This window comes from Bos indicus, chromosome 7 (genome assembly GCF_029378745.1).
Source record: "Bos indicus isolate NIAB-ARS_2022 breed Sahiwal x Tharparkar chromosome 7, NIAB-ARS_B.indTharparkar_mat_pri_1.0, whole genome shotgun sequence".
NCBI lineage: Eukaryota > Metazoa > Chordata > Mammalia > Artiodactyla > Bovidae > Bos > Bos indicus.
In genome coordinates, this window is record NC_091766.1 from 21024557 (window position 1) to 21226694 (window position 202138).

The window sequence follows — 202138 nt, forward strand, 5'->3', positions numbered from 1 at the left end:
TCTCCAGCCAGGGATAATAAGTAGGGTGCTGAGAGGGGCCAGTGAGACCAAGCTGTCCAAGGAAACTCCTGCCCTGAGCTGGATCCAGGGGAAGAGCCAAGCGGCTGGGAGGAAAGGAAGAAAGGAGGTGCAGACTTAGGCCCTCCCCATTGTGACTCTGGAGCTGGTGGCTTCCTGCCCTGGGGCTGAAGAGACCCTCCCCCCCCCCGCCCCCCCCCGCTCCTGATGGATGGGGACAGCAGAGAGCAGAGGCTGATGTCAGGGCTCAAACCCTGCTGGGCCCTGGAGGCCTCTGCCATTAATATTTCTGGATGGAGGTGGCCTGAGGGCACCCAGCAGAAACTATGGCCAAGGGCAGCCTCTCACACCCCAGGATCACTCTCTGGGCCTTGGTTTCTTTCTTTTTTAAAATATTTATTTATTGGGCTGCACCAGGTCTTGGTGGCAGCACGCGGGATCTTCCATCTTCATTGCAGCAAGCGAGACCTTTAGTTGCAGCATATGGGATCTAGTTCCCTGACCAGGGATTGAACCTGGGTCCCCTGCATTGGAAGCGCAGAATCTTAGCCACTGGACCAACAGAACAGTCCCAGGACCTCAGGTGCTTCATTTGAACATGGGAAGAAACTGCCTTCCTACCCTGCAGGAGACAGAACCAGAAAAGGGAATGTGGGGGCACTCTGGGGCAACCCCTCCAAGCCTGATTTCCAAGAAGTCAGGAAGGAGTGGGCAGGCTGGGCCGTAGGACCCTCCCTTGGGGCCTCATCTCCCCTATCGTGCTGCAGTAAAGGCAGGTGAAAGACTGCCTCCTCCTGTGCCTCGGTTTCCTCATCCACAGGGGCCACCTGAGTCCCTGGTTCAAACCAGGTACAAGATCCAGGGTTTCCTGAATCCTGTCTTATCTTTGGGATGCAGCTGAGGGGTACTCCTTCCTCAGGTGTCCAAGGACAACAGAAGGGGCCTCATCCAGTTGGTGGCCAGAAACCCAAGGCGGGGCCCCTCAGAGGGGTGTCTGCGGCCTGAGTGCTGTGTGCCCTGGGGGAAGTCACGCCCCCTCTCTGTGCAGTGTGCACATCCATAAACTGGAGGATTGTGGTCCTCTTTCATGCAGGGAACTGTATGAGCTTCCTACAGCCGCTGTGACAAAACTTAATGGCTTACAACAACCGAGATTCGTCATTCAACAGCTCTGGGGCTCAGAAGTCTAAAATGGATTGGAGTTGGTTCCTGCCAGAGGCTCCTGCCTTTTCCAGCTTCTAGAGGCACCGCATCCCTGGCTCACAGCCTTGTCTTCCATCCTCACAGCCAGCAACACAGCATCTCCCGTCTCTCTTTGCCTCTGACCCTCCCCATCCCTCTTATAAGGACCCCCCAAGGAATCCAGGGTCACTCCCATCCTCATCTAATCTGCAACCTTCATTTCCCCCTGTCATGCCACATAACATGTTCACAGGTCCTGGAGATGGACGCCTTTGGGGACTGTAACCCTGCCTGCCACCAAAACTGAGGCATTTTTCTCAGAAATGCCAAGTCATGGAAAATTCGGGAGCATCTGGCATCCAGAACCCTGCTCTGGGCAATGCCAGGGATGCAGGGAATTTGGCCTCAGCTCCTGCAGTGCTCCAAAAATACTCTTCAAATAGAAGAACAGCTTTAGGATCTGCAGAGGGCCTGACCCCGAGCTGGGGTAGCCAGACAGGGCCACTGTGGGGGTCACACACACGGAGGTCACATTTGAGGGTGAGCTGAGGCAGGCATTCCCCATTTCTAGGCTGAAGGGGAGGACTGTCCATTGGGGCTCGACGGGGTGTTGGGCATGTTGGGGTGCTGAACAGATGTTAGCAGGCAACTGCTCTCCTTCACCACAAAGCCCCCCACCCACTCCAAGGGGGGGCCTTTTTGAGGGGGTCCCAGACACTAGTTCCCCCCAACCCTGCCTGTCCTGAGTGGAGACGTCCCCGGGGGTGTCACTGTTTGTTCCACCCTGGCCCCTCTGCCAGCTTTCCCCTACCCCACCCCAGGGTGAGGTGAGTAACCCTGAGCATAAAATTTAAGGGGGTGCCCAGATCTCAGTCATCAAGATCAATAGTCTAGGGATCTCCCTGGTCGTTCAGTGGTTAAGAATCTACCTTGCAATGCAGGGGATGCACGTTCCATCCCTGGTCAGGAAACTAAGATCCCACATGCCACAGGGCAGCTAAGCCTGAACGCCGAAACTACTGAACACGAACATCACAACCAGAAAGTCCACGAGCCACAAGAAAAGACCCGACATTAAGCAATGAAGACCCGTGTGCTGCAACCAAGACCTGACGCAGCCAAGTAAAATTTCAAAATAAAAATAATTTTTTAAAAAGATCAATAATCAACAAATGGAATCAATTCATGCCCCAAGTCCACAATGGACAGAATACCATCCTTTTGAATAAAGATCCACTCTGCCTTGGCATGACCCTGCCCCACTCCTCACACCCTTGTGCTGGCCCTCATTCCAACAAAACTTTATTTACAAAAATAGCCACCAGCCCAAGGGCCACAGTCTGCAAATAAGTTTTTTTTTAATATTATATTACAATGTTATTTAAGACATCACTCTGCCAACAAAAGTGCCTATAGTCAAAGCTATGGTTTTTCCAGTAGTCATGTATGGATGTGAGAGTTGGACCATAAAGAAGGCTGAGCACCAAAGAACTGATGCCTTTGAATTGTGGTGCTGGAAAAGACTGTTGAGAGTCCCTTGGACAACAAAGAGATCAAACCAGATAATCCTAAAGGAAATCAACCCTGAATATTCATTGGAAGGACTGCTGCTGAAGCCGAAGCTTCAATACTTTGGCCACCTGATGGGAAGAGCAGACTCATTGGAAAAGATCCTGATCCTGGGAAAGATTGAAGGCAGGAGGAGAAGGGAGCGACAGGACGAGATGTTTAGATAGCATCACCAACTCAATGGACATGAATCTGAGCAACGTCAGGGAGATAGTGAAGGACAGGGAAGCCTGGCGTGCTGCAGTCCATAGGGTTGCAAAGAGTCAGACCCGACTTAGTGACGAACAGCAACAACAAAAATGTTATTTATCTTGATTACTGGGCTGTTTTGTTTTGTTGGCATCACCTTAAATTCTGTGCCTAAAGTGAGTGTCTTGCTTGCCTCACCCTAATTAATCCTGGATTGGAGCCAAGGCCTGGCTAGGTGACTACCCCTCCCGCTGCCCCAGGGTCTTATGAAGGGAAGAATAAGAACTGGTAATCAGCAGGGGTTTGGGCAGTGAGGAGGCCATTTCCTCAGTACCTTTGGTCCCTTCTGGTCCGCCTGAAACAGGCTGGGATTTGTGGAATCCTTGTCCGGCATAATTCACAGACCCTTCTGCAAGCTCACGGTCCTCCCACTGCATGATTCTGAAATCCACCCAAATCACAGGCTGCCCCATGGATTAAAGATAGAGAACATCCATTCTGTGAATTACAGAAGCTGAGTGCCAGTAAAGAAAAAATATTGAATCAAGTCACAGACCCTCACACTGGAAATGCTGAAGGTCAGCAGGTCAGTGTGGCCCCAAATGTGGGGGATTCCATGAGATGGATTTGTCTCCTTCCCCACACCCAGGGGGCACCCAGTAACGGCCTGTAGACCTCTCAGCCCATCCTGGACCTGCTGTGTGACCCTGCGTGGACTCTAGCCCTCTAAGGGAAATGAGATGGGGCAGAACAAACTCAGCATGGAAGATGCTCTGACTACAAAACAAAAATGTCTTTGCATCTTCTCAACCGCAGTGACTTCTTGGTTCTTCCTCTACAGAGGGGAAGAGGCTGGGTTTCAGAGAGATGCCACTCACGCCTCTGAGCAGGTAAGGTAAGCCTCAGGCCCCCAGACAGTTTAGACAGCATGTACTTAAGCTAGAATTTCACACTGTCTGGCTTTCCCTGGATTTTCACCATTTCTTGATTTTCCATGTATGGTAATTCTATTATCAAATGTCTTTTTCTAAATCAATGCATTAAGGTGTTGGGGGAAAGGGAAGTGACTTGACTAAATTTAAAAAACAAATCCAACTAGTGTGGCTGGAGACAGCAAACAGGAGCCATTTTTCTCTATTTGCTGGAACACAGGAGTGGTGACTGGCCCAAAGTCACAGAGCAAATTACAGAACTGGGGCTCAAATGGAGCAGTACGTGCCAAGGTCCTGGGATGGGTGGGGAGTGGGGGCATGCATTCTGGGGGCTTCTCAGATGATCCTGCAGAAGGGGAAGTGGCTTTGGAGGAAGTGAAAACCACAGAGGAAAAGTCATCTGGCTGAATTTCTCCTTGAACCTTCACTTCTGAGGTTCCCTGCCTCCCCAAAGGTGGGGGGTCTTAAAAGCCTTGATTCCCTTCAACCTCTCAGGGCTCGGTCCTCTTGGCCGCCCAACTCGTGTAACCTTTGGGATCTCGGCCCGTCTTCCCTTCTCCTCCCATCAGCTTTCAGTCCTGGAGCCCAGCAGCCTTCATGGGGAAGTACTGCAGAAAGGCCCCCTCCCGTCTGGGCCTGTGGTCTAACAGTTGCCCTGGCGTTTCCGGTTCACTGCAGGGACCGGTCAGACAGTCCGGGAGGCCAGGAGCTGCAGCTATTGGGAGTTGGTCCTCAAGGGCCCTCCTGCCCCGAGGTCAAGCCAGTCCTGAAGGTAGGGCGCTCCTGGAGGGGGGCTGAGGCGGGGGCTGGGTGGAAGCAGGTGCTTTTCAAGGCTGGGGTGACCTAGAATCTAGGTGGGGCAGGGCTAGGGGTCAGGCTGCTGTTGGCGACCACTTGAGGGGGCTGAGCTCTGCGGACAAGGCCTAAGTACGGGTCCCTGGGTATTGTCACCGTATCCCAGATGCTACCCCTGCCCCCTAGATGTCTTGCCCTCCCAGCTGGACATTTTGTCTCTATCATAAGAGTTCAAGGTCCTTTCTGCAGCCCTGAAAGGTTGATGGGCGACATTCACCCAGAGAGGTCAAGCAACCCTCCCAAGGGCCACACAGCAGGGGGGGCCCTCACACACATGCCATCCACTCTGACCTTCCCCCAGCAGCATGAGCAACCTGGAGCCACCCACCAAGATGCCTGGGGCCAACACCCCCACCTGTTCAGCACAGCACACCTACAGCAACCTTGGTGAGAGCCTGGGAGGGGCCTTGGGTGGGCGGTGGGACAGGTGGCCGGTAGGGCAGCCAGAACAGGAAGGTTGGGTCTTTCATTACCATCTAAGGAATCATTTAACTCAATTATAGCAGCTTTTAAAAAATATTTATTTATTTGGTTGTGCTGGGTTGTAGTTGCGACATGCGGGAGCTAGTTCTCTGGCTAGTTCTGGGCCCCCTGCATTGGGAGCACAGAGTCTTAGCCACTGGACCACCAGGGAAGTCCCCTATAGCAGCTTTTTAACTATTTTAATAAAACTCTTTGTTTAAAAAAAAAAAATGGATCGCCAGCTTCTAAAAATGAGGAAACTGGAGCTCAGAGAGGCTCAGTCACCTGCCCAGAACCACACAGGAAAGTGGGGGCCGGATGTTCCTCTGCCACTGACTGGTCACTCCTCTGAAGCTTTGTTTCCTTATTTGCAAATTGGAGATGGCATCCTTAACTCGTAGGGCATAAGGTAGTTGAACGTTGGTATTTTCTTTTTTTGGCGGTGCAGTGCGGTTTTGTGAGATCTCAGTTTCCTGACCAGGGATTGAACCCCGGCCCCAGCAGTGAGAGCGCTGAGTCCTAACCGCTGGACCACCTAGGAACTCCCTATTTTTTTCCAGTCAAAACAACATTTTTTTGGCTACCCCATCCCACTTCCGTTGCATGTGGGAATCTTATTTCCCGCTCAGGGATGGAACCAGCGCCCCCTGCAGGAGCAACACGGAGTTTTAACCACTGCACCACCAGAGAAGTCCCCATTTTTTCCATTTTAGAGATGAAGGAATTACGGCCTAGGGTAGAGTCCTGGGCACCCACTTCCCGTGTCCTCACGCCCTTCCCCCACTGCTTCCCCCCGTCCAGGTGAGGTCCGCACCCACCTGATGCCCTCCAAGGCCTGCCGCCCACGGACATCTGAGCCCCCCGCAACTGACCCGCAGCCCCTGCCCCCACCCCTGCCCAAGAAGACCCTCACCAGGACCCAATCGCTGCCCACCCACAAAGCCTCCAGCCCCAGCCTCACTCGAGCAGGGCCGCCTCGGAAGCCCCTTGTGGGGTCCCGCAGTGTGGATGAGAGCCAGGCAGGCGACGACAGGGCGAGGCCAGCCCAGCCGCCTGCAGAGCCATCCTTCAGTTCGCTGGACACCGAACTGGGCCTCTCCCTCCACGATCTGCACCACCCGGAGGCCGTGCACGCAGCTCTAGAGGCCCGGCAGCTGGAGGGTCTCCGCTCCGTGCACGCCCGGCTTCACACCCGGCTCCTGGGGGGCCGCCCAGGCCCCTGCCGGCCAGAGCACGGCTTTCGCCTCCTGGACAGCTCGCCCTGTGTGGAGAGCGGGGACGCCCTCTACTACCGCGTGGTGCGCGTGCATGAGGAGGCGTGGCACCTCCTGGCTGCCAAGGTGAGCCCCGCCCCCGCCCCGCCCCTCGGAGGTTTCCCCAATTTCCCCTCCAAGGCATAACCTAGGGCCCTTTCTTCTCGGGCCTAATTGCTTATTTTGCAACTAACACCGTTAGTCCTAGGAATCACGTTTCTAAGGTGTGGGGCCACCTACATTCGAGTCACCCGGGAGTCTTGTTAAAATCTCCCCACGCCTCTCAGGGGCTCAGGAGTCTGCTTTCTTTTTTTTTTTTCTCCTGCCACGGGACATGTGGGATCTTAGTTCCCCAACCAGGGATTGAACCCGCACCGCCTGTAGTAGAAGCTAGGAGTCTTAAACACTGGAAGTCCCCAGGAGTCTGCCTTTGAACTCACTACCCAGTAAATTCTGACGCTAGAAACCCACTGCCAGCTGATAGATACCACTTTCCATCATCAACATCTTCAACAAAATGTACTGAGCACTGTTCCTTCATGTCCTGTGCTGTTCTAAGGAGATTTAAACACTTTCATTCAGCTAATCCTCATGCAAGCATTACCATATTTTATTATAAGGTGCTTCTGTTTTATGCACCACCAAGAAAAAAAAAAAAAGATTCCTGTCAAATAAATGTGACCACCAAGAGTCAGATATGTCACCATTTTGGAGGAACCTCACCTATTTGACAGATTGTGCTATTATGAACCCATTTTACTGATGGGAGTGTGGAGGGAATAAGTTGTTGCTAGCTGTGAGTTCTTTCATTGACAGCTTGATCCTGGTTCCATCTTAGAGGCCCCTGGAGAGTTGTCGTGTTGGTTGTTTTGGGGGTTTTTTGGCCGTGCCACATGGCATGGGGGATCTTAGTTCCCCAACCAGGAATTGAACCCGAACCTCCTGCACTGGAAGCTTGGAGTCCTAACCACTGGACCACCAGAGAAGTCCCAAGGGACTTTATTTTTTTTTTTTTTTGGGGACTTTATTTTTAAAATACACACTCCCAGTGCCCTACTTCAGCACCTGTGCTTTTTAACCCCTGCCCCAAAGTGATTCAAATGTAATCTCCGGAGTTGATGTTCTCCTACTTTCTAGAAGGAGCTTTGCTGACCAGTACTGCAGCTGCTGGCCATGGGTGACTTCTGAGCACTTGAAATGGGGTTGGTCCTGACTGAGATGTGCTCTGAGTGCCAAATATACACCAGGTCTCAAAGATTTAGTATCAATAACAATTGTGTAAAAACATCTCATTAATATCTTTTTCATTGATGACCTGTTGAATGATAATATTCTGGGAATGTTGGATTAAATAAAATAGATTATTAAAGTTATTTTCAAGCTCATACAACTCCATTAAAAAAAAAAAAAAAGCTAATGAAAAATTAGGCAGAAGACCTGAAGAGACATTTTTCCAGAGAAGACATACAGACTGTCAACAAGCAAATGAAAAGATGCTCAACATCACTAAACAGAGAAATGTAAAGCAAAACCATAAGGAGGTATCACCTCACATTTGTCATAATGACCATCATCAAAAAGACCACAGATAACAAATGTTGGCAAGGATGTGGAGAAAAGAGAATCCTGTACACTGTTGCTGGGAATGTAAAATGATGTGGCCACTGTGGAAAACAGTTTAGAAGTTCCTCAGAAAACTAAAAATAGAACTGCATATAATCCACAACTCTAATCCTGAGTATATATCTAGAAAAAAACAAAAACACTCATTAGAAAATATATATGTGCCCCCAATGTTCACAGCAACATTATTTACAATAGCCAAGACATGGAAGCAACCTAAGTGTCCATCAACAGAAGATGTGGAATATATATACAATGGACTACTACTAATCTGCCATAAAAAAGAATGTAATTTTGCCATTTGCAACATAGATGAACCTGGAGGGTATTATCAGTTCAGTTCAGTCGCTCAGTTGTATCTGACTCTTTGTGACCCCATCCATGAACTGCATCATGCCAGACTTCCCTGTTCATCACCAACTCCTGGAGCTTGCTCACACTCATGTCCACCGAGTCAGTGATGCCATCCAACCGTCTCATCCTCTGTTGTCTCCTTCTCCTCCTGCCTTTAATCTTTCCTAGCATCAGGGTCTTTTTCATTAGTCAGTTCTTCGAATCAGGTGGCCAAGGTTTTGGAGCTTCAGCATCAGCATCAGTCCTTTCAGTGAATAGTCAGGACTGATTTCCTTTAGGATTGACTGGTTTGATCTCCTTGCTGTCCAAGGGACTCTCAAGAGTCTTCTCCAACACCACAGGAGGGTATTATACTTAGTGAAATAAAAGACAAATCCTGTATGTTTTCAATTATATGTAGAATCTAAAAAATTAAACTAGTGAATATTAAAAAGAAGAGGAAGAAGAAAGAGTTACTTTCACCTGTTTCTTTTCACTTTTTAAAATGTGGCTCCTGGAAATTTTGAATTACACTGTGACCTGAGCTGTATTTCTACTGACAGCCCAGCTCCAGCTCCTTTGCTGTCATCTTCCTCCTTACCAAGTGGCAAGTACAAGTGATGGACACCCTTTGGCAGGCTGGAAACTTTAACCGTTAAACACCTCCTCCCTGGCGTACTGTTAGTGTTAGTCACTCAGTCGTGTCTGACTCTGAAAACCCATGGACTGTGGCCCACCAGGCTCCTCTGTCCATGGGATTCTCCAGACAAGAATACTGGAGTGGGTAGCCATTCCATTCTGCAGGGAATCTTCCTCGACCCAGGTGTCAAACCTGGGTCTCCCACATTGCAGGCAGATTCTTTACCAACTGAGCTACCAGGGAAGACCCATAGCACCATCCTCCCAGGTGTAGTTTTCCTTAAATCATGTTGGCGAATAATATCTGAATTAACAAGAACCTTGCTTCTGGAGTGATCAGCCATAGTGGGGCAAGTTGCGGTGGGTGGGAAGGTTTCAGAACAGGTAGAGCCTCTGGGCAAGCTATGCTGGTTTTCAGGGTGGAGGGGCTCTGTGGTCAGGCTCTGAAGGCCCCCTCTGTCCCACAGGTGCCCAAGCCAGGAGCTGAGGAGACCCACACCTGGGGCCTGGAGCTACAGGTCTCTCTACGCCCACATTTCAACCTCCAGGGGCTGTGTGGCCTGTTGCCCGAGGGTTCACTGCCTGAGGCGCCCTGGAGCGGCTGCGTGGTGCTGGTGGCCGAGGTGCCAGAGCTCACTGTGGCCCAGTGGCTTGTGGAGGCAGGTGCTCGGCCACCGGAGGAGTTCACGAAAACTGTGGCCCTGCTGCTGCTGCAGCTGAGCGCTGCCCTAGAGCGCCTGGAGGCACGGGGCGTGGCCCTGGCCGAGCTGCGGCCTGAGAACATGCTGCTGGTGGCGCCTCGGGGCTGCATGGCCACCGGGCCCCCGCGCCTGCTGCTGGCAGACTTTGGACGCGTTCGCCCGCGGCCTCCCGGCACCCCCGGCATCCACGCGCGGCAGCTGAGCCGCCTGTTCCGAGAGCTGCTTGGCCCTGGAGCGCCCTTGGCCACACCCGTGGCCGCAGGCCTGGAGCGCCTGGCGGCCCAGCTGACCCGTGTGCGGCCCTCAGCGGCCCGGACACGCGGCGCGCTGCAGGCGCTGCTCTGGGGGCCCAGACCAGAGCTGCGCAGCCACGGAACCCCACTGGGGTCCTGGCTGCAGGTGCGCCGAACCATGCTGGTCCTGCACCTGGCTGAGCGGGCCGTGGGTGGGGAGGTGCCCGGTCTGGAGGACTGGCTCTGCTGTGAATACCTGATGGAGGCCACAGCGGCCTCAGTGGACCTCGCCCTCAGTCTGCTGTGGGACTGACCCTGCCCGTGAGTGATGCACCTGTTCCAGGACCCCTCCAAGTGGCAGGCCCCGCCCCCCCCTCAACCTCCCAGGGCTGGAACTGGTGGCTGGTGAATCCATCACAGGGTGGATGCCCCCTTTCAGAAGGGACCAACAGGCCAGCAGAGAATGCAGTTGGGAAATTAGGCCCAATCCCTCTTACTACCCCCAAGTATGCAGTTGCCCCCCTTCCAGGGCTGGGACCTAATGACCAGTGCTCGTAGAGGCTTTCAGAGCAGCCCATCCTGGTGTGCGATCACTGCCAGTTCATGCCTCTCCCAGTGATTGGAATTCTTCCCACCACCTTCCAGTAGAAACCAGGTGCCCTTGTGGTACTACGGTCTGATGGTCACTGTGTCCGTGGCAATGTGGACACTCCTCCCAAAGGCCCTGGAGCCTGCCCTTGTGCTGAGGATGGTGGTGTGAACTGTCAACAGCTTGTCAAGAACTGCTGGGGGCTTCCGTGGGGAGAGAGGTCCCTGGAACCTGAGACAGCCAGCCCACCCCAGCAGGGCCTGAGCTCACCTGCCCATATGCTCCCCTGGTTCCCATGCCCACCCCCCTACTCCCTCCACCCACTATGGCCTCCTTGCTCCCCCTCTGTGACACTAAATTCTGTCCAGCCACCAAATCTTTGCACTGGCTGTTTCCTCTGCCGGACTTGCTGAATCTCACCTCTTTTAAGCAAATAAAGTTGACCCTCCTGGGCGCTCTCCAGCTCCTGGCCCTGCTTCCCACCAAAGCACTTGTAACCACCTGCATTTATTCATTCATCTCTTTGTCACCTGTTCATCTCACCCATCAGGTTGAGTTCTGAGGCCCTGCCCATACTTAACACACACTATGTGTTTAATAGCATAGAATGATAGAATAAACAAAGTTGTTTACAGCCTCATCAGGGACCTAAGGGAGAGAATGAGGAGGAAGTTTCAATTTGTACCTCTGAAAAGTAGATACAGGAGCTCTGAGGGGTCTCAATGCCCTTGTCCAGGATCTCGTCATACCCCTTTACCAGCCATGGCAATGCTGGGGGGAACTTTCTAACCCCAGGTATGACCTGGTTCCTCTCCTGCTCAGACCTCTCCCATGGCTCCCTAGTGCCTTCAAAACACAAGGGGTTCGTCTGAAGGCTCCGCATGCTGTCCGGCCCTCTCCTGCCACATCACCCCTCTATGTAGGTGCTTTCTGGCCTCCAGACCTTACCCATTGTTCCTTCTGCTGATATATCTCCCCGCTATGCTCTGCTTCAGACTCCTGTACGTCCTCCAGCACCCCAACCCCAAAGCCCTTTCTCTGCCTGTGCCCTGCCCACAGACTGGAGTGTGTCCAGCCCTCTCTTCAGACCTTTGAAAGCCGACTCCATCATCAACCAGGTAACCGAATATCCCACCCAGCCCCCAGATATACTTGAATCCCTCTGAACTCTTCTAAGATACCTGCTTTGCAACCCATTTGTCAACCTGCAGGGCACAACCCCAGATTCAGCCAGCAGGTGGCGCTGCAGGGCTGCTGTCTTCGGCCTTCAGCCACCCACTTACCTCCACCCTTCCCTGGTGGCTCAGATGGTAAAGAATCTGCCCACGATGTGGGAGACCTTGGTTCAACCCCTAGGTAGGGAAGATCCCTTGAAGAAGGGCATGGCAACCCACTCCAGTATTCTTGCCTGGAGAATCCCTATGAACAGAGGAGTCTAGCAGAGGGTCTCCCATGGGGTCACACAGTTGTACCCCATGACAGCTGGGCAACTAAGCACAGCACCCACACCACTGCAGGGTCTTTGCCTTCTGACTTCCTCAGACCCCACCTCTGCTCTGGCCAGAAGGCCCACCAGCAGAGCTCCCTCCCCAGCAAGACACCATGAGGGCTGAGGATGCCCACAGCCAAACACCCACCCCTTCCTTCCCCTTCCCCCCTGGGAAAGCCCCACTTAGGCCCTGCCCTGGTCCACTTCTCAAGGCCCAGTAAACAGCTTCAGCCTGGAACCAGGCCACTCCAGCCTGCCTCAGTCACCCCAGGGAAGGGCTCTGGGGAAAGGGGAGTGGCAGGCAGGGTGGGGCGGGCTACCATCTGCCCAGGGGTGGCAGGAAGATGAGGTATGGAGGTACCCAGCTGGAGCTCTGGGTTGAGCTGGCTGTGGCCAGAGTGACACCAGGCCCTTACTTGGCTCAAGACTCTTGCTTGCGCACCTCCCTCAGCCCCTGGCAAGCCCAAGGCCCCTACTCCCTTGGCCCCAGAGCCCATCAACACCATCGAGCCAACACAGGTCTTAAGAGGGATAATCACTTTTATTTGGATTTCTGAGAGCAATAGAACGGTAGATTAATACCTATCTTTCCAAGTTAAGAGAACTAAGACTGTTCCAAAAAGACTTTCAAATAAGAAACTCCTCAAAGTACAAGGATAATCTGAATCATCTTAAACCAGCAATAAAAAAGTAAAATATAAACTTTTATTTAGAATTAAAGCAAATACTTCAGTATCACAAACACAATATTAAACTTCAAGAAATACACGGCTAATTTGGAGTGAGCGTTTATTTGCACAATTACAACATGCGGACAAACCAGCAGGTGAGCAGGCTGACGCTGGTCAGCGCAGTTGATCACACCACCCGCACCAGGCACGGCGCAAAGCACACACGCAAGGGACTGCAACTGAGGCCCCTGAGTGGCCCCAGGGTCGTCACACTACTCCTCCTCACCCGAGGACTCTCTCTCAAACGTGTAGGCCATGAAGCAAGCGTCGGGTCTCTTGGGGACAAGGGGATGCCCCGGTCTCACAATCTCAAAGCCCAAAAAGCTGAAGGTACGGAGCAAGGCGGCTGCAGAAGAGACACAGAAGAGATACAATTAAGTCAGAACTCCTGTCCACACTCAGGGCCCAGGGTCTGGAGACCAAGGCCTGAGTCCTGGACTCCATGGGCTCCACCTCCTTGCCTGGCCTCCCCGCTCCTCTCACCCCCTGGAGAATCTGAGGAAGGCAGTCAACCTACCTCGATCATCGCGGTTCTTGTGGAAGCAAATGAAGACGTGGTCAACATGGAGCTGCTCTTCAGCAAACTCAAGAAGAACTGCGAAGCTAAAGTTCCAGCATCAGGAGCTGCCCGCCCGCACCCCTACCGGGGCCCCAGCCTGATTCTTCCACTCCTGTCTGAACACCAATCTTTCCCAGGTCTAATCCAGGGTCACCTCCAGCACTGCTTACACTGGAGCCACATCACTCAAGGGGACATTCCTAGACACCATGGGGTGGCCCTGGCCCCATCTACCTGAGGCCAGCAGTAACACCCCCTCCCCTCACCCCTCGGGTGCTAACAGCTGGTCCACTGGTTCCCAGAACATGAACCTCGTGTGCAGGCTGAACATGAACCACCCGTCCGTCCCCTGGCTCAGGCCTCCCTCCTCCTCATGCAGGCTGAACATGAACCACCCACCTGTCCCCTGGCTCAGGCCTCCCTCCTCCTCGCACACAGGCTGGCCCTCACCTGTCTTTGCTCCCCTCGGGCAGAGCGCCGCCCGGGATCTCGACGTAGAGGCAGCTGTTGCTCAGCACCGCTCTCCAGTTAATATGTTTGGCCTCTGTGAGCCTGGACTGGACATTAAAAATCCTCGTCTTGTTATTAGACGTTAGTTCCTCTGTTACATTCAGCCGATTATCCTGCAGGGGAAAAAAATCACATTCAACCATAAACACCAACCTTCACAGGTTGGGGATCTTTCCCTTGGCTACCCTGACAACCCAGAAAAGCACCGAAATGACCTTTCACACACCCCCACAACCCAGTGCTGATGTTGGCTACGGAGGCCTCTGAGCAGCAGCAGCTCTGCCCAAGACCACAGAGAGCTCCAGGCTAAGGTGCTATCAGGAGCTGCCTGGGCAGTGCCTCGCACCTTTGTTCCTTCTATCTTGAGCTCAGAGCACTGGGTAAAACCAGAAAGAGAGCTCCCAGCACATGACAAGTGCACAAATGATTGCCGTCTGCTCAGAGGCAGGCGCTCTGGGTCTGACCACATTCCCCCCAGCTCAGGTCCCCAGGAGTCCAAAGGAAGGAGCATACTTACAGAGTAAAATAAATTAGCTGAAAGATTGTGATCCCTCTGACTATTCCCTCGCCCACCTGGGATCTTCAGGGGTGGGTGAGGGACATCAGGAGCACCACCGAGGCCCTGGACCCAGGTTACTACAGCAGTTGATGGAGACCCTGGAACTGGAGGAGACAGCAGGTGAGCAGCACTGGAAGGAGACCCCGCGGGCTTTGCCAACAGGGCCTGGGGTCCCAATACGGCCAAACTGAAGGTCAAGGCCTTCCAGAGCCCAAGTCCACCAGGGACCTTGTCTCCCTTTTCCAAGGGCAATGTTCACACTGAGCGCAAAAATCAACATCCGGCGGCGGGGCAGCTAAAACAATCACAGAAACAAGTGGCCACTCAAACCAGACGCCTCAGGTGATACGCTGCTTAAAGACCCACCTGTTCCCGGGGTCGGGGGGCGCTTTTGCCCTTTAACCATCTCACGACTGGCACGAAGTGCCGCCCCACCCAATCCTGCGTCAAGTTCTACTTCCCATTTCTAAGCCCAGCGCTCCAGCTTCCCCTTTCCCACTGTGCGGTCTGTAGCCGACCTGAAGCTCCAGTAAGCTTTTCTTAGGGATCTGACCTGTCCGTCCGCAGAAGCTGTCCCTGCGGCGATCCCTTCACTTGCCTGGAGACGTGGAGCCCGATCAGTGCCCCCGCCGGTGCTGCGAGGCCCGGCCCGCGGAGACGCCCTCCCGCGCGCTCCCCGCGGCCTCCGGTTGCGTCATCTCGGCAAAGGGCCCTCGGCCCCGGGGGAGATTTTCACAATCGCGCAGCCGGCAATGCCAGCAGCCATTTGCTGAGCAGCGTAAACAAGCCCCAAAGTCGCCTCCATTTTCCTCGGTTCCCATCCGGGGTCCCCTTCATCAAAGAGCTCGCGCTCCGCGCCGAGCGCGGCCCCCCTGAACCCCCGTCCCTAGCCACAACCACTCCTGGCACAGCAGTCCTCCGGGGGAAGGGCGATCCGGCATTCACCCTGATAAGGGCCCCGGGCGCCGTCTACGTGGCGCTATCCGACTCCGCGCGTCCTCGGGGCTATAAAGAGATCGCCAGGGCGGCCGCCGTCCCGTGGGAAAGGCTACTCCGCTGGGCTTGTCCGCCCGCAAACTCCACATTCCCCGGATCCGTGGGCCTGACCTCGCCCCTCAAGTCTAGCCACCCCGCAAACCCGACCCTCGCGCCTCTAAAACGGGCCGTTAACTCTGGTGTCCCCCAAACCCAACCAGGGACCCTGGAAGCTTCCCCAATCCAAACGGAAACCGCCGTGTTTGCCCCCGCCCCACACCTCAATTCGACCAGGTACCCTGGAAGCCCCTCAATCCAATCAGAGGCCCCTCCGCCCGCTTCGGGCCCGCCCCGCCCCCACCCCGCCCCCAGTACGATTGTGGCCTCGACAAAGGGGCGGACCTCGCGCTCCCCGGACTTCCGCGGCGCCCCGAGGCCTGCCCCCTGCGGGCCTGCGCGGCGCCGCTTCTGGAAGCTTCGGGCGGGGGCGGGGCGCTTACCTCTCACTGCTGCGGCCTCCGCGGCTGTGCAGGCTAAGGAGCGGCATGGTGCGGGTGGCGTGGACGGTGGCGCTGGGTTTATCCCCTTCCTTCTCTCTGGCGAAGCAGTGGCTGTTGAGGATCCGCTGCAGGGAGGATTTCACCATCCGGCCGCTGGGGTCCGAAACCAGCAAAACCTCCGCTGCGCTTCTCCGCGCCGCCGCCGCTGCTCGCCGTTCGCAAAATGGCGCCGCCGTCGCCGCCCACCTTTATAGACAACGCACTCAGGCCACGCCCCCACGCCGCGGGAACGCGGCCGCACGAGGGTGCGGAGCCACCGGGAAACCCAGGTGTGCCCGCCCCTCTCGGCGTCTGATTGGCAAGCGGCGAGGTACACGAGTTGGGGCGGTGCCTTGGATTGGAAGAATGCTTCGGGTCCCGCCCCGTTCCGTTGCCAAGCTCTGCGGACGCGCGGAGGAGGCGGGGCCGCCGTGGCGTCTGGAACGCGCGGGGCGCGCACCTCGCCCCGCCCCCCCCCCCCCCCCCCCACAGCCGGGCCTAGAGACCACGGCCCACCTCTGCGCTGGCTTTTGGGGTGGAGGTGGGGGTGGGGTCGGAATCTTACGGGGGCCACGTCTCCACAGTGGTCCACGTCGCCCTAGTCAGGGTCCCTTCTCCTGGAGCCGGCTCTGGGCGACAAAGGCCACGGATATTTGGAGGAGACGTCCTAGCGCCCCGTCACCTTATAGGAAAGAATAATTTTTAGTAACCTGATATTTATCGATCTTAATAATGATTTTCTGGATCCGATCTTTCACATGTTGAAACAATTTACAGTTAAAAAAGAACTTTAAATGGTAAAGATAATATTCAAATTTAGTAAAATATTTCGTATACCATCTGGACTTCAGCAAAAATACTTTTCCTTGAGGATAAAATCACAGAGATATTTCACGTATGATTTAAATTTTGCCCCAAGCATAAATATTATTCTTTCAAGCCCCACTTTGTTTCATGTTTTTATGTTTTAGGCACAAATAAAGTCTCCAAAGAGTTACACGGAATGAAGTAGCTACTTGCTTCTTTGTCTTTACAATCCCTGCCTCTCAGTTTTATCTCATTTTTACTTCCAATCTACAGTACTGTGTCCACTGGGGTTAGAGACACAAACTTTCCACAAAGGGACCTTGAAATATTACAAAACTGATAGAAATTTACTCTCCAAAGCCTGTGGCTGAGTCCCTGTGTGTTTTCAAATTCCCTTTTCTGTTGAATGAAGAATTTATTATTTACTTATACAGCATTTGTAATACAAACATCTAATTTTCAGCATCCCTATGTACAATTATTAAGACTCAACAGAGGAGTTGCCCTGGCAGTTCAGTGCTTAAGGCTTCACGTTCCAATGCATAGGGTACAGGTTCCATTCCCCGGTCTTGTAGCTAAGAGCCCACGTGCCTCAGAGCCAAAAAACCAACACAAAGAACAGAAGCAATGTTAAGATAAACTCAATAAAGACTTTAAAAAGTGGTCCACATCGAAAATTACTTAGGACTTCCCTGGTGGTCCAGTGGTTAAGAATTCACCTGCCAACGCAGAGGACATGGGTTTGACCCCTGGTCAGGAAAGATTCCACGTGCCACAGGGCAGCTAAGCCCATGTGTTACAACTACTGAGCCCACACTCCAAAACTACTGAAGCCTGTGCACCCTAGAGCCTGTGCTCGGAAACAAAAGAAGCCACCACAATGAGAAGTCTGTGCACCTCAACTAGAGAGTAGTCTCTGGCTTGCCGAATCTTTTAAAAGCCTGCTTGCAGCAATGAAGACCTAGTGCAGCCAAAAATAAATAAATAAATTCTTTTAAAATCTTTTTTTTTTTTTTTTAAAGAAAAACTCAACAAAGACTGTAATAATAACAAGTGTTAGGTCAACTGAAGAAATTTCTCAGGGGAAGAATATTTAATCGATGATACTGTTTAGAATTGTCACATGGTGAAGACAAAAAGCAGATGAATTTGTACTTAACTTTCTAATTGCTTTCAATGTTTCTTTTATTTCCAGGGTTTGCTCTCACCCATCTTAGTTCAGTTCAGTCACTCAGTCATGCCCTACTCTTTGCAACCCCACGGACTGCAGCACACCAGACTTCCCTGTCCATAACCAACTCCTGGAGCTTGCTCAACTCATGTCCATCGAGTCAGTGATCGAGTCATCGATGTAACTATCTCCTTGTCTGTTGTTGTCTTCTCCTTCTGCCTTCACTCTTTCCCAGCACCAGGGTTTTTTCCGGTGAGTCAGTTCTTAGTATCAGGTGGCCAAAGTATTGGAGCTTCAGCTTCAGCATCAGTCCTTCCAATGAATATTCAAGGTTGATTTCCTTTAGGATTGATTAGTTTGATCTCCGTGCAGTCCACTTCAGTTCAGTCGCTCAGCTGTGTCCAACTCTTTGCAACTCCATGAATTGCAGCAGGAGAAGGAAATGGCAACCCACTCCAGTGTTCTTGCCTGGAGAATCCCAGGGATGGCAGAGCCTGGTGGGCTGCCATCTATGGGGTCGCACAGAGTCAGACACGACTGAAGCGATTTAGCAGCAGCAGTAGCAGCAGCAGCAGGCCTCCCTGTCCATCACCAACTCCCGAAGTTCACTCAAACTCACGTCCATCGAGTTGGTGATGCCATCCAGCCATCTCATCCTCTGTCGTCCCCTTCTCCTCCTGCCCCCAATCCCTCCCAGCATCACAGTCTTTTCCAATGAGTCAACTCTTCGCTTGAGGTGGCCAAAGTACTGGAGTTTTAGCTTAGCATCATTCCTTCCAAAGAACACCCAGGACTGATCTCCTTCAGAATGGACTGGTTGGATCTCCTTGCAGTCCAAGGGACTCTCAAGAGTCTTCTCCAACACCACAGTTCAAAAGCATCAATTCTTCGGCACTCAGCCTTCTTCACAGTCCAACTCTCACATCCATCCATAACTACTAGAAAAGCCATAGCCTTGACTAGATGGACCTTTGTCAGCAAAGTAATGTCTCTTCTTTTTAACACGCTATCTAGGTTGGTCATAGCTTTTCTTCCAAGGAGCGAGCATCTTTTGATCTCATGGCTACAGTCACCATCTGCAGTGATTTGGGAGCCCCCCAAAAATAAAGTCTCTCACTTTTCCATTGTTTCCCCATCTATATGCCATAAAGTGATGGGACCGGATGTCATGATCTTTATTTCTTGAATGTTGAGTTTTAAGCCAACATGGAAAAAGCAAGAGAGTTCCAGAAAAACTCTTAAGGGTCCTCACTATTTGTGGGGCCAGTATGTCATTATTTAAACTGTTTTCTTTTTTAAAAAAAATGTTATTTATTTATTTATGGCTGCACTGGGTCTTCATTGCTACCAAGGGCTTTCTCTAGTTGCCATGCTCAGGCTTCTCATTTATGGTGGCTTCTCTTGTTGCCAAGACAAGGTCTAGGGTATGCAGGTTCAGTTGTTGCAGCTCATGGGCTTAGTTGCCCCACACCATGTGGGATCTTCCCAGACCAGGGATCGAACTGGTGTCCCCTGCATTGGCAGGCAGATTCTTAAGCACTAGACCACCAGGGAAGCCCTAGGCTCTGATTTCTTGAGGCTAGAAGAGCCTCGGGGTTTCCAAATCTGGGTCTTTGCCACATGGCAACTCTCTCGTGTGTGACACAGACGAGCAATTCTGGGCTGAGAATGCCAGGATCCAGAACTGCCCATGGCCAGCTACTGGTCAGTGGGTTGAGCTGTGTTTACCCCCCATGACTGAGAGCAGACAGCGACCAGGCTCCGAGCTGAGCCCCCAGCATACAGAACCTGGTCAGGGAGGTGTCTCCAAGAAGTTCTCACCTGCCGGGCCAGGGTCTAGGGGGTGTCGTCCAGGTCTCTGCAGTCCACAAGGAGCCAGCAGGAGCCTCCGGACTCAAAAGTTGGGGCGGGAGGTTCCTTCCTCAGTGGCTGGCCCCAAGCCCTTGCAGGCCAAAGCACGCTTTAATTTGGAATCACCGTGGATGGAAAGGGGCAAAAATACAGCCTGTTTGGGTTTCCCAGGTGGTGCTAGTGGTAAAAGAATCCGCCTGCAATGCAGGAGATTCGAGACGAAGTTTCAATCCCTGGGTCAGGAAGATTCCCTGGAGGAGAAAATGGCAGCCCACTCTAGTACTCTGGCCTGGAGAATCCCATGGATAGAGGAACCTCATGAACTACAGTCCATGGAGTCACAGAGTCAGACGTGACAGAGCAACTGAGCACACACTGGTAAAAAAACAAGCGAAAAACTGTAGCAGCTTGGAGAAAAGCAGGGGTGGAGGAAAACATGGGTGCTTCTAGGGTTAGGGTGGGATGTGTCTGGGAAAGTGGCCGTGGGGGATCCGGCTGTCAGAGGGCTCCCAACTCTGGGCAGAGATGTGAGCAGTGTCCTGTCATCCTGCTGGGGAGAGCGCACCCCGGTTCTGGAGGCAGCTCCCTCAGCCTGCTGTGGGGGAGGTGGCAGTGATGTACAAGATGATACCTCTGTTCTATCACCGTGGGTGCCCGTCAGGGGCACCAAGGCGCCTGCCACTAAGACGGTAAACACGGAACAGGACCAAACTCTCCTCCAGAGTCTTCCAGCACCAGAACCTCTGCTTGCTGTCACATCTCCCTCGTGAAACTCAGTCAGGGTTTGGTTTTCTATGATTATTACCACTTTAGTTTCGTCTGAGCCGGGTCTTTCCTGCTGCGTGCAGGCTTTTCTCTAGTTGCAGTGAGCGGGGGCTACTCCCTAGTTGAGGTGCTCAGGCTTCTCACTGTGGTGAGTTCTCGTTGCAGAGCACGGGTCCTAGAGCGCAGGCTTTAGGAGTTGTGGCGCATGGCTTTAGTTGCTCCTCAGCATGTGGAACCTTCCTGGACCAGGGACCGAATCTGTGTCCCCTGCATCAGCAGGCGGATTCTTAGCCACTGCACCACCAAGGAAGTCCCAGGGTGGAGTTCTTGAGGGAGAAATGAATTCCCACTCTCCACTTTCGGGGCATCCTGGGGGCTGGGGGATGGAGCAGCCTCCCAGGCCCCACCCACTGGATGCCAGGAGTGACAGTCACCAGCATGACAATCACAGGAGTCCCCCGACTCATCCAGTCTTCCCCCACTGTCACTTTCTCCTTTCTTCATGTAATCTGGGGACACCCAGAAGGGGAAGGGAAGGAGTGACAAGGTAGTATTAGCAGACGCAAGCTACATATTAGCTTAATGTATTATTTATTTATTTATTTGGCTTTATCCAATCTTAGTTGTGGCATGCAGGATCTTTCTTCAAGGCTCACAGACTCTCTGCTTGTGGTGAGCAGGCTTAGTTGCCCCAAGGCATGTGGGATTTTAGTTCCCTGAGCAGCAATCAAACCCACATCTCCTACATTGCCCAGTGAATTCTTAACCACTGAACTACCAGGGAAGTCCCTATATATTATATATAGATTGGATATAAACAACAGGGTCCTACTATATAGCACAGGAAACTATATTCAATGTCCTATGATAAGCCATAATGGAAAAGAATATGAAAAAAGAGGGCTTCCCTGGTGGCTCAGTGGTAAAGAATCCGCCTTCCAATGCAGGGCACATGGGTTCAATCCCTGGTCCAGGAAGATCCCACATGTGGAGGAAAGCTAAGCCCGGGCCCCACGACTACTGAGTCTGTGCTCTAGAGCCCGTGCTCAGCGACAAGAGAAGCCGCCACAATGAGAAGGTCACACACCGAGTAACTAGAGAGCAGCCTCCGCTCCCCACAACTAGAGAAAGGCCCTGCACAGCAGCAAAGACCCAGCACAACCAAAAAGAAATACATATATACAGTGGGAAAAGAAGAATATGAAAAAGAATGTACATATAAGTATAACTGAGTCAATTTGCTGTAGAGAGGAAATTAACACAACATTGTAAACCAACTATGTGTGTGTACCTGCTAAGTCGCTTCAGTCATGTCTGACTTTGTGATGCTATGGACTGTAGACCTCCAGGGTCCTCTAATTCAATACAATAAAATTAAAACAATTTTTAAAAAGGACAAAAAAAGAAAAAGCAAGAAATCAGAGGGGTGGTGCCTCAATGGGGGTAGGGAATGTGTGAGAGGTGAAGGCCCTTGGACTGCAGGAGGGAAAAGAGGGGCATCAGGGAGGGCTTCCTGAAGGTGGTGAGAGCAGAGCTGCTAGGAACGGAAAGGAGAAGGCATGGACGACGGAGGGCCCATGCCCAGGCTCCCACTAGAATCAGTATGGTGAGTCCAGTGGTTAGGATTCCACACTCACTGGCACTGGTCAACCACCACTCGGGGAACTAAGATCCCAAAAGCTGCATGGTGTGGCCAAAAAATTTAAAAAGTAAGATGGGTAAGGGGCTTCCCTGGTGGCTCTATGGTAAAGAATCCACCTGCAATGCAGGAGACCGGCATTGGATCCCTGGGTCAGGAAGATCGCCTCTCCCACACCCCCCTACCCCCACTCCAGAGAAGGAAAAGACAGCCCACTCTGGTATTCTTGTCTGGGAAATCCCATAGATAGAGGAACCTGGCAGGCCCCAGACTATACGATCGAAGAGAGTCAGACACAACTGAGCAACTAAACAAGAAGATGGGTAAGTGGACAAAGCAAACACGGCAAATACGACTTGTATAGATAGCCTCTGGACAGTGGCAGTAAGGGCCTTCCCTCTAAAGTTCCCTCCGTTTGAAAACTTTCTTCATCACATGCTGAAAAGTCAACAGAAAAGAAGCTAAACTCCTTTCTCCTCATTCAGTGGCCTTTTCAAGCCCCGCCCTCTCTCCTGAGCTTACGCTCCACACAGAACCATTCAGAGTCCTCTGGACTCTTGAACAAACAGCCAAAAAAGGGAAGTAAACAAAAAACAACCACTTTTCCCTACACCTCGCACAGGCCTGGGCAAGAACCAGGCCTTGGCCTGAAGAGGCCGGATTTGGCCACAAATCCGCACGCACGCATGTCTGTCACTGGTGATAAAACACAACGCACCCTGATGTGCCCCTGGCATTATGCCAGCTCCATAAAAACACCCTCACCAGGGACTGGAGGGGGGATGGCAGAGATGAGCAGTCTTATCTCAGACTCTGGGCTACTTTTTATCTCATTTATATAATACAGTTACATATAGTTGAAGTATAGTTAATTTACCATGTTGTGTTAATTTCAAGTGTATAGCAAAGTGAATCAGTTTTACACACACACGCGCACATACTTATATATATTCTTTTTCAGATTCTTTTCCCATACAGGTTATTACAGGGTATTGAATATAGCTCCCTATGCTATACAGTGAAGGGTGAAGTGGAAGTCACTCAGTCATGACTGACTCTTTGTGACTCCATGCACTATAGCCCGCTAGGCTCCTCTGTCCATGGGATTCTCCAGGCAAGAATACTGAAGTGGGTAGCCATACCCTTCTCCAGGGGATCTTCCGGACCCAGGGATTGAACCTGGGTCTCCTGTATTGCAGGCAGATTCTTTACCATGTGAGCCATCAGAGAAGTCCTGTGCTATACAATAGTTCCTTGTTATTTATCTGTTTTGGAATTTCCAGTTATTTATTTATTTACTTTTGGCTGCACTGAGTCTTCGTTGCTGTGTTGGGCCTCCTCTGGTTGTGGTGAGCGGGGGCTACAGTGCTCAGTCTTTTCATTTCAGCGCTTCTCATGCTGCAGAGCATGGGCTCTAGAGCACACGGGTTTCAGTAGTTGTGGCTCCCAGGCTCTGGAGGGCAGGCTCAGTGGTTGTGGCGCAGGGGCTTAGTTGCTCTAAGGCATATGGAATCATCCCAGACCAGGGATCGAACCCATGTCCCCTGCATTGTCAGGCAGATTCCTGTCCCCTGTCCCGCCAGGGAAGCTCAGAGTTTCCAGGTTTGTGGCGATTACGCAAAGGATGTCTTGGTCCTCAGTGTACACGTATTTATGGCATTCTAGATAATTTTCTTAGGATCATTTCCTCGAAGTGGCATTTCTAGGGCAACAAACAGCTCTTACCTAAGACCTTCTAGAAATGCTGTAAGAATTTATTCTCCCACTAACAGCAGAGGCCAAGGCCTGCTTTGCCACAGCCTCACTGATAGGAAGTATTATCATAAAAAAAGGTCTTGCAACATTTGTTGCCTTGATCTGCATGAGAATGCTGGCATGTGGGGTTGGAAAGTCTCCTCCTGGGGGAGATTTTCTTTCTGCTGTGTTTATGTTAGTCAGGAAGACTGGGGTCTGGTGCAGAAACAAAATGGCGTAAGGCAGGAGGGGCTCAGGACTTCCTGGTGGTCCAGCAGTTAAGACTGTTGGCTTCCACTGTAGGTGGCATGGGTTCCATCCCTAGCCCGGGGAGCTAAGATCCCTCATGCTGAGAGGTGCAGCCAAGAAAAACAAAAAAATTCAATATAAATAAGTAAATAATTAAAAAAATTTTTTTTCTTTAAAAAAGCAGGAAGGGCTCACCATAGCAAGACGCCACATCACACCCACTAAGCTGACTGTTATCAAAAAGATGGAAAATGGCAAGTGGCAGCGAGGATGCAGAGAAACTGGAACCTTGCGCATGGCTGCTGCGAAGGATGTAAAATGGTGTGGCTGCTGTGGGAAAGTCTGGATGGCTGAACACAGAATCACCATATGACCTGGGTGCATCTGGGAAAGAGCTGAGCACGGGGACTGGAAGAGATGTTTGCACCCCCGTGTTCACAGCAGCTTGATGCATGCCAACCAAAAGATGGAGACACCCCAAGTGTCCATGGATGGATGATGGATGAACACAATGAGGTCCATCCACTCAGTGGAATATTACTCAGCCTTGAAAAGGAAGGAGATTCTGACTACATGGATGAACTTTGAGGACATGATGCTCAGTATAGCTGTGAAAAGAAGAGAAGCAAAAAGCAAAGCAGAAAAGGAAAGATACAAGCATCTGAATGCAGAGTTCCAAAGAATAGCAAGAAGAGATAAGAAGCCTTCCTCAGCGATCAATGCAAAGAAATAGAGGAAAACAACAGAATGGGAAAGACTAGAGATCTCTTCAAGAAAATGAGAGATACCAAGGGGACACATTTCATTCAAAGATCAGCTCAATAAAGGATAGAAATGGTATGGACCTAACAGAAGCAGAAGATATTAAGAAGAGGTGGCAAGAATACACAGAAGAACTGTACAAAAAAGATCTTCATGACCCAGATAATCACGATGGTGTGATCACTGACCTAGAGCCAGACATCCTGGAATGTGAAGTCAAGTGGGCCTTAGAAAGCATCACTAGGAACAAAGCTAGTGGAGGTGATAGAATTCCAGTTGAGCTATTTCAACCCCTGAAAGATGATGCTGTGAAAGTGCTGCACTCAATGTGCCAGCAAATTCGGAAAACTCAGCAATGGCCACAGGACTGGAAAAGGTCAGTTTTCATTTCAATCCCAAAGAAAGGCAATGCCAAAAAATGCTCAAACTACCGCACAGTTGCACTCATCTCACATGCTAGTAAAGTAATGCTCGAAATTCTCCAAGCCAGGCTTCAGCAATATGTGAACCGTGAACTTACTGATGTTCAAGCTGGTTTTAGAAAAGGCAGAGGAACCAGACACCAAATTGCCAACATCCGCTGGATCATGGAAAAAGCAAGAGAGTTCCAGAAAAGCATCTATTTCTGCTTTATTGACTATGCCAAAGCCTTTGACTGTGTGGATCACAATAAACTGTGGAAAATTCTGAAAGAGATGGGAATACCAGACCACCTGACCTGCCTCTTGAGAAATCTGTATGCAGGTCAGGAAGCAACAGTTAGAACTGGACATGGAACAACAGACTGGTTCCAAATAGGAAAAGGAGTACGTCAAGGCTGTTTATTGTCACCCTGCTTATTTAACTTATATGCAGAGTACATCATGAGAAACACTGGGCTGGAAGAAGCACAAGCTGGAATCAAGATTGCCGGGAGAAATCTCAATAACCTCAGATATGCAGATAACACCACCCTTATGGCAGAAAGTGAAGAGGAACCAAAAAGCCTCTTGATGAAAGTGAAAGTGGAGAGTGAAAAAGTTGGCTTAAAGCTCAACATTCAGAAAACGAAGATCATGGCATCCGGTCCCATTACTTCATGGGAAATAGATGGGGAAACAGTGGAAACAGTGTCAGACTTTATTTTTTTGGGCTCCAAAATCACTGCAGATGGTGACTGCAGCCATGAAATTAAAAGACGCTTACTCCTTGGAAGGAAAGTTATGACCAACCTAAATAGCATATTCAAAAGCAGAGACATTACTTTGCCAACAAAGGTCCGTCTAGTCAAGGCTATGGTTTTTCCTGTGGTCATGTACGGATGTGAGAGTTGGACTGTGAAGAAGGCTGAGTACTGAAGAATTGATGCTTTTGAACTGTGATGTTGGAGAAGACTCTTGAGAGTCCCTTGGACTGCAAGGAGATCCAACCAGTCCATTCTGAAGGAGATCAGCCTTGGGATTTCTTTGGAAGGAATGATGCTAAAGCTGAAACTCCAGTACTTTGGCCACCTCATGCGAAGAGTTGACTCATTAGAAAAGACTCTGATGCTGGAAGGGATTGGGGGCAGGAGGAGAAGGGGACGACAGAGGATGAGATGGCTGGGTGGCATCACTGACTCGATGGACGTGAGTCTGAGTGAACTCCAGGAATTGGTGATGCACAGGGAGGCCTGGCGTGCTGCGATTCATGGGGTTGTGAAGAGTCGGACATGACTGAGCGACTGAACTGAACTGAAGAGAAGCCAGATACAGAACACACACTGTCTGATCCCACTCACAAGAGGTCGTAGAGGAGTCAGATCCACAGAGACAGGAAGTATACGATGGGGCCAGGGGCTGGGGGGAGGAGATGGGGAAAGTAGTAGTAGTGAAAGTCTTAGTTGCTCAGTTGTGTCCGACTCTTTGCAACCCTATGGACTGTAGCCTGCCAGGTTCCTCTGTGCATGGGATTCTCCAGGCGAGGATACTAGGGTGGGTAGCCATTCCCTTCTCCAGGGGATCTTCTTGACCTAGGGATTGAACCCAGGTATCCTGCATTGAAGGTGGATTCTTTCCTGTCTGAGCCATCAGAGAAGCCCCAGGGATGAGGAGTCAGAGTTTCATGGGGACAGAGTTTCAGTTTGGGAAGGTGAGAAAGTTCTGGAGATGATGGTGGGGATGGATGGTTGCAGGACAATGTGAATGTACTTAATGCCACTGAGCTGTGGACTTAGAAATGGTCAAGACAGCAGATTTATTGTATGTGTATTTTACAATAGAAATATTTAATGACATCCCACACCCACAATCCAGGTGTATTTCTTCCTCTGGCCTGATGGCCTTCTGGGGCCCACAGGGGGTGCTGCTCCCTGGAGTGATCCAAGCACCCCACCCTCTTGGATTTCACTGTGACCCTGGAAGAAATCAGGCAGCAGCTAACAGCCCCAGCCTGGACATGATCCCAGAATGGACAGGATGGTAAATTTCACAGGATATGTATTTTCCCACAATGAAAAGTTTCAAAGGAATATTTAGGAACTGGTGGTGAAAGGTGCACAGCCACTCTGGGGACTGTCTTTGCGTCCTTCTACAAGCCTAAAATTATTTCAAAGTAAGATGTTAAAAATGAACCCACTCTCTGTGTCTGTGGATCGGCCTGTTCTGCACATTTCCCATGGGTGGAATCACACCCTGTGTGTCCTTCTGTGTCTGCTTCTCTCACTGAGCATCGTGTTCTCAGGGTTGGTCCATGTGGTAGCGAGTGTCAGGGTTTCTCCCATTTTCGTGGCTGAGTGATGCTCCAGTGTGTGGAGGGACACCTGGGTCTATCTCCTCATTAATCTATCGAAGGATGCTTGTGTCATTTGTATCTTTTGGCTTTTGTGAGTCGAGCTGCTCTGGACGTACGTTTACAAATATCTATTCTAGTCCTTGCTTTCTATTCCTTCGGGTGTACACGTAGGAGTGGAATCACTGTCATATGGTCACACTATGTTTAGCTTTTTGAGGAACTGCCAAGCCATAATATACTCTTAAAAAAAAAATGTAGGTTCCGAAATAAGATGTTCAGACCTTCACTAATGATGCCAGTCTTGTGAAAATAAATCTGTAAATAATATTGAAATGTGAGGTTGCAAAAACATCCGAGGAAAGAACCCTGGAATATTAAACAATGTCTGTTTTTGAATAAGAGCAGGTGGTGTTTTAAACATTGTGCTCTTTGAACTTGTCTATGTTTCTAAACATCCGGTTTCGCCTGCTTTGGCGAGGCATAGAAATAGGAGGTGCTTTTGAAGGAGGTGGGAGGGGCAGGAGGGTGCCAGCCTCCACCCTGAAGGTCTCCTAGTACCTCCTGGGGGTGGGAGGCGGGCTTACGTGTTCAGGACTTTCACTGGTGGTGATTCACTGACAAAATCCACTTCCCATTTCTTCTCAGGGATCCTGAAGTGGCTCACAATTTCCAGCTGCAAATAGCTGGCTGCAGGTTTTAGAATGTACCTTTGAAGGCTGAGCCCCCCTGCCCCCCAGCACAGGGCAGCTGGTTTCCCTACATCATCAAATGGGGCCGGGGGGGTGTGGATATTCAGGAACTGAATTTTTCACAGCTGCTCCAACATATGTCTGCATACTGGTGGGCTTCAATCAGCAATAATTTGTTCTCTTTAAAAAAAAAAAGTGCTCAGTCACTCAGTAGTGTTGTGTCCAACTTTTTGCAACCCCAGAGACTGTAGCCCACCAGTCTCCTCTGTTCATGGAATTCTCCAGGCAAGAATACTGGAGTCGGTTGCCATTCCCTTCAGACCATAAAGAAGGCTGAGCGCAGAAGGCTGGTGCTTTCAAACTGTGATGCCGGAGAAGACTCTTGAGAGTCCCTTGGACTGCAGGGAGATCAATCCAGTCAATCCTGAAGGAAATCAACCCTGAATATTCATCAAAAGAACTGATGTTGAAGCTGAAGTTTCAGTACTTTGCCCGCCTGATGTGAAGAGATGACTCCCTGGAAAAGACTCTGATACTGGGAAAGATTGAGAGGAGAAGCGGGCAACAGAGGATGAGATGGTTGGATGACATCACTGACTCAGTGGACATGAGTTTGACCAAACTCCAGGAGATGGTGCAGGAAAGGGAAGCCTGGCATGCTGCAGTCCATGGGGTCGCAAAGAGTCAGATGCAACTGAGCGACTGAACAACAGCTCCTGCACTGTAAGCGGCTTCTTTACTGCTGAGCCGCCAGGGAAGCCCCCATACTACAACTGGTCTTAGCCGTTTTTGTTTATTTATTTGATTGGTCTTAGTTGCGGCACTCTGGATCTTTAGTTGCAGCATGTGAACTATTAGTTGTGGCATGTGGGATCTAGTTCCCCGACCAGAGATTGAACCCAGGTCCCCTGCTTTGGGAACATGGAGTCTTAGCCACTGGGCCAGGGAAGTCCCAAGAGCTGTTTCCATGGGTAACTCCTATGATGGCCCATGTGTGCTAAAAGTACATTATGTGGACAAACCAACAAGGCTGTTTATATTGTCTCATGCGTTTTGACAGTTTAAATTAAACAAGGTCTCTCCCCTAGCACTGCTGACATGGGGACTGAGTCATTCTCTATAGGGGTTCGTCCTGAGCACTGTGAGAGGCTCAGCAGCATTCCTGGCCCCATCCTCTCAATGCCAGGAGCCCCCACCCCAGTGGTGACACTCACAGTTGTGGCCTGGTGGCCCCTTGGGGCAGAATCCCCACCCACAGCTGAGAACCACAGACCTACCATTATAGACATCATGTCCTTTCACAAATTTCAAAATATGTAGCTCAGGGAGAGTATTCCAAGTTTCCTTAGTTCTTCTGCAATAAGCCTGTGACTTTTTTTTTTTTTCACTATCTTAAAAATTCATTGATTTGGCTGCACCAGGTCTTAGTTGCAGCAGGCAGGATCTTTGATCATCGTTGTGACATATGAACTCTCAGTTGCGGCACACAGGATCTAGTTCCCTGACCAGGAATCGAACCTGGGCCCCTGCGTTGGGAGCACGGAGTCTAAGCCACTGGACCACCAGGGAAGTCCCCAAAATCCAGTTTCTTAAGTTGGTTTTCACCTTTTCAGCCCCAATGTCAAAAACACCAAGGTGGAAAAACTCTGCCATAGAAAATGCAGGCTGACCTGTAATAACAGAAGGTAGGTCAGGGGTTGTCTGGGGCCCAGAGGCAGGGAGAGAGGGAAGGAGAGGTCACAGAAGGGCTCGAGGGAACTTTTGAGAGTAATAGGAATAGTCACTGATTGTGCTCGTACTTTCACAGAGCATGTTTTTGTTGTTTAGATGCTAAATTACGTCTGACTGTCTGTGACTGCCCCCCGCATGGACTCTAGCTGGCCTGTCTCCTCTGTCCATGGAACTTCCCAGGCAAGAAAACTGGAGTGGGCTGCCATTTCCTTTTCCAGGGGATCTTCCCAACCCAGGGATTGAACCCACGTCTCCTGCATTGGCAGTTGGATTCTTTATTGCTGAGCCACCAAGGAAGCCCTTCACAGGGTATATTTACATCAAAACTTATCAGATTCTGGAATTTAAAGCTGTGCATTTCAATGTGTATATGTCAGTTATACCTCAATAAAGCTGTTGTTGTTGTTTTTTTAATGAAGTCCCCATGATATCTGCTCCTTTTCCTGCTGAATTTTTCTCCACAAAGTTTATCATCTTCTAACACTGAAGTTTTCTTACCTCATCACTGTGTTTATAATCAGTATCAACCATCTCTCCCATCCTGATCTCAAGTTCTATGATCTAGAGATCTTTGTCTTTTTGTTTGCTGTGTTAAGAGGTGCTTCATAAATGTTTGTTAAGATGGTAAAGATTAAAGAATAATTTTGACTACAGCCTATTTTTTATGCTCAAGCTGGATTTAGAAAAGGCAGAGGAACCAGAGATTACATTGCCAACATCCATTGAATCATAGAAAAAGCAAGAGAATTACAGAAAAACATCTACTTCTGCTTCATTGACTATGCTAAAGCCTTTGACTGTTGAATCACAACCAACTGGGGAAAATTCTTAAACACATGGGAATACCAGTCCACCTTACCTGCCTCCTGAGAAACCTGTATGCAGGTCAAGAAGCAATAGTAAGAACTGGACATGGAACAATGGACTGCTTCCAACTTGGGAAAGGAGTAGGTCAAGGCTGTATATTGTCACCCTGCTTATTTAACTTATATGCAGAGTACATCATGCAAAATTCTGAGCTGGATGAAGCACAAACTGAAATCAAGATTGCCGAAAGAGATATCAATAACCTCAGATATGCAGATGACACCACCCTTATGGTAGAAAGTGAAGAGGAACTAAAGAGCCTCTTGATGAAGGTGAAAGAGAGTGAAAAAGCTAGCTTAAAACTCAACATTAAAAAAATGAAGATCCTGGCATCCAGACCCATCACTTCATGGTAAAAGATGGGGAAACAATGGAAACAGTGACAGACTATTTTCTTGGGCTCCAAAATCACTTCAGGCGGTGACTGTAGCCATGAAATGAAAAGCCGATTGCTCCTTGAAAGAAAAGCTATGACAAACCTAGACAGTGTCATCACTTTGCCAACAAAGGTCCGTGTGGTCAAAGCTATGGTTTTTCCAGTAGTCGTGTACGGATGTGAGAGTTGGACCATAAAGAAGGCTGAGCATCAAAGAACTGATGCTTTTGAATTGTGGTGTTGGAGAAGACTCTTGAGAGTCCCTTGAATTGCAAGGAGATCAAACCAGTCAATCCTAAAGGAAATCAACCTTGAATATTCATTGGAAGGACTGATGCTGAAGCTGAAGCTCCAACACTTTGGCCACCTGATGTGAAGAACAGACTTGTTAGAAAAGACCCTGATGCTGGGAAAGATTGAGGGCAGAAAAAGAAGGGGATGACAGAGGACAAGATGGTTGGAGGTATTATCAACTCAATGGTGGTAAGTTTGAGCAAGCTTCGGGAGATGGTGATGGACAGGGAAGTCTGGCGTGCTGCAGCCCATGGGGACAGAGTCCTGACTTAGCCACTGAGCAACAACAAACAGCCTATGTTTTTACATTACAGGGAGGTGGCGGGTTGCTTGCAAACTCAAAGTCAGCCAGCAGAGGGCAGTGCTAGTCAGACTCAAAGATGAGATGGCTCTTCCCTGACATGATCTTGATCTGAAGCCCTGAGTATGGGGATCTGGCCAGAGATTTGGGTGTCTATGATGTCTCAGTTCCAGCACTGAATCGGTTCCCTTATCCACAAATGACCCATCCATTCATCCACCCATCCACCCATCCATCCATCCACCCCCATCCATCCATCAACCCACCCACCCACCCACCCATCCATCCATCTATTCATCCACCCCATCCATCCATCCATCTATCTGTCCATTCACCCATCTATCTCCTACCATCTGCTCATCCATTCATCATCCATACACCCACCCATCCATCCTCCCATCACCCACCCATTTATTCATGCATTCAATAATATTACTGAGCGCCTATTGTGGCAATGAGCAGAGGTGGAAAGCAAAGTCATAACCAAGAGAAGTTTGGGGAGGACTGGTCCAGGCAGAGGTCAGAACCAAACGAAGGGTTAGAATGAACTTACGATGTTTGTATCATGGAGGAACAGAGAGGAGGTGGGTGTGGTTGGAGCAAAGTGAACAAGGGAGGCACTGACGGAAGATGAGCTTGGCCAGGTCATCGGGGAACATATCAGGCGTCACCTTGTGGGAGAATTTATTGAGTGCCTATGGCTTATGTGTTCTTCTGTTTCCATCCTCTCAACAATGGGTGGGGTCATCTCCATTTGCTCTTGTCTAAATTTATTTTGTATTGAAGCATAGTTGATTTACAGTGTTGTGCCAATCTCTGCTACCTGGCAAAGTGACAGTTATATACATATATACATTCCTTTTAAAAATATTCTTTTCCATTATGGTTTATCTCAGGAGATTGGACATAGTTCCCTGTGGTATACAGATGGGCTTTGTTGTTTATCTGTTCTAAATGTAAGAGTTTGAATTTACTAACCCCGGACTTCCAGTCTATCCCTCTCCCTCCCTCCCCTTGGCAAGCACAAGTGTGTTCTCTGTCTGTGAGTCTGATTCTGTTTTGTAGACAAGTTCATTTCTGCTGTATTTTAGACTCCACATAAAAGTGGTATCATACGGTATTTGTCTTTCTCTTTCTGACTTACTTCACTTACTAGTATCGTTATCTGTAGTTGCATCCATGTTGCTGCAAATGGCATCATTTCATTCTTTTTTACGGCTGAGTGATATTCCATCATATATACATACTAATATTCTTTATCCATTCATCTGTTGATGGACACTTAGGTGATTTCCATGTCTTGGCTGTTGTGAATAGTGCTGCTATGAACATCGTGGTGTGTTATGTCTTTCTGAATTAAAGTTTCTCTGAGTGTATGCTCAGGAGTGAGATTGCGGGATTCTCCGGTAGCTCTATTTTTAGTTTTCTGAGGGATCTATCTGCTGTTGATAGCCAGAGGCTCAGAGAATTGAGGTCAGCTAACCAAACCCTCCCAGGTATTAACTTGCCAGATTCTAACCCAGGTCTCATGTTTGCCCATGCTTCTAGCTACCTTTGGACCCAACCAATCCTTCAACAGCCTCTCTCATCTGCATGTGGCTTCACTGCTCCAACACTCTCTCCATCCAATATAGTGGATGCTCGGTGTATCTACAGTCAGCAAGTGTTCTGGTAACGTCATGTAACAAGCTACACCAAAGCTCAATGGCTTAGATCTTAACTGTCCATGGTCAGCTGGGCTTCAGTAGGTCTAACTTGGGTTCATCTCATCTTGATTTCAAAGTTTGAATTAGTACAACTATGTTCCATGCAAGGCATGCTGGCAAATGTTTAACCACTGGCTCCTGGGTGGGGGTGGGGTGGTGGCATCCATTTGTCTCCTTTGCCAATTTCTTTTTTATTTTTTTTAAGATTTTTTTGATATAGATTTTTCAGAGTCTTTATTGAATGTGTTACAATATTGTTCCTGCTTTATGCTTTCGTTTTTTTGGCTTCAAGGCATGTGGGATCTTAGCTCCCCCAACCAGGGATCAAAACTGCACCCCCTGCATTGCAGGTCTTAAGCACTTAACCACCAGGGAAGTCCTCTCTTTTGGCGATTTCTGTGGTGTTAATACTCTCACTGATTTAAAGCTAACATCATGACATCACTGAGTGCAGAGTTCTGAAGAGATACAGAGGGGCAGGCCATTGTACACTCAGTGCATTCGAGCTGCTGTCACAGAATATCTCAGCAACATTTATTTCTCATAGTCCTGGAGGCCGGAAGTCCAAGATCAGGGTGTTGACAGATTCAGTGTCTGGTGAGGACCCGATTGGCTACCCTGGTGTCTCAATGGTAAAGAGTCCGCCTGCCAATGCAGGAGACACAGAAGAGGCAGGTTTGATCCCTGGATCAGGAAGATCCTCTGGAAAAGGAAATGGCAACCCACTCCAGTACTCTTGCCTGCGAAATCCCATGGACAGAAGAGCCTGGTGATCTATAGTCCATGGGGTCGCAAAGAGTTGGACACAACTGAAGTGACTTAGCACGCACCGAGATATGTTTAAGAAAAAGTCACTTCTCGTGCTGTTTTTCCTTTACTCTCACACTACTGACACCAGATGTGTGGGGTTTTTTCCCACAACAAGCAGTTCTCCATGAGAGATCAGCTCAGAGGTCTACCATTGCACTCAGTTCTGACACTCTCTATCTGGAGATGGCATCAAACCCCACAGGTTAAGGGCTCAGTCCCACAAAACAGTCCCTACCCCCATACCCACCAGGGTTCTTGGCCTCCTGAATCAATCAATGTGTTCAGTAGCTCAGTCGTGTCTGACTCTTTGCGACGCCATAGACTGCAGCATGCCTGGCTTCCCTGTCCTTCACCATCTCCCGGAGCTTGCTCAAACTCATGTCCACTGAGTCAGTGATGCCATCCAACCATCTCTTCTCTATCATCCCATTCTCTTCCTGCCTTAAATCTTCCCCAGCATCAGAGTCTTTTCTAAAGAGTCGACTCTTGGCATCAGGTGGCCAAAGTATTGGAGCTTCAGCTTCAGCATCAGTCCTTTCAATAGAAATCAATAGAAATGGATAGAGGCCAGACAAGAAATTCAGGCAAGACTTTACTAGGGGACTTCTCTAGTGGTCCAGTGGTTAAGAATCTGCCTGCCATCGCAGAGGACATCAGTTTGATCCCTGGTCTGGAAAGATTCTGCATGCCGCAGAGCAACTAAGCCTGTGCACATCAACTGAAGCCCCCTAGCCCTAGAGTCTGTGCTCTGCAGCAAGAGAAATCACTGCAAGGAGAAGACCACAAACTGAAACTAGAGAGTAGCCCCTACTTCTTGCAACTGGAGAAAATGCCAAGAAGTAACAAAGACCCAGTGCAACCAAGAATAAATAGATAAATGAAAAAAATTTGAAAGGCTTTATTGGGGCAGTTCCCTTGCTGGCTGCAGGAATGAGTGAAAACAAGTAACAGGCTCCCCAGTGGAGGTGGCAAGCTTGTTCCTTACCCGGGGTGAGGTGTATGCAAGGGTCGGGCTGGAGGTGGGGCTTAGGTGGTTTGCCCACCCCTCTATGGTGTTGAGTGCAGTACCCTGCTTTTGCACCCAGCTCTTCAGAAACGGCAGTTGGGTTTTTTGTCTTTGTATCTTTGGGTCCAGAATTTGCCCCAACTGTGCCTTCACACAGTTATTTTTAGTCCCATATAGTTTCTTTGTATTTTGTAGCTGGAGGAGAGGTGGGTCCAGGTGCAAGCTTTGCAACAAAGGGTCCCAGGTCCCAGGCTTGTCTCCAACTCAGATGCCAGACAGGAGACCAGGTTGTCTCCTGCGCTTCCAACCAACTGGCTGGAGAAGGAGGTTGCCAGGACCCTCTCCTCAGGTGCGATTCATTTGTTAGAGCAGCTCACAGAACTCAGGGAGACAGCTTCCTTAAATGTTACTGATTTATTATAAAAAAGAGGTCCCTAACCTTTGGGTTCTAATACTTGATGATCTGAGGTGGAGCTGATGTAATAAGGATAAAGATAAAATGCACAATAAATGGCATGCATTTGAATCATCTTGGAACATCCCTTCTTCCTGGGGTCCATGGAAAAACTGTCTTCCAGGAAATTGGTCCTTTGAGCCAAAAAGGGTGGGGACTGCTTTTATCAAGGGATGTGATAAAGGATGCAGATGAACCTCCAGATGAAGAGATGCCTAGGGCGAGGTATGTGGGAAGGGACACAGAACTCTCATGCTCTCTCTCCAAGCCCCTCCACGTGTTCACCAGCCAAGAATCTTCTGCACTTCCTTGGCGGTCCAGTGGTTAAGACTCTGCGCTTCCACTGCAGAGGGCACAGATTCAATACATGGTTGGGGAACTAAGATCCTCCGAAAACAAATTTAAAAAATTCTCCCTGAGCCCTGTAGTTTAGAGATTTTTATGGAGGCTTCATCATCACATAGGCACAATCCATTATTAATTCTATCTCCACCCTTCTCCCCTACCTGGAGGACGGTGGTGAAGCTGAAAGTTTCAAGTTTCTAATCATGATGTGGTTTTTCTGGTGACCACTTCTAGCCAGAAGCCCACCCAAAGTCATCTCACTAGAAAAAAAGACTCTCCAGCCAACCAGGAAATTAAAAGGGACTTAGGAACTCTCACCAGAAACTGGGGGGCAAAGACTGTGTGTGTGTGTATGTGTGTGTGTGTGTGTGTCCGACTCTTTGTGACCCCAGGGTCTGTAGCCCATCAAGCGCCTCTGTCTGTGGAATTTCCCAGGCCAGAATACTGGAATGGGTTGCCATTTCCTTCTCCAGGGAAACTTCACCACCCAGGGAGCAAACCCACGTCTCCTGAGGCTCCTGCATTGCAGGTGGATTCTTTACCACTGAGTCACTAGTATGTATTTTTTCCTATTATTTCACAAATATCATTTATATACCATGAAACTTACCCTTTTAAATGTTTAACTTTGGACTTCCTTGGTGGTCTATTGGTTAAGACTCTCTGTTTCCCTTGCAGGGTACACAGGCTCAATCCCCTGTTGGGGAACTTAGGAACTGTGTGCCACCCAGAGCAGCCAAAAATAAATAACTCATTGAATTTTAGCACATTCACAAGTTATACAACTGTCACTCCATCCAATGGTAGAATAGTTTAATCACCAGAAAACAAAGCCTGTGACCTTTATAGTCACCCCCCACCTGCCCAGCCCCCGACAATCTGGACCCACCCTCTGTCTGTGGATCTGCCTGCTCTGGACGTTTTGCATCAGTGGGATCACTCCTTGTGTGTCCTCCTGTGTCTGCTTCTCTCACTGACTTTCTCTAGTCGGGGCGAGCGGGGGCTACTCTCTCGTTGTGGTGCTTGGGCTTCTCGTTGCAGTGGCTTCTCTTGTTGCGGAGCATGCGCTCTAGGGAGCACGGGCTTCAGTCGTTGCAGCTCCCAGGCTCTAGAGCACAGGCTCAGTAGTTGTGGCGCATGGGCTTAGTTGCTCCTGGGCATGTGGGATCTTCCCCGACCAGGAATCAAACCCGTGTCCCTTGCCTTGGCAGGAGAATTCTTTACTACTGAGCCACCAGGGAAGCCCCTATTGAGTTTTTTTTTTCTTTTTAAAAGTTTGAATTGTAAGAGTTCTTTAGTCTTCTAGATAAAGCCCCTTTTCAGCTGTCTCCATGTAAACAGTTTCTCCTGCTTTGTGGGTTGTCTTTTCATGTTCTCAATGGCGTTCTTGGAAGCACCAAAGACTTTCATTCTGATGATGTGACATTTATCTAAATGATGTACATTCTTGGGAATTCCCTGGTGACCTAGTGGTTAGGACTCTGCGCTTTCACTGCCAAGGGCCAGGGTTCAATCTCTGGTTGGGAAACTGAGATCCCACAAACCACAAGGCGCAGCCAAAAAAAATTCTTGTGCCTGTGTTTTGAGGGACAAGTATTCTCATTTCTCTTGGCTATGCATGTGGGAACGGAATCAGTGGGTCACGGGATAAGTGATTGATAGATTTAGTCATTGATGCTAAACAACTTTCCAAAGCATTGTAAGGATTTACAATCACATGAGCGGTGGAAGAGAGCCCTGGTATTATCTATCCTTGCCAACACTTGGTTTTGTCAGCAATGTTTGTTCAGTTAATACACACACATAAGGCTATAGTCATGGTGTCTACGTGGCATGGAGGTGGTTTGCCCTGATCACTCAGAAGGTCAATGGCAGAGCACCAGCCATCTGGCTCACAGCCAGAAACACCTCTGCTTCTGCTGTTAATGTTCACACTGCTATATTTAAAATGGATAACCAGGACTTAGATGGTGGCTCAGGGGTAAAGAATCCTCCTGCCAGTGTAGGAGGTGCAGCTTCGATTCTTGGTCTGGGAAGATCCCACGTGCCACAGAGCAGCTAAGCCCGTGCGCCATAACTATTGAGCCACTCGGCCATGAGCCCACATTCCACAATGAGAGAAGTCACCACAATGAGAAGCCCACATACTACAACAAAGAGTAGCTCTCATTCTCTGAAACTAGAGAAAAGCCCACGCAGCAGTGAAGATCCAGCACAGCCAAAAATAAATAAAACAATTTTTTTAAATAAAAAAGTAAAATGGATAATCATCAAGGACCTAGTGTATACCACATGGAACTCTGCTCAATGCTATGTGGTAGCCTGGATGGGAGGGGAGTTTGGGGGAAAATGGATACATGTATATGTATGGCTCAGTCCCTTCTCTGTTCAGTTGAAACTATCATAACATTGTTAATCAGTGACACCCCAATACAAAATAAGTTTTATATATATATTTGGCTGCACCAAGTCTTAATTGCATCATGTGGAATCTAGTTCCCTGACCAGAGTTTGGGAGCATCTAGTTCCCTGCATTGGGAGCTTGAAGTCTAAGTCACTGGGCCACCAGGAAAATCTCTGCTCCTGCCTTTGAAGGTTGGAGTCCCTAAGGTTGTGTCTGGTTCGTGTCTGGTGAGTGATTAGACACCTCCAAGCCCCAGAGACACCAGTTAGGCTGCCGGGAGCCCCTGGTGGCTGTGGAGGGGATCCCAGCAAAGAGCTCATCATCTTGCATCATCCATGGTACCCGTAACCATGGGCACCAGGCAGGTCTGCTGGGAGGACACGGACAGCGGGCAACTCCTGTCATGGCTGCGGTGTGAGTTGGGCTGCCAGGGAGGTGATTAAGGGGCCTCGAGGGGCCTGTGCACAGCCGAGGCTCCACTGGGAGCTCAGCAATGAGATCCTGAGCTTTGGTTTCACTAGTCCTAACCTGGGGTTGTTGTATTCCCTGTTGGCCTCATCTCACGGGGAGAAGAAAAGACAGCGTTGACGGAAAAAAAAAAAAAAAAAAAAAGAAGGAAGGGCAAAGGTGTTAATTATATTGACTTTAATAATGACAATAGAACTTCCCTGGTGGAAGCGTTGAGTCCATGCTTCCACTTCAGGGGGCCCAGGTTCGATCCCTGGTTGGGGAACTAAGATCCTACATGTTGAGCTGTCAAAAATAAAAACAAAGAGGTTAAGCTCAAGTTGGGATGAGGATACAAGGTCCTGTTTCCTTGGAAACTACCAAATGGAATGTTGTGTCTAGACATCTTTTACTTGAAGCTCTACATCTGGGCTGGAAATCCAGGCTGCTTCTCTGGTCAAAGTGACCTACAAGTGGTTCATACCCTCCAAGAAGGAGTAAGATGTTGCATTGTCACCAGTGGGACTCAAAATAGTGACAAGAGTCTATAATTTTAGAGAACAATGTGGTCCCGCCCTGTATTGTCATGTGATTTGTTGTTGTTCAGTGGCTAAGTCATGGCTGAGTCTTTGTGACCCCATGGACTGTAGGACATCAGGCTCTTCTGTCCATGCCATTCTCCAGGCAAGAATACTGGAGTGGGTTACCATTCCCTTCTCCAGGGAATCTCCCTGACCCAGGGACAGAACCAAGGTCTCCTGCATTGCAGGCGGATTCTCTACTGTCTGAGCCACCAGGGAAAACCAGGAAAAAGTGTGGGGAAGAGTAGATTTATGTTGGAGAAACCTGATAAACACACCTCAGCCAGGTGATCAACACCAGCATCCACTGTGACAAGTCGTATAATGGCATGGATAACTGATACCATATGCTGAGAAGGGCCCTTTGTCTCTACGGTGTCCTCCTTCCTAAAAACTCATCACCCTGGTCTGTTCATAAGAAAAACACCAGATAAGCCACCATTGAGGGATATTCCAGAAAATTTCCAACAAGCATTCTGTAAAACTGTCAGAGTCATCAAAAACAAGAATTTCTGAGAAACTGTGTTAGCAAAGAGGTTCTTAAGAGGATGAATGGGACAACTAACTGTCATGTGGTAACCTGGGTGGGAACCTGAGACAGAAAAAAGACACAGAATTGGAAAATCCACAGAGACAGAGAGTAAAACCTAGAATAATGTGTACCAGGGGCTGCGAGAGTGAATGGTTCATGAGGACAGAGTTGCAGTTTGGGAAATTGAGAAAGTTCTGGAAGGAGATGGTGAAGATGTTTTCACAACACTGTGAATGTATTGAGTACGACTGAATCACTTTAAATGGTTAAAATGATAAATTTTATATTATGTGTATTTTTTAAATTTTATTTAATTTAACTTTACAATATTGTATTGGTTTTGCCATATATCAAAATGAATCTGCCACAGGTATACATGTGTTCCCCATTCTGAACCCTCCTCCCTCCTCCCTCCCCATACCATCCCTCTGGGTCATCCCAGTGCACCAGCCCCAAGAATCCAGTATCGTGCATATTTTACCACATTTTTTAAAAAAGCACATCTAGAAATGCCAGGAGTCCTATATGGTTGACCAGATGGTTTCTGGAAGGTGCCATAAGGTCAAAATAGCAGAAGAGAATTTGCTTTTTTGTATTTTTCCCTTGTTTTTAATCGGCATGCTCAAACCAACTGGTATAATTTGAGGCCCAAATCTGGACACATTTTTTTAAAAATTATTTTTTGGCTGTACCATACAGCATGCAGGATCTTAGTTCCTCAACCATGGATTGAACCCATGCCCCCCACTGGGGAAGCACAGTCTTGACCACAAGGGAAGTCCCATACCTGGACACTTGAAAACTTTGTGTTAGTCTTTCAGTCATGTCCAACTCTTTGTGACCCCACAGACTGTAACCCACCAGGCTCCACTGTCCGTGGAATTCTCCAGGCAAGAATACTGGAGTAGGTAGCCATTCCTTTCTCCAGGGGATCTTACCCACCCAGGGATCAAACCCAGGTCTCCTGCATTGCAGGCAAAGTCTTTACCATCTGAGCCACTAGGGAAGATAATTCCTAAGAGATGTGTTAGTAAAAGGGAGTGTTTCCTTTAATCACAGACCTCCCCTATTGCACATCCGTCGGGAGTCTCTGGGTGTGAAAATATTGAGAAGTTCCAGGAACAACCTAAGCTCTTGGGCTGCCCTAGAACTCAAGGATGACCCCCAGCTTGAGACCAAGTAAGAAGTTGGAAATAGGGAGACCTGGGTATAGTTAGCAAGACATACTAGGAGCTAGAACCTCAGAAACCCAAACCCCTGGCCAAGAGAGATAAGCTGGGGGGGATACAGGAAAGAGGGGTGTTTCAGTACCATGGAGAGCTCTGAGTTACCCAGAGGGAGCCTAGAATCCATATTCTGCTGAAATGGGGAGAACGTAGCAGTGTAGACCAGGGGGCAGAGGAGGTGCAATCTCAGACCCCAGGGACTTTGTGGTGGGTGTAGAGTGCCCTGAAAGGGCTGCACCTTTTACTTAGTGAGAGATGGGGTTTCTGCTTTTCTAAACTCTGCATTCAGCCCTCCATTGCCTTCCTCCTGCCCACAGGCACTTGGGACCCTGCTCATCACAGCCCTGGTGACTGGCATGGAGTTAGACAGACCAGGCCAACCACGGACCAGCTCCTTGTGACTCAAGCAAGTCAATGGATCTATTACATAAAGGGGAACCCCTTCCAGGGCCCGAGAGTGGGCTCTTGTCTAACACGTGGAAATGAATCATCCAAGGAGACAACACGTGCTGACAAACAAGAGATTTTATTGGGAAGTAGTGCCTGGGTGGAAAGCAGCAGGGTGAGGGAACCCAGGAGAATTGCTCTGCCATGTGGCTTGCAGTCTCGGGTTTTATGGTGATAGGATTGGTTTCTGGGTTGTCTTTGGCCAATCATTCTGACTCAGGGTCCTTCCAGGTGGCACATGCATTGCTCAGCCATGATGGATGCCAGCGAGAAGGATTCTGGGAGATGGTCAGACCTGTGGCATCTCCTTTTGACCTTTCCCAAACTCTTCTGGGTTTTGGTGGCTTATTAGTTCTGTATTCCTTACCAGGACCTCCTGTCATAAAATAACTCATGCAAATGTTTACTATGGTGCGTGGCCAGGGTGGGCACTTTCAGTCAGTGTGTTTCCCCTAACAGAACCATCAAGCTTCTGTTTTTGTTTTCTCATCTGCAAGATGAGATGTTTATAAAGTATGGTGGAGTAGGAAATGGCAACCCACTCCAGTATTCTTGCCTGGAAAATCCCATGGATAAAGGAGCCTGGCGGGCTATAGTCCATGGGGTCGCAAAGATTCGAACACGACTGAGCATGCACACATGCATAAAGTATGTGTGCAGGTTAAAGGTCCTCCTCCTCAAAGATGCCCTCATCTTAGTCCCCAGAACATGTGCATATGTTAGGATAAAAAGGAACCAAGTGAACAACAAGGTCCTACTGTATATCACAGGGAACCATATTCAATATCCTGTGATAAACCATAATGGAAAAGAACATGAAAAAGCATATATAGCATATATATATATATATATATATATATATATGAGAAACAGACTCATGGACTTAGAGAATGAACTTATGATGAACTTACGGTAGCAGGGGGAAAAATGGGGGGAAGAAATAATTAGAGAGTTTGGGATAGACAGGTACACACTGCTATATTTAGAATGGATAACCAACAAGGTCCTACTGTACAGCACCAGGAACTCTGCTCAATGTTATGAGGCAGCCTTGATGGGAGAGGAGTTTGCAGGGAGAATGGAAACATGTATACGCGTGGCTGAGTCCTTTTGCTGTTCACCCGAAACTACCACAACATTGTTAATTGGCTATACTCCAATATAAAATAAAAAGAATACATATATAACTGTGTCACTTTGCTGTACAGCAGAAATTAACACTTTGTAAATCAACTATACTTCAATAAAATTTTTTAAAAAAGAATTTATAAGTATTAAGACCTCCTATTTTAAGATAACTCATGCAAGTGGTTATTATGATGCCTGGCCAGGACAGGTGGTTTCCATCAAAGTCTCCCCTAACACACCCGGAGACTGTAAAGTAGGCCTTGAAGAGCTGGCAGTGCCGTCATTTCCCTTTGCGGGGAAATTTGGTGAATTCACTGAGATTTCCCAGAGCACCTGGTGACAAGAAGTCATCCTCAGTGTGCCAGTCTTTGCCAAGAAAAAAATATTGCATTTCTGGGTCTTGTCAGACCCCGATGGTAAAGACTGTCAGAGGAACTGTCTAGCTGAGTCCAGTCCAAATTGCTGGTTGACAGAAAAAGTAACGTATTAAGGGGTGGTTGTTCTAAGCCACCAAGTTTTTGCTTTTTAATATATTTATTTAGTTGGCTGCACTGAGTCTTAGTTGTGGCATTCAGGATCTAGTTCCCCGACCAGGGATCGAACCCTGGGCTCCCTGCGCTGGAATCACAGTCTCAGCCACTGGATCAACAGAGAAGTCCCTAAGCCACTAAGTTTTGAGGTGGTTTGTATGTAGCAATGGATAACTGGTGTGCATGGTCAAGACCAAGGTCAGTCAAGAAGGGGTGTATGTGTTGAGAACTCTAGTGGGAGACCCAGAAAACACTCATGGCACAGCATGAGGTATGCATGATCCTCTTGTTGGGATAGACTCAAATATTTGGGGACAGCAATCTGTTCTTACTTTCCAGGGACAGTGTGTGTTGTGCTTCCTGTAAGTCAGAAAGAGACCATTATACACAAGTACATTGTATGTACGTGTGTGTGTGTGTGTACAAATATGATCTTCTACATACTCCTCAGCATCTGGACTTTTTCTTCTACTCTGTTGTGTCCATTCATCTCCACGAGGACATCTGTCTAAAGTTACATCTGCTGGATGACCTTCGACTTGGCACACAGACTTGTCCTCATCCTCCCCTGCCGAGACAGATGTGTCCGTGCTCCCAGTCTTGCCAAGAATGAGTTCGCTGACTCCAGGACCAAGCAAGTGTCAGGAATGCAGCAAGAGCACGCTTGGAGGCTTCTATTAATAGATTGACTGCAAAGCTGGTATTATGATTGTGTTTGCTATTGCTGCTTTTCTTCTAATTGTGTTAAAATATACATAAATGTGGTGGTGGCTGGTGACTCAGTGGTAAAGAATCTGCCTGGCATGCAGGAGACAAGGGTTCAATCCTTGGGTTGGGAAGATCCCCTGGAGAAGGGAATGGCAAACCACTCCAGTATTCCTGCCTGGTAAATCCCCTGGACAGAGGAGCCTGGAGGGCTACAGTCCATGGGGTTACAAAAACACTGGACATGACTTAGTGACTAAAACAACAACAAATACACACAAAAAGGACACAGATTACCAAGTGACCAGTTTAATAAATTTATTTCTAAACAAACCAACCGAGGAACAGAATACCTGATCAGTCTTCCTTAAAGCTTTCAAGGTATCAAAATTCAGGAAAGTCTGAGAGACTGTCACATCCCAGAGGAGACTGGGAGAGAAAAAGGACTTACAGGGAAAACTAGGGAAATTCTAGCAAAGTCTGCTGCTGCTACTGCTGCTAAGTCACTTTAGTTAATAAGAGACATTACTTTGCCAACAAAGGTCCGTCTAGTTAAGGCTATGGTTTTTCCAGTGGTCATGTACGGATGTGAGAGTTGGACTGTGAAGAAAGCTGAGCGCCGAAGAATTGATGTTTTTGAACCGTGGTGTTGGAGAAGACTCTTGAGAGTCCCTTGGACTGCAAGGAGATCCAACCAGTCCATTCTGAAGGAGATCAGCCCTGGGATTTCTTTGGAAGGAATGATGCTAAAGCTGAAAGTCAGTACTTTGGGCACCTCATGCGAAGAGTTGACTCATTGGAAAAGACTCTGATGGTGGGAGAGATTGGGGGCAGGAGGAGAAGGGGACGACAGAGGATGAGATGGCTGGATGGCATCACTGACTTGATGGACGTGAGTCTGAGTGAACTCCGGGAGTTGGTGATGGACAGGGAGGCCTGGCGTGCTGTGATTCATGGGGTTGTGAAGAGTCGGACACAACAGAGCGACTGAACTGAACTGAACTGAATGTATCTATCTTGATTCTTCAGTTGGGACAAGCATATCATACTAATGTAATGTGCTGGAAATAGGGGTCCAGGGCCAGGCCGTACCTTCTGTACAGATCTTTTCAACACTTTTGTCAATCTAAGCTATTCTAAAATCAAGTGAGTACTAAACAGAGATAAGAATGTTACTTCCTCAATTTGAACATGCCTGAGTATATTTTCATGGTCACGTTTTTGTTTTCTGGGTGTGTCTTGCCATCAGTAGCTTATGAGAGCTGCCAGCCCTGGGAAGGTATGGGTGGTCTGCAGGTGGCTTGCCCTGGACCTGAAGACCATGGTTGTGGTGAGAAAGTCAGCAGCCTTGGGCAGCAGTGAGAACCATGGGGGAGGAAGGGCTCAGTCACTTAGGAACTGAATCTATCAATAAAGCGATCTTTTTCTTTTCCATCATGGTTTGTCACAGGATATTGAATATAGTTCCCTGTGCTATACAGTAAGACTCTGTTGTTTATCCACCTTATATATTCTAGGAAGATTCATCTGTGTGTGCTCAGTCATATCCGATTCTTTTGTAACCCCATGGCCTGTAGGGCCTCCCAGGTGGCGCTAGTGGTAAGAACCTGCCTGTCAATGCAGGAGACATAAGAGACATGGGTTTGATCACTGGATTGGGAAGATCCCCTGGTGAAGGGCATGGCAACCCACTCCAGTCAGTATTCTGATCCCAGGGACAGAGGAGCCTGGCTGTCTTTGTTTCATAGTGTCGCGAAGAGTTGGACACGATTAAAGTGACTTAGCACATACACACGTGGACTGTAGCCTGCTAGGCTCCTCTGCCCATGGAATTTTCCAGGCAAGAATATTAGAGTGGATTGCCATTTCCTTCTCCAGAGTATCTTCCCGACCCAGGGATCAAACCTATGTCTCCTGCGTTGGCAGGTGGATTCTTTACCACTAGCGCCAATACAATAGTTTGCATCTGCTAATCCCAAACTCCCAGCCCTTCCCTTCCCCAACCCTCTCCCCCTGGGCAACAAGTCCATTCCCTACATCTGTGAGTCTGGTTCTGTTTTGTAGGTAAGTTCATTTGCGTCATATTTTAGATTCCCTATGTAAGTGGTATCATATTGTATCTTTCTCTTTCTACCTTACTTTTAGTATGACCATATCTGGTTCCATCCATGTTGCAGCAAATGGCATTATTTCATTCTTTTTGATGGCTGAGTAATATTCCATTGTATAGCCATACCACATGTTCTTTATCCATACCTGTCAATGGACATTTAGGTTGCTTCCAAGTCTTGCCTATTGTGAATAGTGTTACTATGACTATTAGTATTCTTTTTGAATTAAAGTTTTGTCTTCATATATGCCCAGGAATGGGGTTGCTGGATCATATGATAGCCCTCTCTGTTCTCTGTACCTCTTACATCAGCAAGCTTCACTCCAGTCCTTGCTCTCAATATCACCTCCGGGATATCCAACCTGCAAAAGAGACCTTGACAAGAGAGAGTGACTCAGGGAAAAGCTAACTGCACAAGGAAGTGACTGATGCCATCACCCCTGGGGTGTAATGTGGGGAGTGGGCACACAGACTTGTGGTTTCATCCCCAGTGCTCATCTTGGATCTCCTGCCCACCCTAAGCGAGGTCACCTCAGTACACAGAGGTGACCTGGATAGAGTCCCTGTCTGAGCAGGAATCTGGGGGCATTAGCAGGTCAGAATAATATTAGTGCAGGGTCTCCCCCATGATACTTCAACATTCAGGGCAGATAATCCTCTGTGGGGGGAGCCCTGGGCACTGTGGGGGGTTGAACATCATCCCTGGCCCCCACCTATTTGATTCCAGGAGCCCCTCCCCACTCTAGTTGTGACAACCACAGATTTTTCCCAGACATCATCAAAGAACTGGGTGGGGTGGGGACAAGATGGCCCTGGGTGAGAACATGTGTGTTGAAGCTGCCAGCCTGGCTGGGGCAAAGCCTGCCCCTGTCCCATCAGTGCCTGCATTTAGAACTGCCCTTTCTCTTCCCTTCCCACCTTCCCCTACCCTTCAGTGGTCTCTGAGACATTAGTCCCATATGAAAAACCACACCTTCAAAGCTGACTTTTGCTTCCCTCTCTACAACTAAAAGGAGATCCAACCAGTCCATCATAAAGGAGATCAGTCCCGGGTGTTCATTGGAAGGACTGATGTTGAAGCTGAAACTTCAGTACTTTGGCCACCTGATGCAAAGAGCTGACTCATTTGAAAAGACCCTGATGCTGGGTAAGATTGAGGGCAGGAGGAGAAGGGGACGACAGAGGATGAGATGGTTGGATGGCATCACCGACTCAATGGACGTGGGTTTGGATGGACTCCAGGAGTTGGTGATGGACAGGGAGGCCTGGCATGCTGCAGTTCGTGGGGTCACAAAGAGTCAGACACGACTGAGCGACTGAACTGAGCTGAACTAGAACTGAAACTGTCTACCTGAGATTGGGACTTGAATCCATGTAACAGGATTTGAACCCATGTGCCAGGGCTTGAGCCCAGCCAAAGCCCAATATGGAGCTCAAACTCACCTGGCTGGGACTCAAACCCAGCCAAAACCCACAGTCTTCCAACCGAGATCACACACAAAGTTTGAGGACCTAATGAAGCTCAGGTTCTTTATGTCTCATCGCAGAAAGAATTCAGTGAGAGAAAAAGTGATAGGTAAGAAGTGGATTTATTCAGAGAGAAACACACTCCACAGAGTGTGGGCTGTTCCAGAGGGCAAGTGCGGCCTTGCAAGGCACTGTGGTTAGCTTTTATGGGATGGGTGCTTTCACAGATTAATGAGTGGAGGGTTATTTGAACAATTTGAGGGAAGAGGGGAAGATTTCTAGGAATTGGGCCACAGCCCACATTTTGGTCTTTGACGGTTGACCATCAAACTCATGGCACCTCTGGGAGTGTCATTTGGCTTGCTGAGGTGTTACAATGTGTAATGAAGATCAAGGTCTAATCCAAGTTGACTTATCTGCCATCTTGGACCCATTTGATTCTAATCAGTTTATATTGCGTCCTTGGGAAAGGTTGTGCCCTACCGCCCTCCCCTCATGTTTCAAAATGTGAATTTTTTTTTTGTAACTAATTAAAAAATTTTTTTCACTTATTTATTTATTGGCTACACTGGATCTGTGCTGCTGCACACAGGCAGTCTTAGGTTGTGGCGAGCTGGGGCTACTCTTCATTGTGGTGTGAGGGCTTCTCATTGCAGCGGCTTCTCTTGTTGCCAAGCATGGGCTCTGGGAAGTGCGGGCTTCAGTATTTGTGGCGTATGGGCTTAGTTTTTCCATGGTGTGTGGGATCTTCCTGTCCAAGGATTGAACCCACGTTACCTGCATTGGCGGGCAGATTCCTATCCACTGCGCCAGCAGAGAAGCCCCTAGAACGTGAGCTGTTTGAGAACGGGGGTCCTGTTACATTCCCAGCAACAGTCTGCTGTGTATTAGTGAGGTAGAAATTGCTAGGCAGTAAGTGTAGGACTCTGAGACCTAGGTCTTGTTTTCAGTAAACATCGCACTCCATTCAGTTCAGTTCAGTTCAGTCACTCAGTCTTGTCTGACTGTTTGTGACCCCATGAATTGCAGGACGCCAGGCATCCCTGTCCATCACAAAATCCTGGAGTTCACTCAAACTAATGTCCATTGAGTCGGTGATGCCATCCAGCCATCTCATCCTCTGTTGTCCCCTTCTCCTCCTGCCCCCAATCCCTCCCAGCATCAGAATCTTTTCCAATGAGTCAACTCTTCGCATGAGGTGGCCAAAGTACTGGAGTTTCAGCTTCAACATCAGTCCTTCCAAACAACACCCAGGACTTATCTCCTTTAGAATGGACTGGTTGGATTTCCTTGCAATCCAAGGGACTCTCTCAAGAGTCTTCTCCAATACCACAGTTCAAAAGCATCAATTCTTCGGTGCTCAGCTTTCTTCACAATCCAACTCTCACATCCATACATGACCACTGGGAAAACCATAGCCTTGACCAGATGGACCTTTGTTGGCAAAGTAATGTCTCTGCTTTTCAATATGTTATCTAGGTTGGTCATAACTTTCCTTCCAAGGAGTAGCATCTTTTAATTTCATGGCTGCGGTCACCATCTGCAGTGACTTTGGAGCCCCCCAAAATAAAGTCTGACACTGTTTCCACTGTTTCCCCATCTATTTGCCATGAAGTGATGGGACCAGATGCCATGATCTTCGTTTTCTGAATGTTGAGCTTTAAGACAACTTTTTCACTCTCCTCTCACTTTCATCAAGAGGCTTTTTGGTTCCTCTTCACTTTCTGTCATAAGGGTGGTGTCATCTGCATATCTGAGGTTATTGAGATTTCTCCCGGCAATCTTGATTCCAGCTTGTGCTTCTTCCAGCCCAGTGTTTCTCATGATATACTCTGCATATAATAAGCAGGGTGACAATATACAGCCTTGACGTACTCCTTTTCCTATTTGGAACCAGTCTATTGTTCCATGTCCAGTTCTAACTGTTGCTTCCTGACCTGCATACAGATTTCTCAAGAGGCAGGTCAGGTGGTCTGGTATTCCCATCTCTTTCAGAATTTTCCACAGCTTATTGTGATCCACACAGTCAAAGGCTTTGGCGTAGTCAATAAAGCAGAAATAGATGTTTTTCTGGAACTCTCTTGCTTTTTCCATGATCCAGCAGATGTTGGCAATTTGATCTCTGGTTCCTCTGCCTTTTCTAAAACCAGCTTGAACATCAGTAAGTTCACAGTTCACATATTGCTGAGGCATGGCTTGGAGAATTTTGAGCATTACTTTACTAGCGTGTGAGATGAGTGCAATTGTGTGGTAGTTTGAGCATTCTTTGGCATTGCCTTTCTTTGGGATTAGAATGAAAACTGACCTTTTCCAGTCCTGTGGCACTGCTGAGTTTTCCAAATTTGCTGGCATATTGAGTGCAGCACTTTCACAGCATCATCTTTCAGGATTTGAAATAGCTCAACTGGAATTCTATCACCTCCACTAGCTTTGTTCCTAGTGATGCTTTCTAAGGCCCACTTGACTTCACATTCCAGGATGTCTGGCTCTAGGTCAGTGATCACACCATCGTGATTATCTGGGTCGTGAAGATCTTTTTTGTACAGTTCTTCTGTGTATTCTTGCCACCTCTTCTTAATATCTTCTGCTTCTGTTAGGTCCATACCATTTCTGTCCTTTATTGAGCCCATCTTTGCATGAAATGTTCCCTTGGTATCTCTAATTTTCTTGAAGAGATCTCTAGTCTTTCCCATTCTGTTGTTTTCCTCTATTTCTTTGCATTGATTGCTGAGGAAGGCTTTATTATCTCTCCTTGCTATTCTTTGGAAATCTGCATTCAGATGTTTATATCTTTCCTTTTCTCCTTTGCTTTTCACTTCTCTTCTTTTCACAGCTATTTGTAAGGCCTCCCCAGACAGCCATTTTGCTTTTTTGCATTTCTTTTCCATTGGGATGGTCTTGATCCCTGTCTCCTGTACAATGTCACAAACCTCCGTCCATAGTTCATCAGGCACTCTATCTATCAGATCTAGTCCCTTAAATCTATTTCTCACTTCCACTGTATAATCATAAAGGATTTGATTTAGGTCATACCTGAATGGTCTAGTGGTTTTCCCTACTTTCTTTAAGTCTGAATTTGGTAATAAGGAGTTCATGATCTGAGCCACAGTCAGCTCCCGGTCTTGTTTTTGCTGACTGTATAGAGCTTCTCCATCTTTGGCTGCAAAGAATATAATCAATCTAATTTCAGTGTGGACCATCTGGTGATGTCCATGTGTAGAGTCTTCTCTTGTGTTGTTGGAAGAGGGTGTTTGCTATGACAAGTGCGTTCTCTTGGCAAAACTCTATTAGCCTTTGCCCTGCTTCATTCCGTATTCCAAGGCCAAATTTGCCTATTACTCCAGGTGTTTCTTGACTTCCTACTTTTGCATTCCAGTCCCCAAGAATGAAAAGGACATCTTTTTTGGGTGTTAGTTCTAAAAGGTCTTGTAGGTCTTCATAGAACCATTCAACTTCAGCTTCTTCAGCGTTACTGGTTGGGACATAGACTTGGATTACTGTGATATTGAATGGTTTGCCTTGGAAACGAACAGAGATCATTCTGTCGTTTTTGAGATTGCATCCAAGTACTGCATTTCAGACTCTTGTTGACCATGATGGCTACTCCATTTCTTCTAAGGGATTCCTGCCCACAGAAGTAGATATAATGGTCATCTGAGTTAAATTCACCCATTCCAGTCCATTTTAGTTTGCTGATTCCTAGAATGTCGATGTTCACTCTTGCCATCTCCACTTCCAATTTGCCTTGATTAATGGTTCATGCATTGGAGAAGGAAATGGCAACCCACTCCACTATTCTTGCCTGGAGAATCCCAGGGATGGGGGAGCGTGGTGCGCTGCCGTCTATGGGGTTACACAGAGTCGGACACGACTGAAGCGACTTAGCAGCAGCAGCAGCAGCAGCAGCAGCATGGACCTAACATTCCAGGTTCCTATGCAATATTGCTCTTTACAGCATTGGACCTTGCTTCTATCACCAGTCACATCCACAACTGGGTATTGTTTTTGGTTTGGCTCCATCCCTTCATTCTTTGTGGAGTTACTTCTCCAGTGATCTCCAGTAGCATATTGGGCACCTACTGACCTGGGGAGTTCCTCTTTCAGTATCCTATCATTTTGCCTTTTCATACTGTTCATGGGGTTCTCAAGGCAAGAATACTGAAGTGGTTTGCCATTCCTTTCTCCAGTGGACCACATTCTGTTAGATCTCTCCACCATGACCCGCCCATCTTGGGTGGCCCCACACGGCATGGCTTAGTTTCATTGAGTTAGACAAGGCTGTGGTCCATGTGATTAGATTGACTAGTTTTCTGTGAGTATGGTTTCAGTGTGTCTGCCCTCTGATGCCTCTCACAATACCTACCATCTTATTTGGGTTTCTCTTACCTTGGATGTGGGGTATCTCCTCACAGCTGCCCCTCCTGACCTTGAACGTGGAGTAGCTCCTCTTGGCGCTCCTGCGCCCGTGCAGCCACCGCTCCTTGGACGTGGGGTTGCTCCTCTAGCCCGCTGCCCCTGACCTCAGGCTTGGGGTAGCTCCTCCCGGCTGCTGGGAACTCCTCACTCCATTTGCCTAAAGCTATACCCTTCGTCCCAAATTCCTGAGATGTGTCCTTGGTCTGATAAACTATCATCACTCAGATCCAGAAAAGGGCAGTAATTAATGTCTGTCCCATGTGCCTGAGGGAAAAACAACTGGTGATCATTAATCTTAATCCCATACACTGGTCCATTGTAAAATGGCCAGGGGGCATGAAAAAGGGTGGTGACTTAATCCAAGGATCAAGAGGAACCATAAAGATGTTAAATTAAACAATGTGACCTTTCAACTGATTGGTTAGAAGTGATGTATTTTAAGGACAGGAGTCAATTAAAAATGTACAGATTAATACTGGTAAACATATAAAACTGGTATAATCTTCCTCTTCTGGGGGACTCTTTACCACCTCTCAGTGTTTATGCTGAGGTCTTTGAACTTTCTTTCTCTTTAATGAATCCTATATACAACTGAGCGACTGAACTGAACTGAACTGATTCACTTGCTACCTTGAGTGTTTCCATGTCTGTGAAACTCATTCTTCACCTCCATGAACAAGAACTTGGATTCCTGTTTCATTAGGTACTTGGTAAATAATTGCCAAATAAAGGAGTTGAAAACAAGGATGAATGGATGAATAAATGAAGATTACCATATAGGAAGAGGAGGGTTCCCTTTCTGGCTCTCGGGGGTTGGGGGATCAAGTAAGAGGTCTGTCCTCAATAGGCTAATTAGCCCCCTCCAGAGTCCCTGGGACTGAGGGTTTTCCCAGAATTCCAGCACTAAAACTTGGGTGGTCCGGGGCAAACTGCGGGTGGGGGGTTGCCTACCCAACCAAACCATGATAACAATTCCAGCTGCAATATTTGGAAGGACTGATGCTGAAGCTGAAGCTCTAATACTCTGGGCACCTGATGCAGAGCTGATTCTTTGGAAAAGTCCCTCATGCTGGGAAAAGTTTAGGGCAAGAGGAGAAGGGGATGACACAGCATGAGATTGTTAGGGGAAGCACACTGAAACCACCCACCCTGGCCAGGCACCATAGTAACCATTTGCATGAGTTGTTTTATGACAGGAGATCCCGATAAGCCACCACCAACCAAAGAGTCCGGGAAAGGTCAAAAAGAGACACCGCGTGTCCATCCACTTCCCAGAATCCCTCTCACTAGCATCCATCTTGGCTGAGCGATGCATGTGCCACCAGGAAAGACTCTGAATTAGAATGATTGGCCAAAGACCATCCGGAAACTAATCCCATCACCATAAAACATGACATTGGACATTGTGAGCCTGCAAAGCAGTTCTCCTGGGTTCCCTTACCCTACTGCTCTCCACCTGGGTGCCTTTTCCCAATAAAATCTCTTGCTTTGTCAGCATATGTGTCTCCTCAGACAATTCATTTCCAAGTGTTAGACAAGAGCCCAGTTTCGGGCCCTGGAAGGGGTCCCCCTTCCTTCAACAAATGGCGACTCTGGTGGGACTCTTCTTCACTGAGACTGACATCCTGACCACTTGGGGTACTCAGGGGCCAGCTTGCCTGGCAATGGACCAGACCCAGTGGCTGCAACTGGAACCCTTTTGTCCCTGGTCTCCTCCTGACGCGGACAACTGGCCAGAGTGCCCCGACTGGGTAAGGAACAAGAGACTTTATTGACCTCTCTCCCCTTCCCTCTCTCTTTCCTCTTCTTAACCCTTCTTATCCTTCCCCATTTTTCTAGTCCCCGGTCCTGGATGCAGGAATCTGGTCGAAGGGCCCTCAGCCTGAGCTGAGGATTGGAGACTGATCACCTTCTCTTGGCAGAGAACTCGAATTCTGGTTCTGGTCTGGTCTGATTTCTGGTAGGGCCAAGTTCCAGTCCTCCCTTCTCTGGAGGCCCAGAGTAAAGTCCCATAATGCCTGGGTATCTGCAGGTGGCAGGAGACGTTTGTAAGGCCACTCCTTTGGCCCCCTTCTCCCGCCTCCTCCCCCTTTTCCTTTCAACCTGGCTTCCTTTCCTCCCTTTAAAACTTTGAAGCTGTTAGTACTTGGATCTGAAGTTCTGTGTCTCTAAAGGAGGTTTTCTGAGAGACTGTATTCTTGTATTTAAGGGAGTGTCTGATGAGGACTGCCAGGTTTATATGTGTGTTTTAACTGTGCTCTGTGTTGTGATTTTTGATGGCCATTTTGCTTTGTCTGGCCACCATGTGGTTTAGACCTGCCGCCATTTTGTTAGAACTTGATTTTCTTTCCCTGTGCCTTGAGACCAGGGCTCTCAGGAACACTTATCTAGACCATCTCTACCTCCTGAGACTGAGGGAAAAGGGGAAAAAGACTTTAAAATTTTATTTATTTCAACTGTTTTTTTATAAACTAGTAAATTTTATATTGTAATATCTAATTCATGACTAAACTTAGAAAATGAAGCTAGATCTCGCACTGTGTCTGTCTAAATATTTCTTGGTATGTCTTTGTCTCTGGGTAACATTTTTGAGGTTAATTTGTAAATGAGCTCTATTTATTTGGCTTAAAAAAAGGTAAGCGCTTACAAATCAAATAATTTTAAATTAAACAATAATTTCCAGGTTCATGTGAACTGGGAAATATTCAGTATTAAATACCTGATATTAATGTTTGTTGACCTATCTAATATAGACATGTCTTAGAGTAATTAACATTAAGTAGAATATTTTCATTGTACCTAGGTTTAATATAAGTTAAATATTATATCTGTTACAAGTTTGTCAACAAGGAAATTACCTCGAGTGAAGAAACTTCTAAAAAAGTAAATGAGATAGGAGCTTTTATATAAACTCTATTAAGAATAATTATTCTTTAGAAATATCTGTCTAAAATAGTCTCTCCAGATTCGCGTAACTTAAATTTCTAAGGTTGTGCTAAGTGTGCTAAGTGTTGGAAGTCTATTGAATAGTTAGGTCATTTCCAAATAAAATAAGATTTTGAAACATTTACTACTAAACACTAATTTCCTTTTACAGAGAAACTAAAGAGATTTGGGACTATAAATGAATAATGTTTGGTGCCATCCTAAAATGTTCTAAGAAAGCAAGGGTTTTAGAAATTATCACTGGTATTTATGCTCACCAATCTATAAAATGTTAATATAAAAGTTAGTTCTTGGTTGCGAAAGGAAAGTAAGAAGTGTGTTTTCAGTTAAAAAAAAAAAAAACGGTATGAAAAATACTAAAAAGAATTATGCATGATCAGGATTTTCTAAAATTGGATTACGATTAGTTAGATAAATTGATTTTGTTAGGAATGACACAGCCATAAGAAAACTGGTTAGAGCCAATTAGGTCCAAGATGGCGGAGCTGACTTTCACTAGACCTTGAGCCTTGGTATTTACGCCCATTGTGACATATCAACAAGCTAAATGATACACCCATCAACATTGACTAAATCTGACCAAATGTTCTAAATGTTTTTAATTGATCTTTTTGATAAAACTTAATCAAATTCTTTCAAAGCTCCTTTGACCTCTAGCTAACTTTGGGGTGCTTCAGAGGGCCCCTGAAACATCCCAAAGAAAGATATTAAACTGTGTTTATTTGGTTGGTTAAATTACATGAAAAAGATTATCAAATGAGTAATAAGTCCACTCATGTTATAATGTATGGTAAAAGTACTAATACAGATATCCTGGAAATTATATGGAGTTCTTAACATTCTGATATGTCCTGGTATTCTAATTGAAAACCTGATGACTTCACAAAAGTTAACAGAGGGACTGAATGAACCAGCGAATATGCTTATAACTTTTATGGTTTCTATCTGAAAAATTATGGGTTTGAATCTTATGTTTTCAGGGAGTAGGGAAAACCTTCCTCTCAAACTAATTATGACAATACTTTGGTAAAATTAAACGTTATAAACAAAACAATTATATTTTCTCTCTATCTGACTCCTCCAAAAGTTGGAAATTCTTAGGTTTCCAGTAAGTTTATCAAATGAGTTAGGAAGGTTATCTCATGGGTTCAAAAATCTCAAGAAATTTTTGAGACCTTAAAAATGGAAGAATTCACCTAGATTTATTAGGCAAAATCTGTGATAAGCCTTTGGTGTGTTTCCCAGCCCTGTTTTTTTTTAAAAGTTCAGTCTGAGACTCTATAAATGTTTCAGCAAAATAAAAAGTCTATAATCAATCATGGTTATATAAATCATCAGACCAAAGTTAGTGAGAACAGACCTATTTTGCAAACAAACTAGCTTTAATTTGATTATATGATAAAAATGAGGGTAACTTCAGGGAGAAAAAGATATTTCAAAAAATGTTAAATCCCAGTTTGTTAATGGAGGTCTGCATCTAGTAAGACTCATCTCTTAGATAGGTCTTTGGCTGTTATGTGATATTAATGTAAAATTTAATTGAATTCTTAAAGAACACCCTAAGTTTGTTTCTGAAGCTCATCTCAGTAATCTATCTTTGAATGAAGATCAGATGCCTCATGACCTGCAACCAGGACTAGAAAAGGACATAATTTAAGGGACTGTCTCCAACCTGGATGGAAGGACTTTTTTATCAGGAGAAACTACACTACACCTGGATGAGAAGATGACATCAGAGGTAGACAGCTTCCCCAAGATGCTGGACCTGATTCATATGAACATTTATGTTTTCTTGACATCTTGACCTTTGCATATAAATCAAATGCTTTTCTATCATATGCCTGATTCTATGCTAGTTTTAGAAATCAATTCAATTGTTGGGTTTGTGGCCAATTACCTGTGTCTAGTTCTGGGTTACCTTGGTAAATTTCTCTACTACAAGACTCTAACTGGTTGGCCCTGAGAATATTTACTTAAAAAAAAAATTATAGGCATATTCAGGTCACTGTGATATTACTAGATGGGATCCCCTCACCGGGCCAATTAATAATGCCTGCTCTGACTCTGGCCATAAATTTGCACTTTTTTCTATTACTCAAGCTCAGTCAGAGCAACAGGAAAAGTTTCAGCAAAGGAGGAAAAATCTCCCAGAATTATGGGATGGATTTATATAGATAACACCAGGCTATGGTAATTTAGGTTTAAAGTCTCCTCTGTGTTGGAAACAATTAAACCATACTAAGGATAATCAGTCTAGTAACACTAGAAAACTGGGCTATGTGCCTTATAGATGGTGGTGCCAATGTATAATTTCCCTGGAAGATAAAGATTCTACAGAGCTGACTAAGTCAGATGACCTGAGATACATCTGAGATGACTGGGCTATATCTAATGGAAGCTCTTAACTTAAGTCTTACTTGTGACTTTACTAATACTGCTGGCTATGTTATTTGTATTTCACTGTTTTACAAAATTGCTGTTTCTTACACTGTCAAATGTGTGTCTGAGGCCTCTAATAGAATAATATATAGTCCTATATGAGATCAATGATGGTAACAATGTAACTCTAGATATGGGAAGAAGCAACAAGAGGGAATATTTTCCTGGACCAAGAGGCTAGTAAGACAGGTGGTCCAGAGAATTTTGGATACTGTTTTATGGCCTAGTCCAGTAACAGCACACTGAGTGGCTTGTCAACAAAATCTTTGCCAAACCTGAGAATGGACATTCTCAGCACCATGGGATAAAATGGTCATGAAATGCCCCCCTCAAAATTATGGTCAAGTTTATGAGCAAAAAGGGGCTCTGCCAACTGAAGACTGACACTTGCCATCTACATCTACAAAGATTAAATCATGGCCGCTGAACTGCTGACTTTCAACACCCCTGAAAGGAGTTCAGGGTAAAAGTCAGGAGTGAGGCACTCTGTGCTCTGGGAAAAACTGGCAGAACAGGCCTTCAGATAGATATTTTCAGGAGAAGATTTTATGAGTCCCAATTCTTGCATCTTCTCATATCTAGAGAAACACTGACGTCATTAACGGTGAAATCTGCTTTGGCGAATAAGGAAAAGTTTACAATTAAAAGTCAAAATAGAGTAGCTATGGTTCAGATATCCTGGGAAATAACTAGGCGATGCTATGGGTGTACTTTCAGATTAGACCTTGTGTTGCTAAACACTTGAGTTTTCTGAGTCGTGTCAGGCTTGGATGCCACCATTCTCAAAACAATGTCTGCTGGAAGCTAGTAACCTTACTTTTTATAAAACTAGGCAACTGGCTACCTGGCTACAAGGCTCCCTGAAGTGCCAGGTCCAGGCTGGGTTTCAGGCCTATTCTTCTAAAAAGAAATGAGATTTATTTTGTCTACTAAATTCCAGTTATCACTCTTCCAACTACTTCTAATTGGGTCTGTTACACCAAAATGGCAGACCAAGGGATTGAGATTTTAATCATACAAGACTCAGACCTAGAACTTGGAACTCAGGAATACTTCCAACTCAGTGTCTCTTCTCCAAGCTGAGGCAGTCTATGCTCCATTTTGACAGGAAGTTATCACAGTCATAGTTGCTTAGTTTCCTAAATTAAAACTGAGTAGAACTCTGTGGGGCTCTGGAGTAGAGATCAGTTCTGCATTCTCCATTTCTTGCCTGTAGGATATAGGCTTCATTCAGCCTCCTTGACCTTCACTGAGTTCCAAAGGGTGGATTCAAACAATTGCTAAGCAGGGAAGGGAGGGGATACAGAAACAGGAGAAATAATCAAAGGTTGGTACAGCCTCCAGACGGAGTCCTGGTTCCTACTCAAAGAAATATGCATAACAATGTCTTTCAGCCCCCACCTACGTGGAGGATGGTATCTTCAGACAGAACTCAAGATTCCTGGAGCACAGCTCTGTTGCCCCACCACCAACAAATCAAAAAGGGTCACAAACCCTGCAACCCTCACCCCAAATGTTGCCTTCTGTTTCCAGGACCAGGGATGACCATCCTGTTAGGTCTCCTGTTTGGCCCTTGTCTATTTCATCTCTGAGAGGGGCCAACAGTTTCAAATAAATTGCTGTTCCTACAAGGGTAGAAGCTGGTTTCAGATGTGGAACACTCCAACTTAGATCAGGTAGAGAGAGACTTCTGCTCTGCTAGGCAGGCCTACGCCCATGCACAGCAGGAAGATTTTACAGAAGAAAGAGACCTCCGCCCCAATTCCCAAGAAGTATCTTGAGTATGAAATCTCTCAGTGGGGAGTTGTTAGGCGAAGCACACTGATTGAAACCGCCCACCCTGGCCAGGCACCATAGTACCCATTTGCATGAGTTGTTTTATGACAGGAGATCCTGATAAGGAATACAGAACTAATAAGCCACCACCAACCGGAAGAGTTCAGGAAAGTTCGAAAGGAGACACCGCATGTCCGTCCACTTCCCAGAATCCCTCTCGCTAGCATCCATCTTGGCTGAGCTATGCGTGCGCCACCAGGAAAGACTCTAAATTAGAATGATTGGCCAAAGATCACCCGGAAACTAATCCCATCACCATAAAACCCGAGACTGCGAGCAGTTCTCCTGGGTTCCCTTACCCTACTGCTCTCCACCCGGGTGCCCTTTCCCAATAAAATCTCTTGCTTTGTCAGCACATGTGTCTCCTCGGACAATTCATTTCCGAGTGTTAGACAAGAACCCAGTTTCAGGCCCTGGAAGGGGTCCCCCTTCCTGCAACAAGATGATTGGATGGCATCACTGACTCAATGGACATGAGTTTGAGCAAACTCAGGGAGATAGTGAAGGAAAGGGAAGCCTGGCAAGCTGCAGTCCATGGGGTCACAAAGAGTCAGATATGACTTAGAGACTGAACAGCAACAAAGGGTAGGTGAGGGTACACCCTGAGCCCAGCCTTGTGTAGGAGAGTCTGAGAAGGTTCTGGAGGAAGTGACAGTAACACAGGAGGGAGGGAGGAGTCTAAGGAAGAAAGTGGCATGCTGACAGCATGTGCCAATATCCCTGGGCCCAGAGTCATACCTGACTAGGGCTTGCTTTAACATCTGTCAGATGGTGGCGGTGGGCACAGGGAGGGGCTAGGGTTTTCAGCTGTCTGTGGGCTATCCTGTGGCTGATGCCTGTATCAGGGTCTCAGAGGATCCTAGGGGTCTCTGCAGAAATGTGGTTGGTGACAGCTAAGGGGTAAGGGGAAGAAGCTGAGAGGCAAGGGAGCGGGGAGACACAGATTTTCTGCAGACAGCAGCTTTCTCTAGCTATGTCCTGTGGGATGCAAGCTTAAAATAGCTCCTAGTGCAGGGAGCCTGGGAGCCACAGTGACTGGCTCTCCTCTGTGGTGTGGGTAAGGTGGTGGCTCTGGACATCTTGGGCTGGGAAGAGGGTGCCCAGAGCAGGGACCCTTCTCTCCAAGACCTTGCTGGCCATCCTTAGCTCAAGTTCTCCAGCCCTGTGAGTGGGGGGCTCATCTGTTTCTGAGTCCTCCTGCTGGGTCCCCTTACAACACAAAAACACAACTTTGGCGGGTGTGTTCCCAGCAACCAGGGCATCCATTTTTACAAGATTTTGGAGGATAGACATACAGACAAGGGAAGAATGGGTACTTTTTCAAATGAGTGACTCTGTGGAACCCCACCCACCCAGAGTCCTGACCAAGAACACCCTTGGGGATCCAGCTTCCATCTGGAGCTCCAGAGGGACCTTCCTTAGACCTTCCTGCAGATCCTGTCTCTCCCTCCACGTCTTTGTGAGCAGCACCCAGGGGTGCGGGACTGTGGGGCTCTACTGCTGTTAGGACAGTCAGAACTCCACGTGGGCTCCAGCCAGCCCCTCTGCCAGAACCCTGTGAACTTCTTTGACCCCAAGACACCTCACCTGGGACTTGTAACACTAAAGGCACACACTGAAAGCACAAGCATTCGGCTTCCTGGCTGGCACAGAGGAGGTGCTCAACTGTCATAAGGGTCTGTGTCAGTGAGGGTTCTCCAGACAAACAGAATCCATCGGGTGTGTATATACACGCACATAACATACGTATATTGTGTTAAGTCGCTCAGTTGTGTCCAGCTCTTTGTGACTCCATGGAGTGCAGCCTGCCAGGCTCCTCTGGCTATGGGATTCTCCGGGCAAGAATACTTGAATGGGTAGCCATTCCCTTCTCCAGAGGATCTTTCCAAGCCAGGGATTGAACTCAGGTCTCCTGCATTGGAGGCAGATTTTTTACCATCTGAGCTACCAGGGAAGCCCCCACATACATATATACATGCATACAAAAATATACAGGTGTGTACACATATGCAGTATGTATACACACTTATATATCTACAATATATACAATGTAATGCACATAAATACATACATATAAAATATAGTTTGTATATATGCAGTATATAAACACACATATATACATATAATATATACAATTTGTTGTTGTTCAGTCACTAAGTCATGTCTGACTCTTTGCAACTCTATGAACTGCAGCATGCCAGGATTCACTGTCCTTCACTATCTCCCTGAGTTTGCTCAAACTCATGTCCGTTGAGTCAGTGATGCCATCCAACATCTCATCTTCTGTCATCCCCTTCTCCTCTCCATGTGTACGCATCCACACATACAAAGATATATAGGTGTGTATATATGTACTATGGCACCCCACTCCAGTACTCTCGCCTGGAAAATCCCATGGATGGAGGAGCCTGGTAGCCTTCAGTCCATGGGCTTGCGAAGAGTCAGACACGACTGAGTGACTTCCCTTTCACCTTTCACTTTCATGCACTGGAGAAGGAAATGGCAACCCACTCCAGTGTTCTTGCCTGGAGAATCCCAGGGATGGGGGAGCCTGGTGGGCTGCCATCTATGGGGTGGCACAGAGTCGGACACGACTGAAGTGACTTAGCAGCAGCATATATATACTACATATATATATATATATATATATATATGTATATGCACGCATGTTGTTTAGTTGCTAAGTCATGTCCAACTCTTTTGCAACCCCAAGGACTGTAGCCTGCCAGGCTCTTCCATCCATGGGATTTCCCAGGAAAGAACTGAGAAATTTCTTTCTCTAGGGAATTTTTCCCACCCAGGGATTGAACCCTTGTCTCCTGATGGCAGGCAGATTTTTTTTTTACTACCGAGCCACCAGTATGTATGCACGGTTGCTCAATCGTGCCTGACTCTGTGACCCAATGGACTACAGCCTGCCAGGTGGAAGCCATATACATAGTATACACACATATATACATACAATACCTATACAACATATACATATACAAGTATATAACATATATACACACCTGTACATATATACTGTATATATACAGTATGACAAGGCTGTATATTGTCACCTTGCTTATTTAACTTCTATGCAGTGTGCATACATGCGAAGTACCTTCAGCTGTGTTCAACTCTTTGTCGCCCCATGGACTATAGCCCACCAGGCTCCTCTGTCCATGGGGATTCTCCAGGCAAGAACACTGGAGTGGGTTGCCAGGCCCTCCTCTGGTCTATACAGAGTACATCATGTGAAATGCCGGGCTGGATGAATCACAAGATGGAATCAAGATTGCTGGGAGAAATATCAACAACCTCAGATATGCAGATGATACCACTCAAATGGCAGAAAATGAGGAACTAAAGAGCCTCTTAGTGAGGGTGAAAGAGGAGAATTAAAAAGTTGACTTGAAACTCAACATTCAGAAAACTAAGATCACAGTATCCAGCCCCATCACTTAATGGCAAATAAATGGGGAAAAAATGGAAGCAGTGACAAATTTCATTTTCTCGGGCTGCAAAATCACGGTAGGCTTCCCAGGTGGCTCAGTGGTAAGGAATCCACCTGCCAGGGCAGGAGACACAGGAGATGCTGTTTGATCACAGAACTGAGAAGATCCCCTGGAGGAGGAAATGAAACCCACTCCAGTATTCTTGCTGGGAAATCCCATGGACAGAGGAGTCTGGTGGGCTTTGTTCATGGAGTCGCAAAGAGTTGGACATGACTGAGCACACACACACACACACACACACACAAAATCACTGCGGATGGTGACTGCAGCCACGAAATTAAAAGATCCTTGCTCCTTGGAAGGAAACTATGACAAACCTAGACAGCATATTAAGAAACAAAGACATCACTTTGCCAACAAAGGTCCATATAGTCAAAGCTATGTTTTTTCCAGTAGTCATGTATGCATGTGAGATTTGGACCATAAAGAAGGCCAAGCACCAAAGAATTGATGCTTTTGAACTATGGTGCTGAAGACTCTTGAGAGTCCCTCCAGACTGCAAAGACATCAAACCAGTCAATCCTAAAGGAAATCAACCCTGAATATTCATTGGAAGGACTGATGCTGAAGGTGAAGCTCTAATACTTTGGCTACCTGACAGGAAAAGCACACTCACTGGAAAAGACCCTGACGCTGGGAAAGATTGCGGGCAAAAGGAGAAGGGGGTGGCAGAGGATGAGACAGTTAGATATCAGCACTGACTCAATTCACTGACATAAATTTGAGCAAATTTGGGGGGATATTGGAGTATACAGGAACCTGGCATGCTGCAGTCCATGGGGTCACAAAAATTGGATACAACTTATCGACTGAACAACAACAATAGGCTAAATATATGGCATTCTTGTGACCGAAGCCGGGAATCTACCGGTCACCTTTACTGAGAAATTATACTTTTATTATGGGGGAAGGGAGGGTGTTCCTGTCCGCCAAGAGCGGGTTTCGAACCCTCCATCCCAGGCCTTGCGGGGTCTCCCCGGGTTCCCGCTTGGGGCTGGTGGGGGCAGCCGAGGGCAGCCGAGGACGTGCGTGCGTGCGTGCGTGCGTGCGTGGGAGCGGGAGAGCTCACGGGGCGGGCCGGCGAGGGGGGGCGCGCGAGGCGCGGCGGGCGGGGCAGCGGCAGCGCACCGCCTCCTCGCGCCAGGCCCCCCCGCGCGCGAGCCGCGAGTGGTTCAGCCCGGCCCCCGGCTCATTGTGCTCGTCTCACGCCGGCCCAAGATGGCGGCGGCGCTGGAGGCCCCGGGCCTGTGACCACAAAGAGGGAGCCGGGGGCTGGACGGGAGCGCGGTGGCGGCGGCTGAGGCCCAGGCCAGGCCCCCTCCCCTCAGCCTCCCGCCCGCCCTCCTCCGGCCGTCCGCCCCGCCCCCGCCGGCGGGGCCCCGCCCCTCCCCCAACCGCCCGACTAGCATGGTGCGGCGGCCGCGCGCGCCGACATGGGGGAGAAGCTGGAGCTGAGGCTCAAGTCGCCCGTGGGGGCCGAGCCCGCCGTCTACCCGTGGCCGCTGCCGGTCTACGTGAGTGCCGCCCCGCTCTTCCCCCAACCCCCTCTCCCCAGACCCCCGCCCCCTACTCCCCGCTGCGTTTGGTGGGGGGCCCACCGAGAAACGGAGCGACTCGAGCCCCCAGCCTTCACTGGGACCCCCCATTCCCGCCCCGCCGGATTCCCGGCGGCCGTTTCCAAGCCCCGCGCGCAGGGTGGGCAGCGGGGAACCGGGGCCGGCTGAGGGCGCAGGCTGGGCCACGGAGACCCTACGCCTCCGAGGGGCGCCCGAGCCGGGCTGCCGTTGGTCCTGCGGGGCTGGGGACCCCCGTTCCCGGGGCCTGGACGGCCGGCGGGCTTGCCTTTCCGTACTTTATGATTTGACGTGTAGGGTTTGTCTTTGCTGGTAGTTTATTATTGGCGCTGTCATCGTGCTCAGCTTTTTTATTTTTGAGGACACTCTTTCCTCCTTCTTCTTTCCAGTTGTTAATTTTGTAAATTAGGCATTTGTCTAATTTTGAGTGGCAGGACTGGCTAGAGGTTTGGAAAGGAAGCGTCCTGTTCCCGGATCTTGAGTGGGTGGGCTGGCCGGACCCTTGGCAAGGACGCGTCATGTTCCCTAATTTGAGTGGGTGGGCTGGCCGGACCCTTGGTAAGGAGGTGTCCTGTTCCTAATTTGAGTGGGTGGGCTGGCCGGACCCTTGGTAAGGAGGCGTCCTGTTCCCTGATCTTGTGTGGCCTTTGGAAATGACAAGCTGAACGGAAATTTACACAGGCGTCCGGGTGATTCCAGATATGCAGGGCGCGGGGTGGGCGCCCCGGCTCCTGTCCCCGGTGGCGGCGTGGGTGCGCGTGTCCGTGTCCCAGCGACCGCGCTCGGGCTGGGCAGCGCGCCTTCGGGAGGGAAAGCACAGCGGGCGCGGTGGGCGGGCGCTTTTGGGGCGCCCTTTCGCGCGCTTGGCTTGCGGGGGGACCGGCCTCCACGGGACCCGGTGGGGAAGCCCGCGCGCCCCGCCCCTCGCGCGGGCTCAGTGTGTGTCAGTTTTTGGAAACTGTCGCGGCCAGGGGCGGGGTCGGGACGCTGGGACCGCCCGGGAGCCGACGTTGGCTCCTGGCTCTGGTGCTCCGCGGTTCTCCGAGGTCGGAGGCTTTCCAGCCCGCCGAGCGCACCGGCGCTTTCTATTTTTGCGCTTCCTGCGCCCGGAGGCGCGGCTGAGCCCGGGCTCTGGCTTTTCCGGTTGGGTAGCTCTATGTCGCCCTGGCGTGCGGCCTTAGCAGTGGTCAGGGCGGGGAGACGACCCAGGGGACGGAAACTGAAAGTGGGGAGAACCTTCAAAACTCCAGTTGATCCACCTGCCTCCCTCTCTGCCCCGGTTACTGCACTCGTCTTGTACGAGTACGTTGGCCGGTACATTTTTCAAAATGTAATTTGTTTATCCTCAGTAGACATGAAGTGGTTCACTTGTAGCTCACAGTTGTAGAGTATTTGACAGATCATTGCAGTCAGGCAGCAGAACAATCCCATCAAACCATCTGCTGCCCTTTGGCATCAACTCGCCTCTCGCTTCCTGGGCACCAGTCTCATCTCAGTCCCTAAGGTTTTAGATTTTCTGGAAGTAAAGTAAATGGAGTCAACAATGTGTAGCTTTTTGATTTGGGTTACTTTGGCTCAGCAAAATGTATGTGAGATTCATGCCCTTTTTTGAGAGTGTGAGAAGTCACTCCTTTTCCTTGCTATGCAGTGATCAGGAATAGAGCTGCTAAACAGCCCAGGGCAGGTGAACTTGGATTTTCACCACTTGGGAGAACGCTCTGGGAGTCAGACTGAGGTCTGTGCTGAATGTCTGTTTTAAGAGCATTCTTGCATCTTGGAAATTGGTATTTTTCCAAAATTGGTATTTTGAGTATCAGGAGAATCTAGAAATCCACTGTGACCCAGCACCGAAGCATCTGAAACTAAGATGAAGGTTCATCTGGAGATGGTCCCATTGTTGCCATCACCATCTTATTTTCAGAAGTCTGTTCAGTTCAGTTCAGTCTCTTAGTCATGTCTGACTCTTTGCGACCCAATGGAATGCAGCACGCCAGGCTTCCCTGTCCATCACCAACTCCCGGAATTTACTCAAACTCATGTCCATTGAGTTGGTGATGCCATCCAACCATCTCATCCTCTGTCGTCCCCATTTCCTCCTGCCCTTAATCTTTCCCAGCATCAGGGTCATTTCAGATGAGTCAGCTCTTCGCATCAGGTGGCCAAAGTATTGGAGTTTCAGCTTCAACATCAGTCCTTCCAACAAATATTCAGGACTGATTTCCTTTAGGATGGACTGGTTGGATCTCCTTGTCATTCAAGGGACTCTCTAGAGTCTTTTCCAACACCACAATTCAAAAGCATCAATTTTTCAGCACTCAGCTCTCTTTATAATAAAGTCCAACTCTCACATCCATACATGACTACTGGAAAAACCATAGCCTTGACTAGACGGACTTTTGTTGGCAAAGTAATGTCTCTGCTTTTTAATATGCTGTCTAGGTTGGTCATAACTTTGCTTCCAAAGAGTAAGCATCTTTTAATTTCATGGCTGCGGTCACCATCTGCAGTGATTTTGGAGCCCCCAAAAATAAAATCTGCCACTGTTTCTCCATCTACTTGCCATGAAGTGATGGGACCAGATGCCATGATCTTAGTTTTCTGAATGTTAAGCTTTAAGCCAACTTTTTCACTCTCCTCTTTTACTTTCATCAAGAGGCTCTTCACTTTCTTTCATCAAAGTCTTCTTCACTTTCTGCCATAAGAGTGGTATCATCTGCATATCTGAGGTTATTGATATTTCTTCCAGCAATCTTGATTCCAGCTTGTGCTTCATCCAGCCCAGCGTTTCTCATGATGTACTCTGCATATAAGTTAAATAAGCAGGGTGACAATATACAGAGGTCTGTAACCTTTGTCAGTAAGACATCGTGTGTGTCCAGGTCTCAGTGAGAGCTGGCTTTCCTGTGGTGGACGGGTCTGAACTAGAGAGCGTCTTTCGCTTGCTGGCAGGACCTCACTTGGCAGGGTTCAGGGTGTGCTGCCTGCCTGGCTGGGCGCTCCATCTGAGGTCAGCAGCCATTCCTGGGGTGGCAGTCCCAAGACCAGGCAGTGGGGGGAGGGGGTGTGCCATGGTCAGCAAGCTGCAACCTTCCTAAAGCAGTGCAGTGACGTCTGCTCCCCTCCCGTGTCCCCACTGGGAGATTTTGCTTTCTCACAGGAAGTGAGGGGGCAGAACTTTATTATAAGAGTACATATTTTGTGATGACTCGATGATGAGTACATTAAGAAAATGGGTCACTTCCAGGAGCATAGCCTTTCCAAAGGTCAGATTACTCATGTGACCACACATTCGAAATAACTGAGCTTGCTTGTTCATTGATTCATTCATTCATCCCAGCACCTTCTGGGTATCTCCAGTGTTCCAGGGGGAGCGGAGCACAGTACACAGTGTTCTTGCTTTCAGGAAACTTATGAACGAGGGTTGGTGGGCAGTCTATAAACACAGAGGTGCAATCGAGGTGTGCCCTGGGGATGAGGTCCTGGAGGGTGGGGCTGAGAGAGGAGGGTGAGTGGCTTCTCCGAAGAGGGGCACCCCCAGGAGGAAGTGCAAACAGCCACAATCTTCCACACGCGGAAATGTCCAGCCTCCGAAATGGGTTCTTGTGCAGTTGACAAATAAGAGGGCGTGGTGCAGGGCGAGTTTTGTTCCTTCTGTCACAGAGTTCCCAGATGTCCACTTGCAGCTTATGGCAGCGTTGCTAAAGCAGGATGGCCCTTCTCTTGGTAGAAAACTGGGTCTCAGCTCAGGAGGGAGCAGGTGCCTGGTGGCCGGGCCGGAGGTTGCGAGGGCGGGCAGTAGTCCTTCCCCTCGGTGACTCACAGAGGCCGTGGGTGTGGAGCAGCCTCGGTGTGACTGTCCCTGCCTGCCTCCTCCAGCACATGAGTCTCTGATGAATGCTGAGCCGTCATGCCCCAGACTCGGCTGTGAGTAGTAGCTTAGGTGGGTGGCTGGCTGAGCCATCCCTCCCTATGACTCAGAAAATATTTTCTGCTCTGACCTCTGTGTGCGTGAGTGAGTGCTGACTAATCCGAGCTCAGGTGGAAGTCAGGTTAACCCTCTGACGGCTCTCTGTGGGCGAGGTGACCACTTTAGAGAGGAGGGCATCATCGGAAAAGCCTGGTACCCCGCATGTGGCTCTCAGCTTCTGTACCCTGGTCCCTGACATCCAGGTGTCCTGGAGTAGGCAGGCTGAGTATTCTGTTCCTGGTGGAAGGAGCCAGCGGCGCTGGAACCTGGGGTGTTCACTAGGGAGGAGGTGGCGGAGCTGTGGGCCACCTGCCCCAGTCTTCCTCTGGGAGCCCTGTCCTTTTTTCTTAAACTTTTTGTTTTGAGATAATCATAGATTCTTGTACAGTTGTAAGAAACGAGACAGAGGCACCCCGTGTTCTCTCCTCTCAGTTTCTCCTGATGATGACATCTTTCGAAGCTGCACAACGATGTAATTGTTTCATTGGCCTTGGTTCATCAGGATGCAGTGTTCTGGGGTCCCTGCAGGGTGTGACCGGCCGTGTCTGTGGGTGCCTGGGTCCTGGGTTCCGTTCTCGTCTCCCGAGAGACCCCTCTTGGCCCTCTTTCTCTCTTCCTCGTCTCAGTCCTGGTGCTCTCCCCAGTTTGCGCACCTGTCTCTCCACCGGGGGATAACAGTCTATCCCGTTCTCTTGCTCAGGGCTGTGCCTGGGAGCCTCTTTGGCTCCTTCTCTGTCTCTTCAAGCTGTCCTGCCCTTCCCACCGCCAGGTCTCCTGCTGAAAATGTTCAGAGAAGCCTAAGTCTGTCCGTGTCCTCTGCAGCCTCCCTCGCTGCCCACCTGCCTGACCTCCCCTCCCCACCAGCATTTCTCTTTTCTTCCCTGACTCTTTCTCCACCCATCGTCACTGTCTCAGTGCCTAGCCCAGGGGTGATTAGCCCAGGGGCGGTGTTCCTTGGCACCCCTGTGTTGGACAGGGCCCTCTTCCAGCCAAGGCATGGCCCCGTGAGCTGGGTGGGGAGGTCCGAGGCTCCAGCATCATCGTGTGTGACCTTGGATGGAAAAACCGTCTCTGATGGGCTTCAGTTTGAATCCCCTGAGTTAGTTGTTGGGTCCGTGGCTGAGGCATGGAAGGTGCATTAGTGTTATGCAGGGGGATGGGTGGCCCCTGGTAGAGGAATACTGCCTTTGGAACTGCTGCTGCTTTGCTCCTCAGGGACAGCAAGGGTCGGGGGGCTTGGGATGGGACTCCTCAGAAGGATTTCCCCGTTGCATGGCGGTGCTGGACCTGTTCACAGTGGATTATGTTTTCCCTGGTCTGTGAGTGGCTCCCCGTGGTCTGCTCTGGGCTCGCCCTGGGACTGAGCCAGGCTCCCACCTGGCCGGGGCTGGGCCCACACCTGGTCTGGGTGCAGCCAGGTGAAGAGGCAGGACATGGGAGGAGGGGCCTTGCCGGGTCTTGTGGTTTTTGAGTTTTTTAATAACAGCTTTGTCCTAAGTTCTATGCTTTTTGAAATTTTAAGGAGAGTGAGCCTATAATTTCAAGATACCTTCTTAAAGAGCAAAATTTGAAGTGCCCTTCTTAGTAAATTTATTTAGAATCAAGCTTAAAACTCACCACCAGCAAATCATTTTCATAGCTTATATGGCAACTGAACTTTTTATTTAATTTTTCAGCACTGCTTTATTATAAGACATAGGTTGCAAAAGATAATAAGCTATCTGTATTGTAAGCTGAACAGAATGAGAATCATAGAGTAGATTTGCAGCAGTTTCTTCTGAGGATGGCAAGAAAAATAGACATTTCAACTGCGCCTTTAGATTCAGTCAGGTTGATGGAAACAAATAGCCCCAGGTCATTCACCTTAAAACCTAGATAAAGAAACAAACAATTGGCCAACCGGAGGTGTAGAACTGGTATAGAATTTGAAGGCTCAGGAGACAGTTACAGGTTAACCTGGGGTATCCTCTAATGCACATTAATGAAATCTCCTTTATGTATGGTTGGGAAGATCCCCTGGAGGAGGAAATGGTAACCCACTCCAGTATTTTTGCCTGGAGAATCCCATGGACAGAGGAGCCTGACGGGCTACAGTCCATGGGGTTGCAAAAAGTCAGACACAACTGAGCGACTAATACTTTTTTACTTTTATTTTGTCCAGATAACATTCGTACCACACAGCTCACCTACTGCAGGTGTACAATTTAACAGGTTTTACTGTATTGTGTTACTGTATTCACAGAGCTGTGCAACCATCATATCTAATTCCAGAACATTTCATCCCCTCAAAGGACCTGCATCCCCCCTCCCCAGCCCCGGACAACCAGGAACCCACTGTCTGTGTCTGCGGATCAGCCTGCTCTGCACATTTCCCGTCAGTGGAGTCACACCCTGTGTGTCCTCCTGTGTCTGCCTCTCACTGAGCGTCGTGTTCTCAGGGTCCGTCCACGTGGTAGCGAGTGTCAGCGCTTTTCCCTTTTGCAGGGCCAAGTGATGCTCCTGTGTGTCGTGGGTCTTGAGGCCCCTGGAGAGGCACTCCTTTGGCCTTGGTCCTGGGGTGGCTGGCACCAGGTACCCTGGTGGGGCATTGACAGTGACCCCTGCTGGGGGTGGGACAGTGCTGGAGCACTCAGAGCTGCAGTGCTCAAGGTGAGGCTTGCCTGGACTTTCCAGACCTCAGGCTGGCAACCATGCAGCCACTGGTTGCTCAGGGATCCTGGGTGAGTCCTTCTGCTGACTGGGCCCCTGGAAGGGCCTCCTGTCCTTCCTGACCCTTGCCCTCCTTTCCCATCACGGCCTTGGCCTTGGCCTCAGGCGAGGAGAGTTCTGGTGCTGAGCTTTTGGTCATCTTCATCCCCCATCACCCCAGAGTCCCTCCCTGACAGCCCCTCCATGTGGACCCCGACTGGCGCTACTCTGATCTGAAGACCTGTGGAGCGTGAGAAGCGGCCAGAGCGGAGAGGTTGTGAGAGCTTCCGAGTCATTCAGGTGGTCAGGGCAGCTGCAGGAAGCTGGACAGGCCCTGCAGCGGCATCGCAAAGTCTGAGGAGGCATGTTGTCAACCATTCCCTCCTCTCTTTCTGGTGTTAGAGCTTGGGACAGCTTGAGTACACCTCATCTCAGATGAGACCATGCTCCAGGCCCCGTGTCTTCCCAGGGGCCCCTGCAGGCCCTGCAGGAGGAGGGGTCCTGGACTTGTCCTGGCTGCCTGGGAGCCCAGAGATGGAGCGTGGTCCACAGCTGGGCACACTCCAGCCACATGGCGTGGGCTCTTGAACACGGGCATTCATGGGGCCTTTCACGGTACTCCTTGTTTTGTAGTCTCACGGTGATGACTGGAATCAAATGTTTCTGGTTACTACTGCATCTTCCTCTGGCTCTCAGACTTGTTCTTGCAGGCTGTGCTTCCTGCATATCAGCCTAAACTCAGGCCGTGTATCGGTTATCTGTGGTGTGTAACAAAACAGCCTGAAATTTAGCGACTTGAACAACATACACTGGTGACCGCTCATGGTGTCCGAGGGCAGGAACTGAGGGCTGGCAAGCCAGGGAATCTGGTCAGGTGCCCACAGGAGGCTGCTGTAGACGCTTCATCCAGATGCTGATGGGGCCAGAATTGTGGCTCCCCCGCATGCTGCCTGAGACTCCCCAGTCCACGGGGCGAGTTCCCCTCAGAGTAAGTGTCTCAGCATTGGTGCAGAGGCCCAGACCATCCCCTCCATTCCATGGCTGCCCCACGGCCCTGTGCACTGTCCGTATGAGCTTGTCTCTGAGTGGACCCTTCAGGACAGCGTGGTGGCGTCTCTGCCGTCTGTGCTATAGGGGCCCGGGGATGCGTGCCAGGGCTGTGGGGACTTGACTTCCTGGATGTTGTTGACCTGTGAGCATCCCAGAGACTCAAGATTTTCCTGCTGAGCTTGGGGGTGCTTTTAACAGTATATCACATCTACTCCCAGGCATTTTGTTGTTACTAGTTTGTTTTTGCCACCTCATGTGACTTGGGGGATCTTAGCTCCCCGATCAGGGATTGAACCCGGGCCCTCAGCAGTGAGAGTGTAGACACCGCCAAAGAATTCCCTGTTAATGGCATTATTGAGGTGTAGTTCCCGCACCATGCAACTCATCTGCCCTGAGCATGCTGTTCCCTGGTTTGTGCACTGGGTGCAGTCATCACTGCTACTAATTTTAGAACCTTCCATCACCCCAGGGAGAGTCCCCATCTCCATCAATATTCCCCAATCCTCCTGCCCCAGCCTCTGACAGCCAGGAACCCACTCCCTGTGTCTCTGGATTGGCCTGTTCTGCACGTTTCCCATCAGTGGAATCACACCCTGTGTGTCCCTCTGTGTCTGCTTCTCTCACTGAGCGTTGTGTTCTCAGGGTCCGTCCACGTGGCAGTGTGTCAGGGCTTCTTTTTGAGGCTGAGTGATGCTCCCGTGAATGGAGGGACACATTTGTTTATTCATTCACCTGTTGGTGGTTGTGTGGGTGATTTCCAGTTTGGGGCTGTGGTTGTACGTGCTCACTTCTTTTGGGCAGACACCCAGAGAGGAATTGCTGTGTCAGGTGGGGCCTTTTTCACCTTTTGGGGAGCTACCAGCTGCCCCCACCGTTCTGACGTTTGCCATGAGGTGCTGGGGCCTGCCGCTCCCACCTGTGGTTCCTCCCCAAGGTGTTGGGTCAGCGGCGGTGATGCCGGGGCTCGGGCACCCCATGCCAGGAGCCGCTGGTCTGTGGGGCTGTCGAGTGCACACACTCCACTTCCCACCCGCCTTGTCTAAGTGAAGAGTTCAGTGAATGTTTACTGCTTCATTCTTGCTAAGTTGGAGGATATTCATGATAGAGGGTTGATTTTGTCCTTTGCCTTAAAAACTAAGACTTTGGACAAAAGGTCACATATTGCAATTAACTATTTACAAACGTCCAGAACAGGCAAGTGCATAGAGACACAGAGTGGATTAGTGTTTTCAGGGGCTAGGGGGAGGCCTGTCTGCTGATGGGGTGATGGAATGTTCTGGAACTAGACAGATGCTGGTTGCACAACCCTGAGTGTAGTGACTCCACCACATTGCACACTCGGAAGCGGGGTCTGTTCTGTGTGAGTTATATCTCAGTAGAGCTGCTGTTAAACACCGATGAGGCTAGGGCCGTGAAAGTGGCTCTAGAGCGTTGAGTTGGGTGGGGCCCTGCCCTGAGACCTGCCCTCGTGGCTTTGTCCATCATGAAGCCAGGAAACGGTGGTCTGGGCTGAGAAGGGCGGTTGCTGTCCCAGGCAGGGCTGGTGGCTCTGGGTCTCTTACCTCACTTCTGGTTTCAGCCTGTGCTCTTCGCGGCCCTCTTCACTGAGGTTGGAGTGAAAGTGTGGCCTCGAGTTACAGACGTCCATGCACACACCCTCACTTGTATTTTTTGGCCATACTGCACAGCATGTAGGATCTTGGTTCTCTGATCAGGGATTGAACCCACGCCCCTTGCATTGGAAGCATGGAGTCTTAACCACTGGAAGTCCTGCCTTGGTTTCTGTGAGGTCTCCAGTTCGCTGGTCGTCAAGACTGCAGGGAGAGGCCAGAGCGACCTGTGATGTGCCCGCTGGGAAGAGCAGCTGGGAGGGCACTGCTGTGACTGGGCAGGATGATAGCTGCTCACCCACTCCCGGTAGTGACAGGACCCTCGTTTCCCATTTTACAGACAGAAGCCGAGGCCTGCAGAGGGTCAGGGACTCAGAGCCAGGCCTGCGGCTGCCCGGCTACAAGAGTGCCCAGGAGAGCCTTGTGGAAGGCGGGTTGGAAGTTAGACTCCGACCCAGCCCCTTCCCTTCTCTGCTGCCTGCTGGGTGCCCCCAAGGCCGGCGTACCCTTTGTGTCAGGGACCCCAGTGCCATGGGTGGGGAAACGAGGTGGGAAGGCCTGGGGGCTAGAGCGCCTGCCTCCTCTGGTTGCCACCGTCACCGAGGCTGGAGGGACAGCTCTAAACCCTATCCCATTGTCTTTCAGGACAAACACCACGATGCTGCTCATGAAATCATCGAGACCATCAGGTGAGTGTGGCACCTGCTGGGGTGGGGCCTGGGGGTGGGGCCTCAGGTGGGCCCCCAGCGCCTAGCCATGCACTCTGACTCTTACTCCAGGCTCCTGGCCCTTGCTTTCGACCCCCACATGTCAGCCTCCCTGTTCCTCTATCCTGGTCCACCTCAGCGTCATTACCATGGAGAACCCGGGGAAACTGTGACTGGGGTCAGGGGTCAGTTGCCTGAGTGTGACCCAGCACAGGGGCTGGTGCTTTGTGAGCTTCCTGTGGGCAGGGGTGGAACCCCCAGTGGCAGTTCCTCACAGGCCCCCTCCCCTTCCCCTCATCACCTACTTTCCTCTCCTGTCATGGGGGGTTGGGTTCGGGCCACTCCTCTCCACGTGAGCCCACCCCTTGTGGAGGGCAGGTGCCTGGCAGGCTGGCCTGGGAGGCTCCAGGAGGAAGGCCCCTGTGGTATTTCTGGTGGGTGTCCTCCTCACACTGGACCTGAGGGTTTGCGATGGCCTCCGGAGTGACCAAGGCTCGGCGTTCTGAGACCACTCTCCTGGCTCTGGCACCTCCCTCGTGCCGTTATATCCTCTCAGATCTGCTGTGGCCAGGCTGGCAGTGCCCTGTGAAGGAGGCCTCATCCTGCCCCGGCAGCCGAGCGGCTCAGCCTCCTGAGCTCCTCTGCTTCATTCTCGGGGCCGAGCCGGGCCTCTGTGTGCTGGAGTGTCTGGGAGACTGAGTGAAGTCTCGTGTGCATCTCACAGGGTGGGCCTGACTGGGGTGGTGCTGAGAATGTGGGATCTACTTTTTTAATGGTGTAATCCACAAACCAGTTGGTTGGTAGAGTAGTGCTACGATCGGCTTAGTTTAGTTTATTTTTAAAGAAGGCTGACAGTTAGGAGGGGCTTCCCAGGTGGCTCAATGTAAAAGAATTTACCTGCCAGTGCAGGAGACGAGGGAAACATGGGTTCAATCCCTGGGTCAGGAAAATATCCTGGAGGAGGAAATGGCACCCCACTCGTTTCTTGCCTGAAAAAATATCCCATGGACAGAGGAGCCTGGTGGGCTATATAGTTCACGGGATCACAAGAGGGTCGGACATGACAGCGACTAAGCACCCACACGTGTCAGTCAGTTAGGAAGTGAGGCCATGTGGTTAGGCGAGGGGCTCCTAGTTGGCCAGCCTGGGTCCCCTCCCTGCTCCCTTGGGCCAAGTGAGTTCTGGGGGCGGGTTGGCCTGGTTGCCTGCTGCTTCCTGCAGGGAGGGAGTGTCCCTGTGGTGCAGGGCGGTAGGACGAGGTGCAGCTGGCCAGCCGGAACAGGTTCTCTGGAGCCTCCCGGGCCCGGGTCCTCTCTGGGTCTGGCGGGGCCCGCTCCCCATCCTCAAGTCTACAGGCTACTTCAGTCCTTCCCTCTTGTCTCCACAGATGGCTTTTTCTCATTGGTAAAGATGGCAGTCACCTGTTTGTTTCTTTTCTTACCTTTTCATCCTGGAGGATTTCTGACATGCTCAGAGATGGACAGTGTGTATGACGAGCCCACGGGCCCATCACCCAGCCTAGCGTTTGTTTCACCTGTACCAGTGCCATGGGTGGGGAAACGAGGTGGGAAGGCCATCCACTTTCCTCTTCTTCTGTGTGTTCACTGGGACAGTCAAGGTGTGACTGAAGTACAGGAGGGAGACCACCTGTTTGGAGCGAGCATGGTGGCCAGTGTGGATGTGTGGGTGTCCCCTTGTACCTGTGTGAGGAGGAGTCACCCCTGTTTGCCTGGGCCCCCTGTCGGCCCCCTCCCTCCACTTCTGCCCCCGTGCAGCCCGGCCTGCTTTCTGTTGCTGTGGATTACTTTGCATTTTCTAGAATTTTACATTTTTTAAAAATGTGTCAAAGTTTTTCTTTCTTATTCCTGAGGAGTGCACCATTGGTGCATCCTTTCACCAGATGACAGATACGTTTGGGTGGTTTCTGATTTTTGGCAATTGTAAATAAAGCTGTTGTAAACACTCCACGGAGGTCTTTGTGTGGACGTGTCTTCCTTCATCCTGGGTAAATACTTGGGAATGAGACTGCTGGACTGTGCTTGAAGGAAGGCCGACCCCTCCAAGCTGCAGGCAGCCATGCAGGACCGCCCTGTGGCTCCCACGTTGGCAGGGCATGTTAACAGGGTTGTTTCTGCTGGTCCAGTTTGAGTCCTGTGGTGGTATCATTGTGGTTTTAATGAGAATTTTCTTAATAATTAATGATGTTCATCATTTTTTGCCTGCTTTTAAAAAAACTTTTTTAATTATTGAATTTTGAGCATTCTTTGTCATTCTGGCTTATCCTTTATTAGGTATGTGTTTTGTGAATATTTTCTTTCAGTCTGTGGCTTGTCTCTTCACATTCATAAGAGTGTCTTTTAAAGAGCAAATATCTTAAATTTTGATAGAAGTCTAATTTATCAACTTTTTTTTTTAATAGTTTGCCGTTTTTTGCATTCTGAGATATGTGTGCCTAACTTGAGGTCACAAAGATTTTCTGCTGTGGTTTCTGGAAGTTTTATGGTTTAAGTTTTACATTTACATCTTTTTATCCACTTTGAGTAAACTTTTACATGAAGTGCAGAGCATGGGTTGAGGCTTATTGCTTTGCATGTGGGCCTCTCATAGTTCCAGCAGCATTTGTTGATGAAACTGTCCTCTCTCTCTGGAATTTCCTTATCACCTTTGTGAAAGATCAGTTGACAGTGTATGAGGTGATTTGTTTCTAGAATCTCTTTCAGTGCCACTGACACATGGCTCTGTCCTTTAGGCAGTACCACAGCTTTATGGTGAGCTTTGGAATCACAGGAAGTCCTCCATTTTAATTCTTCTTTTTAAATGTTGCTTTGGTTATTCCACCGCCTTTGCATTTCCATGTAAATTTTCAAATCATCCTGTTGATCTTTGCACAATTTATTTAGGAATTGTATTGAATCTGTAGGGCATTTTGAGAGATTTGCCATCACACTTGAGTTTTCCAGTCCATGAACATGGTATGTGTCTCTACTTGCTCAGGCCTTTCAGCTCTTCTCTTGGCAGCGCTCTGGCATTGCAGCATGGAGGTCTTGGACAACCATTTGTTAGATTTGATTTATTCCTAGCTCATTCATGCTTTTGTCACTACTGTTAAGTGGGATTGTGTGTTAACTTTCATGTTCTTTTTGTCTGCTACTTGTGGGTAAAATACAATTGATTTTTGTACGTTAACCATGAATCTTGTGCTCAATTCATCAATTTTTTTTTTTTTTTTAACAGGATAAGGATTCTTTATTGAGGACTTGACATATAGATTAGTTCTTGTGCCATGAATAATGTTGTTCCTTTTAATGTTTGGAGGTTTTATCCTACTTTGTAAGTAGAAATCCCTTGCCCATGAAAAAATGTGGCCAAATATTTCTGACTCCTTGAATTATAGCTGCACTTCAAGATCTGGATACACAACAAGTGAAAGGTAGAAAATAATAATGTGCAGTGCGTAACTTAGGCTAGATGACTACTAAGAACACTTGAAGTGAAGTCACTCAGTCGTGTCCGACTCTTTGCGACCCCATGGACAGTAGCCTACCAGGCTCCGCGATCCATGGGATTTTCCAGGCAAGAATACTGGAGTGGGCTGCCATTTCCTTCTCCAAATTCATCAATCTTAGTAGTAGTTTTGTAGATTTCCTGGGACTTGCTGTGGAAATAAAAATAATTGTATCACCTGTTATTTCTTTTTCTTGGCATTATTAAATTGGCTGGGACCTTTGAGGCTGTTTTGTGATAAAGTGGGGGGAGGTTGCATTCTTATCTTTTCCCTCATCTCTGGGGCAGGGATGTTAGATTTAGTCTTCCACTATGGAGGTGACGTTAGCTGTAGTTCCTCACAGATGCCCAGTACAAGTTTGAGAACATGCTCTCCTATTCCTGGTGGCGTTTTCCCTAGGTGGAGCAGTTGCATCAGTTAGATTAAAAAAAAAGAAAAAGGCCATAACTTCTACAGTTTAATACTGAAATACTTATGGATGAAAATGTCATGTGTGGTCTGCTTCCAGATAGCATGGAATGGGTGCAGAAAAGAGTTTGTGGTAAGAGCTCTGAGCCCAGCAAGAGGCTTGCAGCGTCTGCATGCCTTGCCACGGTGAGGTGCTGTCTTCCAGGTTTCTTTCATGTAAAGTTACCGTTTTCCCCATTTTTTTGAAAGTTATTTGTTAATTTTGGGGTCTGCTGGCTCTTCATTGCTGTGAGGGCTTTTTTCCTCTAGTTGTGGAGAATAGGGGGCTCCTCTCCAGTTGCAGTGACAAGCTCCTCATTGCGGTGACTTCTCTTGTTGCGGCGCATGGGCTGTAGGACTCTTGGGCTTCAGTGGCTGCGGCTCCTAGTCTGTAGGCACAGGCTCAGTAGTTGTGACGGATGGGCCCAGTTGCTCAGTGACATGTGGGAGCTTTCTGGATCAGGGATCGAACCTGTGTCTCCTGCAGTGGCAGGTGAACTCTTTACCACCGAGCCACCAGGGATTCCCGTTTTTAATTAATAAAAATCGTGGGGGAAATTCTTGGAGACTGTGCAGAGATCCTGTTTCTTCTTGGACTTTTGCAACTGATAGGATCCAGAAGTAAATCTCACTGTGGAGAACTAGTTACCAGGGCATTCGAAGGGCTGTTCTGTTTTGCTTTCTTCCCCTACCCTGTTAGTCACTGGAGCTTTTCTGGGAGGAAGGGCTGTTCCCCTGTAGGCACTGCTTTCATCCTGTGGGTCCTAGCCCACTTCTGCTGCACCTGCTTTGCTCCTCAGTCGTTCCTGTGCTGGCCTGGGGGGCTCTCTGGATTTGTGCCCCAGCCCCTTGACTTGACCCTGCCTGCTCTCAGCACAGCCTCGCTATCTGGAGCCCCAAGATGCTCCACAGCCATCTTGAGTTTGCTGTGTCCCAGCCCAAGTCAGCCGCTTTCCCAGAGAGCTCTGGTCTCCTCCCCTGGAGAGGAGTTTGTGCTGCTTTTTAGAGATAAAGTTGTTTGTCTTCTTACTGAGTTATAGGGATTCTTAGCATATTGCGTCTGCGAGTGTCCAGTGAGATAGGCATGGCTGACCACGACTTTAATGGCATCTTGATGAAGTTTTTAACTTATCAACTCATTTCTTGATGGTTAGTTGTTTGGGTCATAGCCAGGAATCTTTACCTGCAGAGTCAGGCAGTTAGTCTCCCATTTTTGGGGGGAAGGTCTGGGGTTTTAGGTTTTACATCCAGGTTTTAAGATCAGTTGTGAATTAGTCTTTGTGTCTAATGTGGGTTTGTGTTTATGGGGGTCAAGATTCTTTTTTCCCGATCAACATTCTATCCTTCCAGCCTTATTTATTGAAATATTCCTTGCCTTGGTGCTTTGGTCAAAAATCATTTGTTAAAATTTAGTTTATTTCTGGATTCCATGTCCTGTATGGTTGATCTGTCTGTTCACCTCTCTGCCAATACCATCCTCATTCTTTTTTGCTGTTGGCTGTGCATGGGCTCTGTTGTTGCAGCACGTGGACTTAGTTACCCTGCGACATGTGGGATCTTAGTTCCCTGATCAGGGATCGGACTCTTCGTCCCCTGCACTAGGTGAAGTCTTAACCACTGGACCACCAGGGAAATCCCACCATCACACTCTTGGTTACTGTAGATTCACAGTACATCTCAAATCAAGGCGGTGTGAATTTTGCAACAGTGCTTTTCTAAAAAAAATATGTATTATTTATTTGGCTGTGCTGAGGCTTCAGTTCAGTTCAGTTCAGTCACTTAGTTGTGTCCGACTCTTCGCGACCCCATGAATCGCAGCACGCCAGGCTTCCCTGTCCATCACCAACTCCCGGAGTTCACTCAGACTCACGTCTGTCGAGTCAGTGACGCCATCCAGCCATCTCATCCTCTGTTGTCTCCTTTTCCTCCTGCCCCCAATCCCTCCCAGCATCAGAGTCTTTTCCAATGAGTCAACTCTTCGCATGAGGTGGCCAAAGTACTGGAGTTTCAGCTTTAGCATCATTCCTTCCAAAGAAATCCCAGGGCTGATCTCCTTCAGAATGGACTGGTTGGATCTCCTTGCAGTCCAAGGGACTCTCAAGAGTCTTCTCCAACACCACACTTCAAAATCAATTTGAACTGTATCAATTCTTCAGCGCTCAGCTTTCTTCACAGTCCAACTGTCACATCATACATGACCACTGGGAAAACCATAGCCTTGACTAGACGGACCTTTGTTGGCAAAGTAATGTCTCTGCTTTTGAATATGCTATCTAGGTTGGTCATAACTTTTCTTCCAAGGAGTAAGTGTCTTTTAATTTCATGGCTGCAGTCACCATCTGCAGTGATTTTGGAGCCCAAAAAAATAAAGTCTGCCACTGTTTCCTCTGTTTCCCCATCTATTTCCCATGAAGTGATGGGACCGGATGCCATGATCTTCGTTTTCTGAATGTTGAGTTTTAAGCCAACTTTTTCACTCTCCTCTTTCACCTTCATCAAGAGGCTTTTTAGTTCCTCTTTACTTTTTGCCATAAGGGTGGTGTCATCTGCATATCTGAGGTTATTGAGATTTCTCCCGGCAATCTTGATTCCAGCTTGTGCTTCTTCCAGCCCAGCATTTCTCATGATGTACTCTGCATATAAGTTAAATAAGCAGGGTGACAATATACAGCCTTGATGTACTCCTTTTCCTATTTGGAACCAGTCTGTTGTTCCATGTCCAGTTCTAACTGTTGCTTCCTGACCTGCATACAGATTTCTCAAGAGGCAGGTCAGGTGGTCTGGTATTCCCATCTCTTTCAGAATTTTCCACAGTTTATTGTGATCCACACAGTCAAAGGCTTTGGCATAGTCAATAAAGCAGAAATAGATGTTTTTCTGAAACTCTCTTGCTTTTTCCATGATCCAGCGGATGTTGGCAATTTGGTGTCTGGTTCCTCTGCCTTTTCTAAAACCAGCTTGAACATCAGTAAGTTCACAGTTCACATATTGCTGAAGCCTGGCTTGGAGAATTTTGAGCATTACTTTACTAGCGTATGAGATGAGTGCAATTGTGCGGTAGTTTGAGCATGGGGTCGCAAAGAGTCGGACACGACTGAGCAACTGAACCGAACTGAACTGAACTTGAGCATTCTTTGGCATTGCCTTTCTTTGGGATTGGAATGAAAACTGACCTTTTCCAGTCCTGTGGCCACTGCTGAGTTTTCCAAATTTGCTGGCATATTGAGTGCAGCACTTTCACAGCATCATCTTTCAGGATTTGAAATAGCTCAACTGGAATTCCATCACCTCCACTAACTTTGTTCGTAGTGATGCTTTCTAAGGCCCACTTGACTTCACATTCCAGGATGTCTGGCTCTAGGTCAGTGATCACACCATCGTGATTATCTGGGTCGTGAAGATCTTTTTTGTACAGTTCTTCTGTGTATTCTTGCCACCTCTTCTTAATATCTTCTGCTTCTGTTAGGTTCATACCATTTCTGTCCTTTATCGAGCCAATCTTTGCATGAAATGGTCCCTTGGCATCTCTAATTTTCTTGAAGAGATCTCTAGTCTTTCCCACTCTGTTGTTTTCCTCTATTTCTTTGCATTGATCACTGAGGAGGGCTTTCTTATCTCTTCTTGCAACATAAGGGATCTTCGATCTTCATGGTGACGTGCAGGATCTTAAGTTTTGGTATGTGGGATCTAGTTCCCCAACCAGGGCCCGAACCCCGGCCTCCCCAGCATTGGGAGCACATTCTTAGCCACTGGACCACCAGGGAAGTCCCATTGCTGTTATTTTTAAAAACTATCTTGGCTCTTCTAGATTCTCTGCCCTTGTATGTCAGTTTGAAAATTGGTTTGTCCGTTTCTCCAAAAAAGCCTAACTGAACTTTTTTAGAAGAATCACTTTGCAGTTTAGTTTGAGGAGGAGGTTTAACAATATTTAGTCTTATATTTCACGAGCATTTTTTGTTTGTTTATTTATTTATGTTGCCTTTAATTTTGTCAGCAATGTTTTGTTGTTTTCGGTGTAGAAGTCAAGATCATTCCTAGGTATTTATGTTTGAATGTTATTTTAAGTAACATGTAAAACTTCTCTTGTTCTAAATTCTTTGTTGCTGGCATGTGTAAGTACAGTTGACCTGTATCCTGTGACCTTGCTGAACCCACACGAGTTCTGGTAGCTTCTCCATAAACTCTTCAGGTTGGCCCATGCACTGAATTGTGTGGCATCCCTCCATGAGGAGGATGGTTTTGCTTTTTCCTTCCTGGCCTTTGTGCTGTTGGTCGTTTTTTCCTGCCGTGTGAACGCTGTCCGGGCCCTGTGGTAGAAGGCTGGAGGCCCCAGTCCTTCCCTGCCGTTCAGGTGTGGATGCCCTCCCAAGAAAAGCAGATGTGCTGGAGAAGTGCTCGCCAGAGGTAGTGGTCTCTGCTCCGAAGGCCCGCGGAGAGAGACTGATGACATGGGGACAGTGACTTGGGTTCCCTTGGGTCTGAGGGAGCTGGCACTGCCCAGCCAGCCTTGGGGACTGTGGGTGGGTCTCGCAAAGAGGGGAGCCAGACCCCTCACGTGGGAGCGCTGGCCGCCCAGTGGCTAGGGCCAGTGTGTGTGTCAGAGGGTCCCTGGGGCGGGTGGGCACGCACAGTGAGAGAACTGCCCCTCCCTGCTTTCCAACCCTTGGCCTCCTTGGGCCCCCCTGGCAGAGCCCACAGCAGCGAAGGGACAGCAGCTCCTCCAGCCCTCCCCGCCCCTCCATCAGGTGGAGGGTGGCTCTTTCCAGTCCTGTTTGATGAAAGTTTTTATTGTGAATGGAAACTGATTTCATCACATGTGTCTTCTGCATGTGTTGAGACAATTGTATGATTTTTTTTTTCTCCTTTATTCTCTCAGTGATGTGAATTACAGTGACTAGTTATAGAGTGTTAAACAACCTTCCATTCCTGGGATAAACTCCATTGGAATAAGATGTGTTGTTGACTTCGGCTTATTAACATTTCTAGAGGAGTTTTGTGTTTGCGTTTTTGAGGGATGCCAGGTTAACAGCTGCATCTTTACAAGGCTTTGTCCTCTGGTTTTGGTTGTATGGCAGCGTTGGCCTCCCCAAGCTGGAGAGGGTCCGCATCACCACTCCGCAGTGGTTGGCAGAACTCGCCGGCGCAGCTCTGTGGGCTGGGAGTCTCTTTCTGGGAGAAAGTCACGTCGCTTTCTGTGCTAGGTGTCGCGCTCTTCAGGTGTTTGGCTTCTTGTGTCGGTTTTGGTAATTTGCATCTTTTAAGGAATTTGTTCACTTCTCCTAAATTGTTGAGTTTATTGACGTGCCATTTTTCGCGGTATCCCTGATTTTCCTTTTATTCCCTGTAAGCTCTGTCGTGATGACTCTTCTTTCACAGTTTTTCTCCAGATTGTATCAGGATCCAGTCAGGGTTCCACCTTGGGATCAGCAGATTCCCCCTCCATCTCTTTTTCCCCCACTGCAATATTTTTTGTTTTCATTTTTTGTGGGGGTGATCTCAGTCCCTGTCCAGGCATTGGATCCTGGCCCTCAACAGTTAAGGCACCGAGTCCTAGCCGCTGGGCCACCAGAGAAGTCCGGTGGTTGAAGAAACCCTGTTATTTGTCTTGGGATTAGTTCATTCTTCAAATAATCGTTCCCTTTTATTTCTGGTGGATGCATTGCTTTTCAGACTCTCTGATTTAAGCTGATTGGTGTCCTAGACCCTGTAACACGTTAAATCCATTGAGCTCCCAATGGCCAGCGTTGTTTAAACGCGAAGCAACATGAAACTTGTGTAATTCGTAAGGACAGCATCCTCCTAAGACCATGTCTTTACATTGTTTGTTTTGAAGTCACGCCCCCCTTCAATCTTTCACATTTTGAGTTGAGTAGCCAGAATGTTTTGTTTTTGTATTTGCAGAGTCAACAGTGTTTGAGAACAGCATTGAGAGTACAAGATAGAGCACTAATTCTAGTTTCCTTTGCGTTTCAGATGGGTCTGTGAAGAAATCCCGGATCTCAAGCTTGCTATGGAGAATTACGTTTTAATTGACTACGATACCAAAAGGTAAGCGGAGTTGTGCCGGGGCTGCATCTCCACCGGGGACGGGCTCCATGTGTGTGGACACAGGCTAAATTTAGACCTTCCTCGACACTGCAGGCTGATGGGAAGTTTCCTTTTAGACTTGGCCATAGCCAGCACGGAGTTATTTTGGTAGGAAATGTTTATCAAATATTGGCAGAGGCTGTCGGAGTGAGGACATAATTGGAAAGTGGGATCGACGTGTGTAAAGCTGGAGTTGCTCTCTCCACGGCAGCGACTGCTGTCGCTGGCCTAGCTTCTCAAGCCTCGGTCCCCAGCTCCAGCCAGGTCTCATATGGTTTTGGCTGCTCCCTGCAGTTTCCTCAGGCACATCCTGGATCTCCTAGAAAAGTCCTGTGGGTGGGGAAGGGCGAGGCCGGGTCTGGAATGCCTGCCTGGAATTCCTTTTTGTTTTTCTTTGAGAGACTCTCCTGCCTCTTTCAGCTCTTGGCAGGCTCGCTTTGATCGCTCACAGACTGTGGGCCTAGGTGACTGCTCTTGACAGAGAAGGTGGCCCCAAGGTGCCTGCAGGCCCCCGCGCAGGCTGAGTGGTCTCACTCCTGTGTCTGGAGGACTTGCCGGACTCAGTCAGCCCTAGTCCCTTCCCCTCACTGCCCACCTCCTCCCGGTCCGATAATTGGCACAGGTGGCTGTTACGGGTTCAGGTGGCTGGGTGCATGCGTCGGCCCTGACTCCAGGGTGCAGGTGCCTGTGGACGCTAACCTTGAACGTCGGTCTTGAGATCCACACGGTTCACATTTCCTGGTGGTCAAGGGCCGAGTGCCTGGTTCAAGCAGTGGAGTGTTGAGAGGTGCTTCTGCTTCAAGGTGCTTGCGCAGAGAGGGGAAGTATCGAACCTCCTAAGCAGACTGAAAGGATTCCGGGTTGGGAGAGGGCAGGCGCAGTCTGGTGGCGACTTGCTACCCCCCGCAACCCAAGTGACCTCAGAGTCCTGCCCAGAGCAGGGGTCTGTGAGGGCAGGGCTGGCACAGCGGGGCCCAGGTGCCAGGTTCCTCTGAGCCTCCATGTGTGTGCATTCTCCCAGGAGAAGGTATGCCAGGGTGTAGTCAGGGGCTCTGATGGGGACATGGAAACTGGAGCACAAGGAAGGAATCTGGGAACTAGTGCGTGTTTTCTCCCTGAGGACAGCCAGATCGGAGTGTTGGCACTTGCCCTGGCTGCCCACTACTGGCCTGTGTTCCCAGGGTCCCTTTTGGGCTGGCATTGGGCTGGACTCCTCCCTGAGCATACAGTTAGCTCCTCCAGAATGGGTTTCCCACCTCATCGTGTCAGCCTGCTTCCGGCATATTAGAGCTGTGTGTCCCCTCGCTGTCTGTGTGGGGTTTCACTGGCCTCGCCCACGTCTGCTGTTTCCCGTTATCGAGGTCTCTGGCTTTTCAGCTTCTGCTGCTATTCTCAGATTGACGTGCCATGTGGTTACAGGTCCGTTTAGATCCCTTTGCTTCTGTTAGAAAAGGAAGCGCACTTAAGCTCTTGGGGTCCATCCAGGGTCCAGGGTCGAGGGGTCTTGATGCAGGTTGAAAGAGGCTGTGGGTGGGTGCCCCCCCTCCATGTCTCTGCATACATCTCAGGGGTCCCTGGGCTCTTGGTGCTCACTGGGGAGCAGCTATCTTGCTGCCCAGCATGTGGGTGGCGTTAGGAGACACACCCCAAGTGACCGCCCCCTCCTCCGTGCAGCACAGATGCCGGGGTAGACCCCTCGTGCGGTGAGCATTGAGCCGCTCAGTGCGGGTACTGACAAACATGGATGCCCCAGATACCCTCTGGGAGAACCCGGGTTGGGGGTTTCCATTGAACACTACCCCCTGATGTGGGGAGAAGCCGAGTTGACGACTCCCTCACTGGATCTCTGACGCGGACGCTTGTATCTGGGCGAGTGTCAGCAGTTCACACTGTTAGGTAAATGGAAGCCACACCAGCAGGAAGGCGGGTGTTGACCTCTGTCTGCAGGGTTGGGGTGTTGATTATCGTCCCCTCCCACCCAACTAGCAGAGCCGGGAGCCCTCCCTGCCTGCAGTGGCCCTTGGCACCCAGCTGTCCCCCAGCCCTGGGGCAGCGGGACTTCCTGCATCTACAGGTAGGGGTGAGGCCAGTCTTGGTCTGCCTGCCTTGTTCTGTGAACAGCTGTGATGCTCATTCCTCACCCGAGCCCTCAGGGCACAGTGAACTGAGGCTCCCTCCCCATGGCCTCTGCCCCCTCCCCTGAGGCCTGGTGGCTTGTTCTGAGCCCAGCGGTGACCAGTGCCTTCCCTTGCTTGTTTTAGCTTTGAGAGTATGCAGAGGCTCTGTGACAAGTACAACCGGGCCATCGACAGCATCCACCAGCTGGTAGGTGGCCTTCACCCTCACCTCGGACCTGTCTCATCATCTTGGCCCCCCGAGCTGTGGTTCAGGCCCCCTCCTTGCCCATCAAGTCATGGTGTGGGGTCTGCAGTGTCCCAGGGTGTGGACCCTATGGCCCGGGGCTGGAACTGTGTTGATGCAGATGGCTGGGGCTGAGCTGGCCACGTTGCCTGCCAGGCGATCCCAGCCCTTGTGGATGCCCTGGGAGCCGTGCTGAGCCAGCCAGCGACAGGGAACCTTCCTGGGGCTTCTCCTCCATGGGTGCTCTGGGTGCCAGGACAGACCAGCTTGTGGGGAGAGCAGTGCCAGGGAGCTTGCTCTGCCCAGGTCCCAGCTGCACGTGCATGCATGCACACCCCCACACATCTGTACATGCACACATTCCATCTACACACATGCATGTAGGTTCACACCACTGGCACACACACTCAGGCTCACACACGCTCCTGCGCACTCGTGTCCCCACTGAGGTGGGGCAGCGGGCTGGGTGGTGTGGCCCTGCAAACTGTGTGTGTGCCCTGTCACAGTGGAAGGGCACCACACAGCCCATGAAGCTGAACACACGGCCATCCACGGGGCTCCTGCGGCACATCCTGCAGCAGGTCTACAACCACTCAGTGACCGACCCTGAGAAGCTCAACAACTACGAGCCCTTCTCCCCAGAGGTGTATGGGGAGACCTCCTTCGACCTGGTCGCCCAGATGATCGATGAGATCAAGATGACCGAAGATGACCTGTTCGTGGACCTGGGCAGTGGTAGGTGGGGGCTCTTCCCCCCTGCCCCTTTCCCTGCTCCTTGTGCTTGCAGGATGGCCTCCTCATGAGGAGAGGTTCCAGGGGCTGGGGCCTGGCGGGCGCCCGTGGGTGTGCCATGTTGCCTGAATGAAGAAGCCATGGGCCACATTGTCCTGGTGGGACTGTGCAGGTGACAGGCTGCCCAAGGGGCTCCCTGGCCTGTGGTTGGGCTGCTCTGTCAGGAATCCCAAGCACAGCACTCTGGGGTCGCCACTGCTCCCAGTAACCTACTCACAGACCCCAAGGTCCCGTCCCATATGGCGTGGCCTCCACACTTGAGAAGGGCTCTGCAGATGGACAAAGGTGGCTTCTCTGGTGGCATTGTCATTGGCTTAAACTCTGAAGTGTACAATTCATATTCTAATAAGCGTACACACGGTTGAAGGTTATTTCTAGAAAAGACCGTGTGTCAGAAGGCTTATGATTTCTGAAAACTGCCGGCCTCCTCAGACCCCAGGTCCCCTAGCTTCTCCTGTCCCCCGGGAGGGACCCCATGTTCTCTCCCTGTTTACCCTATGTTTCCAAATAGAGGCTTGTTTCCATAATTGGACTCTGTTCTGTTCAAAATGGGAAAACTTGGGGCTCCTGACACTTTATTTAAAGTGCATGTGGCCTGAGTTCAAGCAGGAACAGTTTCAGAAGCCTCCTTTGTCTGTGAGCTGAGTGTCCATAAATCCTGCCGTGTCCTGCGGGCATGTGCCGTGTGAGGTCTCCCGCCACCACTCTGGGCCGCTCCTGACTCAGGTGGACGGTGGAACATGGTTCATTGGTTGGGGGGGGCTTCCTCCCAGGGGTCACTGTGCCTCGAAAAGGCGTGTCCGCGTGTGCACAGTGAATGCCCCGTGGGGCCGTGGACCATGGCAGGTCCCAGTTGGGTGGCCATAGAGCATCTTCTTTGTGATGAAATGGAGCACGGCTGGGTTGGGGGTAGGGGCGGTGCTCAGCCCATGGCCTGGGGCATTTGAACACATTCTGTGACCCCAAAGGACACTCGGGGACTTTCGCCAAGAGGCCATGGCCTCTGCCCAATGATCTTGTTGTCATGGCCCCAGCGGCTGGGTGTGTCCTGCTGTGCGTCTGACCCCCCTGTCTCTCCCCCTGAAGGAGTGGGCCAGGTTGTGCTGCAGGTTGCCGCGGCCACCAACTGCAAACATCACTACGGTGTAGAGAAAGCTGACATCCCAGCCAAGTACGCGGAGGTGAGTGGCCCTGGGCCCTGGACGCAGCCACATCTGTGTCACTTTTGTTTCCAGCCTTGGTGTGCAGCGACCTGCAGGATAGGGGGCAGTCTGTGCTGGGGTTGAGGGAAGGTCGGGGAGGGGGTCCTTGCTTCATGTGTCCCTGAAAGACTTGCGGCCGTGTCCCCTGGTTCCCCTGGCGCTGGGGCTCAGCTGGCATCACCCTTGTGCCAGTATCTGCCGGGGGTTGGGGTAGGGGAGGCAGCAAGGTCTGAGGAGTGCGCGTCTCAGTGGTGGTGTCGCCATGGGAAACCGTTTAGAGTTTGTGGTTTGCACGCCTGCCCACTATGGTTCCCTGCGGTCAGGCTCCTTTGCCGAGAATCCTGGAGCGGGGCGGGCATGGGGAGGACAGGGGCGCCCTCCTGGCCACCGGGTCCCTGACGGGCTGTCTGGTTTGGCTCTTTGCAGACCATGGACCGAGAGTTCAGGAAGTGGATGAAATGGTATGGAAAAAAGCATGCAGAATACACAGTGAGTGCCATCGCTCCATGCCCCCTCCCCGGCTAAGGGTGCAGCCCCGCCCTCTGCGCCGCCTCCCCTGACCCGCCGCCCCTCCTTTCCCTGCCCGGAGCCCCCTCCCCACCACTTTCACTGCCTCCTGGCCACCTGCCGCCTCCTTTCTGTGGGCCTTGTAGGCAGTCGACTCCTCCGGCCCCGCACTCTGCCCCACTTCTCTTCCTCGGGCACCCAGCGGTGCCTCGGGAGCACTGGCTCTTTCAGGACCACGTGTGGGGGCGGTGGGGTGTGGGCTGGCCAAGGGCATCTTTCTCGTGCTTGCCCCCTGCCCACAGCAGTGAGGCCCCACCGACGAGCTGGCCTGGTGCCACTGCCCCTGTGCCCCTCTCCCTGCATCTGTCAGCTCGGCCTTCACTGCCGAGGTTCTCTGGGTCTCGCTCCTGGATCCTGATGTTCTGGCCTCTCTCTGCTCCTCTTGCCCGGGTGTCCAACTCCATGTTCTCAGCTCCAGCGCGTCTCTGTGCCCAGGGCTTTGACAGCCACTGCAGGTTTCAGTGGCCTGTGGACATAGGGCTGCCATGCAGCCTCCATCTTCAGGACTGTGGCCGGGGCATTTCAGGGGGAGGGTCCCAAACCGGCTCTTCAGCACACACTTCACTTCTCGTCCCAGGTCCCCCAGGGCCCCAAGCTCCACCTGGCTGCGATGTGGTCTTCCTGGTCCCTCTGAAGGTTCCTGACATTGCTTGTGTCTTGCTCTTAGGGGTCCTGGGGGACAGGGGGCTATGGGGCCAGAGCTAGCATTCCTTGTTGCCTCGGGGAATAGAATGGTGCGTGTGATTCCAGAGGTTGTCCTTGTTGCCTCGGGGAATAGAATGGTGCCTGTGATTCCTGGGGGTGGGTGGCCAGCAGGAGAGACAGGGTTTCGGCCCTGGAGCCACCTGACTGGTTCTCCTTTCAGGGATGGCACCCTCAGTATTGATGTGAAAGTCCAGTCTCAGCTCACCTGGATTTAAGATATCTCATAGGTGGTCCTTGATTGTGTGGTTCATCTCTAGGCCTGTGGTTTCTTTTGGGGTGATTCTCAAGGGGTGTGAGGTCTGGTCTAGATTCATCTCTCTCTGAGTGGACGTCCAGCCATCCCATGCCATCTGCTGCAGAGACTGCCCCTCTCTGCTGAGCCATCTCTGTTGTGTCATCAGCGGCCATACTCAGTGGGTGCTCTGCTCTCCTCCGTTCCACGCTGGCACCCCCCCATCCCCACCCCCACCCCCGGTCTGCTCTCAGCAGCCCTGCCACGATAGCATCGTGGGAGTCAGCCCAGAGTCCAGTAGCTTCAGGCCTCCAGCCTCATTCTCCGGCCTAGGAGGTGAGCCGTTGACTTCGTACGCGGTCTGTTAACGGATGATGAGGCCTTTATCTGCAGCCTTGCTGTAGTTGCTGGTATTACTTCTGGGTGACTGTTGTTGTGGTTGTTGATTGTTTTCGTTTTTCTCCATAGAATAGAAGATTTGAAGGTTGAGCTAGCCTTCCAGGCCTGAGGTCAACCCCATCTGGCCTTGGGAATGGCTCCTTTTTGTTGTGGGTATTTGCAGCCCAGGGGGATACTGGTTTCCTCCTCTCCTGAGTCTGACTTTGGCGTCCAGGTGATGCTGACCCCATGTCGGGAGGTTAGCCATCACCCTCTGCTTCTCCCTGCTTTCCCTGGGCCAGGACTTGCCCATCTGCAGTGTGGGCCCAGCTCCCCTCCCCTTTCTCTTGGTGGGGTTTCTCACAGGTTTCTTCCCCTCGGTGAAAGGTGAGGGGTGTCACCCCTGGCCCCCATGTCCTCCCACGCCTGCAGTCTTCTAGTGTTTGTTGCTCAGGCTGAGGGAAATTAGTCCAGTTCATTTCTGTTTCCGAGAAACTTCTGTCCTGTCCCCAGTCCCACTGGTATGCTGATAAGAGTTCCTGGATGGCTTGCCGTTTTCCTAAGGCCTCACAACCTCCTCAGAGAAGGCGATGGCACCCCACTCCAATACTCTTGCCTGGAAAATCCCATGGATGGAGGAGCCTGGAAGGCTGCAGTCCACGGGGTCGCTAAGGGTCGGACACCACTGAGCGACTTCACTTTCACTTTTCACTTTCATGCATTGGAGAAGGATATGGCAACCCACTCCAGCGTTCTTGCCTGGAGAATCCCAGGGACAGGGGAGCCTGGAGGGCTGCCGTCTATGGGGCCGCACAAAGTCGGACACGACTGAAGTGAGTTAGCAGCAGCAGCACAACCTCCTAAAACGCAGGTCTTTAAAATTATAAAGTGCTTCTTGCTTCTGATGAGAGGGCCAAATGGTTGAAACATGTGATGTAAAAGCCTGGTTGATTCAGTCCCCAGAATGCCCCGTGGACCCACAGCAGCCTGCGGTGCTTGATTCACAGTGTGGTTCTAGCTGCTGGCACAACACCCACGGCTGGAGGCCAAGGCGAGGGTGAAGCTGGTGGGCTGCCTGCCTGGTGGGTCGCTGCTCCCTGCCCCCTCTCTTGGCAATGTCGGGAGGCAGTGCAATGTGAGAGGAGGGTGATTGGGAGATGGTAGCATGTCAGCTGGTGCACTGGCGGGGCCCCTGCGTGGAAACCTTGTTCTCTGCCTCCTGAAGGCCAGGCACTCATCAGGGCCCTGCTCTTAGGCCCCACGAGGTGGCTGCGAGCAGAACTTGGCTCTGAGGACTCTTAAGTCGTGGCTTTGGCTGCTGTGTCTGGAGCGGCAGCCGGCAGTGCCTCTGGTGTCCAGGCAGCCCCACTCCAGGAAGGCGTGGTGACAACTCCGGCCCAACGCCTGGACTTGGCGGGAGCTTGCGTGCTAGGTCTGGGGAGGCCCTCCTCGAGGTTCTGTGTGGCTTCGAGCAGGTGCCTGGTCAGCAGGCAGAGTCCTGCCTCCATCACTTGATGATAGACGAGGGACAACAGACACCCTAGCCTGTGTGTTTACTTGCGGGCGCCGGAGCCTCCTCCTGGGTCCCCCCTCCTGTTGAAGCCCTGGGCCCTCTCTGTGCCCGGCTTCTGCCTGTGTCCCCAGCACGTCAGGGTGCCCCTTTGCCTGGGGACGTCTGAGTGACCGCATGCCATTGGTGCCTGGTGGCAGGCCTGGCACAAGCAGGTAGTTCTAGGAAGTGCCGCTGAAGGACGTGCCCCCAGCCAGGTGGCAGCGTGGACCCCAGTGGGCAAGGCTGCCCTCGGGCTGGTGCAGTCAGGTTGGCAGGGATCTGGTGCTGCTGACAGGCCGCCCAGAGCACGAGCCCTGCCCTCCTCCAGTGGCTGTAGCACACAGCAGCTCCGAGGGACTGGCTGGCAGTCGGGCACTGCTTCTGAGCCTGTGGCTGTTCCAGGGCAGGTGGCAGGGTGACTGAGTCTGGGGCAACTGTCGCTGGCTCCCACCCTGTGGCTTTGGGTGGGGCCTCCCCGGGGCCCCCCGGGAGGGAGTGCTTTCTGCAGGGGGAGCATGTGCGCCGTGTGGTGTGGGTGGTGGCCATAGGCGGAGGCCTGTGGTGAGGGGGCCTGCACCTGCCCTGTCTGGTTCTCGACCTGGAGCAGGGACACACCGGGGGTCTCCCTGGTTGGGGAAGGGCGGTCACACAGGGCAGCCCTCATGCCGGTGTGGGGTGGGGCCATACGTGACCCTCCTCCCCGCACGTTCCTCTGCAGCTGGAGGTCTGGGCCAGCTGGGCCGGTCACAGTCCTCAGTGGGGGCGACAGGAAGGCTGTGCTTATCTTCCTGTCACTGTTAACTTGGGCACGTGGGCCCCAGCGACACAGAGCTGGCCCGGTCAGTCCCTGTCTTCAACCAATTATGGCCTGCCTGTGCCAAGAGGTGGTAGGTAGCCAGGTGGCCAGGCGGGTGGGACAATGGCTGTTTTCTTGCCTTGATCGTGAGGCCACCTCGGAGCAGTGGTGCTGTGGCTTAAGTGGTTTTCCTTGGGTGGGTGAGCCCCACAGAGAGGAGCTGCATTAGGCTGGGCTTGAGGGAGCCCGGGACACAGCAGTCGGCTGTCCTCACCTATTGGTGTGTTAGAGACAGGACAGAGCAAATAGAGGAAGGAGGCAGTGGATGAGTCCCAGGACCAGGCATGAGCTTTTAGTAGGGCTGAGCTCCCTCAGACAGGACGTGACAGCACCAGTGACGTGCAGTCCCCGGGGGGCTCATACAGACCCCGTGCCCAGATGAGACGTAACGGCACCGGGGAGGTGTGGTCCCCGGGGGCTCACACAGACCCCATTCCCAGAGTTCTTTCTGGGTGCCGGTCATGCCGGTGTTGCTACCTACCGTGGCCAAGACCCCAGACTCCAAGAGGATGTGAGGTGTTTGCACGGACTGTGTGGGAACGCTGAGCACCCTCCCCAGGACACAGCCCTAGGCCTGCAGCATGAGATTTCTCCTGCACAGCATCACAAGGATTTTGAACTTGAATCGGTGCCCAGCCCCACTGGGCTGTGTGCAGGGAGCATTGGCAAACTTGGGAGACCCAGAGATGGATGCCCTGGACATGGACAGCCCTCCGCCAGCTCCCGGACCCTTTAGGATGGCCGCTTCTCTTCTGCCCAGCAAGGCTCGGCCCCTCCCACGCTGGGTGGTTTCTGTGTGCAGGGAGGGTGCTGAACCCGCAGCTGCTCTGCCTGGGCGCTGCCCGTTGGAAGGACCTCTGCTGGGTGGTGCTACCCCATTGCTGCCTGGAGGGCCTCCCGGTCACCTGAGGGCACTGGTGGGAGTGCAGACGGGGGCCCGTCAGCAGTCACCCCCACCTGCTCCCCCGAGGTGCTCTGCCTCTGAACTTGCCTGTTCTGGACATTTCCCATCAGTGAAATCACATCCTGTGTGTTCTTCTGTGTTTGCCTCTCACTGAACATCATATTCTCAGGGTCCATCCACATGGTAGCGAGTGCCAGGGCTTCTGAGGAATGCTTCTGGGTGTGGGGGGATATGTGTGTATCTGCTTGTCCATCAAGCAACACGTGCACTGTCCACACCTGTGCTCCGTGGACAGAGGTGTGCGGATGTTCCTGTGGGTGGACACTGGGAGTCGGATGATAACATTTTTTGAAGAATCATAAAATCAGATTTCTTGGTTTCTGAAATGTTACAGTTCTGGACAACGAGGTTAACGAGACTTGTGTTGTCTCAGATGCACTTTGGCCTCAAGGCAAAATGAAATTAGTCCTCTGAGGGAGACAGTAGTGGGAGCAGTACTGGAAACATCAGGATGCCCCCGGCACGGGGAGACCGCCCACAGCAGTGTGGGTGGGCGCTGGGCTGCACCCGGGCGCCCTGATGCTGTCACAGCCCTTGCAGTCCAGCTCTGTGGCACACGGTCACCCTGAGGTGCCCCCTGCTGGCCATGCGTGGACATGGCGTTGGGACTTTCCAGCACCTTTTCCGGTGCTCTAGCAGCTGTGTCCGCGTGCATGGTCAGCCTGTGGCTGTGACCCTGGCCTCTTCCAAATCCTCCCAGTCAGGGCCTCTGATCATTCCATCTCTTTTTGGGGGGCAGACGGGGGTGGGACACAGAGGCAGCGAGACCCCAAGTGATGGGTTGTCCCTCTTATCTCCTTTCAGCTGGAGAGGGGGGACTTCCTCTCGGAGGAGTGGAGAGAACGGATTGCTAACACAAGGTACAGCCGGGGCCTGGGGGTGGGGCCGAGGGGCCGGGCTGGCAGGGGCGATGTGGCTTTCCCTCCCTGAGGGTCACACCAGCAGACAGGGCCCCGCCCCCCCGGCTCCCTGGGCTGGACAGCAGCAGCCACCGCCACCTGTCCTGAGCTTGCTGGGGGCCCCGCCTCTGTGTCCCTTGAGCTGGAGCCTGATCGGCACCCTCCTGGCACTGGCCATGGGGCCGTGTGCTCGTACACCTAGTGGCTCCCCGGGCCTCAGTGACCAAGGGGCGAGTGTGCCACGCGCTCTTGGCTCTGACCAGGGGAAGGGGTCACACTCGTTCTCTCTGACCTTGCGCACTCGCCTCCCCCTTCCTTCCACATGTGCTTGTTGCAGGGTGCCCTGAGCCCCGTCATTAACTTCTCGCTTACAGAGGTCTGACCCCATCTTTGATCTCAGTGAGGACGTCTTCCCTGAGGCGGGCACACTGTCCCCCTTTTCTCGAGAAAACATGCGGGCTTGAGGTGTCCCCCTCAGTCTGAGTGTGGTGACTCCGTTGCAGCTGCTGTGGGGCCTTTCCTGTGGGGCCCTGCAGCTGTATCTGGGCTCCACAGTCATGGTCATGGCGAGGAAGAGCTGGCTGAGGGGCCTACTCCCCAGCCTTGGCTGCCTACTGTCCACCTGGCCTGGAGAACCTCAAGGCCCCGGGCTCTGCCAGCTCTCCAGACGGCACCCTTGGCACTCTGCTTCCAGTCAGGGTGTCCCCCTACAACCTGCTCCTCTGTGCTGAGGGGCCTCATCCCCACTTCCACAGGCCTCAGAGCTGCCTTGTCTCCTTGCAGGTGACCCCAGTCAGAGCGGCCCAGGCTCTGTCCTGGCTCATGCCCTCTCCTGGCCAGTGCCCTTGAGACCCTGGCAGCCAGCCAGTCTTGTCAGGGCTCTGCCCGTCATAACCTCACCATCCCTGCTCTTTTTCCCAAGTAGGGGCTGGGAGAGCTTAGCCACCAGCTGAGGGCTCCCACTGCCACTCTCATAGCAGTCAGTGTGTCGTCGCCCTGGTCAGGCCCTGTGACTGTCCTTTTGCCGAGATTGAGGAGGAGCAGCTTGGGGCCGGCAGGCAGCTGGCTACTCTATCACATTCAAATGAGGAGGGAAACCCAGGTTGGGGGGGATCCCCCATGTGGACAGGAGCCGGGGGACAGAGGATGGCCAAGGGATGGGGGACCCTGGGTGGGGCAGGAGCCCCCGACTGCCTGGTGGTCATCTGCAGGCAGAGCTTCTCAGGCCCTCAGACGCCAGAGAACATTGGAAAAACGGGAAGCCTGGGCCAGGCCTCGCCTCAGAAAAACTTTGTGCTGGGCCCTCAGGTGGTGGGCTCCCTTCCAAGTGTAGCTCAATGGGTCTGTGCTGCCTTCCTGCCCAGGCAGCCTCACCCCTGTGTGCTCATGTGGCCCAGCTTGTACTGCCCATGCACCAGCCTCAGGGATGCCCGTGTCGGTGCAGGCCTTCCCCAGGGAGCCAGCAGCCTGCTTGTCATGGGACCTGGCTGCAGGGTCTGTGTTGGCGGCACCCAGGGCAGCCGTCACACCCCGTGGGTCCTGAGCCCGTGCCCCCGCTGCGGAGGAGGTGCGGACAGCGCTGCGGTGGAGGCGCTGCAGCTCTGTGCGTGTGCACGCAGAACCCGGCACTCAACTGGAGCATTGTTTTGCAGTGTTGTATTTGTGAATAACTTTGCCTTTGGTCCTGAGGTGGATCACCAGCTGAAGGAGCGGTTTGCAAACATGAAGGAAGGTAATGTATCCCTCTCCTGCTCTGCGCATCCGTTCTGCATCCATCCTACGTCCGTCCCACGTCTGTCCCGTGTCCGTCCTGCTTGGGCCATGTAGCAGAGGCCTTCATCACGTATGCTGGGGTCCTGACTAGCATCCTCTGATCCAGCCCCAGTGGGAAGGCCTCGGGGGCGGGAGGGAGGGGTTTGTCTGTCCTTCTTGATGTCACCTAGGTTGCTGGCAGGGTGCCTCCCAGCTCAGCATGTGCAGTGAACAGAGCAGACCCCACCACTGCTTAGGCCAGAGCTTGCAGCTGCCTGGGAAACGGGTGGGGACCTGGTTAGCAGGGGAGTTGCAGGCTGTCCACATCATCTGGGTTTCCCGTGGACAGTGCGTAACTTCTTAGTTCAAGGATGTCCTGGGCACTTAACTGTGTGTCTCATATTGGAACTTGACCAAGTGGAAGTTCAGCCTGGGGGTGCTGGGGCTGCCCAGACCAGCCCTTTGACTTTGCTCAGGCCTTTCTCGTGTCTGGACCCTTGAGGCCTGGCTGGAGCCCCCCGCCACTTCCCCCCTCTCTGTTACTCTCTGTCCCAAGGCCGGGTGAGACCAGATGCGCCCAGGAGGGGACCTCACCTCTCTAGTTCTGAGTCTCAGAATCGCTGTGGGGCTGCTGGGCACAGCTCTGGAGGGAGAGATCATGAGAGCTTGAAAGCTGAGCTTCCATTCTGATTCTGAGTCAGAGTTCATGTAGTCTTTAGGAAGGGTGTGTGCTCCCTGTGTGTGTGAAAGTGTGCAGACTTGGGGCAACATGGGTGGTTTTATGGAGGGAGTGTTGATGGTGTCTGGTTAGAAGCTCATGGGGGATCTTGACAGTCCACATGGAGGCCGAGAGGAAGGTGCTGAGGCCGAGTTCTTGCTTCTGACTCTGCTAACCTCACTGGACTCCCCTCCCTCCTCTCCCCAACCTCTTCCTCTCCCCTCGCCACCCTTCGGAAACGCCAGGTTGTTGGATCTTCTTGTGTCCCAAGCGCCTCCTCCAGCCTGTGGCAAACCTGAGCAGGGCTGTCCCCAAGTGGGGACTGAGAAGCCTCCAGACCACTGAAGGTACAGGGAGCAGGGATGCAGCTGCATCATGGTCTTGCGATGCTCAGGTGCAGCAGTCCATGGGGCATCCCTTCACGGTGCCCAGGGCATCCTGGTGCCTGTGGAGCATCACACCCATGAGGACTGATGTTCATTTGTATTCTCATCACCACCGCTGGGTCCCTGGGGAGTTGAGCTCTGGCTCAGGGTAGGAGAGCAGGTCTGGCATGTTCAGGAAGTGGGGATGGAAGAGCTTTTCCAGTCGTGACCCAGGACAGCAGGAGTCCCCTGTCCTGGAGGGAGGCCTCGCCTCACACGGGCGGGCACCCTGCCCTGCCTCCCTCATCCCCCACGTCCCTGTCCCCGAGGCTCCAGGGAGACCCCCATGTCCTCCTGAGGTCCGTGGCTGGGAGAGAAGCAGGGTAGGTCCTCCATGTTTCATCATGAAACATGTCAAGCGGACAGAGAGTTGAAAAGATCACCCAGCATAGAAGCAGTTTCCAGCTGCCCTCAGCACTGCCAGCTGCATGTGTTTGCATGCGTGTGCAGGTGAGGACAAGCCTGAGCGTGCAGCAGGGGTCGCTCCTGATGGTTTATGGGAGTGAGTGCCTTCCCCCAGCCCCAGGCTCCACCCAGAGAAGAGCTTGATTTGCCATCCTCCTAGCTGGCCCAGGCATCTATCTGGCTGTGGGGTCCCATTTTGTAGCCTTTGGGCCTCGGGGCACAGCCCCTCCATTTGGACACTGCCCACTGGGCATCCTGAATCGTTGTCTTATGGAATGTCACCTGGGGTGCACTGGTTCCTCACGGTCTGCTTAATCTTGCCCTCTGCACCCCATGTCCTGAGTTCTCGGGTGTCACACATGCTTGGCTCCTGGCCCCTGGTGGGAGTGGGACTGCCTACCAGGCCCTCCTGTCACCTGGAATCTGTGGCCCTGCAGTGACATGCCCACAAAAGTCCTCTCAGCATATCCTGTTGGCCCTGAAAACTTGCTTGGGCTTTCTAATTAAAGCATCCTGGAACGTGTGGGCTTCACTCCCTCCCACTCCCCGGCCCTGCTCTTCAGACGCCCCCACGATGCCTGGGGGAGCCCCCAGACTCTGGCCACAGTGGCTGCTTAAATGTGCACCCAGCTGGCCGGGGACCTGTCATCACCGCCTCCTCACGGGGTGCCAGAGGCCAGGCTGCTGCTGGGGTGCTCTTTGTGCCTGGACAGTCAGGAGCATGTGAGCATGTGCTGAGGGGCTCATCCTGACCACTCCACTTTCCTGGTAACATATTTCTTTCACTTCTTTTTGGTAAGTTTATGTATTTTGTCCGTGTTGAGTCTTTTCTGCTGCACAGACTTTTCTCTAATTGTGGCCAGCGGGGGCTAATTTCTAGTTGTGCTGTGCAGGCTTCTCAATGCTTTGGATTCTCTTGTTGCAGAGCACTGGCTCCAGAGCACATGCTCAGTAGTTGTGGTACATGGGCTTAGTTGCTCCGTGGCACTTGGGTTCCTCGTGGACCAGGGATTGAACCCATGTCGCCTGAGTTGACAGGCAGATTCTTAAAAACTGAGCCATCAGGGAAGCTCCTCTTTGACATTTATTCTTGGTTCTTTATTTCTTACACTGGACAGTTTCAGTCCTTCTTGCATTGATGCATTTAGAGACAGCGTTTCATACAGGGTAGGGGGAAGCTTTTGTGCTCTGAAGGTAACATCACCAGTCACAGTGATCTCTCTGCATAGGCTTCGAGTCCTTGTGGTTTATTCTTTTCTCTGCAGTGATTTGCATGCATGCCAGGACTTCACTGGAAAAACTTTGCTGTGTAGCCATTTCTGACTTGAACCATTCCCATTATCGCTGTGTGGGGTCAACCCCTGATTCTCCTCGGGTTCTGTCTGTGTGGATCAGGGCCCGGTTCTCCTCGGGTTCTGTCTCTCTGGATCAGGGCCTTGTTCTCCTCAGATCTTGTCTGTGTGAATCAGCGTCCGGTTTTCCTCGTGTTCTGTCTGTGTGGATCAGGACCCGGTTCTCCTCATGTTCTGTCTGTGTGGATCAGGGCCCGGTTCTCCTCATGTTCTGTCTGTGTGGATCAGGGCCCGGTTCTCCTTGGGTTCTGTGTGGATCAGGGCCCAGTTCTCCTCGGGTTCTGTCTGTGTGGATCAGGACCCAGTTCTTCTCAGATCCTGTCTGTGTAGATCAGGATCCGGTTCTCCTTGGGTTCTCTCTATGTGGATCAGGACCCGGTTCTCCTTGGGTTCTGTCTGTGTGGATCAGAGCCCAGTTCTCCTCAGGTCCTGTCTGTGTGGATCAGGATCCGGTTCTCCTCGGGTCCTGTCTGTGTGGATCAGGATCTGGTTCTCCTCGGGTTCTGTCTGTGTGGATCAGGATCCGGTTCTCCTCGGGTTCTGTCTGTGTGGATCAGGACCCGGTTCTCCTCGGGTTCTGTCTGTGTGGATCAGGACCTGGTTCTCCTCATGTTCTGTCTGTGTGGATCAGGACCCAGATCTCCTCATGTTCTGTCTGTGTGGATCAGGATCCGGTTCTCCTCAGATCCTGTCTGTGTGGATCAGGGCCCGTTCTCCTCATGTTCTGTCTGTCTGGATCAGGATCTGGTTCTCCTCAGATCCTGTTTGTGTGGATCAGGACCCGGTTCTCCTCAGGTTCTGTCTGTGTGGATCAGGACCCGGTTCTCCTCAGGTTCTGTTTGTGTAGATCAGGACCCGCTTCTCCTCAAGTTCTGTCTGTGTGGGTCAGGGCCCAGGTCTCCCTCAGGCTTTGTCTGTTAGTATGGTTCAGGGCTGGTTCTGGTCTGGCTCAGCTGCATAGTGCAGACAGTGTGGAGGACCCCAGCTGGCCCACCCCGAGCCCCAGGGCTGTGGGGCTGTGAGCACCTTTGCAGGAAGGCAGTCAGTGCTCCAGGCCAGGGCACTCAGATGCCGCTTAGTTTGGCTCTCACTGGGAGCAGATGACGGACTCACAGTGTGTCCTCGCTTCTGGGTGCCGGGGGCTCTTTTTGTGGACGCTTTTGCACCCCTCTGCTCTGATGTCATCAGGCTCTTGTTTGCATCGCGTGCTGGTGTCCTCAGGGCGGCGCTGATCCCTCTCTGTTTTCCAGGTGGCAGAATCGTGTCCTCGAAGCCCTTTGCGCCTCTGAACTTCAGAATAAACAGTAGAAACTTGAGTGGTAAGAACGCTTGTGTTGCCAGATTCTTAACATGTCTGATTGTCAGGACCTGCAGCGACTTAAAGCAGGATCCCCGCCAGCAGAGGTGACCTGGGGGCATCCTGGGCCCAGCTCCACTCACTCCATGCAGGATCCCCCATGTGACAGCCCCTGATGTCCCCAGACATAGCCCTGGTCAGGGCTATAGGGGTGAGAGTCTCGGGTCCCATGGGAGAGTGACAGCGCCCCTTGGGGGCATGTACAGGGCCTGGGCATCCTTGCAGCCGCCCTGGCTGTCTCATTGGACTCCGAGACTTTCAGAGCCCACGCTGCGGGCTTGTCCCCACCCTCATCCTTGGCTGAGGGCCTGGGGGAGGGAGGGCCATGGGCACCTCCCAGGCTGGTGGTTGGGACTCCCAGGCGTCCCCTGACCCATGGGCCCATTGTGCACAGACATCGGCACCATCATGCGCGTCGTGGAGCTGTCGCCGCTAAAAGGCTCGGTGTCATGGACGGGGAAGCCAGTCTCCTACTACCTGCACACCATCGACCGCACCATAGTGAGTGGTGCCCGAGCGCCCCTGCCCTGCCTCTCAGCTAACCTGGGGTGGGGGCAGAGGTTGTACTCCCACCCGGACCACCGGGGTCCGGCGCGTTTTCCCTGGGCACGTCACTGCCTGGGATTGGTGGGTCTGGAATATGGCTTTCATCTTGCAGGATTTTCCACCGCTAATGAAACTTTTTCTTTTCCATTTTTAGCTTGAAAACTATTTTTCTAGTCTAAAAAATCCAAAACTCAGGGTAAGTTTGTCTGTTTGCCCTTGACCTACAAGCCTGGTTGCTGCTGACCAGGGCCCAAGGGACCGGTCTGAGGGTCTGGATTCGGGCCTGGGCACCAGGGGCCCCTGGCTGTGACAGCTTTGACTTGAGCAGTTTCAACAATTTGGGGGAAAATAGGTTGATAATAGGTTGAAAATAGTTAACATTTTGAAACGTTTTGCTGCCCCTTGGTCTCTGTCAGTTTGTCCCTGAACCTTGTGGGATGTGTGTCCCAGTGTCCCAGCATCTTTCTCTTTGGAGGCTCAGACGAGCCTGTGAGCCTGGAGGAGCCCCCAACCCGGGCCCCTCCTACCATGATAGGACCTCAGGTCACAGTGTGGGGACTACCACCCCATCCAAGACAGAATGGCTTCATGGGCAGCACTATACTCCCTGCTGGTGACCCAGGGTGTCCCTCAGTCCTCTTCATGGACAGAACACCCCCAAGTGGGGAAGCAGCTGTGGGGACCTCAGGGAGGCCAGGCCAGGCCGTCCAGCAGCTCCTCACTCTGCACCCAGGCTCTGCCTTCAATAACTTTTCCTTGTGATCTGAAGGCCGCTGGGGTCCTGGCAGAGACGGGGTGTGGGTGTTGTTTTTCCTTGCACCATCATCAAGGGTGCAGATGAGCAGAACCTGGCTGACCACCCCTGGGAGCCTGAGCTGTGGGGCCCCTGGAGGCAGGGGGGGTCCCCTCAGTGCCTGAACTTCAGGAGATGCCCCCTGCCTGCCCACCAGGAGGAACAAGAGGCAGCTCGGCGCCGGCAGCAGCGGGAGAACAAGAGCAACACAACCACGCCCACCAAGGTGCCCGAGAGCAAGGCAGCTGTGCCGGCGGACACCCCCGTGGTGAGCCCCCACTCTGGTCGGGGAGGGAGCCAGGCCGCTCTCAGAGCCCACACCTCTGGCCAGTCCTTCATGTGGGTTTCCACCAGGACTCTGGTGCTGAGGAGGAGAAAGCCGGGACGGCCACTGTCAAGAAGCCATCTCCCTCCAAGGCCCGGAAGAAGAAGCTGAACAAGAAGGGCCGGAAGATGGTGGGTCGGAAGCGTGGGCGCCCCAAGAAGATGAGTGCCACCAACCCCGAGCGCAAGCCCAAGAAGACCCAGAGCTCACTGGACCTGCTGCACGCCCAGACCGCGTCACGAGCGGCCTCCCCCTTGCCGCAGGGTGAGCCCCGCCCCCGTGCTGTGGGATCCCGGGAGTGAGTGCCGTGGGGTCCTCGGGCAGAAGCTGCTGTGCCACTGTCGTGGGCGTGCTGTGTGGGTACGCCCAAGCTCAGCCTTCCTGAGGGAGGTTCCACCTGAGGGAGGTTCCACCTGAGGGAGGAACCACCTCAGGGGTCCCCTGGGCCATTAGTGTGGTCAGCTTGACCCAGCCATGAGGACCCAGCCATCTGCCCGGGAGCAGGTCCTAGGGCCTTGGCTTCCCACACTCCTGGTCCTGGCAGGAGGCTTGGCTCAGAGTGAGTGGCCAGGTCACGAGCATGTACAGCTCAGCATCTGGTGGTTGGGGCTGTGGGAATTGTGTTGAGTCCTGTTGTTGGGGCACTGGGGGCTCTGTAGTGGCCTTCCAGGCCCCATTTATGGAGTTGTGACCACTGCTGTGTCCCCGCAGACGCGCACAGGCCACCTCACAGCCCATTCTACCAGCTACCTCCCAGCGTGCAGCGGCCTACCCCCGAGCAGCTGCTGCTGGCACCCACCCCGCCCGCACTGCACAGGCTGCTAGGTGAGCACCAGCCGGGCCCATGGGTCAGGGAGGGTGAGCAGCAGCTGGTCTACATCCCAACAGGAACCCCATGCTGTGCAGCCGAGCACACCACCTCCAGGGCTCAGGCTCATCCTGCCAGGGGACTCCTGGGTTCTGGGATCACCAGGGCCCATGTGGTGGTCTGAGGCTAAGGTTCTGCCCCAGGGAACACTGGGCCACCCTGGGGGCTCCTGGCATTGAGTGAGTGGGCCAGGGAGGCAGCTCCACCCCTCTAGAGGATGGCCTCCGTGTCCATGGTGCTGAGATCCCGCGGGATCAGACCCCGTTCTGCCAACTTGAGCTCACACTCATGGGCAAGGGTGGGCTGCGTTGAGATCACTCAGCTCTAGAAGCTGGGTGAAGGAAACCCTTTACAACCTTGGGAGCTATTAGTTTTCTCAACAGCAGTAGCATATGTTTACCAAGAAAACTGGCAGATTAGCCAACCAGAGCCACACGTGTGGGAGAAAGGAAACATGGGCTGGTGATGGCAGGAGCTTCGAGGGGCCCCAGGAGGGGGCGACCCCAGGTGGGGGCAGAGCTCCGGCCCCACCAAAACCCTGTGGGGCCTGCATGTGTTCATGAACCCGACCCCTGCCTTGAGCCTCGGCGGGAAGCTTCCTGTGTTGACATCCAGTCTGTTCTCTCCTTGCAGAGTCCTTCAGGATTCAGTACCTACAGTTCCTGGCATACACGAAGACCCCTCAGTACAAGGCCAGCCTGCAGCAGCTCCTGGACCAGGAGAAGGTGCGGCCCCCATGCTGCCAGCCAAGTTCCCGGGAGGGTGGGGGCCACTCATCCCCCACCTCAGGGCCCGATGGCCCCATGGTTGCAGCTGGCCCGGGCCCTGCTGCGATGGCTGAGGCGTCCTCATCTGGGGACAGTGTCCCCCATGCTGAGAGGCATCTAGGGGGCCCTCAGCCTGGACGTGTCCCCCGCAGCCTCAGTCAGGCCCAGCGTGGGCATGGCTCTCTGGAGGGTGGGCAGCATAAGGTCCCGTGATCCTCATAAACAGGACCTCAAGCCATCGCTATATGGCACCACGTTCTGGGGTGAAGCCCTTATGGGGGTCTGGCCAGTCTGCTTGCGTTTTCCCGCACCTCGCCCCTGCCATGGTCCTTGCTCTCATCGGCCTTGCCCTGCAGGAGAAGAATGCCCGGTTGCTAGGCGCAGCGCAGCAGCTATTTGGCCACTGCCAAGCTCAGAAGGAGGAGATCAAGAGGCTCTTCCAGCAGAAACTGGACGAGGTAGACTGGTCCCTGCCTGGCTACCGGGGGGCCTTGCACATGACCCCCAGTGCTGAGCTATGGGCAGGCGGGTGGGCAGGCAGGTGAGGGGGGCGGGACCCCAGCCCAGACAGCTGATATCCAGGTGAACTGTTGCCCTTCCAGTGCTTCTGACTCTGAAAGTCTCCCTCACAGGAGGCCTGGAGCCTGGGGCGGTCAGAGGGCAGCTCCCGGGACTGCCTAGGGTTCAGTGGTTGAGACTTTGCCCTCCAGTGCAGGGGCCACGGTTTTGATCCCTGAGCAGGGAACTAAGATCTCGAATGCCTTGCGGCCAAAAAACCAAAAACATAAAACAGAAGGAATATTGTAACAAGTTCAGTAAAATCTTTAAAAGTGGTCCGCATCAAAGAAAACGAGGGAAGGTCTGCACATGGCCCCGTGAGTGCCCACCTGGGCCGTGGTGTGTCCTCAGCTGGGAGTGAAGGCGCTGACCTACAACGACCTGATCCAAGCGCAGAAGGAGATCTCGGCTCACAACCAGCAGTTGAGGGAGCAGACGGAGCAGCTGGAGAAGGGCAACTGGGAGCTGAGGAGCCAGAGCCTGAGGCTGGTGAGCAGCCCGGTCTGGGCAGGACCCCTCCTTGTCCCTGTCCACCGTCAGGATGCTCTAAGGGCTGGGCGGGACCCCTCCTTGTCCCTTGTCCACCCTTCAGGATGCTCTTAGGGCACCTGGCACATCTCAGACTCGGGCTCTGATCTTCACTGCCAGGGCACCCTCAGCCCTTCTCCCACCTACAGCCCAGGGACCCTGAGCCCACATCCCCCCGTGTACTGGGCCTCACCTGCTGGGAGCGCCCTGTCTCCTCTCCCGGATGTCCCTCACTTGCTCCTGCAGGGTGTCCTTCTTGGGGACCCATCTTCTCAGCCCCACCTCCAGAAGCAGCTCTGCTCTGTGCTTCGAGGGTGCGGGCTTGGCGTTGGGCAGCAGACTCCTGCTCCTCCGTGCCCCAGCTGTGCACCCAGGGGCTCCTCCCCATCTCCCACTGCAGGCACCCCTGGGTAGGAGCCGTCCACCGGAGCCCCTCCCAACCTCCCCCAGCTGTGCATACCTGGGTGGGGGCTGCCCGCCAGGACTCACAGCCCAACACTCTCCCCACAGCTCAAGGCACGATGCGAGGAGCTGAAGCTGGACTGGTCCACGCTGTCGCTGGAGAATCTGCTGAAGGAGAAGCAGGCCCTGAAGAGCCAGATCTCAGAGAAGCAGAGGCACTGCCTGGAGCTGCAGGTGAGGCTGGGCTGGGGATTGGAGCCTCCCCCATTGCTGCCTTCCCCACTCCCTGGCCCACCTGCAGAGATGTCTTCCCCTCGACTGCAGCTCCCAGCACCAGACCCTGGGACTCTTTTGAGGGATCTCTGACCACAGAGCACTCACGATGAACTGGTGTCCACTGAGATCCTTTTGAGGATGTGTCCTGAGCACACATCTCCCCAGAGCAGCTTTCTGCAAGGTCACAGCCCGTGTGTCACAGAAATGATGTTTATTGCCCAAGCCTGTGTGTGGTGGGGCCTGTGGGAGGATGCTCTGGGTTCTGACCCTCCTCCGTAATTGAGAATCAAGAAGCGGCCTGTTTATTGTGGGGAAAAGCCAAACATGAGATTCCTCAAGCCCCAGCCCGCCCAGGACAGCTTCTGTCCTGATGTCTTAGCCTGGCAGTCGCCATGGTAGCCACGGAGCCTGGGCCTCTTACCACCTCTGTGCACCTGCACCCCACTTGACGCTTATTCACCTGTCAGCTTACCAGCCACATCCTCCTCTCTCTCCTGGACGGTCCTGGCTGGCGGGGTGTTGGGCTTGGGGCTGGGCGGGCCTGACACCCCCCCCGGTCATCCCACAGATCAGCATCGTGGAGCTGGAGAAGAGCCAGCGGCAGCAGGAGTTGCTGCAGCTCAAGTCCTGCGTGCCGCCTGATGAGGCACTGGCTCTGCAGCTTCGTGGGAAGCCAGAGGCTGAGCCTAGCCGGCTGCACTTGGAGCTGGACTGCGCCCGCTTCTCCCTGCCACCCTTCAGCAGCTTGAGCCCCGAGCTCTCTATGAATGGCCACGCAGCCGGCTATGAGCTCTGCAGCGCACTGGGTCGGCCCTCGCCCAAGCAGAACACCCCCCAGTACCTGGCCTCCCCGCTAGACCAGGAGGTCGTGCCCTGCACCCCTAGCCACAGCGGCCGGCCACGGCTAGAGAAGCTGTCCAGCCTGGCCCTGCCTGACTACACCAGGCTATCCCCTGCCAAGCTGGTGCTGCGGCGCCACCTGAGCCAGGACCACGCGGCCAGTGGCAAGGCAGCTGCCAGTGAGCTGCACCCACGGTGAGTACAGGCCAGTGTCACTGCTGTACAGGCCCCGCAGGTCTTCTGAGCTGGGGATCGTCAGTTTGGAAGAGAATCGGGGGTTTGCTAGGCCAGGGCTGTTAGCTCTGAACACAAAGCTGCAGCCGTGGCGGGATTCCCCAGAATGACCGAGGACACGCCTTGTTTCTAGAGCCGAGCATGCCAAGGAGAATGGGCTCCCTTACCAGAGCCCTGGCATCACTAATGGCATCAAGCTGAGCCCACAAGACCCCCGACCTTCATCCCCCACGGCTTTACAGATGGGAGAGAAGGGCCCCGAGAAGGTGAGGCTGCTCTCTGAGAGCATCTGTGGCACTGGATGGGGAGGGGTGTCTCAAAGGAGGTCCTGCAGGAGGGGGCAGCATGGCCACCCAACTGCACCCTTGCCTTCAGGTGAGGCTGGGAGAGAGCTCAGTCCCTGGGGATGGGAGGAGAGGGTGGTTGAGCAGCAGGGTGGGCCAGTCGTGGGTGGAGGCTGCTGACCGGCGTGTCTGGCCAGTTGGGAGAACGGGTTGGGGTGGGGGCTGGTTGGAATCCCCAGTGTCCCCGGGGCAGTGCCCGAGGCCACTGTCCTGGTCGGCAGGGTGTGAAGGAGCGTGCCTACGCCAGCAGTGGGGAGGCCATCACCAGCCTGCCCGTCAGCATCCCGCTGAGCACCGTGCAGCCCAGCAAGCTGCCCGTCAGCATCCCCCTGGCCAGCGTGGTGCTGCCCAGCCGCGCCGAGAAGGCGGTGAGTGCGGCCCTTGGCCCCAGCCTGCTGCCCCAGGCCTTGTGTGCACGCACAGGCAGAGCCGCGGGCCTGTCCTTTCTCCTTGAGGGCCAGTCACTTTCTGTTCAGTTGCTCCCAGTTATATCTCCAGCGTGCCGCAATACCTGAGAGAAAGAGAGCACCGATTCCCAGTAAGGTTTTCAACTTTAATCTTAGATCTGAGTGTGCGTGGTGACTGTGAGTGGAGAGAGAGTAGATTTCCAGTTCTGTAGAAGCTGCCCTTGTCCTTCTAGTCCACGCTTGGGTTCTCCCTCATACACATGCCCTTGGGAATGACACTTTGTGTAGAGCAGGCAGGGCTTTGTGTTTATGGAGGTGTCATTCACACAGAACTCATCCATCTAAGGTGTTCAATGCAGGCATCTTTGGTGTGTTCACCAGTCTTGCAGCCAGCTCTACTTCTAGAACATTCTGTGCCCCAAGAGGAGGCCCAACCCCATCGGCATCACCCCTGTACGCCCTCCCCAGCCCCTGACAATCAGTACCCTACTCTCTGTCTGTGGTTCAGCCTGTTCTGGATGTTTCCTATCAGTGGAATCACACCCTGTGTGTCCTGTGTCTGCCTCTCTCACTGAGCTTCGTGTCCTGAGGGTCCATCCACATGGTAGCGAGTGTCCGGGCTTCTCTCCTCTTTGTGGCTGAGCGGTGGTCCAGTGTGTGGAGGGACACGTGTGTATCCTCTGTGGATGGTCGTTTGGGTTGTATGCACTGTGGGGCTGTTTTAAAGCACACTACTATGGACATGTGTGGACAGCTGTTTATATCTGGCTTCACCTAGGAGTGGGGTTGCCAGATCAGGTCATGATACTGCCCCCCTGCTGTCCCAGGCATTTAGACCTGAGCTCAGACATCTGCACCTCGCCTTATGAGAGCCTTCTGGTGGCTGACTGCCAGGCTCACCTGCGTGGCCGTTGCCCTTCTGGGCTCGCTGCCTCGGGCCCTGGGGACGTCCTGTGGTGTGTCCCCAGCTGGATGTGTGCCTGGCTTGGCTGACAGTGTGCGCCTTCTTTCTGCAGAGAAGCACACCCAGCCCTGGGCCACCGGCCCGAGAGTCCTCATCCACGCTGGAGAAGCAGGTGGCTGCTAACACTCATGGTGCCGGGGGCAACGCTGCTGGGAGCAAGAGCCTCGCCCTGGCTCCCACAGGTGAGGGTTCCCAGAGACCAGGCCCGGCCCCTCCAGCCGGGGTGTGAGCTGCATCAGGGCCGCCCTCAGCTGCATGCAGCCTGGGGTCCCGCCCAGCTCGTGTCAGGCAGCCATGCTGGGCCCGGGACCGTGCTGGCTCTGTTGGCGGGGTTTCGTCCTCTGGGAGATCCAATGCGGCTTCTGTGTGGGGCCGACTGTGCACCTGGGGGCCTGCCGCCTAGTTGGGCCCTGTCGCTGCTGTCAAGCAGGCAGCTCCAGCACTCTTCTCAATGCCACTGCTCTCGTGTGGGTAGGGCATCTCTGCTGGCGGTGCCCAGGGTCCACTCAGCATGTTCATGAGCTCCAGGCCCCTGATGTCGCAGGCCCAGAAGTGGGGAGGAGGGCACAGTGAAGGCCCAGGGGTGCCAAGCATGCAGAGAGCCGAGCCGCCACCTCGTGTCCTCCACAGGCTTTGCATACGCCGGCTCGGTGGCCATCAGTGGGGCCCTGGCCGGCAGCCCGGCACCCCTCGCCCCTGGAGCCGAGCCCCCAGCCCTGGACGAGTCCTCCAGCTCTGGAAGCCTCTTTGCCACCGTGGGGTCCCGCAGCTCCACCCCGCAGCACCCACCCCTGCTGACGCAGCCACGCACCTGTGGCTCGGCCTCGCCAGCCCCCCAGCTCTGCTCCAGCCCCCGGCTTGGCGCTCTGGGCCCACTCCCCGACTCTGGCAAAGGGGACCTGCCCTGCGAGGCCAGCTTCTCAGACCCTGAGAGCGAAGCCAAAAGGAGAATCGTCTTCACCATCTCGGCGGGCGCCAGCAGCACCAAGCAGTCACCTTCCAGCAAACACAGCCCTCTGCCGTCGGGTGCCCGCGGGGACGGTGGCCAGGGCCATGGGCCAGACGGCCGCAAGCGGGGCCGGAGGAAGCGGGCATCGGCGGGGACCCCCAGCCTGAGCTCGAGTGTGTCCCCCAAGCGCCGGGCCTTGCCATCTGTCGCTGGGCTTTTCACGCAGTCTTCAGGGTCCCCCCTGAACCTCAACTCCATGGTGAGGCGGGAGCAGCGTGCTGGGGCTGGGTGGCTGATGAGGGCGCATGCCAGGCCTGCTGGCACTCATGCGTGTGCCCGGCCCTCAGGTCAGCAACATCAACCAGCCCCTGGAGATCACAGCAATCTCGTCCCCTGAGAGCTCCTTAAAGAGCTCACCCGTCCCCTACCAGGACAACGACCAACCACCCGTGCTCAAGAAGGAGAAGCCCCTGAGCCAGACCAATGGTGCCCACTACTCCCCACTGACTTCGGACGAGGAGCCAGGCTCTGAGGATGAGCCCGGCAGTGCCAGGCGAGTGGGCTGCGGTCAGGGGGTTGGGGGCGGTCCTGACTGCAGGTCTTCACGCTGACCTGCAGCCGTGTCCTCAGGGCGCATCTGGGATTGTTAAACTGTGTGAGAAACAGCCCACGAGGGCCCAAAGCTTCTGAGAGCACCTCGCTGCCTATGTGCAGGGTGAAGCCGAGCCCGAGCCTGCAGCCCACGTGTAGGTGTCACATGTCAGCGGAGAGGAGGGAGGGCAGCAGGCGGGAGGGCCAGAAGCGGGTGCGCAGGCTCCGGTCCACTCACCTGATGGGGAACAGGGCTTTCTTTCCCTTCTTTTTTTCTTTGACAGCAGCTGTGTTAGGTATAATTCACATAATATACCATCTGCTTAAAATGTGTGATCCAGGGGTTTCTGATGTATTTATGGGGTTGTGCAGACATCACCACTCTCAATTTTAGGGCAATTTCATCACCTCAGAAAGACTCCCCATCCCCTCCCCCAGTCCCTAGCCCCACCATCTACTTCCTGTCTCTGTGGATCTGACTCTTCTAGGACCTCCTGTGAGTGGAATCAGAGTGTGTCTTTCTGTGTCTGGCTTCTCTTACTGAGCATCATGTCCTCAAGGCTCATCCAGGCTGTAGCAGGTGTCAGAACCTCCTTTTTAAAAGCTGCATCATATTCCACTGTGTGGATGGACCACGTTGTATTTACCCGTCGTGGGTGCTTGGGTTGCTTTGTTTTTAGCTACTGTGAATCATGCTGGTCTGGATGTTCGTATGTGTGTTTTTATTTGAAAGCATGTTTATGGTTAGTGGCGCTAGTGGTAAAGAACGTCCCAGTGCAGGAGACATAAGAGATGTGGGTTCAGTCCCTGGACTGGGAAGCTCCCCTGGGGGAGGGCATAGCAACCCACCCCAGTATTCTTGCCTGGAGAATCCCATGGACAGAGGAGCTTGGTGGGCTAGTCCATGGGGTCACAAAGAGTTGGACACAACAGTGATTAGCACACACAGGCCCTAGGTGTGGAATTTGCTGGATCACGTGGTGAGTCTGTGCTTAACTTTTGAGGATCCTTCCGACTTCCCACAGCGGCTGCCCCATCTCACTCCTGCCAGCCATGCACGGGGCGCCAGTTTCTCCACGTCCTCGCCCTTGTGTGTTATCTTCTGGGTCTGTGTTCCATGCAGCAGAGCTGTGTCTATGGGTGTGTGGTGGTGTCCTCCTGGTTCCGACCTCTTCTCCCCAGGGGCCAGCGGTACTCCACATTGTCTCTTCCTTGGAGAGGTGTCTGTTCACATCCCGGCCTGTGTGTGATTCGGGTTGTGCTGCTAAGTCATGAGAGCTCTTTGTTTGTTCTCTTGTGTGACTCCTCGCCAGGTAGGGGCCTGCGATGTGTCCTCCGGTCCTCGGTGTGTGGTCTCTGTGCTGCTGGTGCCCATTGGGGCACAGGAGTGCTGTGTTCTGAACAGGCCCCTGGTGCCCATTGGGGCACAGGAGTGCTGTGTTCTGAACAGGCCCCTGGTGCCCATTGGGGCACAGGAGTGCTGTGTTCTGAACAGGCCCCGTGTGCCATGTGTTTGTGGTATTTCTTTAGTTGGCTGTTTCCAGTGTTGTCTGAGTTCATTCTTCCACATACAAACATTATGTTGTGAAAATTCTGGATTATTTTGGGAGCTGTGTCTCTGGAGGTCATGGTCCTTTGGGACGGCCCCTGAGAATCCTGACATGTGAAGCCGCACCGCTGTGTCACTGGGTGCAGCTTGCTGGGGGCCATGACGTGCTCAGCACCATGTCATCCCCCTCCGTGGACGACACAGTCTGTGGCTCAAGAGCCCATTCCACTTGGGGCCAGTCCTGCCTGGGGCTCCGGCATGTGTCTGTGTGTTGGGAAGCGGCATTCCTCCTCCGCTGCCGGGGCCCACCCTCATCCGTGTCCCCCTGCCACAGCCGCTATCGGGGGCCCTGATGGCAGGTCAGACATCCCTGGCTCACGGCTCGCCTGGGCAATCCAGTGTACACACACAGCACTCTGGTGTGCACGTGGATGGCAAACACTCATCCTCTTTTTCTTTTTCTGATAGAATTGAGAGAAAAATTGCAACGATCTCCTTAGAAAGCAAGTCTCCGCCAAAAACCTTGGAAAATGGTGAGTTCAGCCTGCACAACGTTTGAGTCCTTGGCACCCATGCTAGGCTTGCTGCCTGGCCCCTGAGGACCCCACGGGGCTTCCAGAATTGTCCTGGGCTGTGCTGAGTACACACCTCCCCCGCTCCTTTCCCTGCAATGCACTGGACGCCCTTGGTGCTACCTGGTTCACTCGGGTGTGTGTAGTCCTCCCTGTCAACACAGCTTTCCTCCCGCTGAGTAGCCTGCCGCCCTCAGCTTCTCTGGCAGCCCCACCCTTGCCAGGCCACTCTTCCTCTCCAGAGGGCCTTCTGTGTGGAGGCACTCTGAGTAGGCGGTGGTCTGGGATCCGCGGCGTCTTCCCCAGGCCTCAGCCACTGCCTCTCCCAGCAGGTGGCAGCCTAGCAGGAAGGAAGGCGCCGCTGGCCAGCGAGCCGGTCAACAGCAGCAAGTGGAAGTCCACCTTCTCACCCATCTCCGACCTGGGCCTGGCCAAGGCGGCCGACAGCCCGCTGCAGGCTGCCTCTGCTCTGAGCCACAACTCTCTGTTCGCTTTCCGGCCTGGCCTGGAGGAGCCCAGTGCGGCCGATGCCAAGCTGGCCACCCACTCCAGGAAGAGCTTCCCGGGCACCCTGCCAGGGGCGGGCGGGCTGAGCCCCAGTAGCCTTCCTGCCAGCGGCTTCGCCCTGGGCGGGGGCCTAGCAGCTGACCTCAGTTTACACAGCTTCAGTGATGGTGCTTCTCTCTCCCACAAGGCCCCCGAGGCAGCTGGCCTGGGTGCCCCCCTGAGCTTCCCCGGCCCACGGGGCAAAGAGGGTGGCGCTGCAGAGTCTGGCCCCTTCGTGAACAAGCGGCAGCTGGACGGACTGGGCCCAAAAGGCGAGGGGGGCCTTCCCACATGCGGACCCCCGGACAAGGCCTCCACAGCGCATAGCAAGGCAGGCAAGGGCCGCGAGCGCGAGCCTGACGTCAAGAACGGCCACAACCTGTTCATGGCCGCTGCCACTGCGCCCCCTGCAGGCCTCCTCAGCGGCCCAGGTCTTGCCCCAGCGGCATCCTCGGCAGGTGGCGCAGCCCCGTCCGTGCAGACCCACCGCCCCTTCCTGGGCGCCTTCGCCCCCGGGCCACAGTTCGCACTGGGCCCCATGTCGCTACAGGCCAACCTGGGCCCATCTGTGCTGCAGTCCCTGTTCAGTTCCGTGCCCGCCGCCGGCCTGGTTCACGTCTCGACCGCCGCCACCAGATTGACCAACTCGCACGCCATGGGCAGCTTCTCCTCTGGGGTGGCCGGCGGCGCAGTTGGAGGTAGGCAGTGCCCTCCTGGCCACTTGGTCCCACAGGACCCGCTGAGGGACGAGCTGGGGGCCGCACGTTGTCTCCGCCGCCCACCCAGACTGTTGGGTTTAACCACCGCTGTTTGCAGGTTCCCTTCCAGGGCCCCCTGAGGGGGGAGAGGCTGTGCCCGCGTGTCCCTTTGGGTCCACTTTGCGCCCGCCACCTCGTTCCTTTTCACGAAACGCAGCCGTGACGGTCGTGTGGGCAGAGCACTCGGGCGTGAGTCGGCTGTGCCGGGCTCTCTGGTCTGACTGCGCCCTCTGATTCTTAGAGGGACTGGTGCCATGACCGGGCTCTCCTTCCTCCCGCGAGCTCACCCGGAAGGTCCGATGCGGCCGGCGCTGGGACAGAGCGAGGGGCTGTGGTGCCCGCGGCCCGCGTGCATGCAGGGTGGAGCAGAGCACGGGGAGCCAGAGGCTCCCGGCTCGCGTGGCACTGAGGTGGGGTGGGGTAGGGTGGGAGTCCAGGGCCAGCGGTGGGCCCGCCCGCGCTCCTGCTGCCTGCGCTTCGCTGCACTTGTGCCTGCACGCGGAGCTGCAGCTGCCGTCGCTTCCTTTTCCGCGTGCTGCTCTTGGCTGGAGGTGCCCGCCTGTTGAAGCTGAGTTTTTCTCTCCTGTTTGCAGGTGTCTTTAACCACGCGGTGCCTCCCGCCTCCGCCCATCCGTTTGGAGCCAGTTTCGGCAGTGGGGCTGCATGTCGCAGCGCCACGCTGAGCTTAACCCCGCTGCAGGCGGTGGCCAGCACCCCGGCCTCTTCCTTTCAGGCCCCGTCCTCTGCGGAGCCGAGGCCACCCCCACCCCCTCCGCACCTGGGCCGGCCCCCTCCGGGGCAGCCCGCCCTCCACGCACCCCCTCATCCTAACGCCACCTTGCCTCCTCCCCCTGCGCTGCTCCCAGCTAACTCTGAGCCCGTGCTTCTGCAGAACCTCGTATCCCTCCCTGCTAACCAAGCTTTCTTACCCGCCTCCTCTGCCGCCTCTCTGCCGCCTGCTAACGCCTCTCTGTCCATCAAGCTCGCCTCCCTCCCGCACAAGGTGTCCCGGCCCTCCTTGACGGTGCACCACCAGCCCCTGCCTGGGCTGGCCCTGGCCCAGGCCGCGCCCGTGAACCCACAGGCCAGCTCCACGGGGCCGCCCGCCGTGTGGGTTTCCCTTGGCATGCCGCCTCCGTATGCCGCGCGCCTTGCGGGGGTTAAGCCGCGATAAAGACCTTGCTTAGCTAGCAGTTCGTATTCTGTAAGGTAAGGCTAGAGCCCGACTAGGTGGCCGTGCTTCCCTTTGCAGAGAACAGGTGGGCCAGCGGGGCTCCTGGAAGGTCATGGGGCTAAGGCTGTGCTCCCATGACCAGGAGGCGTGAAGGCAGAGATCCAGGGCGGCAAGGGAACCAGGGTGTGGCTGGTCCCACTGCCTGTGGACCTGCACCCTAGGTCTCCCAGGGAGGGCGCCAGGAGGAGCAGGACTGAGCTGGTGTCCTCCCTGTTGAGCCCAGCTTGAGCTTGCTGCCACCCTGGGCTTGGGTGTGCGGCCGCTGGGGACCCGGGCAGCTCCCATGTGGGTTCGTGGGAGCCATGGAGAAGCCCAGCAGTGCCTTTTGTGCGCTCTTGGGCCTGTCGCCTGGTGCTTGGATGCGCCTCATAGGGTTTTAGGAAAACTCAATGCATTTAAGGCCCCTAGTGCACTACAGGCCTTCGGACCATGGTCATCTGGTGGGCTCCTTAGCTAAAGGGCCTGCCGCGGGGGCCTAGGGGCGGCAGGGTGAATGTGGCAGCAGCCACAGGAAGGAAGGCCTGGTGGGTGGGCAGTGTTCTGTCGTATGACTGAGGCCTGGCCACTCCCAGTGCTGCACCCGCATCCCTGGGGTGAGGTCTGGAGCAGAAAAGGGGCATCAGGGCTGGGCTCAGGATCTGCCTGTGTCTTCAGCTGCGTGTCGTGTGTTTAAGTGGAAATGAATGGGCAGCCACGGGAGTCCGACGGCCTCCTGGTCAGGGTCTGCAGACAGCCTTACTTAGGCCTGGGGCCGGGGCTGTGCCTTGGTGGTTGGAAAAACCCAGGTGGGGCTGCTCCGCGTGCAGCGGCCACTGGCCATCAGGAGCTAGAGAGGGCAGATGAGCACATGGAGGCCAGGTCAGGCCCATGGTGGCCACTGCCTCCCCTGCTGCCTGGGCCAGTGTCTCCCAGGGGCGTGTAGGCTTATCGCCAGGCTGCTCACAGGCCTCTGGGAGCGCTGCCCGACAGGGGACCTGGGGACGGGCCTAGGGTGTGGCTCGGGGTCCTACGGCCACCATGTGCGTCGTCTGTCGGTCCGTCTGTCCGTCGGTGGCTCTGGCTCCCGACCTGGGGCAGCGCCGGGCCGTGTGGGCAAGGGGCTAACGCTGTGCTGCCTTTTTTCCCACGCGTGTCCGCAGGTAACTAGGATTTCTACCTCAACCGCGAGACTATGCAAGGGTGGGCTGGGCCGGCGGCGCGGGGCCCCCCATGGGACGGCGAGGACGGACGAGGCCGGAGAACAGGCTCTACTGTGAATCAGCGCCGCGCAGACCTGCGGAGACGGCTCGCTGGGGCCCAGCTCCAGCCTGTACTGTCCATAGTTTTAGATAAAGTATTTATCATTTTTTAAAAAGTATAAACAACTTTGACTTATTTTATTCCACCGAAGCCGTAAAGGCAACCTATTGAGAGATGTAGATACTATATGTGAAAGGATCTATGTAAAAGACGTCCATCCGCCCGAGGACTGGCCACCGCAGGGACCGCCAGCCGCCCGGTGCTATCTCGTCGCAGGCCGGCCTCCATGCTCTTGGTGCTGACTCTCGGGGTTGACCAACGCCGACGCCAGGCCCGGTGCCTGCCCTGTTTATCTAACGCTCTTCCTATACCAAAGGCCCCAGCTCCGAGTGGAGGCCCGCCCGCCTCGCACTGTGAACGGCCTCGCTCGGCCCCTGGGTCCGCATCATGCCTTTGGCATAGGAATGGTGGCAGCGTGGCCAGGCTGCAGCAGGGTGCCTCGAGGAGGAGGGGACCTGTTTGAGTGGTGCTCGCGAGGAGGGTCTGGAACCCGCCGTGTGACAAGTGCATTTATACTTTTGTACGTCTCTGCTCGTCCGGGCCCGCACCACGGCTGCCCAGGGAGGGTCAGCGCCAGTGGTGGCTGGGGACGCGGGTGGTTAGTCGTGGGTGCCTGGTGTGTCTACAGGGGAGTCACGCTGACGGGTGACAGTATTTTATAGAGATGTGATGAAAATTTATAAATTTCATAGACTTGACTTCATTTATTTTTAGACTGTATGATGAATACACAGTAAACTAAAGAGAAAAAGGAAGAAAGAAAAGTGAGGGGAAACCTTGCTGTTTATTCAAGTGCACAGAGGTGCTGGCCCAGGGCCCACCCACCCACCACCCACCCCGCACCACCCCCCACCCCCCACCCCACAGCTGGAGTGACACTCTCCCCCCGCCCCCTGCAGCCACATCCCTCCACGCGGGAGGGATGTGGTGGGGTGGCAGGGCAGGAGGGCTGGTCCCTGAGGCTCCGAGGTGGTGGGTGGGGTTCTCTGTCGGCCGCACAGCATCTGTGACTATGCTGGGTCCTTGGTGCAGCGGTGTTGTCTGTGTGCCTCCCTGGAAGGGCCAACGTTGGCCAAAGGTGCTGGCAGGGGGCCCAGACCCCAAGGTGGACACCCAGCCAAAGGCTAGGTGTGGGCAGTCAGAGCCCTGTCCTCAGGTGCTCACCACCCCCCACCAAGTGGCACCCACCAAGGAGCGCAGGAGGTGGGCCTCCATGTAGGGATCTAACCTGAGCCTTCCCCAGCCTGGCCAACACCACCCACCCCTGCAGAGTGGGGCCCTCTGCTGCCCCGAGGATCAGTATGGTAGCCGAGCCCCAGCCCGCCGCCTCATTCCTGGGGTGGGCCTGGAGCCAGCCTTTCTGGCAGGTGGAGGCCACAGTGTCAGAGCAGGACAGTGTCCCACCTCTGGCCACCTCTACACTGCTCAGAGCAGCAGTTGAAGCTGGAGATGGAGCCCTTCTCCTGTGACAAGCCCTACCCCGTCCCCTCCACCCCAGGTCGGTGCTCCTGGTGGGTGTGTGATGGTGCTGTCCTACCCCCTGCCCCCACCCCTCTTCAAGAGGCTCCCCACCCCCAACAGAAAGCTGCAGGGCTGCCTGAGGAGCCCCATCTGAACAAATGACACTGTACACAAACACTGCATGGCTTGTGGCCCACTGTGCCTTGTCTGCCCTCCAAGCTACAGGGACAGACACGTGCACAGGGCCTGCCCCACAGTGGGGCCAGTTTGGCCTCTCCACACCCACCATCCGGCCCCAGCCCCTCGCCTTGGCCTGGGTGCCGCTGCCACAGGAAGGAGGGGGCACCAGGGTATTGGGCGTGGGGGGGAGCCCCGCTGCTGCTGTTGACCCGGGTGCTCCACTCCACTCCAGAAGTCCGATGGCTACGGTCGCTTTGCTCAGGAAACCCTAACAATGAAGACACCCTCTGGTCAGGGGACACAGCCCTCCATTTAGCTACAAGTCAAATGGTGACCTATTTAAGATTCCCCCATTATTTATCCCGCCCGTCCACTGTAGGACTGTTTGTTCTCACTCACACATCCATCCACGCTCGCTCTGTCGCACCTTGGTTTGTAATGCAGACGGGCTTTGCTTTGTCGTTTCGGTAGCCTGTGTTTCAGTTGGGGTGCTAACTCCCTTCGCTTCCCAAGGGGACCCCACTGCACTGCATATCCATCTCTAGACGCTGTAATAAAATACCTGTTTTCACTTGAACCTAGTCTGGCAGCAGTGTTTCTTCCCGATGATGACACGGCAAGATCCTGGAGTGCACAGGGCCCAGGGCAGTGCTCACCGTCCCCAAGCAGAGAGGACGGTCGCTTCCAGTAGAGGCTCCACCTGCTCCTCAAGACAGGCACTGTGGCCACGACAGACAAGTTACGATGACTTCCCCCACCCCGGTCTCAGAGGCCCAGCCCCTGCTCAAGGGCTGACAACTATGACCAGGTCAGGACTACCCAGGGCAGCTTCCTTTTAGCCTTCCTAAACCGACTACTTAGCGATCTTAAGGCCACCAACAAACCCTGAGGTCCTGTTGGCACTCAGACGGGGGCCTGTGAGCGCCAGAAGCCCTGTAGGCTGGGTCCCAGCCCCCCCTTGCCCTTCCTGGCTCTGGGTTCCAGGCCTCCCCACTCTGTTGCTCCCAGGCACGTCAACCTTGAACCTGGGGAGGGCCTCGCTTCCCTCAGGAACGGCTGTGTAGATGCAGGACAGGCGCACGGCAGAGGACAAATTTCCCTCTCTGCAGTCACAGCACCACTGGCCCGTATGGAAAAGAGGTACCTTTATTTGAACAGAATATACTGGCCACCCCAAAGGCAAGCCTTCCAGCTCTGCCCCAGAGGCGTCCGGCCAGGGCCTGCCCCTTCAGCAGGAGAATTCACAGCGGCCCCAGCATAGCCCCACACCCTTCACAGCTTCACCTAACTTTATACATTCAGCCTGCCCAGCGCAGGAGAATTGTGCCTGCCAGGCCCTGGGTCAACACACCCAAGGGCAGGGCACAGCTCCTGGGAGGGGGCACTGGTCCCCTGGCAGCAGCAGGTGGCACCGACGTACCAAACCAGTCCAGTGGTTCCCAGTGTTTAGAGGACACTTGCTGGGTGGTTTCTCGCAACAAGGCAGCCCCTGCCCACCCTGGGGCGTTTTAAGTCTTTAAACCAAGACACTTCCCACAGCAAATCCAGGGTTGGTCAAGAAACCTGGGGCCAGAGGGCAGGGAGGCCTTGTCCAGCAACAGGACAGCTGGGGAGCCCCACCAGGCCTCATGCCTTCAGGCCGCTCAGCTGGAACCTGGCCTCCTCTGATATGCCATACTGTTCCAGGGGGTCCTGTGTGGGTGGACGACAAGGGTGGGGGGGCGTAAGCCTGAGGCCAGGAGGCCCCCATCCCTCACCCCCTGCCCCCACCCCCATGCACACCTTGCCAGTCATCTTCTGGATCTCATTCCTGTAGAAAATGAGGCTCCTCCGCATGAACTCATAACTGGAGAGGAAAGCTGAGTGAGCCCCCAGGGCCCCGCACTGCCCTAGGCTCCGCCTGGCCCTAGGTTCTGTCGGCACCCCACCTGGCTTGACGCAGAGCAGCCATCCACTGCTGACACTGCTCCTCACTGCAGCACTCGAAGTGGTACTTCCTCTCTGGGTCCTCCAGGAAGCCTGGGAAGGGAGCAGCCCCCATGTGTCCCTGCTCCCTCCCACCTCCCGCCCCCCAACCCCACAGCCTGGGCCTGGGCCCATTCCTTACTAACAGCTGGCTGTGGGTTGAATCGTGTACCCCAAAAAAACATATGTTCACGTCTTAAAACATATTTCCCAGGACAGGGACTCTACCTGGACATAAGAGTCACTACAGGCCTAGGTAGTTAAGTGGTTAAGCTCAGCTCACACCGCAGGAGGGTGAACCTCTAATCCAATAGAACTGCTGTTAAGAAAAGCCGAACCTAAACCCAACCACACAAGAGAGAAGATCCCAGAAAATGAAGGCAAAGATGGGGAGATGTTTCTACAAGACAAGCTCTGCCAACGACCCCTGCAGAAGCTGGGCAGATTCTCCTTCAGAAGGAAGGAGCCGCGCTGACACTCTGATGTCAGACTTCTCGCCCCCCAGAACTGGGAGGAATACATTTTTTCCTATTTAAGCCTCCCAGTCTGTGGCATTTTCTTGCGGCCTCCCGCGGAAACTAGTAGAAGCTCTATCTTTCCCTCTGCAGACCCCACCCTCTCAAAAGCACCGAGGAGAAAACCCTCCCGGTTCCCCAGCACAAGCCCTGCTCACAGGAGAAATGGAACAGTTGCAGCGAGGCACGCCGGGAGAGAAATGCTCCCCAACAAGACAACGGCGGCCGTTCGAATCACTTCCGTCTCGGTTACTGGGCCCCAAGGGAAAAACCAGCGCCTGAGGCTGCTCGGACACTGCACTCAGTCTCTAGGAACTTAGGTGGGGCCGCGCCGGGGCGGGGACAAGCAGTCTCGTCCCAGGCCGCACTCACTGATGGAGAAGCTGTTGGGCTCTTCGTGGATGACTCTGCAGTGCTCCAGCAGCAGGGCTCCAATGGGCTGCGGGCAAATAGGCGCATGGGGGAGGACCCCGGGAACCCGCCCGCCCTTTGCCCCGCCCCCGAGTCCCAAGTCCGCCCCGCTCCGAAACCGGACCTCGACCCCGCCCCGTCCCCGACTCCGAACTCCGAACCTAACCCCTACTTCGGTCCTCCTCACCACCCTACCTCCGCCTCGTCCGTCCGGAAGTAGAAAAGGAAGTTGACCACCAGCTTCACCAGCCGCCGCTTCACCACTGCGAGCACAAGGCGGGATCGCGCGGGTTCAGCACCTGCCCATTCCCGCCCCCTCAGCCGCCCGCCCGCCCGCTCCGGCGTTCCGGACCGCTCACCGCTGCCTTTCTTGGGTCCCCGCATGCCCAACTCGGCTGCCATCTCGGCCGGCTGCCGGGACAGCGCCTGCAGCTCCTTGTCGTTATAGCGCATGGCGCCGCCGGTACCCAGAACGCGGAACGCCGGCCGCGCCTTCCCGGCCGCCGTCCCAGCCCTCGTCGATGCCGGCGCCAAAAGAGTCCCACGGCGCCGTCCCGGAAGCGCAGCCGGAGCTAATACGCCTGCGCGCTCCCGGGCCGCTCAGTCTGTCAATCACCGGCGTGTGGCGGAAGCGTCTCGGAGGTCGTCAAGACGGAGCGGAAACTTCCTGGGGCGAACGGGACTATAGGCAAAATGGGTGGTGTTATATATGACCATGTAATAATGTGAATCCGGGATGGGAACAATAAAGCATCCCCACGACAGGTGGTGCCCCTTACTCAAGCGAACAGGCGCCAGGGGTGGGAGGCGAGTCGCAACTACCTTCCCCGCGAAAACTGGCCCTGCGCGAGCCCTGCTGACCGAAAGAACGAACTAATCCGGCGCGCATGCGCACTTCGACTTCCGGTTTGGACTCCTCTACCCTCTTTCCTTCAGCCTATAAGCGTCTCGCCCGCGCCATTGGGCGGGACGGGCATGCGCACGCAGGAGGCCCCGCCCATCCTGTTCCCGGAAGTGCTTTTTCAGCTATCGGCGCGCGTGCGCAGGACGAGGTCGTCGCGGTGGCTGCGGCGCCTGAATAGACCAAGGCAGTGTGTGAGGAGCCCGTGGATTTGACGAAATCGTGGGTGAGGATTAGGAATGGTGCGAGACTAGGGCGGCGGCCCCAGAGGACTCCTTGGAGGGGAGCCGGGCGCTGGGCCGGCCCATCACCCCCGCCCTCCCGCAGGGAGCTCCGGCTGCAAAGGCCTGTTGGGTCGGGTGGGGTTGGGTGGCAACGGACCCGGGGCGCTTTCCCTGAGTCCGTTAGTTTGCTGCCTTTGTGGTCCGGGGCTTATCTGGTTCCTGTAATAGGTGGAGGTGACGGCGCTCCTGGTTCCAGGCCCGCCGAGGAGTGAGGAAGGTCCAGAGGCGGAGCTCTTGGTGCGAGGCCCAAGAACCCGTTAGCTAGGCTCGTTTAGCGAGCGAAGCCCAGAGTTTAAATGACTTCTCCCCTTGTCACTCTGGGAGCCCGGCCCCTTCTCCCTTCTGCCCTTTGGCAGCTGAGTACGACCGACCCGAGCTTGTAAATAGCCTGAGTCAGGTGAAGAAGTGGTCTCTCAGCTTCCTACCGTGACTGCTGAGGTCTCATTTCTGCCTCCCCCTCACCCGCTGCAGCCTCATCCTTCATACCATGGATGTGGTTATCCTGAGCTTTAGATCGTCAATCTTATTTTCTAGGGCTGAAAATAGCGTTCGCTGCTCAGGCAGGTACTGTGTTGAGCCGTGCTACTTTTTGGGGGTACTATTCTCCTCTTAACCCTCCCCCCAGAGCTCTTTCATTTCTTCATTTTTCCTATTCGTCTCATTTTCTTTTCTGGCTATTAATTTTTCTTTCGAAGCATCGTCATTTCACACGCCTTGTTTTTCAGTCGCGTCTGACTGACCCCATGGGCTGCAGCACGTCAGACTTCGCTGTCCTTCACCATCTCCCAGAGTTTGCTCAAGCTTATGTCCATTGGGGCTTCCCTGGTGGCTCAGAGGGTAAAGCATTTGCCTGTGATGCGGAAGACCCAGGTTCGATCCCTGGGTCGGGAAGATCCCCTGGAGAAAGAAATGGCAACCCACTCCAGTATTCTTGCCTGGACAGAGGAGCCTGGTGGGCTACAGTCCATGGGGTCGCAAATAGTCGAACACGACTGAGCGACTACACTTAAATTATGTCCATTGAGTCAGTGATGCCCTCCAACCATCCCATCCTCTGCCGCCCCCTTCTTTCACCGTCAGTCTTTCCAAGCATACAAGTCTTTCCAAGTTGTAGTTTCCTACGGGTTGAAACAATGGACGTCTTTTTTTCCTTTCCTGCCTGCAAACTTCCCTTTCAGCGCTGGCATCCTCCTGTTCCACTCAGGACTGGAGCTCCACCCGGCAGCTGAGTAGCTGTCCTAGAACCTTCTGTCAAGGCTCCCATGGGCTGGTTTCTGTTTTCAGTCTCACTGTCTTCCTCTTTTTTTCCATCAGAGCTCTTCAGGTAGGTTTTGAAGAAGTCGACTCATTTGTTCAGTTTGAGCCCTCGGTTTGCTGAAAGTGGCTTTATCCATCCTCACAGTCAGAAGTGTGGGTGTAAAGTTCTAGATTGAAAGCCCCTGAAGGGAACTGGGAAAAGCCTTGCCCTGCCTTACGTGTTCCTGCTGTTCTGAAGGCTCTCATCTCATCCTGGTTTCTGACCTCTTGTTGCTGACTTTTCCATCTACTAAAAACTTTTTTTAAGTTTTAGTGCCATAAAACTTCATGGTCTATTTATTGGAGAGTTTTTTATTTTGGGGGGTTGTTTCTTTGATAATACTCTCCATGTTTTTTGTTTTTCTTTTCTAGTTTTTGTTTTGTATTTGGACTGTAGTTGACTAACAGTGTTGTGCTTCAGGTGTACAGCGAAGTGAATCAGTTATATGTATATACAGACCCATTGTTTTTCACTTTGTTTCCCTGTACAGGTCATTATAGAGCACTGAGCAGAGTTTTCTGTGTTCTGTATACAGTAGGTTCCTATAGGTTATATCTGTATTAAATATAGTGGTGTGGCCATGTTTTGTTCTCAGTCCAAAATTTCTAGGTTCTTGCTTTGCCTGCTGTTATCTTGTTATTTTGCTATTGTTTATTTTTCTGTTCTTCTTTATGATAGCTTTGACTCTTATCTTCAGGCGCTCACATTCAGTGTGTTGTTAGGCTCATCGCATCTTTGCTTAAAGGGTTTGTCTGGTGTTTAACTGGCCATGCTAACCTGTGGCATCCTGTTCTAGTTTCAAGCTGTGGGAACATCGCCCATCGTCCAAGAGGATGTTATCATCTTATGTTGAGCTTTTCACTGAGTTTCCTTTTTCCCCAATACATGCATTTCTTCACGTCTGTTTAGACATCAGTTCTGCGTGGAGCTTCCCTGGTGGCTCAGATGGTAAAGCATCTGCCTGCAATGCAGGAGACCTAGATTTGATTCCTGGGTCGGGAAGATCCCCTGAAGAAGGAGATGGCAATCCACTCCAGCACTCTTGCCTGGAAAATCCCATGGACAGAGGAGCCTGATAGGCTACAGTCCAAGGGGTCACAAAGAGTCGGACACGACTGAGCAACTTCACTTTTCTGCGTGGAGAGCAGTGCTTCTGTAGTGAGCTCAGGGGGCCTGGAAAAGTGCTGGGGTTTGGGGGATGCAGAGCCCCTAACTTTTTGTGTCTGAGAATACTGTCTCTGGTGCTCTCTCCCCAGAAAAAACTCCTGACCTCCCCTGTCCTCTGGGCTGGGGACTCTAGCTGGGTCTCCTGCCTGCTGGACACAGGCCAGGTTGTGGGGGGGGGGGTGCGGCGTGGAGTCTGCTGCTCAACGGGCAGGCACCGATAGACCTGGCCTTAGCCCAGCCTCTCTGAGACTCTGACAGGTAGGCTGGTGAGTGATTAAGTATCTGTCTGCGTTTGGGTTTCCTTAGTTGGTCAGATTCTCCTTGCAGGCTTTCACGACACCATGGCATGTTCTTCTGGCTGCTTACGAAGGAACTGGCTGTCCCCAAACTGACTGGAACTCTTGGCTCTGTTAGTATTTTGCCATTACAGTTGACGGCTCTGGGTGGCCTTGTGGTGATTCTGCAGCCAGCTAGGTCAACCCTGCTGGTTATCCGACGTGAGGTTTTCATAAACTCATCAAGTAGTAGGGCAAGTCAGTGGCACAGCTGGCTGGTGCAGGAAACCACCAGTGGTTTACATGACATGAGTTTGCGCTGCATCTATGTGGTCAGAAACTCAGCACTAGTCTCGCTGGGTTTTATTCCCTCTGGAGGCTTCAGGGGAGCACCAGCTCCTGCTGAAAGACATGTGCTTTCCAGCTTCTAGAGGCACCGCATCCCTGGCTCACAGCCAGCAGAGCAGCGTCTCCTGTGTCTGCCTCTGACCCTCCCCCTTCCTCTTATAAGGACCCTATGATGACACTGGGCCCCCCTGGGGAATCCAGGGTCGTATCCATCTCAGGGACCTAACTTAATCCCACCTGCAGAGTCCCCTCTGCTGTATGAGATGACGTGTCCAGCACCCCAGGGAGCTGGACAGGTGCATCCTTGGGGGTTCACACTCCTGGGCCCCAGCCCTGTGAGCTTACCCTAACAGAGTCAAGATACTGTGGGTTTAAACCAGGGGCCTGGGGCCAGCATTGACAGTGAAGAGAATGTAGGATGAGAGGAAGGTACCTGAGGTTGAATCTGAACTGAACCTGGAGGAGTATGGGAGACAATAGGAAATGGCAGTTGGACAGCTTGATGGGTATGGAGGAGAATCAAGGGCCTGGAAGAGTTGCTTCCACTGCAAACGAGCTGTGACTGTCTCTTGTGTTAGGCAGTAGGGGTTGGGGGCGGGCAGGTAGATGGATGTGTTCTTTGTTCCAGCAAACGTACTGCTGAATCAGAGCAGTAGAGTTTAGGTTGCGGGAAGGAAGTGTAGACAAGCAGAAAAGGGATTCAGAGGAGGGACTGAGCAATGTGGGCCTGGGCAGTTTGGGAAGGCTGCTTAGAGGAGATGGGACTAATTAGCGAGAACTCAGCCTCCTCTTCTCTGTTGCTGTTTCGGGTCCCTGGGCCTTTGCACTCCTCAAAGAGACCTTCCTTTCCGGTCCACCCCCACTGTCACCTGGAGATGCCTCATTTCTCCTGTTTCTCCTTCCTCATCCCCATGTGCCTGGCCCAGCATGGGCCCTCAGCCATTGGAAGACAGGTGGTGAAGCCAGGGCTAGGGCGGTGAGAGTGGGGAGGTGAGGCCAGGCCAGGAGGGTGAGATCTTACACATAGTCTCACCAGCTGCCCCTTGGCTTCCGCAGGTTTCTCCCCTGGTCTGACAGAGTGCCCAGGGTCTCACCATGGACTTCCAGCATCGCCCCGGGGGCAAGACCGGGAGCGGGGGTGTGGCCTCCTCTTCCGAGAGCAACCGGGACCGCCGGGAACGTCTGCGACAGCTGGCTCTAGAAACCATTGACATCAATAAGGTGTGCACCCACCTGCCCACCCTGAAGCAGCAGCTCAGCGCCCTCCAGACCGCGGTCTCCCTAGGCCTGGGGTTGGCCCGCCTGCTTCTCTCCTCTGCCCGCATCCAGCTTGTGCTGCAGCACAAGGAGCCGTGTCCCGGCTGGGGAGATGGAGGATCAGCAGTGCACCTTCAGTTCTGCCTCTTCCTAGACCCCAGGCTGCCGCCAATGTGGGGCTGGGGGCTTCCAGGGGACCCCTCTCTGGGGCTTGCTGCAGAGGCGGGCAGTCAGCCCCAGCCCCAGCCCTGTGCAGTGGACCCTGTGGGATCCCCGGGGTGGTGGTGCTGGCTTGGGGCTCCAGCTTGTCCTCCATCCCTGAGCATCTCCCCCACTGCCTGATGGATGTGTTTCTTCTGCAGGACCCCTACTTCATGAAGAACCACCTGGGCTCCTATGAGTGCAAGCTGTGCCTGACGCTGCACAACAATGAGGTGCGTCTTCCTCAGGGAGGCACTGGCTTTAGAGCCCTGCTATGCCCAGTCTCCGCCCTGCACAGCACTGGGACAGCCACCGTGGGGTCCCTGCCTCCATCTCCGTTTCCTGTAACATCAGTGGCTCTGATATAACAGACGTGCATCTGCAAATGTGGGGATGTCCAGGATGTCCACATAGGGCGGGAGGTCTGGAAGGCGTGGCTTCTAGTTTGAGACTTTAAGCAAGTGTCAGTCTAATGCTTGCTTGCATTGGGTTCCTGCCCTTTGCCATAAGCAGGTCCTCCCTGTCCTTTTCTGTGTGTGGAGGACTCACTTTCTGTCCGGTTGGTTCGCAGCTCCAGACGGCTGCACCGAGCTGAATAGTCTCATACGGGAGCATCTCCCTGTGGTTTTGGGGCTCCCCTTTCTCTGTGGGGGAGTATCCTGAACACAGGGTCCCTGGGGGTCATAAAAGCCTCCAGTTGGAAACTGCTGATACACGTGTCTTTGTCTTGGGACATCATTGAGGTGGAATCAAAGGGCATGTTTATTCCATGTGTCCCCACCACTCCGCAGCAGTATCCACTGGCCCTACCCACATCCTGGCAGCCACAAGACTGCTGTGTCCCCCCGCCCGAGACTCTCATCATCTCTGGCTTTTGAGCGTCTCGTCCCCCTGTGTGCATACCCATGAGAGCTCGTGTGTTCAGTAGCCATCAGGCCCCTGTCAGCGCTGAGCCCTGTGGGTGGAGGCGGGCCCAGGTGGGGACACGAGCCCCACCCACTCACCGTGTCCTCATGCATGTTCCTCTTGTGTTCCAGGGGAGTTACCTCGCGCACACCCAGGGGAAGAAACATCAGACCAACTTGTAAGTACCTGGCACCCCTTCCCATGCCTGCTGTCCCCCTCACCTCACATCTCCAAGGTCGGCTGGGGATGGGGCGCTCCTGGCGTCTGGGGCTGTGGCCTTGATGGCCTGTGAGGAGGGGCCTCAACACTGTGTCCGTCCCGCCTGCAGGGCCCGGCGAGCGGCCAAGGAGGCCAAGGAGGCCCCCGCCCAGCCAGCACCGGAGAAGGTCAAGGTAGAAGTGAAGAAGTTTGTGAAGATCGGCCGCCCGGGCTACAAAGGTAACTGTCGATGGCCTTGGCGGGCAGTCCCTCACCCACCCCCAGCTTCACCAGTGGCCTCAGCTTCCGTTAGAGGCTTCCTGCCCTGAGGGCGGGGGCCATAGTATCTTCTCTGCTCTTTATACTCTTAGCAGAGGTGGGTGCGTGGGTGGGAGGGGTCTGCAGGCCCTAGTGTAGTCCTTTCCTCTGATCTTAGAACTGAGTGCTGGCGCCTTTTCACCTGGAGAGAGAGTAAGGGAAAGGGCCAGCAGCTGCAGAGGATCAGGTTGCTAAGGAGGAGGGGAAGGCAGGCCTCCTTGCAGGTGTTCTTGCTGAAGTGGGCATACCCTGTGTATGGCTGGCGTTTCAGACAAGATATGGCTCGGGAACGCCCTGGAGTGGAGGGCCTTCAAGTGGTAGGGCTTGGTGAGCCAGGGCGAGGATGGCACTACCCCCAGAGAGGCCACCACAGGCCTTTTGGTCAGTCTGGGTCATCTGGCCTCTTCCTGAGTGTGGCAGGGAGACACTAAGTGCCTGAGGGGCATATGAAGGGCCCCAGAGCTGTGTGGAGAGCAGCCCAAAGCCACAGAGCTAGAAAGTGATGGGCACCTGCTCCCAGAAGGTCTGGTGAAGGGGGATGGGCAGTGGGGAGCCCAGCCTCTGCCCTCACCCAAGTGATATCAGGCAGGTGGCACCTGGGGCACAGCCCTCCCACCCTTGGGCCGATAACTGCTAGTTGCCCAGCAGGGTGACTTCCCCCCCACCTGCCAAGCCAGCTCTCCCATTCATGGGTGACATTAGGCCAGTCCTAGGACCCCATTACTGGACCTGACATCTTCCTGTATTGCAGTAACCAAGCAGAGGGATACAGAGATGGGCCAGCAGAGCCTCCTTTTCCAGGTGAGCACAGGCCGGGAACCCTTTGTCCTGAGGGGAGAGGCCCCTGAGAGGCAGTGCTGTCACTGGTCATGTCCCTGCAGATCGACTACCCCGAGATTGCCGAGGGCATCATGCCCCGACACCGCTTCATGTCTGCCTACGAGCAGAGGATCGAGCCCCCAGACCGGCGCTGGCAGTACCTACTCATGGCTGCTGAGCCCTATGAGACCATCGCCTTCAAGGTAGTTCGCTGGGACCCCGGAGGGTCCTGCAGGGTCTGCTCCATCCAAGCAGCTGGCCCCGGCCCACACCAGGTGCCCCCTCTGTGCCCTTGCCTCCTGAGGGTTGTCAGAAGATGATGCAGAGCGAGGGCAGGGGTTGGGTGTCCACCGTGAATCAGAGACCCTGGCGTGGCCCCAGCAGTGAGGTGGCCCTGTTACCAGGCTGTACTGGGACTCTGTGACCTCGTCCTATCATCAGATAATGTTGACGAGACAGGGTAGATTGCAGCTTTCCTGGGTAGCAGGGCTGCTAAGCAGTGGAGCAAGAATGTCAGCTGTCACCCCCACATCAGACCCTGTTCCCTCACAGAAGGGCCTCCTGGGCCAGGCCATCTCATGGTCCTGAGGGCCTGTCTCTGCCCCTCTACCCCACACAGGTGCCAAGCAGGGAAATAGACAAGGCTGAAGGCAAGTTCTGGACTCACTGGAACCGGGAAACCAAGCAAGTGAGTCACTCCATGTCCACGCAGTTCCCCATCCTTCTCCCAACCCAAGGCCTCTAGGACCCTGCTCAGTTCTTCTGTCTGTCCAGTTTTTCCTCCAGTTTCACTTCAAGATGGAGAAGCCGCCAGCCCCACCAAGCCTTCCCGCTGGGCCTCCTGGGGTGAAACGGCCCCCACCCCCACTGATGAATGGCCTGCCCCCTCGCCCGCCACTACCAGAGTCGCTGCCCCCGCCCCCACCAGGAGGCCTGCCCCTGCCACCGATGCCGCCCAGCGGGCCTGCACCCTCAGGACCCCCAGGCCCTCCTCAGCTGCCCCCACCAGCTCCTGGGGTCCATCCACCAGCACCAGTGGTCCACCCACCAGCCTCTGGGGTGCATCCCCCTGCTCCTGGGGTCCATCCCCCAGCTCCTGGGGTCCACCCCCCAGCACCAGTGGTTCACCCACCAGCATCTGGGGTCCACCCCCCAGCTCCAGGGGTCCACCCTCCAGCCCCAGGAGTCCACCCTCCTGCTCCGGGAGTCCACCCTCCAGCCCCAGGGGTCCATCCTCCCCCATCTGCTGGCGTTCACCCCCAGGCACCAGTGGTGCACCCACCAGCTCCTGCAGTTCACCCCCAGGCTCCGGGGGTGCACCCAACTCCTGCAGTTCACCCCCAGGCTCCAGGGGTCCACCCACCAGCTCCCGGGGTCCACCCACCAGCCCCTGGGATCCACCCCCAGCCTCCTGGGGTCCACCCCCCTCCTCCTGGGGTCCATCCTCCAGCTCCTGGGGTCCATCCCCAGCCACCTGGGGTGCACCCCTCAAATCCTGGGGTGCATCCCCCAACACCCATGCCCCCGATGCTGAGGCCCCCACTACCCTCCGAAGGCCCTGGGAACATTCCTCCCCCTCCCCCCACCAACTGAAAAGCCACCCCTATCCTAGCAAGTCTGGTTTGGTTTTCCTGGGTTTTGCCCTCAGAGTAGAGTTTTTTTGTACTGGGCTAGGTGTCCCCATTAAAGAGTCTGCTGACCCTGAACTGGACTGCTGTGTCAACCTGTGGGCGGTCAGCACCTGCTTGCTGTGGGTGAACACACGCGGCTGCTTTCCACTACCATAAGGGGGTGTCAGGGTCCCACCTGCACCACAGTGGGTAGCCCCTGGTGTCTCTGTGCCCTAGAGACCCTTGGGTGAGGACAGACCCTGTGGGCCAGCAGAGTGTGGGATGGTTCTCTGGGAAAACAGCAGAGTGAAGAAGGCTGTTCACTCTCCTTGGGGGTCTCTGTGGGCCTCAGAGGTAGGGTGAGCAAGCACGTGGGGTCACTGGGGGCCAGACCCGCCTACCCGGTGTGAAGTGTCATCCCCCTTGGGGCTGGCACCTGAATCCTCCTGGGGCAGGGGCTCCACACCTCGCCCTCCCACACCCCCAGGCTGTTGATCGCCTGGCTGTCTGGGCCATGCACTCCTGCTCACATTCCTGCTCTGGGGAGGGGGAAGATTTGTCAAGGACAGTCTGACAAATGGGTCACAGGCCACACACACTGTATCGCTGCTCAGGAGATAGGCAGGCACGTTGGAACAGAAGGGGCTTTGAGAAGGCCATAGGCCTCCCAGGCTCACAGCAGGCACCAGCCTTCAAGGTCATGTCCCAGGAGGAGATAGGGACCGCCCTGCACCACAAACAGCTCTGCTCCCTCTTATAAAGTAGGGCAGCCCAGCCCCTGGAAGCTCCCAGGATGCCCGGTCCATCTCTCTCTCTGGCCCTGGTGCTGTCGGCCATGGGGGCTCTGCTGAGGCCAGGGACCCCCAGGGAAGAAGTCTTCAGCACCTCAGCCTTGCCCAGGGAGCAGGCCACAGGCAGCGGGGCACTCATCTTTCAGCAAGCCTGGGACTGGCCACTCTCCAGTCTCTGGCTGCCAGGCAGCCCTCTGGACCCCCTGTGCCTGGTGACCCTGCATGGGAGTGGCAACGGGAGCAGGGCCCCCCTGCGGGTGGTGGGGGTCCTGAGCAGCTACGAGCAGGCCTTCCTGGAGGCTGTGCGGCGCACCCACTGGGGCCTGAGTGACTTGACCACCTTCGCAGTGTGCCCCGCTGGCAACGGGCAGCCTGTGCTGCCCCACCTGCAGCGGCTGCAGGCATGGCTGGGGGAGCCCGGGGGGCGGTGGCTGGTGGTCCTGCACCTGGAGGAAGGTATGTGTTGGGGCTGGGGTGGGAGGCCAGGCTCTAGTGCCCTCCTCCCAAGACCAGGTGACTGCAGAGCCCCCAGCCCAGACCCCTCCCCAGTCTCAGGAAGTGGAAGCTAATGGCCAGAGGTGGGTCACTGTATCTTTGCTTGTTCGGGGCCAGAAGTTCTCCAGCTCCCAGCCACCCCTCTCCCCATGCAGTGCCTGGGGGAGGCAGGTGTGGGGGCTAACACCTTGTTCACCTACCTGGGAGCTACACGGTGGGGGGTGGAGGAGGGAGGCAGATCAGTGCAGCCTGATGGTCCAGCAGAGGAGTGCCTCTCCTTCCATACTGGGTAGCAAGAGGTTCCTGTTCCAAGGGGCCACTGTCCTCAGACCCACTACCAGAAATCCCCCAGGAGCTCTCCAGCCTAGAACCCCCAAGGGCTCAGGAAACACAGGTGGCAGCCCCACCGCCCACCCCATCCATCACTTCTAGGCCACTCCTGCCCCAGGGAAGCCAGGAACCAGCGTCAAACCTCTCTCACCAGGTTCCCCCAGGCTTCAGTTGGGGTGGGGTCTCCCTCCTATGGAGGGGACAGGCTTGAGGGAGGGGCTCGGGCTTCCGTGGCTCAGGTGTCTCCCTTCTTCCCTTGTCCCGGCCGCAGTGACGTGGGAGCCAACACCCTTGCTGAGGTTCCAGGAGCCTCCGCCTGGAGGAGCCAGCCCCCCAGAGCTGGCGCTGCTGGTGGTGTACCCAGGGCCTGGCCTGGAGGTCACTGTCACCGGGGCTGGGCTACCTGGCACCCAGGTACCAGGGAGTGGAATGTGGCTCTCTCAGGCCCCCCAGGACCCCCCACAGAGCAAGGGGGGGATTATGGGTTTGGGTTTGTATTGTTTTTAACTTGGTCTCACGAAAGGCCACAAGTGCCCAGGCTGGACCTTGAAGGGATGTTAAGGGCAGCAGGCAGAGCAGGGTTGGCATCCATGCCCGCCCCCCAACCTGGCTGAACTCCTGTGTCCGCCCGCAGAGCCTCTGCCTGACCGCGGACTCGGACTTCCTGGCCTTGGTCGTGGACCACCCGGAGGGGGCCTGGCGCCGGCCTGGGTTAGCCCTTACCCTGCGGCGCCGTGGAAATGGTAGGCTTTGCCTGGACAGGGACCCGACTGGGTGGCTGCCCTCGACCCACAGACCCCACCCCACCTCCGGCCACTGAACCCACGGCGCACGCGCCTCCCCTCTCAGGTGCGCTCCTGAGCACTGCCCAGCTGCAGGCGCTGCTGTTCGGTGCGGACTCCCGCTGCTTCACACGAAAGACCCCAGCCCTGTTACTCTTGCTGCCGGCCCGGTCTTCGGCACCGATGCCCGCGCACGGTCGGCTGGACTTGGTGCCCTTCCCGCAGCCCAGGTGCGCGTAGGCTCAGACCTGGGGATGCGGGGAGTGTGGGCACCGCAGCCTTGCGCCCTCACGACCTCCGACTCTGCTGTCCAGGGCTTCCCCGGAGCCAGAGGAGGCACCGCCCAGCGCTGATCCCTTCCTGGAGACTCTCACGCGCCTGGTGCGCGCGCTGCGGGGACCCCCGGCCCGAGCCTCGCCACCGCGGCTGGCCTTGGACCCGGGCGCACTGGCTGGTTTCCCGCAGGGCCAGGTCAACCTGTCGGACCCCGCGGCCCTGGAGCGCCTGCTGGACGGCGAGGAGCCGCTGTTGCTGCTGCTGCCGCCGACGGCAGCCACCACCGGGGTCCCCGCAACGCCGCAAGGTCCCAAGTCCCCTCTGTGGGCCGCGGGACTAGCGCGCCGGGTGGCTGCCGAGCTTCAGGCGGTGGCCGCCGAGCTGCGTGCCCTCCCGGGGCTGCCTCCAGCTGCCCCACCGCTGCTGGCGCGCCTGCTGGCACTGTGCCCGGGAAACCCAGACGGCCCCGGCGGCCCGCTGCGCGCGCTGCTGCTGCTCAAAGCGCTGCAGGGCCTGCGCGCTGAGTGGCGCGGGCGGGAGCGGAGCGGCTCTGCACGGGCGCAGCGCAGCGCCGGGGCCGCGGCTGCAGACGGGCCGTGCGCTCTGCGTGAGCTGAGCGTAGACCTGCGGGCCGAGCGCTCGGTGCTCATCCCCGAGACATACCAGGCCAACAACTGCCAGGGGGCCTGCGGCTGGCCTCAGTCGGACCGCAACCCGCGCTACGGCAACCACGTGGTGCTGCTGCTAAAGATGCAGGCCCGCGGCGCCACCCTGGCGCGCCCGCCCTGCTGTGTGCCCACAGCCTACACCGGCAAGCTCCTCATCAGCCTGTCCGAGGAGCGCATCAGTGCGCACCACGTCCCAAACATGGTGGCCACCGAATGCGGCTGCCGGTGACCTCGCGCCGTGCTCCTCGTGCTGCCCCGGCCCGTATTTATTCGGACCCCGTCATTGCCCCATTAAACACGGGAAGGCACACGGTTGGGGTTTCTGTGCATGTTTGGGGACAGGCGGGGGCCTCCTTCCCGCAGTCCTCGCCGTCTTCACCTGTTGCCTTGCGCCTCCGTCCTCCCTCCACCCCCCACCCAAAGCTCCTTATCCGCGTCACGCAGGCCCCGGGCAGGTTCTGGGGTCCTGGTGAGAAGGAACAGACGATGAGGGGGCCGCAGCACTTGGTTTATTTAGCTGGAACCGCAGGGACCTAGAGCAGATATTCAGAAACTCACGCGCACGACCCCGGTCTCACTCAGTCCCGGCCTTTGCCGGCACGGCGCTTCTGGCGGCCCAGAGGCCGGTCCTCCTCATCGGGGCGCCGCAGGGAGACCCAGGCCTGCCTCTTCCTATCCTCTGGGGCTCCGGAGTCTCGCCCCCAAGGTCGATGGCCCCCTTCGCGGGCCTCCCAGCGTCGCGGTAGGGCCCCCTGGGGCTCCCTGGCACCACGTGGCTTCTCCTCTTTCCGTGGCTTCTCCTTTCTCGGCCTCTCCTCCTTCTGTGGCTTCTCCTTCCCGGGCCTCTCCTTCCGAGGCTTCTCCTTCTTCAGCTTCTCCTTGGGCCCTCGGCCGGCGAGGGGCACATGCTCCCCATCAGCAGCTTCTTCAGATTCCCATTCGTCCTTCTCTGCAGCCTCTTCACTCCTAGGAATCTGGACCCTTTCCTCTAACTTCGAGGGGGGCTCGGGCTGCCTCACTGAGGGGGCCCAGGCCTCAGGCTTTGGCTGTTATGCAGACAAGTGCAGGGTGGTGGGATCAGCCACAATTCCATGGCTTAAGCCCGTTCCCCCAGTGAGGAGCCCACTGAGGAAGAGCTTACCAGGGTTGACGCTGGCCCCTTGGGTGACGAGCTTGACGAGGCCCACGACTCAGGGACAGGCGCGGGGGCTTCTACATCCCTAGCCACAGCCTCTGGGAGGGGACAGGAGGGGATGCGAGTCAGCCTGGGGCAGGAGTCGGGAGTGAGAACCACAGCACACCATCCATCCCCTAGAGCCCCCCTCCTGGGGACAGGCAAGGGGACCCAGCCCTTTCCACCCGGGTACACTGAGGCTAGGCTGGGTCCCTTCCAGCCCTGGGAAGGGGTTCCGGGTCTCCACTGCTGCTTCTCTTCAAACCTCCCTCATTCAGGGTGTGCCAGAATGCTCCAGTTTCTCTGAGGGCCATGGGAGCACTGAAGCATACAGGAAAAGCCACACACTGTGAAATGGGGGTGTACACGGCACTTCCTGGGCATGCAAGGCCCAGGGTATGGGGTGGTGAGGCAGGTTCATCAAGGTCCCTACTAGGGTGGGGGAGAAGGCAGTTCCCTGTAAGGTCTGTTGGAGAAGGGGATGGAGGGATCTCAGAACCGGTACCGGATAGAGGGACTCCTACGGGACCATGGGGGTGCACAAGGTCCGCTGCCCAGCAAGAAGTGCAGGGGGCCGCCAGGAACCCCTTACAAGATCCAGGCGGCCTGCGCACCGCCTAGGGTCGGGGCGCACAGACCCGCCCTGTCGGGTGTCCGTGCTTCCGGGAAGGAGTAGCCAAGTGTGAGGCTCACCGCGGCACAGCTGGAAGGCGGAGCCCAGCAGCGCCACGAGCGAGGCGAGCACCAGGCACTTGTTGAGCGTCAAGTCTCCCCAGGGCAGCTCGTCGCTCAGGGCCGGCGGCGGCGGCGGCTGCGGGGGCGATGCGGTCTGTGCCTTCTTCCGTGCGGGGCTCCGGGGGGCTGCAGGAGCAAATGCTGTCTGGGTTCTGGGGCAGCAAGGGGCAGACCTGCGGCTAAAGTCAGCTCTGCTCTGCCCGGCTGTGCGGCCCTGGGCTGAGAAACTAAGCCCTGCCGGCTTGGCAGCTTCACTGGGATGCAGAGAATTTTCCAGAAGATAATTAGCTGAAGCTTAGTGGCAACTAAGCTGGTGTTATCATGAATTAGCGGAGACTCACAGCCCTTTCAGTTTCAGCCGGGAAACCGCTCAGCCGGGAGCCCCATGCTGGCTATCCTCCCAGATCCAAAGACCCACCCTCCCCTCCCATGCTGGTCCATACCCATCCCCCCACCTCACCCCTGCCTCCTGCAAACCCACTTGCTCCTGCTTTCAGCTTCTCCTTCCCTGCTCCTGAGGTCACTTTGGACACAGGCTCCTTTTCCATCTTCTTGGGCTTGGTGTCCACACTGCCTGTGGGGCTGCCCTCAGTCACCCGCTCCTGAGAATCCTGTGGGGACACGTGTCATCCTGGATGTTCCTTCTAAGGGAGACTGAACCTTCCCAGGGGCTGCAGAAACCCACCCTTTTAAGCCAGCACCTCCCTACTCCAGGAGCACCTTGGGCTGAAACCCAGAGGGAGGACCCCCACCCCCACCCCCGCTAACTCACATGGGACCGGCTGCTGGAGTCAGCCAACCTGGATGTTGCTGTTGGTGGAAAAAGAGGGGAGAGTCAAAGTCGTGGGGACCCCCAGATCCCACTTTCTGTTGGGTTCTGCTGGGTGAGGGGCTGGGGACAGGAGATCCCCCAGTTTACAGGTTAGAAAGTAGACAGACCCAGAGACAGCCTTGCACAAAAGCACACAGCAGGTCACTGGCAAGCCAGGATCCAAACCCTGACCTGTGTGGCCCAGCATCTGTGTTTTCTGGGATCTTTACAACCCCCCCCCCAATCCCCCAGGACACTAATGGGCACAGAGGTTGGAAACAAGGAGCATGGTTTAAGCCAGTCCACTGTGGAAGTCCAAGTCCTGGTTTCTGAAGGTGGGCCACCTGACTCAGAAGGAGGATGGGGGTGTGGGCTTCCTCCCCCGGCACCTTCTCCGGTACCTCGCACACTGTCCTCCTGAGGCCGGCTGGGACAAGGGTCAGCCAGTGCAGAGAGGTCCTCATCCACTTGACAGCTGCCCAGGCCTCCATCCAGCTCCTCCATGGCCCTGGTTGCCATGGAGATGGCTGAGCAGCAGCAGGCCCAGAGTCAGGCTAAGGGGAGGGGGGAAGAGGCAGCCTGAGCCCCTGCTATGGGCCTGGGCTTGCCTCTTGGAGAAGGGAGCTCCTTGCCTCCGCACACCACCACCCTGGCTTGTCCCTTTGCCTGGAGCCACCTTCCCTGGTAACTTCACACTTGCACAGGACATGGCCCGACAGCCCTCCAGCAGGCACTCTCCTTGACATCCCCCCAGGTCTGTCTTGGGACCCCTCTGGATAGGCCAACCTCTACGGGCTCCAGTATTCCTGTGCACACAGCAGAGACCGCTGGGGCCCAGAGCAGGCTGGGTCCTGCCCATGGTCACACAGAAGCGAGCACAGAGCCTAAACCGGAACCCTTGGCCCCAGGGTCAGCTCATGTTCTCTGAGACCAGGGACTATTTTTATCCGGTGCCCAAGGCCAGCAGGGCAGGCCGGCTAGGGGCCCAGCCCCTCCTAGGCCCTTGTTCCCCTGGGGTCTCCCTCTGGGTCATCCTTACCCCTCATTCCTGGCACCTAGCCTCCTTCCAGACCCCGTGGGTGTTGGAGCTCAAGTCCCAGCAGCCAGGACCAGCCTGACTCTGGCCATGACAGGCAGGGGGAGGGGGTTCCGGGCCTCCCACCCCCAACCCTGGGGTCCCTGCCTCCTCTATGCCATCCCCATAGGGCAGATGAAGAAACAGGCTGAAGGTGGAGCTGTGGACCAGAGGTTGTGCAGAACTGGAGCCAAACCCCATCCGTTGGCTCCCACAGCCCTGTTTTTTGGAATCCCCGGTGTCCCTGGCACCAGTGTTAGGGTGACCCATCCCTGGGCAGAAAGGGGACCCTTCCCTGGGGCCAGAGCAGTCGGTGGGGGAGACCTATGGGTGGGGAGTGCCCCTAGGGGTGTGTGGGGGCAGCCGCTGGAGTCGAGGACACCCCCGTGGATCTCAGGGGTGCCCTCCCAGATCCTGGGGAACCCCCCCCATATCTTCCCAGGCCTCCTTGTGCCCCTCTTACCCACAGTCGCCACGCTGGGCCTGGTGGACAGCATGGAGCGCGGGTAGGGTGGCCCCAGACAGACAGCAGCAGGTGGCTGGAGGCTGTGTTGTGGGCCAATCAGCTCCTCGGCCTGCTGTGGGAGGGGGAGGAGGGCTGGCCTGAGGTCCCTGGGGGGAGCACACCCCTACCTCAGAGCAGGGCCAGGCATTGGTGGAGGGGTGGCCCCACCCCCACCAACATAGAATCATTGCCAGGCCTGCCACAGTGACCCTGGGAACGTTGCTTTCTGTCTCTCAGCCTTGGAAAAGAGGGTTGCGGGGGGTGAGAGCACCCACAAAGCATGGTTACCTCGCCTTTATAAGCAACTCTTGTGTCCCGGGCTCTGCAGCAGCTAAAGGATCGCAGCCCTGTGGAGTCAGGGCCCATCAGGGAGGGCTTCCTGGAGGAGGATGGCACCATCAAAGGGAATCCAGGCTCTACCCACTGGCTCGGGCCAGGCTCAGCTCAGAGGACTCGGTTTCCTCGTCTGGAAAGTGGGGTCATTTCCTCCTGGCGGGCAGTGAGGTGAGAATGAGTTTATCTGGGTTAAACAACCACTCAAATGTGAGCTGCTTTTTTTTTTTCCCTTAATTGAAGTATAGTTGGTTTACTATTATATTAATAGTATTAATTACTATTGTATTAATTTTTGCTGCACAGCTGTACAGCAAATTAACTCAGTTATACATAAACTCTTTTTCACATTATTTTTCATTATGGTTTATCACAGGATATTAAATATAGTTCCCTGCACTGTACATTGGAACCTTGATGTTTATCCTATATATAATATTTGCATCTGCTTATCCCAAACTCTCAATCCTTCCCTCCCCCGCTCCTCCTCCCCCTTGGCAACCACAAGTCTCTTCTCTATGTCTGTGAGTCTGTTTCATAGGTATGTTCATTTGTGTCATGTTTTAGATTCCACATATAAGCAATATCATATGGTATCTGTTTTTCTCTTTCTTAATTTGAGTGAGTGATAGTTGCTCAGTCAGGCCTGACTCTTTGCAACCCCATGGAGACTTACTTTGCTTAATGTGATAATCTCTAGGTCCATCCATGTTGCTGCAAATGACAGTATTTCATTCTTTATTTTAACTAATATTCCATTGTATATATACCATATTGTATATGAATATACAATATGTATATGTCTATATTGAATGTTGTATATACCATATTTTTATCCATTCCTCTGTTAATGAACACTTAGATTGTTTCCATGTCTTGGTTATTGTGAACAGTGCTGCTATGAACACTGGGGTGCATGCATCTTTTTGATTTAGAGTTTTGTCTGGATATATGCCCAGAAGTGGGATTGCTGGATCCTATGGACTTCTAGGCATTGGTGATGGACAGGGAAGCCTGGCTTGCTGTAGTCCATGGAGTCACAAAGAGTCAGACACGACTGAGCAACTGAACTGAACTGAACTGATGGGCTTCCTAAGGAAATCGCCTGCAATGCAGGAAGACCTGGGTTCCATCCCTGGACGGGAAGATCTCCTGGAGAAGAAAATGGCAACCCACTTCAGTATTCTTGCCTGGAGAATTCTATGGATAGAGGGCCCTGGCAGGCTACAGTCCATGGGGATGCAAAGAGTCGGACATGACTGAGTGAGTGACACACAAACGGCAGCTCTACATCCCACCTGGTCACATATCCACGTTTGTTTAGTCAATCGTCGAACACATACCACTCAGTCCAGCCAATCAGTAAAGGAAACCAACTTTGTCATTTAAAAAGTGTATTTGTTGATTTATTTTGGTTCGACTGTGTCTTCGTTCCTGTGTTACTGTGTGGGCTTTCCTGTAACGGAGGTGAGCAGGGGCTACTGTCTTGCAGAGCATGAGCTCTAGGGCACACTGAACTCAGGAGTTGTGGCACATGGGCTCAGTGGTTGAAGCTCCCAGGCTCTAGAGAACAGGCTCAATAATTGTGGTGCACGGACTTAGTTGCTCTGCAGCATGTGGAATCTTCCCGGACCAGGGATTGAACCTATGTCCCCTGCATTGGCAGGCAGATTCTCATCCACTCTACCACCAGGGAAGCCCCCATCTTAACCATTTTTAAGTGACAGTTGTACATTCACAATCTTGGGCAACCACCCCCACCATCCATCTCCAGAACTTTCTCATCTTCCCAAACTGAAATTCTGCCCTATTTAAGACTAACTCTCTAGCCCCTGGCCCCCACCAACTACTTCCTATTTCTATGGATCTGACTGGGGTTAAAACATACTACTTCGCACATTTTATAAGACCCTTACAAGGTTACATTTCTATTTGTACCTCCCATTCTCCATATACTATTGTTTTACTTCAAATATGATGTAAAATCAATCTCAGGATTTTCCCAGCGGTCCAGTATTTAGATTCCACGCTTCCACCGCAGGGGAGATGAGTTTGATCCCTGGTCAGGGAACTAAGATCCCACATGCTATGTGGCCAAAAAAAAAAAAGACCAAAACAGTTAGAATAGACTTCATTCTACAATGAAGCACAAAATTTCTGAGGTCCCTACTGGATGACTCACAGACTCAATGAACTAACTGCACCTTTAAAAAAATAATAATTATTTTTATTTGACTGCTCTGGGTCTTAGTTGCAGTATGTGGGATCTAGTTCCCTGGCCAGGGATCAAACCTGGGCCCCCTGCATTGGGAACACGGAGACTTAGCCACCAGACCACCAGAGAAGTCCCTCTCCACCTTTGCTGGCAGGTTCTCCAAGCAGTCCCACTATAGATGAGCTCTCAGGGATTGTCCTTTTCCCAGCCTTATTCTTTGCCTGGCCTCCTGAAGTTTCACCACATGCACTTATAGCTGGATATTCAAACAAAGACCTGAGGGCACCCCTGTGAAAATTTAAGAGCAGTTTCTTAAAATAGTTCCCTGTTCTCCAGCATACCACCCTCCAGCCACCTTGACCTCTGTCACCTCCCATCTCTGTTTCCTCAGACTATGAAAACTCTGTGTTCTGTTTGGGTTTCCCCTCCCTGACCTACAGCCTGGAAATCACTTACAGACAGAATTCTGGGGCAGCTCTGGGGCTCATCCTGTTTGTTTCCTCCCTCTCTCCACTGCCTATTGTATGCTGTCTGAAAACCAGTGTTTTATATATTTTGTCCAGTTCCCTAGTTGTTTAGGGTGGAAGGGCAATTCCCATAGCAATGATTTACCAACTACGGTTCTTTTTAAATAGCTGGTCAGGAATCCATTGTGTGGTTATGCCAGAACCTATTTTATCCAGTTTTCAGTTCTCCCTTGTATACTTGTTTAACCTATGATGTTACTTAAGCTGGGGCTTCCCAGGTGGTGTAGTGGTAAAAGAATCTGCCTGCCAAGGCAGGAGACATGGGTTCAATCCCTGGGTTGGGAAGGTCCCCCAGAGTAGGAAATGGCAATCCACTCCAGTATTCCTGTTTGGAGAATTCCATGAACAGAGGAGCTTGGTGGACTGCAGTCCATGGGGTTGCAAAGGGTTGGACATGACTGAGCAACTGTGCATGCACGTTAATCTTTCATCATAGATTAATTTTGGCACCTCATAGCATGCAGGATCCTTGTTCTTCGAGCAGGGATCAAACATGGAGCCCCAACCATTGGACTGCCAGGGAAGACCCTGCCATAGATTAATTCTGCATGAAACTGGGCATCATATCAGTAGAAGCATGCTGTGTACACTCCTTTATGTTCGGCTTATTACGTTCAACATTGTGTCTGTGTACTTCACCTATTTTGTTCTCTGTTAGTACTTTGTTCTTTTCCTTGCTGCAAAGTTATACCAGAGAGTTATGTATCCATTTTCTGTTGATAGATATTTGGATCCTTTTGACTGAGTTGTTGACTGACATACAGTTACTGTGAACATTCTTGTTCCAGTCTTTGGTGGATGTATTCATGCTTTCCTGTTGGGAACAGTGGTAGACTTGTTGGGTCAAAGGGCATACATATATTAGCTTTAAAAGATACGGCCAAAATTAAGTTTAGGCCACACCCTGCGATGTGTGGGACCTTAGTTCTCAGACCAGGGATGGAACACGTGTCCCCTGCAGTGGAAGCATGGAGTCCTAACCACTGGACTGCCAGGGAAGCCCCCCTCAGTGTGATTTAACTTTACTTTTCCTTTATGACTGAGATAGGGCATCCTATTGGCCATGTGCATATCTTCTTTTGTGAAGTGTGTATTCACAACTTGTGCCATATTTTAACTGGGTTGTCTTTTTCTTCACAATTTGTAGGAATTTTTGTTTGGTTCTGCTTTATTTTCTGTTTAACTATATTGTGGATATAAATCTTTTCCAATATATGTATTAAATATCTTACCCCAGTTTGTGGCTTGCTTTTTTTACTTTTTTCATGGTGGATTCTGGTGGGCAGGAACCAAGTGTATCTCATTCACTTGCCAGGCCTAGGACACAGTAGGCACTCAATAAATGTTAGTTGAAGGAGTGAATTGGGCTTCCTTGGTGGTTCAGACGGTAAAGAATCTGCCTACAATATGGGAAACCGACAATCGATCTTTGGGTTGGGAAGATCTCCTAGAGAAGGGCATGGCAACACACTCCAGTATTCTTGCCTGGGAAATCTCATGGACAGATGAGCCTGGCGGGCTACAGCCCATCGGGTCGCAAAGAGTTGTACACGACTGAGCAACTAAGCACAGCACAGAACGAGTGAATGGGTTGAAGTCCTATCTCTGGATTTCAATTTCTCCACATGGGCACGTTAATTCCTGTTGTTCACTCGCTCAATCTTGTCCAACTCTTTGTGTCCCTATGGACAGCAGTATGCCAGGCTTCCCTGTCCTGCATTATCTCCCAGAGTTTGCTCAGTCATGTCCATTGAGTTGATGATGCCATCCAACCGTTTCATACTTCATTGCTCTTCTCCTCCTGCCATCAATCTTTCTGCCCATATAATATACTCCCCATATCACAGAATTTTGTGACACGTGCAGGATGTACGAGACCGGTCCGCCGCGGAGCGGGATTTGGAGGTTCTCTGACAAAGTCAGCTTTTAGAATCAGAAAGGGCGGAGCTACGTTCTTCTCAGGGAACCTCTTCGAGAAGCTCCACGTGGGCGCCCCGCCCACAGCAGGCCCCGCCCACGTCTGTCACAGAGTTGAGAGGTGGGGCAAGAAGGCGCGCACAGAGGGCGTGGTAACATTCCGGAACGGGGAAGTAGGTGGAGTTCCGGAGGTCACTGACCTATGAGGGGGAAGAGCGCTGACACGCAGGGGGCGTGGCTGAGCCGCCCGGAGGCCGTTGTCTGCTTTTCCATTGGACGGCCTGGCGTCGTCAGGGAAACGCGGCGTCTAGGCGTGAAGAGGCAGGGCCTATAGGGAGGCGGGGCTTCCGGGGGCGGGCCGCCGGTCCTGGGCTCCCGCCGTCAGCTGACCGGCCGCCATCTTGTCCGCCATTTGCAAGCGGCGCGGCGCGGAGCCGGAGTGGTGGGGAGCGCGGCCTGCCGAGCGGGTCGCTGCCGCCGCCGCCCCGCCACCCGCCGCCGACCTGGCCTGGGAGTCCGCCCCGCCGCGGCGGCCGGCAGCACAGCGCTCCGCGGGCGGCAAGCGCGGCCCCTGGGCTCCCTCAGGGCGGTCGGCCGTGGGCCTCCCGGGGCTCGAGCCCGGCGGCGGCCGCCGCGATGGCCCTCAAGATGGTCAAGGGCAGCATCGACCGCATGTTCGACAAGAATCTGCAGGATCTGGTGCGCGGCATCCGCAACCACAAGGAGGACGAGGTGATCCCAGCGCGCCGACCCTGGCCCGGACTCTCGCCCTGACTCTGACCCAGTCCGACCCGACCCGGTTCCCGGCTCTGCCCCTGACTCCGGCCCCCCGCCCGCCCCCGCGGCCCCGCTCCCGGCTGGAGCCCCGTCTGCCTGCGGCCTCGACCTCCGCACCTCTGCCCGTTCCTTCTCCGAGCCTCAGTTTATCCTCTTGGAGTTGGGGGCCCGTCTCCCGCTCCCCGAGGGTGGTCTGGAAGAGACTTCGCAGGTCCTCACCCTCGCTAGCGGCGGATCTCCGATCTTGAATGTGTTTGTGGTATCTCTTGCTCAAAAGAGATGCAGAGCCCCCTGCCCCGCCCCAGGCCTTGGACTCCTTGTTGGGGGACCCTCCTCTTCTGCGGGCTGCCCCCGGAGGAAACCCCTTCTGGGATAAACGCACGTCCAGGTTGCTCCCCGGTGTCTGGTCCGGAATTGGCCTTGCCTCCTGGGCTCGAGTCCCCCAGAAGGTGGGGCCGCCCCTCCTAGTGGGTAAGGGGTGGGGCAGCCGACGTTCTAGGCCAAAATAAGGAAGCAGCTCAGGAGTCCTGGAATAGGGAAGCGGACTTCAACTAGACACCCGAAAGCCAGAGGGGAAAAGGTTTTCCAGAAGTAATGTTGTAACAGTGGTCACCATTTTCTTCCCTCCCGCCACCCTGTGACCTAGATTTAGGAGGAATGGGGACAGTTAGTGACCACCAGACCTCTGGCTTCCGGGGAGGGAGACCCAAACCTGCACTTACACAATGGCAGGCTGGAGCAAGTCCCCTTTTCCTTGCCTGAGAGTGAGGCTCCCCGATGGAGAGCAGCTGTCGGACAGGTCCCACGACCAGGTGCCACCTGCCCGGCCCTCACAATGGCGCCGGGGAAGCCAGCAGGGCCGAGAGAAAGGTGCGGGGACATTAAGGAATTCGCTGGCAGGCACCAAGAGCCCCGGGCGCTGTCCTGTGGAGAGCCTGAGTTCCTGCCTCTGTTGCACTTTTTCAGAACGGGTGTGACCTCGCTGAAATGTAATTAGGTTATTTTGGTTCATTTCTGTAACTCGCCCACCTTCCCTTCTTTGGCTACATCTAGGTTTTGCATCGTGTTAGACACTCTGGCCAGTTCCGCTGGTCACAACAGTAGTGAACTCTTGGTCTGATCTTTAGTTTCTCTTTGAAAGAGTAGCTGGTCGGCCTGCATTTCGGACCCCAGGGCATGGCAAAGCAAATATGTGAAAGGAGTTTGTGCCCTCAGATTTCTTTTTCTGTGCTGGTTGACCTCCTGATCCGCCTCCGGTAGTGGGTGTTATTGAGCAGTGTGTTCCGAGATTCTGAGGAGGGGCCGAGGGTCTTTGCCCTGGAGAAATGCGAGTTCCACTTAATGGCGTCTGCTTTTTAGGGTGCAAGCCTGTCATCAGGGGCAGTGCCCTGAATCGTGCTCTATTCACTCGGAATTGGTAGGAACTGATGGCTCAGTCCTCAGGCTTGGAGCCCATTATTTGGCGTTTTGATGGTGGTGGTGGCTGGGTTCCACGCAGATGCTGTCCAGGCCTGTGGGCAATTCCCACGGGATGTGGCTCAGGATTCAAGGGTCCCTCATCAGAAGAGCCGTGGTCTGGTCGGTCATGACTGGCTCCAGATGTTGGGGAGCACAGCAGGCAGCTATGGGGTTACTCTTAGCTCCCAAACCACCCCCCTATTCCAAGGAAGACTGGCAGCAGTGTGGTTTTTCCTCAGAGTTTACTGTTTATAATAGATTGTAGCTTAGAACTCCTGTTGTGGCACCATGGAAGTGAGGCTTGGCAGTGACTTTAAAAAAAGCCAGATGGAATGGCATCATGATTTAGCATGTGACCTTTGTGAGACCCAAATCCAGGTTCTTGGTCGTATTTGAGTGACCTGGGGAGAGTTCCCTAGTGTAAAGTGGGAGGGACGGCTACCTCCCCTTCTTGTTGAGTGCCTATAACGCAGGCTTCTGTGAGCTCCCCAAAGAGGAATCCAGGAAGTCCGGACCCCTGGCAGAGTAACTGTGAAACTTTTGCTTCTGCTTGTGGTACTAAGCGTGTGCATGCCTGTGAGTGGGGTTACCATGGAAAACGTGCTTTTTACAGTGAGTCAAAGAAGTTTGAAAAATAATGGGCTGATTCCCATCTTTCTGGGGTGCTTGAGTTACAATCCTTGATATACAGCACCAGGTCATGTGGGCAGGTGAGGAGAGTCGCTTGGGAGTGTCCTTGCTTCTGAAACTTGTGTATAACTAGGAAAAAACAAATGATTTTCAACATTGAATTCTTATGAGTACTTTTCATATTTGGGGGGAAACCTTTTCTTTCAGTCTTTTTAAATTATATGCATAACTTTTTGTAATAAGCTCAGTGTTAATGAAAGTGAGAAGGTAAAATACTTCTTCCCAGAAATCAGTTTGAGAGTTTTTTTCTGTGAATAGAACTTGAGGGAGATTCTGTCTGTTAAGGTTTTGTGCTGGTCTTCCCTGTTATGGTGGCAGCCGTTCCTGAGTGTTGTCCATGCCCCTGAGGACCGACCCTCTGAGTGTGGGTGCACGCCTCCCCCGCCCCCAGCAATCTAGTGGGTTCCACTTTGTCTGTGTCCCAGCTCACTCCATCAGGTGGCACCTTGCAGTTGTCAGTGTCAGTTTTTGTGTGGGGTCTGAGCTTGCGTCTAACCCACTCAACTGAAGTTTCTGAACTTGAAAAATTCAGTCCTAATTGTGTATAGTTGGCTGTGTGTATCCATAGGTTCTGCATTCACCAACTGAATTGAAAGTATATTTTTAAAAATTCCAAAAAGTTCCAAGAAGCAAGACTTGAATTTGCTGCACACAGGCAACTATTTGAATACACAGCACTTACATTGGGTCACGTGTTGTAAGTCATCTCGCAATGAGTTAAAGTGAACGGGAGGATGTGTGTACATCATGTAGAAGTTCATTGTATACGAGGGACTGGAGTGTCTGAGGATTCTGGTCTTTGAGGGTCTGGAACCAGTCCCCTGCAACACCAAGGGTTAACTGTGGAGTGGTATTTTGAAATTGGGCATAATCTGGGATTAAGATTGAACTGTACGAAGTGCTGTTATTCTAGAGTCTCTGACCTCAGAAATGCAGTTTCCTGGGGTTCAGTCCTTGCCAGGGTGTGTGGGGCTCCTCGGGCCGTGAGGTGCGTGCAGGGTTGCCGCTCCTTGCCCTAGGGACAGTTACTGAAGCCTGTGTTGTGTCTGGTGCCATGCTTTTGGTTATTCTGTAAGACTTTCTATTTTAAAAACTTCCGAGGAGACTAAAGATAGGAAGTTTAGTAAACAAGTTGTTACTTGAGTCAGGGTGTCTCCCCCTTGGCACTGCTGACGTCATTCTGGGTCATCCTTTGAGGGGGGCTGTCCTGGGCACTGTGGGGTGTTGAGCAGCGTCTCTGGCCCCACCTGTGTGATGCCAGGCCTCCCCCAGTCTTGATAATCACAGTGTTCCCAGATACGCCCCAGTGTCCCCTAGGCGCGGGATCCCCTGACCATAATTGGTAAGGAAAATTCCTCTGGATTCCATAATGCTGCCCCTTCATCTAGGTGTCCCTTGTTCCCTGTGCTGTCACTGTGTTGTTGGACCCTGTGCTGTTGTGAGATAAGGAGGCCTGTCCCTGCTCCTGTGGCAGAGCTCCGGGAGCCTTTGTAGCTTCCTAGGCAACAGAAGTAACTGGGAGCATCCCGGTTGGGGTGTTCAGTCTCTGCCCCTGGTTCCTGGCCCCAAGCTGCTGAGTCTCTTGGGGTTTCCTGGGAGATGGGGTGTCTTTTGTTCTGATGAGGTGACTCTGGGACTGGGGCACCAGAAAGACCAGGCCATGGTTTGAAGCTTGGAACTTTCAGACACTCCCCTCCAGTCCTCTAGAGAAGGAGGAGGGGTTGCAGGTGGAGTTAACGATGGATCATGTATTTGTGATGAAGCCTCCATGAGAGTCTCTGAAGTGTGGGGTTCAGGGAGATTCTTGTTGGTGAAAGCACCTGTGTGCGGGGTGGCACACTGCCTGCTGTGAGGGCGGAAGTCCTGCCTCTGGGCCCCTGCGCCCTGCCCCCCTTGCCTCTTTGGCCAGCTGTCCATCTGTTTGCTTTGTTGTGCCCTTACTATGTAATAAGCTGGAAAACATAAGTAAGTGCTTCCCTGAGGCAAGGGGGGTTCTGGGAACCCTGATTTACAGCTGGCTGGTGTGTGCGGAGGGGGCAGACCTGTGGGGTCTGTGCTGACTCCTGGCAGAGTGTGTCAGAACCCAACTGAGTTGTGGGACCCCACTAGGGTCACAGGGTTGGTTGGGGGCAGGGCGGGAAATGGTCAGTGTTTCCTAGGCAGCCCACAGGGTGTGTCTTCCAGATTTGTGCTGTTTTTCTCTAATTCTTACTGTGCAGAATGTGATGCACCTGCCCTGAATTAAATGTTGTACAGTGTAAGTATTGTGATAGTAATCATGCTAAGTTCTCTGCATGTCATTTCCTTGCTTTGCTCAGAGCTTTCTCCCTAATATGTGTGTCCCTGGACAGTCTTGCTTGCTTCTGGTCATCTGCAGCGGCCGCTGCCACTCTCTGCCATGGGAAAGGGCCATCATGACTTGTTCATTTCCGTCACCGACAGGGGTGTGTTGCCTGTCTACACCAGGGTTCCTTTATCCATTGGACTGTTGCTGGACATCTGGCTTGTTTCCCACCTGGGGCAATTATGTGCCACTGTGTACAGGAGGGCGGGCCACGGTGGTGGGAGTGGGAGCAGCCTCAGCCTCCCCCTGGCTGTGTCCTCTTGGGCCGTGGCCACCACAAGGGCTGCTATGGCTTCTGCTTCGAGCAGCAGCTCCGGGGCCTCCCTGCCTTCCCTCTCCTTGGCGTGGCGCCTTTTGCTGACTCCGTGAAGCTGTCTCTTCAGGATTTGGGCCTCTTTCTGTGCATTTGTCCCCTCACTTGGGGGAGTTTTCAAGGGTACATTCTAGGCCTAGATGCCATGGGTGGCGGCAGCTGTGAGGACCGAGTCTTGGGGGGGGCGGGGTCTGTGTGGCCCCTGAGGATACCCAGCTGCGTGAGGGCTCCAGGAGGTTGAAAGGCTACAGGTGGCTAAGGCAGGCTCAAGGCCGGTTCCCCCTTCGGCACTGTGGACACAGGGACTTAGTCATCCTCAGGGTAGAGGGCCATCCTGGGCACTGGGGTGTGGAGCAGCCTCCCTGGCTCCTTCACGTGCCAGGAGCCCCCAGTCCTGATGAACACAGATGTCCCAGGTGGGGCCTGGCATCCCCTGGGGGCGCGGTTGCCTCTCTGGGAACCTTGCTGTGGGACCTCGCTGAGAGATGGGATGGGAGGTTGGAAAGTCTGAGACTTGACTGTGGCCCCTGCAGCTGATCCACGCTGAGTCCTGGGCCTGCGATGGGCACAGGCAAGACGGGTTCACCCCCTCTTGCTGTCTCCCTAGGTATGGCCTCCCTGGGGGAGTGTCCTCATTGTGGGCCAGCTTGTACATTGTCAGAATTCTCTTGTTCTGATACTGACTTGCCTTGCCTACATTTTGGGGTTAAAGTGTATTTTCTTACTGAAGTGATGATCGTAGTAGATGGCAGCTGGTTGTTGCTGGCAATGTAGATGGAGTGACAGAGACAGCCTTCTTTGGTCCCTTGTCGTAATAGATGTCCATCTCTGGTGATGACCTCAACCATGTCCAGTAACTCCCCTCCCCCAGGAGTCTGAGGACTGCTGCTTACAGGAGCAGGGTCGAGGGGTTCTGGGCCCAGAGCCGGGGACCCTGCAGGCAGCTGAGGGTGATGGCAAGACCCACATATTTATAACAATTCGGAGAGAACCTCTTGGAAATGTCAGTGGACCAGGCAAGTGAGATGATGTCCTCCAGGAGGTGGACAGATCATCCTGACGATGCTGCTTACTTGGGTTAGAAGTCATCAAGCCCCAGAAAGATAGGTAGGAACCTTAAACGCACATGACTAAGTGGAAGAAACTGTCTGAAAAGTCTCCACACTGTGATTCCAGCTTTGGGGTGTTCTGGAAAAGGCGGAGCTCTGTAGAAGGATTAGTGGTTATGGGGAGGGGGGGATGGGCAGGGCCAGCGGGGTTTAGGACAGTGACTCTGTTCAGTAATACAGTGACCCTGGGTGCCTATCAGTGCACATACATCTGTCAAGACCCACAGAGTGAACCCTGACACCAGCTGTGGATCCTGGGCCATGACGTGTCTGTGTGCGTTCATCGATTGTACAGATGTGCACTGCTGGGGAGGCTGTGCATACGTAGGGGCGGGCGAGCCAGGAATCTCTACCTGCCACTCAGTTCTGCTGTGAACCTACAACTGCTCTTTAAGAAAAGAAGTCTTTTTAAAAGATTCCCTGGTCCAGGTGTGTGGTTTTTGATGCTGCCAACCCATCAGGGTCAGGGGCAGCTTTTGTGTCGACCCCTCGAGGTCTGACCCCACTCCTCTGGGGATCTTGGGGTGTCTTAAGTGACCCAGGGGGCTCTTCTGAGCAGACAGGGTTGGATGGCTATAGCTGCCGGGTTCATACCAGGCGTGTGTCCTTTGCTCTGGATAAATTTGTGGTTGCACATCCATCTCAGCATTGTGTGCTCCGTGGTGAAGTGTGGCTGCTCAGAACAGGCCGAGGGGTGAGAATTGCATCATGTTCGCATTACCAACTTCTGTTTTTGAAACAAGTGTTAAGGACACATAGCCATGTATATTAAAATGCCATTTTGATCTTAAAATGGCTTCTAGTTTTTGTTTTAATACAGATAGACCTTATTTTACTGCTTTCCCCTTGATCATGCTTTCCATGTATTGCGTGTTTCACAAATGGAAGGTCTCTGGTGACCCCACAGTGAGCAAGCATGTTGCCACATTTTCCAACAGCATTCCTTCACTTTGTGTCTCTGAGTCACGTTTTGGTAATTTTCACGAATTTTCACAGTTATTATGTGATGGTGATCTGCGGTCAGCAAATCTGGTGTTACTCTCAAAATTGTCTTGGGGCTCCACAAACCTCACCCACATAAGACATGGCACGATCACTTGTGGAAGTGATAACAAAGCAGGTGGAATATTATGTGCCTTAGTTGATAAGGGTTTGGGAAAATCAACTCCAGCTGTGAAGGAAGTTCTCCTGTGGGTAAAATGCCATCAGATAGCATTGGATGTGATGGAGAAGCCATCTGTGAAAGGAAGAGGCCATTGACTCTGCAGACTTCACTGTTGACTGGTTTTAAGACTCTGCCACAACCACCCAGTCCACAATGGAGGCAGGACCCTCACCAGCAAAAATATGGCTTGCTGGGAATTCCCTGATGGTCCAGTGGTTAGGACTCTGTGCTTTCACTGTTGAGGGCCCAGGTTTGATCTCTGGTTAGGGAACTAAGATCCTGCCCTGTTCCCCCAAAAAAGATGGCTTGCTGAAGCCTCAGATGATGGTTAGTGGGTTTTTTTTGCATTGAAATTGTATTTGGCTGCACCAGGTCTTATTTGTGGCACACGAGATCTAGTTCCCTGACCAGGGATCAAACCCTGACCCTCTGCATTGGGAGCTCAGAATCTTAGCCACTGGACCACCAGGGAAGTCCCACGATAAAGTATTTTTAATTAAGGTGTGTGCTTGTTGTTTTTTTTAGACACAGTGATGTGGTGCATTCAGCAGACTACAGCATAGCGTGAACGTAGCTTTTATGTGCGCCAGGAGACCACCTAGTTTGTGTGACTCACTTTATTGCGATATTCGTTGTATTGCGGTGGTCTGGGACCCTCCCTGCAATATCTCCTACGTCTGCCTGTGTAATTTACCAGATCTAGATCCTTTGTACACCCTGGCCTTTTTTTTTTCTTCTTTGTAAAAAGGAGAAAAAAGACCTCATCTTGAGCAATGCTGCATGTAAATAAGATTACAAAGACTAATATACTGTTTTCTCCCATGTTCCTTACTTTAACTTTGTATGTGTAACTCTGTTTTAGATAAATATTTAAACACTCCTGAGTGAAGCAGATCCTTTTAATATTTTACAGTCCTTCCCTCCCTGTCCTGCCTGTAGGAACCCCAAGCCTGTGCGCTGTGCACTTGTGTTGTGGCTAAAAATTAGTGTTGAGGAAGGGTCTTCCTTCCTCGGGTCAGTCACTTCTGTGGGCTCAGCTGTTGCCCCAGGGGTGCTCTGAGGTGCAGGGTCGCTATGGGGGAGGTGGTTACTCTTCCTCCGTCTCTGAGGGGCAGTCTTGGGTGGGGAGCCCTGAGCCCCCGCCTGCCCCAGCTCAGGGCTTCCTCCTGGCTGCTACTCTGGCTGCTCTGAAGACTGTCTCCTTAGTCTCAGTTTTCAGCAGTTTGCTGTGATGTGTCTGGGTGTGATTTTCCTTTGTGTTTCATATTGCGGAGAACCGGCGTTAGGTTTATGGAAGTTGTTAGTTCGTGTCTTTCACCAAATTTGGGTAGACTTGAGCTGTTTTCCGGCTGTTTTCTCTGTCCTTGCTTCCCTGGGTCTCAGGTGCACGCTTGCTGCACCTTTATTGCACTCTTTTCTGACTCTGCTGTGTTCAAGGCGTCCCTCTTGTCCCACCGTCGTGCTGCCACCCCTCTCCTCAGCTTCAGCTCCCTCCTCAGTCCCTGCTGTTTCCCTTCCCAGGATTCCACCTGGTTCTGTGTAGCTTTCCTTTCTCTGTGAGATGTCCTCTTTTTATTCATTACGAGTATGTTTTCTTTTTGGCCCTGAGAACATGGTTACAGTTGCTGAGTTGAAATCTCTGTATGTTCATTCCATCCCCAGAGACATCTCAGGGTTGGTCTTTGCTGGCCATCTTTTGTTTTTCTTCTTGGATATAGGTTATATTTTTCGTTTCTAGTTTTTTTTAAAGTTAAGCATGTGTTTTTTTTTTTAGTCTTTGTTGCCGCGCGGCTTCTCTCTGGTTGTGGGGAGTGGGTGTTGCTCTCTAGTTGTGGCGCTTGGGCTCCTCATTGCAGCAGCTTCCCTTGTGGAGCATGGGCTCTAAGGCACATGGACTTCGGTAGTTGCGGCACACAGACTTAGATGACTTGTGGCGTGTGGGATCTTCCCGGACCAGGGATCGAACCTGTCTCCTGCATTGGCAGGCGGGTTCTTTACCACTAAGTCACTGGGGAAGCCCTTCTGTTTCAGATTTGAATAATTATGGACTGTGACCCAGACATTGTGGATGGTGTGTTGCAGACACTCTGGATTCTGTTGTGTTCTCTGCAGAGTGCTGGTTTTACAGGGAGGGGTGTGTTTTAGGGCGGTGACCTTGTCTGGGCTGGAGCTCTGGCTCCGTGTGCCCTGCAGTGGGCTGCAGTGCAGGCTGTGTGCGGTATTCTGGTGGGGACGGGGTCCTGGGGTCCATGGGGCAGGGTTCATGTGAGGCTCTCCTCCCGCTTCCTGTCTCCCCTCACTTCCCAGTGGCTGTGTTCCGCCAGTTTCAAAGCTGGGGCAGGACCCAGTGGTCTCTCCTGCCCTGCGCTTTGGGAGAGTCACCTGCAGACAGGGCTGTGGGAGGCTTGGTCTGAGGATGGCTGCACAGATGTTAGCAGGAGTGAACTCTTGCCTGGCCTCCCTAAGCCGAGGGGTCCCTGGGCCGCCTGGAAATCATATGCAGAGAGCATGGTGTGCTGGCCTTTCACCAGCTGACCAGCATCGGTGTTGAGGTGCCAGTATGTGAGGATATGTGTGTGAGCACCTTTTTGCCCCTGGGCACTGCAGACGGTAAAGTGTCTGCCCCTGGTAGCTTAGACGGTAAAGCGTCTGCCTACAGTGTGGGAGGCCCGTCAATCCCTGGGTCTGGAAGATCCTCTGGAGAAGGAAATGGCAACCCACTCCAGTACTCTTGCCTGGAAAATCCCACAGACGGAGGAGCGTGGTAGGCTGCGGTCCATGGGGTCGCAAAGAGTCGGACACGACTGAACGACGTCACTTTTACTGCAGAAGCAGGTCTGCATTGCTGTGTGCTTGGCCGGGTTCTCCACACTTGGGATGGTCTCTCTGCTCTTTCCCTTTTAAATCATTAACTGCTGGTCCAGGGTGCAGAAAGGGGTCATCCCTGCACAGGGATGGGACTGAGGCTCCAGGGGATTAGTAATTGGAAGCCTGTTGGAAGGATCTGGTGACTTGTGTTCCATTGTCCGACTCTGTCATGGAATATATATCAAACGCTGGCTGGGGGCTCCTTCCCCAGGAGCCTGTGCTGGAGCCCCCAGAGGTCTGGGGTGACACTGAATGCAGGGTGTAGCCACTGGGAGCAGGGCTCCTGTGCTGGCCACTCTGCTATTGGTCAGATCACAGGCTCCTCCCACTCTTGGGAAGGCGGGGCGGGCACCAGACTCCCCCACAGCCTGGTGACAACTGGACTCCCATGTTGGCAGGTTTGGGTTTTCTTGCTACTGCCACTGTAACATCTGTGCGTGTCTCTGGATGGGAGCCTTGTGTCCCATGGGGCACATTCCTTGCTCTGGGCCTCGTGTGTCAATCCAGGCTTTTGATTGGCGTTCTAGTGTGAGTGCTGGATTAGTGAGGAAACCCAGGGAAATTGAAAACATGTGTCCACGTAGAGCCCTGCCCCATGGCAGAGTGTGTCGGAAAAGTGGGGAGGTGGGAGGACTCCGAGCCATGCCCTGCTGGGAGAGTGGACACGTGGTGGTCATGGAGCCGAGCGCAGATACACTGCAGTGCCACTGAGAGGAGGGTGGGGCCACACACAGACCCGTGATGCATGCAGGAGAGGCTGCTGGTGGCGCAGACTCAGGAATGGGGAGCCCTAGGGGAATTTGCAGTGCCACCTGCCCAGTGTGGCTGGTCCTGGAGGACCTGGGGGGCCACAAGGGCTGGAGGCGGACAGCCCCCACCCCGCAGTGGCCCTCATGTGCCTACACTGTCTGGACAGTCTGGCCCCAGAGTGAGCAGGGGCATGGGCCCTCTCACCCACATGAGTCACTAACACAAGTCCTTCAGGGGCTAGAACATGCTGGTGAGCTCATCTGGGGACTGCTCCTGTTCTCCCCCAACCCCTCTGCCTGCCCCTCGGGAGGAGGGCCCGTGGGGGATCCCAGGCAGTTCATCACACTGACAGGATTTCTCAGGGTAGCAGCCATGTTGTCGTACCCATACAGTGTGACTCCTTGCTCTCATGTGTATGATGCAATGGTTTTTAGTGGATTCAGAGAGTTCTGTTTAATTCCAGAACGTCCATCAGTCCATCATCATTAGCAGACACCTCCCCCCTCCCTGGCCCTGGCAACCAGGAGCTCATTCTTTGTCTCTGGATTTGCCTCTTCTGGACATTTCCCATCGATGGAAGTGCACACTGTGTGTTCTGTGTCTGTCTTAGGTTTCAGCCAGACACTTGAAAGTGAGAGTTGCTCAGTTGTGTCTGACTCTTTGTGACCCCATGGACTATACACAGTCCATGGAATTTTCCAGGCCAGAATACTGGAGTGGGTAGCCTTTCTCTTCTCCAGGGAGAAGGGATCCAGGGGAAAGGATTCCCAACTCAGGGATCGAACCCAGGTCTCCTGCATTGCAGCTGGATTCTTTACCAACTGAGCCACAAGAGAAACCCAAGAATACTGGAGTGGGTAGGCTGTCTCTTCTCCAGAGGGTCTTCTGGACCCAGGAATCAAATCAGGGTCTCTTGCATTGCAGGTGGATTCTTTACCAACTGAGCTGTAAGGGAAACCAGACACTTGCAGCTCCTCAATTTTTCTTTTTTCATTTTAGGCAAAATATATCTCTCAGTGCATCGATGAAATCAAGCAGGAGCTGAAGCAGGACAATATCGCAGTGAAAGCCAATGCGGTCTGCAAGCTGACCTATGTGAGTGCTGGCCACTCGCTCTGTCAGGCGGGGGGCTGAGACCCCGTCTCTCCTCATCTGTCTCCTCATCCTCTGGGCCCAGGGAATTGGGGGAGGGGGGCTGGGCAGGAGCCTAAGACCCTGGCTCTATTGCCACAGCTGCAGATGCTGGGCTACGATATCAGCTGGGCTGCCTTCAACATCATCGAAGTGATGAGCGCCTCCAAGTTCACATTCAAGGTGAGGGGACAGCCTGCTGTGGGTCCTGAACCCTGTGGGTGGGGTCCTGGGGGAGGAAGACGTGTGTCCTGTGATGAGGCTGGGCTGGGAGGGGACACAGTGGCAACCGCTGGAGACCCATTCCCATCATACATCTGCCCAGCAAGGTCTTAGCACCATTTACACCATGTTTTCTTTTCCGTTTTAAGTAGTGTCAGTGAAATTAAGGTTTGGAGGGGTGGTTATATATTTTGTGATACAAGTTAAATTTGTAACCTTTCAAAAAAAAAAAAAAAAAAAAAACACAGGCAGGCACTGATCATCCCCCAGAGGCTGCCACTGGTCAGTTGTCCTGGTGCTTCTCAGCACCCTCTGCCTTCATCTCACGGAGCCTACTTGCGCCACCTTGAGACATTGCTTTCCTATTACTTGATATTATAGCAACTGAACACGTCGTCTCCCGCTTTAGTAAATGTCCTGGAAAGCAGTCTTCACCACCCGCAGCCCGTTTAGGGGCGTCCCGTGGTTCTCCCTGGGAACACGCCCTGCAGGCAGCTGAGGCTGTGTCCTCCTGAGGGACCTGGTCATTCATGCTGCCTGCCGGTTTCTCCTGGTGAGGAAATGAGATGCTGGGTTTGCCAAGGTTGCGCTGGTGCCCTGCCCGTGTGTTGGAGTGTCACACGTTTGTGTGTGGGTGTGTCTCCAGGCCACCCCAGCCACAGAGATGGGAGCCCGTGGTTATCCCATGTTTGTGAGATTGATTCCATCAGCTGCTGAGCAGGCGGTGAGGATGTGCAGGGCAGTGACAGGCCATGCTGGCTGACTTGACAGCCACTGTGTTCCAGAGACCACGCACTCGGGGCGGGGTATCTTCCCCACCAGGGCTGTGTGGCCCGCTCCCCTTGTGCCCAACACCTCTGTTTGTTGCACTAACAGCGAATTGGCTACCTCGCGGCTTCCCAGTGCTTTCACGAAGGGACCGACGTCATCATGCTGACCACCAACCAGATCCGCAAGGTAGGGACCTCTCACCCCCGCCACGGGAGCACATGGAGAGTGGGGGTTAGTGAGCAGTGGATGGCCTCTGCCCTCCTCAGAAACAACAGTGGTGGGCAGCATGTGTGGCCCTTCCCTTAAGTTCTCTTAGTGTTGGGGAACTTCCCCCGGTCACTCTTTGCGACTCCTGCCCCCTCTCGTGGGGGCATCTGCTGGGAGGGGTGGCACTTTCTGACCACTGGGTGCTGGACATCGGCTGGTGTGTCTCTCCGGCCCTGAGTGGTTTTCAGCTCTGTGGTGAGAGCAGTGAGTGCTCCGCTCTGCCCTGGCCTGGGGACTTGATCAGCTCTTGCTGAGAGTGGTCAGGGGGCCATCAGAGGCACCCTTCCTGGACAGAACTGCCATGAGCCTGTGGCTCTGGGTCCTCAGATGGCTGGGGGAGGCCTGCTCCCCAGGAGCTGGTGTGGTCACCCTGCAGGGGACAGGTGACTGGGCTCCCTGGCAGGCGCTGTGGGGCAGGCAGGCTGCAGGAGTTGCCTGGAGGCCTCCACACAATATAAGGTGGCTGCTGCCCGTGTCAGGCTCTGCAAGTCACTCTGAGTGGAGGGATGTGCTGTGAGGCCCAGTCTCCGCATCCAGGGTTGCAGTGAACTTTAAGAGCCTATGTTTTTGTACCATCACCACAGTCTAGGAGGTTAACTCTTCAGACACTTCTAGGTGCACGTTTTACCACATGTGAAGTGTGGGGAGGGTCCCCTCTCTGTGCCAAGACGGGGCTTCCACGCAGGTTGGCGGGAGCTCAGACTGGGGCGTCAGGCAGGGCAGTTGCACTTCTTCTGCTGGTTCTCCTGCTCCCTGAGACGTGGGGCTCCAGTGGAGGCTTCTCAACACTTGCAGAGGGGCCTAGAGGAGTCATCTGTGGGTGTCTCCCTGTGGGGGGCCCCTGCTGCGTGCCTCTGGGCAGTCAGGGCCCTGGGTTCTGCAGCTTTGCCATGTTACACACCTGGAGCGAGGGACAGCCCTCGCCTCTGTCCCCCCAGAGCCATCCCAGCTCTTCTTGGTGACAGAACGGAACTGGCTGCTCCTCATGAATCCTTGTCCCACACGTCTCCAGACTCAGGGCAGGGCTGGCAGACACAGCTGGGGCCCAGCAAGGTGTGGTTGGCGCCCGCCTCTGACCCTTACATTCCCTTTCCAGGACCTGAGCAGCCCCAGCCAGTATGACACTGGCGTTGCGCTGACTGGCCTATCCTGTTTTGTTACCCCAGATCTTGCCAGAGACCTGGCCAACGACATCATGACACTGGTGAGTCTGGGAGTGGGCCTCCCCTTGCCTTTGCTGCCTCGTGTGCTGGGATAACCTGGTTGTAAAGTCATGCTGAGGGCACTCGGGCGGGTGGAAACGGCCTGGGTTCCTGGGGTGAGCTGGGACACCTAGTCACATCTCTCCCTCCATCACCTGATGGGCCCGACTTTGACCTCACCTCCCCTGGAATGGTCCTGTCAGGAAGGGCGAGGTCTGGCTGGGGGTGATGGTGGGTGCTTGACCCATCAGCTGTGTTCTTACTGAGGCATGAGTGGCAGTGGTAGTGGTCTCAGCGGGCAGCACGGTCAGGTGGTCTCTGTCCAGGACACCTTTTATCTTCATTTGGGTGCAGTCTGATGTCTAGCGGCTCTGTTCATTTGAAAAGCAGAATTCCCAGCCAGCTTTGATCTCTAGGGTGGTCAGGAACCTTATTGTGAAATGTGGATGTGTTCTTAGAAATCACAGCCTTTGACTCTAGTAAAAATTAATTTAAGAAAGAAAAATGAAACTGGAATTGACTCTAAAAAAAACACAAAGAACAAAGACCTCATGGCCCTGAGAGGGTCGCCAACGCCTCATTCTCTATGATTGGGAGGCTCCCCATCTGACCATGTCACAGCATGTGCGAGGGCTGTGCGTCCCTCCCATGAGGGTTCTGTGCAGACGTAGTCTGTTTGCTGTGTGGGTGCTCCAGTCTTGGTTTGCAGTCTTGAAGGCTGTTCTAGGTCCGGGGCCTCTTGTAAATGATGTGACCACGCACGCTCCCGCCCCTTTGTCCACGCCGTGTCCCTGGGCTTCCCAGCGGCCAGGGCAGACTCTGTACAGAGACCCTGGCTGACAAAGCCAACAGTCCTGAGCCTCTGGCCCTCTTCAGGAGGTGTGAGGACCCATTCAGGTGAAGGTGGTCACGCCCACGGGAGGGCGATAGGGATTTGTCTTGGTGCTGGGTCTGGAGGTCAGGGCAGCTTTCTCAGGCCAGGTTCCCAGGGCCCCAACAGATGAGGAGTGTGCCCACCTACAGACAAGAGGCCCTCGTGGCCAGAGCACAGTCCTGAAAGCGGGGCAGGAGCTCTGGGGTCCCATGTTGGGGTGCAGAGCAGCATCCTGCCCTGGGGACAGGCCTCGGCAACCAGAGGAGCTCATGGCCAGGGCTGACAGTGGAAGCGGACCTTGGCCTCCTGAGGGCAGGCTGGGGTCGTGGACTCAGGCAGGTTTTGATTCTAAGACCCTGTTGTGTGGTCCTGGGCTTGGTGGGGAGGGGGCCAGTGGAGTATATGTGCAGACAGGGCTCAGAGACCAGGAGCCAGTTAAGTTGGAGAGAGGGTTTTCCTTCAGGTGATAGAGATGAGATGCGGGCAGGTGTGGGAGATGAACACAGGAAGGAGTGGAGGTGAGGGGGTGGGGGAGGAGCAGGGAGTGGGGGCTGGGAGTGAGACAAGGTAGTGGGAGGTGAGCAGGAGGTGAGCCGGCAGTAGAAGGTGAGATAAGGAGGTGAGGGGTGTGGGGCACAGGGGTGTCAGCAGGGAGACCTATGCCGTCTGCCCCACAGATGTCACACACCAAGCCGTATATCCGGAAGAAGGCGGTGCTGATCATGTACAAGGTGTTCCTGAAGTACCCTGAATCCCTGCGCCCCGCCTTCCCCCGCCTGAAGGAGAAGCTGGAGGATCCCGACCCTGGTATGTTGATTTGAGTTAGAAAGGGCCCTGTGGGGCTCGTGTATCTGAGGGCCTGTGGAGGGGTGCTAAGTCTTGGGACCCTGTCCTCGACCCTCCTCCCAGGGCACCTCCTCTACTTTCCCACCAACCTGGAGTCTGCCCTTCTCCAGACCACCCTGTTTCTGTGTTTTTGGTGTGGGATTTAGAAACCAAGCCCTGGGTGCTGTTGCTGTTCATTCCTCCTGGGGTGGCGTTGCTTCTGGGCTGGAAGACCCTGCATTTGCTCCTTGGGGATGTTGTTTTGTGGGATGGGTGTCCTGAACCTTGAGTGACTGACCCTCTGGGGACACCCCTCGAGGTACAGGTTGGGGGGAGCCGTGCCTGTAGGCCACAGTGCGTGGCTGCCTGCCTCAGAGGACACCGTGTTACTGATGGGGGCCCTCCCTTCTCAGGAGTCCAGTCGGCAGCAGTCAACGTCATCTGCGAGCTGGCCAGACGCAACCCCAAGAACTACCTTTCCCTTGCCCCGCTCTTTTTCAAGCTCATGACCTCTTCCACCAACAACTGGGTCCTCATTAAGATTATTAAACTGGTAGGTGTTCTCCTGGCCTGCCCCACCCACTGCCAGAGGGCCTCTGGGTGTCCTTGGTGAGGGCCCCAGGCCACTGTCCCATCCCTGCTATGGGTGACCACCAGCCTCTTCATCCCCTAGTTTGGTGCTCTGACCCCCTTGGAGCCAAGGTTGGGCAAGAAGCTGATTGAGCCTCTCACCAACCTGATCCACAGGTAGGCCTGGGGCCGGTGTGGGAGGGCGCCCCCAGGAGGGATGGGGGAGTGTGGCGAGCAGGCCTGCCATAGCCTGGAGCCATGTCCTTGGGTGCTCCCTTCCCCAGTCTGCAAACAGCCACAATTAGGTCATTGGGGAGAGCTGTCCTGCTCAGCTCTGGTGCACAGGGGTTCTCACTGGTCGAGTTGAATAGCCTGAGGTGATTGTGTCCCCACCCAGTTGTAGAACGTTGTAGGAAACGGGGTGCCTGTGGTTGAATCGTGGGGATGGAGCTTCCAAGTGCCAGGAGATCGTGCTCCTGGGATCCCCTGGGAGGTGGCCAATGGCTCAGGACACTGTTGGCTTTGCTTTTATTTGTATGTTTATTTGACTGTGACGGGTGTTAGTTGTGGCACTCAGAGTCTTTAGTTGCAGAATGTGAACTCTTGTTCACGTGGAACTGTTCCAGCATACAGGATCTCGTTCCCCTACCAGGGATCGAACCTGGGCCCCCTGTAATGGGAGTGTGAAGTCTCAACCACTGGACCACCAGGGAACCCCCCGTTGTCGTTTGAAACAAATCAGCAGTCATTATGAAGTAGCCATGGTTTTCAAAGCATTCATGTGAGGCCTTTGGTCTCAAGACCTATTTCGTGGCCCGACTCTGGTGGCCCATTCTCTTGACCTTTGTGGGTTTGAACTAAAGCATCACTGGGAGAATATCAGCGTGGAATGGACACGCCTGGTGCCTGAGTGACCCTTGGATACCCTAGGGGGTAGGGTGGGTTGCGATTCTGTGTTCCTCCTGCCAGGTCAGGCCACCTCCCTGTCACAGTGAAACCAGCTGGTGGGGTTTGAGCTGCTAGAGAGGGGCCTTTGGGGAACTTGGCTTCTTTTCATGGGGTTCACAGAATCAGAAGATGAGTCCTTGGGCTCGGTGTTTTCCCTGAGGCAGTTCCTTGGGGATCTTGTTGGGGTGAACAGGAGGCAGGAAGCCTCCGTCTTCCCGGTTCCTCTTGTTTCCGTCTCCAGCACGTCTGCCATGTCCCTTCTTTACGAGTGTGTCAACACCGTCATCGCAGGTGAGTGCTGGGGTGACCCGCTCTGGATCAGGGTGCTGTCGCCGGCTAGGGGGCTGGTCCCAGGACCTCACCAGCAGATGCAGACACCCCTGGAGTTGAGGTTCCCACCTGGGAAGCTGCCTGGCCTGGCCCTGTGGACCTGTCAGCAACTGGACACTGCTGTGGCCAGAACCTCTGCCGCCTCAGGCTCCAGTGATAAACGCTGCACCCCCACCAGCGAGACTGTCTTCCTGAGCATTCTGGAGCAGGCCTCAGGCTGCTTCCCATGTGGTGTCCTGTATAGGAGCTGCAGCCAGGAGGGTCCTTGGAGGGCACCTGCATGCCCTTCCCACACAACTCTGCTAGAGCCCATTAGCTGTGGGTCACTTGTCCCTGCAGCCCTGTTTCCTGTAGGCGGGCAGAGGGAGGTGGTGGCTGGAGGATTCAGTGTCTCATTGGCTATCCCTGCCCAGAGCTTGGACTGCTCCTCAGAGACCCACGGGCAGCTATAAGTTCAGTGAGGCTCAGGAACCTGGCCCTGGGCCTATGCTCATGACCACTGCATGGGCCATGAGTATCACCAAGGATCAGCGACGGTCACGGAGAGGGAGGGCGAGCATGGGACTTGGGAGCAGGGGAAGCTGGCTGGAGAGTGGCTCCTTTGTGTGGGAAGGTCCACAGGGAGGACTGAGGTGGGGCGGGATCACAGATGGCCCTGGGCCTGGCCATGGGCAGAGGGAGTGAGGATGCAGATAGAAGATAGCCTGCTCCATCGCACATTGCAGTCAGCAGGTCTCAGGCAGGGTGGCCCATGGACCTGCCCCCACCGGGCCTCGGGTCCCCGGGCGCTGTGGTCTGCTCCCCGGGCCAATCACGTGGGCCCTTACCCAGTGGTCTGTTTCAGTGCTCATCTCCCTGTCATCCGGCATGCCCAACCACAGCGCCAGCATCCAGGTATGTCCCAGGACCTGGGCTCTCCTCCTGGCTCCAAGTCACAACTCCACGTGGGCATAGACGTGACCAGTATTATTCTCCTCTTTGCAGCTCTGCGTTCAGAAATTGAGGATATTGATAGAAGACTCCGATCAGAACTGTGAGTTGCTCATCCCTCCAGGCTCTGCAGGGCCTGGGGGTGCCACTACACACGTACACAGTGGGCTGGCGTCTCGGTGTGTGGCTCAGCCCTTTGCCCATTGAAAGTGTCTTTGAACTCAGCCCTGTGCCCGCATCCATGGGGAGGCAGGACCTGACTGCAGGGAGGGGTGGGGAGGCTATGGCAGCACAGGGGAGAGGCCAAGGGCGCGCCAAGGCTCGGGAGGAGCAGGCCGGGCTTTGAGGGACCTCCCCATGGGCCTGCAGTCTTCTTGGAGGTTAACCAGACAGGCATTCCTGGTGGCGCTCCAGATCTGTTGGTTTTGAGCAGAGGTCACTGAATTCTTCCTGGGAAGGGCCAGGGAGTAACTCAGGTCAACTCTGCAGGTCGTGTGGTCTCTACCAGGGTAGCATAGAAGCTGCCTGGCGGGTGTTGGCAGGCATGTCACATGCCAGTGATGCTGCTGTGGATACGGGCCGTGGCTGGACCTGACCTGTGGCCCAGTTGGCTGCCCCTGGCATAGACAGTTGTGTGTTTGGGGTGCTAGAGGTTGGCAGTGAGGGGAGCCTGGTGCCTGGGAGACGTGGCCGACAGTGCCCAGGTGGTTGGGGTGTCGCTGCAGCCTGGCCTCGCCCCCGAACCTCGTGCAAGTGTGATGGCTACCCACTGTCTCCACAGTGAAGTACCTGGGGCTCCTGGCCATGTCCAAGATCCTGAGGACGCACCCCAAGTCTGTGCAGGCACACAAGGACCTCGTGCTGCAGTGCCTGGACGACAAGGATGAGTCCATCCGCCTTCGGGCCCTCGACCTCCTGTACGGAATGGTGCGTGCCTGCCCTGCCGCCCACATTGCCCCCCTGCTGGCCTGGCCCCTCCCTCACTGTCGCTGTCCCCCAGGTGTCCAAGAAGAACCTGATGGAGATCGTCAAGAAGCTGATGACCCACGTGGACAAGGCCGAGGGCACGACCTACCGTGACGAGCTGCTCACCAAGATCATCGACATTTGCAGCCAGTCCAACTATCAGCACATCACCAACTTTGAGTGGTGCGGCCTGTGGGCCCGTGGGGCCGGGGGCAGGGCAGCAGTGTGGTGCTAAGGCTGGCGGGGCCCTTCACAGACCCTGTCCCGCAGGTACATCAGCATCCTTGTGGAGCTGACGCGGCTGGAGGGCACCCGCCACGGCCACCTCATTGCCGCACAGATGCTGGACGTGGCCATCCGCGTGAAGGCCATCCGCAGGTTCGCCGTGGCACAGATGTCCGCGCTGCTTGACAGTGCCCACCTGGTGGCCAGCAGCCCTCAGCGCAGCGGCATCTGCGAGGTGCTCTACGCGGCTGCCTGGATTTGCGGGGAATTCTCCGAGTGAGTGGAGGATGGCCGTGGTCTCTTCCTCCAGGTCCCCTCCCTGAGCCTCAGTGCCAGGTGGGGGATCACAGGGGGTGGCAGGAGCCTGGGACACGGAGCTGTTGGGGTGGCCACTCACCAACCCTCCCATCCCCCAGACACCTGCAGGAGCCCCAGCAGACACTGGAGGCCATGCTGCGGCCCAAGGTTACCACACTGCCGGGACACATCCAGGCGGTGTACGTGCAGAACGTGGTCAAGCTGTATGCGGCCATCTTGCAGCAAAAGGAGCAGGCGGCAGATACGTCCGCAGCCCAGGAGGTCACCCAGCTCCTGGTGGAGCGGCTGCCACAGTTCGTGCAGAGTGCGGACCTCGAGGTCCAGGAGCGGGTGAGCGCAGTGGCTCGTCCACCTGAGGGCAGTTCAGGGGTGGGCCCTTTTGTGGTTCCCCACTCTTGGCCAGGGGCAGGACTGGCCAGTTTGGAGCCCCTGTGCTGGGGAGGCCCCAGGTGGTCCCATAGGAGGAGCCTGGCGAGGGGCAGTGGGGATGGGAGGCAGTGAGGGGGTGGGAGACCGTGGAAGGTAAGTGGTCAGCCCGAGGGAGGTGCAGCAAAGGTACCCGCAGATCCTGGTGGGTGCCGACAGGGAGGGTGGAGGAGAGCTGATGCACGAGAGCTTGGGGTGGCAGCTGGGCACTGGTGGCCCGGCGGCCTCTTTCATGAACCCTGTGGTGATGCAAGCCCCAGTGGTCTCTGCAGTCGTGGTCAAGTGTTGGACATGAGCTTGTCTGTTTGTTGGCTAAGGGCCGCGAGCCTGGGTTGGCTGTGGTCCCATCCCTGGTGCTGAGAGAAGGCACCCTGGTGCCTCCCAGAGGTCAGGGGCTATGTTCTTGGAGCGATTGCCCAATAGGGTGGCATTCTTTCAGCCCCATAACCCTTCATCTTGCTCAGAACCCAGTTTCTGTCACTGACTCTTTCTGAAGGAGATGGCAACTGGTCTATGTTTTTCTGGCTAGGCCCCATGGCCAAGTGGCTCCTCATAGAGCCTTCCAGACATTCTCAGCCAGGCTCTAGTCAGGAGCAGCTAGGTGTCTGTCTGTGTGTGCTTTGCCCTATAAGGGCTGAGTAGCCTTCAGGGCTGGTCCTTCGGGGCCCCCTTCTGACTCCTCTGGGGCCCCCGCAGGCATCCTGCATCTTGCAGCTGGTCAAGCATGTACAGAAGCTTCAGGCCAAGGACGTGCCAGTGGCAGAGGAAGTGAGCGCCCTCTTTGCTGGGGAGCTGAACCCGGTGGCTCCCAAGGCACAGAAAAAGGTTCCAGTCCCCGAAGGGTAAGTGTGCGGCCATCAGAGGACCTGGAGCCAGGTGGCATGAGGGCCCCCCCAGGCTTCTGTCCAGCCAGGAGTGGTGGAGGGAACGGAAGGACGTTCTCTGAGGTCAGGAGACCAACTCCTCCTCACACAGACTGTGCAGGGCACTTGGCTGGTTCTCTGGGTCCCTGCTGTCCCCACCCTGGCGCCGTCCCTGAGAAGGTAAGTGGGCAGTCCTTGCCTGTCAACCTTGGGGGCAGCCAAGCTCCGCCGTCCTTGGTCTGTCCTCTGTGCCCACGGCCGCTGCCTGGCCTTCATGTCCTGGTCTCCAAGGGGACAGCAGTGTCCAGGGCCGGGCCTGCAAGCCAGAGCCGCCATGTGACCCCTGTGTCCCACAGCCTGGACCTGGATGCCTGGATTAACGAGCCACTCTCGGACAGCGAGTCTGAGGATGAGAAGCCCAAGGCCATGTTCCAGGACGAGGAGCAGCGACACACCAAGCCACGGGCACCCGAGGCAGACGAGCAGGAGCTGGCCCGGGTGAGGCAGGGCGGTCTCTCTGGCCTGTGGCCCATGCCCCTCCAGGCAGACCTTGGGACCTTGGGTGGACTTGTTCTCTTGGGCCAGAGCTCCCCAGGGAGAAACGTGGGTCCTGCCATTGCCCTTTTGGGTGTGGGGCCTGGGGACGACATGCGGACTTGGGTATGAGATGTGCCTCGTTCCCTGCTCTGCTCGTCCCCTGCAGGGGCCATCCCCCTGCCCCAGCCATGGAGCTCCCGGGTGGTCCCACTGGCCACCCCGCTCCACCCCTCCCCACGCTGGCTTCCCTCTCTGTTGGCCCAAGGCCAACAGTGAAAAGTGGCGAGGGGTCCAGTCCCCTAGACCTGGCTTGTGCAGGTGGTCTGGGAGGGTGCAGGGTAAGTACTCTGCACACCCACTGATGTGCTCACTGAATCCTGTCCCGCAGCGCCGAGAGGCCCGCAGGCAAGAGCAGGCCAACAACCCGTTCTACATCAAGAGTTCCCCGTCCCCCCAGAAGGTGAGGCTGGACTCCTTGTCCTGGAGGAATGGGCCAGGGCCCCATCTGCTCTCTATCCCTGGGCCGTGTGAGGCTGTCAGCAGGTCCAGGGGCAGGACCACAAGAGGCCCCCAGTAGCGACAGGCGGGGAGCAAGTTCTGCATGGTTGAGGTCAGGCTCCTCTGCCTTAGCGGGAAGCGAGTGAGCACGAGGGACATGGGGTTTTTGCAGGCGCCACTGCCACCATCTGTCTTCCTCCAGCCAGCAGACGCGTGACCAGGGAAACATGGCTCCACGTGTGTCAGGCTTGCTGATGCCCGCTTTCCAGAAGCAGGAAGCCCTGTGTTTCTGTGTTTCCAAATAAGTGTGACTTTCAACTTGAAAAAAGATACAAATGCAAAAACGGACAAGTCTTGTACCCGTCCTGTACTCCCCGCACTGTCAGCCCCGCCCCTCTCCATGAGTCCTGCTCTGCAGCTTCAGCGTCATGCTGGGCCCTCTGCCCTGCGTGGTGACCAGCCTTGCTGTCTCCCCACAGAGGTATCAGGATGCGCCAGGCGTGGAGCACATCCCCGTGGTGCAGATCGACCTCTCGGTGCCCTTGAAGGTGCCAGGCAAGTGTCTTCGTGGGGGTGAGGGTGTTGCAGACCAGCTTCAGACCTGCCCCAACTCTGGTTCTGTCCAGCCAGCATCCTCCCCCCCCATCCCTCTGCCAGCAGGGGGCGTGTACACAGGTCCCTAGGTCCATCCCCACACAGCCCTGGGCCCCCTGTCTGCGTCCCAGTGGTCAGGGCAGTGCCCCCCGGGTGGGGGCAGGGCATGGCTCTGCTCTTAGGCTGTGGGCTAAGCACCCACATCCCAACAGGGATGCCCCTATCGGACCAGTATGTGAAGCTGGAGGAGGAGAGGCGGCACCGGCAGCGGCTGGAGAAGGATAAGCGGAAGAAGAAGAAGCGCGAGCGCGAGCGCCGGGGCACGCGGCGTCACAGCTCGCTGCACACGGAGAGCGACGAGGACATCGCACCTGCCCAGCGCGTGGACATCGTCACCGAGGAGATGCCTGAGGTCAGCTGCTCACCCTGCCCCGCCCCCGGGCCCTGGTCAGCTCTGCCCTGTGAGCTGTGAGCACCTCCTGCACTTCTGTTCCATTAACTGTCCTGATCCCCCGCCCATGCTGAGCACCAGGCCCCAGATCAGATGCTCTCATGGGTGTGGACCTGCTGATTTGTTTCTGAGAAGGGAGGTGGGGCCCGGTGGGGTTGTGGGGAGGGTGGGTTGATCCAGACACAGCATTTCTGTTGTCCCTCAGAACGCCCTGCCCAGTGACGAGGACGACAAAGATCCCAATGACCCTTACAGGGCCCTGGACATCGACCTGGATAAGTAAGTGCTGGGAGTGAGGCCAGGGCAGCTGCCCATAGGGCTGGACGTGGCCTGGGTTCCCCACGTCCTGGTCCCTCCCTCTGTCCTCTCTTGACTGCTCGGCATGGCCTGGGGTAAGGGTCCCGGCAGCAGAGTGGACTACTTGCCCCCAGGCCTCATCCTAGGCCACTCATCCTGTGACCACCCCCAGGCCCCTAGCTGATAGTGAGAAGCTGCCTGTCCAGAAACACAGAAACGCTGAGACCTCCAAGTCCCCTGAGAAAGAGGATGTCCCCCTTGTGGAGAAGAAGAGCAAGAAACCCAAGAAGAAGGAGAAGAAGCACAAGGAGAAGGAGCGGGAGAAGAAGAAGAAGGAGGTGGAGAAGGTGAGAGGCCAGGCTTACTTGTCTTATCAGATGGGGTGGGGCAGGGATGTCCTGGGCTGTCAGCCTCCCCTCTCCCATGGTGTGCGTGTCCTGCACGTGGAGGGACGGTTCGGCAGAGCTACCACACACAGGGTGTGTTACTTCACTCCAGAGCAACACGGCTTTGCCTGGATGTGTGGTCCCAGTAGGTGCCTGGACCCATGGCAAGAGAGCCGGACGCACCAATGGCTCCCAGCACACTCAGGTCCTATGGGGCATAGTGTCCTGTGCTTGTCAGGGCAGCCATGCCTTCTCAGGGCCCGTCCAGCTGCTCCAGCTCAAGGTCTGTGTTCCTGTGGTTTCAGGGTGAGGACTTGGACTTCTGGTTGTCTACTACGCCGCCTACTGCCACACCAGCCCTGGTAAGAGCCTGGTTGTGACTTGTGCTGACCGCGAGTGCTCCTCAGCTGGACACCCGTGCTTTTCAGCTTTGGAGAGCTACGTCTTAGAGGCATTAGGGGGCCCCCCTCACTGGGGGCAGAAGGATGTGGGGTGATCCTCAGGCAGACCAGCCAGGTCTGGGCTGGGTCAGTCCCATGCTCAGGGTCTTGTGCAGGCAATGGTTTCGGGGCGGGCCCTTGTCTCAGAGCCAGGCAGCAGCCTTGGGCAGCAGTTTCGTGTCTGTATCTGGGGCCTGGTGGCTCTGGGGTCTTCTGGATCAGTGCTAGCCGACCCTCATGCCAGGCCTCCTCTCCTGTCTGCTGGCCACCAGCACTTTGGGGGGAAGCCACACATCGTCAGGAGGGAGGCTCATCAGTGCAGGGTGTTCCAGGGCAAGGCAGGTCAGGGGGCGCAGGACTCCCCATCCTGGGCCCCGGCTGCCTTTGAAAGCCCCTGCCACCAACCCCGGCCTGGCCCCCCATAGGAAGAGCTGGAGGTGAACACCACAGTCACTGTCCTGAAGGAGGGGCAGGAGGAGCCCCGGGGAGAGGAACAGGATGCCGAAGAGGACAGGGAGCAGGACCTGGAGAAGGTGGGGACGCGTGTGCGGGGATTGGGCTGGGGGCGGCGCTCCCGCACTTGCTAGGGCTCCTAACAGCAGTCTCCTGTTGCCAAGCTCCCTGGGTCCTAATCATGCAGCGCTGTTGGGCTGTGGCTCGTCAGAGGAGTGCAGGGCTGACTCAAGCCTGTTCCCGCTCCAGAAACCCTCCAAGCACAAGAAGAAGAAACACAAGAAAGACAAGGAGGAGCGGCCCAAGGACAAGAGGAAGTCCAAGAAGAAGGTGCCACCAGCGGATGAGGAGGCTGCTGAGCCCGTGGAGAACGGCACACTCGAAGAGGAGCCCCTGCCGGTGAGGGTCCTCCCAACCTAGCCGGTGCTGGGAGCCTCTGGGACGTGGGGTCTCCCTGTCCCCCGTTCTCACGCTCCTGATGTTTCCTGAGGGGGTGCCCCCAGCAGCCCTCACCATCACTCCCAGGTCCTCACTGCCCGGAGCTGACATGTTTCTCTTTTGTCCACAGCCCATGTCCAGCTACATTCTTCTGGCTGAAAATTCTTATATCAAGATGGTAAGCGAAATTTGGCTTTCAGGAGGTGGGGCCAAGAGTGCTTGAGGCTCAGGGCTCCTTTCTCTGGACATGAGGGGGTGCCCACACTCTCTAGGCATGGGGTCCCAAGTGGCTCCCCTGCACCACTGACCCTGGGTTCTGCTCTACAGACGTACGATGTACAGGGCAGCCTACAGAAGGACAGCCAGGTCACAGTCTCTGTGGTCCTGGAGAACCAGAGCGACAGCTTTCTCAAGAGCATGGAGCTCAATGTGCTGGACTCGCTCAATGCCCGGCTGGCCCGGCCCGAGGGCTCCTCGGTCCACGACGGTGTCCCCGTGCCTTTCCAGCTGCCCCCTGGTGAGTGAGCCTGGCTCAGCGGCCCAGGACAGCAGTGCTGGGGACCGACCCTGGGCAGCCTTAACTCCCTGCCGCCTGCCCAGGTGACGCCATCCTGCACCATTCTTCAGGCCCATGTCTTGCCCGCACCAGGTATTTCCAACGAGGCCCAGTTTGTGTTCACCATTCAGAGCATCGTCATGGCCCAGAAGCTCAAGGGGACACTGTCTTTCATCGCCAAGGTACGGGGGTGGGTGCCCCGAGGGTCAGTTATGCACCCGAGCTCAAAGGCTCTGCCCTGCGCCCCCTCGCCCTGTGCCCCCTCACCCTGCACCCACTCTGCCCCACAGAACGACGAAGGCTCCACCCACGAGAAGCTTGACTTCAAACTGCACTTCACCTGCACCTCGTACCTGGTCACCACACCGTGCTACAGGTGCGCTGCCCTCCCTCCTGCCCCCAGCTCCCCGCTTTCCTGCCATGGGGGCTCCAGACAGTCATCTCTACAACGCTCTCTGACCTGAGGAGAGGATGTGGGCGGAGTGTCAGGTGACCGGCTCAGGTGCCTCAGGCTCAGCACATCCCCAGCAGCCTGAACAACAGGCCTGGCATCCCTCCCTGGACCAGACACTGGACTCCAGACTCAGAATATGGGCAGGGCTGGGTCCTCCTGAGGCCTTGTGCAGTGGCATGCAGATGGCTGCCCTCCCCGTGGACACACACGCTCCTCCTTCTCGCACGTCTGCGTCCTGATCTCCTGTTCACACCAGGACCCCTATTACATGGCATTGGGGTCCTGTCACCAAACCCAGTCACATTCCCACAGCCTGGGTGTCAGGGCTGAAACTTACGGGCTTTGGGGACACTGTTGAGGTGTTGACTTCTTACAGGACCAGTGGAGACCCTGAGCCACAGGCCCTCAGAGGAGGCGCCCATCCCCGGGCAAGGCCCCTGTTGCCACCTTCTCTCTGTCCTTCCCACAGCGATGCCTTTGCCAAGTTGCTGGAGTCTGGGGACCTGAGCATGAGCTCGATCAAGGTGGATGGCATTAGTATGTCCTTCCATAACCTCCTGGCAAAGATCTGTTTTCATCACCGTTTTTCTGGTAAGACTGGACACAGCTGATAGATTGCTTGGCCTTCTTCCCGCACATGGGGCTCCCCCGCTGCCTGGGGCTGGCCCGGCCTCACACCGCCCTCTGTTGCAGTTGTGGAGCGAGTGGACTCCTGTGCCTCCATGTACAGCCGCTCCATCCAGGGCCACCACGTCTGCCTCCTGGTGAAGAAGGTGAGCCCTCAGGGTCTGGCGGGCCTGCCCAGCCTCAACACTGTCCTCCAGCGCAACTGCTCTGCTCTGAGCTCAGTCTGAGATGATTTTGCTGAAAGCTCTGACCCTGTGCTCCTGAGCAGTGTCGGCCTTTCCTCTGCCTGGCCCACTCCCTCCTCTCGTATCTCCTGGAAGAGGTCATGTTTAAGTCAATGTGTTTCTTCTGGCATATTATTGTAGAATTCAAGGAAAGCATCTGGGTGTGGAGAGTTCTTTTCTGAAAAGTTTTTATCTACAAGTTCAGTTTCTTTTTTTTTCATAACTGCTTTATTCTTTTTTAAAAATTTGTTTTTGGTCGCTCCAGGTTTTTGTTGCTGCAGGCTTTCTCTAGTTGCAGTGAGCAGGGGCTGCTCTCTAGGGCTTCTCATTGCACGGCTTCTCTTGTTGAGGAGCACGGACTCTAGGCACAGGGGCTTAGTTGCCCCTCAGCATGTGGGATCTTCCCAGACCAGGGATGGAATCTGTGTTCTCTGTATTGGCAGGTGGATCCTTATCCACTGGACCACGAGGGAAATCCTCAGTTTCTTTCTTTGGTACTTTTAGGGTTCCTTGCTTTGTCTGTTTCTTACTGTGTGAGTTTCAGTAGTTTGTAGTCTTCAAAGAAGTGGTTGGTTTCATCTGGATTATGGAGGTGATGGTGGATCAAGTCATCTGGTTCTTTTCTTTTCCTTTTAGTATCTGAGGGATCAGTGGTGATAAGCTTTCATTCCTGATATTGGTAATTGTCTCCTCTCCTTTTTCTTGGTTATCTTGGCCAGAAGGCTTATTTATCCATTTTGAAAGATCAATTTAATAACCAATTTTTTTGAAGGGTTGGGGAATTCCTTGGAGGTCCAATGGTTAGAACTCTGCACTTCCACTGCCAGGGACTTGGGTTTGATTCCTGGTTGGGGAACAGATCCCACAAGCAATGGCAATTCAATGCATATGTGATCAGTTGTGTTCTGCTCTTTGCAACCCCCTGGGCTGCAGCCCATGAGGCTCCTCTGTCCTGGGATTCTCCAGGCAAGAATGCTGGAGTGAGTTGCCATTTCCTTCTCCAGGGGATCTTCCTGACCCAGGGATTGAACTCAGGTCTCCTGTGTCTCCTGCTTTGGCAGGTGGGTTCTTGACCACTGAGCCACTTGGGAAGTCCCCACAAGCAATGAGGTGTAGCCAAAAAAAAATAATTAATTTTACTGAATATTGCTGCATATCTCCTTATTTCTGCTTGCTTTGGGTTTATTTTGCTCTTTTACAAATATATAAGGTGAAAACTTAGACCTTTCCAACAGGCCTGTCTTTTCTAATAAAGTCTTTAATTAAGTTAGGAACTTTTCTCTACATACTTCTTTAGCTGAACCCCACAGGTTTTTGTGATTCATTTTCATGTGTATACAGTTCCAAATATTTCCTAATTTCTATCACTACCTCCTCACTGACCTGTGGACTTATTTCTAAGCATTGGGAGAGTTCCCTGTTGCTTCCTGGCCTTGGTTTCTGGTGTGACCTCTCAGGCCTCCGAAAGGTGCTGAGACTGGAGCTCTGTCCTGGGTATGGTCCGCGTGGACAGCTGTTCTGTAGGTGTTCCTGCGATACGTATGTCACCCAGATCCTGCTGGTTGACTGTGTTTTTGATTCTTCTGGATCCTTGCATATTTTCTCTATGCCAGTCCTCCATGAGTGAGCAAGGAACATGAAGCCAGTGGTGGTCAGCTGTGGACCATTAGAATGGTCCATTAATGGTCTATTAATGGTCCGTTACGACTGTGGACCATTAGAATCATGAGTCTGGGCGAGTGGATCCCCTCACTAGTTGGTGTGTTCGTCTCTGTCCTGTGCTGGCTGTGTCTTTGCTCTGAAGTCCACTTTGTTTGGTGTCAGTACAGCCATTCTGTGTGTGTGTGTGTGTTTTAATAACATTTATTTATTTACTTGGGCTTCCCTGATAGGTCAATTGGAAAGAATCTGCCTGCAATGTATAGGAGATCCCGGTTGGATTCCTGGGTTGGGAAGATCTCCTGGAAAAAGGGATAGGCTTACCTACATTCCAGTATTCTTGGGCTTCCCTTGCAGCTGAGCTGGTAAAGAATCCTCCTGCAATGTGGGAGACCTAGGTTTGATCCCTCTGTTGGGAAGATCCCCTGGAAAAGGGAAAGTCTACCCACTCGAATATTCCGGCTTGGAGAATTCCATAGACTGTACAGTCCATGGGGTCACAGAATCAGACACGACTGAGGGACTTTCACTTCACATTTATTTACTTACTTATAGCACTGCTGGGTCTTTGTTGCTGCATGGGCCATTCTCTAGTTGTGGCACATGGGCTTGATTGCCCCACAGCATGTGGGATCTTTCCAGACCAGGGATGGAACCCATGTCCCCTGTATTGGCAGGCAGATTCTTTACCACTGAGCTACCAGGGAAGCCCTCTTTCTGTCATTTGGTCTGTGCTTATGTGGCAAATCCTTTGTGGTAAACCTGCCTTTATCCTTGTATTGAAAAGGATTTCTCATGGATACCGTGTCCTTATTCATTCTGTCAGTCTCTTTCAGTTGTATTGTTCAGAGCATTGTGCTTAAAGTATTACTGGTATTTTGGGGTTTGTCTTGCAGTTAGTTTGTTCCCTGTGTTTTTTCTTTCATCCTTCTGCTTTCGCCTTCTGTGGCGTATGTGAGCATTACCAGTGTCCATGTTTATATGTTAACAGAGTCTCTGTGTGTCTGGAGCTCTGGGGACTACATCCCCACCCTTGGTGTTCACAGTCTACTTGGAGCTCAGGTGGAACCTGACACTTGCTTAGCCCTTGACCCTCCCCCCATACAGGAGGTGGTCTCAGGTTTTGCTTCTGCAGACACTGAAGGCACCTTTTCTTCAGTGTGTTACAGCTTTACAGATTCCAGAGACCTCAGGAGACAAGACGGCCTCATCTGCTCACCCGCGTGCCTGCCGTTTCTGTCGCTTTCACTGCTCACATTCCACTCTGTCTTCTGCCTCATTTTCTCCATCTAAAGAACTTTAGATCAGGTCTTTTGGCTGTATGAGTTCTCTCAGTTTCCTTCATCCGATCATTCTTTGTTTTACTGTTTGTCAAGACTGTTTTTGCTGGGTATAGAATTTTTGCTTTGCTTTTTTTTTTCTCACACAGTACTTCAAAACTAGGCCATTTCCTTTTGGTGTCTCAGTTTCCAACAAGGAATGTTTTCCCTTAACTAAAAAATGCACTGTTTCCCCCTGGCTGTTTCAGGTTTTCCTTTGTTCTTGGTTTTAGCAGTTTGTGACATGTCTTGGTATTGACTTCCTTGATCTGGGCTGTCTGCTGACACAACCCTCAATCCACGTGGCGTCAGTAAAGCTGTCGGGAATGTAGGGAACTGAAACAGCAGCAGGGCCTCCCTTCCAGCATCTGCTCCTGCCAATCCCTGGGGCTCTGGGCCCTGCACACTGTGTCTGGACCCCTGACCCTGCCCTTTTCTCATCGTGTGCTGCCGAGATGAGAAATGAGGGATTCATGAATATTCAGCATAACAAACTGATTCTGTGGTCACAATGGTTCATCTCTGTCTCTTTTTGTACATCAGAAAATTCAAAAGGGATTTTTATTTTATAACTTAAAAACCTTACCATTAAATTCTTTAAATATTTAAGGGAAATGGCTTTAAGAAGTTCTAATGGAAAAAAAAAAAAAAATGAGGGGTCCAGGTGTGCTTTCACTGGACTTAAACTTTCTAGTGTTATTTCCACTCATCCTGCACAGCCTTTACCAGAGGGGTTCCCTGGAAAGGGACCTAGCTCCTGTTAATGGTGTGGAGTCTGTTGAATGTGCTGATCTGTGCATTTCTGTCTTTTGCACAACTCAGTTCTCAGCTATGATTTTAAGTACCTTTTCAGCACTGCTTTCTCTGTCTTCTCTGTCTCGGGTCCCAGTGATGTGAATCTTTGCTACTTCACCCATCTCCACCTCCTTTCCACTGTTCAGATTGGATCATTTCCATTAATCTCTTGTCAGGGTCATAGAGTTTTCTGTCATGTAAGTTCTGTTGTGTGCAGCTGGTATATTCCAGTCTAGAAGTTCCCTGGGTTGATCTTTATTTCTTCCTTTTCTTTGCTGAGATGTTGTGTTCTGCTTGCTTCAGGAATGTATGTGATTGCTGATGGGAGGTTCTTGGAGTCACTAAAGCCTTTCAAGGTGATTCTGACATCCACCTCTTCTCCGTGGGTATTTGTGGGTTGTCTTTTCCACGTGAGCTAAGATTTCCGTGGTCTTGGAGTGCCGATTTTGGAAGTTTTGAATTGGAGACTGTGGGCCTTCTTCACACCTGTGGAGAAGGTTGGCACTCAGATTCCATCTGCAGGACATCTGGTGCTGCACTCAGCTGTTCCCTGTGCCCCTGAGGGGCTGGGATCCCTGCCTTTGCCAGAGCATCAGTCCTGAGCCCCTGCGGTTCTGGCCTCTCCAGGTCCTGCAGCTCCTCCCATGGGGTGTGGGAGATACGGGGTGTGGTGTGCCTGCTCCGTCCTACCTGGAGCCCCTCTTCTTGGTTATCAAAGCACCCCAGAATAGGAGAGGGTTATCAGAGCACCCCGAAGTGGGAGAGGATGTCCAGAGGGTGGCATCTCTTGAGTGCCGGCTGTTGTTTCCCTCACAGGGCGAAAAGTCAGTGTCGGTGGATGGGAAGTGCAGCGACCCAACGCTGCTGAGCAACCTGCTGGAGGAAATGAAGGAGACGCTGGCCACGTGCTGAGTGCCGCCTCCCACAGGAGGGCGGCCGTGTGCTGCACACACTGGGTCCAGCCAGGCGTTGACCAAGTCCACCATCGTCCACTGTGTAGACCTCGCAGTTCACGTTGCGTTGATTTACCTTGTCATCTTTTTTACTTTGCTTCTCTCTACTCTCTAGCGAGCAGCCCTTGCCAGTCCCCAAGCCAGCCAGGGCTCTTCTGGCTGGAGCGGACTGTGCCTGTGGCTATGGGGGCTGCCTGAGGGTGAGCGTGACCGCTATCGAGGCCAGGACCTGGCGGGGGCTGGATGGGGACCGGACGGAGCGGCGCGTCCCGCTTCTGTCAAGTCGTCCGAGTCCCATGAGTTCCCAGATTGCTGCCCGCAGGCCCTAGGGGTGGAGGCCAGGCCAGCTGCTTGGGGGAGACATTCCTCTTCACCCCACGCCTAGGGGCACTTCCTCCCCAGGACACACTATGGGGCAGAGTCTTGCAGGCTGCCGTCCATCACATCCTGTTTGTTCTACCACCGTGTCCTGTGTGTCTGCTGAGGGGAGTGCCCAGCGGGGTCCAGGGCCTTGGCCTCCGTGCCCAGCTGCGTGTTGCGGTGAGTGGTGGAGAGCTACAGCTCTGGCTCTCCTGTCATCACTGGATGCTCTGCAGGTCTGTGTCTGCACCTGTGGAAGGGCCTGGGCCTGGCCCTGTTTCCTTGCTGGGAAGCACGTGGGTCCGGGGGTGGCTGGGCCCCTGAGATGCACCTCAGGGGCAGGGGGGGACCCCAGCCCACCCCCGTGAGACTGAACTTTCCTCAAACATGATGGTCCTCAATGACATTTTAACTTCTTTTGATGAAAACTGTCACTTTAGCATGTAGAGTAACCTATTACAGAATCCTGTGCAGTGATTCTAGAATCTCTAAATTGTATGATGTGTTATATAAGAATTTATTTGCTATCGACATTCCCGTGTAAAGGAGAGACATATCATGCTGCTGTAATGATTTTGTGTCAAGATGATCCAATAAACTTGCGAAACAGGCATTTATCCATTGGGTCTCTTGCCTTTGGCAACGTATGCCCCGAGTAGGGGATTCTTCCCCAGTGTTGGGGGGGTCAGCATACAGCCAGACCTCTCGACAGTCTTGCAGCACCTAGGGGTCAGAGGGGGCCACAGGGCACCCTTGTGCAGGTTGCATTGTAAAGCTAGGGCGCCCCTGCCCTTCTGCCTGTACCTCTTGTCCCCTCCGGAGGGGTGTGGTCCTCTGGGCTCCTGGGCCCCAGCGGTAACAGCAAGGAGACATCTGATACCCATCCCCTCACAGGACTCCATGGGGCCTAGCAACTGCTGTCCCTTTCCAGGGAACCCCTCTGGTAAAAGTTGTGCAGGATGAGTGGAAATATCACTGAAGTTTAAGTCCAATGAAAGTTGTGTTAAAGTTGAACCCCTCGTTTCTAATCTTGGCAGCACACAATGAGAAGAGGGCAGGGTCAGGGGTCCGGACACAGTGTGTGGGGGCCCAGAGCCCCAGGGATTGGCAGGAGCAGATGCTGAAAGGGAGGCCCTGCCACTGTTTCAATTCCCTATGTTCCTGACAGCTTTACTGATGCCACGTGGATGGAGGTTTGTGTCAGCAGACAGCCCAGATCACCTGTAACCTGAAACCCAAAACCGGGGCAGTTGCAGAGCCCTGCACAAAGGCCCCTCGGGTGGCCCCTGGGTCATTGGCCCATCCTGCTACAGTGTGTGGGCCCAGCTCAGGTCCTGGGCGTCTGAGAGTTCCCCAGTCTTCCACTCACCAGCCCCCTGACCTCAGTGCTCCTGGGCAAGTGGAGGCCAGCAGTCCATCAGTGAAACCTCGGCTGGAAGGCACCTCCTCCCCAAGCGGAGGCCCCTTACCTGAGTAGGGAGGTTGGCAGCCACCCAGGCCAGGAAGGGCCCAGCCCAGGACTCCCAAGAACTGCCAGACTTGCCATGGTGTGCTTCCATCCCCTCCCATCTGCTGGACCAAAGCTGAGCCCTGGATTGAGCCAGTTTGGGCCTGTCCTTTCACAGCCCACGTGGGGCATCTGAGAAAGAAGCCAGGCCATGGTGGTGACAGCAGATGCCATGGTGCAGCTGATGTGACAGGAGCCCCAGGACGCACCGAGGCTGGCCCTGGTTTTTACCAAACAGCCTCCCTTTGAGTCATCCAAAGAGCCAATCGCCCTGAAGGCTGGTTGTGTGCGGCCCGCCAGGTACTTTTTTCTTTTCCTGTGCTGGTTCTTTGTTGCTGTGCACAGGCTACTCTAGTTGCGGTGCATGCACCCTAGGGCATGCAGGCTTCAGTAGTTGCAGCACGTGGGCTTAGTTGCTGTGCGGCCTGTGGGCTCTAGTTCCCTGATCAGGGATATAATGGTTATCCCCTCAATTGGCAGGCGGATTCTTAACCACTGGACATTCCAGGTCCCTGGGTAGCACCCCCTGCACCTGGCACACACCTCGCTTGGGTCCCAGCCCACCGCCCCGACAAGGACAGCTCCAGGAGGAGAAACATCAGGGATATTTAATCATTCCATCACATGGCTGCAATCCTGCCCGCATCTACGCTGTGCTATATACAAAGTCATCTATCTCCCATCCCCTCCTCCCGGCCCCAGCCTGGCCTGGCCCAGGGCTCCAAGGCAGGTGGGGCCCCCAGGCAGCAGTAGGCCTGTTCCACAGGGTCTGGCCAAGCCGGTCCAGTGGAGTTCTGGCCCCGCACCGTGGCGGGACGGGTCTGGCCGGCCGGGCCGCCCTCAGTGCTGTGTCAGGCACTCGGAGGCGTTTTCCAGAGTCAGGTTGGCCAGGTGTGGGGGCTCCAGACATGTGAAGCTTGGTGATATCAAGCTGCAAGGAGATGGGGCACCCCAGTGCTTCTCCTGCCCTGCCTCGTCTTCCCCGGCGGGCCTCTGCTGGGGCCCAGGCCCCTCGTCCCAAAGGGGGCAGGTAGCAGGGCCCCAGACAGACCCTCGAGCTGGGCTTGGACACCAGTGGGGTCACACACCCAAGACTCATGATGGGGTCTGTGAAGGGAGCAGGGCAGGGCCGGGGGTGCTGGGGTTTTGACCTCTGGTTTAGGCAGAGCCCGCCCGGGTCCCTGCAGCTTCCCCCAACTGGGTCACTCACAAGTCTGGAGTGGTTCTGTACCTCCAGGCGAGGAGGAGGGGAGCTCATGTTTATTCATGGCGTGATAGCATGGATGTGATTGCCTAGGTGACATCCTGCCTGGCTGCACCCATCCCATACGACGCCCTGTCTGCCCCCACTGACCTGGAAAAGTCCACGCTCCCAGGAAGATGGGCCTGGGGGGACCTTACCTTGTATTGGTGTCCATTCTGAAACACATGACAGGGCCCTGGTTAGTTCCAAGCTTTGGGGGTAAGGCTGTGCCTGTGGTCCTCAGGCCCTTCCATGGGGGCACATATTCACCAGGGGTGCCCTCACCAGCTCTAACCACAGCCCTGCCACCCACCTGGGGCAGGGGTAGGACCTGGGTCTGTGGGGACCCCCAAACCAGGATGTGCGCCCTTGTGCCAGCTGAGCTCAGAGACCCTGGGAGGTAGAGGCTCGGTCCCCAACACCAGGGCCAGGTGCTTGTCTCCTGTGGCTGCCTGGACACATACTTACCGGTGAGGGCACATGCACATTGCCCTTGGGTAGAGGGGACTTACTTGTGCCACTTATTTCTACAATGACAACAATTTTGGAGTCAGGGGCCAAGTGGCCTCAATCAGGATCCCCTCACCCTGTGCCCAGCTGCCCCCACTCACATGTACTGGAGGAGGCCCTGCACTGCTTTCTCCCACTGCGCTGACGACCTGTGGGAACATGGGCGTGGACACTCAGGGGCCAGCTGCAGGGCTCCCCTCCCCCTTACCCGGGTGATGAGGGGCCCCTTCAGGGAGACCCTGGGACCCTGTGGGCAGGGGCCCCTCAGCACAAGCAACTGCCCGCGCCTTAGCCCTACTCGCAGTTGTAGCCAAAGCAGACGACGTGCGAATCCGTGCAGTTGGTGCAGGAGATAGTCTCGTACTGGAAGATGCCTGCAACACACCAGAGGTGCTGCGGGCTCCCCTCACCCTCAGCCTTGGAGGCCCCAGCTGCTGTGGCACCCCACAGCCAGGACCAAGGCTCACTCACCACAGTGACGCTGACAGTCGATGCGGCCTGTGGTAGGGCAAGGGCACAGATGGTGCCTTATTAGGCTTGGCCTGTTCCCCTGTTCCTCCCCAGCCCCCGCCTCCCAGGTTGCCCAAGGTTCAGCCCCTGTCCATTGGCCACTTAGGTGAGCCGCAGACTTGTTGTCTGCGCTGCAGTATATGGGATACAGTTCGTGACCAGGAATCTAATCTGGGCCCCCTGCGTTAGAAGCACGAAGTCTTAGTCATTGGACCACCAGGGAATTCCCATTGTTTGTTGTCGTTCAGTCACGAAGTCATGTCCGACTCTTTGTGACCCCATGGACTGTAGCATGCTAGGCTCCAGGGTTTCTCCAAGCAAGAATACTGGAGTGGGTTGACATTTCCTTCTCCAGGGGGTTCTTCCCAACCCAGGGATCAAACCAGTGTCTCCTGCATTGGCAGGTGGGTTTTTTACCACTGAGCCACCAGGGAGTCCCCGGCCCCAGCCTGGGATGGAGCAAACCAGATGGGAGGGTGGCAGCAAAGCTCTGAGGCCTCCAGGGACCCACAGGGGATGTGGCAGGGATAGGTGGGATTTATCCATCAAGGTGTCCTGTTGGTGCCCACTGGATGAAACTGTTACTCCTGCAGAGAGCGGCCCTTCTCCCCCCAACCCCCATGGCCTTTCTGAGTCCTGACACCTGGCTGCACCATGCCAGGCTCCCTGTTCACATTACTGCAGTCTGAGCCACACCCTGACCAGACTCTGGCCTGTAAGGAGACTGAAATACTCCCATGGCCCTGGGTCCTCAGGCCTTGGGCAGCATCCTCCCCGCTGTCCCGCCAGCCCTCTCCTTTGCTCACTTTCGATGATGGCATTCTGGATGAGGTGCACCTGCTCCCGGAAGATAGCTCGCAGCTCGTTGGGGAAATACCCTGATAAGAGGAGGAGGAGAGGGGGCTGTCAGCCTTCGGCGGTCAGACTCAGGCGGTGGGTGGACTTTAAATGTCTGGGGGCGGTTGGGCTCTGCCTCATTTTCCAGCCCGCGGCGGTGGGCCCCTCACCCGGGAAGTACATCTTTCCCTGGTACAGTTGATCCATCCTCTGGTACACGGCGTTCGCCACTTGGTTCAGCTTCTCCCGGGCTGGGGGCGGGAGAAGGTGTGTAAGCTACCTGGGTCCAGGGTCTGGCCGGGCCGGGGGCTCCGCCCGTGCGGGACCCCCGCACTCACTGATCTCCGCAGGGATGGCCAGGTGCAGCTCCTTCATTGTGTCCTGGCTCCAGTCGCTCAGCAGAGAGCCCGACACGGGGATGTCGCCCACCCACCAGGACTTGAGGTTCACGTGATGGCGGTAGAAGGAAAACTTATCCGAGAAGTTACCATGGCAGTGCAAGCAGCCGCGGGCCAGCGCTGCTGTCAGGCCCAGGCACAGCAGCAGGGCCATGGCCCGCCCCCGCCCGCCCCCCCCGGCCGCCGACCAACCGACGGCGCCTCCCGCGCCGCTCCCTCGTCCGCCGCGCACCAACCAACGGCGCCCCCGTGCCACGCCCCTCCGCCGCGCACCAACCAACGGCGCCCTCTCAGGAGGGCCACGACCCTGCCCCGCCCGCGGCGTAGGCCTCGCCCCTGTAACGGGCAACAGAGGGCGCAGGTTCCTCCTTCAGGCCCCGCCCAGGAGCGGCCACTCCAAAAGGAAGCTCCACCCCTTTGTTGGTCCCACCCCCCGACCGCGCCTGACGCATGCGCCCACAGCCATTGCAAAGCTCCTCCTTCCAGGCGGGCTTCCCGGTTCGAGGCCGCGTCTCTTGCTCCCGGCACACAGCAAGTTCCGCCCGCAGGCCTCCCCGGCTCTTGTTTCCGGGGAGGCCTTGCCGTGGAGCGGAAGTATATCCGGTGAGGGGCGGGGCGGTCGTGTGCGAAATTACTCCGGGCCTGACAACGAGGCCGGACTGGCCAGCGGCCCGGGAACTGGGTCCAGCGGCGAACTTGACCCAACTCTTCCGGCAGCAGGAGGCAAGTGGCAGGTGAGTCCTCAGAGTGGCCAGCGCGCCCGGCAGGGAGGTCGGGCCCCTCAGAGGGGCGACCGCGAGTAGCAAGGAGGCCGGTCCCTCAAGGAGTCGAAGGCGGGGAGGCCGGGTTCCTCAGAGGGGAGACGGCGGGGAGGCCGGATCCCTCAGGGGAGCGACAGCGGGAAGGCCGGTTCCATCAGGAGGGCAACTGCGGGCGGCTGGGAGGCCGGGTCCCTCAGAGGGATGGACGGTGGTGGAGGGGCGGGAGCCGGTGGCGGGCCCTTGGTGGAATTAGTGGTTACCAGTGGCAATGGCACCCCACTCCAGTACTCTTGCCTGGAAAATCCCATGGACGGAGGAGCCTGGTAGGCTGCAGTCCATGGGGTCGCTAAGAGTCGGACACGACTGAGCGACTTCACTTTGACTTTTCACTTTCATGCATTGGAGGAAGAAATGGCAACCCACTCCAGTGTTCTTGCCTGGAGAATCCCATGGACAGAGGAGCCTGGTGGGCTGCCGTCTATGGGGTCGCACAGAGTCGGACACGACTGAAGCGACTTAGCAGCAGCAGCAGCAGTGGTTACCAGGGCCACCCCCTTCTGGTATCAATAACCAGGACCTCACCTCCTGGTTTGGATGGAAAGTCCAAAGATTTTAGGGCCCCCAGCGCACTGTGACCCCCGCCCTCTGAAAGCAGTCTTCCTGGTCCCCAGAGCCCCTGAGCAGTGGGCACGGGCTGGGCGGGAGGTGTTTGAATGTTGGCACTGCCCACCGGCTAACCCCCCTGCTTCATCTCTTCACTGACTGTAGGGCTTGCATTTGCTTTAAATGACTATGTACTTTACTAAATGTCACCGAAAAGGGAAGCCTGAGGGTGACTGGAAAATACAGAGAGTCACATAGTAGCAAATAAATAGCCAATGATGCTCCCACCCAGAGAGCCACTGCTCATTTTGGAGTAAAAGTCTTCCATTCTTTATCTGCAGGTGCTTTTTACCCCTTGTATCTTTTTTTTTAAACCTTTTTATACAGTCTCGGTTGACGCCCAATCAACTGCATTCATTCAGAGATACACTTGGATAAATTTTGGCATGTGATACACAAGCATTTTGCATATTTCACCCCACTGCCTGTCTGCACTTTGTGATCTTGGACTTGCTTCTGTTACACTTGGTCTTTGCTAGCTGCTTCTTCGTTCCTCCCTCCACCCAACATAAAGTTCAGGGACTCTTATGAGCCCATTTTACAGACTCAGCCAAGCATGATGAGTGATGCCAAGAATCCTGGCCCTGGCCAATGTCAGGATAGGGCGCTGCAGCCTCCCAAAGCCCTAAGTGCCCATCCACCTCCCACCCCGGCCCAAGTTCATGGTAGCCTGTCACTGTCTGTTGTACTGATTATGGAGTGAAGCAAGTGGAAGTCTTGGCTGCCCCACCCCTGCCTGCCCACACCATGAGGCACTCTGTTTCTCCCCTCCCTTCTGAAGGTGCCCTTTGTTTGTTTACAGGGAACCTCAGCCTGCTCCAATCCAGAGCTTCTCCCCTCCCAAGAGTCCCACCTCAAATAGCAACTGTCCCATTGCTTCTGTCCTGATGGCGACAGGGGTGGTTCCCCCTTTTAAAACCCTCCAGAGCTGAGCTGTCCGGTACAGTAGCCACTGGCTGTTCATGGCTAGTGATCACATGAACATGGCTATTTCAAAATGGGATGTGCCCTTTGTGTAAAATACACAGCAGTCTCTGGAGACTTGGAGTGTTAAGGCGGGGGTGGGGTAGAAGGTGTGCAAAATAGTTCCTTAGTATTTTCTTTCCTGGTTAGATGTTAAAGTGATATTTTAGTGCTCTTAGGCTCAGTAGTATATATGTATAAAATCAATGTTTAAGTCACTTGTTTCTTTTCTTTTTGTTACTTTTTAATGTGGCTGCCAAAAAGTTAAAAATTACACATGCAACATGTATTTCAGTGTCTTCCAAGCCATTTTTTAAAAAATATTTATTTGACTGTATCAGGTCTTAGTTGCAGCAAGCAGGATCTTTTTTATTTGTAGCATATGAACTCTTAGTTTCTGCCTTTAGGATCTAGTTCCCTGACCAGGTTCCCTTGCATTGGCAGCACAGAGTCTTAGCCATTGGACCACCAAGGAAGTCCCATGGCATTTGTTCTTTATGCCAAGATGTGTAAATGTGTTCTTTCTTTATGCCTTCTTTCTTAGGATTCATCATTTTCTGCTTCCTATCTGTGGCTTTAGTTATTTCTTAAGTGGGGTGAGCAATTCACAGGATTTAGCCAAATGCTTGGTGTGTTGTAATTGATAAATTTGTGTTAGCTGTAAGTTTTTAGATTGTTTTTACTTTACTTTATTTATTCTTTGGTTGTTCTGGGTCTTTGCTGTTGCTTGGGCTTTCCTCTGGCTGCAGTGAGTGGGGGCTGCTCTTCACTGTGGTGCATGAGCCTCTCTTTGCCATGGCTTCTCTTGTGGAGCACAGGCTCTAGGTGCATTGGCTTCAGTAGTTAGAGCACATGGTCTGCTATTGTCACTCCTGGGCTCAGTTGCTCCTTCATTGGCAGGCAGATTCTTTACCACTGAGCCACCAGGAAAGCCCAAGCCACCAGGGAAGCCCCAGTAATTTTTTTTTAATAGACTTAATTTTTCGAGAGCAGTTTTAAGCTTACTGCATAATTGAACGGAAGGTACAGGGAATTCCTGTATGCTCCCTGCCCCCATGTGGGCATTGCCTCCCTGGTTATCAGCATGGCCCACCAGAGCGGGGTATTTGTCACCAGGATGAACCTCCACTGACACATCCCGGTCAGCCAGCATCCAGAGTGCATTTGGTGGGTTCACGCTCAGTGGTGCATGCTCTCTGGGTTTGGACAGATGTGCACTGACACATACCCATCATTTTTTCACACAGTAGTTTCACATCCCTAAAAATCCCCTGTGCTCCACCTATTCATCTCTCCTGTAAACTCCCCACCCCCACAAGGGCCCCCCGCAACCACTGATCCTTCTTCTGTCCCCAGAGCTCAGCTCTGCCTTCTCCAGAACATCATAGAGTGTGAATCACCGTGTCACCGTCTCACGTGGGCTTCTTTCACTTAAGGATGCACATTTACAGTTCCTCCTATCTTTTCGAGGCTTGATAGTACACTTTTGTTTTGAACCATCTAAAGGAGAGAGTATGTCTATCATCTCTCAAATCTGGACCATGGTGTTCGCCCACCAGGTGCCCCACATAGCTGTGACAAGCTGTGTTCTAGGTGTGCCTCTCTCCCAACAAAAGTAGAGGTGGCTGTTTCAGTCCTGAAGAGGGTTCTTGGAAGTACTATTTCAGTTCTGGGCTCCAGATGATTCGTATTCCTAACGAGGTTAAGGCAGTCTGCTCCATAGGTGATGATGCGCCTGAGCCAGCCAAGTTCATGGAAGAATCAGCCATTAACCATCATTCCGGGAGCTGCACTCCATCTCCAGGGGTTCTTGAAATGGAAGTTGAACAAAAATTCCCCAAGCAGCTGGCTTGGAGCTTGGGTTTTTACTCTGGGAACTTCTGGACATGCCCCAGCTGGTGAGCTCCTGACTTCCTGGAATGGGTTCAGGCTGCTTAAGCAAAAAAGGGGAATCTGACTTCAGAAACCAGGTTCTGGGAAGGAGACAGTCATTCCTGTGGCTGCTGAGTCCTAAATAAGACATCCAGGGCTGGGCTGCTTTCAATGAGGGCCCACCCTGGGCACCCTCTGTGGGGTGTGGAGCAACATCCCTGGCCCCATCCATTCAGTGCCAGGAGTGCCCCATTCCCCTGTGGCCCCTGGGGGGCAGGGTCACCGCATTTGAGACCCATGGCTGTAGCTGAGCATGGAGGGAGCTCTCCTAATGCCTGGAGAGAGTGTGGTGCCTGGTGGATACCCTCCCCACCCTGATGTTGAGAGGAAGTTTGGGCAGCCAGAAAAGGTGGGGCTTGTGGTGGATGGAAGTTCGGAGGCATGGTTTCTGACACTCAGTTCTCCAGTCAGTCAACCACTCAGTGAAGGCTCCTGCAGCTTTGGAACAAGTCCTCAGAAGGAAGAGGTGTGACTCCTTCATGGACACACCACCTACGACCTCTCCTGCATTTCTTTCCTTTCTGTCCCCCGACCCCCAACACCGTTTTGTTGAACAGAAAATCTGTTTGCCCCCGCGGGGAACTGAGACAGAGGGAGGAGCTTCAGAGGAGAATCATGGCACTGGCTGTGGACACCTGGCAGCCCTTCTTTGTCTCGGTAGAGCAGAGGACAGTAGAGGTGGGGACAGCTGGGCTTAGATCCCAGGCCATCTCTTATCTGCTGTGGGCTCATGGCTCTCAGAGGCACCAGGAAGGGTCCTTGCTGCCTCACCCCCAGCTTCCTGTGAGGCCAATGATCCTGGTCATCCCTTGGCTTGGAGGGCTTGTGGACACATCACCTGATCTCTGCCTCCATCACATGGCTGTCTGTGTCTGTGTCCAGATCCCCTCTTCTTGTAGGACAGGGTGACCTCAACTTAAGTACATCTGCAGTGGTCCTGCTTCCACATGGGATCACCTCACCTGTTAAGACTTCAGCACATCTTTTGAGGGGGGATGTGATTCTGCTTATAAAAGGGCTATAGGAGATAACTGCTGATGGGCATGGGGTTTCTTTGTGGGGTGATGAGAATGTTCTGGAATTAGATAGTGGTGATGGTTGCATACTTCATGATTTTACTAAAATCCATTGAATTGTGTAGGTTTATCGTCGTGTGAATTATATATCAGTTGGCTTTTGTGGGGGAAAAAAGGATTACTAGGAAGGCTGGACTATAGCGAGCCCATCTAAAGCACCTGGCCTTTGTTGTGTCCTTCAGGACGCGGGCAGCCTCCCCACCCAGGGAGCAGTCTCAGTATTTAAACACAAACATTTAGATGATGGGAGACAGCCCTGAGGCACAACCATCTTTAGCAGGACAGATCCTGGGCCGTGAGCATCTTCTAGCCAGCCACAAAGGCTGCTGGGCTGGGGCAGGGTTTACACACAACGGTGGCAAATGTCATCAGCCAGGCAGGATGTGGAGGCGCCGGAAGGAAGTGGCGACGGGGCTGAGGTGTGGCGGTTGCCAACAGGAACTGTGTTTTGTTTTTAGAAAAAGAACAGGGGTGGGTGGGTGTGTGCTGGGGCAGGGGAATTTTGTCGTTTTAACCTTTGTCACTCTTGGAGTTTGTAAGTACCACCTTCGTCTCGTGTGCAGGAAGACCCAGGGGAGCCCCTCGTGCTGGATTCCGAGAAGCCTCTCCTGGTTTTCCCTTTGCTGCCCTTGGAGGTCTTCTAAGAGGGGGCAGAAACTCAGGATCCCCAGAAACGGTACCTGGGGTTTTGGTGGCGGGGGTTGCTGCAGTGACTCCTGGGTGCTTCTCAAGGAAAAGGCACTTGCCAGTGGTTGCCCACTCCTTGGCCACAGGAGCCCAAGGGAGTGTGTTTTTAATAGAAAGTGCTGTTTGCTTTTGATGGGAACTGTCCATCCAGAAAGTTTTTCAAAAATCATTGCTTCCACTTTAAAAAAAAAAAACCCTCCCACTTTCTCAGGAGACAGAAAAGTAGGCAGGAACCTTATAAGCCTGCTTCATCACTCTGCCCCATCTTCTAGAACCATCCTGGCGCTTGTCTGGTCCGTGGCTTGACGGGCTGTAGATAGAGCTGTGGGGTCACCCGGGTCAGTGGGGTCCCTGTCCGCTTCTCACCACCCCACAGCCTGTGCCTGTCTGACAGGTCACGTGGCCCCAGAGACCCCAAAGTCAATAGAAGGCAGCAGCGGGGTGCGGGGAGGTTGCATTTTTCTTGGTGGTGTGGTCTCTTTGAGGGTGAGAAGGCCAGCTATAGGGCCTGGACACCTGGGTGCACAGAGGCCGCTGTGGGGGCTCAGGGGCCAGCCCAGGCCAACCCCACTCTGGCTGGATGAGGGATAGCACCCTGCTTTGTCTTCTCATGGCCAAAGTGAGGCTGCATTCAGCCTGGGCAGAAGAGTGTTTGGAGGCTAAAGTGAGTCGTGGGTGAGAAATTGCTGGCAGGCGGTAGGTGCGGGGGAGGCCAACTTGGGTTGCTGGTCAATCCACGCAGGGTGACTGTCCCTTGACCTGCACTTGGAGTGGCCCTGAGAGCTGCTTGGTTTACAGATGAACCACCTGGGCAGGTTCACGGCCCCTCGGCAGTTAGCGGTCGTGGTGGGGGCAGAGGCAGGTGGAAGCGCGGGGTCCCCACCCACGACATCCAGCACAAGTGCCCTCATACAGAGGCGTCCCCACGACCTAGCACAGGTGATAGACTAGCCTGCAACAGAGGGTCAGGGCAGGTGGCCTCTTAACCGGGGCCTCCTGGGGGTCTCAGATCGTCCACACTGGGAGAAAAACGGCAGATGGGCTATTTGTGGCTGTCCTCCCTTTTCGGAGGCACCTCTTCCTGCCCTTCAGGCCCTAGGCACAGGTCTCTACCACACCTCCAGAACCAGGGAGGGTCAGAACCAGAGGCACCTGCACCAGACTGCAGGTGCGGCAGAGGTGCCTGGTGTGGGAGCAGCCCCAGCCAGGAGGGACTTGGCCCTGGATTTGGGATGAAGAGTGGGGGTGGGGCAGTGGAGGTGGGTGGCCAGGCAGAAGGGACCACGGTTTCATCCCCACGGTCCACGGTGCAAACACTGACTCCTTCTGCTACCAACTGTGCAGCCTAACAGTGATTTACTCATTAACTGGGTACTAGTTAACGGTGACCACTAGTAGTTAATGCTTAGTGCTGTCACCATCTTCTAGCCCAGTGTTTCTCACCTGGGGTGCTCTTGCCCCCAGGGGATACTGGATCACATCTGGGGACATCTGTGGTCGTCACGACTGGGGATGCTCCTCACGTGAGGGGGCAGGGGTGGCCCCGATGTCAGCAGTGGCAAGTCCGGGCCTCAGTCTTCCCAGCTTTAAAGTAGGGTTCTGCTTTGCTCCATGGGTTACCGTGACTGCCTCACTGGGCGTTAACCAAGGTGGCAGGAAGTGATGCTTGTGGCTGGGGCCTCAGGGCAGCTTTGGGGAAGGAAGTGAAGGCTCTTCTGGTCTCTGGATGGGCCTCCTCGCTCCGGAGCACAGGTGGCTTCCTGCCCCATTGCCAGGCGGCCTGTCCGCGTGAGCGTTCCCTCTGTCACACATCAGTGCCTGCATTTTTCAGCCCCTGTGGTCTTCTGTGTCTGCGCTGTCACCTCACACAGCAAACAAATTTGACAGGCAGTGCTGGCCTCAGCTTGAACCCAGAGGGAAATGGCCTGTTCTTTGTGGTTCCCAGAGCAGCACTTCGGCCCACACTTGCTCTGTCTCTTCACCCTACTTTAAAAATAAGAGCTTTCCTGGCTCTCATTGATGTACCAGACTCTCCGCCTTTCACGTGTGCATTCCACTGTTTTTCAGTCCATTCACATTGTTTGTAACACCACCTCTCTCCAGTTCTAGAACATTCTGTCACCTCAGAAGAAACCCTGTTCCCGTCAGCAGTCACCCCATCCCTTGCCCCAGCCCCTGACCACCAGGAACCCACTCTCTGTGTCTGTGGATCTGCCTGCTCTGCACGTTTCCTGTCAGTGGAGGCACACCCCGTGTGTCCTTCCGTTTCTGCGTCTCTCATTGAGCATCGTGTCCTCCGGGTCCGTCCACGTGGTAGCGAGTGTCAGGGCTTCTCTCCTTTTCATGGCTGAGGGATGCTCCCAATGGAGACATTTGGGTGTCTCCACCTTTTGGCTGTTAGGACTCATGCTGCTGGACACACTTATGTACAAGTATTTGTGTGGACATGTGTCGTCCACATGTGTCATCACTTAGATGGACACTTAGGAGAGAGCTGCTGGTGAGATGGTAGCTGCATTTTTTAAACTGCTGGGCTGTTTTCCTCAGCAGCCACCCCATTTTACATTACCCCAGCAGCACAGGAGGGTTCCTGTTGATTGTCCTTTTCGATTACGCCGTCCTCCTTGGGAGTGGCAGGTCCCTCCCCTCCTCACTGTGCTCCCTACATCTGGCTCCATCCCTGGATGCTCAGCCTCTGTGTTTTGCATAGTTCATGCTGCCTTGAATCAACCTTCCAGTATCCACAGGGTCAAGTGGGGCCCAGAAGAATGAGCAGGCTTCACCTACCAGTGGGGAGGACAGATGGTCCCCAGCCTGCATGTAACCAGGGCCTGAGTGGCCCAGTTGTGTCAGCTGTGAGTTACCCTCCCTGGCGTTCCTTCAGATGTTCTGTGTAGCCTCTGTCTGAGTTTCCAATGGCTGCTGTAACAAATCACCACAGACTTTGTAGCCCAAACCACACAGATTATCCTCTTACAGTTCGAGAGGTCGAGTCCAGCTTAGGCCTCTCAGGGCTAAAATCCAGGTGTGGGTAGGGCCGGTCCCTCCGAAGGCTCCGCGGGAGCATCGGCTCCTGCCTTTTCCAGCTTCTAGAGGCACCCCATCCCTGGCTCTCAGCCCCTCCCTCCATCCTCCCAGTCAGCAGAGCAGCATCTCCCGTCTCTCTGCCTCTGACTTTGTTAGCAGGCCCTGTGGACACGTGGAGGACACAGAAGGGGGAAGGAGGTAGGGTCAGGGTTGCGCCTGCCCCGAGGGGAGAGGTGCTGGACCCCTCCTTTGAACCCCGCCCTCCACACTCCATGCTCCAGAAGAAGTACTCTGAAGGCTCAGCTTACTGCCATCCCTCTCACTTGAGATCAGAGCAACCTCTTTCTTTTTAGTTTCTCATAACTCAAGAGTCAGAATCATTCCTGGCTTTCAGGCAGGACACCCTGGCTAGAACGCTGGTGTGTGCCCTTCACATTATCCATCCACCTCTGGAATTAACCCAGAGGTTCAAGGGGCCACTGAAGGCTGGGCCAGGAGGCCCAGGCCAATGGGGATCAGTCTGATTTCTGACCTGCCGACGTGTAGAAGAGCCGAGCCTGCAGGAGATGCTGGCTCCAGGATGTGGTGGGTCGTGACTCAGTGCTTACTAACCGCCTGCTGAGGTCCTTCCCATCCTGGTCGCCCCATCTGGACCATGGACATGGGTGCAGACACGGGTGAACTGGGCTGAGGTGACCAGACCTGCCTGCCTCGTGCCCATCCCCCATCACAGCTTCTCCATCACTGAGGTCAGCCTGGTGGCACAACGTTGTCCCTTGGGGGTGACAGGATCCCTGTGCAAGGACACACTAGGTCTTCTCAGACATGGAATGTCCAGAAGTTTCTGACTGTGAATGTAGGCTGTTCGAAGCCTCTCGGTTTGTGGCAGTTTGCTGCACAGTGTGCTTGGTCTGGAGGGTCAAGGTCCCAGGGCCAAGGAACTGACTCCAGAGGGGTTTATTACATTACGTGTATATTACAACATTACGTATAAGTGGTTTTTCATCTCACCAGGAGTGCAGGGCTGTGTGTGCTGGAGCCCAGCCTGGGCAGTGCTTCCGCTTCTCCCAACCCGGGCCCACTTCCCCCTCTGCTGCTGCTCCTGGGTGAGCTCCCAGGATACCTCCACCCCACCCAGTCCTGGCCAGGTCCACGCCCAGGAAAGCATATCTACTTCAACCGGAGATGGAGACAAGGGGCGGTGGGCTAGCGTGGCCATCGGAGTGGTGATGGTGAAGGAGCAGTGCGTGACTGGTCCCAAATGTGAGCCCGACCCAGGCTCCTTGTGCTTGATTTCACCCTTTCATGCCCCCTGAGGTGGGGTCTATTACTCCAATGTGACAGGGAAGACAGTACAGAACAGAGGCTTGGGAGGGGCCTGTTCATGAGAGCAGGGCCATGGCAGTGCAGCCCCTACACTGGGGCCTCATCCCCAAAATGAGTGGCATCTGTCACAAGACCAGAGAACTCGTGGAGGCATCTTCACTTAGGTGGTACATTGGGGTGGGTAGTGTCCCCCAGATTCATATCTGCCCCTTGGATGTGGAGCTGTGCAGATGTTAGGCTAGAGAGCTGAGAGCACATGGGGTTATGGAGGTCTCTGGTCCAGAGACGAGACTGTGACACGAGACCCAGAGAGGAGCAGAGGCAGCAGGAATCCACGCCCTTCCATCCCTGGAGCCCAGAAGCCCCACGATTGGAGTGTGGGCAGAGCTAGTTCCTCCTGGGGCTCCCTCCCAGCTCCACCAGTGCTCCTGGTCCTTGGCGTGTCCTGGTTTGTAGACCCATCACTCCATCTCTGTGTCCATCATCACACGGCCTCTTACAGGGACATTCATCACTGGATTTGGGGTGCCCGGATAGTCCAGGAATAGGGCAACCCAAGATCCTTAATCAATCTGCAAAGACTCTCTTTCCAGATAAGATTCATTTGCAGATACCTGGCTATGGACATCTCTTCACAGAGGCTGCCACCTAGCCTGAGGGGGCCCGCCCTCAGGTGGCATGTGGGGCCAGTAACTTTCTCTTTACCAAAAGCCTCTGGGCTCAGAGGGGATGTGTCGGGGAAGTTCTGTGTGCCCTTTTGTTGAAACTCAAAACCACAAGTCCCAGGAATGTCCCCAGTTCACCCACTGGTGCTTCTAGAACAGGGTTCCAAGAAGGTTCACAATGTTTCCTTTTTGTGTGTTCCAGGTCCGAGGGAGCCTTGGGGGCCCTGTGACCTTCCTGTCCTGAGCGTCCTGCCCGGCCCTCCCCTCAGAAACCTCGTGGGGGGCGTCCTGAGTGCACGGCCAAGATGTCCAACCCCTTCCTAAAGCAGGTCTTCAACAAGGACAAGACCTTCCGGCCCAAGCGCAAGTTCGAGCCGGGCACCCAGCGCTTCGAGCTGCACAAGAAGGCGCAGGCCTCGCTGAACGCAGGGTTGGACCTGAAGCTGGCGGTGCAGCTGCCCGCTGGTGAGGAGCTCAACGACTGGGTGGCCGTGCACGTGGTGGACTTCTTCAACCGCGTCAACCTCATCTACGGCACCATCAGTGACGGCTGCACCGAGCGCTCCTGCCCCATCATGTCGGGCGGCCCCAAGTACGAGTACCGTTGGCAGGACGAGAACAAGTTCCGGCGGCCCACGGCACTGTCAGCCCCCCGCTACATGGACCTGCTCATGGACTGGATTGAGGTGCAGATCAACAATGAGGACGTCTTCCCCACCAACGTCGGTGAGTCTCTGCGCTTTCGTGTTCTTTTAGGGTCAACTTTATCGGGATGGAGTCCACACACCACTACATCCACCCATTTAAAGTGCATGGTTCAGAGGCTTCCCTGGTGGTCCAGTGGTGGGGACTCCACGCTTCTGTTTCATGGGGCATGGCTGGGGAACTAAGACCTCACATGCTACATGGTAAGGCAAATTAAAAAAATGCAGTTCAGTGGCGTTATAGTACATTCACAGTGTCGTGCAGCTATCAGCTGTATCTAAATCCATCACCCTGAAGGCTTCCCTGGTCCAGTGGTTAAGAATCTGCCTGCCAATGCAGGGGACACGGGTTCCATCCCTGGTCTGGGAAGATCCCACCTGCTGAGGGGCAGCTAAGCCTGTGCCCCACAACTACTGAGTCTGTACTCTAGAGCGCATACTCTGCAACAAGAGAAGCCTGCGCACTGCAACTGGAGAAAGCCCACGTGCAACAGTGAAGACCCTGCGCAGCCAAGGAAAAAATCCATCACCCTGAAAGAAGCCCCATCCCCTTCAGCAGTCACCCGCACAGCCTCCCCAGCCCCTGATGACCAGGAACCCACTGTCTGTGTCTGTGGCTTTGCCTGTTCTGAACGTTTCCCATTGGTGGAATCACACCCTGTGTGTCCTGTGTCTGCTTCTCACACTGAGTGTCGTGTTCTCAGAGTCCATCCACATGGTAGCGAGTGTCAGGGCTTCTCTCCTTTTCATGACTGAGTGATGCTCCTGTGTGTGAAGGGACACATTTTGCTTCAAGCAAAGGCTTCCCTGGTGGCTCAGATTTTAAAGAATCTGCATGCAGTGCAGGAGACCCAGGTTCAATCCCTGGGAGAAGGGAATGGCTACCTCCTCTAGTATCCTTGCCTGGAGAATCCATGGACAGAGGAACCTGGCAGGCTACACTCCATGGGATAGCAAAGAGTCAGACCCAACTGAGCGACTAACACATATAGTTAAAGGATCTTGAGATAGACAATTCTGGATTATCTGAGTGAACCCTAAATGTCATCACAAGGTCCTAATGAGGGGGCAGAGGGAGACTCGTTACCTAGTGGGGCAGAAGGTGGTGCGGTGATGGGAGGAAGAAGGGACCATAAGCCCAGAAAACATGGGACCGGGTTTTCCCTGGAGCCTGTGGAGGACTCAGCTCTGCCCACAGCTGGACTCCAGCTCAGGGCACCATGTGGACTCTGGCCTCAGGAACTGGGAGAGAATTGTCCTGAGCCGCTGAATGGTCCCAGGAGACAGTAGATGTTATTCTCATGTTCACCTGGGCTACTTGGAGTCCTGGTAGGCCGACTGGTGAGCAGACCTCGGGCCTGGCTTTGGGCTGCTGCCATGCTCTGTGCTTCATTGAGTTTCTCACCCCCAGGCCTCACTGTCCGTACAGTGAACCACGTTGACTCTGGCAAGGGGATTCCAGGGACCCACCTGGGAGAAGGCCATCCCATAGTCATCACTTTCCCAAAACAGATTCCTGGGTGGTCTCCTGTCAGGTTGCCGGGTCCAGGTCTGCACCTTCTCCCTGTCATCCTGAGTCATTGCTTTGCTGGGACCAACTGAGGCCCTGAGGGGTCCACCTCCTAGAACTCAGACCTGCCTCGAGTCAGTGCTCACCCACCAGAAAGGAGAGCATAAGAAGAGTGAGAGAAATGAACTTGGCAGATGTCACCCAGCTGCCCAGCGAGGTTAGGGGCTGCCTGGCCTAGGCCGTATCTTCCAGCCCTGTCCACAGACCCCAGGGCCAGCCCCACCCCTCGGCCTGGTTCCACCCGCACCCCCACCCCCAGTGGACTGAAGTGCTTCTCTTTGCTTGTTTGCAGTGCTGCTCAGAACAGGAGCCTCCCGTGCTCTTCAGGGCTAGATCTGTGGCTGAACAGAGAAAGCACAGGTCTAAAAGTTCATCCTGCCCCCCACGCTGGTGCTTCCATGCCTGAGCATCCACTTAGCCCCAAAGCCACCTGACTACTCTTGAGTTTAGACCCGAGATCCGTCCGCACGCTTTTCCCATCAAGGACCAGACGGGCTGCCTCAGCTACTCAGATCTGCCATGCACCCGAAAGCCATCATGGATGACACTTTAAAAAGTGTGCACGAGGAGTAGGCCTGCGTTCCAGTAAAACTTACCTACAGAAGTGGGTGGTGGACCAGGTTTGTGACTCCATGTGAGGGCATCTTGCAGGCGTGGGCAGTGCCATCCCAGAAGATCCTGTGTCCAGGCCCTTCTCCTATGGGGCTGTCGCTCCCTCTCTACCTGGGATGGCCCAGGAGGACCTTAGTGACTCCCATCCCCCCAGGAAAGGGGGCAGGGTGGGGCCCTAGCCTAGTGGGGCCCAGGATCCTGTGTGGCAGATGCTGGCTATGTGCTGTGCTACCTTCCTCTGCCTGCCATAGGCTCTCGTTCCCTCTGACCTCCCAACGCTGAGGAGACCTTCCCTTGTCGGGGGTCCCCATGCCCTCAAGGCCGCTGTCCCACCACTCAAGTGTCATGGGTCTTCACGGATGGCAGATGAGCCTCAGATGCCCTGTGAACATGGTTTTTCCCAAGAGTCAAGTATTCTTGCTTCCCTGATGGTTAAGTATCCACCTGCCAATGTAGGAAACACGAGTTCAATCCTTGGTCTGGGAACATCCCACATGCAGCAGAGCAACTAAGCCTGTGTGCTTCAACTACTGAGCTCATGCGCTTAGAGCCTGTGCTCTGCAACAAGAGAAGCCACTGCAACGAGAAGCCTGCACACACAAGAGAACCTGCGCTCAGCAACGAAACCCTAGCACAGTCAAAAAAATTTTAAATTAGTTTAAAAAAGAGTTGAGCATTCCTTCTGTTTAGCTGTTTTCTCCTGTTGGATGGAAGCAGGAAACCCAGAGGCCTCACTGGTGCTGAACGAGCCTTCTGCAAAGGCACATCCCCAGACACCCGGCCTGGAACACCAGTGCCATCAGCAGTATGGGACACGCGTACACAGAGGAGGGAGCTGGCCAGGGGCATGATGGTTGGTCTTGGGGAAGGTCTTTCCCATTTGCCTCATCCCTCCACACCCTGGGACCTGCCTCTGGTGTGAGAAACCCTCACTCAGGCTAGTTGTCCCTGACTGGCCGCTGACACTGCCCCTCGAGCTGCTGAGCACACAGATCCGGAGCACCTATTTGTATGTCTTTGGGGATTTGCTCGACAACCAGCAGCTGCCATTCCATTTTCTGTGAGTGCGTCCCAGAGCGTTGTGGCTGTCCACAGGCTGGGTGGTCGCCAGCCCTGGAGCCCCTCTCATGAAGGACACAGGACCTGTCCCTCCTGGTCCCAGGCAGCCCCTGGCAGCGCTGCTCACATGGTGTGAGTGCATGGCATCTGTCCCCTGGGCCGAGGAGGACACGCGAGGTGGGGACGGGCATGTGGGCACAGCCCATGAATGTGCCTGATGCCAGAAGGTCACCCCCAGCTGGGTCAACAGGTCTTACCACAATTTTAAAAAATTTAAAAAAAATTGAAAAATAGAAATAAAATATTTCAGTAATAGAAAAACACGGTGCATGTATGTATGTATGCAATTAAGTTAGGATGTGTGTGTTCAAATGTGAGCAGTACCATGAAGCATAGTTAGATGGGACGATATAAATATATTAAGGGAAAAGCATCAAAGTCCAGAACATAGGTTTTTATGCATCGCCCAGTTCCTATCCGAAAAATAAAGGTAACCAGAAATAGACGCAGAAGCCTGTGAGCCGCCCGGAAGCGGGATGTCAGGTCCACTGCCGGCCAGACGCGGAGAGCGAGAAGGGCAGGACGTCTGGGCCTGCAGGACTGCCCCTCCCCGCCCCCGGGCGCTGCTTGGGGCAGAGAGGTGCAGGTCCCGGAGGGAAGGGGAAGGGAAGCTGAGCCATGCCCTTCGCCCCGCAGGCACGCCGTTCCCCAAGAACTTCCTGCAGGTGGTGAAGAAGATCCTGTCGCGGCTCTTCCGCGTGTTCGTGCATGTGTACATCCACCACTTCGACCGCATCGCACAGCTGGGCTCCGAGGCGCACGTCAACACCTGCTACAAGCACTTCTACTACTTTGTCACTGAGTTCGGCCTTATCGACACCAAGGAGCTGGAGCCGCTGGTGAGCATGGAGCGTCGTGGGGTAGGCAGCGGGTGCGCGGGGTCCCCCCATTACAGTGGCCCGGAGGGGCTCCTGCCTGCAGTTGGGGTGCCCATCCCTCCTGCTAGCGGCAGGAGAGCAAGGAGCTACTTCTTTTTCTGGTTTTAATTGAGGTAAACTTTACATGTGGTAAAACCACTGATGTAAAAATGAACAATTCAGTGGTGTTCAGTACATTCAGAGGGTTCTGCAACCCTCACTTCAGTCCAGTTCCAGAACCTTTCATAACCCCCAAAGCAGTCTTCTCCACATCAGCAGTCACCCCCTCCTCAGCCCCTGCAACCACTCTCCTCAGCCCCTGCAACCACTCACCCACTTTCTGTCTGGGGGGATTTGCCGAATTGGTCAGTATTGATTCCCCGCCCCCGCCCCAGAAATGGGAGATTTCAGGTGCCTGACTCAGGTCCCGTGGGCTGTGACTTGGAGCCTGTATGCCATACTGTGTTACCCAAATGGTTCTGAGCAGGACCTGCAAGGTCAGAGGGCACAGGTGGTTGCTCTCCCAGTGCCCACCAGCTGCTGCCACTGTTTACGGGGATCATTATAAGAAGTGGGAACATCTCCCCAAGCTCAGAAATGCCGGAACCTTCCAGGGACCGGGTGGTGCCTGGGTGTGCGGGTCTGCTCCTGGGAGACAAGATCATCACTCTGGATACCCCGCCCCAGTTGTACCTTTCCTGGCAGGACCCTGGGCTCCCTGTGGGCCTGTTTGGGAGGCCTTTTATTTGAGTACACTTGATTACAGCCTTGTGTTGGTTTCAGGTGTACAACACAGTGACTCAGTTATTCATGTATTCTTTTTCATAATCTTTTCCATTATGGTTTATCACAGGACACCGAATATAGTTCCCTGTGCTATATAGCAGGACTTAACTGTTTATCAATTTTATATATAGTAGTGTGTATCTGTTAATCCCAAACTCCTAGTTTATCCCCATTTCTTTCCCCCCTGATGTCTGTGAGTCTGTTTCTGTTTCATACATAAGTTCATCTGTGCCATATTTTAAATCCCACACAGAAGTGATGTCGTATGGTGTTTGTCTTTCTCTGATTTACATTGCTAAGCATAATGCCCTCCAAGTCCATCACATCCATGGTGTTGCAAATGGCATCGGTTCATTCTTTTTCATGGCTGAGTAATAGTCTGCTGTGGAGATGCGCCACATCTCCTTTATCCACTCCTGTCAGTGGGCATTTAGCTTGTTTCCATGTCTTGGTTATTGTAAATAGTGCTGCTCTGAGAATTGGGGTACATTTATCTTTTCAAATTATAGTTTTCTCTGGATACATGCCCAGAAGTAGGATTGCTGGATTGATCTATGGGACCTCCGTATTCTCCATAGTGGCAGCACCAAATTGCTTTACATGTGACCTTTTTTCCTGATTCCTTTCATTGCTTTGGGTCTTTGCGAAAGGCTTATCTTTGACAACTTTTAAAAACCTCTAAAAACATCTCAACATAGCTTTTTCGTGTTTGTATATTCCCTTGTAGGCTCTGGCTAGTAGGGAAGGGGTTTCCCTCTGGGGTAGTGGAATGTTCTGGAACCAGGTAGAGGTGGGGGTTGTCCACCGTTGAGGAGGACAGTTCATTTTATGTGAATCTCACCAAATACGGAAAATAGTCGTGGGCAGTTTTATGATACGCTCATGTTTTTTCATTTAGTGTCCTGATCCCGTGGTCCTTTCTCCTGCATTGACACTTAGAGTTCTTTCTGGAGGCAGAAACTGTGACCCTTCTCATAAAGAGCGTGCCGCCTGGCCTGAGGCACACGCTGTCTATGCCCGGTTTAGTAAAGTTTGTGTTGAATGAGGCCTGTGGGCCCCTTGAGACCATGCACTCTGACTTCCCTTTTGTGTGTGACTCCTGATGTCCTGCTTGTTCTTAACAGAAAGAAATGACCGCACGGATGTGCCACTGAGAGCCCTCGGCCCTGTCATCTCTGCGGCCACGCCCTGGGGACCCGCTGCGGCTACGCGCCACATCTCCAGCACAGGGACCAGTGTTTTCTAGCCCAGCAGATTCTGCGCTATCAGGGTTGCATCCTCTCTCCGGTTCCAAGGTGGCAGCAACCATTAGTCCGGTCCTCTGGGCCCCAGTCTCCTCAGCCGTCACATCACAAGGGAGATGGGAATTTGAACTCTGTGATTCTCTGTGTTGTGAGCAACCAGGAAAACCCACTTTGTTTGGAAACCACTTGCATTTGCCAGGAGGCTGGCCCACCTTGGGTCCGTCTCCTGACTAGCCAGCATGCTCGGCCATGGGCTCTGGGGCCCAGTCAGCGAGGCCATGGCCATGCAGCACTTCCCACCATGGCCCAGGTCTGGTTTCAAGCGGTACGAGCACCTGGCTTCTGTCCTCCCTGCGTCCTCCCCTAGCCACTTCTGTCCGCCATTCCTCCAGGACCCTGGGCTCATCCATCAGTTTCCCAAGCCTGCGCCTGCATCCCACATTTCTTGGGGCCCCTTCATGTCACATAAAAGAGTGGATTATTATAGTTTCATTTACAACTGCTATGAGAGGTTACTAGGAGAAAAAAAAAAACTTTTTACCTACAGGTAGTCTTCCCCTTGCCCTCTAGAAAAATGTCCCCTTTTTGCCATGAATAACAGGGTGACTCTCCCAGGGAGCACCTCTCCCTGGGTGTACAACCTTTGAATTTCACCTAATGCCTGCCAACATCATATGGAAACCCTTTGTATGCCACCCTGCCCCCCCCCCCCCCCCCGACCCCAAGACTCTGGGACCAAACCCCAGCACCTTCTCCCTGCAGAAGCTGGAGCAGGGGCACTCTACCAGCCACCTCCCTGCCCACAAGCAGCATCCTTGGTGGCCTTTGGGCATGGCAACCCTACCTGCCCAGGCCATGCTGGTTCCAAGTTACCTCTAGGTGTCAGGGAGAGGGCCCGCCACCGACACTGAACAAGTGCAATTAACAAATGAAACCTGGGCCTCAGTCCTTCAGAAGCCGCCGGCTCTGCTCCTGGAGCCTGGAAGGACTTTATGAAACTGGCCAATCGAATGTAGCTCCTTTTAGATGCAGAACCACAACCGAACGCCGTAACCACTGTGCCTCTTCAGGTCACCAGCCAGGTCAAGGAAGGCAGTGGGACTGGGGGAGAGAGTCCCCTGCCCACCCTCCTGCTCCTGTGGGTATTCCCACAGGAACATCAGAATAAATCAGTCTCCTTATCTGCGGCTGATGACTGTCATTTTTGTCTTCCTAGAGTTGGGACACATCACCACAATTGTCACCAGGGTGCCCTTGTCCAAGGGGCAAAGAAATCTTCGCAGTCACCATGGTTTGTGGCCCCCAGAGTGCCCGAGTAGATGATCAGACGCACAGCACATTGGTGGGACTAGAATTTCACAGGGTGCCCGGCATCTGGAAAACAGACTGAGAAGGCACCCACCTCTCTCCTGCTTCTGCCTTCTTTCACATTGCTCTAGACACTTAGCAAACGTGATTTTAACTGTTGCCACTTCTCAGCCTTTTGGCTGAGATCAAGTGATTTTAACTGTTGCCTCTTTGCAACATAAATGTTCCAGAAAACTTTGAGCTGGGTGCAGAAGAGTAGATGGAGTGAGAGGGAACAGAGGGGTGTTTTCTGTCTCTGTCCCATCCTAGGTATCCTGTGACCTTAACACATGAGTTTACCCCAGACATCTCTTATATGCAAAATATGGGATTGTGTTACTCTCAGGGGTCCTGGGGCCAACAGAGCGGTCTTATGAGAAGCTCTGGATCCAGTGGATTCCAGCCTGGTGTGTGGCTTCCTTCCCCTAGAGGGCGCGCCGTCTCCATCACAGGGAGAGAGTGTCTTCAGGGGACTCCTGGTTACTTGGAAATAAATACTTTCTAATGAAGCCTGTGTTTCCTTACCCCTGGATTTTGCAAATACACCACAGAGATTTCCAGGACCAGTTTAAAGTCTGGGGAGCTATTGCCGTTATTTGGAACAACAGCCCCAAAAGTTGTCCTTGTCCTGGTCCTGGTACCTGTGAACATGTCACTTCAGTGGGCAGAGGAGACTTTGCATGAGGGGTTAAGAGTAGGCTCCTGAGATGCTGGATTCCTGGGGTCCCAGTGTCATCACAGGGTCCTTATAAGAGGTGGGGGGAGGGTCAGAGGGAGATGCTGTGCTTCTGGCTGTGAAGATTGAGGGAGAGGCCGCGAGCCAGGGATAAGGCACCTCTAGAACCTGGGAAAGGCAGCAACCAATGCTCCCTGGAGCCTCCAGAGGGACCAGCCCTGCCTATGCCTGGATTTAGCCCCTTGAGGCCCGAGTTGGACTTCGGACCTCCAGGACTTTAAGGAAATAAGTTAGTGTTATTTAAGCCAATGAGTTTGCTGACTATGTTAGGGCTGCCACGGGGAACTCATGCACCCTTTGGAAGGAAGTGTTTCATACACCGAACTCCTGGGACCTACTGACTTGGGCTGCCTGGAATGCGAAGATTAGCCAGGCTAGCTTCTGGGCAACCCTTCCCTTCACAGGCCTGGTAATCACTCATCCTAACAGGACAGTTCACCCCAAAACTTGTTCAACCAGGAGAG

General features: G+C 53.6%; 10 protein-coding genes, 1 long non-coding RNA gene and 1 other non-coding gene across 30 annotated transcripts; 7 read left to right on the forward strand and 5 right to left on the reverse strand.

The window, feature by feature from the left end:
• Positions 1–4526: 4526 nt before the first annotated feature.
• On the forward strand, positions 4527–11878 carry PEAK3 (PEAK family member 3). Of its 2 annotated transcripts, none has more exons than XM_019964533.2 (4): positions 4527–4662; positions 5050–5132; positions 6009–6547; positions 9523–11878. In XM_019964533.2, the coding sequence occupies exons 2-4, from the start codon at positions 5051–5053 to the stop codon at positions 10300–10302; spliced, it is 1401 nt and encodes a 466-aa protein (XP_019820092.2). In that variant the 5' UTR covers positions 4527–4662; position 5050; the 3' UTR covers positions 10303–11878. The 2 variants fall into 2 exon arrangements, with proteins under 2 accessions (XP_019820092.2, XP_070649272.1); XM_070793171.1 differs by having other exon boundaries at positions 4575–4662; positions 5047–5132.
• A 711-nt stretch (positions 11879–12589) lies between these two features.
• On the reverse strand, positions 12590–16135 carry OAZ1 (ornithine decarboxylase antizyme 1). The gene is given in 6 exon segments (XM_019964534.2): positions 12590–13144; positions 13316–13401; positions 13808–13980; positions 14385–14471; positions 14473–14530; positions 15902–16135. Coding segments are annotated over 6 exon segments (684 nt in total). The 5' UTR covers positions 16048–16135; the 3' UTR covers positions 12590–13010.
• Positions 16136–29855: 13720 nt separating this feature from the next.
• On the reverse strand, positions 29856–29927 carry TRNAG-CCC (transfer RNA glycine (anticodon CCC)). The gene has a single exon. It is a non-coding gene; the product is annotated as a tRNA-Gly (tRNA).
• Positions 29928–64162: 34235 nt separating this feature from the next.
• DOT1L (DOT1 like histone lysine methyltransferase) lies at positions 64163–118682 on the forward strand. Of its 10 annotated transcripts, none has more exons than XM_070793172.1 (29): positions 64163–64476; positions 74497–74540; positions 84484–84558; positions 86859–86922; positions 87465–87693; positions 88837–88931; positions 89379–89441; positions 95011–95066; positions 96758–96837; positions 101008–101076; positions 101509–101615; positions 101815–101856; positions 102611–102721; positions 102808–103042; positions 103490–103603; positions 104280–104371; positions 104770–104871; positions 105323–105460; positions 106010–106135; positions 106746–107212; positions 107385–107517; positions 107817–107963; positions 109019–109148; positions 109597–110174; positions 110263–110468; positions 112524–112588; positions 112957–113871; positions 114525–115140; positions 116305–118682. In XM_070793172.1, the coding sequence occupies exons 1-28, from the start codon at positions 64396–64398 to the stop codon at positions 115103–115105; spliced, it is 5145 nt and encodes a 1714-aa protein (XP_070649273.1). In that variant the 5' UTR covers positions 64163–64395; the 3' UTR covers positions 115106–115140; positions 116305–118682. The 10 variants fall into 10 exon arrangements, 9 of the variants coding, with proteins under 9 accessions (XP_070649273.1, XP_070649275.1, XP_019820094.2 ...); XM_019964535.2 differs by having other exon boundaries at positions 64164–64476; positions 112960–113871; XR_011567575.1 differs by lacking the exon at positions 116305–118682 and adding an exon at positions 113990–114225 and having other exon boundaries at positions 64165–64476; positions 114525–114640.
• A 551-nt stretch (positions 118683–119233) lies between these two features.
• On the reverse strand, positions 119234–121902 carry PLEKHJ1 (pleckstrin homology domain containing J1). 2 transcript variants are annotated; one of them, XM_019964539.2, is made up of 7 exons: positions 121776–121902; positions 121356–121678; positions 121192–121259; positions 120958–121024; positions 120034–120124; positions 119888–119951; positions 119234–119797 (listed from the first exon to the last, which is right to left on the reverse strand). In XM_019964539.2, the coding sequence occupies exons 2-7, from the start codon at positions 121447–121449 to the stop codon at positions 119732–119734; spliced, it is 450 nt and encodes a 149-aa protein (XP_019820098.1). In that variant the 5' UTR covers positions 121450–121678; positions 121776–121902; the 3' UTR covers positions 119234–119731. The 2 variants fall into 2 exon arrangements, with proteins under 2 accessions (XP_019820098.1, XP_070649285.1); XM_070793184.1 differs by having other exon boundaries at positions 121356–121831.
• Positions 121903–121981: 79 nt separating this feature from the next.
• Positions 121982–130673, forward strand: SF3A2 (splicing factor 3a subunit 2). Of its 2 annotated transcripts, none has more exons than XM_019964536.2 (9): positions 121982–122123; positions 126325–126489; positions 126888–126959; positions 127764–127810; positions 127961–128070; positions 128900–128949; positions 129030–129170; positions 129587–129655; positions 129742–130673. In XM_019964536.2, exons 2-9 carry the CDS (start codon positions 126364–126366, stop codon positions 130558–130560), a joined length of 1434 nt encoding a protein of 477 aa, XP_019820095.1. In that variant the 5' UTR covers positions 121982–122123; positions 126325–126363; the 3' UTR covers positions 130561–130673. The 2 variants fall into 2 exon arrangements, with proteins under 2 accessions (XP_019820095.1, XP_019820096.1); XM_019964537.2 differs by having other exon boundaries at positions 122039–122139.
• Positions 130674–130809: 136 nt separating this feature from the next.
• Positions 130810–134229, forward strand: AMH (anti-Mullerian hormone). The gene is made up of 5 exons (XM_019964540.2): positions 130810–131824; positions 132465–132607; positions 132828–132936; positions 133043–133205; positions 133290–134229. Exons 1-5 carry the CDS (start codon positions 131371–131373, stop codon positions 134146–134148), a joined length of 1728 nt encoding a protein of 575 aa, XP_019820099.2. The 5' UTR covers positions 130810–131370; the 3' UTR covers positions 134149–134229.
• Positions 134230–134410: 181 nt separating this feature from the next.
• On the reverse strand, positions 134411–138307 carry JSRP1 (junctional sarcoplasmic reticulum protein 1). The gene is made up of 7 exons (XM_019964538.2): positions 138178–138307; positions 137041–137193; positions 136601–136638; positions 136310–136439; positions 135787–135954; positions 135061–135152; positions 134411–134965 (listed from the first exon to the last, which is right to left on the reverse strand). The coding sequence occupies exons 2-7, from the start codon at positions 137156–137158 to the stop codon at positions 134498–134500; spliced, it is 1014 nt and encodes a 337-aa protein (XP_019820097.2). The 5' UTR covers positions 137159–137193; positions 138178–138307; the 3' UTR covers positions 134411–134497.
• LOC139184109 (uncharacterized) lies at positions 138308–139944 on the forward strand. Its single transcript, XR_011567577.1, has 2 exons — positions 138308–138723; positions 139488–139944. It is a non-coding gene; the product is annotated as an uncharacterized lncRNA (long non-coding RNA).
• A 3683-nt stretch (positions 139945–143627) lies between these two features.
• Positions 143628–177211, forward strand: AP3D1 (adaptor related protein complex 3 subunit delta 1). 4 transcript variants are annotated; one of them, XM_070793182.1, is made up of 32 exons: positions 143628–143943; positions 155685–155780; positions 155919–155999; positions 156915–156995; positions 158173–158280; positions 159830–159959; positions 160391–160530; positions 160651–160724; positions 161737–161786; positions 162670–162719; positions 162810–162858; positions 163537–163682; positions 163756–163904; positions 163992–164222; positions 164363–164594; positions 165387–165532; positions 165910–166051; positions 166479–166550; positions 167068–167143; positions 167395–167594; positions 167839–167912; positions 168103–168277; positions 168622–168678; positions 169182–169289; positions 169459–169608; positions 169778–169825; positions 169975–170164; positions 170297–170385; positions 170494–170579; positions 171034–171248; positions 171351–171430; positions 176098–177211. In XM_070793182.1, the coding sequence occupies exons 1-32, from the start codon at positions 143848–143850 to the stop codon at positions 176191–176193; spliced, it is 3717 nt and encodes a 1238-aa protein (XP_070649283.1). In that variant the 5' UTR covers positions 143628–143847; the 3' UTR covers positions 176194–177211. The 4 variants fall into 4 exon arrangements, with proteins under 4 accessions (XP_070649283.1, XP_019820102.1, XP_070649282.1 ...); XM_019964543.2 differs by having other exon boundaries at positions 143629–143943; positions 171127–171248; XM_070793181.1 differs by lacking the exon at positions 143628–143943 and adding an exon at positions 144122–144437.
• Positions 177212–178694: 1483 nt separating this feature from the next.
• IZUMO4 (IZUMO family member 4) lies at positions 178695–181763 on the reverse strand. Of its 3 annotated transcripts, none has more exons than XM_019964544.2 (9): positions 181540–181763; positions 181372–181452; positions 181171–181242; positions 180326–180352; positions 180153–180228; positions 179956–180003; positions 179857–179871; positions 179503–179520; positions 178695–179032 (listed from the first exon to the last, which is right to left on the reverse strand). In XM_019964544.2, the coding sequence occupies exons 1-9, from the start codon at positions 181751–181753 to the stop codon at positions 178942–178944; spliced, it is 642 nt and encodes a 213-aa protein (XP_019820103.2). In that variant the 5' UTR covers positions 181754–181763; the 3' UTR covers positions 178695–178941. The 3 variants fall into 3 exon arrangements, 2 of the variants coding, with proteins under 2 accessions (XP_019820103.2, XP_070649284.1); XR_011567576.1 differs by having other exon boundaries at positions 178960–179032; positions 179813–179871; XM_070793183.1 differs by lacking the exons at positions 179503–179520; positions 179857–179871.
• A 325-nt stretch (positions 181764–182088) lies between these two features.
• Positions 182089–201447, forward strand: MOB3A (MOB kinase activator 3A). 2 transcript variants are annotated; one of them, XM_019964546.2, is made up of 5 exons: positions 182089–182333; positions 187558–187670; positions 192902–193425; positions 197341–197543; positions 199472–201447. In XM_019964546.2, exons 3-5 carry the CDS (start codon positions 193005–193007, stop codon positions 199499–199501), a joined length of 654 nt encoding a protein of 217 aa, XP_019820105.1. In that variant the 5' UTR covers positions 182089–182333; positions 187558–187670; positions 192902–193004; the 3' UTR covers positions 199502–201447. The 2 variants fall into 2 exon arrangements, with proteins under 2 accessions (XP_019820105.1, XP_019820104.1); XM_019964545.2 differs by lacking the exon at positions 187558–187670 and having other exon boundaries at positions 182090–182333.
• Positions 201448–202138: the final 691 nt, after the last annotated feature.

Coding starts and splice junctions, on each gene's coding strand:
- PEAK3 (XM_019964533.2), top strand. CDS start 5,051: ATGAGCAACCTGGAGCCACCCACCAAGATGCCTGGGGCCAACACCCCC. Junction 5,133..6,008: donor GCACACCTACAGCAACCTTG/GTGAGAGCCTGG, acceptor CCCCCCGTCCAG/GTGAGGTCCGCACCCACCTG. Junction 6,548..9,522: donor GGCACCTCCTGGCTGCCAAG/GTGAGCCCCGCC, acceptor TCTGTCCCACAG/GTGCCCAAGCCAGGAGCTGA.
- DOT1L (XM_070793172.1), top strand. CDS start 64,396: ATGGGGGAGAAGCTGGAGCTGAGGCTCAAGTCGCCCGTGGGGGCCGAG. Junction 101,616..101,814: donor ACACCATCGACCGCACCATA/GTGAGTGGTGCC, acceptor TTCCATTTTTAG/CTTGAAAACTATTTTTCTAG. Junction 105,461..106,009: donor GGAGCCAGAGCCTGAGGCTG/GTGAGCAGCCCG, acceptor CTCTCCCCACAG/CTCAAGGCACGATGCGAGGA.
- PLEKHJ1 (XM_019964539.2), bottom strand. CDS start 121,449: ATGCGCTATAACGACAAGGAGCTGCAGGCGCTGTCCCGGCAGCCGGCC. Junction 121,260..121,355: donor GGGACCCAAGAAAGGCAGCG/GTGAGCGGTCCG, acceptor TTGTGCTCGCAG/TGGTGAAGCGGCGGCTGGTG. Junction 120,125..120,957: donor GCCCAACAGCTTCTCCATCA/GTGAGTGCGGCC, acceptor CTCCCTTCCCAG/GCTTCCTGGAGGACCCAGAG.
- SF3A2 (XM_019964536.2), top strand. CDS start 126,364: ATGGACTTCCAGCATCGCCCCGGGGGCAAGACCGGGAGCGGGGGTGTG. Junction 126,490..126,887: donor AAACCATTGACATCAATAAG/GTGTGCACCCAC, acceptor TTTCTTCTGCAG/GACCCCTACTTCATGAAGAA. Junction 128,071..128,899: donor CGGCCGCCCGGGCTACAAAG/GTAACTGTCGAT, acceptor CCTGTATTGCAG/TAACCAAGCAGAGGGATACA.
- AMH (XM_019964540.2), top strand. CDS start 131,371: ATGCCCGGTCCATCTCTCTCTCTGGCCCTGGTGCTGTCGGCCATGGGG. Junction 131,825..132,464: donor GGTCCTGCACCTGGAGGAAG/GTATGTGTTGGG, acceptor TCCCGGCCGCAG/TGACGTGGGAGCCAACACCC. Junction 132,608..132,827: donor CTGGGCTACCTGGCACCCAG/GTACCAGGGAGT, acceptor GTCCGCCCGCAG/AGCCTCTGCCTGACCGCGGA.
- JSRP1 (XM_019964538.2), bottom strand. CDS start 137,158: ATGGCAACCAGGGCCATGGAGGAGCTGGATGGAGGCCTGGGCAGCTGT. Junction 136,639..137,040: donor TCAGGAGGACAGTGTGCGAG/GTACCGGAGAAG, acceptor TTCCACCAACAG/CAACATCCAGGTTGGCTGAC. Junction 136,440..136,600: donor ACTCCAGCAGCCGGTCCCAT/GTGAGTTAGCGG, acceptor GTGTCCCCACAG/GATTCTCAGGAGCGGGTGAC.
- AP3D1 (XM_070793181.1), top strand. CDS start 144,237: ATGTGTTTGTGGTATCTCTTGCTCAAAAGAGATGCAGAGCCCCCTGCC. Junction 163,683..163,755: donor TCGACCTCCTGTACGGAATG/GTGCGTGCCTGC, acceptor GCTGTCCCCCAG/GTGTCCAAGAAGAACCTGAT. Junction 169,609..169,777: donor TCGAAGAGGAGCCCCTGCCG/GTGAGGGTCCTC, acceptor TTTTGTCCACAG/CCCATGTCCAGCTACATTCT.
- IZUMO4 (XM_019964544.2), bottom strand. CDS start 181,753: ATGGCCCTGCTGCTGTGCCTGGGCCTGACAGCAGCGCTGGCCCGCGGC. Junction 181,453..181,539: donor GGCCATCCCTGCGGAGATCA/GTGAGTGCGGGG, acceptor TCCCGCCCCCAG/CCCGGGAGAAGCTGAACCAA. Junction 180,004..180,152: donor TGCTTTGGCTACAACTGCGA/GTAGGGCTAAGG, acceptor ATGTTCCCACAG/GTCGTCAGCGCAGTGGGAGA.
- MOB3A (XM_019964546.2), top strand. CDS start 193,005: ATGTCCAACCCCTTCCTAAAGCAGGTCTTCAACAAGGACAAGACCTTC. Junction 193,426..197,340: donor CGTCTTCCCCACCAACGTCG/GTGAGTCTCTGC, acceptor TTCGCCCCGCAG/GCACGCCGTTCCCCAAGAAC. Junction 197,544..199,471: donor CCAAGGAGCTGGAGCCGCTG/GTGAGCATGGAG, acceptor TGTTCTTAACAG/AAAGAAATGACCGCACGGAT.